General features: G+C 33.9%; 2 protein-coding genes and 1 non-coding gene across 3 annotated transcripts; all 3 read left to right on the top strand.

Moving 5' to 3' along the window:
• The first annotated feature begins 21,195 nt into the window (after positions 1 to 21,195).
• On the top strand, positions 21,196 to 24,135 carry SLITRK3 (SLIT and NTRK like family member 3). The gene has a single exon (XM_068547391.1). The coding sequence runs from the start codon at positions 21,196 to 21,198 to the stop codon at positions 24,133 to 24,135; it is 2,940 nt and encodes a 979-aa protein (XP_068403492.1).
• Positions 24,136 to 93,752: 69,617 nt separating this feature from the next.
• On the top strand, positions 93,753 to 192,152 carry SI (sucrase-isomaltase). Its single transcript, XM_068547390.1, has 47 exons — positions 93,753 to 93,870; positions 95,112 to 95,248; positions 96,880 to 96,997; positions 97,292 to 97,401; positions 104,140 to 104,291; positions 105,484 to 105,655; positions 107,088 to 107,187; positions 108,131 to 108,243; positions 111,254 to 111,379; positions 112,035 to 112,166; positions 112,254 to 112,373; positions 118,454 to 118,567; positions 123,000 to 123,084; positions 124,029 to 124,146; positions 131,510 to 131,681; positions 134,662 to 134,778; positions 136,967 to 137,121; positions 137,976 to 138,060; positions 138,826 to 138,882; positions 139,791 to 139,915; positions 141,865 to 141,953; positions 144,744 to 144,793; positions 145,760 to 145,930; positions 147,676 to 147,831; positions 152,797 to 153,003; positions 154,331 to 154,485; positions 155,887 to 156,055; positions 157,697 to 157,793; positions 157,887 to 157,999; positions 158,089 to 158,214; positions 159,716 to 159,844; positions 160,917 to 161,027; positions 162,715 to 162,774; positions 165,787 to 165,903; positions 167,210 to 167,297; positions 168,559 to 168,697; positions 175,310 to 175,443; positions 176,752 to 176,786; positions 176,874 to 176,990; positions 179,461 to 179,609; positions 181,435 to 181,519; positions 181,603 to 181,659; positions 182,264 to 182,388; positions 184,852 to 184,940; positions 188,823 to 188,872; positions 189,110 to 189,274; positions 192,084 to 192,152. Exons 1-47 carry the CDS (start codon positions 93,753 to 93,755, stop codon positions 192,150 to 192,152), a joined length of 5,478 nt encoding a protein of 1,825 aa, XP_068403491.1.
• A 22,873-nt stretch (positions 192,153 to 215,025) lies between these two features.
• LOC137766840 (U6 spliceosomal RNA) lies at positions 215,026 to 215,129 on the top strand. The gene has a single exon (XR_011074379.1). It is a non-coding gene; the product is annotated as a U6 spliceosomal RNA (small nuclear RNA).
• The last annotated feature ends 73,229 nt before the right edge of the window (positions 215,130 to 288,358 follow it).

Below are 288,358 nucleotides of genomic sequence, written 5' to 3'. Positions count from 1 at the left end.
GGAGAAAATGATCATATCATCATCATCACCATCATAACAGGTATTATTTTTAACCTTAAGAACCACCTTTAAGAGGCAGGTATACAACTGCCTCAGATAGTAGATGAGGACAGAGACTAAGAGTTTAGTTACTTCTCATGTTATATGTGACAACAAGAGGCAAATGCAACTTTTACTGACATCGAAGCACATATGTAGTCATTAAACCATCATGTAACAGACAATATTCATAAATATTCACCAACATATTGTAAGCCAGACACAGACACTGAGCAATATTGCACAAGGCTCAGCTCTTGCTTTTCGTCTAGTGAGAAGGGCAAGCAGGTCTTTAAGCGTTACGTGTGATGGCAAGGATGAGGATATGAGGCCATAATAGCAGAGCAAAAGGTGCTAAGTGTATTCTAAGTGTATTCTAGAGAGGTCAGACAAAGCTACCTGGAGGAAGCTACACTTCAACAGAGATCTGAAGAATGAGGCGGAGTTAGCCAACAAGCTGCTGAGGAACAACAATCAGTTGGCATTTGCTCCCTGGTGTTCTGTGCTGGAACTCCGGAGCTGCCAACATTAACTTCATGCCAGGTGACAAACGATCTGAGTGCCCACAGCTGCAGCTGCTGCTTTATACCCTCTCCCTCCTACTTCCATCATTAATGAGCCTGAGATCAGAAAAGAATACATCTTAGTAACTAAGAGCTCTTCTGTTAGCCTTTGGTCCAGAGATAGAAGAGAAGTTCACTTCTGTTAACAATACAGCCACAGATCCTTTGTTATTTTCCTCTAGCACTTCCTAAAATAGAAGTTTGCTGCTACTAACTCTCATTTTTATCCACCTTGTGGCAGGTTGTTGTATGCTCATAAATATACTCATTATAAAAAATACATGATTTTTTTTTCCCCAGGAACAGCTCTAAAGCATGTCAATGCCTCTAAGGTTCCTTAAGGTTAATTTCTGCTGCTAGGAACTCTTCTGATTTGCCCTAACTTTTAGCAGTTCTGACTTTGGAATATTCTGCCTGCATTTACACAACACCCCAGAGACACAGGTATGCCAGAAGGTATCTATTCCAGACGTAAATAGCTTTACTGAGTGAAGGTAAGTTTTGTGCCTTTATAGATATCTCCGCATTTCAAATATTATTTTTCTAAAAGAGTCTCATTTCAAACAGTTGATTTGAGGAGAAGGAGCTTTCTTTTTTCTGCTGTGGTGTGTCAGATATAACATTCCCAGTATACAGCACTTTTAGAAAGATTTCCGTTTGGCCCCTTAGAAGTCACTTCTATAGGACTACAACCACTTATTTGAATTTGTATAAAAAAAAGAAAAAGAATTTCATCTTCATTTAATTGTCAATAAACAAACTTCAGTGCCGTTGGTGGCTGGCGGTGTGAAATAGGAAGATTCCAAGGAAACACAGAATTTGTTTCCTTTCTTTAAGGACGGTTTACAGCACGGTTGGAAAAGCTAAAAATCGTGTTAAACTGATTCAGGGAGACTGACTACAGAAAACAGTGATATCGGGACACCAGAGAAAGAAAACTTTTCTTTATACTAAGAAAGAGGAGCATGATATGGGATCCAGTAGTGGAAAATTTCCATTATTTGTATATATTTTGTATTTGTGTTTTTTGAATGCCTAGTCTTCCAAATAAAGAAAAGCCTCTGGTATATTTCTCAAAAAAAATTTGTTTTTTTGTATTGTATTTGTTTCTTTCAAAATGATCACTTAAGAAAAAATCTTATGCTCTCCTGAAACAAGTTTTTAAAAATGTAAGTTAGAGAATCCTTAAACTATCAATAGTTCCAACATATAAAGAAAAGTCTATTTCAATTATTATAAGAAACACAACAGCTTTAATTCAACCACTAGGGGGAAAATCCTGCAGTACACACTGCAGTATATTTCTCTGAAACTGAATATCCAGCTTTATTTGAACAAGATAAGCTTCCCCTAATCCATTAGTCTCCAGGCCACGCCACGCCCCAGAGCTTAAAATAAGGTGAAAGTCTTGCATCACTATATCTTACTACCTCTTCTCACATGGGTTAAAAATAAAACAGTAACAGCAGATCCAGCAGAATGGAGAGCAGGACTGGTGTGGAAATTCGTCTTACTGACACTGATGAGAGAAAAAGCCTGACTCTGTGCAGATTAGCTCACAGTGAAACAAATCCTGCATCCTCAATTTAACTGACACTTACAAATTCCATCAACGCATATTTTTAAATTGAAGAATTCCGCTCGTATACTTTTAGAGAAATTATATGAAAGCAAATTAAGATATAAAAGTCGTCATCACAGAAGAAAGGTCTGTCTTGGACAGAAGGGGAAACTCCAGGTCTTTGTAAAATTTTTTATGCTGTTGGTTCAATGACATTGTTTATTTGGCCTTTTTATTTGTAAGACACTAGACATCCTATACATCCATTTATAATTTGAATAACATAAGTTTCTTTAAAATGTTTATTTTCATCTCGTGTCATCTTTTCAAATGACAAAAATTTTTTCTTCACATGTACCTATCACTGTTCATAAAAGGTATAGATATCATTACACAGGGACAGAGAAAAGGACAACCTGTGTATGGAGGCTGGGACCCCAAGCAGGCTACCTCAGTGCCCCCCGAAACTGTGGAAGCAAATACCTAAGGATCTCTCAAGAAATTACTTTGTATTCTCAGAATTACAAAAGAGCTCTAGAGAGTATGACCTCAACTAAGTTGCAGACAACCAAATATTTGATGTTCATGTAAGAAGATAAATCTTTATTATAGAGTGCAAAAGCATTCCTCAAACTCTTCACCTGTTTCCCTAAATTTATTGGCTTAACATGTGTTATATATCCACTATATGTCTACTGAAGAGATATAAAGATGAACTGGTGAATTCTGCCTGAATAATTATACAGTTTATAATTATTTTCATAACCCTTTTAAAAACGTGAAGGCAAAACTATTCATGTAAGAGGTTAAAATGGAGTAAGATTAAAAAAAAAAAATAGAGTAAGATTAAACATCAATAGTGGTTATTCTAGGGAACTTGCTTTGCATTACCTGAGCCATAAAAGCAATCAGCTAGGACAATAGTTCCAAAGACTTGGTAAATTTTGAGGATGTTAATCATTGCCAAGTATTAAGAAATCTACATGTAAATAATATAGAATCCTGGCCTTATCTTCATTTTACCATTCATTCATTCATATGGTAGATGAATACTTTTCAAGAAATTTCTAGGTTCTGCTGACATAATATTGAAAGACTTCTGTGTCTTGGAACTCATATTCCAATATGGTAAATACACAATAAACTCATTATAAAATTACTGTAAAATTTCATACTGGCTCTCACTATTATGCACAGCACTCAGTGTTTCTAAAATAGTACTGAACGCCTATATTGTTAGTGGCACTGGGCACAAACTAATGATAAAATCCAAAATTTTCAGCCTAATGTTCAAGGCCATCTCCAATACTGCCTCACCCACCTGTATGATATGATCCCTTACTGCTCACATCTGAGACCAATTTTAGAAGGCAGTATCCAACACAAACTAAATGTCTGACTGGACATTATCATTCTCACCCACCAAAATTGTTCTTTCATCCATCCCTTGAGAGGAGTGCCTTCCAATATGGTCTCTACTGAAACCCCTAAATCAGATTTCTCCCTCAATTTAAATGCTATATGCCTTGTGCATGCCGTTCTCTACTAGCATTTATTTTGATCTGTAATTTACTGTATACTCATTTTCATAAATATGCCCATCCTAGTCATTTGATTGGTCACTTTTTGAGGGCAGCGACTGCCTCTAACTTTTCTTGGCATCTCAGGCTTTATTTAGCATATTATCTTACATAGTTAGCTCTCAGTTCATATTTCTTATGTTGAATTGTGTTACATTTGCTTTTATGCAATGGCAGGATGTAAAATTCAGTATCTGCTTCATGTTACACATCTGTTACAAGGGAATACATAGAAGTTTATAAGTGGTCTAGCATTAGCTTTAGACTATTAATACTAAGAGTAAAACCTCAGCATCTGTTATTTCCAATTTAGTTCTGTACTTTTGAATCTTTCATCTTCTGGCTAGTTTCTAATATGAACTCCTAGTCAGAACTTTCAAGTTTTCAGAGCTCTTGTGGATTTTGGCTATAGCTATCTCAAGTTCAGGGAACCCGTATTTATATATCTATGCATCCTATTTCCATGTAATCACTTCAGCCAATATTTTATGTTCAAAATATAAAAAAACAACCTTTCCTCAGAATTTAAAAGCACAGACAACTAAGCACACAACTGAATGAAACTTGGAAAATTTTAAATGTAACAGTGAAACACGTACATTTTTTAAATTCAGTTTTTTTTCAATAGATAATTTTCATACTAAGTTAATAGAAATAGGTGTGTGTGAAGGTGCAAAAATCCATCTAATATCCAACACATACATTTTTATAACTGTGCAATACTTCTGCATCTGGGTCACATATACATACATGTTATTGTCTACACATACACAATACACATTTACATGGCATATTAGACCACACAAAATGTACATACACAAGACACATATTTTCCATCCTTAGTGTTTTCATAGCTACACAACATTCTTTCTGGCACACAGATGTGAAAATCATTCATATTTTACAGGTATGTTTATGTCTACACCTACAGGTAAAAGTGATTTAATATTTAGTCCATGGTAGTTAAATATACATATTTTTTGGCTTTTAAAAGTCATACCTGGTAAAATTACAGGGTGATATGGTTTAGGTTTACTTTCTTTCTTTTTTTTTTTTTTTTTCTTTTTTTCCTCTGACAAAGAAATATAAAAGAAAAGTATTTTGGTGCCATTGTCATGTGTTTCTTGAGACCATTACTTGGGTCATATTTTATCAATAAACAATCTTCTGTAAAGCTTGTATTATATCATGTTGGAAAAATTAAAGATTTTATCCCAAACCCCCATGACCCAGGTGAAAACGAAATGAGTGTACACACATAGGCACAATTCAGGACACAGAACGTTTGGTACACAAAGAATAATCAGATGGGTTCCTACCCAGCACAATTCCATTCAGTAGTTTCTCTTGCACGTACCAGCTCAGCTGCCCACGATCCATGTTGCTTTTAGATACTACAAAGCAATTTGCACTCCAACTGCTGCCCGCTCAAGTTCTTCCTTTTGCGCTCAGAAACGGAAATACTTGGAGAGTGAGTGATGCCCTGTTGCAGCTGCCTCCCCGAATCCTTCAGCAACCCACCTCTGAGCCGCACCAGGTTAAGCCCTGCCGCTAGCTCCAAGCTCGTTCTCCCCGGCAGCTGGTCGGCCACTGGGCGGAGAGAACGGGCACTAGGGCGCCATCTGGAGGCTCCTTCGGGCAGCTGCAGCAAACGTAAAACAGCTAGGTGGAACAAGAATGTCAGCAAATTTTGTTAAATAACCATACTGTTTTTATATACAGTTTCCCGTGCACATTTTTTAAAAGACGGAAAAATGCAAGAAAGCCTCATTCTGTTCCCTATGAAATATTCTATTTCTTTTATGCATCACAGTAAAGAGAAAACTTTGATCTCATTTATGCACAAGTAACAAGAGATGGAAAATTAATTTTCTGCTTCTTCTTGACTCATCTCAAAGGAAAATAATGACCACTGGCTACTATCAGAAGTTTCCAGGATTTTGGTATTTAACTTAAAGGCAGCTTTCCAAAAGAGAAATCTATGTCTCTGAACTAACATAAAGCAAGCATGTTAAATATGCTCTGCTACTTTAAAAAATTACAAACCTTACTTCTGGAAATGTCTAGTGTGTTCCTTATCAATGCATTATACTGACTTGAGTATGATAACAAGGAAAACCAGTTTCAGTTCTAGTTCATGTGATAAGGTGTTCACATGACTTTAATATTTCAACAAAAGCTCCTTGAATTAATTTCCCTCTAAATACCTCCCTAAGCTTCTTTCCCTTAGAGAGGATAATTGGTATACCTGAAAGAGATATAAGCTTAATTAATTAATTGAATAGAGCCCTTAAAGTCTTACCTATTGTGATATGCATTTAGAAATGTGATTAATGGATGTTTCATTACTCCCTACAGATCAAAATGAATATACATCGTCATCCCACACCCGACCACTATTCCTACTTCCACTAAGCGTCATGATTTGGGATTTCATTTTTCCTTTAAAATTAAAATTTGACTTTGGAACTATTTAATAATGGACCCATCTACAGTGATTTATGGTTTTCCAGGCAAATGTGGACTAGAGTTTGCTTATATACTCTGTGAGGCCACTTTGGGAAATAGAAATTCTTAATCATTTCAATTTCAAATCAGTGTTTGAGAATTTCTTGCAGGACAAACATTGAAGAAATTTGTTTCATCAGTAGTTCATCTCAATTTTTATTTCCATGTGTATGATAAATGAACATAGTGGCTTTTCAAAGGCATACCGTTAAACATATTCTGAAGAAAAATGAGATTTTTTTTTCTTTTAAATAGGGCATGTACCAAATAATTTCTGTGAGTTTGTAAAGTCTCTGAAAATTTATGTGCTGATGGGATTAAAAAGAATGTTAACTCTTCATGTCTCTATATCCTCAACTCCTAGTACTGTGGAATATGAAAACATATTAGTTAACTGACTCCTACATGATATGACTTACATGCTGCACTATGGTTATTGTTGCATAGAACTTCTTAAAAGGCAAGACACTCAAATATACAGTTTAAGACTACAAGCAGAAAAATAGTGTTTGGAAATTTACAAATAATAAAGTAATAAGCACTGACCAAACAGAGCTATGCCCAACTTTTACCAAGTAAAATTTGATACATGAACATTTAAATGTAACAAAGAGATAAATTAGGGGATAAAATTTCCCACTGTAAATGTTTTGAACTTACAAAATCATTCTTTAAGTAAAAACTCCCCAGAATCTCAATAATGATTTTATTGAAAAATAAATTCACATGCATACACAGAAAAAAATGAGATATTAATGAGAGGAGTAGATGTGTGAATTTCATAGTCAAAGATATTTTGTCTATCCTCATCATAACCCAAAGCTAAAAATGATAGAAGTTGGATGCTACATGCAAAAGAGATGATTACGTGGCTAGAGGAAGAAGAAAAGTATTATGATCATGTGCCGTCAAGGTCTAAAATTAGTCTTAAGACACTGAGGCAAGAGAAAATATAGGAGAAGAGTAAGTCCCCAGATAGGAGTATACTAAGGAAGTAAATTATATCCATTTCCACAATTCAGCATGTAAAACTTAAAGAAAGCAAACAGATCCAAGTCAAAGTCACACAATGGAGTCTAAAAATGAAAACAACATGGGGAGTCTAAACATCTGTCTTTTACAACGAACTAGGATGAAGGATCTGTGTTAGTGTTCTATTGCTACATAACAAATTACAGCACATTTATTATCTCGCAGTATCTTTGGGTCCGTGGTCCAGGCACGACTTTGATGAGCCCGCTGCTCAGCGTCTCACAGGCTGCATCTAGGTATCAACTGGGCTGTATTCTTGTCTGGAGACTTGATTGGGGAAGAATGTGTTTCTGAATTCAATCAGGTTATTGGCAGAATTCATTTCCTTGACTTCTTCAAGGCCACCAAGAAAACATGTCTTCATTTACAGGGAGGCACCAGTCTCTCTTTTAAGGACTTTCACCTGATTAAGTCAGACTGACACAGAATAATCTCCCTTTCAATGAACTCAAAATCAACTATTGATAATTTGTGACTTTAATTATATCTGCAAAATAACTTTACCTTTTCCATTTTCAGTTGGGTAGAAGCAAGTCACAGGTTCCAGCCACACTAAAGAAGAGGGGATTATGCAAGGGTATTACACATTGTGGGGGGGGAGGGTCATCTTAGGGTGTGTCGACAACAGGATCTGTGTAGAGACACATGAGATTTCTTGCTTATCATCCAAAAGCATAACTGGAACAGCCTGGTGGGAATGAGACTACAGGTGCATTTTGCTACCTTTAGGATCAGGGCAGAGACACGGACATATTTATCATAGAAGTTTGGTAGATGCATGGTTAAATCTAACAAAAAATATAACAAAGGAAAACTAGAGAAGTCATTTGATCAGGAAAGGACATGGGGGCAGCAGGTAAAAGCATTGGACTGAGGAATGTTATCAGACTCATGAGCAGCACTTGGGACAGGGAAGAGCGTTGGTGCTCATGTGGCTGCAATGACTCTATGTACTAGACGTGTATCTGTGTTGCCTGGCTGCCTGTCCACAGCTCCTCATACCTGGTCATCCATACTCTGAAGTGGCTCAGCCTTATTAGACCAGGAGTATATGCCTGACCAAAAACAGAAGACATCCAGAGACGGGCCAGAAACTTACGGTTTCTGTGGCCTCACTGGAAAAAAAAAAAATAAGCCTGTCCAATTAGATTTTCAGGAATTTGAACTAAAGTAAAAGAGAGAAGTTGCCAGTCGATGGAGAACACTGCTGCTGGAAGGCCGTGTAGCAATTATGAGCTGTGTGTTAGCTGATGCAGAGAAAGCAGCTTAGCAGAAGGAAAAAAACATAAAATGGTGCAGACTCAAAAAGAAGTAGAGATTAGAGAAACCATTCATTCACTTAATTCTTCTAATACATTCATATGGAGTTCCCATTATGTACTAGACACTGTTCCAGGTGCCAGGAATACCACAATGACAAAAACAAAGTCCCTGATCTCATGAAGCTTATTCTTGTAGTGGGAGATAAATGGTAAATATGTAGAAGCATATAAATTATATTTCATTATGTGAGAAAACTGTAGAAATAAAAATAAAGCAGGGAATGAAGTTTAAAAGTAATGGAGGGATTGCCACCTGGCGTAGTATGGTGAGGAATGCCTATTTGATCATGTGTCTTTTGGATGGAAACCTGAATGCAGTGATGGTGCCAGCCATGCTGATATTTGTGGAAAGGGGATGTCGGGCAGAGTGCACGGCAGGTGCAAAAGCACAGAGATAAGTGTGTGCTTGGTGAGTCAAAGGAATAGCAAGAGGGAAAAATTGCCTGGAATAGTGGGAGCAAGATAGTAGGCAATAGGATATGAAGGCAGATATGGCATGAGCGAGAAGATCGCACAGGGCTTGTGAAACTGCGTCAGGACGCTAGCTTTTACCTAGAGAGATAGGAAGCCACTAGAGGGTTACTATAGAAGATAACATCAGGCTTACATTTTTAAGAATCATTCTTTCTGTTGTACAGAACAGATGGGAAGTGAGGGAGGTGACAGGGAGGCCATTTGGACCCTGAAACGGACAAAGTGTGGCCTAATTTCCAATTATGTTTCCCATGAGGTCTGTATACTTGTTTCAGTCTTTGAATTTCCATGAGATAACACTGTATATCTTTTTTTTTTTTTTTTTAAATCTCCCTTTTCTTAAACTACATTGCTAAATACTCTAAGAAATGTTAAAAGTATTCAAGACTTGGATGCTTTGAATTTTTATATATTTCAGCATAAGAGCTAAAAGGTATTAGTATTTTAAAAGCATGTTACCTTTTTATAAATGATAGAAAGTGCTTGCACAGGGGGAGGTAATGTCAGCCATTAAATTGTTGAACAAAGTTATTTTTCCAGGGCATTGGCTTAAGCCCATAGGAAAAGGTCAGTTCCTAAAAATTATCTGTCTGATCCTTTGTAACATGAGTGTTTCAAGGGTTTTTAACACTATGAATCTTACCATCTAATATCAATAAAAATGTATTTAGGATATATATCTGAATTTTAATATCTTATGGATAACTATTTTGTTTGTTATACTATAGAATCTTTGAACCTAGGTATGCCTCCCCCTTTAGAGATAAATTTAGAGACAAAACAATTCAAAGATTTTATAAGGAATCCATTAATTTCCAATTTTGCATCCTTCTAACTCACACAAATACAGAAACACACACAAATATACATCATTTGTATATGTGTAGACATATTTTGGCTACTTTTCATGGCATTTCAAATAAAATTTTACAAAATTAATCATAAAGTATTTTAAAATGGGAGGGAGGTAGGGCTGTTAGCAAACACTCTGTCACTGTGTTAATCACATGAGACATTTTACCACTACCCTTTCAATAAAATATTCAATTAAAACAAGAATAAGAAAATTAGTTTTAGGTCAGATTATCTTTTGAAAATATTAAGGGTGCAACATTAAAATACATGCTTAAATATGCAAACATTTATCTTTTATTTTTATTTTTGGTGAAGCTTTCTAGAGGGTATTTAATGATATTTTATAGAGAGGGTAAATTTATACCATCGTAGGTTCCACATTGTTTGATAATTTTGTCATCATGAAAAAACAGTGAATGGTATCTTAGCTATGCCACCTATGTTTATCGAATTTTTTCTTCTTATTATTTAAAGCATTTGCTAAAAATAACATTTATAATAAACATTTTCCCACTCACCAAATTCTTAAAAACACAACCATCAGAAGAAATGAAATTCAGACCATTCACCTGTGAAAGAAGAAAATCTTGCTGGATATGATGGGAGAAAATTGGCACCCATGGAATCATATATACTTTGAGATGTCCAAATGTGAACACACACACACACACACGCGACATCAATTTTAATAATCAAGACCAGAGTTACAGTTACAGGACTCACTAAACATTGATTAACAACAGAAATGTGAAGGGAGATTTAGATAGAACATAAAAGCTAAAAGAAGCTATATGGCTAAGTAACTCAGCAGAGAGATATAGGGGAGGCAGCCAAATTCAAAGAAACATTTTTTTGGGATTTAAGTCACTTTAGGAATTACTAACATTTATATATATTCAGTGTTTCATAACATTCTCATTTTATCCCTAAAATGCAAGGTCCTACATAAGATTTCCATTATCTGTGATCTTGAGCACATGATCATATTAAAGCCTTTTATCTTGTCCCATAGTTGGTGGGGAAAACATTTTTCAGCAGGCTTATATTGAAATCAGCCTCGTTTATAAATATTCACTTCATATTCACATTCTCAAATAGATTTCAAAAATTCACAGACCAGGGGAAATTTGATTTGACTTATAAACATCTACATGTATTGTTTAGGCTCTCTGGCTTCTTTAGCTGATGCCAATACTATCCCTCTATGATGCTGTAGTTGATTTTAAATTAGTAGACCGAGGACACATATAGAACTTCAAATGTGGTCCCATGGAGATTTCCACAAAAATTAGTTTAAATATTTTGAACATTTCAGAAATAACTACTAACATCTAGCATCTTGTCCCTTTAGTAGTTATCACAAATTCTATAGTTTCATGGCTTCAATTATCACATCAGTTTAACTGACCCCTTCTCTAGCTCTAACTCATCTCTTGAAGATTGGTTTTGCATTTTTACCTGCCAGGTGAGTTTTTCTGAATAAATATAAACCTAACGCAAATAAGTAGGAAGTTTATTACCTTAGATTTTTAAACAAATCCTCAAGGGGTAACTAATACAAATTAATGGGAAGTAGAAGAAAACATTTTCTTTTCAGTTTGCTTAAACATTTTTCTATTGATTAGATTTGTCCAGAAATAAAATGGGTTGCTCTGAAATGTACTATGATCCACATCATAGGCAATATTAAAGCATAGTCTAGATAACAACTTGGCAAGGGATAGTGAAGTAGGAATTTGAATATCACATAATCGGTGAGACAAGATAAACTTTCAAGTCCTGCTTAATTCTGAGATTCTATAATGCTATAAAATTATTCTTATACTCTTCTCTCATCATATATTTTTTTAAAAAACTTCCTTCACTGCTAAAACTTACATGAGTTACCTCTTTCCATTACATATAACACTTATTGTTAATTTCCTGATGTATTATTCAACAGTTTAATTCATTTCAACAAATATATTTGATTAATTTCCCCTTAATTTGGTCTCTTAAGGATTTTTTTTTGTCTCTCAGTAGTTTTAATCTTAATACTTACAATCTGTTAACTCCAAATACATTTAGAAAATCTCTTATAAAAGAAACAACAGCTTTCTATGCTTAATCCAGACTACAAATAAAAATCTGGAAGTTTGTTCACATTGAAAGATTAACTCTGGGAGTCCTAAAATAGTTTACATTTGAGATTAAAAGATGTGTTTACTTCAAAAATAAACTGAGATTTCATTTAGTGGATGCCTATGAAATGTTTCTAAATCTTTAGTGAAACAGTATAGAAAAGATCAATGTCTAGTTGAATATCTTGGAACTACTCCATATTTATAGCTTGTTAGTTATAATGATAATGCAGCTAACATTACAAATCTATGTTGATTCACTAAATTTTACAAGATGCTTTTGAAAAAAGTTACCAATGCTTTGGAACTTTTTCTACATGGTATAAAATGTTTCAAACATGTTTTTTCTATGGAAGTTTAGGAAGATCTATACAAATAAACATTTATGTAAGTACGTAATCCTCAGTATCAATTGTTCAATCCTATGAATTCTTACAATAAACACCAACAAGCTCAATAGAACAAAACTAAAAACATTTAATGTTTTATCATACTTTTATTTGCCTGTTTTTTTTTTTTCTGCAGGCTAAATTCCCATTTAAAAATTATGTGTCCGAGTAACTATATTTTCAATTGTTTCAACAGAGGTATAAAAAGTTGATGGAATGAGGATACAACTAGCTTTTTGATAATTATCAAATATGTAGTTTGTTGGCCTGAAAATTATTTGGAATGCACAAAGAAAAGAAAAAAAAAGAGGCAGGCTTCATGATGCTTGTGCAATTGTTAAAAACAAATGAATACGATACAAAGATGACTTAGATATGCCGTATATAATCATAAATTGCTGCAGTTTGAAACTTTCTTGGATGGTTGCTCCATTATACAACAAACTCACTAGCACTACTTCAGTTAGTTTTAAATCCTTCAAAAGATGTACTTATTTCATTTAAATCAGAGTGAGTAAAACATATGCTAGACAAGAGAAATGTGCCTACTTTATTCATTTTAATACCCTTGTCCTTCTCTGGAAAATGTCACAGTAGTAAAAGGAAGCTGAGAAGTACTGTAAAGTCTTTGTAACCAAAAATATATGTCAATCAGCAATGTAAACATTTAATTTTTATTGAACTGACAATTACATTTTGTATGTTATATCTATATTTTCCTTTTATCCATTATGCATTATTAATAAAGAACAGTTTTTTTCACAAGAGTTCTTCCTTTTTACTATGTAAATTTATGTGTGATTAAAATAAAACTATAGACATATAAATGCCTTCACAGAATGCATTACAAAGTCACAACATAGAATCGCTCCAAGGCCCATCACAATCACTTACCCTACAACATTTTTATCTGGCCTGAAATATTTGTGTTGGAAGTACTCTTAACACTGACAACCCATCCTAACTATTCAACCTTCTGTAGCTCCCCAGTACCGTCAAGCCATAACAACATCTGCTCAGAATAAATATATTAACATATCCAGAGTTCTCTCATCAACAAATAACATTGAACATCAAATAAAATGAAAAAAAGTTCCAAAAGTTAAAGAGATTCAGCTATTTTAGGAATGATGTTGCCTGATGTCTTTCAGGGTTACTCTAATATCCTCCAGCCCTGAAGCTCAGGGCTGTGTGTGTGATTTCACACCTGCCCACATAGAATATGGTGCACTCAGGAGTGTTTCTCCTCAAATTGAGCAACCACCTGAAAAGGCCAGAAACATGTCTTTGACTCATCAGCTTACTGATGTAGCTTGGTTTCTCCTAAATCAGACTGATTTGTTATAGGAATGGATCTTTTTTGCAACCTTTCCTGGATATAGCTCTTTAAAAGTGAATTTGAAGACCTAATGGGTGAAAAACCTGAGACAAATGTTCTTTTCATATCCATGTTTTCACATATGTAAAATTCATATGGAAGCATTTATTATCCAAGAAAATACTGAGGAAAGTATTTGGAATTCATGCCAGTAGATGTGCAAAGCTATATTTAAAGGAATAGGTTTTGATATCATGGTACTTTTATCACTTCCTTGGTTCCTGTAGATATCTTGTTAATCTAAGTAGTTTTACAGGAAACTGAGTATTTTGGAGAACAAATTGAAACATTGCAAGTATGTTATTTTTAAAAAGCAATATAAACTCACACTTTATGCATAACAGATACAGTTGCTATACTAAATTTGGCATATATGTGTGTGTATATATATATATATATTCCAAAAAATTCCACAGGCCTCTAGTTTTCACTATAACTAGCTCCATACCTGTCTCTCTTTCAATGAAGGTAATATGGACACCAGACTTGTCGTATTATACGTATACAATAAAGAGTAACAATGCTATAACACAGTATATAGAATCCATTAAATAAAGGCTAAAATCATATCTCTAGGCCTGCTTCTCAGAGATTTTCATATATAAAAGTAATGCCTCTTTGCAAGGGTTGAGTTAGAGTTCCTTTGAAAGCTTTTGAAAATAGGGTGAGTTCATTTTACATCTACAATTATAATAGTTACACAACTTCCCTTGCCTTGGACAATTTATTGCATTCACTTCAGGAGGGAATGGTAAGAGATAGAGATGATTCCCCAGACCACCTCCTATTCAGTTTGGGAGCTAGGGGAAGACTGCCTTCTCTCCAACACCAATCTCTGATGAACGGGATCTATTAAAAAGAACTGCGTTGGTTTACACTGCAGATTGAATGGAGCACTAAGTGACTGCGTTAGTATTCTGCGGTGGGGGTAATGTTCGCCTCCAGTTGGTATATAATGTTGCAATAATACTTTCACACAGGTGCAACAATTGTTCAAGTGTCCTTATTTAAGTTGTCACTACTACCCAGCATATCTCCATCAAATGCCCCCACCTCCCTTCACCCCACAGTTTTTTCCTCCCTCTTAGCAGGTGTAAACAGATGAGGAAATACGTGTACTTTCAAACTGTCACCTATGTATCATGAAGGTGGGAGGCTACTGCAAATAACTTGGAAACTGCTTCTAGGAGGCGTTTAGCGATACCGCCCACCGATACAGGTCAGATGCTATTAATTGGATGACCCCCAACCCCTCAGGCCTGGGCTGTAATTTGCCAAACAGCCATCTCTCATTTGCAAATAAAAGTTAAAATCAATCCACAGATACAGAATGCTGACTTCCTGTCACTCAAATTTACGGGGGTTTTCTTTGTAGAGCTGACAGATTGTGACCAAGAGAGACAGAGACAGAGAGAGAGAGAGAGAGAGAGAGAAGGAGAGGGAGAGGGAGAGGGAGAGGGAGAGAGAGGATGAATATCACTTGCTTCCTAAGCAGGGATTTGCCTGCGATGCGCGGCGAGAGGACTGCGGCGGCTGATTTACACAGTTGGAGCGGAGGAGGAGCCGGGGGGTGCTGGGGGGACAAGCTGGCTGAGGCTCCGGCGATGGGCTGATCTGGGGCTCCCGAGCGCCGCTCCCTCTCTGCGCGATTTGGGGACGGCTGATGGATTTGCATTCGGGTTCCAGCCAGGCGTTTGGTATATTGCCTCCTAACACCCGACCTGGCGCTCCCAGTTTGGGTGCAGACGTTGGTAAGTAACGTGTAATCCGATTTTAGTTATTTCCTAGGCCATTAAAGTGGCACTTTTAAAGCAGGTCAGTCTTAAATGATGCCGCTGCCGAGAGCGTCTCCTTCGCCTGAAACGTTCCGCGGTCTCCTCCCCGCTCCCCCCCCGCCCCCCGCTCCAGAAGTGAGGGTGCTTGAATGGTGAGCTGTCAGGGGGCTCACTCTCTGCCAACCGGATCGCTTCACCTTGGTGCTTTGCCCGAGATCCCCCAAATTCAAGTCGAATTTGGTGTGTACAGCCGTACTGTTGTATTCGTATCTCGTCTCTGCTTTTCTCTCCTCCCCCCACCGCCACCACCTTCGCTGTCTGGCCAATGCTGGGATCTGGGATCCGGTCACCCCCTTCCAGCCTCCTTCCCACTCCTCCCCACCCTCTTCTCTCATCTACACAGCACCCAGCCCCACTCCCACCTACTCAAAGGGTCAAGAGCAAAGACACCCGGAGAAGGCAAGGTCTAGTCCCAGCTCTTCCTAAGGAAGGAGGCCTCGCGAAGGGATTGCGCTGTGAGTGACAACCTTTCAGGAAGCGAGAAAAAAAAAAAACAAACAAAAATCCAGAGACCGAGCCAGGGCTCTCGGGGACCGCGAAGCTCGCCACTGAATCGAGAGCACCGAGATCTGAAAACAAAGAGCCCAGTCCTGGGACACTCACTGCCTGCCATCGAGGGTATGTAGAGCTGCGGTCGGGAGCTGCCTGTCACTGGCACTGCCGCGCTAGGTGTGCGCCCGGCTTTCGTATTGGTATGCAGCGACCATTTCCCTGCAAGTCGCAAAGGTGGAAGCACTTAAAAGGATTACAAGCGTGATTTGGTGGCCTTTCTGAAAGTTGGTGCCTGAGGAGGAGAAACTGCAGGCTACTGCATGATGGATACAATTCAGCCTCCCAGAGAGTTTGCACCTCTCGCTGGGAAGCCCCTCGGAGTAAACCTCGGAGATCGAGAGCCCTCTGCACGGATAGGTACTCACCGCCATCCTTTCCCACTTTGCCTAATTGAAACCAGTATTCTCGCGTGTAAGGATGTTCTTTGTAGAGCACATAGTTCGGCCGCGGTGGCTTCTATAAGCTCACAGGTGCTAGAGGGTTGTATTTTTGAACTGGATATTTAGCTGTAAGGACGATGATAGAAAGAGTGGTACTGGAGACTAACATACCCTCGGACCCCTTTTCTTGGGGGAGTAAATCGTTAAGTAACTCCAATAAATAGGCCAGGTGGTGGAGCGAAGCCCCTCCCCCAGCGGATCGCTCGTGTTGTAAAGGATAGAAGGAAAATGGCTTGAGCTTTTAATCATTTTCCATTTCTAAACAGACCCATTGTGCGTTTCGCCCGGTGGTAGATTAGAAAAGGACCTCTGGAAGGCTCAGGGCTTTTCAGAAAATGAATGATGCAGCATTTTAATTATTTGTTCTAGGGAAGATCATTTTGCTTCCATATTGGAATATTTAATCTTAGATATGGAGAGATTAGTGGGCTCGGAGATCCAGCAAAGCGGAGGGGGAGGTGGGAGGGGGTACAATGGGGAGAAAGGGCTTCTTGTCCTCCCTGTGGACAAACAAATGATGCCCGGGCGCTGGCAGCAGAAAGCGGTCGAAATCCGGGCTCCAGAGCCCTTCATCCCCTAACTTTTAGAGCTCTTCCTATAGCTTAGACACCCTACATTGAGAAAAAGGAAAGGAAAATGGTGAAATAGCCTTTTGGACATGTCCCAGATCAAGAACTTAGGGGGTTGTAGTTCACAGAGAACAGAGAATGATTGCCAAGGGGGCCATTTACTGTCACTGGCAAGCCTCCCAGTTACCCATTGATTCCATCGCATCTTGGGTTCCGATAAGATCCCTGAAACAGTCACCGTCTCTGCACGTTGGGTACAGAAGGTGGTGTGTGGGGGCCGGTGGGGGGGGCAGATGGTGAAGGAGAAGGGACTGCTCTCGTTCTGAGCTCAGACTGTTAGTGTTGGTCTGCTTCTCGGTTGAGACCCCGAGAAATAGGGTGGGTCTGGAATGTTAAGGGTGTGGAATGTTAGAGAATCCTGACGGCCTGCTTACTTAGTCTCTGACAGCTACTGTGAAGTGGCCGACACAGGTGCGATCATTTCTAATGCAAAATACCATGCGAATATCCGATGACTGACTCTTAAGTAACGTTTTGTTGAGTTAGGTGATTTATATATACTTAGAATGGTAAGAAACTGGTACATAAGTTGGGTTTTGTAAAAAGCGCTTTAAGAAACAATCAGCTCTACGGTCTAACTTTGAGCCCTTGGGCAAGTGAGTCCATTCTTTAGCGACCAGAAAGTACATCCCTTCCCCATGAGTTGGTGACAGGATTGGCGTGTGTTGCGGGGCTGGGGGGCGACATTGTGGAGGCCCAGTTCCCGCTGACGAGACTCCTTTGCTGCACACTTGCCTCTCTCCAGCTTCTCTACTAAGGTGCATTTCCTCCCAGCAGGTAGGACTGTAGAACCATCAGGTGAGCCTTTTAAAACTCCTCTTAGAGGATTCTTGTGAGCTCTGGTCTGGTGGCTCCTCTTCACTGAAACGTCTTCCCTCAATCATCCCCACCCTCAGGACTCTCTACCATCCCCTTGCCGAAAATATCACGGAGAAATATTTGGGGAGGGGGCGGGGCGGTGGTGGGAAAGAAAAGAAAGAATCTAAACCCTGAAATGCTGCCCCCTATCCCCGCGAGGTCTTTCCTGGTGTAAGAAGTGAAATGTGTCATCGTTACCCAAGTGGTCTGCGTATCCTTCCAGAGCATTGGTTTGTCTCTGGTTTTAAAGAGGTGGCAGCAAACACATAGCTGTTGAATCCAGGGGAAATCGAAGGCTTTGAGCTGCAGCACAACAAAAGGATTCCTGGTGCAAAGAGATCGAAGCAAAATGCAGGAGAAACTCGGTCCAAGTCGCTCAGGCTGCCTGAGCTCTTACTCAGGACACTCAAGCAGAATCAGCTAGATTCAGGTCTTCTGCTATGAAGACCTGAATTTCCCTTTATCCCAGTCTTTGGAGGGAAGTGAGTGCTGTGAAAAGGGTAATTCCGAAGGACAGTCTTACTTTTCAAACTGTCTACACTAGAGGGTGGAGATTTTGGGAACTAGAGGAGCAAACTAGTCAGGCAATGGTTTCCTTTAGAGTTAAAATAAATTAAAAAATAAAAATAAAAAAATGCCTACACCCCTCTCCCAGTCCCAACCAAAGGAACGTTTCCCCTTGGTTGATCTCTTCTTCCTTCTTGTTTTATTCTGACAATTTGTCATCTTGACCCCTTCACTTCTTTTCTCTCCTCTTAAACACACACACACACACACACACACACACACACTCACACACAAACTGTATAGTCACGGCTTCCTAGTGCTCGCGCCCGACCCCATGCTAAGCGCGTTCCCCTTCTTGGAGCTCATTTTGGTGACGTGGAAAGCCGGATCCAGGGTTACAGCACATATTAAAAAAAAAAAAAAAAAAAAAAAAAAATCCAACGCAAGAGAAGTCCGAGATTCTGCACCGTGATTGAGCCTGCCTTCCTCCCTGCCTTCCTCCCGCCCTCCTTCCAAGGATGCCCAATGATGTGCTGCCGGTACCCAGGAAGAGAAGCTACGGCGGTGGCAGCAGCAGCGGCGGCAGCGAAGCTGGAAGCCTGCAGCAGCCCCTTCTCCCTCCTCTATTGAGTGTTCCAAGCGGCAGCTCTGCATTCTAAAGAAACCCATTGAAAGGCCCATTGCATTCCCAGCACGTCTTAAGCTTGCTGCCTTTTATTTTTTTCCCTTGGTCTCCCCCCCCGCAACCCCACAACCCCCTTGCCTTCAGCTTCAGCAAAAGGAAGGAAGGGAGAGGGAGAGAGAGAATCCTTAAACTCAAGCTTTTTCTTTTTTTTCCTCCCCCGATGTTCAATGCTAAAAAAAAAAAAAAAAAAAAAACTCCTGCAAAATAGGTAAGTCAAAGACATCTGGAGCCTTTCTTTTCTAAATCTCAAGGACCTCAAAAACAAGAAAAAGCATTTTTAAAAAAGAATGGTGAAAAGGAAATAACTTAAGTAGATTTTAATGTTTTAAAAGGGATACAGGGAAGACTAACTGATACTGCAGTGTAGCCTCATCTGCCTTCTCTCTTTTTTCATTTAATTGTTTCCAAAAATTGAGTATTGCATGCCTGAGGCCAATTTCTCTTTGCTTTCTTATGGGTTCTCCTTTCCTTACAGCTGTGTACATCATATACAAGTTGAGTGAGGAGATTTATTCTTTTCACTCTCTCTGTAAATTATACCATTGTGTTTTAAGTTAGAGGGTTGACAAAATATTTCCTTAATGGATGCATCTGTGTGGAAAGAAAATATATGCTAAAATCCGTTTATTTTTATTGATTAAAAACAATTCAATTTTGACTGGTATTTCAGTGACTCAGAAAGGGCAATCTAATAAAACTGCATTATTATAATTTACTTATGTACGTATTTTCATATACTGATGATATTAGGCAAGTAAAGAGAGCCAAAGAGGAAGGCTCTGTATTATTAGAATAGTGCACTGTATTTGTTTCTTCTGATGGGAAAAGAACGATGTCTTTCTATGAAATGTATTTCAAGTGATAGATCATCTATCAGCAGGTAAGAATCCAGGTTTCCACTCTTTCTTGCCTTTAACTACCCAAATCTCCTCTAGCCAACCACCTGCCATTCCATCTTTTTGCAGGGTTCCTCAGTTGATCTCAAAGGCACAGATATACATTCCAAACTAAGCTCTGAAAGTGTTTTCATACAGACACTCCCAGGCTCAGCATCCTTTAGCTGTCACTATCTTTAGCTCTGACAATTGCATGGGCTTGTTCCTTAGAAAGGCTAATCACTCCTAAAGGATTTAAACGGCCAAAATGATACACATATGTAGAAATCATTTAATTAAAGGAGATGTTAATGATCTGCTTGGGCAAAAGGGGTTGGGGTATAGTGTGTTACTGAGCATGCACTATAATTAAGCATATTGTGCTCATTTCTTAAGAGAAATCTTAGGTTTTCCTGAGATACCAATCATCTTATACATCTCAACATCTGATACTGGTCAATGGGCTCATAATTTATCATACTCTTTAATAGCTTTGGGGTATGCCATGTCTTTTTATGAATAGAAACCCATAGTTTAAAGAACACTTTCTTCCATCAGAGTTTCAATCAGATCCATAATAGGCACCTCTGATATCAATATGATTTTTAACAGGCAAACAGGTGTAATGGCCAATGATTGCCATTATTACTGAATCTGCCTACCCCTAAAAGGAATCACTGTATGCAGTTTCCTTGCTTGCTCTAAGAAGCAATGAAGGCTGCTTTTGATTTCATGATATGCACTTTACCAAATATGGCTTGATTCAGGAAAATGTCATCACATGGTACAATATTTCAGTCTCCTAATTTTAAGATATAGGACATATTAAGCATGTTGATAGGTTATTTTGAGTGTCAGTTCAACAATTACTAAAGTTTTTATATCACTCTTAAAAAGCCCCACATGTATGAGACAATTAGAATAGAGCATATGACTAAAAGCTAAAAATCTGCATCTTTATTTCTGTTGCAGTTTTGTAATCAACCGTGAACGATGAAACCTTCTATAGCTGAGCTGCTTCACAGAGGGAGAATGCTGTGGATAATTCTTCTAAGCACAATTGCTTTAGGATGGACTACCCCGATTCCCCTGATAGAGGACTCAGAGGAAATAGATGAGCCCTGTTTTGATCCATGCTACTGTGAAGTGAAAGAAAGCCTCTTTCATATACATTGTGACAGCAAAGGATTTACAAATATTAGTCAGATTGCTGAGTTCTGGTCAAGACCTTTTAAACTATATCTGCAGAGGAATTCAATGAGGAAATTGTACACCAACAGTTTTCTTCATTTGAATAATGCTGTGTCCATTAACCTCGGGAACAATGCATTGCAGGACATTCAAACAGGAGCTTTCAATGGTCTTAAGATTTTAAAGAGGCTATATCTACATGAGAACAAACTAGACATCTTCAGAAATGACACCTTCCTTGGCTTGGAAAGTCTGGAATATCTGCAGGCAGATTACAATGTCATTAAACGTATTGAGAGTGGGGCATTTCGGAACCTAAGTAAACTGAGAGTTCTGATTTTAAATGATAATCTCATCCCCATGCTTCCAACCAATTTATTTAAGGCTGTCTCCTTAACCCACTTGGACCTACGTGGAAACAGGTTAAAAGTTCTTTTTTACCGAGGAATGCTAGATCACATTGGCAGAAGCCTGATGGAGCTCCAGCTGGAAGAAAATCCCTGGAACTGTACATGTGAAATTGTGCAATTGAAGAGTTGGCTGGAACGCATTCCTTACACTGCCCTGGTGGGAGACATCACTTGCGAGACTCCTTTCCATTTCCATGGAAAGGACCTGCGAGAAATCAGGAAGACAGAACTCTGTCCCTTGCTGTCTGACTCTGAGGTGGAGGCTAGTTTGGGGATTCCCCACTTGTCATCAAGCAAGGAGAATGCATGGCCAACTAAGCCTTCCTCAATGCTGTCCTCTGTCCATTTTACTGCTTCTTCTGTTGAATACAAGTCTTCAAATAAACAGCCCAAACCCACCAAACAGCCTCGAACACCAAGGCCACCCTCCACATCCCAAGCTTTATACCCTGGTCCAAACCAACCTCCCATTGCTCCTTACCAGACCAGACCACCCATCCCCATTATATGCCCTACTGGGTGTACCTGTAATTTGCACATCAATGACCTTGGCTTGACCGTCAACTGCAAAGAGCGAGGATTTAATAACATTTCTGAACTTCTTCCAAGGCCACTGAATGCTAAGAAACTGTATCTGAGTAGCAATCTGATTCAGAAAATATACCGTTCTGATTTTTGGAATTTCTCTTCCTTGGATCTCTTACATCTAGGGAATAATCGTATTTCTTACGTCCAGGATGGGGCCTTCATCAACCTGCCTAACCTAAAGAGCCTCTTCCTCAATGGCAACGATATCGAGAAGCTGACACCAGGCATGTTCCGAGGCCTACAGAGTCTGCACTACTTGTATTTGGAGTTCAATGTCATCCGGGAAATCCAGCCTGCGGCCTTCAGCCTCATGCCCAACTTGAAGCTGCTATTCCTCAACAATAACTTGCTGAGAACCCTGCCAACAGATGCCTTTGCAGGCACATCTCTGGCTCGGCTCAACCTGAGGAAGAACTACTTCCTCTACCTTCCTGTGGCTGGTGTCCTGGAACACTTGAACGCCATTGTCCAGATAGACCTCAATGAGAATCCTTGGGACTGTACCTGCGACCTGGTCCCCTTCAAACAGTGGATCGAAACCATCAGCTCAGTCAGCGTGGTGGGTGACGTCCTGTGCAGGAGCCCTGAGAACCTCACCCACCGTGACGTGCGCACTCTCGAGCTGGAAGTTCTCTGCCCAGAGATGCTGCACGTCGCGCCAGCTGGAGCGTCCCCAGCTCAGCCTGGAGACTCTCCCCTTGCTGGGGGGCCGACGAGTGCATCACCTTATGAATTCTCAACCCCTGGGGGTCCTGTGCCACTTTCTGTGCTGATTCTCAGCCTGCTGGTTCTGTTTTTTTCAGCAGTCTTCGTGGCTGCAGGCCTCTTTGCCTATGTCCTCCGACGGCGCCGGAAGAAGCTGCCCTTTAGAAGCAAGCGGCAGGAGGGCGTGGACCTCACTGGCATCCAGATGCAATGCCACCGGCTTTTTGAGGATGGTGGAGGTGGTGGAGGTGGAAGTGGAGGTGGGGGACGACCGGCTATGTCTTCCCCAGAGAAGGCCCCTGCTGTGGGTCATGTATACGAGTACATACCCCACCCTGTTACTCAGATGTGCAATAACCCCATCTACAAGCCTCGTGAGGAGGAGGAGGCGGCCATTTCGTCAGTCCAGGAGACAGGGCGTGCAGAACGCGGGGCTCCTGGGACACAACCCCCAGGAATGGGGGAGGGTCTCCTAGGAAGTGAGCAGTTTGCTGAGACACCCAAGGAGAACCACAGCAACTACCGGACATTGCTAGAGAAAGAAAAGGAGTGGGCCCTGGCAGTGTCCAGCTCCCAGCTCAACACCATAGTGACCATGAATCATCGTCACCCTCACCCTCACCCCCCAGCCGCCGGTGGGGCGTCAGGGGTAGTTGCGGGAAATGGGGGAGACTTGGCTGGGTTCCGCCACCATGAGAAGAATGGTGGGGTGCTGCTGTTTCCCCCCGGGGGAGGCTGTGGTGGTGGCAGTACGCTACTAGACCGAGAGAGGCCGCCACCGGCCCCCTGCGCAGTGGGATTTGTGGACTGTCTCTATGGCACAGTGCCCAAATTAAAGGAACTGCATGTCCACCCTCCTGGCATGCAATACCCAGACTTACAGCAGGACGCCAGGCTCAAAGAAACCCTTCTCTTCTCGGCTGGAAAGGGCTTCACAGACCACCAAACCCAAAAAAGTGATTACCTCGAGTTAAGGGCCAAACTTCAAACCAAGCCAGATTACCTCGAAGTCCTGGAGAAGACAACATATAGGTTCTAACAGAAAAAGAAAATTAAATTAGTGATTTTTTTTCAAAAGAAAATAAAAAGAAAAAAAATATCCCTTGCTCCCTTTATACTTGTCCCAATAACTCCATTCTCACAAACTTCCCTGCCCTGAACAGAACTGAAACCGCATGATAACTAGAAAATACAAATGTATGCTCTCCCCACTCAGATGTGATTCGGAGGAAGGGCCATACTCAGATCATTAATCAATGAAGTGCCTTCGCAGACTTTTGCCAGCAAATGTTATTATTTTTTTACACTGAAACTTGAGACTTTGACTGTGCCATGTATAAGGTATATTAGGATCGTTGTATTGATCCTAATTAAGTAAAATTCAATGTGTCTTTTTCTTTTCAGTAACTTTTGTTTTTAGTTGTAGTTTTGTTTTGACAGGGAGGGGGGAAAACAAATTGACATTTGTGGCTTTCGTTCCTCTTGCCCTCATGGCACAGATTCTGTACATGTATTAATAATGCAGTTTGCTGCATGCCTGGAAACTGCAAGGCGGGGAGGGAGGGGGCGGGTCTTGCTCGAACGTTCTCACCCACTCGTTTTTCTCTTACACACATACCCACACGCAAATCACAAATCTCTGCACATAGGTCCCTACACCTGCAGCCTCTTCCTTCTGGTGTAGGTACACACACACACACGCACACACACACACAAACACACCCCCCACTCCCGTTCAACCCAATCTAATTAGTTCGGGTTCGATCCATTCCTCTCCTCTCCGTAGCTTCACCTTCCCTTCACCCCTAGTGTACAGCTCACAGCGTCTCTCCTCCACCCTGGGAAACGTCATCTTCCAGGATGGAGCCAACTGAAGTGGAGGCCTGGTGGTATAACAGCCGTAGGCACTCACCTAGGATGAACACCTTCTTTGTGACACTTCATCCTGATGCCAAGAATTTTTGGAGAACATCTGCACTTTCTTATATATATATATATATATATATACATATATATATATAAAATATAAAAAACATAAAAAAGCAACTGGGTATATATCACTAACGGCTTTGTAGGAAGCACTTTTAATGTTTTCTCTCTCACACACAAAGATTCAAAAGAAATGTGCATATATTTATTCTGTAATTTCAGTGATTATAAATTGTAAAGGTAATGTTTAATCATTGTATAGTGATTATGCGTCTGGTATAGCTTTCCTAATAAAAAGTTTTTGAAAAACATAATACATTATACATAGAGGATACAAAGCTTGAACTTTAAATTCCAGCTATGCCATGACTTTCGTGCTCCCATTTTTTTTTTTTTTTTGAAAAACTTTCTTTTACTTCTTATACAGAAAGCTAGTTTATTAACAAGTTTGATGCACTGTGATATTGATAAATCTTATAACCCATCATACCCATCCCATACCAGGATATTATAAGTGGGACATTAAAAAAAAATCTGATTTATATAGTTCACCTCTTTCTCTTGGATTATGAATTTCAAACTTAGTACTCCAATGATGCATCATTTTTCCTAGGCAGGATGCAATTGGGAGAAAACACAGTAAATATATTGCTAAGAAGTACAGGATTAATTAGGAGGAGATGATCAAGGATCCATGAATTGTATGATAGTTAAAGATATAATAAAGGAAAAGGAAAGTGAAATTGCTATACTTTTTAAAAACGTACACTAAAATTACTTACACACACACACACACACACCAACCAATAAAAATATAAGGCCTTGGAGCCAGTTTGTCAGAATTCTGTTATCTGTTGTCACTGTTATATTTTAGCTACTTTTTTTCCCAACCACTTACTGCAAATGGTCCCAAACATGCTTGAACAAAGACAGGATGCTGAAAGAGTTTTTCTTTCTGTATGACACTAAAATATGTTGAAAAATTAATCTGACAATAATCCAAGTTATGATCCATTTACATGTGAGCGAAACCAAAGAAAATCGGATTTTTAAGGTGCCAGTATCTTGTTTGTGGAGGAAACTAAACTGATACGAAGAAACTCGAGAGCTTTGAGGCAGGCACTTATCTCATCAGGCCAGTAGAGGACAGCAGAGCTCCAGAGATTCATAGAACCTGTAGCTGCAGAATTATGCAGTGAGCCCAGTGTTCTCTGCTAGTGTTTCCTCAAGTTGCCCTTAGTAGAAATTATTATTATGCTTTGAATGTAACTCACTACAAGTCACTGATGCCTTACATCACATTTTTTCCATAAAAAAGGAGGCTAGTGGCTTCTAAAACTCCATAACTGATATAAAACTAAGGCATTGTATTTAAAAAGAAAAAAAAAAAAAACCCATGAATGTCTAGAGTAACCTATTTATATATCTCTTGATTAATTATATTTGGGTAATAACATAGATATGCATAAAATAAAAAACACAAGTATATCAATATGAAATGCAACTTTTCAGGGCTACCTTGCATTTGGTACATTATACCTAAACCTTTTGTCCTCCATTATTTGAAGTATATTTTGGAATTAGTTCAGATGAAGAAAAGCCCATGGACATGATTCACTATTTCTCTATATACAATATTGAAATGCAACTCTTCTTATGCAAGAGGATCAGACCCACTATTAAATAGGTGTCATTCTTCTTTGTTTCTTATTTTCTTTTTACTTTCCCATAAGTCACCTTTTTCATAGTTATCTCACTTTCCTTGTTTTTTCTAATCATCTCTCCATCCTTCACCTGAAGTCTTTTTTTTTTTTGAGGCACAGAAAGTTAGTATTAACCTTTAAGTGTTTTAATATCAGATTCATGAAGTCCCTCTAAGCTAGTTATTTATCATGTCCCCATTCCTCCTAATCAAATATTTTGATGAATAGTAGAAAGATGTGCATAATAAAAATTCAAAGTGCAAAGCTACTTACCATTTCCTTAATAACTGTGCATACATTCATAACATGGCATATTATCAGACTAAAGTACAATTCCTAACAATCCCAGAGCTTTCGACATTTGAAAAATGAGTGTCCATAAACCATATCAAATTATAATGTAATTTGATAATTATAATGTTTATATTTTATTTATTAAATATAGAAAGTAAGATTGTCTTGTCTGAAATATAGGTATAAATTTTACCCTTGAATTAGGAGTAAATTTATTTAGTGAAAATAAATTTATATGAGAATGGAATTTTGTATCAAAGGAGGTAATATTTTGCTTCCATAGAGTTTTCTACCCCCTTGGCTAGGCTACTTATTTTAGCTGTGCATTAGAAATACTTAGGTTAGCTTTACATTATAATACCAGATATGTTTTCTTAAAGTACCATGGGTATTAATATAGGTCCTATGATTAGGATTTGTTCTATGTTTTTGCTGCAGTAAAATGATTATTTTTAAGAAAAAGATAGATTACTAATTCACTTCATAGTGCTGGTCAATTAAACTGAAGCAGACCCAGATCTGACAGATGTTTGTTATTATTCTTTGCTATTTTATTACCAATTATAATAATAATATTTGAAAGTAATAAAATGTATTGTAATATCCCTTTAACTATGAGCTGGTGAGTAGAAAATAATTGAAAGTGAAATATTAGTTTGATTCAGTACCAGTTTTAACACATTATTTTTCTATACTGTATTATTATGTGAATGTTTTTATGTTATTTAAAAAGCTGTATTATTTCATCTAATTGCAAAATACTAAAAAAATATAAGGATGATGACCACCACATTTTAAATAAAAGTTTAGAGAGAGATCACAAGAAAAGTTTAATTATTGAGCTTGAAAAGTTTTTTTTTTCCGTACCTAGGAATATTGGTTTTAAATCCTTGTTATCTGCAAAGAATATTTATGTTTAGATTATGAAAATTGATAATGCAATTGCAGAACATAAGGATTTTTCATTAACCATTGCAACACATTATTTTGATTCATTTAGTGTAAATTCATTGTTCATACAGTACTATCCTTTTGCAATTATGTTGTCTAAGCCAATAAATGTTGCATTTTTGTAAAATGGCTATGACAAAGGAATGATTAACAAAATGCTCCACAAAATGTAAGACATATGACTGTAACGAGTCAAGATAATATGGGAGGAAATGGTAATAAAAAGACTTCATCTTAAGTCATTTGAGCAATTTGAATTTGAGCTTAGACATTTATAACTTATACTTAGCTCAAAATCCTCAACTGTGAAAATTCAGGTAAACAGAACATAAATATCACGAATTTCACTATATAAGTATTCTGTTTAATAAATATACTATATGCCTTTTAAAAGAAATAAGAGCGATAACACATGTATAATTGGGCAATCATGTGTGTGTTTATATAAATATAGTACTATTATATATGTATATACACTGTATATACATGTATATAGTTTATATATGCTGGATTATACTTACATGTAAATTATGGATTTTATTTCACGTATAACAATTTCAGTTTTATGCATTTATTTTCCTTGCTTCTGTCTAGCTATGTCCAAGTGAAGCTGGATGAAATTATAAGTCTTCACTTTGGGAATATTCACATGTAAGAAGTAACTTTGCAATTACTATTTCTGAATTTAAAAGTCTTTTATCTTCCAATTTTTTTCATTTTATTATTTAAGTCATAGGGGACAAATCTCAGGCAAACTGTGAGTTAAGTCCTCACAGTAAAGAAACTAATCTCTTATAAATATGCAACATAAGTCAAATGAAAAACAACTGAACATTTTTCATTTTTCTATTTCTAGAATAAATTTTGCAGGTGAAAACAATTTCAGCAGCTTTATTAATTTGATTAAGACCTTTGTAATTTATTTAGGTATGTAGAAAAAGTGCAATCGTGAAGGTAAATATAAGAGATGTAAAGAACCTATTTAAGACATTCATCATCCTATTTTACTTCTTTTAATATCATCCTTCATTTATAATATATAATACTAGTAATAATAATAACAAACAGAGATGATCACTTCTAGTATGATTTTATGTGAATTGAAGGGGAAGATTTTTCATATAAGAAAGCAGGTGTACACCAGGGGCTGCTAGTTGTGAAGAGGTAATGGTTTGACTACCTTCTTTAATTCTGATAATATTTGCTCCTGAAAATAATACATGCATTTTTGAGAATATGTATTGTTTCTTCTCTATTGCACAGATACAGATGATTTTTCACATGATTTTTAAATTTTAATAGAAAATAATACTCGTGGTGAACTTTAAAGATATATAGCCAGGAAGGCATTATAATAAATTGTGTGACCCAAACCCTCCAATATCTTCAAACACTAAAAGACAGATGAACATTAGTAAAAAGAAGGCTTTCTTCATTAACACCCAGTGACAAAAAGGCCCAGCATACCTAATTAAATATTTCTTTAATGTATCAGTTCATCCACTTGTTTATGAGTAGTATAATGAACTGATAGACTTCGCAATGTATTCAAATGTATCAAAATCAAACAAGTTTCATCAAAAAGAATGTGCTAATAACCAGTACAAACAAACCTGTGTACTTTATTTTAATTCAGCTGTAATAATTAGCAGGCCATTCTCTTGATGAGGAAAGGTACCACATTACCAATATTGCATTATATGTGAATACAGGGCTTTTGTGCTTTTGACCCATTTTACCAGGAACTTTTAGGGTTTAGAGTTTATTTGCATGATGAAAGACTACATAATGATTTTTGGTAGAATTTAAAACAAAAGCATAACTTGCCTAACCTGGGGGTGGCAAAGTTAGCTCTGAAAAAAGATGCTGAAACAAAAATGTCATTTGATTATGTGAAGGAATGGAAAGAAGTTCTCTTCTCCCTCCTGGTCCTATTCCTTTCACTATTCCTGACAGTCTTGCTTCTACTTCTGTTTCTGACTCAGTAGCAAGATATTCTTGTGACTAAGGGCACATTCATTGAGCTCAACTTAGGTGCCAAGACAAGATCAGGGAATGATGAGAATCCCTGCACCTGATGACAAAATGTTCAATTCACTTATCTTGTACCTTAAGCTGAGAAAATAATCCAATGTATCTCACTTCATTGTGAAATCATTTATAAGTCCAGTAAAAAAATCAGAACCTAAAATAATAAATTTAGAACCACTTCTGGAGATCGAGAGAATCAGCAAATGCTTTAAAAATATGGAACCTATCTTTAAAATCTCAAAGCCTTGCTTTTCCTCCTCTGAAATGCCCTTTGTCTTTGACATGGCATCCAAAATACTGGTTTAATCAAAATTAAAATTAAAACGTAAAATATTTGTATTAAGACGCCCTCTTCCTACTGGAATCCATATATTTTCAGTAGACTTTCCTTATTTGCAATGTAGACTTTCTGACTATTCAGCTGTAATATTGTTGCTTGGAATTCTAAGGTTGTTTTCCCCACAGAATTGTGGTAAAACAATTTATTTTAAAATGTTTCTATTTTTTTTTTTTTGGCCTGCCATAACTAACTTTAAAATAAAACAATTCTGTCAATATGTAAACTATTAACCATATACTGTAATTTGAAGGAAAAAAAAGAAACCCTGAAAGTCTATCTAAATTGAACATTTTATACGTATTAAACTGAGGTGGGATTTTTTTACCTACTTGCGCTCGTCTTCACAAGATTTGGATTCAAAAGTGAAATCTGCTCCTTTATTTCTAATTAACAGTTTATTAGATGCTTTATTTTTCCAGCTGGTAATAAAAGGGAGGCGGGTAAAGAAAATGTTAACAGATATAATAATCTGTCGAATAATTAGGCCCATGAATCTCTCATTTTTTCCTTTAGTAAACCTTCCTCAACAAGAAGGACAATGGAAAGAGAAGGGAAAAAATGAAAAATACTTTTCCTTTTCGAAGATCATTTGATAAAGGCTTAATGGATAAAGTCTGAACTAGACTTTCATATTAACCTTTCAGTGTTCTATCTTTGGAATAATTAAACCCCATAGTAGGTTCACCATGTCTTCCAGCATGATTCTAAGACACTTCAATTTCTATCAGTTAACATAGTCATTGGACATGAAATCAACCCTTAACAGTAACTAAAGCAAATATAATTAAAAGTAAATAAATTTTTTGTGTGTATATGTCAATCCCAATCTCCCAATTTTTCCCTCCCCTCCCTTACCCCCAGTAACCATAAATTTCTTTTTTTTTTTTAATGTTTGCTTATTTTATTTATTTATTTATTTATGGCTGTGTTGGGTCTTCGTTTCTGTGCCAGGGCTTTCTCTAGTTTTGGCAAGCGGGGGCCACTCTTCATCGAGGTTTGCGGGCCTCTCACTATCGCGGCCTCTCTTGTTGCGGAGCACAGGCTCCAGACACGCAGGCTAAGTAACTGTGGCTCACGGGCCCAGTTGCTCCGTGGCATGTGGGATCTTCCCAGACCAGGGCTCGAACCCGTGTCCTCTGCATTGGCAGGCAGATTCTCAACCACTGCGCCACCAGGGAAGCCCCATAAATTTGTTTTCTACATCTGTAACTCTATTTCTGTTTTGTAGATAAGTTCATTTGTACCCTTTTTTTAGATACCACATATAAGTGATATCATATGATATTTGTCTTTCTTTGTCTGACTGACCTCACTATGACAAACTCTAGATCCATCCATGTTGCTGCAAATGGTATTATTTTGTTCTTTTTTATGGCTGAGTAATATTCCATTGTATATATGTACAACATCTTCTTTATCTATTCCTCTGTCGATGGACATTTAGGTTGCTTCCATGTCCTGGCTATTGTAAATAGTGCTGCAATGAACACTGGGGTGCATGTAACTTTTCGAATTATGGTTTTCTCCAGATATATGCCCAGGAGTGGGATTGCTGGATCATATGGTAGCTCTATTTTTAGTTTTTTAAGGACTATCCATACTGTTCTCCATAGTGGTTGTACCAATTTACATTCCCACCAACAGTGCAAGAGGGTCCCCTTTTCTCCATACCCTCTCCAGCATTTATTGTTTGTAGACTTTTTGATGATGGCCTTTCTGACTGGTGTGAGGTGATACCTCATTGTAGTTTTGATTTGCATTTCTCTAATAATTAGTGATGTTGAGCATCTTTTCATGTGCTTTTTAGCCATCTGTATGTCTTCTTTGGAGAAATGTCCATTTAGATCTTCTGCCCATTTTTTGATTGGGTTGTTTGTTTTTTTGATATTGAGCTGCATGAGCTGTTTGTATATTTTGGAGATTAATCCCTTGTTGGTTGCTTCATTTGCAAATATTTTCTCCCATTCTGACGGTTGTCTTTTCATTTTGTTTATGGTTTCCTTTGCTGTGCAAAAGCTTTTAAGTTTAATTAGGTCCCATTTGTTTATTTTTGTTTTTATTTTCATTACTGTTGGAGGTGGATCGAAAAAGATCTTGCTGCAATTTACGTCAAAGAGAGTTCTGCCTATGTTTCCCTCTAAGTGTTTTGTAGCATCTGGCCTTACATTTAGATCTTTAATCCATTTTGAGTTTATTTCTGTGTATGGTGTTAGGGAGTGTTAAAAGTAAATTTTAATGCAAAAGAAATCACAAGGATACACTAAGGCAACAGTGCAAACTAAGACATTTAGCTTAGTTCATGGTACAGATGTGTAAAATGAATTATAGAAGTCCTCTCTTTTTTGTTAATTAGTAGATTTTCCAAATAATACATAACTCATTATGCCACAGTTAATTTTGAGGCCATGTTAACATAACTTTTTTGTTTGCCCCATATCAGAATTTATTTAAGGAAGACAACCCAGTTATTAATACTTATTTAAGAAAATAATTATTTATTAAAAATTTACTATAATTTGTCATATAATATATCCCAGAGCTATGACTATTCCAGAGCCAAATATATGTAGTTTAAAACAATTTTCATTATCTATAATATTGTTCTTCTCTATTGGTATTTATGATTTGAATTTTATCAGTCTAAATGATATTGAAATTGCTCCTTAATTTGGATCATATACTCTTCTCTCTTTATAAATGTAGATAACTGATAGCTGAACATTGCTTAACTGAATTCTAATATATATATTCTGTATATATGTAAATATAATATATACACACATATATATGGATTTTATTTACTAACAACTTTATCAAATAAATTTGCATAATGCATCACTGCACAGGTGAAATTTTAAAATGATTTAAATTTAAGGTTCAAAATGGGATAAGATATAGTGTGGAATGCTGAACAATACATAAAATCTAGTTGCTAAAGTTTTATTTGTTAATTGAACCAGGCTTAAGTTTGACAATAAATCACTTCTCTTTCCATGTTAATTCAAATATGGCCACCCCGTTCCGAGATAATACATTCACTACTCCTATCGCATTTCAAAAAAATAAATTAGCATTTCTATAAATCATTGTGTCTTAAAGAAGGGCAGGTAGAGATATCAATTCTGGGGAACTTCTCCTCTGCCTATCCTAACTGCAACATGCACAGCTCCACTCTTATTTCCACTGCAAGGGGCATCACAGAATGATAATAAACAAATACGTATTGCAAACAGAAAATGAAGAGAGAGAGAAGACAGTGTGTAGTCAGTTGGAAAAAGCTCCTAAGGTAGTTCCGATATGCTCACTCATCAACCCCCACTTTGAAAACTACTGTTCCCAGCAAGTATCTTTAGTTGCATCCAAGCAAATACTTTATCTTTCAGTATATGCAATTTGCTAATTTCCATGTTTGTACAAATCACTGTGGTTATTCTTTTATCTTCTGAAAATACACATCTCTCATGGGCATCAAAATTTAGTTTCAAGTTTCCTTCATCCAGTAGGCCTTTATTGATACAGTAAACAAAATTTTGATATTCTCTCAAACACTTATGCACACTATTTATTCTATGCTGATTTAGATAAAATATGTTGGAATATTTTACCCTCAGTGTCCTTCAGTCACTTTGCCTGTCTGTACCAAGAATTCTGGCTTTTCCATTATATTATAAGTACTTGAAAATACAGACTCTCTTCAAGGTCTTCTGTAGCCCAGTGTCTAGGACCATATTTTGCACAGCTATGGAAAATATATTCTGAACAAACTTCGGAGTTTCATGGATCCTATCTTGTTTCTAGCATAGCCACCGTACCACCTTTTTTCCCCCCATTATTTCTAACACACAGACTTAATAACAATAGACAGTATGTAAATATTTATTGACTAAATGAATGAACAGAGTTTTAAAATATGTATGGTCTATGCATTCTTGCAAAAGTTGATAGACCTTTGGTATGTAACCCAGAGAAAAGATGAAAAGGGATAGAGAGGGTTGGAGTGTGGAAGAGGCAGCAAGAAGTGTTACAGTACGGGAAATGTAATAACTTCTTGTACTTTTCTTGGATTTCTTTATTAGTAATATACACACTGACCTCAAGGAAATAAGATTGAGGAAACTGAGTAGTGTGAGTATGTCTCTGGGGAGAAAATAATGAAAAGGAAGGAAGGAAGGCAGGAGCTCTAAAACTTAGTTTTATCTTCCTCAACAGCAGCCAAAGCAAAGGAGTTTGCCTGGTAGTGTGCAGATGTGGCATTAGTGAAGTTTGTGCTCAGTTGTTTAAATGCTTATAAATAAGAGCAATAATTTAATAGACTTTGTTGATGTCTTCTTTGTTATGATTGCTTAACTGGTGGTTCTACCACTTTACTGAAAATCTATTGGAAAGTTAATCCAGCCAAGAGTATTAAATAAAACAGGGCACACATACAAGTATTATACGAAGTACTTTCCTTTAGAGAGATGTTCAATTTAAGATTTTTATTTCTTCTATATCAGCCAAATATACAAGATTTCACACTTAGAGTGACAGAATATGACTATCTCTATTCATATATTTCAGCCTCTGATCCTGTTGTGGACAAAGGTGAGGTAAATCTAGCTGATGAATGAAGAAGTGCACAGATCATCATATGAATGAATATATAAAATGTATTTCTATCTTACAAGATGCAAATCTTAATGTATAGCTAACCACATTTTCACTTAGGTAATGTGAGACTTTAAAAAGAGAAAAAAATCATCTGTGTTCTTACTAACGTTTAAATCTTGAAATGCTACTATGATCACATTCTCCTCTATCTTACCAAAGGATGTAATAAACTAACCAATGAGAATTTAGTTTAGTAAATTTAACCCAAAAATAAACATGTAAGGCAAATACAAAGACATGCTTTTAAAATAATTTGCAGACATTTATTTCATTTATTTTCATTAAAGCTATGGATATGCCTATGGAAATTCAGAGTTCTTTTTGGGTATCTGGAAGCTTGCTATTGTGGTGCTACACCTTAGCTGGCTTTAGTGTAGCACCAAAGCAAAGTCTTGGATGTTTGACTTTGTATTAAGATTGCATATTCTTGTTGGCATTTTATGCTGTCCTTGAAAAAAATGATCCTAAATTGTACATTTATATCTTTTAATACATCTAGAGTATAATTCAAGGATCTTAGAAGTTATTGTGCAAAAGAATTGCAGAATTTCAAACTGTTGTCAAGGCAAATAAATGGCACGTAGTCAACTATGTCTTAGAAGATGTAACATAAGAATATCTTGCGTATTAAATAGAATCAGGGATGTAGAGATGAATTCTTCAAATGTAAAGTAAGCTTATATAAAATTAAAATATAAAAACATGATATTTAGGACTATTTAATATATTAGAATTTTAAAGTAAAATCTTCATGTGTATAGATATGTGTACCGATATTCCACATACTTTTATTACTATTTCCATTAACAAAAATGCTATACTCATATATAAAAAAGTTAATATACAACTTACAAAAGCTATGAACATGAGATACAAATTGAGTTGTATATCTTGACCCACTGTAAAAGTTAGTAAGCATAGCAACTTGAATTTTTCTGAATAACCAACTGTGTAAAAACATGATGTTATATGGAGGGCAGATATGGTATTAATTAATAACTCCTAGGGAAAGCTTTCCCATGCCTTAAAAATGCTCACAAACTGTAAACTTCATTGGCGCTTTATAGCATGCTGATATCTAAGAAACATAAAAAGCCTTTTGCACCTCCTATTAAAATATATTTTTTATTTGATTGCTTATATTCTGAAATTGTGATATGATTAGATTTGTTTTAAATAGTTGAGGATCTCCTATCACTGTGGTATGTAGATTCTGCTCTGAGTCAGTATTATTTTATTATGGACTATGCTCTTATCTTAAAAGGCGAAAATGTCAAAACAAATGTAAAATATAAAAACCAAAATCCAACAACGATGAATCTTTGCTAAATGAGTACTGTAAGGAGTTAGATTTCCTCGGCCTCCTGCTATTAACAGTTGAAGCGATGACTGGATAAGAAAAAGACTACTGTAGTTTGCAATCTCATCCTTGTGTCCAAGTTTCTCCACTAAAGCTACTATGGTTCAACAGAAAGCTAAGTCTAATGAGGATCCCACAGATAACCAGCGATAATAGGTCTCACTGCTAAATGCCTTTCCCCCTGTGAAAATGGAACTCGGTATGTTAGAGCTCCTTGACCTAATATGAAGATAAGCAGGCTATAATAATACAGCTTGAAAATCCTTGAAGTTTTTTACATAGTTCTAGTTCCCCATTACAATCTAGAATGTGGAATGGGTCTAAACTTTAAAGGATGTCTTCATGATCCAGCTATTGCTTCATAAGGAAGGGGAGGCCGAAGCTCCATATGTGGAACGTGGGACCACTGCTAATGACCATTTTGATAGTGCATCCTTTTGAAGGTACATCCCATTAAGACATCATGGTGAAGGCAACTGTGACCACTGTAATAACCTCTCTGGAAGGCTTTTTCTCATACCTTGAGAAACATCTCAGACACTGCATTGCAGCTGAAGAGCAGAAAACAAACTTTTCCTTTTCCTCACTCTCCTACCTATTAGTTTACTTGATATTGATAAACATTTCTCAGGATTTGGAATCAGACTGAATTTACACCATGAATGGGATATATGCAAAGATGGGAGACAATGACTTCTTTGTGATACGTGCTGAATTCATGGCTCACATAGAGAACCCAGTAGTAAAATGCTTAAGAGATATTGAATTCTGTCAGATCTGGGTGAGAATCCCTGTTCAGCCATTAATACCTATATAATCTTGGACAGGTTGTTTTAATCTTTTTGAGCTGCTTAAAATCTCTAAGTTGGGGGCTTCCCTGGTGGCGCAGTGGTTGAGAATCTGCCTGCCAATGCAGGGGACACGGGTTCGAGCCCTGGCCTGGGAGGATCCCACATGCTGTGGAGCGACTGGGCCCGTGAGCCACAACTACTGAGCCTGCGCGTCTGGAGCCTGTGCTCCGCAACAAGAGAGGCCGCGATAGTGAGAGGCCCGCACACCGCGATGAAGAGTGGCCCCCACTTGCCGCAGCTAGAGAAAGCCCTGGCACAGAAACGAAGACCCAACACAGCCATAAATTAAAAAAAAAAAAAAAAAAAAAAAAAAAAAAAAAAATCTCTAAGTTGCATGATTTATATTATTAGAAGATCACTCTAGCAACTGTGAAGACTGGACTGAAGGGGGCTAGACAGCAGCTAAGAAAACAGTTTGGGTTTATAAAAATATTTTTCTTTGCAATAATTTTAGATGTACAGAAAAGTTGCAAAGATAGTAAAGAGAGTTCCCTGTGTATCATTCAGTCAGGCTCCCCTAACGTTAACATCTCACATACTGATGGTGCCTTTGTCAAAACTAAAAATTGGTACAACACTGCTAGCTAAACTACAGACTTTATATTTCAACAGATTTGTTTTTGGTTCTTTTTTCACTAATTCCCTTTTTTCTGTTCTAGGAGCCAACTCAGGATATCATATTGCATTTAATAGTGTTGCTTTTACTTTTTAATTTTTTTTCCCACATTCCAGCCTAAAGATACTGGTAGCAGTGAAGAAGGAAGAAAGCAGATGTGAAACATATGCTGAAGCTAGAAACGATGGGTGAGATTAATAATAGATATAAGTCGTGAAGCAAAGGAAAGAATCAAGGATGATTTGCACCTTCTGGCCTGAAGAACTGAGTGGATGGTGGTGACTTTTATTAAGACAGGTGACTGGAGGGAGGGTGGGATTGAAAACATGTTTAGAATGAAAATCATGAGTTTCATGTTAGACTTGTTAAGATGTGAGTATTAGCAATAATATACATAAAACATTTAGATCAATGTTGCCACATAGTCTGTGTTCAATAAATGATGGCCATTATGAAATTATTATTATTATAATCATCATTATCACAATTATTTTTTTTTTCATTATCACCATTATTATCATCAGGAAGGAATTTCAATATTGCTTCAGGTTGCAAAGAAATTTTCTATCAAAGTGACAGTGAGAGAGGCATTCCTGTTTGGTTCTACACTTTTCTCTGTACAGTGTTTTCAGAGACCTATCCAATGGAAGTGTAAGCTGGAAATGCCAGGTCTTGTTTGGGGCTGCAGAAGGATATGCATATAACATTCCCTAACTAGGGGCCCTATAGTACAAAGCGCTCCACTGTAAAATCCCAAGTTGAGAGGGTACTACACAACTTGAACAAAGGCATAGAGGTATAAAAGGGAACAAAATGTTAAGAAAATGGAAGAGGTTTGGTGAGTTGAAGGGAATGGTTAAAGATGATACTAGTAAGGCAAATTGGGGTCATGGTGAGAAGGGCTTAAATGCATACTAAGGAGTTTGGAATTTATCCCAGTAGAGGGGAGAGCATATAATTTTGTAATATCAAGATCTTTCTCAGTGGGAAAACTATATCAATGTAATAATGGAATTCTAACGTAAAAAATCCTTATAAGGAACATGATTTCCTATGTTCAGTCCATTGCTAACCATAGTGCTTTTCAGAGTGGCAAGAATGGATATTTGGAGGATGAGAATGGTGAATTTAGCAAAAGGAGTCACTTTTGCTTTTGATAGAAATATTTAGTAGGTTCCTATGCTGGAAAAGGCCCAGGGCTGCTGTAAAGGTTCAATTATGATGTGCCTTTCCTTTGTCAATCTTAAACCATTCTCTTCAAGTCAGAGAGAGAGAAGACTAACGTGCCAAAAATACAGGACTGATCTTAATCTCTGAAGGATGGTAGAATATTATAGATCCTAGCATAAGTTTTATACAGTGCAAAATAACAGAAGTAAATTCTGGCTGAGCTAAAAAATGAGGCATTTTCAGGGTAAGAAAGGGCAGTATCTCTTCATGATGCTATAAGTATACTTTCGTTGTGCTGTACATAGCCAAAATACCCAGAATTTACAAGTAGCAGCATGTATCTAGCCTTTATCCAATGATAAGCTATTTTGACTGGAATTGTATGTTACATTTAATCTTGTAGCAGGTTCATGTTACATGTGCCTTGAAAATCAAAGAGGGACAAAAGGGCAGATTCAATGTACTACTGGATGTAAAAATAGGAAATGATTTGTATATATACTAAAATATTAACAATTAAGAGTTATTCTGCCATTCATTAGATGGAAGGTGGGTGCATGTAAGTTGGTAGAATAAAATCAAACAAAGGAGCAAAGATTTCTTCATAACTATGAATAATCTTTCATACTCTATTCATATTTCCCCAATGCTGGCATCATTGGGCATTAGACATATTACCTAGAATTATTTCATTGTGTTGACATAGGTCCTGAGACTCAGATTCTTCAGTGTAAATAATGCAGAAAGTACTGGAGCTGACTTCACCATGGGGCCTTATATGTATCTTTTATTAGATCTGCTTATATTTTATTCTTTGAACACATGTGCATGCTAAGCAGTAGAGATAATAAATAAGGTTTAAAGCAGTCACAAACAAGGGAATGTTATTAAGAAAATGAATGTTTTCATTTAGAATTAGCATGGTAGAATCCAGCCATGAATCCCATTAGAAGATTTAGTCCTTTAACTGCAGCCCCTGGGGACAGACAAAATGCCAATAAAGATTGACTTCACATACATATATGAAGGAGGAGAGTGTGAATGCTTAGAAACACTCCCATGTCTTCCTTGTTCAAAGGGTTGTTTAATCTTGCTGGTGTTATTTGAAACGATGGTTTCAACTCTCTGCTTTTCTTTTCCTGTGCAGACACAGCCATCACAGTGCTGAGTGGAGAATCTACTGTTTTCATAATTTAAGTATTGTTAGAATAGAAATAGGAGAAGAGCCTTCAGTAATGTATGTACCATTTAAAAATATGTTTGGAAGTTCTCTAAAAAAGCTTCTATACGTTTCTACCTTAAAGTAAGAGATGTAATCTTTAAAGGCTTAATTCTGAATGACTTCTTTAACATTGTTGTCTGTGATACTGATGCCTGATTTTTCTCAGTTACACTTAGTCCAGTTTCTGCACTAGTAATTTTTGCCCTATTTGTACTTTTTCTTGTTTTGAGTGAAGAATCTAATTATATAAGTTTAAATTTTAAACCTGCTATAAAACAGTCAACAAAGTGGCAGGAATTTTATGAATAAAATGATATAACATGATGCTTCCTAAATGATGTTTAAAATATGACTTTTAGGTGTCTGTTCCAGGAATGATACAAAGTTACTTACCAAGAAGTTGGTGAGGTACTGACAAGAATATACAGTATCATATTTTGCATAGGGCTATTGAACATCTGCTTCAAGGCAAGTCACTGTGAATACAAACCATATTATCTCAAGGAAATGACAGACTAGTTTTGGGAGATGTGACTTACACATGCAAATTATTTAAAGATACTAAAAACTATTGCTATAGATATAACACACTATAGGAATTATTCACTGTGAATACAAACTATATTATCTCAAGGAAATGACAGACTCGTTTTGGGAGATGTGACTTACACATGCAAGTTATTTAAAGGTATTAAAAACTACTGCTATAGATATAACACACTATAGGAATTAAGAAGGAGTTAATTACTGTTTGATACTGTTTGATACCTTAATATTTAATCTGATGTCCTCAACACCCAGGTCAGCCCTGAATAAGGACCTTTTGAAATGCTGAAGAACACAGCCTTAGCTCCCTGTTCACAGCTCATTTCTGTTTCAGTTTGTATTAGCTTGAATCAACTATTAAGTGTGTAGAATAGCGAAGTCTGTAAAGTATTTGAAGGAAAATATTAACCATGATTCTACACTTAAGAGTCCTGAGCTTCAGAATCACTTAATGATACAGTTATAATTATTCAAACTCTTGCATTTTTTTTAAAGTGTTCTAGATTTAGAAAAATGCTGACTTGTTCAAACAACTGCATCTGAAATCATTACACTCCTTTTGCAAGAAAAAAAAAATAATCTCATATCATCATGGTTTAAAATATTCATTTAAGCATATGTTATGGAAATAAACTCCAGCTCCCTGAATTTGGTTGTACTGCCATCTTTATCTCTGAACTGATGTATAATCATTATTTCCATGCAGCCTTTTGTGAATGGTAGGAAAGGACTCGCATTGCTATGAAACAATGGCTGAGGTTATAGTGGTTGTACAGTTGGGAATCAGGTCAGGTTTTTCCAGACTCTTCTAGGTTGTCAACACTGCTCTCATCAGTCTGCACATATTCTACTAATTTCAATAAATAATTATTGATCTCTGCAATAAATCTATAGGAGTCAGCAATATTCTGCTCCTTAGAACTTAAAAAAGAGGCTCTTAAAGTAAAAATCATAAACATAATACAATCAGTTCATAATGGAAAATGTTATCCATCTGCAGAATAACTCAGACAGTTGTTTCTGTTGAGGAGTTTCTTATATAATCATATTTGGTCAGAATGATTTAGGTGTAGTCTCAGGAATCCACAGGAGGAAAAGGAGAGCCTATTGATTTTTATAACCCAAATATTTCTGGAATTATTTCTATCCATCTCTAAGAAACCACTCTTTAAGCCATCATAATTTATTCTTGAACTAAAGTAATAGCTAATTATTCTAACAATTTTCACTCTTGACCCTACCCCCATAAATACCTTATCAAGAGCCGCCAAACTGATAATTTTTAAGTGCAATTCTAATTAGTTTCTTCCTTGCTTAAAAGCCCTTCAACAACTTCTTATAAAGTCCAAAATCTGTAATATATTCAGGAATGCCCAGCATGGTCTTCACCTCCCAAATCCTCACCTCCACCCCTCATTATTTATCACTCTTTCCCTCATTCACTAAGCTTCAGTGCATCCACTCTCTATTACTTACTTAAAATACGCAGGTTATTTCCCACCTAAGGACCTTGTTCCATGTCCCCACTGCCTAAAATCTCTTTCTCTACTTTTCTGTCGTGTCCATGCTATAAATCCTTTAAGTCCTATCTTAAAAATCACTTCCACAGGAAAGCCTTCCTTGACTTCCCACAGAAAACTGGGTCCTCTATTTTGCAGTCTCACAACCCCACTTAATTTTTCTTCAGAGTCATGAAAGCAGTTGTAATTAATTTTTGTGTGATTACCTCTTCAATAACTGACTCCATCACTAAACTATAAGTTCCGTGAGGGCAGAAACTATGTCTGCCTTGTTAATGGGTGTCTTCACTGATTTACTCGGTACTTAGCACACGGTCTGTGTTGAATAAATATTTTTAAATGAATTAATCAATGAATAAATGAAAACTAAAACCTAGTCAAGTTTGAGGAAGAACTATTAAAACCAAAGACTAACTAAAGGAAGTCAATGAGCAAGAACTTGTCACTGCTTCAACAACACTGTGTCAGGAATGCAGGTGCCTCCTGAGGAAACACCACGGTTAAGGGTCCTGCTGTGAATCAGAATGAATTACCATTAAGATTATCCAGCTACTACCCTTGCTTTACTCTATGCTCATCAAACAATACTCTTTTCAATTTTTTCTTTCCTTGTTATTTTTTCAGAAAGAAATGCCACTGTGAAACATGGAACTATCCTGATCTCTATGACATACTTCTCACTGTAAATAAAAGATATTGATATTCCAGTTTATACATAATCCCTTATTAATTGAGTTAACATGAGTCAGTCTCACAAATCTAAATACCTCTCCCCTGGGGGACAGAGTGGGGAAGAGCTAAGGAAACAGGATTTTGAAGAAAGCAATCCACTCAAGACTGCAGTGGACCTTAAATCAAAGGCATGAGCACAATCTGTTCTAGTAAAAAAAAAAAAAATTAATGTCTAGAAGGGACTTCAAGTATATAGAATAGAAACTGTTATAAATGCAGGATACAGAGCTAAGAATTCAATAGCCAAAGCAATAAAAATGAGAGGAGACTGAGTAGAACTAAAGAGTGGCCTGGGAAAATTGTATGCCACAAACACTGTTGCTCATAGTACCAGAAGTAGTACGTTGTGGCTGCTTGGTCAGCTGCATTTAAAGCACAGCAGGCATGAGCGACACTAAGGACTGGACACAAATGCAGCATCACAGCAAGTCTAAAAGTATGCCAGTTAAAAACTGATCAACCTCTCTAGGGAGGCAGGAGAATGCGGAGTCACGGTGTGTTGATTAAGAGATGGGATCTAGAGTTAGAATGCCTATACCGAGTCCCAGACCTCCATATAGCTATGTGACCTTGGGCAAGTGACTTTATGTTGTTAAGCATTAGTTTCCCTTTCTATAAAATGGTAATAATAATAATAGTACCAACTTGTGAAAATTAGATGGGAATTTATGTATACACTGCTATTTAGCACAGTTCATGGGACAAAATAATGCTTTGTAACTGTAATGGTACCCTAAATAAAATAACCTACTCTGTTCAAAGCACTGTGATAACCATTCACAGGAGGAGGTAAGGCAGGGTGAAGGAAGAGAAATCTAAAGATAAATGAGACTGAATTCCTATGATTTAATAAGGGAGATTTATGATTAAAAAAAGGGAGACTTTCTGATTAAAAAAAAATCAAGAGCCTGTCCTGTCACTGTTTGCACAGGACAAATTCTTTTGGCAGATGGGCTTAGTTATACAAGAAGGAGAAAAGATGAAGTACAGAGATTAACTTGTTAGAATGTGGATAATTTATTTAACCTTTTAAGAATTTATTTTGGTAAAACTGAATTAATAAAACTCAGTAGAAGACAATTCGCAAAGTAATTTAGGGACATGAAAAGTAAAATTCCTGTTTAAACAGAAATATTATTTCATACTAAAATGAAGTCTGGATGCAAAAGCTCACTCAAATAAAAGTGATTTGTGTTTTGGGACTTACCAAAGTGTGTAATTGTACAATAACAACTAAATGATGCTCACCTCCTTTAAAAAATTCTGAGCAATGTTTATGGAATGTTTATGTAATGGAGAAGTTGAAGATTTCAAAAATAAAAACTGCATCAGAGGAAAGAGAAGGAAAAATGTGATGGAAATAAGAGGATTGTTCAGTTTGCATATACTCTTACACATATATTTTAGGTAGGTGGTCGACCATTTGGGACAAACTATACCAGTAGCTATTGAAACAGTAAATTATAAGAGGAAGGTTATCAAGTCAATAGTTTACTAGTAAAGCACACAATAATGACTTAGTAACAGGAAGCCATCTTGAGCTGTTTAAAGCATATTGGAATAGCAAGTGTTACAGGCAATGCAGTAAGTCAGAACAGTAAGAAGCTTACGTAACTCAGCCAAACATTGGTTTCGAGTTTTTGGTTGAAACCACCTACTGATGACTCAGAATGAGACTGAAAAGAAGGAATGAGTAAGGTATAAAAGAGTATGCCTGGAGGTTAGAAAAGTGTATGTGTGTGTGTTAAATAAACAAGTACACATGACAGAAAACCAAAGACTGAAAACTCAACTGACTAATAAGAATAAACCAATGATAGCAAAAACAAAAACTGATGTAAGGAGTACATCCTTGACCACATAAAGTGACCTTGCAAGTGTGATAAAAATTTCCCACTTCATAAAACTGCTACAAATAATAGACCATTTACCTCATTTACCAAGGGATCTCGTTTACCAAGATTCAAGACTAAGAAGATAAGATGAATTTCAATTCAGCAAAACTAAACAGGCCTAGAGGCAAATTTACTGATTAAAGAAATGCCAAACCATGTCTAAGTGTTACCAGTTATTCAGGTGTTTTGATCAAGATGTAATGACAAAACATAATCCCTGAAACTATACGGAGAGGCCTTGAGAAAGGAAATTCTCTGAATTCTGAGGACCTCTGTATATTCTGAGCAGTAGTTAATGGTAAAAATGAAATCTGTTTGACTGCTGGGTGTTTGTGTATGTGAGAATACAGGTTAAAAATTCAAACTACAGGGCTTCCCTGGTGGCGCAGTGGTTGAGAATCTGCCTGCCAATGCAGGGGACACGGGTTCGAGCCCTGGTCTGGGAGGATCCCACATGCCGCAGAGCAACTGGGCCCGTGAGCCACAACTACTGAGCCTGCGCGTCTGGAGCCTGTGCTCCGCAACAAGAGAGGCCGCGATAGTGAGAGGCCCGCGCACCGTGATGAAGAGTGGCGCCCGCTTGCCACAACTAGAGAAAGCCCTCGCACAGAAACGAAGACCCAACACAGCCATAAATAAATAAAATTAAAAAAAAAAAAATTCAAACTACAAAATTTGAATTCCACATAACTATTCTGCTCTAAGTTTTTCTACGGGATTGTATTAATATATTTGTCTTTTTGTCAAAAGCATTTATTGTGCTTAATAATTTTATATTTGTGGATCATTATGTTTTATCATCTACATTTTATCAACTGAGGTTATATCTTCCAAACTTGCTGTAGACACGTGTGTTCTAAAAGCCTTTTCAATACTGAATCATCACATTTTAAATTTCAATTTTTTTAGTTTGATATTACAGGTTGCATTGAAACCTCTACAAAGTTTCATTTTATTTGCTTTTAATGTAGCTTGTCTTTAATATTTATTTCAAACGCATAATAGAAGGCAATTCCATTTACTCCAAACAAAAACTAAGTAGAAATAAAGTCTCTCTTCATAGAAAACTCTATGGCAAAATTAGATACTGGAGAAGAGACAGATACTGTGTGTACCTATAAAAGCAAAGACCAAAACATACTGAGGTCCTTTTCCCATTTCAGTAAGACAGCAACAAGTAATGATCTTGCCTTCCTCAAAAAAAAAATTTTAATACCATGTTTGGAATGTCATATTCAGCATTCAGCTTCACAGAATTCTGCTCCTATTATTTAAAATGGGGTTTCAGAAGTTCATGGGAGAGCAAAATCTACCCCTTGAGATGTATGCTCATTAATGTTACACTGAAGGAAAAAAAATACAGAATGTAGTTCTGACAAAACCTATTTATACAATTAATCTTTTGATACGGAATGTCCCAAACTTTCAAATAGAATTTGCTTAAAGTCAAGATTTTTAAGGAACCCACCTTAATTATTCAGCCTTAGTAGAACAGAGCTTCAATACTATGGCTTCTTAAAGCAGTGTGTTTCATCATCCTAGCCATTTATGAAATATTATGTTACAGGTTAGAAAGGGTGAGATGAAATCATGAATTATTTTTAAACATGTGTTTCACTTGTTTTAAGATTGAAATACACAGGGGATGATCACAAAACTATTGTATAAGTGAATATTTTAGATATAATTTTAAAGCACAAAGAAATGAATATCATTCTCCTCTCAACTGTAAGAAAGTTATCCTAAGGGGTAGAAATGCTAGTGGGAAAGTATGTTCAATTGCACTTGTCTTTATTTATTTGTTTATTTATTTATTTATGGCTGCGTGGGTCTTCATTGCTGTGTGCAGGCTTTCTCTAGTTGTGGTGAGTGGGGACTACTCTTCATTGCAGTGTGTGGGCCTCTCATTGCGGTGGCTTCTCTTGTTGTGGAGCATGGGCTCTAGGCTCGTGGACTTCAGTAGTTGTGGCGCAAGGGCTTAGTTGCTCCGTGGCATGTGGCATCCTCCTGGACCAGGGATCGAACCCATGTCCCCTGCATTGTCAGGCGGATTCTTAACCACTGCGCCACCAGGGAAGTCCCTGTATTTGTCTTTAATACTTTGTTGCTAAACATGTTAGTATGTTATCCATGTATTTAAAGGGAAAGCTTCTATTTTTACACAAGTGCCTAATATTTGTTCAGGAAATCTGCTAACAGTGCATTGTCTGGATATAAAAAAGAAATTTTAAATAGGCACATTTTTATTTCTAAACTAAATGAAAAATATATGAACTACTTCTCTCTAGCATAACTAAAGAGGGCAAAAATTTATAAAAGTGATTCACTCTGGATTTGTACTCAAAAAGAGGGTAGTACACCTGTAGAAGGCTGCATTTTGCAGGTTCATATTGATGGGGTTGCTATGTTAAGCCGGAGAATACATCCCAACTAGGTGGGCTGGCCTTGTTTTTACAAATGTGCTATACAGACTGTTAGTGTCCCCCCCAAACTCATATATAGTAAATCTTAATGCCCGATGTGATGGTATTAGGAGATGGGGCCTTTGCAAAGTTATTCAGTTGAACCCTCATGAATGGGATTTGTGGCCTCAGAAAGAGACCCCAGAGAGCTCCCTTGCCCCTTCTACCATATGAGAACACAGAGAGAAGACTGTGGTCTATGAGACAGAAAATGGGATCTCACCAGACACGAATCTGCCGGTGCCTTGACCTTGGACTTCCCAGCATTTAGAACTGTAAGAAATAAATTTCTGTTGTTTATAGGCCACCTAGTCTATACTATTTTGTTATGGCAACCCAAATGGACTAGAACAGAATGACTAGGGTTGATATGAAATATGCACATTTTGTATCATTCCATTAAACAGTGGCTTAATAATTTCTGCTTGAGCCAGGCTTCAGGAATGAAAGTCCAGAAGAAGAGAAAAAAATCAGGTTATTAGGCTATGTAGGGTTATATGTGCCAGTCTTAACAGACCATAGGCTTTCCTAAAAGAAAAAAAAAGTCTGTCTGTCTCTCTCTCTGTCTCTTTCTTGTTTTATCAATATATGCTTGTAACTTTCAGAGCTTACATAGATAGGGATAATGCAAAAAATTATAGACTTGAATAATATTCCTGGGAAATTTACATTTTGGTGGGACAACTTCTCTCCTTTGGCTGTAAAATATATGTTACTTTTACCACCACAAAGAATATGAGAGTGTATGATTATAAAGTGGTTTTTTTCAGGGTCATATAAAGGGTGGGACACATGTGAACTTAATGGTTTGTTTCAGTTGGGTAAGATTCCACAGATTTGGATAGACTAGACTAAGGTTTAGAAGGTGCTGGGATAAGACAACAAGCTTTTGTTAAACCAGGGACAGGGAGAGCTTTCCCCAGACCGTACAAAAGAGATTATACTAGCAGGATTAGACTAACGTGAAAACTGGAATTAGGAGGTGTTTAAAATTTGGCCTGAATGGGATGACAAAACTGATAGTCTCAAAGGAGGCATACTGAGATGAGACAAGACTTTAGATTTGGGTAGTTATTTTTTTTTTAGTAAATTATTTCCATAAATTGATGCTTAAATATTAGTGATTAGGGGGGATAAGAGAAAGATTAGAGCTGACCTGTATCATACTTTCTATCTGTTTCAACTTGTAAATGTTTTAATCTGTATTCAAGGTAGATTAATAGTCTGTAAATGTGTGTCATACCATAAATCTGTGTTGGAATGCAGATAAATACTTTACTTGAAAATATGTTATCTGAATTTAATGCACTTGTTTCAGTTTCAGGGAGTAGAAATTGACATATTATTAAATGTTGAGTAGTCATAAAGTGTCAATTCATTAAAAAAAATTTTAGCACTAAAACTAACTAAAAGCCATTTAAGCTCACTAATAGGACACTCTGACTTTTCAGTAACATCCACTGATATTAAAAATAATAAGAGGAAAATTAACTTTGATGGCATAATAGATGGTTTATATTATTTAGTACCTAAAAACAGAAGTGCAAGTGCACTAGGCTAGAAGGGGTTATGGTTAATGTAAAAATCATATGCACTCAGCCACAGAAAAAATAAATTCTTATAGTTAGTGCCTGAGGTCAGTAACAGTATAAAGCACACCTTCACTATGTGCTCTGAATAATTTTGGAAGCCATAAAACAGAAAGGAGGGACACGTTCCAAAGGTTTTTTGGGGAACTGGATTGAGAATTATTTTAACATGTTGAGCATAAAATTGGAATTATTGATATCACTGCTCTAACCCCACATCTAAATCCTAAGCAGGCATCAGTGGGAAATCAGAAGTAAAATAGTCCTTGTGGTTCAGAAGTCCCAGATAGGGCCTGGATTCTATCTCCTTTGACCTGAGCTAAAAAAAAAAAAAAAAATCCTCCTACTAAAATAATAGCTTTTCCTACTTGACTGTAACTTCTTCATGGTCAGAGGTTGTGCACATCTTAGTATCTAGCAGAGTTTCTGGCATATAAGACACTCAAAAACCAGTTTGTTCTTGTTATTTCCCGTAGTTATTTTCTATAAAGGTTGGGGGGAACACTGAGTTAGTAAATACTGAACTGCTGCTCCCAGGAGAAATACATATATATATGTACACTATGCACACACATATCGCATATAAATTACAATATTAATCCTAAAAACAACTCATCTTGGTAAATTCTATTTTCTTTATTTTACAAAAGAGAAAATGAGGTTCAGAAATGTTAAGTGACTTTCCTGAGGCCTGCCCCATTAATAGGTGTCAGAGTTGGGATCCAAATCTCACCCAGCTGGCCCCAGAGCTGGAGCATCTTGCAGTATACTGCACTGCCCCCTACTGTCTCCATCTGGTCATCTCTGAATAAGAACCGAGCCTAGGCACTGTGTTGCCATGTGTGACCACAGCTGGAAATATGTACATTTTTAGGTGCTCTGCACATGTCCAGCATTTACCCCAGAAAGTGCCTCAAGTATTAACCTTGGGGTTACAAATAAATTTCAGTAAGAAGGTGAATTCACAAATATAGAATCCATGAATAACAAGGATATGTCATGAACAAATTAAATTTCATTTTCAAAAGAAGTATAATGTAATTAGTTTTTCCCTGCTCTAGAGGTAGCAGAAATTCACTGAAACAGCACTTTGACGTCCATATTTGAATTTAGAATGAAGAAATTGTAGAGTTTGGAAGACCACTGGAACATTGTTGTTCCTGCTGATAAGTAGCCAATAATTCTTATACATACCCAAGTATATAATTGTCATTATTTTGTTTCTGACACGTTGTAAACATCAAGCAGTCTGAGAAACAGCATTGCATAGTTGTTAAGCACACTGACTCTGAGATCAGATTGCCCGGGTTCAAAACCCAGCTCTACAACTTCTATGAGACATTGGGCAGGTAATCTTAACAGGATCATAATAAAGTCTACCTCATAGGAATTCTGTGAACATTAAATGAGTAGATTTTTTATAATACAAAGTACATGTAAAATGCTTAGAACAGCACCGGCGCTCTGTAATCATTCTGTCTTAGTCAGCTCAGGCTGCTATAACAAAACACCATAGACCAAATGACATTTATTTCTCACGGTTCTTAAAGCTGTCAAGCCCAAGATCAAGGTGCTGGAAGATTCACTTCCAAGCGAGGGCTCTCTTCCTGGCTTGCAGATGGCCTCCTTCTCACACGGTAGACAGAGACAGACCTCTGATCTCTCTTCCTCTGCTTATAAGGACACTAATCCTATCTTGTGAGTCCCACCCTTATGACCTCATCTAAACCTAATTATCTCCCAAAGCCTCTACCTCTAAATACCACCATATTAGGGGTTAGGGCTTCAACATATGAATCTGAACAGGAGGTACAGTCAATAACACATTCTAAATCATATTTGCACTCCAACTGTTTTCATTGATTAGAGAAATAGTAAAACTTGAACTTGCAAGGTGAAATGTAATTTTTTAATGGGTTTTGGGGGAAGAAGGTCAGAGAGATAAAATGCCATGTTCATCTCATCATATCAATGGTATATACAATCAACATGATTTATGACTATTGATGTTGATCTTGATCACCTGGCTGAAGTACTGTCAGGTTTCTCTACCGTAAAAATTACTCTTTATTTCTCCCTTTCCATACTGTATGCTTTGTGCAGCCCACTGCTTTAGGGCAAAGTTTCTATATAATTTGTTTGAAATTCTTCTGCATGAGGGATTTATCTTTTTTCTTCCATTTGTTAATTTATTCAATCATTTCAGTATTGAATCATGATATTTATTTTATATTTCTGGTTATAATCCAATACTATTTTATTTTGTTTTCCAAATCTTTCACTTAGCTCCTGTGCCCCTTTGATATATCCCCATTAATGTGATTATTTAGCACTTCCTTAACTTTCTAGCACTATAAGATGCTCCTGCTTGAGGCGCATCTTGTATATTTCCTGCCACAATCATTTCTACAATACAAGAAACCCTGGTTTCTTTTAGCAGTAAATGGTATTAGAAACCAAGATCTGGGTTCTAGTCATGCTCATTGCTACTGGGATGACTTTTCTTTAAGGCCCTCTCAACTGATAAAGAAAATAAATCTATCTTTGTACACTAATGTATAGATGCATATCTATAAATATTTCTATATCTAACCATAATTAACTCTGTTAAACACGAGTTCTAACTGATAACTCTAATTCATTATGCCATGAATAATCCTAGTGTCTTTCTCCTTGCTAATCTGTAAATTCCCACTCCAATAGTGATAAACCTGGCTCCCATCATCCACCATGCACTTACTTATTGGGTTCTAGAATCATGTACGGCAGTAACAGATTGATAACCTGTACCTCTGTGGGAAAAAATTCATCAACCAGAGTACAGTGCTTATGTACTGTAAAGGTCCTTTTACCTTTAATCTTACAGATTCTGTTCATTTCCAAAGTCACTTAGGTCAGTACCTCCACCATAGGAGTGCTTTACCTCCTCCGTGAGGTTGTTTCATACATTTGTAAAGCAATTAGATTCCCTTGCCACAGTGTTCATTCTTTCCTAGGACCTCAACCTCCTAAATTATTATTTAAAATTGCATACTTATGTTTCACTCTGTGCTATAAAGTTCCATGGGTTTTGACAAATGCGTAATATCATATCCACTATTATGGGTTTAATTGTGTCGCACCCTAAAGTACGTGTTTGAGTTCTAACCCCCCAGTACCTCAAAATGTGACCTTATTTGAGATAGTCTTTACAGAGGTGATACGTAAAGTAAGGTCACTGAGGTGAGCCCTAATCCAATAAAGCTAGTTTCCTTATAAAACGAGTATACAGAGACACACACAGGGATGCCATGTTAAGATGAGGCAGAGATCATGGTGATGCATTACAAGCCAAAGGATGCAAATTTTTCCAGTAAACCACTAGAAGCTAGGAGAGAGGCATGGAACAGATTCTCCCTCATAGCCCTCCAAAGGAACTAACCATGCCAATACCTTGATTTCAGAGTTTCAGTCTCCAAAACTTTTGTTCTAAGCCACCCAGTTTTTGGTAATTTGTCAGGCAGGTCTAGGAATCTAATACATCCACCATTACATATAGAATAGTTTCATTGTCTAAAAATATCCTGTGCTTAACCTATTCATCTCTCACTCCTTCCCCCTGAGTCCTTGACAATCACTAATATTAATGTTTCTATTGTTTTGCCTATGAAATGTAATTTTTAAGTAGCACTTTGGATAATCACGGGCAGCTAAAAAAAGAAAGAGAGAAAGAGAGAAGAAAAGCACTTGACTTTCAACCGTTACATTCAGGTATTTGTTGAAAATTATAGGAATAATTAAATGTGGAAACTAAGTAGTATAAAAAGAACTGTCAGGGCTTCCCTGGTGGTGCAGTGGTTGAGAATCTGCCTGCCAATGCAGGGGACACGGGTTCGAGCCCTGGTCTGGGAAGATCCCAAATGCCGCGGAGCAACTGGGCCCGTGAGCCACAACTACTGAGCCTGCGCGTCTGGAGCCTGTGCTCCGCAACAAGAGAGGCCGCGATAGTGAGAGGCCCGCGCACCGCGATGAAGAGTGGCCCCCGCTTGTCGCAACTAGAGAAAGCCCTCGTACAGAGACGAAGACCCAACACAGCCAAAAATAAATAAATAAATTAATTAATTAAAAAAAAAAAAAAAAAAGAACTGTCAGAACAAAGAATCCTTCCATTTTTTGAGGGTACATGTGGAGTAAGGTAAAGTAACAGGTGTTGCTGGCAAATAGTAAAAACTTAAGTACAAAATATTATGTCAGTTATAAAACTTAGTACTGAGGTCAAAGAAAGCAGAGTAATGTAATCATCCTATCAAAGCAATGATAAATTAATTGGATTAATGGAATTCATAGTAACTTAAAACATCTGTTATTGCCTTTTGCTGCATAAGCAAGGGGCATACACTCAGATTTCAGTTTATTAGCAAGGTATATAACATGCAAAGCCTAAAAGATATAATGTTCATATGTAGATACAAACTTGTGCTCAGCAAAAGATGTCAAAATTTATCAATAACTTCTCTTAAAATGTACATAGAAATGAAAGAGAATAAAGATTACATCCTTTAAATGGGCAGAGATAACTTTACAATGATTATTAACTAAATGTTAAATCCTTTACTCCCTCTTTTTCATCAAAAATGCATTGCTGCATAGAGAAGCACACATCAAAGTTTAGGCATCAATTGATCACTTTCTAGAGGTGAACACTGCCTCTAGTTGCTTCTAGGGAAAACGGACTCAAGAAAAAAGAGTGAACTATGCTTTGGTTTTAGTAATTCCATCCAACCCATTTGCTTTGCACACACAGTTGAATATTTTGTTAAGAAGTGAGCATATTATTCAATATTTTGTTATCACATAGAGGGTTTTGGGCACTATAGTATGGAATCTACTATATTACACACAACCAATTGTGTGTGTGTGTAGGTGTGTGTGTGTGACCTGTTTTCTCTGTTACACACTGGGATTTGAAGATGGCAGGGACCATGTTCTGTTTATCTTTAATTCCCAAATACTTTACGCTTGGAACATAGTATGTAGTCAATAAACATATGTTTTAAAATTATTTTCTCCTTCTTAGTCCAAGATTATTTTAAAAATGTTGAATTACATAAAAATATAAAGCAAAATATTTAAATAACCAGTAAGATTACAAACTCAAATTAAACACATATCTTGATATATTTTCTTCTGACTTTTTAAAAATGCACACATACTTATATACCTATATGTAGGTATATATTACACAATTTGGATCAGATAATAAATTCCATGTAAAGCCTCCCTATTTTGCTTACTATTATACATGCTAATTTTACAATATCATTAAAATCACTTAAATATATCTTAAATGGCTATGCAATATACACTGATTCATTGAACCATTCTCACCATGGCTAATTAATATTTTAAATTAAATTTATAGTGTATGCAATTTCATGATGAAGCAACATGGTCTTAGAGTCTATGAGCACATAACATTATTATGGCTTAGCAAGAGTTTCTTTTTAAAATTTTTTTATTGAAGTATAGTTGATTTACCATGTTGTGCTAATTACTGCTGTACAGCAAAGTGACTCAGTTATACATACATATACATTCTTTTTCATATTCTTTTCCATCGTGGTTTATCACAGGATATTGAATATAGTTCTCTGTGCTATATAGAACCTTGTTGTTTATCCATTCTATATAAACCAATTTGCATCTGCTAATCGCAAACCCTTAACCCAGCCCTCTCCCACTCCCTACTCCTTGTCAACCACCAATCTAGTCTCTATGTCCGTGATTATATTTCTGTTTCATAGATATGTTCCTCTGTTTCATATTTTAGATTCCACATATAAGTGATAACATTTGGTATTTGTATTTCTCATTCTGACTTACTTCACTTAGTTTGATAATCTCTAGTTGCATCCATATTGCTGCAAATGGCATTATTTCATTCTTTTTTATGGTTAAGCAGTATTCCATTGTATATATGTACCACATTTTCTTTATCCATTCCTCTCTCAATGGACATTTAGGCTGTTTCCATGTCTTGGCTATTGTGAATAGTGCTGCTATAAACATAGAAGTGCATGTATCTTTTTGGATTAGAGTTTTGTCTGGATATATGCCCAGGAGTGGAATTCCTGGATCATATGGTAATTCTATTTTTAGTTTTCTGAGGAACCTCCATACTGCTTTCCACAGTGGCAGTACCAACTTACATTCCCACCAACAGTGTAGGAGGGTTCCCTTTTCTCCACACCCTCTCTAGTATTTGTTATTTGCAGACTTTTAAATGATAGCCATTCTGACTGGCGTGTGGTGGTACCTCATTGTAGTTTTGATTTGCATTTCTCTAATAATCAGTGATGTTGAGCATCTTTTCATGTGCCTATTGGACATCTGTATTTCTTCTCTGGTGAAATGTCTCTTTAGGGCTTCTGCCAATTTTCCAATTGGGTTGTTGTTTTTTTTTTTTTTCTGTTGTTGAGTTGTATGAGCTGTTTGTATATTTTGGAAATGAAGCCCCTGTTGGTCGCATCATTTGGAAATGTTTTCTCCCATTCGGTAGGTTGTATTTTCGTTTTGTTTATGGTTCCCTTTGCTGTGCAAAAGCTTGTTAAGTTTGATTAGGTCCCATTTGTTTCTTTTTGCTTTTATTTCTATTGCTTTGGGAGACTGACCTAAGAAAACTTTGGTACAACTTATGTCAGAGAATGTTTTGCTTATGTTCTCTTCTAGAGTTTTATGGTGTCATGTCTTATGTTTAAGTCTTTAAGCCATTTTGAGTTTATTTTTGTGTATGGTGAGAGAGTGTGTTCTAACTTCATTGATTTACATGTGGCTGTCCAACTTTCCCAACACCACTTGCTGAAGAGACTGTCTTTGTCCCATTCTAAATTCTTGCCTCCTTTGTCGAAGATTAATTGACTGTAGGTATGTGGGTTTATTTCTGGGCTCTCTATTCTGTTCCATTGATCCATATGTCTATTTTTGTGCCAATACCGTGCTCTTTTGATTACTGTAGCTTTGTAGTATTGTCTGAAGTCTGGGATGGTTATGCCTCCTGTTTTGTTCTTTTCTTTTCAGGATTGCCTGGGCAATTCTGGGTCTCTTATGGTTCCATTTACATTTTAGGATTATTTGTTCTTGTTTTGTGAAAAATGTCATGGGTAATTTGATAGGGACAGAGTTTAATCTGTAGATTGCTTTGGATAGTATGGCTATTTTAACAATATTAATTCTTCCAACCCAAGAGCATGGGATATCTTTCCATTTCTTTGAATCATCTTCAATTTCCTTTATTAATGTTTTATAGTTCTCTGTGTATAAGTCTTTTACCTCCTTGGTGAGGTTTATTCCTAAGTATTTTATTTTTTTGGGTGGCTTAGCAAGTGTTACTAATTTTTACGTTGTGTTAATTTTTGATAAGATTTTTAGAGCATATTATTAAATTCGACAAATGATAGGATTAGGACTAGGACTAGGGTGAGGCAAGCAAAGTGCCTAAGGCAAAAATTTAAGGAGATACACACTCTTCAGTGCAAATGTTGACCCTGCACTTACATGAACTCAAGTGTGAGTGCTTCCTTAAATTTTGCACTAGTTCCCTTGTTTGCCTCACCCTAGTCAGGTCCCTGACTAAATGTTAATCTTAATTTTTGAAGCATCCTAAAAATACACCATGTGAGAAGTATTAGGCTATTCTGTTCCTAAAACCTAACCTCTAATTTCACATTTAGAAAGCATTCTTTGTAAATCATTATTTTTCATTTGGAGTTCATCTGTGTGTATCATTACTTCTATGTCAGGATTTTAAAATCTGCCTGTTATGTTATTATTGATAAAGTATATTACCTCTAATGTGACGCTGTTTATAACAGAAGCCAAAAGCAACTTTGTGTTATTTTCCATTTCACCACTTAGGAAACTTAGGCAAGTTTTTGATCTAGTAAACAATAAAGCCTATCACATAGGATTTTTTTTTTTTTTAACTATTAAATGGCAGTGTATGTAAATCATCTGGCACAGGGCTTGACATAAAGCAAGCTCTAAAAATGAAAGTTATTAGTTATTATTATTTATTAATTATTATTGCCATACACATCTACCTCCTTTTTGTCTATCTTAGTAGATGGCTTCTCCTACTGTTTGCTGCTGATTCTACATGTGTACATGATTCTACATGTGTACATTCTACATGGGAATTCCATGTCCCTCTGTCTCCTCAACACTGTGACCATTAGCCAAATGCCTTAAATAGAATAGTCAACACTTATTGGCTTTACTTCTTAATCTGCCATTAATTTCTAAATGTGACTAACAGTCTAGTCCTCAAAACCTGTGCAAAATGTACTGTCATTAACATATTTTTCCTCTCTGCAGCACTGGAATATTGAATAGTATCTCCTTGAACCCCATTCTTCTTGCCTGGAGTCTCTAACACCATTCAATTATGACTGTCTTTATATCTCTAAGGACACTTCTGCTTAGTTTTTTGTTTGCTTGTTCATTTTCTTTCATTTGCTTGCTTTGCTTTTTTGGAATGGCAATAGACATTGAGTAGGATTTGAAATGTTAAGATGGTATATCTAAAGGGTTTTCTGGAAATAGTTTGTAGTGAAGAATGGGGAAAGTAAGAAATAATATGTGGATGGAGATTACAGAAAAAAGGAATTATAGGAGAAGGAGCTAATTTGGGAAAGGAAGTTCATTTTAAGTGTATTGTGTTGGAGAGGTCTATAGGACATTCGGAAGGGAAGGTCAAGTAAGCAGTTGAGATACACAGTTCTAAGAAATCTAGTTGGAGTTACGAATTTGGCAGTGACTAGCATAGAGATAGTTATTCAAGTCTATTGCTTAATGACATCCCCTAGAAATAATAATAAGAAAAAGAAAATAAGACAAAAGACAGAATAGAATTCTGGGGATGAAAATGTAATGGCTGGGTAGAAAATGAAAATCCTGACACTGAAAAGCACTTGGTGGTTGATAATGACAAGGCCTCTGAAAGGAATTGTGATGACAGAGAAAGTGTCATTTGATTTGGCATTTATGAGACACTGAGTGTCTGACCTTCAAGATCAGGGAAGGAATGTGAATAGATGTTCAATGCAAAAATGTAATGATAATGTATAAGAAACTGAAGCACCAAATGACAGTCTAATAAGTTCAAAAAATTTGTTGGTATGGAAGTTTAAGTGGGACCTGAAATGGAGAGAAGGATTTTTTCATTAATTATTAAAAACGTGACCGTGTTTATGGATCTGTTAATAATGGCTTGACATTTCACTGTAGATAAGTAAAAGAAATGCTTGGTACAGTTGAGGGTTTCTCTGAAATTATTTACTTGACTTTTTAGGGGATTCAATCTGCAATTAGGTGACTTTTCTGTAGTGCTTAGAATCATGGGACTTAACAACAAAGGTGCCAGGAAAGGGCACCAAGGTGAAGCTGTATGGTATATACAACTTGGTATGGCTGTGATAAAGGAAAATAATACATTCTTTTAGTGATGGAGTTTGACCTTTGGTATTTTATCACAAATAACTAAATCACAAATAAGTTAATCTGAATCATAAAATCATAAATCTTTAAAACTGAAATGGATATCTAAGATAGACTTGCTGAACTGCCATCATTTTACAATTGAGGAAGTGGTGGAAATGTGAGTTGTCAGAGGTCACACTTCTAGTGAGTAACAAATTTAAGGCTACATAAAAACTTAGCACTTCATGGATGGACATAGAGGTTATCATACTAAGTGAAGTAAGTCAGAGAAAGACAAATATCATATGATATCACTTATATGTGGACTCCAATAAAAAATTATAGAAATGAACATTTTTACAAAACAGAAACAGAATCACAGATTTCAAAATCAAACTTATGGTTACCAGAGGATAAATGTGGGGGGAAATGATAAATTAGGAGATTGGGATTAACATATACACACTACTATATATAAAATAGATAACTAACAAGGACCTACTGTATAGTGCAGGGACCTCTACTCAATATTCTGTAATAACCTATATGAGAAAAGAATCTGAAAACGAATGTGTGTGTGTGTGTGTGTGTGTGTATATATATACACATACATATATCTCATTCACTTTGCTGTATATCTGAAATGAACAAAACATTATAAGTCAACTATACTCCAATTAAAAAAAACAAAAACACTTAGTACTTGGCTATATGTAAAGGCATATATCAGAGGTATTGTGAGTTTGGTTCCAGACCATCACAATAAAGTGAATATAGCAATAAAGTGAGTCACACAAATTTTTGTTTCCCAGTCCATATAAAAGTTATGTTTACACTGCCCTGTAGTCTTAATAGCATTATGTCTAAAAAAATGTACATACCTAATTTAAAAATACTTTATTGCTAAAAATACTGTCATCTGAGACTTCAGCAAGTTGTAAGTTTTTTTGCTGGTGGCAAGTTTTATTGTGGGAATTGCCAAAATGTGACACAGGAACAGGAAGTGAGCAAATGTTGTTTGAAAAATGGTAGTGATAGACTTGCTTAATGCAGGGTTGCCACAAAACTTCAATTTGCAAAAAATGCAGTATCATTGAAGTGCAATAAAGCAAAGTACAATAAAACAAGGCATGCCTGTAATTTAAATGGATCATATCTTACTGATACTAAAGAATGTTTTCTATCACGTGAAGAGTATCTGATTTGTTCTTTCCACAGAATTGCATTTTTAGTTCTTTGTCTGCCAGGATTTATTGGATTGGTAATGGTTTATTAATTGATAAAATACTGTTGTTTTAGACAAGAGACGTAGTTATACAGGATATGCAAGTTTTGATTGGTTCTAGCAGGTTATATCATTTTTTAACAACTTTATTTATAACTTACATTGATTGAAAATGTATCCTAAAATTTTGTCATTGGCTAGTGTTGAACAATGTCTGAAACACATTGTGATGTGCCCGACTAAATATTAGTTTATTTTAATTTCACTGAGTTCAATGAAAAAGAATTATTAATTTCTCTTTGTGTGTATAGTCACTTAGCAGAATTGTAGAATGAATCACATTGCTAGAAGAGTTCATTGACATTAACCAATCCCACACCCTCAGTTTTTAGATGAGCAAAATAGAGACCAGAAAAGTTTAAATGATTGGTCTCACATGACTTGTGCTACATGATTAGGTTTCTTAGATTTCTTAATTCCCTTGGCACTTTCCAAGCTCCTCCTATTCCAGGAATATAAGTACTTTGTGACAATAGTTGTGGATTAATGGAGTTTCCAAGCCTCAATCTCCATTACAATTCATTTTAGTGTACATATTCTCTCCTCTCAGTATAACATCTTATTTAACCTTACTCTACACATTGATATTCAGCTCCTTCATAACACACGGTCATAAGCAATTTATATTTTTGGTTGACAAAAAAAATCCCTAGAAAGGAGCAGCCTAACAAGACAAAAATACTTTTAGACAATAACCACTCTACTACAGTAAAAAAAAAAACAAAAACAAAAACTGTGGTCCCAAGCCCACCCATTAGCAAAAGCTCAGTGGGGATCACAGACTTCTGCCCTCACAAGTACATACTAAAGTGTCTCTACATCCTCACTGAGATTGTTGCAGGAGAGATCACATGGGGAGTCTGGACTTGAACCCTCACTAGGTAGTAACCAGATCCCCCTCCCCTTCCCCTCTGGCAAGGTGTTAAAGGAGGCTTAATGAAGTTAGGACTTTCACTATCACCTGACAGAAATGAGGTCACCCACACTGCAGCATTAGGGGACACCTGGGGAGCCAGAAGCCCCACCCTCAACCAGTAAAATGAGAATCCTCCCCCTCATTTGTCAATGCAGACCAAGTGGGGAAACCGGGACTTCTACCTCCATCTGGTAGTAATAAGAAGGTACCCTTCTTTTCCCCAATGGAGTGATCAGTGTCACATAAAGTCAATTAAAACAGAAGATTTAAGTAAGATGTAAGGTCTCACAATATAATATTAAATATTCAGGTTTCAATCACAAACCATTCATCATCCAACTACAAGGAAGATCTCCAACTAAATGAAAAAAGACAATCAACACATGCCAACACTGAGATGGCAGAAATGTTAGAATTGTCTGACAAAGAGTTCTAAGCAGCCATGATAAAAATACTTCAATAAGAATTTATGATCATTCTTGAAAAATTAAAAAAATAGAAAGCCTCAGAAAATAAATAGAAAGTTTTGATAAAGAAATAAATGACATAAAGTACCATCAAATGAAAATTTTAGAACTGAAAAACATAACAATGAAAATGAAAATCTCAGTGGATTCTTTCTTTTGCATCTTCCATTATAGACTGAAAGATGCAAAAGAAAGAATCAGTAACACAGAAGATGGAACAATAAAAATTACCAATCTGAACAAATTAAAAATAGAATGGGGAATAAAAACCCCAAAACCTCAGGGCCCTGTTGGACTATAATAAAAGATCTAGCATTTTTGTCATCACTGTTGTGGATGGAGAGAAAAGAGAGCAATGCTGAACAATACTTGAAGAAATAACAGCTGAAAACTTTGCAAATATGACAAGAGATATGAATCTACAGACTCAAGAAATAATAACCCCAAACATGAGAAACCTAAGGAAATCCACACCAAGACACATCATAATTAAGATGAAAACTAAAAACAAAGAAAATATCTTGAAATCAGTCAGAAAAAAATGATGCTATATCTCTAAGGGAAAAACAATTTAAATGACAGAGGGTTTCTCATCAGAAACCACAGAAGGCAGAAGAAATGGGCACAACAGGAAGGAACTGTGGCCCAGCGTCTTATACCCAGCAAAAATATCCTTCAGTAATGAAAGGGAAATCAAGACACTCTCCAATGAAGAAAAAGGTAATAGAATTTATTACCAGATAACCCCTAAAAAACTGGCTAAAGGAAGTTTTCTAAACAGAAAGGACATGATAAAAGAAGGAACCTTGAAACAACAGGTAGGAAAAAAGAACATGCATGGTAAGTAAAATATGGGTAAATTCAACAAGTTTCCCCTCTACTCCTAAAATTTCTAATTTATGTTTGAAGGTTAAAGCAAACATCATAAGACTGTCTAATGTGGTTCCAAATGCATGTAGAAGAAATATTTAAAACAATTATAAGTAGAAGAAGATAAGGGATATACAGGGAAATGAGTTTTCTATACTTCAAAAAATCTTATAAACTAATGACTCTAGGTGACTGTGATAATAAGTATGTACATATAATGTAATACCTATAGCAACCAATTAAGAAAAACTATACAAAGATATACTCAAAAACACTAGAAAGATACACTCAAAACAAAACAAAAAAAAGAACATAAATAGGGAAAAAAGGCAGACTTAAGCCTTAACATGTCATTAATTACTCTGTAAGTGGTATAAATACACCAATTAAAAGGCAAAGATTGGCAGATTTGATTAAAACTTATGGCCCAACTATATGCTGTCTATAAGAAGCTCATTTCATGTATAACAACACATGCAAGTTGGAAGTATAAGAATGGAAAAAATATATATCATATAAACACTAATTAAAGGAAAGTAAGACTGTGAATATCAAATCAACTTTAGAGAAAATAAAATTAACAGGGACAGAGAGGGAAATTATATAATAATAAAAAGGTCAATCCAAAAAGAAAACACAGCAATCCTAAATAAGTAGGCATCAAACAATGAAGCTGCAAAATATATGAAGCAAAAATCAGTAAAGCTAAAAGTAGAAATAGAAAAACCTACAATTATAGTTAGATGTTTCAACTGTCTTCCCTCAACAATTGACAGAACAACTAGACAAAAATTCAGCAAGGATATAGAAACTCTGAACAACATCAACCAACTGGACCTAATTAAAATTTATACAATGCTTCACCTAACAGCAGCAGAATGTACATTCTTTTCATGTCCCCAAGAATATACACCAAGATAGGCCATATTCTGGGCAACAAAACAAATTTCAAAGAGCTGAAATCATGAGAGTACATTCTCTGACCACAATGAACTAAAACCAGAAATCAACAATAGAAAGATACCAGGTAAATCTCCAAACCCTTGGAAACTAAAAAACACAATTTTAAACAATCCATGTGCCAAGGAGAAAGTCTCAAGGGAATTTTATTTATTAAATGAAATGAATGAAAATGCAAATACAACGTGTCAGATTTGTGGGACAAACCTAAAGCAATGCAGAGAGGAAAGCTTGTAGCACTAAGTGCATATATTAGAAAGGAAAAATCACAAATCAATAACCCAAGTCTCATCTTAAGAATCTAGAAAAAGAAGACCAATATAAACCAAAGCAAGCAGAAGGAGGGACACAGTAAAGATAAGAGCAGATTTAAATTCAGTTGAAAACAGAAAACAATACAGAAATATCAATGAAGAAAGAGAACAAAGATCTAGTTCTTTGAAAAGATAATAAAATTGGACAAACCTCTAGCAAAACTGGAAAAAAAAAGATGCAAATTACCAGTATCAGGAATGAAACAGAGAATATCACAACAGACTCTTCAGGCATCAAAAGAATAATAAAGAAATACTGTGAACAGTTTTACACACATGGATTTGACACAAGGAAGGAATGGACCAATTCTTCAAAAAAAAGAACTATCAAAATTAATCCAATATGAAATAAGTAATTTAAGTAGACCTATAAATATTAAGGAAACTGAGTTCACAATTTTGAACATCCCCTAAACAAAACATGCAGGTACAGAGGATTTCACTGGAGAATTCTACCAAATATTTAAAGAAGAGTTAAGACAAATTCAAAACTATCTCTTCAGGAAAACATAAGAGATTATAAAATTTTCCAATTCATTTTATTAAACTAGTATTACTTAAAATAAGACAAAAAGTCAGTAAACAAAAAAAGAAAACTACAAACATACATCCCTCATATATACAGATGCAACAGTCCTTAACAAATTATTAGCAAGTAGAATTCAGTAATAGTTAAAAGAATTATAAACCAAAATCAAGTAGGGTTTATTCCATATATGCAAAGCTGGTTCAATATTTGAACATCAATCAACGTAATCCACCATATAAACAGGTTAAAGAAGTTAAAAGTCACATTGATTCTGGCCGTGAAAAGATGGAAGAAGGACCTCGGATTTTGTCTTCTTTGAAGAAACAATTCAGTAAAGAGACCAAGATTGTGAAAAAGATAAAAGCGTTTACTAGAAGCAACGTACATGTGAAAGAACACACAGGTGGACTCAGAATGACTTACGCACCATAAGGGTGGCTTAGGTTGCTTACATGGGGACAGTTTTCTGGGTTGTCTCTGGCCAATCATCTCCATATTTGGTCCTGGTGTGTGCAAGCATCTCTCAGCCAAGACGGATTCCAGCTGGTGTCTTCTCCCTCCTTTTGTCCTTCCCCTAGACTGAGGGCCTTCTCTGTGCATGTGTTGGGCCGGGAAATCCACAAGAATGCACCCAGCCAGGTCCCAGTGCTCCTGCTGGTATCCCATCTGGAAGCCTCAGCAGGAGACCAGCTGCAGCTGCTCAGCCTGGGGCCTATCTACTCCTACCTCAACATGGCCATATCAACATATACAGAAAAAGCTTTTGGCAAATTTCAACAGCCATATATGATAAAAATAAGCTTGATAAAAAGCATCTACCAAAAAAAAAAAAAAACCTACAGCTAACATTATATTTAATAGTCAAAGAATAAATGCTTTCATCCACAAAGAACAAGATAAGGATGTCTACTCTCACTACTCATTCAACACAGCGCCGGAAGTTCCAGCCAATGCAAAAAAGGCCAAGTACAATATTTAGAATGTATAAAGAGGTCTCAAAACCTAATAATAATAATAAAAAAAATCCAATTAGAAAATGGGCAAAAGAAGAGACATTTCACTAATGAGGACATACAGATGACAAATAAGCACATGTATGTTCAACATCATTTGAGAAATGTAAATTAAAACCATGAGATATTATTTACCAGAATGCCTAAAATAAAAAAAATTTAAAAAATGACAGCACCAAATGCTGGTAAAGGATTCAGAGAAACTGCATCACTCACACATTGCTGATGAGAATGTAAAATAGCACAGTCACTCCCAAAAAGTTCTGCAGTTTTTATAAAACTAAAACATGCAACTACCATATCTCAGAAATTGCACTCTTGGGCATTTATCCCAGAGAAATGAAAATTTATGTTCACACAAAAACCTATATATAAATATTTATACCAGCTTTATTAGTAATAGCCCGGCACTGGAAACAACCCAGATGTCCAACTGGTGAACAGTTAAAGGAACTGTGGTATATTGATACCATGCAAAATTACTCAGAATAAAAAAGAACAAACTACTAACACACACAACTTGGATAAATCTCCAGAATTATACTGAGTGAAAAAAACCAACCCTAAAACGTACCTTACTCTATGATCCCATTTATATAACATTCTTGAAATGACAAAATTATATAAATGGAGAACAGATGAGTGGTTGCTGGGAATTAGAAGGTGGTGGTGACTGGGAGTGAATTGGGTGTGGCTATAAAAGAATAACATGAGGGATCCCTGTTGCTATGGAAATGTTCTGCAACTTGTATCAATATCAATATCTTGGTTGTGATATTGTACTATAATTTTTTCAAGATGTTACCATTGAGGGAAACTAGGTAAAGAATACATGAAGTATTTCTGTATTATTTCTTAAAACTTACATGTGAATCTATAATAATTTAAAACTAAAAAGTGTAAATAAGCAACAAATCCCTAGCTCTCTCCTTCCCTTCCCTGACACCCACTCCACCACCAACAGTTTCTTCTTTCAAGTGAAACAAAGTCACTCCCACTATATTAAAAAAAAAAAAAGCAATCGCAACACATAAATGATTATAAAGGGTCTTAAATCTTTACATTGGATGGAAGAATGAAAACAATCAGATAACACCAAATAATGCATACTCCTCTGTTAAAATATTTCTTCATCTTTTATAAAGCTGTGGCCACTTTTGATAAATATAAAAATCACACATTTCCCCTATAATACTACTGAAATGTCAAAATAAATGATAATCACTAAACCATTCAAAACAGTAAAACATTTTGACTATGGGTTTTCAACCCTCCTCCCAGAGACTGAATGCACTGGAATCCATAAAACAACAACGTAGAAGGAACACAGCCTTAATCTGAGCCAGGCTGTTCCTGCTATGTTTGACTTTACGCCATCCAGGTCTCTGCTGGTTTCCCGGGGCCTTGCAATTGGATGTTGTGACTGAGAAGAAAGCCAAAAGAACATAAATATATTTCAGTCTCTTCAAAGTTGAGGCTTGACTCTACTTGGTTTGGTTAACATCATCAACAAGGAAAACAACACAAGCACACAGAAGAGAACGTGGTTATGGAATGCTCATCTTCCTTGAGAACTGGTGCGAGTCAGGGGGCTTCAAGAGAATGAAGCACATGAACAGACTGTTGTTTCTTTCCTGTTGCCTCTCCCAGTTATAAAAGTCTCTATCTATATCTACCTCTCTATCTCCAAAATCCACTTCTCACCACTGTCATTACTACGATCCTGGGACAAACCACCACCAAAACCACGCCGCTCAATTCTCGCGATAGATGTCTCCACTTCTGTAAGCGATACCCGACCATTTATTCTCCACACAACAGCCGGAGAGCCTCACTAAACAGCAGTTAGGTCGTTTGTGTTACTTCTCTGCTCAGAACTGAGTGGCTCCTACTCGTCTCAAGGAAAAGCCGAAACCCTATAATCGTCTGCAAGGTCCTGCAGGCCAAGCCCCACGTTCACCTCCTTCGCGCAGCTCTGGCCGCGCCAGCTTCCTCCTCAGGAAAGGCCGGGTCCTGAGGAGCCGGGAGCCTGCGCCTCGCCCTCCCATCCTCAGCTCTGTCCGCACCGCAGGGACCCCGCGTGGACAACAGGCCTACCTCCAACTCCACACCAGTCCTTTTCCTCCACAGCTGCCGGTCCCAGTCACCTCAACATCGGCCCCAGGACAGCAGGGAAGGAGGCCCCGCAGGCGCCGGAAGCGGGAGGCGGGAACTCAGGGGGCCCCGGTACCCAATCGGAGGTCAAAGATGTTGGCGCCCCGGGGCTGGTACGTGTGCGCCCTCCTGGCTCTGGCCAGTCCCCGGGAGGGAGGCGAGCGGGGATGGTGGGGAGCGAGGGTGGAGAGTAGAGTGCAGCAGCTCCGTGCAGTCTCTCCGCAGAGCTCTCGTGCTCCGGCTGTTCCTCCCACACTGGGTAAGCGCTCTCGCTTAGGTTCTCTGTCGCCTCCGGTCCCTCTGCCTGCGGCGTTTGCCCCTGATATGCCTGTGACTCGCTCCCTCACTGCCTTCGAGGTGTTGCTTAAATCACCCGTTCTCAAAGTGGCATCATCTGACCAGAATATTTCGTTGTACAACCATTATCCCCACCCTTTCGATCCATGCCCCTTTCTTTATTTACTTTTTCTTTGTTCAAACCACTACTCACTTTCTAAGGTAGATATTTTTTACTTTTTTGTTTGCCGTAACACTCGGCTAAAAGGTAACTTTCTTTAGGGCAAGAGAAAAAATTCTCTAGCCATACCGGCTTCAGCTTTTAGGTCACAGCAAGGACTTTGTGTCCTACTTCAGATCTGGCTCTTTTCTTCATGCTCACGGTCACTATCTAGAGCCAGGCAAAAAATCCTTCTCTTGAATTACCACCATAACCTTCAGCTGCATACTAGTCAGTGTATCCCCTTACATGCATCTAGAGGGTTTTCTAACATTCAAACCTGATTCTATTACTCCCCTGTCTAAAACCATTTAATGTTTTCTCATTGCATTTAGGATTACATAGAAGTTGAGTGAGGGACAAAGAAGTTGTCAAATAGAAGACTGGTGGAACATCCTTACAGACAGTTAAGCTTGGAGGTGGTAGAATTATTCCCATTCCAGTGGGGCTTCTGAATATGTCCTTAGAAGAGGGACTGGTTGTGACTTGGGGCACTCTGGAATTTGAGAGTGACGTGCATAACTTTAGGTGTCACCCCGATCCAGGCTGGACAAATGAACTTCTCCAGCAGTCTTCTGCATTCCCAGTTTAGACACAGAGTAGACAGTCAATGAGATTCTCTCAGGGTTTCTGCTTTACCAGTAGTTTAACAATATTGAGGAACTTGGAAGTTTATTAGCATGAAAGGAAGACTTTGTGAGGATTAGGGGAGAAGTGAAACAAGGCAGTATGGGAGCAATTGTTTAGAGAGATTTATAACGTTCCTTGGTATTTAGCAAAGATAGTATCTTCTGATGGCAGGAGGGGAGATGGTGAGGTTAGTATTGATCAGTAGCCTGGTCTCCAGGTGCTGAGGGCAGGAATTTGAGATCATGTAGAATCAGTGACACATAAAAAGGTAAAGCTAGAAGATACCTTAGTAAAATCTTAATATATTATGTAGTAAAATCTTAGTATATATTGATACTTAGTAATATCTTTACATCTATTTCATTCCAGGTAAATTCTGTGAATGTTTAGCTAATTTATTTAATTTATGTATTTAATTTTTTTTTGGCTGTGTTGGGTCTTCGTTTCTGTGCAAGGGCTTTCTCTAGTTGTGGCAAGCGTGGGCCACCCTTCATCGCGGTGCGCGGGCCTCTCACTATTGCGGCCTCTCTTGCTGCGGAGCACAAGCTCCAGACGCGCAGGCTCAGTAGTTGTGGCTCACGGGCCTAGTTGCTCCGCGGCATGTGGGATCTTCCCAGACCAGGGCTCGAACCTGTGTCCCCTGCATTGGCAGGCAGATTCTCAACTACTGCGCCACCAGGGAAGCCTGTTTAGCTAATTTAAAACACCTCTATCTCAAGATGGAATATGGATAAGAGTGTTGTATCATTACGTAAATAATGTCATATTCTTATGAAATAGACTAATTTCTATCAAAACATGGATCATATCTGTCTTATTTGTTATTCTTGGTTCCTAGAGAAATGCCTGGGAGCATGCTTTTTTATTTTTTTGAATAAATGAATCACATTTATTAGTTTTATATAATTTTTGTTTCATATCATATTACCATTATATGCATGAAGATTTTTTTAAAAATGTTTTACCTGACTGACAATTTTGCAATTTGATGGTCTATGTATAATATCCTGTGAAAAATAACATGAAGGACAGTTTGAAGGATGGATGTTCATGATGGATTACCTTGAAGTTAGAAAAAGGAATGTCCTGTTATGACGTATTTTAACTTAGATTATATAATAGGTAGTTAGTAGGTAGGTAATCCTTATTGTGCAGTGACTTGAAAATATATTCAGGTTGTGGAAGCTGGATTGCAGTGGATCTGATACATCTTACATTATTTTAAACTGGAGCTAAAGGAAAATATAAAAATCAAAAATTTGAATAAAAACATATAACAGAAGCAACCTAAGTGTCCATTGACATATGAATGGGTAAAGAAGATGTGGCACATATATACAATGGATTATTACTCAGCCATAAAAAGAAACGAAATTGAGTTTTCGTAGTGAGGTGGATGGACCTAGAGTCTGTCATACCGAGTGAAGTAAGTCAGAAAGAGAAAAACAAATACTGTGTGCTAACACATATATATGGAATCTAAAAAAAAAAAAAAAAAAAGGTCATGAAGAACCTAGGGGCAGGACGGGAATAAAGATGCAGACCTACTAGAGAATGGACTTGAGGATATGGGGAGGGGGAAGGGTAAGCTGTGACAAAGTGAGAGAGTGGCATGGACGTATATACACTACCAAATGTGAAACCGATTGCTAGTGGGAAGCAGCTGCATAGCACAGGGAGACCAGCTCGGTGTTTTGTGACCACCTAGAGGGGTGGGATAGGGAGGGTGGGAGGTTGGGAGATGCAAGAGGGAAGAGATAGGGGGATATATGTATACGTATAGCTGATTCACTTTGTTATAAAGCAGAAACTAACACACCATTGTAAAGCAATTATACTGCAACAAAGAAAAAAAAAATGAAAAGAGGAAGAAAGGTAAGGAGGTAGATAACCAGGTTGGGAGGGAAGGAAGGAAGAAAGGGAGGGAACAGATGAGAAGGGAAGGGTAGGTAAAGGAAGAAAGAAAAGTCTCCCAGGGCCACAGCGAGAAGAGAAAACAGTATAGGTACCACTATGCCTACAGATAAAGAATGATTACACATAAGTCAGACATGGGGGATTCCTTAAAAAAACTAAAAATAGAGTTACCATATGATGCAGCAATCCCACTTCTGGGCATATTTCCAGAGGAAACTCTAATTCGAAAAGATACATGAACCTCAATGTTATAGCAACACTATTTGCAATAGCCAGGACATGGAAGCAACCTAAATGTCCATCAAGAGATGAATAAAGAAGACATGGTATATATATACAATGGAATACTATTCAGTCATAAAAAAGAATGAAATAATGCCATTGGCAGCAACATGGATGGACCTAGAGTTTATCATACTAAGTGAAGTAAGCCAGACAAAGACAAATATCATATGATATCATTTTTATGTGGAATCTAAAATATGAAACAAATGAACTTATTTATGAAACAAAAATAGACTCACAGACATAGAAAAAAAAAAAAAAAAAAAAACTTATGGTTACCAAAGGGGAAAAAAGGGTGAGAAATAAATTAGGAATTAACAGATAACACACTACTATATATAAAATAGGTAAACAACCAGGTCCTACTGTATGGCACAGAGCACTATATTCACTATCTTGTAATAACCTATAATGGAAAAGAATCTGAATCTATAACAGAACTGAATCACTTTGCTGTACACCTGAAACACTGTAGATCAAGTATACTTCAACCAGAAAAATAAATAAAAAGTCAAACATGGAAAAAAAAAAAACAAAACATATGACAGAGAGGTATCTGTTTTGACTTTTAGAGAGTAAAATTCATTAGGGGTGTTAATTAACTAGTAAATTTTTAAAGTAGAGTATATTTAAAATATAAAAATTCATCCAAGAAAATGGTAAAGCGTGTGGCATGAGATTCAAAGGGAACGTTTATATTTAAGTATAGCTGAAATAGCCGCACTTGAATAGTTGAAGTTGAATAGTTTATTTTCAAGAATATATAAAGATTTTACAGTTAAAGTTTAATACTAAATTTTGGAACTTAAGTCACTCATCACCTACTTATTGAGAACTTACATTATACTAGGATATGGAGTCAAAACAAAGTCCCTATCAACACATTCACACACACACACACACACACACACACACACATACACGCACCACCCTGTAATCTTTATATGCCTACTATACATATATACATACCTATATAATTACTTTATCTAGTTACATATACCTGTATACCTATTACATATACACACATACATACCTACTACTTATATTGTACATACGTATATATTTTCTGAGACTGAAGAGAATATCAAAATTAAAACTGGAGACTAAAACCATTGTGGATGAGAAAGTAATTTTATAATTTTAATAACAAATGAATAAACATGGAGCTAAAAGTCATTATCTAAGATTTAAAAATAAATAAAATGAGCGTAAGAAAAAGTTTGTAATTTTATGAAATGACATTGTCTAAGCAATAACAGCTTTAATATGTAAATTTTTTTCAAAATTGTATCTTAGAAGCATTCATACTGGAATATGTGCTCATATGTTAATAGTGCTTTGTCATAATTTTAATTGCATCTCTTCAAGTTTTTTCTGTTATCTCTGAAGGATTCACCTTGCTAAAATGATTATTCAATTTTAAAAACATTCTGTTTTTAAAATGTTGTTAAAGAAAAGCCATGTTAACAAATTATTTAGCCTATTTTAAAATGGCACTGCATAAATATTCTGCTAGACCCTCTCCGTGCTTCCTGGAAACCTCTCTGTATAAGATGCATTGACTCAGGCAATCAAGGTGCTGTTTAGTAAATGGCTTCACAGAGCATCAATTTCTATGTAAACCAGTGCTAGTTGCTCTTCTTTATCAGCCATTGTCAAAAGTATTTCTTTTTAAAAGACAAGAATAAATTAAATGAATGAAATATTTCTTTCCCTTTGCTAAGTTTGACAGATAGATTTATATGCCAAATGTATTTGTATTCTGAATCTTGTGTTTTAATTAACGCATGTGCCTCGAAAAAGCACGTGTTTCCAGCCATGTGCGGAAAAGCTGACCCCTAATTATGTGTCCTATCTAATCATTTTTATGGCTGATTATCATAGGATTTTTGTACCGGAGAAAGATCAATTTAAAACAAGTGGAGGTAAATGCTGTTATAATATGGCTTGTTATTAAGTGGAATCAGTTTTATGTCAAATCTTGTCCTCCAAAATACTTAAAGTACATACTGTAAAAATTTGATAAACTGTTCACCTGAAGATAAAATGCTCATACTACATATGGATTAATAAATGCAAAAACGAGAAAAGTGGTAAAGTAGGATGAAAAGTCAGGATTCAGGAAGAGAGAAGAAAGAGAGCAGTGGTAGGCAGGAAACAGAATATTATGTATAGACAGATAAAGAACAAAGAGATCTCAACAAAATGGTGTATTGTTACTTTTTACTTATCTGGTGTCTTTTTCCCAGTTTCCTCAATATTTGTGATGATGTTAAAATTTAAAAATTTTGCATCACTGTTCTTATATATGTAAGACCCCTCCTCTTCCTTACTACCAACTCAGTTTTGCCAGCCAGGAAATAGTCTTGAAAAACTGCTTCTGTGTGTGGACAGATGGAGAGGAGGAAGGGAGAGAAGGAGGAATATATATATATACACACAATATATATATTTAACAGTTGACTAACAAGTGAGTGACGATGCTTTAGCAATTGTGTCATTCAAGGAAAAATTTATCTCTTCTTTCAGTTTGTGGCATTAATGAGTAGCCACAAAGTAGTAGCCAAAAATCAATGTCAGATGGTTCTGAGGAAGGTTTTCTGATGATTCTCTTATTATTTGTTTACTTGGGAAGAAATGCTTTTATAGAAAATCAACGTAACACTCACACAGATCCATCTGTGCTTCTGGGTCATAACATAGTCCTTGTGACTTCAGTGATAGCAGAAGAATCCTGTCTTGAACAGCTTTAGAGTTCTTAAAATGTAAAGAGATTCCCCAAACTGTTTCAGCATATGAATTGCCTAGGAATCTAGTTGAAATACAGATACTTGGACCACTTCCTTTAAGATTTGGATCCATTATTTCTGGGGCAGGCTCAGGGGTCTGTTTTTTGTGGGTATTACAAGTGATTCTTATGTGCCTTCTTTAAGGACCGCTATTTTAGTAAAACATAAATAAGCCTTGCTGATAACAAACCAGGAGGCTGCTTCTCTGGTCATTCCTATTCTGAGTTCAGAAATTTCAGGCATTTGTCAGCATCTGTACTCAGTTTGGACAACTTTCTGTAACTATAATTGAAATGATTCAGTAATTCAGAATTTGTGAAGATGACAAAAATAGTTAAAATTAGTGAGGCCACATTATTCAAAGAGAGCTATATTCACTGTACATTTAACCTCAGTAAGTGTTTATAACCAAAACAAGTGGGTATTATAATGCATTCCTTTGGACTCAAAATCAGTATTTGCTTGGCATCCTACAGTTCCCTTTTTAAATTAGTAAATTAAATCGCTTTCAAAATGCTTGAAGCTTTTTCTTTGTTTTTGAGCAAAGTACATAGCTTTATTGCTGTTATACCTAGGAAGGTGACATTGGAAGCCGATGCCATATTCTTCTTTTCTTTCACTTCATTACCTGATGTAATGAACCAAAGTAGGAGATCTTTAGTCTTTTATTGAATTTGTTCTTTTTTGAATTCCTGATTAGGATGTTGTCAGTGCATACCATAATATCTGGAATTCTGGAAAGCAGAGGTCCATAAAGCTTTGGACAATTCACAGAGTAATAGAAATTTGAGCTGGAAGAATTTCACTTGAAAAACTGAGTAGAAAAATGATTATTAATAATCATTAATAATCATTTATTATAAATGGAGAAACAAAAGCCCTGTTTCTCAAATGTGCAAATTCTAGGAATCATGTGGTATAGATGTTAAACATGCAGATTTGATAGGTCTTAAAATCTATGTGTGGACCATGAAATCTATGTGTTTAACAATTACACAGGCCTTTTTATGACCACACAAGTTTGGTATATACTGAAACAGAATTAATGATGGGTTAGCTTGATGAAAGTATGTTTGTAAAAGTCTTTACAGCTGAATCCGGGAGGAGTTCATGACCCTGGCCACCAAATATGGGTAGGTTCTTATTCACAGTGCTTCTATAATCCCTATAAACTTTTTAAATGCAACTTTATTTTGAGGAAATTTATATACAATAAAATGTACCCATTTTAAGTGAACCTTTGAATGAGTTTTGTCTCTATACAGTTATAGTGATGCAATACTTGGTACATATTAATGTTTTGAGGAAATATCTATTACTCTTTAAAAATTGAAAATAATTCTCCCTTTGATTTTTTTTTTAAACCTTGATAACAAGGTTATCAAGGCTATAACAAAGCTATAACAGATAGCCTCAGAGAATGGCTTGGGACATCTGTTAATAACTTCTGGTAGTTTGCCTATTGTGATAATATGAACGCCTTCAAATCTTATTGCTTAAGTCTTTGTGTAAACAAATTATTTTCCATGGGACTCTTACATGCCCTTCTTTAAGTCTTCATTTGAAGTTCCACATTTGAAGACATTATCCTGGAAGGCATAACATCCAATAATTACATTTAAGTTTATTCTAAATAATATTAAAAAACATATGACAGTCGCAACAATTTTGACAAAGGAAGTAAAGAATGCTGTGGAAAGCATCCTTATAAATCACAATCAGAATGCTTTTTATCTACTTTTGGAGAAATTTATGAGTATGTTTGCTGAAACCACAGAATGCCATGTATATTGCCTTGTTATTTCTGAAAATTATGTAACTCCTTCACTTCACAATTACTTAGGATATTCAAGACATGTTTATTCTAGGAATTGTGAACTGAATAGGTGATAGAGGGTAAACAGTACTATCAAGCATCATCAAATTCGGATCTTTACCCAGCAAGCCTATAAAAAACCAAAACCCACTGCTAACAACCCTTTAATGTGTGGCTTTATTTCATTTATATTTGCTTAACAAATAAAAGTACACTTGATATGTCTTTGATTCAATAAATAGATATCCTTGATCTACGTTTTATCATTAATTTTTGCATAGGTTCAGTAGTTAAGAACATGTTCTAACTCAATGACCAAGAATGCTCACTAGATCTTGAAATGTTTTCTCAAATATAAGTCTCTAAATTCTGGGTAGAGCTTGGAAGTAAGGAATGTATTATGGTTATTTACTTGGGCCTTAAATAAATGTCTATGGACCATCCTGTAGTGCTGTTTATTTCATTTCATAGTCTTTTACTTAAAACATCTTTCACCTGAATGGAAAGAATTCCTTTTATAGTTTACTACATTGTAATGTCTAAGACTTTTTTCTACTCTGATCTTTAATAATCCTATTGAATTATGTTTTTCTATCAATTAGGCTTTCAAACTTTTTTTTTTATTAATTATGGGCATACGGTACTGTCATCTATTCCCTTTAGTTTCCTGTCTTTGTTCAAAGGACTTTCCATAATCTAACTTTGATTTCTGACTGATGTTTATGTTTATGAAAATGTATCTTTTAGATAGTAAGGATGAGGTGTAAGTTCATCCTGATAAAATAAACTTACTAATTGAATGTGATGATAGTGGGGCAAAGGGAAAATTTAAACAACAAAACTATTTGGTAGCCTTAAATTTGGGTTTGGCACTGGATGCATTTTACATTCATGCTCTAAATGTGACTTCTTCAAGGTAACCATTTGTATGAATTAGTGTACAGTTTCTTAGCCAAATTGACTGTGAATTGCTGGTGTTCTCCAGCCACAGTCATGTTTATTATATAGTGTTTGTTGTACTGTTTTAATTTGAGGAAAGCAAAAATTAGTTATTTCAAATATTCCAGAACAAATTGAAATTAAAGAATGCATGGAAAGGGACATACACTCTTGACCAAAGCTAAAATATTTCAAGTTATTAATTTCCAGTCCATGTTGTGCTATTTATCTTTAGTTATCCTGAGGGTTACCTCCAAAACCCTATCTTCCACAAGAATCCAATACAATATTAAATGCTATGTATTTTAATTTTCAAATTATTTTGCTAAATAATACTTCATTTTAAAGATATGGGAAAATGTGTCATAAAAATGAATGATATGATGTTTCAAGCTTTCACTGCTTTTAAGGACGTTAAATGTTAATAAGTAACTCTAAAGTCAACATACTGTAAATCCCCAAAGTATGTAAGATTCTTTTAAGTTATATAATTATAACTACAGTATTCATGTTAATCAAGAGCAATTTAAGAAAATTTATGTGTGTGCTTATCTTTTTATATTGCTATCAAGGAAATTCTGTTTGAAAATATACTCATGAATAGGTTATTAAAATTAAGCAGACAACAGCTTTAGTCTTTTCTGTCTGTAACAATCTTATGTCTCTAAACAAATCATTTAAACTTTCTGAACCTCAGTGTCTTCATTTTCAGTGCTAGGAGATAGACATTATCCTCATGTTATAAATTATAAAAAATTAAGTGTAAATGGCTTGTCACTTGTCAAGGACACAAAACCAAGAACTAACAGAGCAAAACCTGAGACTTAGGTTTGCAGCCTCAAATCCCATGACTTGACTAACTAGGACACACTGTCTTTCATTAAAATAAGGTTTTATCTCTGTGAGGTAAACTGAGACAAAGAGAGGTTAGAGTACTTATCCAAGATTATATGGTCAATAAATGTCAAAGCTGAGACTTGCATACAGAGCTTCTAATTCTGATTCAAGTTCTTTCTTCTGCACCAAGCTGCCTACCACAGTGAAGGCCTCATGAAGTTCAGTGGGAGTTAGAAGAAAAAGACTAGAAACAATGCCTGGTGTGTGTGTATGTGTGTGTGTGTATGGTACATATATATACCATATATATATTATAAATGTACATCCAGTAGATCCATTTTTTTTCAAATTGTAATATATGTTCATGATGCATATTATACACACTATTTTGCTTCTTGCTTTTATTCTCTTGGAAGTCCTGACATAGGAGTCACTGTATATCTGTCTTTCTTTTAAATGGTTGTATAATATTCTGTTTTATGTGTGTACCATAAGTTATTTAACTAACCCACAATTTTTTCCCATTCAAGAATGTCTGGGATATCAAAAAAAAAAAAAAAAAATGCCTGTGATAAAATGTTCTAGGCCAATATATTTTAGAATGCAAAACTGGTTCTAATTTAGAACAGACTACAGATCTGGAGTTAAGGGAAAGAAGCACTGACAGTCATGCCCAAGGTTTTAATTGCCCTTCTGCTATAACTATGCTTGGGAGAACACAAAAATCATTAATGACAATGAATTATTAAGGCAAAAAGCTATTAAGGAAAAGAAAAATGGTAAGAATACGAGTAACAAGAAAGGAGAAAAACAAAGAGTTAATTAAAAGGGAACCCCCATAAGGCTATCAGCTGATTTCTTTGCAGAAACATTGCAGGCCAGAAGGGAGTGGCAAGATTTATTAAAGTCCTGAAAGGGAAAAGTCTGCAACCTAGAATACTCTACCCAGCAAGATTATCATCTAGAATAGAAGGAGAGATAAAGAATTTCTCAGACAAGCAAAAACTAAAAGATTACAGCAATACTAAATCTATCCTAAAGGAAATATTAAAGGTCTTCTATAAATAAAAAAGAAGCAGGAATCTATAGGAAAGAGGAAATAACAATTGGAAAGTAAATCACTTAAATAAACCAGTACACAGATTAAAAAAAAACTCAAAAAAATTTCTATGAAAGTGATGATAACCACAATGAACAGCAAAAGGATGAACATAAAGATGTAAAAGAAGACATCAAAATCATAAAATATTGGAGATGAGAGTAACAAAACGTAGATTTTTTTTTCCCACAATATGTTTGAACCTATATGACTACCAGTCTAAAGCAGATATAGATATAGGAAGGGGTTAAAATAGTTGAAAAACAGGGTAACCACAAATCAAAGACATACAATAGATTCACAAAAACCAAAAAGAAGAGAACATGAAAATAATACAAAAGAAAATGATCAAACCACAAAAGAAAAAGAAAAAGAAAGGGACAAATAAGAAATATAAAATCAATGGGAAAAAAAGGTTTAAAATGGCAACAAATACATATCTATCAATAATTACCTTAAATGTCAGTGATCTAAATGCTCCAATCAAAAGAAATGGAGTGGCATATTGGATTTAAGGAAAAAAAAAAAAAAATCCTACAATATGCTCCCTATAAGAGAGTCACTTCAGGGCTAAAGACACACACAGACTGAAAGTGAGGGGATGTAAAAAGATATTTCATGAAAACAGAAAAAACAAGAAAGTGGGGGTCAAAATACTCATATCAGACAAAATAGTCTTCAAAACAAAGGGTAGAAAAAAAGATAAAGAAAGACACAATATAATGATAAAAGGATCAATACAAGAAGAGGATATTACATTTGTCAACATATATGGACCCAATATAGGAGCACCCAAATGCATAAAACAAATACTAACAGACATAAAGGGAGAAAATCATGGGAATACAATAATAACAGGAGACTTTAACACCCTACTCATATCAATGGGCATTGCTTCAAGACAGAAAATAAATAAGGCAGCAGAGATCCTAAATGATACAATAGAACAATTAGACTTAACTGATATTTTCAGGACATTGCATCCAAAAAACATAATACACATTCTTTTCAAGTGCACACGGAACATTCTCTAGGACTGACCACATACTAGGGCATTAAATAAGCCTCAACAAATGTAAGAGAATAGAAATTATTTCAAGCACCTTTTCTGACCATAATGGCATGAAACTAGGAAAAAAAAAAAGAAATGAGAGAAAAACAAATACATGGAGACTAAACAACATGCTACTAAAAAAACCAATGGGTAAACAATGAAATCAAAGAAGAAATTAAAAAATACCTTGAAGCAAATGCCAATGAAAACACATCATACAAAATCTATGAGATGCAGCAAAAGCAGTTCTTAGAGGGAAGTTCATAGTGATACAGGCCTTCTTTAAGAAACAAGAAAAATCTCAAATAAACAACCTAACCCACCACCAGAAGAATTAGAAGAAGAAGAACAAATGAAACCTGAAGTCAGCAGAAGGAAGGAAATAATAAAGATCAGAGAGGAAATAAATAAAATAGAGATTAAAAAAACAATAGAAAAAATCAATAAAACCAAGAGCCAGTTCTTTGAAAGGTTAAAAAAAATGACAAATCTCTGGCCAGGCTCACCAAGGAGAAAAGAGAGAAGACCCAAATAAACAAAATAAGAAATGAAAAGGAAGACATCACAACTGATACTACAGAAATACAAAAAACCGTAAAAGAATACTATGAACAATTATACACCAGCAAATTCGACAACGTAGAAGAAATGGAGAAGTTTCTAGAAACATACAGCTCAACCAAACTGGATTAAGAAGAAATAGATAACTTGAACAGACTGATCACTAGAAGTGAAATAGAATCTGTAAAAAAAAAAAAAAAAAAAAAAAAAAAAATCCCTACAAACAAAAGTCCAGGACCAGATGGCTTCACAGGTGAATTCAACCAAACATACAAAGAAGAACTCATACTGATCCTTCTCAAATTCTTCCAAAAGATTGAAGAGGAAGGAACACTCCCAAAGACATTTTGTGAAGCCACCATCTCCCTGATACCAAACAAAACTCCAGAAAAGAAACTAACAAAAAAGAAGATTACAATCCAAAATCTTTGATGAATATAGATGCAAACATTCTCAATAAAATACTAGCAAACCGAATCCAACAACACATAAAAAAGATCATACACCATGACCAAGTTGGATTCATCACAGAATCACAAGGATGGTTCAACATATGCAAATCAATCAATGTGATACACCATGTCAACAAAAGAAAAGACAAAAACCACATGATCATCTCAAGAGATGCAGAAAAAGTGTTTGATGAAATTCAACCCTTACAATAGAAACCCTTACGAAAGTGCGTATAAAGAGAACGTATCTCAACATAAGAAAGGCCATTTATGACAAACCCACAGCTAACATCATACTCAATGGTGAAAAGCTGAAAGCCTTTCCTCTAAATTTAGGAACAGGACAAGGATGCCCACTCTCACCACTTCTACTTAACATAGTATTGGAAGTCCTAGCCACAGCAGTCAGATAAGAAAATGAATAAAATTCATTGGAAGGAAAGAAGTAAAACTGTCACTATTTTCAGATGACATTATACTTTATATAGAAAACCCTAAAATCTCCACCCCCAAAATATTAGAACTAATAAATGAATTCAGCAAAGTAGCAGGATACAAGATTAATATACAAAAATCTGTTGCTTTTCTGTACACTAATTGTAAACTATCAGAAAGAGAAACTAAAAAATAATCCCATTTAAATTGTATCAAAAATAATTAAGTACTTAGGAATATAATTAACCAAGGAGGTGAAAGACCTGTACTCTGAATACTATAAAACATTAATAAAGGAAATTGAAGATGATACAAAGAAATGGAATGATATCCCATGCTCTTGAATTGGAAGAATTAATATTGTTAAAATGTCCATACTACCCAAAGCAATCTACAGATTTAATGAAATCTCTATAAAAATACCCATGACATTTCTCACAGAACTAGAACAAATAATCCTAAAATTCATATGGAACCACAAAAGACCCCAAATTTCCAAAGTAATCTTGAGAAAAATGAACAAAGCTTCAGGTGTCACCCTCCCAGACTTCAGCCTACAAAGCTACAGTAATCAAAATAGCATAGTACTGGAACAAAAACAGACACATAGATCAATGGAACAGAATAGAGAGCCCAGAATTAAAACCACATACTTATGGTCAATTAATATATGGCAAAGGAGGTAAGCATATACAATGGAGAATAGACAGTCTCTTCAATAAGTGGTGTTGTGAAAACTGAACAGCTGCATATTAAACAATGAGATTAGAACATTTCCTCACACCATACAAAAATAAACTCAAAATAGATTAAAGACCAAATATAAGACCTGAACCCAGTAAAAACCCTAGAAGAGAACATAGGCAGAACACTCTTTGATATAAATTGTAGCAATATTTTTTGGATCTGTCTTCTAAGTTAAAAGAAACAAAAGCAAATATTTTTAAAGTTAAATACAGGCCAGTGTGTGGGGAAAAAAAGAAGCAAAAGCAAAAATAAACAAATGGGACCTAATTAAACATAAAAGCTTTTGCACAACAAAGGAAATCATCAACAAAAGGAAAAAACAACCTACAGAATGTACAAAAATGTTTGCAAATGATGTGACTTACAAGGGGTTAATATCCAAAATATAAAAACAGCTCATACAACTAAATATCAAAAAGCAAGTAACTTAATCATAAAATGGGCAGAAGACCTGAATAGACATTTTTCCAAAGAAGACATACAGATAGCTAACAGACGCATGAAAAGAGATTAACATCACTAACTATTAGAGAAATGCAAATCAAAACAACAATGAGATATCACATCACACCTGTCAGAATGGCCATCATCAAAAAACCTACAAATAATAAATGCTGGAGAGGGTGTGGAGAAAAGGGAACCCTCCTACACTGTCGGTGGGAATGTAAATTTGTTCAGCCACTATGGAAAACTGTATGGAAATTCCTTAAAAAAAAAAAAAAATAGAGCTACCATGTGATCCAGTAATCCCACTCCTGGATATATCCAGAACAAAAACTCTATTTAGGAAAGATACATGCACTGCAATGTTCATAGCAGCAGTATTTACAATAGCCAAGTCATGGAAGCAACGTAAATGTCTATTGACAGATGAATGGATAAAGAACATGTGGAATATATATATACATATATTTGTGTATATACACAAACACAATGGAATAATATATATACACAAACACAATGGAATAATATATATACACAAACACAATGGAATAATATATATACACAAACACAATGGAATAATACACAAACACAATGGAATAATACTCAGCCATAAAAAAAAGAATGAAATAATGCCATTTGCTGCAACATGGGTGGACGTAGAGACTATTATATCGAGTGAAGTAAGTCGTTTCTCAAGACAGTTTGGCCTTATATAACCTGAATCCTGATAATAATTTAGGTTAAGTTCTTAATATTGTTGGGTGGGAATACTTATCCTTTTTCTTAATGTTTTAAAAAATGTTTTAGCCAGAAATTAGTCGAGACAAATATTAGGTCTCCACTAAAGGCAATCTTTATGCTTGGCTCATGTTATTTAAAGGTTTTATTTTTCCAACAAGCTTCTTATGAATCATATTGCTTCATTTTTAAATTTTCTTTTAGATAAACATTCACTTTTTCCTCATTATCTTGATTAAAAATAATTTATGCAAGATTTTAATTCCTTCAATACATATAGGCATGAGTTAACATTTTTCCTGTAGAATACATCTTGGAATTCAAACTTAGTAGAATGTACATATCTCTAATTGCATCACTAAAATTTTGTCTTCACTATAAAATTTTAATTAGTAAATATTTCATTAACAATACATTTATTAAATAAGGTAATTAAAGAGAGATAATACACTATACATGATCTAATGGAAGTATATTATTAAGCATTATTTGGACAATTAAATGTAAATCTAATACTAAGGTAAACTGGGATATTTGTTGTATAGTGGAGACTAAGATAAACAATATTTCAGCCTGAAAATGGGTACATCTTGACTCTTGCTTGGCGTTTCTTGTGGAATGTTGTGTCAATTAAGTCAGGAGCTAAAGTGAGTTTGGATTTTGTTGTTCTAAGGGCACCCTAATTGTATCACAAGCTTCACATTTCTTTAGAGTCACCTTACTTTTGAATTGTCCTTACTTCTTCTTTTGAAGGGAGGGGAAGTATTGGATTATAGTGTATGTTCTCAGTGCTTGCTCCACCCTCAGCTTTAGGTCTTGCCTTTTCCTCTGTGCCTGAGAGAAGGTAAGCTGTCTCCATGCTCTTGATCTCCTCAATTAACTGCAGAATTCTGTTTCCTATATCTCAGTGGTCTTTAGCTAGGCTGGTGGCAGGGAATATTCTCTGTTGTTCTTGTTCACCCTCTATTTTGGGCAGTTACTGTGTCCCTGAGTCTCAGGCCTGGCTTTCTCAGTGATTCTGCCCCATTCTCAGCTTTAGGAAGACATTTCTAATGGTCTGGGTCCAAGACATATTCTTGCCCCTTTCCCTAGATTCAACAGGTCTTCTTTACCTATGCCCCAAAGATGTCAGGGTTTACTGCCTTTTTCTAGGGTCTTAAGGCCTTTGCTCCATAGGGGAGTTATAGAAGAAGGTGGAATATTATGCCTTTCTTGCTGTGGCAGCCATCTCCTTCCACTATGCCGGCCTCACCAGGGAGGATTTCCCAAGACTCTCCATCTAGTCCCCAGTCCTATGTTTGAAAAGAGCCTGTGAATAGGTACAAATTTCCCTTGTGTCTTTGGCTCCCAGGGTTATTCTCATGATAGCCACACACAGCCTCTAGCAATTCATTACAAATTTTAGCTGAATTCTCCTTACTGGTTTGTATGGCATTGGTGTCCATGTAATCTTGGTAAGCAAAAGTTGGGTCCTGTGTCTCCTTGCATTCCTCTAACTTAGATTCAAGTTATTAAACTTACTTGCAACCATCAACTGTCCAGCGAATTCAAGAAAAGTGTGGTTTTTCAGAGTAGTCAACCTTTTTGTTGTTTAAAAAGTGGCAGTATTGTGATCTTTCCAGATTTCTATATTCCAGGCAGAAGTTAGAATCTCCACATTTTGAAGTGTAAGTAAAACAAACTTCTTTTTAAGAAATCGTGTTGCTAAAATTGACCTATCAGAAAGTAGAAATTCTTAGCAACTCAGTGTTCATGGAAGAAGCTGATGAAATATGTCTTGGTGAAAGGAGTTTTCAGTTTCATGCTAGCAACCTTGTGGCTATCAAAATCATTACATGCTTTCTGAGTTGTTTTCCTCTGTTACTTGGGAAAGAGCAGAGCAGTTAATTAGATATGTGTATTATAGGTGACATGCAACACATGGAATTTTCCTGGATTAGAATTTCTTTTAATGTAATTCAAATAATGTAGTCCAAACCTAAAATTAACCCCAACTATTAGTTTTACTTTATATTGTAGGTATAGATTCTCAGACATTCTGGAAGAAATAATTACAATATTAGTATTGTAAACTTTGTTTTGTATATTCTGAAAACATCAGAGAAGGTTGCTAATAATATAAAATGTTATCTCTTTGGTCTGTTTTCTCATTTTAATTTGACAATTTTCCTATTGTGTCATAAAGAGTTTCATAACTTAAGACTTTTGTACCCAGTGCAAAGTCTCACATACTTTATGAGGCAGTGATTGTAGAAATGGGAGTACCATTCATCACTTTATCTTCCTTAATGCAAAGTTGGCATTTAGTAACATGTCAATAGGTTAGAATGGTCATAGGGAGGGTGAGAGGGAGGGAGACACAAGAGGGAAGAGATATTGGGATATATGTATATGTATAGCTGATTCACTTTGTTATAGAGCAGAAACTAACACACCATTGTAAAGGAATTATACTCCAATAAAGATGTCAAAAAAAAAAGAATGTCATAAAATTATCAAAATGTAGTGAATATGAATATTGGGCAGAATTTCTTAGTTCAATGGTTGCTCATTAGCTTGGAAAACTTATGAGTTAAATGAGCTTTGAGTCTCTATTTTCCTCCTAAAAACTTATATTTCATGAAACTATTTCTGATATAGGTGAATACTAAAATGAATATTGGAAAATATCTGATATAATTTTAATTGAAAATGTAGAAAGGTTACATCTTGGAGATGCTCACTCATTGGGGTACTTCATTACCTTCAAATAATTTGTATTTAAATTGATTTAAAATTCACTTTTAGTAATTGCCAACTAATAAATATTTTGTGAATTACATTATGGGTGAAGAAATAAGAAACTGAAATGTTTAGTCCATGTTTCACTGAGAAACTACTGTCATTGTTGAAACCTTTATAGAATTAGAATTGGAAATTTGTTAAACACAGAGTTCTATGCAATTTTTACTAATTATTCTTAACAGTATAGTAATTACCCCAGAAGGATTTAGAAAGTTAAGTTTCTAAGCTGGCTTCAGTGTTCTTATTTTATTTGCCAAAGAAAAATGGCTTTAATTCTCTAGTAAATATTTATTTAAAATAGGTAAATCTCACAGTGCTAAGGGAATCAGATTAATTTTAGAGCATCCTCTAGTCACTTTAATTCTATTTTTCTTTATTGTTATGCATGGAACTACTATTGCAGGAATATATACATTAAGTAGCCATTCAAAAGAAATCATGCTCTGTTTACTTTTAATTCATTACTTAGTCTTTTTTATTATTGGCTATTTCCAATATGTGAATGAATATTCCATCATCAAAAAGTGGTTTTTCCTACAATAAATTCCCTAGCATCAAAATATGGAAATAGGGTCAAGAAAATTATTAATAAGTTGGAAATTTTAGGACTGTTTTCATAAACTAAATATCATTTTGATATTTATATCATTTCAATGATATTTGCAATGCAAACAATAATAATCAGAAAGATTATTTTCAGGCATTCATTTTTATTAGTTCCATTTTATGTGAACTGCATAGACTGATATTACACAGAAAAAATATTTTTTTACTATCATATGATTGAAATTTAATAATAGCAGTCTATCTTGTGGATTTTTTCCAGTGATGATTAAATGACGGATTTTGAAAATTAACTTACTAGGAGTTCTTCGAGAACTTATATTTGAAATGAACCAGCCCTTCCCATCCAAGTCACTGTTCACCTTTCAAGAATGCAAATTTGACAAAAACAAAACCTTTCCCCCCAAAATAGCAAAGCATGAATAATAAAGTAACAACGAATTTTATTTCCTTTGGCAATCAATTTATAGTGATTCTATTAGTCCTTTTAAGATTTTATTATTTTTTTTTAGTCCTAGATATTTATGCAGGGTATGTATGCATATAGTTTCCTGATTTGTAAAAATCTACAACTTGGCAATCTACACAACTGAAAGCCAGAGGAGGTAATAGATAATACATATAATCCAACTAGCAACCTCTTGATTTATAGTGGACACTCCTAACATTTTATCATTAGAATTCATAATTCAATAGCCAGTTTCTATTCTTACCATCTGTATTGGATGTGTATAAAGTGCTCTAATAAAGATGGTCCAACCTTCACCGGTTCAAAGCAGATAGATTACTTCTCTCTCATTCAACATTTCAGAGGAAAGTTAATGATAAGGTGGATAGGTTCCTCTGGTTCACAAGATGATCCAGGAATTTAAATCTCTTCTAACTTCTTACTCCACTGGGGATAGATGGTCAAAGCTGGCTTACAGAACCACATGCTCATAGAAAGAATTAAATAGAAGATGTGGAGGGCAAGCAGTTTCTTCTTGAAAATGTAAGGTGGAAGTTGCATGCATGGATTCTGGTTTCATCTCACTGACTAGAATTTAGTTACATCATCAAAATCAACATCTGAGAGATTGGAAAATCTAGTCTGTAGATACGCATGTACCTTAATAAATTTAGGGGATTCTCTGCCACTAAAAGAAGAAAAGAGAGAACACAGAGAAAATGAAAAATTGGCTCTGTTGTTGGTGATGCTGATAAACAATGTTTTTAAGTAGACCATATTGTTGTTGCAAAAACTGACTTTTGCTTGTATTACCAGTGATGTTCCCCAGCTCCATTTTGTTCTTCCCATCTCCTGAACAAGGATTAGGATATTTAATTGTTGAATTCCCCTCACTTCTGGACATTATCCAATCCAGACCTAGTCCCTTCCCCTTCTCTAATTTCTCTTTGTAGTCACTTAGCATAAGTCCAAATCCTATAATAACCCCCTCCCAACTTTGTCTGAGACACCTTTCCCTTCCTTGTTTGAATTCAGTCATGTTCCTGGTGGTCTTTGGCTGGTTGGCTTTGACAAGGGAGAATCGATATAGGTATACAATTGGTAGTCACTGCTATATCTTGCTTCATAAAATGTTGTGTGTACTATTGTGAATTAAGTAAAGGGGAGAAAGACATTGTCTTTGCTCTCTAAATGTTCTCAGTCTCATGTGGGCAATATAAGCAAACATGGATACCTGTAATATGAGATAAACTAAGACAGTACTGTAACACAAGTATAAAATACACTGTTATGGAGGGGGATGGGGAGATATTAATTAATGCTCTTAAGGGCAAGTAGAAAAATTTGAATAGTCCCTTTGGAAGAAGAGTGATGTCAACTGACACTAGAAAGATAGGTAAAATTTATATTGAAGAAGGGCAATCTAGCTTCTGGACAAAATAAGCACAGATGTGAGAGTAAGAAAATGGAAGAGCTTAGTAGATGGATATGGCAGGAGAGTGGGTTGATTGAGAATGTAAGATGAAATGGCAGACACCAAATTTAGAGTTTTAAATATAAGATTAAGAAGTTTAGATCTTTATCTCCAGGCAATATGTGATACTGGAATACTGCCTTGAGATTAAAACAAGTTGCATTATTTTGTTGGGGAGAGGTAGGTGGATACTTTAGGGAAAAGAGAGAGAATTAGAATATCTGGAGTCTGGAAGACAAGTTAAGAAAGAATTATAGTAATGTAGGTTTGAAGTTATAAATTACAACAGCAGCAGTAAAGCAGTAAAGAAAGGATTGCATATAAGATATTGACAGAGAAGCAGTTGCAGAATTAAATGTCTATATATGATGCCGAACAAAAAGGAGCTGAAATTTTTGAGCTTTCATGACTTGGAGAAAAGTGGAGCTATTAAGACAGAGAGATAAATAATGCTCTTGATGGAAACAGTAATGAGTTCTGATTTAGATCTGCTGAAGATGAGTTATCTGGAAACTTGGGTCTAAAACTTAGAGGAATAGCCATATCTAGAGCTAAAAAAACTGGAGAGTCAGCTGTGCAATTTATCAGCGAGTGATTAGACTGGATACCAGCACTCATCATGGTCTCTCTAATGGTGCTGGCCTCTAGCTCCTTACATTGTCCTCTAAATTCCTTTGCATTCAATGTTTCATATGTGTCTTAAAGCAGGAAACTTGGCTTCTCTCTTTGTATTTGTATCTACTCTACCTACTTCCAGCTTCTAGAGGTAACAACTCAAACAAATTTAACATTTCCTAGAACCTGTTTACATCCCTTCTCCTCTCCCCATGTGGCCATTTTCCTTCTAGATTTTTCATAGGCCTCTGAAAGAAATAGGACATTTTTGGTAATTCAGGGTTTTTTAGTACCTCTGCATCATCACTGTGAAAATCAGATTTTTCTCTTCTGTTGCATTCTGCTGGCCAGCAATACATGAAACTAGCATATTAAATCATATAACTTTTAACCTAAAGTGTACGTTTGATATACATAAGTTATACTGAATACAGCAAAGTCCATGAAGAGAGTACTTAAATGTTCTGATTACTAAAAGTGTCAATCACCAGGTATGGTTTAATTTCACTCTTGGTGTTTACAACTTTTTTGCCTATTGCCTACCCAACTCAATTTTTCTGTTATTTTACTTCATTAAGTTTTAACTGTTTGTACAATTTGTATATTAATAAGTAAAATTTTTAAAACTCATAATTGCTTTTAAAGAAAAACAATATATTTTAAGTTGAAATGCCTTCTTTCATTGCTGTGTATGATTTCCCTATATCTATAATTGAGTACCCTTATACTGGGGTTTTGTCTAAATTTACCTTCTAAGCAATTCATGAACACATTGCTTCCCTATTGGTGAGGTTAATGAATAGAACCAGAGCTAAGGTGGGGGGATGTATGGAACAGAGGGAGCAAAAGGAACTAATCAAATCAAAGCCCAGCTCATAGCACCAGAGAGGGAAATCTGGACACAAAATTGAAGATATAAAAATTTTAAATCACATGAAGCTTTTTAAATAGCACAAAAACTGTCACTCAAAATATGTCTACACATAAAAGAAAATCTAAAAATGACTAATTAAAACTTGACACAAATTTAGTTTCAATTCAAAGATGTCGGAAACTGGAAAGAGTGTTTGCTCTTACTCTTAAAAAAGGGGAAGAAAGGTGGACAAACTGCTAATTAATTACTTTGTTTTGAAACAGTCAGAAAACTGAAATTGCAGCAAAAACCTGAATTTTAAGGTTGATCCATGTTGTTGCATGACTCAATATTCATAACTCTTTACTGCTGAGTAGTACGTCATTGTATACATATGCCAGGTGTTGGCAGATACCTGAGGTATTTCCAGTTTGGGGAAATTATAAAGTTGCTATAAACACAGATGCCGAAAATTTACAATCAACTTGTTTATATCTATTTGCTGGGATTTTTATTGAAATTATATTGAATATATAGATCTAATTGTTAAGAACAAGAACTTAACAATATTGAGTTTTCTAATCTATAAATATGGTTTCTCTCTCCATTTATTTAGATCTTCTTTGACTTCTTTCATCAACATTTTGCTGTTTTCAGAATAGAGATTCTACATATATTTTGTTAGATTTATACCCAAGTACTTATTTTTCATGCTAGCATAAATTATCTATTCACTTATAACTCTCTAAATATTGGGCTGGCCAAAAAGTTTGTTCGGGTTTTTCTGTAATGAAAAACCCGAACGAACTTTTTGGCCAACCAATATTTATAGCTATATCTATTTCTTTCTATCTACCTATCTGTCTATCTATATTTTAGTTTCAGTTTCCAGTCATTCTTTGCTTTTATGTAAGAACATTATTGACTTTTGTACCTTGACTTTATATACTGTGACTTGGCTACATTCACATCTTTGTTCTAGAAGATTTGGGTTGATTTAATGAGATTTTCCACTTGTATAGTTATGTGCTTTGTGAATAGAGAGGAAATCACTTAAAATTTCTATTACATTGGATTTAGTTCTGCCTGTTGAGACTATTCTAGAATGATTCTTATCTTATTTCCATATCACTGCTCTTTCTATACTGGAAGTTCTCCTTTATATCTACCCAGGGTCTTAACAGTACTCCATACATCTGCTTCTTTTACTGTTTCTCTTTAAACTCATGTTCAGGATACCTCAAAAAACTAGTCACTCTACTCTATATGCCTTTGAAAAGGTAGTGCCCAGATTATATGCAGTACTCAAGTACTAACTGTTTCAGAGTCAAATTGTACTCTTTGTGGTAGCAGAGCTGTAATAATGGTAATAGACTATGTAAGCACATATAATTCTCACAGTGACCCTATGAATAAGTATTTTTATTTCTAATTTGTAGATAAAGAGACTGAGGCTTGAAAAAATTAGCAAATGTGCCCAGAGTTTCTCAGGTATATGTGGTACAGCTGGTATTTGTACCCAAGTCTCTTATATCAAGTCCTTTGCTCTTAAACATTATTCTAGCTTAAACCAGCAGTATAATTGATAGCACATTTTTTTCTGTATGAAATTGTATTTACACTATAATTTTTGATAATAAAATTAGTGCTATAACTAATAAATAGATAAATAAAGTGTTGATTTTATTTCTGTATTACTTATTCATATAGCTCTACTTTTACCTTTCATTCTTGCGGATTTTGTCAGTTCTTCGGCCTTAAGATTAATAATAAGACACAGGAGATAACTTATTTAATCATTGCCTTTTATGAAATATTATCTGGTAATTGTTAGTTTCTGCAAATGTTTTTCAAACCCTAGCTTACAAATATGTTTCCACTTTCCAGTGAGAGTTTAAATTTCACACAATGAGATAAAACAGTAATTAAAACAACATCCAAATAGTAGAAGAAATACAATTTTGAAAAGAGAAAAAACCAATATAAATAAGTACTTTTATGTTCTTAAGCTAGCTCATAGCTTCCAGAAATCAAAGAGCATCTGAGAGCACAAATATTAATTAACTAGATTCTAATTAACTAGAGAGAGATATTTACACAAGCTGTTTTCAGGGTTAAGGTTTTTTTAGACTGCGCGTGAGCAGAAGTTTATTAAATACTGATAGGCTGGTGAGAGTGCAATAAAACATTATGAGTAGCTCAATTTATAGCTGAGCAGTTTTCCCTGATCATTACTTTGGCAGCCTCGCCCAACTGGTACAGCAGAGCAAAAAGACCAGACTAGGAAATAAGGTAAGTTTACCGATCATATGTCTTTGTTACTTTTGTGTTTCCAAGTAATTGTGTGTTCCTTTAATTCATGTTAGCAATATTCCTGTCTATCTGCACTTGTTTAAAATAGCAACTGTAACATATTTTCATTTGCCATTTTAAATATATAGCCCCTCGTACTAAAACAGGAAAAAACATTTCTAAATTTTTTTAAAAATAGAATATTTTCTTTGCCCAGCTCTTCATTAAAATTTTTGTCAGACTCAAGTAGAATCATAGCAAGTTTAGTTGAATTGCTCTATATAGATGAAAATAAAGATCAAAAATATTTTGAAATGTAAAGAAATACTCTAGGTATGATTAAATATATTTTATTTAAGAAAAATATATATGCAGAATAGAATGCTACATTTATAAAGCATTTAATCTTTTGTAGCGGATCTTTTAAAGATCAGTCATCAAGTTAACATCTAATAAAGTATTACTCATTTTGAAAATAAATATACGGAGAAAGGACATCCGTATATAATTTCCCCAAAAATATTTTGCTTAAAATTACTGTGATCCAAAATACGATCACTGTAACTACCACCTACAGCATATGAACAACTTTAGTACTGATCATTTATAAGTACTCATACGAATAATTTAATTTTGGTACATTAATTTTATTCTGATTTTTTTAGCTTAAAGAGGGTTAGCTTCAGGACAATGTGCACTTTTTCTTAGATTTCCCTTAACAAAAGAAATGCATAATCCGTTTTATTGGCTTTTTGATCTCAAAGTGAAATTACTTTGAGTGATAGTTAAACTTATTTAAAGTTAAACATTAAATGCAACTGTGTTGTTTCTCACATAACATTGAGCAACTGGGTTTCATTTTCTAAACAGTTGCTTAGATCATGTCGCTTTATTTAAATTTAGCTTACATTCATTCAGGTTCTCTGAAGATTCCTGATGTAATAAACAGTTTACATATCTATAACAGGAAATCATATGCTAAAATTGAATGCTAATCTTTAAACATTCAATCATAAGGTATATTTTAAAAATTGAGCTTGTACTTATTCGATGTCAGGCTCTGAACTACTTTCATGATTCTTGCTATTAGGAATATAACAATCCAATGGAGGAAATTAACACATGTTTAAATAATTGCAATAGATATACTATGTGCTATTGTAAAATGGGAAGAGGATAGATTAACTCTGCTTCTAAAAGTAGGAAAACGTTCACAGATGACATGGCACTTGAACTGGGCATAAATTGGAACTAACCCAGAAGAGCAGATGTGGAAGAATTGAAGAAAGATTAAACAGCATTTACTAAGAACACATGTTATTCAAAAAAAAGATATTTCATTGGTGGGGATAAGATAAGGGTATAATTCTGAAAATATTCTGGAGGTAGAATCAACAGGACTTGTTGAATGATTTAATGTGGTAGAAAGATATGAAAGAGGGAAAAGAAGTTTTTAGGTTGGAACAACTGAGTATATGAACTGACATAGATAGCTACAGGAGGAGGGATTGGTATGAGAGGGCAAAAAATTTTATTTTAAAACCAGCAATCTATAAGAGCAATTACTGTGAAAATTCTGAATTTCTATCTAGGTATATGCCATTGAATTAAAACATATAAAAACATAAAATACAGAAAAGCCATGGAAACTTAAAGACTAAGAGAGATAAGAGATGTATGGTCAAAACTAAGTTAAACAAATAAGTTTTAAGATAATTACTAGAGAAGAGCTCTTCCCTACCTACATTTAGGCACCTCTGGATGCTAACTCAGATGCATAATGTTATCTGGAATGAATATATATTTTTGATATGAAAGTTTGGTATATTTTATTTTCTATTTAAGGGTGGAAATTGGAGAGCATGTAGTTTAATTTTTTTTTTTTTTTTAAGAAACAACTCCTAACTATATACCATATGTATGTGTGTATATATATATCTGTGTGTGTGTGTGTGGTGTATATATATTTTTTACAACGTTTTATATTGTACTCTTTTATAGAATTATATTTATTTTCTTTACCACATATTTATATTTATATTCTTTTCCACAATATCCTTATAAGAAAGCACTGTTGGAATTGGAGAGCAATAGTTATAGTACGAAGAACTGGATTTTTTGACTTTTAAAAAAATAACATTTTCTCTAAGCCTGAAGTTCCTAATGAGTAAAATGTGAATAACTGCATCTCCTTCATACAATTGTTGTGGAATTAAGGAACATAATGCAAGCATAAGCTTTCTTTGACTTGAAAAAATGTTCTAAAATGAGAGAGCAAGATGCACCTACTTGGAGATCTTTTTCCTTTTGTATTTTCATTTTAGTGTACTACTATAATGTGCATCACTAATTCATTCTTTCTACTTAAAACTGCATGTGTTGTTTACACTTTTGCCAATGTGTATTATTTTAGATTATAAACTGATAGAGCTGTCTGCTGCTCTGCTCGTGTTATGCTTAGTAGACAAAAAAACCAAATGTGTATAATTTTATATTAATAATGGTCACTTATTGTAGTTGTATATTCTACATTTCAAACATATATTCCTTTTCTTTCTTTAGATGGCAAGGAAGAAATTTACTGGATTAGAAATCTCTCTGATTGTCCTCTTTGCTATAGTCACAATAATAGCTATTGCCCTAGTTGCTGTTTTAGCAACTAACACACCTGCTGTTGAAGGTAAATAATATTGAAAATACTTATTATAGTGAGGTTGAGATAAAGTTTACTCCATAATAATTATGGGTTTTGAAAAGTAATGTATATGAGATGAAATGCATGAAGAAAGATCTTCAGGTAAGTTACACAATTACTCCAACTTTTTCTATCCATTTTATTGCAGGTTTTTCAATGAAGCATCATTGTAATTAAGGAATCTATGTGCTTTGATATTAATGGCCTTCCCCATATTGTGTTCCTTAAGAAATAGCAAAGAGGCAAAAGGATCAGGATGTTAATAAACAGTGGAATAATCATCTATAGTTACCAGTGAGGTTCTTCTAACCAGTAGGAAATCTCATTAGTGGGGTTTTGCTCTGGGTTTCGGACACCTGCAGGGAGGTGGGGGGAAAATTTAGGGGGATAATCTCTTTGTCATAGGCTTAATTTTTTATTAAGAAGAGAGACGTTGTATGAGAAAAACAGGTAGCAGGAATGAAACAAGCTTGAAACGTTTATCTTTTTTTTTCTGAATATTTCTATCCTGATTTAAGGTTGATACATGCCACTCTGATCCACCTAATCTACTTTTTCTTTCTTCATCATTCTGTCTTGACTAAATCAGAATTGGAAAACATATTGCAAATTATCTTCTAATCTAACTGTAGTTAGCATTTTCTGCTGCCTCTGGTCTCTTGTTTTACCTTCTTTTAGTAAACTGAAATCTCGCTACATTGTGAAGCAATCAAATTTATCTTCCCCATCTCTGATTGCTAGAAAGTCGCTCTTTATTACACAGAGCTGGGATTTAGTTTTCTTTATTATTCCCTGCTTTCTCTTCTATTCACTTCAAGTATCTTCTTCCTCTTAATCTTCTCTTTTCTGCTCTAATTCTTGTCTCCTTCTCTACATCCTCTCCCCATCGATGTTTCTCCACCTTCTTTCTTCATCTCTAAAACACAATTTTTAAGCACAGTGGGAATATACATTTTGTTTTCTTTTGAATCTACCTCAAGACCTCCTGTGAATGTATTTTGATTCTCTGAAGGAACAGTCAACAGGGCTATGACAGTTTTAAATATCATTTAGATCTTTCCCTTTTGGTGACTAGGACTTGAATTTGTGGGGTTTTTTTAATGCAAAGTTTATGTTAATTTTCATTATATATACATTTATGAATACTTTCAATGTATTTGTTACTTGAAAATTTGAAAAATTAATTTTAAACCATGTTTTCTTTTATTGACCTTTTTCTTTCCCAGAAGTCAGTGGTTCTACTTCAACCCCTGCTACCATTCGCACAACCACTGTGTATCCTGGTTCAGGAAAATGTCCAAGTGTGCTAAATGATCTTATCAATGAGAGAATAAACTGCATTCCAGAACAATTTCCAACAAAGGTCTGCAACAAAAGTCTTTAATATTTGTATGAATAGATATATAGTATGATAATTATATTAAGATAATTATATTAAGATAATTATTTAATATTGGATCAATTCCATATTTTTAAAACTCTAGCCATTAATTAGGCTGCATTTCTTTTTATTGTATTTATGTATGAGCAGATGAGAGATAATGGAAATTACTGAGCTTGCTTTTCTGTACTTCCTTTCAATTCAAATTAACAAGTTAATATTTTCCCATGCTTAACAAGCTATTGTTAAATTTATAAATCTTCATGAAATTCTATCCTCTCCAATCTACTTCTTAAAAAAAATGCATAACCTTTGACAATATAGAACATTTGAGAAAGATATCTACATTCTATTAAAGTATTTGTGATGATAACATTAAGAATAGTCTGTGGAAAACAAAGTAACGTTGATTCTTCTAATTTTTAAAAATTATTTATTTTTATTATTTGGAAATTGGGGAGAAGGAGCTCAAATGGAGAAAAGTAAGTGTAACTGAATGGATTCACATAACGCTAGTTGACTCTCCCTTGGTCTTCATAACTTGTGTGGGATTAAAATGTCAATGAGTGAATTTGTGTGTGTGTGTGTGTGTGTGTGTGTGTGTGTGTGTGTGTATTCCCATTTTGCAATGTCTATATCAAAAAGTCACACATACTTTAGATTCTGTTACGTAATGACCCTCCAAAATGCTCAGCTCCCATTTGCTCTCATTTGCTATATACATATTTGCATGTGTATGTGTGCACACGTGTGTGTATGTGTACCTGATGTCATTTTAATTTGATGTTAATAGGAGAGAAGTTAACATGTATACTGTCAGCTGGTAAAAGTGGAGGCTTTTAACATTTTTTTCAAGGCAAATAGCCAAGAAGAAAAAGCTCACAAGCATTCAAATTATGAAAACATGTCACACTATTAAATTTAAATATTAAATAGATTTTTGATTATACCAATGTTAACACACAGCAGCACCATGTGACTCAACTTTTACTATAAACATATATAATTTTTCTTCCACTTCATATAATCTTTCCATATAGATCATAAAATTACTGAGAATTTAGTATTTTACTTTATTCATTGGATGTTGCAACAACTGGCACATAAACTAGTTTAAATCATATTGAACTACTAATTTTCTGGAAATAACTACCTTAAACATTTTAAGTAGGCTTAAGTTTAGAGCTATATCTTCATCTTTATAGCCTCACTTGCAACTTGATACATAATTGGTACACAATAAATATTTTAGTTCTTCTGCATTGACTACATGACAACAGAATAGACTGTAATTATGCAGAGGGCAGGAACCTTTAAAATAACATGAGCTTACAATAATGTGTATTGATATGTAAATTTGATAAATCACAACTCAGAACATCGGTCTCTGATAGGGTGTAATTGATTCAATTCATCAAATATTTACATTTCTTCCAAGTGAAAGGAACAAAAGAATAAATGATATTTTAGCACATTATATATTTGAAGAAATAAGATTTTTTTTAAACATTCATTCAGACATTTATTGGAATGAGTGTATGTTTAAAAAATAGAGATTGACCCATATGACAACAATACTAACCCCATGATTCCTTTAATAAATGTTTTATCAGACACTTTGTGCAGCTCGAGGTTGCTGCTGGAGGCCATGGAATAATTCTGTTATTCCTTGGTGCTTCTTCGTAGATAACCATGGCTATAATGCTGAGGGAACAACATCAACAAATACTGGTGAGAAGTGTTCTATCATGATGATCTAACATATTTTAAGTTGAATGAAAAAAGTACATTTAAAAATTTTCTTTGGAAAGATATCTTAAATAAAATCAAATGGGAAATATGTAGACAAAAATGTTCAAATTGGTATATTGAGGACATTTTTTGCATGATTGTATCTTCCAAATGAAAAAAAAAAAGTCATTATATGTGACAGGCAAGAAAATTAGAAAATGTGAAAATATTTAATACTTATTAATCTTTGTAAATAAAGTCATAATTCATGCAAACTTTTTTTCTTTCTTTAAGGACTTGAAGCCAAATTAAACAGGATACCTTCACCAACACTATTTGGAAATGACATTAACACTGTTCTCCTCACAACTCAAAGTCAGACACCCAGGCGTTTCCGGTTCAAGGTTTGGTCTTTGAGATTTCTAAAGAAAAGTTATTAATAAAACACGTTATGAATACACTTTTCACCCCAACAAGATATTTCCCTCTTAATAAATATTTATTCCAAAGCAAAGAACTAGTTTAGACTCACTACTCCACTACTCTGAGACGGTCTACTCAAATATAACATAAAGTTTTCTCTGGCAGTAGTTTTTGGAGAATTTAATAATATAGTCAATGTAAAATATTTGGTACAGTGTCCTGAGAATAATAAACACTCAAAAAACTTTAGTAATTTTTGTTATTCAACTAAAGACTGTGATAAAAGATTAGTTTAAAATTTAATTTGAGAAAGATGTTAATTGTTCTATATCAGTGTGACACAATCTCTAGTTCTTTTTACTGATATCACTTCTAGTCATGATTTTTTTTTGAATTTTATTTTTTTTTTATACATCAAGTTCTTATTAGTTATCTATTTTATACATATTAGGGCATATAAGTCAATCCAAATCTCCCAGTTCATCCCACCACAACAACCCTCCACCCCCGCTTTCCCCCCTTGGTGTCCATACGTTTGTTCTCTACATCTGTGTCTCTATTTCTGACTTGCACACTGGTTCATCTGTACTGTTTTTCTAGATTACACATATATGCATTCATATACAGTATTTGTTTTTCTCTTTCTGACTTATTTCACTCTGTATGACAGTCTCTAGGTCCATCCACATCTCTACAAATGACCCAATTTCATTCCTTTGGCTGAGAGTAATATTCCATTGTATATATGTACCACATCTTCTTTATCCATTTGTCTGTTGATGGGCATTTAGGTTGCTTCCATGACCTGGCTATTGTAAATAGTGCTGCAATGAACATTGGGGTGCATGTGTCTTTTTGAATTATGGTTTTCTCTGGGTATATGCCCAGTAGTGGGATTGCTGGGTCATATGGTAGTTATATTTTTAGTTTTTTAAGGAACCTTCATACTGTTCTCCATAGTGGCTGTATCAATTTACATTCCCACCAACAGTGCAAGAGTGTTTTCTCCACACCCTCTCCAGCATTTGCTGTTTGTAGATTTTCTGATGATGCCCATTCTAAGTGGTGTGAGGTGATACCTCATTGTAGTTTTGATTTGCATTTCTCTAATAATTTGTGATGTTGAGCAGCTTTTCATGTGCCTGTTGGCCATCTGTATGTCTTCTTTGGAGAAATGTCTGTTTAGATCTTCTGCCCATTTTTTGATTGGGTTGTTTTTTATTTTTATTGAGCTGAATGAGCTGTCTATATATTTTGGAGATTAATCCTTTGTTCATTGATTTGTTTGCAAAAGTTATCTCCCATTCTGAGGGTTGTCACTATATTTTGTTTATAGTTTCCTTTGCTGTGCAAAAGCTTTTACGTTTCATGAGGTCCCATTTGTTTATTTTTGTTTTTATTTCCATTACTCTAGGAGGTGAGTCAAAAAGGATCTTGCTGTGATTTATGTCAAAGAGTGTTGTTCCTTTGTTTTCCTCTAAGAGTTTTATAGTGTCTGGTGTTACATTTAGGTCTTTAATCCATTAGGAGTTTATTTTTGTGTACGGTGTTCTAATTTCATTATTTTACATGTAGCTGTCCAGTCTTCTCAGCACCACTTATTGAAGAGACTGTCTTTTCACCATTGTATATCCTTGCCTCCTTTGTCATAGATTAGTTGACCATAGGTGTGTGGGTTTATCTCTGGGCTTTCTATCCTTTTCCATTGATCTGTTTTTGTGCCAGTACCATATTGTCTTGATTACCATAGATTTGTAGTATAGTCTGAAGTCAGCGAGTCTGATTCCTCCAGGTCCGTTTTTCCCCTCAAGATTGCTTTGGCTATTCGGGGTCTTTTGTGTCCATACAAATTTTAAATTTTTCTTGTTCTAGTTCTGTAAAAAATGCTTTTGGTAATTTGATAGGGATTGCACAGAATCTGTAGATTGCTTTAGGTAGAATAGTCATTTTCACAATATTTATTCTTCCAATCCAAGAACATGGTATATCTCTCCATCTGTTTGTGTCATCTTTGATTTCTTTCATCAGTGTCTTATAGTTTTCTGAGTTCAGGTCTTTTACTTCCTTAGGTAGGTTTATTCCTAGGTATTTTATTCATTTTGTTGCAATGATAAATGGAAGTGTTGCATTAATTTCTCTTTCTGATTTTTTGTTGTTAGTATATAGGAATGCAAGAGATTTCTGTGCATTAATTTTGTATCCTGCAACTTTGCAAAATTCATTGATCAGCTCTAGCAGTTTTCTGGTGGCATCTTTAGGATTTTCTATGTATAGTATCATGTCATCTACAAACAGTGACAGTTTTACTTCTTTTCCAATTTGTATTCCTTTTGTTTCTTTTTCTTCTCTGATTGTCATGGCTAGGACTTCCAAAACTATGTTGAATAATAGTGGTGAAAGTGGACATCCTTGTCTTGTTCCTGATCTTAGAAGAAATGCTTTCAGTTTTTCACCATTGAGAATGATGTTTGCTGTGGGTTTGTCGTATATGGCCTTTATTATGTTGAGGTAGGTTCCCTCTATGCCTACTTTCTGGAGGGTTTTTATCATAAATGGGTGTTGAATTTTGTCGAAAGCTTTCTCTGCATCTACTGAGATGATCATATGTTTTTTATTCGTCAGTTTGTTAATATGGTGTATCACATTGATTGATTTGTGTATATTGAAGAATTCTTTCATCCTTGGGAAAAATCCCACTTGATATGGTGTATGATACTTTTAATGAGTTGTTGTATTCTGTTTGCTAGTATTTTGCTGAGGATTTTTGCATTTATATTCATCAGTGATGTTGGTGTGTCATTTTCTTTTTGTGTAGTATCTCTGTCTGGTTTTGGTATCAGGGTGATGGTGGCCTTGTAGAATGAGTTTGGGAGTGTTCCTTCCTCTGCGATTTTTTGGAAGAGTTTGAGAAAGATGGGTGTTAGCTCTTCTCTAAATGTTTGATAGAATTCGCTTTAACCATGTGGTCCTGGACTTTTGTTTGTTGGAAGATTTTAATCACAGTTTCAATTTCAGTGCTTGTGATTGGTCTGTTCATATTTTCTATTTCTTCCTGGTTCAGTCTTGGAAGCTTATAGCTTTCTAAGAATTTGTCCATTTCTTCCAGGTTGTCCATTTTATTGGCATAAATTTGCTTGTAGTAGTCTCTTATGATGTTTGTATTTCTGCAGTGTCCATTGTAACTTCTCCTTTTCATTTCTAATTTTATTGATTTGAGTCCTCTCCCTCTTTTTCTTGATGAATCTGGCTAAAGGTTTATCAATTTTGTTTATCTTCTCAAAGAACCAGCTTTCAGTTGTATTGATCTTTGCTATTGTTTTCTTTGTTTCTATTTCATTTATTTCTGCTCTGATATTTATGATTTCTTTCCTTCTACTAACTTTGGGTTTTGTTTGGTCTTCCTTCTCTGGTTCCTTTAGGTGTAGATTAGACTGTTTATTTGAGATTTTTCTTGTTTCTTGAGGTAAGATTGTATTGCTATATACTTCCCTCTTAGAACTGCTTTTGCTGCATCCCATGAGTTTTGGATCATCGTTTTTTCATTGTCATTTGTCTCTAGATATTTTTTGATTTCCTCTTTGATATCTTCAGTGATCTCTTGGTTATTTAGCAACATATTGTTTAGCCTCCATGTGTTTGTGTTTTTTACGTTTTAGTCCCTGTAATTGATTTCTAATCTCATAGCGTTGTGGTCAGAAAACATGCTTGATATGATTTCAATTTTCTTTAATTTACTGAGGCCTGATTTGTGACCCAAGATGTGATCTATCCTGGAGAATGTTCCATGTGCACTTGAGAAGAAAGTGTAATCTGCTGTTTTTGGATGGAATGTCCTATAAATATCAGTTAAATCTATCTGGTCTATTGTGTCATTTAAAGCTTGTGTTTCCTTATTAATTTTCTGTCTGGATGATCTGTCCATTGGTGTAAGTGAGGTGTTAAAGTCCCCCACTGTTGTTGTGTTACTGCCAATTCCCTCTTTTATAGCTGTTAGCATTTGCCTTATTTATTGAGGTGCTGCTATTTTGGGTGCATATGTATTTATAATTGTTACATCTTCTTCTTGGATTGATCCTTTGATCATTATGTAGTGTCCTTCCTTGTCTCTTGTAACATTCTCTATTTTAAAGTCTATTTTATCTGATATGAGTATTGCTACTCCTTTTGATTTCCGTTTGCATGGAATATCTTTTTCCAACCCCTCACTTTCAGTCTGTATGTGTCCCTAGGTCTGAAGTGGGCCTCTTGTAGACAACATATATATGTGTCTTGTTTTTGTATCCATTCAGTGAACCTGTGTCTTTTGGTTAGAGCATTTAATCCATACACATTTAAGGTAATTATCAATATGTATGTTCCTGTTACCATTTTCTTAATTGTTTTGGGTTTGTTTTGTAGGTCTTTTTCTTCTCTTGTGTTTCCCAGTTAGAAAAGTTCCTTTGGCATTTGTGGTAGAGCTGGTTTGGTGGTGCTGAATTCTCTTAGCTTTTGCTTGTCTGTAAAGCTTTGATATCTCTATCGAATCTGAATGAGATCCTTGCCGGGTAGAGTAATCTTGGTTGTAGGTTCTTTCCTTTCATCACTTTAAATATATCATGCCACTCCCTTCTGGCTTGTAGAGTTTCTGCTAAGAAATTAGCTGTTAACCTTATGGGATTTCCCTTGTATGATAGTTGTCATTTTTCCCTTGTTGCTTTTAATAGTTTTTTCTTTTCCTTTAATTTTTGTCAATTTGATTACCATGTGTCTCGGCTGGTTTCTCCTTGGGTTTATCCTGCCTGGGACTCTCTGCACTTCCTGGACTTGGGTGGCTATTTCCTTTCCCATGTTAGGGAAGTTTTTGACTATAATCTCTTCAAATAGTTTCTTGGGTCCTTTCTCTCTCTCTTCTCCTTCTGGGACCCCTATATTGCAAATGTTGGTGCATTTTATATTGTCCCAGATGTCTCTTAGGCTCTCTTCATTTCTTTTCATTCTTTTTTCTCTATTCTGTTCCATGGCAGTGCAGTCTACCATTCTGTCTTCCAGGTAACTTATCCGTTCTTCTGCCTCAGTTATTCTGCTATTGATTCCTTCTAGTGTATTTTTCATTTCAGTTATTGTATTGTTCATCTATGTCTGTTTGTTCTTTAATTCCTCTAGGTCTTTGTTAAACATTTCTTGCACTTCTCAATCTTTGCCTCCATTCTCTTTCCAAGGTCCTGGATCATCTTCCCTATCATTATTCTGAATTCTTTTTCTGGAAGTTTGCCTATCTCCACTTTATTTAGCGTTTATCTGGGTTTTTATCTTGTTCCTTCATCTTGTACATAGTCCTCTGCCTTTTCATTTTGTCTCTCTTTCTGTGAATGTGGTTTTCCTTCCACAGGTGGCAGGATTGTAATTCTTTTTGTTTCTTCTGTCTGCCTTCTGGTGGATGAGGCCGTCTAGGAGGCTTGTGCAAGCTTCCTGATGGGAGGGACTGGTGGTGGGTAGAACTAGGTTTTACTCTGGTAGGCAGAGTTCAGTAAAACTTTAATCCACTTGTCTGCTGGTAGATGGGGCTGAGTTCCCTCCCTGTTGGTTGTTTGGCCTGAGGTGACTGAGAACTGGAGGCTACAGGCTCTTTGGTGGGGCTAATGGCAGACTCTGGGAGGGCTCATGCCAAGGAGTACTTCCCAGAACTTCTGCTGCCAGTGTCCTTGTCCCCATGGTGAGCTACAGCCACCCCCCGCCTCTGCAGGAGACCCTCCAAACCAGCAGGTAGGTCTGGTTCAGTCTCCTATGGGGTCACTGCTCCTTTCCCCTGGGTCCTGATGTGCACACTACTTTGTTTGTGCCCTCCAAGAGTAGAGTCTCTGTTTCCCTCAGTCCTGTTGAAGTCCTGCAATCAAATCCCGCTAGCTTCCAATGTCTGATTCTCTGGGAATTCCTCATCACATTGCCAGACCCCTAGGCTCAGGAGCCTGATGTGGGGCTCAGAACCTTCACTCTAGTGGGTAGACTTCTGTGGTATAATTGTTCTCCAGTTTGTGAGTCACCCACCCAGTGCTTATGGGATATGATTTTTATTGTGATTGCACCCCTCCTACCATCTCACTGCAGCTTCTCCTTTGTCTTTGGATGTCGGGTATTTTTTTGGTGAGTTCCAATGTCTTCCTGCTAATGACTATTCATTAGTTAGTTGTGATTCCAGTGTTCTCACAAGAGGGAGTGCTCTAGTCATGATTTTAAAGAAACTAATTTCTGCTGTTGTTTTACCAAGTAGTTTATTAGTATCGTCTTTTAGATTTGGCAGTGAAAACACTATATCCTTTGTACATTACCTTTTAGCCACAATTTCACAAAAATTAAGATTTTATTTTAAACAAAATTCTTGCAGGATTTTTAAGCAGGTGATCACTGAAATGTAACAAGGATAATTAAATTACAAAAACCCAGTATTCAAGAATCAATATTTAATAATACTATCATTATTTTTTTATATTGGTCAATAAAAATTTTTATTTGATATAGTACCATTATGACCAACTAATTCTATTAATTCCTTTACAATTTATTCTGTGCATAGTCATTCAGCAATATTAAAGTTAAGTTTATGACTAGATTAATAGCTCATCTATAAAATTATTAAATTTATTATTTCATGTTTAGAACTCACATTTAATACTTAGTTCAGAATTGAAAAATTAAATAACAGTTTTGAATCAAACAATGCTAATTTTTCAAAATCTTTGCAGATTACTGATCCAAATAATAGAAGATATGAAGTTCCTCATCAGTTTGTAAAAGAATTTAGTGGAACTGCAGCTTCTGATACATTGTATGATGTGAAGGTTATAGACAATCCATTTAGCATTAAAGTTTATAGAAAAAGCAATGATAGACTTTTGTAAGTAATTATTTTATATTAATAAAAGATTAAATAATTGGTCACTTTTATTATAGTATCATAGAATTATGAAAGTCTTAATTTTAGGTCATTTTCAGAAAGATTAAATTTCCTCCCAAAAGAGGGTGGGTGTACATGTTTTAAAGATTATAATGTTAAAGGGATTTTAATTTCTCATGGAAGAAAGGAACAAGAACATGAATGAAAGTATAGAAATGGGGCCAACCAAAGTTGAAGGTGAAGAGCATTACTGGTACAGTCTAAGCCTTGTTTATATTTTTGCATACTTAAAACTCCTGTTGTGTTTTTTCCCCATTATTTATCATATTCTGTTGTCAATTTGTAGGGTCAAATAGTTACTAAGCAGAGAGTGATGAATTTCCATAATACAATTAGAGGATTTTTCATATATATGTATGAAATTAAATTGAATATATATTAACATATAATAAATTTATATTACTATACATATATTAATTTAAATATTACCTGAATGCCTTCATTATAAATGTATTTTGAGGGATACTTGTTGCTAAGAATTTAATAACTTTCAAGATTATAGCTCTTGAATCTCCAAGAAAGGTTAATTAAACAATTGTCAAGACTGAATCTCAGCAATTATTTTCTGTAAATATATTTTAATAACTTGCAATTGAGTTTATGTTAACTCACAAAAGAAATGCTGTTTAACATTTCTCATAATATATATTTGATATGCATAAAACATGTAACCTTTCTCTTTTTGGAAAAATAATTTTGAACTTAATTTTAATATATGTATTAGAGGTGCGAAAACCAGTATAGTACTGTATTTTAAAACTCTGTCTCTGGAGCAGAGCAGAACTATGTCTGAAATTTGGCTCTGCTGCCTAACCTTGAAAACATGAATAAATTTGTCCAATTTGTGTCGTTTGTGAAATGAAATTTATAATGGTAGTTGTGCTTTAAGATTTTGGTGAAGATAAAAGGAGAGAATGCATGTGAAGAATCATATTGATGATGATGAAACAAATTGTGTTGATGGAATTAACAAGTTCTGGTTATGGTATAAATTTCATGTGTTACTAAGAATTGATCACAGCTAAAGACTGACATATTTAAAATGCAGTATTCTGGATGATAACATAAACCTGTATTTAGTAGAACATTTTATATGTTTCTAGCTCATTTATTTATTTATTTCATGCTACAGGTTTGACACCAGCATTGGTCCACTGGTATACTCTGACCAGTATTTACAGATCTCAGCCAGACTTTTCAGTGAATATATTTATGGTATTGGGGAACATATTCATAAGAGATTTCGTCATGATTTATATTGGAAAACATGGCCAGTTTTTACTCGGGATCAACTTCCTGGTGATGTAAGCCACTCTCTTTCTTGTTATAAATAAAGTAGGTATATTTGAGGATAATTTTAGCCTATTTGAAACCATCATTTATTTGATGTCAGTGATACACATTCCAGAAGCTTGTTTACTTTAGGGGTGAGGATTGATATCAAAGTCCTAAAATAAATAAGTGACCAACTGATTTTATGAATACTTAAAAAGATATTTCCAATTTATGAATGTTTTCTTTTGATTTTCACTTTTATATTTTATCATTCCACTCTTGTACTTAAACCTATCCAGGGTTAGTTATTGCACAAGAATAATTCCAAACACCTTGTTCTACATGGCTTTGTGTGATATGGTGTCTGCCTATCTATTGGACATCATGTCCTGCATCTATACCCACTTTTTCCTTTACCATAACATATGATCATCTTTCTTAAGTTCACATATTTTCACAAGAGGTTGGTTCTCTTTGTAAGTGCTAAACCTTAAAGTTCTTTATTATTTATACAAGTCATTGATAGCTCGGTTGGTTTCACCTCATAAGAACTTTTCCCAAACTCCTCCATGCAGAATTAATCTTTACTTTCTAACCCTTTATTCATACTTTAATATGACAACCATCACAGTGTATTATTTGTGTATACATTTGTCTGTACTTCTAGAATATGCGACTCTTCGGGACAAAGACCATACCATTAAAAAAACTCTTTTTTTATTCATTCATGATTGCTTTGAGTCAAATGTTAATGATTTTTAAAATGCTGATGCTCTTTCATTCCTCAAAATGAATGTGAGTTGTTGTTTTAAAGACCCTCATTTCATACAAAAATATTAATAAATTTTGCCAATCTTTGTTTACAGCATCACTGTCTATAATAAACACCAGGCTAATAAATACCTCATAGCTATTTTCATACATCTTTCCTTTGAACTTCCATACCCAATCAGCCAAGAAGCCTTTCTTCTTTCACTTTTTAAGTTCATTTCCAATTTTCCTCCACCGCTTCATCTACTCATCAGCTCTCAACCACTGTACTGCAAAAGTTCTATGAGGGTGAACATCATTTTGGAATTCCCTGCAATACCTTGGGCATACATGAGACATAATGGATAAGCATGCTATTACCCTATCATGGAGAGCTTTTTTTTTTTAATTGAAGTATAGTTGATTAATATCTTATTAAAACTCATTTAATCATAATAAAACATAAAGGAAAGTAAACTATTAATAGTATAATATATAGTTATATATTTATATCTTAATGTATTAATAATTAAAATAAGTTCAATGTTTTTTGTGCTACAACATTACATATGGTACTTATATAGAGAAAATTGTTATAGGAGTATGGGAGTAAGTTAAATATGAAGAGTAAATTACAAGAATAAATTGGAATCCATAATGTCCATTTTCAGTGTATAATCTTTTTATTTTAAATAAATTTATGCCTTATAGAATAATAATAATTTATATGGCCATCAAACATTCTTCATGTGCATTGAAGATACTTCTGGAAAGTCATTTGGTGTTTTCTTAATGAACAGCAATGCAATGGGTAAGAGTAATTTATCTGATAATATATTTAAATGAGACTTGAAATGTTTTAACTGCTTTCTTTATTCCAATCATAGGTATTGTATACCAGAGTAAACTTTGTTGTTACTGATTTAGAAGGTGAAATTATTATAAGCTGGTTTTGTAGTTAGTGAGACATGGATTTTTGCATATCTGTGCTTCTGTTTGGGGAAAAGTATGCTGTATTGTGATATTCGGGCACTTCATTTTCCCTCCAGAGGAACACTGAACACATCCATACAAATGAATATTCCCATTCACATAGCCTCATTTGTTAAGATAAGTTAATATGTCACTCCAGATAAAAAAGAGCAAGGTCTATATGGGGATAAAAAGAAGGAAGAATGATTTTTTTTAAGTTTATCATAATTCAAGTAGTGTAGAACCTTTTGTTTTTTAATGTTGTGAATAATGCAATACCTAAATTGGATAGGTGAATCAGTGATAGTAAAAATTACAAAAATTCAAGCAAGAGCTATATACCATATGGGTATACAGACAATTACTATGTCGTGAATATAGACAAATTAAAAACCTATGTAGCTTTTTTCTTAGAAATCAACATGTGATAATATGATCTTTCACAGAATCTTCAATTAAAATAACTAATTGAAATGCAATTTTAAAAAGAAATCTTTTTGTTGTAAAAAGATGGATCCTCTATCCCCTGCTAAGCAGTTTCTAGAGCAGATTTTGCCAACATCTGTAAAAGGCAGCATCTGGAATATCCTATCTTAAACCTCATGTATGGTGGCATTCCACTTTTCTCCTATATTCTTATCGTCAACACCTTATCTTAATCATTTAAAAAAAACTGTAAAACTATGTGATTAATACAAAGTACTTTAAATAGACGTTGCAATTATTTTATCACATGTACATGTTTACTATTTACATATGCTTTTCCAATTTTTGTTTTGTAGAGATTTTCATCCAGCCTACTCCAATAGTAACTTACAGAGTTACAGGTGGCATTCTGGACTTTTACATTTTTCTAGGAGATACTCCAGAACAAGTAGTTCAACAGTATCAAGAGGTGTGTTTCAGGTGTATTTTATAAAATTTTTTCTACCATACTTTCAAACATGTCTACATATTAAAATGATTTTAGCTAAGATATTTGAGGCCTCTTAGCTAAATATATTTTTAAACCTTACCATTTTTCAGATATGAGAAAGTGGTTTTTATTTTTGTTTTTGTTATACAGTGACACCTAGGTATATTTAGATGTCTACATTTCAGATATCAAGTTGTTTCTTGCTTCTAGGCAGGTGAGTTCAGTAGTTGGATTCCTTTGAGATGTTGCATATTAAATCTTTACTTATTCATGACCTTCTTCGGTGGGATGAAACAAAAGGAAGTATCTTATCTCCAAGTCTGAGGATAGGTAATGGACATATAGGTCATACATCCCTTTGATAAGAATCTTGGAGGCAAGTGAGTTATGAGGAAGGCTAGTGAAACTTGCTGTTAATGTACCGTAGGTAAATATCAGGAAAATTGGCTCTGACACTCAGGCTTAGAAGGACAGATATTGAAACATAGTCTGAAGTCTTAACTTCTTGAGGTTACTGTCTAAACAACTCTCATTTACCTATTAAATAGCATCTTAGTGTACCTGAGCCCAAGATGGACCTTAGAAAGGTGAGGAATCCAAGGCTTATTTTGAGCCTAATTCTAGACGTTTCTCCCATGTAAATTGTTCTCCTGTGACTGTTAGTGTATATAATTTCTGGTGTTATTATGAAAAATAAATCATTTTTATAGATATAAGATTTAAGAATCGTGCCTATTTATAAAATCTTGTTTCATTGATAAATCTCTTGACATATAAGTCCCATTTTCAAAATGATCTCAAAAGAGAAGCAATTACTATCAAAAACTTTAGTTAGGATCTAAAAACCTGAAATAAGAGTAGGTAAGGTTTTACACAATTGAATAATTTACGATGTCTAGCAATTCCCAAATTGCTGTTCATAAATGCGAATTTCAGAAAGGCAACAAAATTTACAGTCTCTATAATATGAAATCATAGTTATTGTATACAGTTATCACACCATCAAAAGAGGGGACAGCACATTTTTGTAAGAATTTGATATTTTATTTGTGAAATATTAGTTGGGATAGTTGTCTATTACATGCCGGGTAAAGTCTGTGGTCAGCAGTAGTTGAATTTGAGTCATGTTTGACATGAGAATGAAGCATTCATGTGATATAGCAGTCCACTTGTATACATCATTTTATGGGCAGACTTGAAGAAGCTTGGATTTAAAGAATAAGATAAATGACTTGTATAGAATATAGCACTATTAATCACTGCTGCATTTCAATGGGGCTCAAATTATGTAGAGAGAGGCAAAAGAAACTACTTCTTGTTTGAAGAAAAACAAATTATCCTCTCTGTATAAATGAATACATTAGTGGTCCCAGTATGTCAAAATTTAAAACATAATGCATTTGAATGACTAGATCATTTCATAAGTTTTAAAGATAATATATACATATAAGGTATAAGATGAATAGTACATAAATTAATATAGTATATAATAAAACATGTTTTATACACTTTTATGAAAATAAATTATGTGATACATATAATACACACACACACACAGAAATTTCAATCACATGTCCAAATCTTTAAAGAAGTTCAATGGAACATAAGGTGTTTATGAATAGAGTTTAAACATACTGAGTTTTGGGGGAGTTATATTTGATACCAAGTTTTTAAAAAATAAATTTAATGCTTAAATTGAATAGAATACAATAACCTGAGTATTTTTTTTTTTTATTTTTACATAGCACTTTTTTTTTTAACATCTTTATTGGAGTATAATTGCTTTACAATAGTGTGTTAGTTTCTGCTTTATAACAAAGTGAATCAGTTATACATATACATATATCCCCATATCTCTTCCCTCTTGCGTCTCCCTCCCTCCCACCCTCCCTATCCCACCACTCTAGGTGGTCACAAAGCACCGAGTTGATCTCCCTGTGCTATGCGGTTGCTTCCCCCTAGCTATCTATTTTACATTTGGTAGTGTATATATGTCCATGCCACTCTCTCACTTTGTCCCAGCTTACTCTTCCCCCTCCCCGTATCCTCAAGTTCATTCTCTAGTAGGTCTGCGTCTTTATTCCCGTCTTGCCCATAGCACTTTTTAGACATACATGATGAAGAAATCATGGATCCAAAAAAATGTATATTACATAAAGATACATATATATATAAACATATATATATAAATACCTAAACCAAAGAAAACCCGTCATGCCAGATAAGATATTTGTCTTAATGTAACCTAATACTTAGTTTTTGGTGAAAAAACTTAATATCAGTTGCACTCATCTTTCCATGTGCAAAATCCTGTGCTCTGTTGTGATGAGACGCTGGTGCTCTGTTGTGAGTTTGCACTGAGCCTGCTTGGGCCACCAGAGAGTGGGAGGAGAAGGGCCCATTTGGCCCTTGGAGGAGGGAAGAAACCAATGTCCTACATGTGAATATAAGTACCTTATGAAATAACTGCCTGGGATCCTTGTAGAAATATATTTTATTAATATTTTTGCAAACTAGGAGAGAAATAAGTGCCAAAATGTAAGGGAATAGAAATTGTATACTTTTAAACATCTTTTTTTCTTATGTGATGATCATTCATTCATTAATTTTGTTGCTACAAGAAGTGGGAGTGTGGTGGGACAATTTTCTTTTTCTCAAATCTCTTTAATGTTATTCTTTTATTCTCTTTTTTAACTTTCCATGCAGGGCAAAATATACTTTTGTAAATGCTACTTTTTTAAGTGCTACCTTTCTGATTTTTTAACACAAAATTAACAAAAGATGAGTGACAGAACATAAACTTGCTAAGTGTTTCATAACAAAATTCTAAGAGAATATCCAGGACACATTTAGAATGCATACACAAAATCTTTGTTTAAAATATGTGGTTAAACTCAAATCAATACTAGCGATGTAACAATAAGAAGCATATTAATATTTGTTTCTAATGTTCGTTATTGAGACTAATTAAATATCCATTTACTTCAAGCTCATTGGGCGACCAACAATGCCAGCATATTGGAGTCTTGGATTCCAACTGAGTCGCTGGAATTATAAGTCACTTGATGTAGTGAAAGAAGTGGTACGAAGAAATCGGGAAGCTGGCATACCATTTGTAAGTAGGATGAAGAGTTTGTGGTAATATATTTCAAGTTAAATGTTGTCATATAATAATAAGTGTAGGAAATTGTCAGGATTGTCATATATACCATATAGATATAGATATAAATTATTAAGCTGCTTTTTTTAATGATAAAGTACACATTATGTCATATGCAATGTCCAGGCCTACCTGAATTTTGAGAACTGATTATGAGTTATACTAGACTAGAACACATGTTGAAGTGTGAACAAAATTATAGTCAGTTTTTTAAATATACTTTAATTTTAGAGCTTATATACTTTTTAATGTAATAAAATTTCAATGTATTTTATGTAATGTACAGTTTTGTTTTTTATACAAGGAACCCCATATATGTACATATACATATATATATATATATATATATATATATATATTGACCTAATACATATCCAGTGATCAGCACTGAAACAAATGTGAATAATCATTTAATGCTTTTGTACTTTAGAATTAGAAACAACTAGTTTTATAAGCAATATCATTGTGTCTTTAGTGAAATAAAAGAGATCAAAGTTCATTTACTTTTTAATCATTATATTTATAATACAAATTCTTTGGACTTAAAGGTTGAGGTGATTAGAGGGTTCTTTCAGTACTGCTTATTGAAATATACTCTGCTAATTTTCAGGATACACAGGTCACTGATATTGACTATATGGAGGACAAGAAAGACTTTACTTATGATCACGTTGCATTTAATGGCCTCCCTGAATTTGTTCAAGATTTACATGACCATGGGCAGAAATATGTCATCATCTTGGTAATAACTGATTATATATGTTAATTTTTAGTATTTACACATTTGTAAATTAATTGATTTTCTATAGCTTCTTTTCTCAATTATTAGGACCCTGCAATTTCCATAGAGAAACGTGCCAATGGAGCAGCATATGAAACCTATGAGAGGGGAACTGCACAAAATGTTTGGGTAAATGAGTCAGATGGGACTACAGCAATTATTGGAGAGGTAAATCATGATATTCATTAAGTTTGTGTTGCTCAGATTTTCTGTTGTGCAACAGCAAAGTGTTTCTGAGTGTGTGTGTGTGTGTGAGTTTATTTGCTTTCAAATCTGGATTTGATATTTAATTGCATAGAGAAATTTTAGAGGAGATATTTGAATTATCTCTACAACAGTTTTTGTAGAAAGACAGATAATTTTCAGTGACATAAACAAAACTAATGATAAAAAATATGATAAATTATTTGGATTATTATAAAAATTCTGATCATATGATATAAAATAATTGTATGTATAAATTGAGTACTTAAATGCTGGGTAATAAGATTTATAGTATACATCTTCACAATGAAATCATAAGATAGCTATGATTAAAATTATTACTTTACGTGTGGAAAAAAGTGAATTTGAAAGAGGTGAGATAACTTTCCTCATGTCACAGAATTAATAAGGAGCAGTGTCAGGAAACTGCCTAGCTCCAAAAGGCATAATTTTTAACCAGAACAAATATTCTTTTGGAGACAACTTTATAAGACATATCAAAAACTCATATCAGATAAAATAGACTTTAAAATAAAGAGTGTTACAAGAGATAAGGAAGGACACTGCATAATGATCAAGGGATCAATCCAAGAAGAAGATACAACAATTATAAATATATATGCACCCAATATAGGAGCACCTCAATACATAAGGCAACTGCTAACAGCTATAAAATAGGAAATCAACAGTAACACAATAATAGTGGGGAACTTTAACACCTCACTTACACCAATGGACAGATCATCCAAAATGAAAATAAACAAGGAAACAGAAGCTTTAAATGACACAATAGATCAGATAGATTTAATTGATATTTATAAGACATTCCATCACAAAACAGCAGATCACACTTTCTTCTCAAGGGCACATGGAACATTCTCCAGGATAGATCACATCTTGGGTCACAAATCAAGTCTCAGTAAATTTAAGAAAATTGATATCAAACCAAACATCTTTTCTGAACACAACGCTGTGAGATTAGAAATCAATTACAGGGGAAAATACGTAAGAAACACAAACACATGGAGGCTAAACAATACATTACTAAATAAGCAAGAGATCACTAGAGAAATCAAAGAGGAAATCAAAAAATACCTAGAGACAAATGACAGTGAAAACACGATGATCTAAAACATAAGGGATGCAGCAAAAGCAGTTCTAAGAGGGAAGTTTATAGCTATACAAACCTACCTCAAGAAACAAGAAAAATCTCAAATAAACAATCTAACCATACACAAAAGGAACTAGAGAAAGAAGAAAAACAAAACCCAAAGTTAGCAGAAGGAAAGAAATCATAAAGATCAGAGCAAGAATAAATGAAAGAGAAACAAAGAAAACAATAGCAAAGATCAATAAAACTAAAAGCTGGTTCCTTGAGAAGAAAAACAAAATTGATAAACCATTAGCAAGAATTATGAAGAAAAAGAGGGAGGGGACTCAAATCAATAAAATTAAAAATGAAAAAGGTGAAGTAACAACAGACACCTCAGAAATACAAAGCATCCTAAGACGATACTACAAGCAACTCTATGCCAACAAAATGGACAACCTGGAAGAAATGGACAAATTCTTAGAAAGATATAACCTTCCAAGACTGAACCAGGAAGAAATAGAGAATGTGAACAGACCAATCACAAGTAATGAAATTGAAACTGTGATTAAAATTCTTCCAACAAACAAAAGTCCAAGACTAGATGGCTTCACAGGTGAATTCTATCAAACATTTAGAGAAGAGCTAACACCCATCCTTCTCAAACTCTTCCAAAATATTACAGAGGAAGGAACACTCCCAAACTCATTCTATGAGGCCACCATCACCCTGATACCCACACCAGACAAAGATACTATAAAAAGAGAAAATTACAGACCAATATCACTGATGAATATAGATACAAAAATCCTCAACAGAATACTAGCAAACTAAATCCAACAACACATTAAAAGGATCATACAACATGATCAAGTGGGATTTATCCCAGAGATGCAAGGATTCTTCAATATACACAAATAAATCAATGTGATACAACACATTAACAAATTGAAGAATAACCATATGATCATCTCAATAGATGCAGAAAAAGCTTTTGACACAATTCAGCACCCATTTATGAGAAAAACTCTCCAGAAAGTGGGCATACAGGGAACCTACCTCAACATAATATAGGCCATATATGACAAACCCACAGCAAACATCATTCTCAATGTGAAAAACTGAAAGCATTTCCTCTAAGATCAGGAATAAGACAAGGATGTCCACTCTCACCACTATTATTCAACATAGTTTTGGAAGTCCTACCACGGCAACAGAGAAGAAAAGAAATAAAAGGAATCAAATTGGAAAAGAAGAAGTAAAACTGTCACTGTTTCCAGATGACATGATATTATACATAGAGAATCCTAAAAATGCCACCAGAAAACCACTAGAGCTAATCAAAGAATTTGGTAAAGTTGCAGGATACAAAATCAATGCACAGAAATCTCTTGCATTCCTCTACACTAATGCTGAAAAATCTGAAAGAGAAATTAAGGAAACACTCCCATTTACCATTGCAACAAAACGAATAAAATACCTAGGAATAAATCTACCTAGGGAGACAAAAGACCTGTGTGCAGAAAACTATAAGACACTGATGAAAGAAATTAAAGATGATACCAACAGATGGAGAGATATACCATGTTCTTGGATTGGAAGAATCAATATTGTGAAAACGACTTTACTACCCAAAACAATCTACAGATTCAATGCAATCCCTATCAAATTACCAATGGCATTTTTTACAGAACTAGAACAAAAAATCGTAAAAATTTGTATGGAGACACAAAAGACCCCGAATAGCCAAAGCAGTCTTGAGGGAAAAAAACGGAACTGGAGGAATCAGACTCCCTGACTTCAGGCTATACTGCAAAGCTACAGTAATAAAGACAATATGGTACTGGCACAAAAACAGAAACATAGATCAATGGAACAAGATAGGAAGCCCAGAGATAAACCCACGCACCTACGGTCAACTAATCTATGACAAAGGAGGCAAGGATTTAAAATGGAGAAAAGACAGTCTTTTCAATAAGTGGTGCTGGGAAAACTGGACAGCTACATGTAGAAGAATGAAATTAGAACACTCCCTAACACCATACACAAAAATAAACTCAAAATGGATTTGAGACCTAAATGTAAGACCGGACACTATAAAACTCTTAGAGGAACACATAGGAAGAACACTCTTTGACATAAATCACAGCAAGATCTTTTTTGATCCACCTCCTGAAGTAATGGAAATAAAAACAAAAATAATCAAATGGGACCTAATTGAACTTAAAAGCTTTTGCCCAGCAAAGGAAACCATCAACAAGACGAAAAGACAACCCTCAGAATGGGAGAAAATATTTGTAAATGAATCAACGGACAAAGGATTAATCTCCAAAATATATAAACAGCTCATGCAGCTCAATATTAAAAAAACAAACAACCCAATCCAAAAATGGGCAGAAGACCTAAATAGACATTTCTCCAAAGAAGACATACAGATGACCAAGAAGCACATGAAAAGCTGCTCAAAATCACTAATAATTAGAGAAATGCAAATCAAAACTACAATGAGGTATCACCTCACACCAGTTAGAATGGGCATCATCAGAAAATCTACAAACAACAAATGCTGGAGAGGGTGTGGAGAAAAGGGAACCCTCTTGCACTGTTGGTGGGAATGTAAATTGATACAGCCACTATGGAGAACAGTATGGAGGTTCCTAAAAAAACTAAAAATATAACTACCATATGACCCAGCAATCCCACTACTGGGCATATATCCAGAGAAAACCATAATTCAAAAAGACACATGCACCCCAATGTTCATTGCAGCACTATTTACAATAGCCAGGTCATGGAAGCAACCTAAATGCCCATCGACAGACAAATGGATAAAGAAGATATGGTACATATATAAAATGGAATATTACTCAGCCATAAAAAGTAATGAAATTGAGTCATTTGTTGAGACATGGATGGACCTAGAGACTGTCATACAGAGTGAAGTAAGTCAGAAAGCGAAAAACAAATATCGTATATTAACGCATGTATGTGGAACCTAGAAAAATGGTGCAGATGAACTGGTTTGCAGGGCAGAAGTTGAGACACAGATGTAGAGAACAAACGTATGGACACCAAGGGGGGAAAGCTGTGGGAGTGTGGGGATGGTGGTGTGCTGAATTGGGCAATTGAGATTGACATGTATACCCTGATGTGTATAAAATTGATGACTAATAAGAACCTGCTGTATAAAAAAATAAATAAAATTCAAAAATTCAAAAAAAGAAAAAAAAACTAATACTAAACTTTCTTTGGGTTATTTGTATGGAAATATGTTAACATAAATGTTTCAGCCATTACATGAAATTCCTAAAAATCTTATATGTTCTAGTATAATGTTATAAGTCATAATTCTATTTATTACCTTAAAATATATATCTCAGAAGTAACTAAATTTCCTTGTCAATTGCATTATTATGAACTTTCTTCAAATCTTTAACCGTGGTCATTTTTAAGTCTTTTGTCATTTAGAGACAGGTCTGGGTGTACTCTGTTGCTTTTGCAAAAGTGTTCCTATAAAAGGGTTTCGTCTTCAAGGAATTGATGGAAAAGACTCTGACAAGTACAGGTTTCTGGTAACTGACTATGCTGCTGAGCTGAATGAATAAGCATTTTCAGAACTCTAATGGAAAACTGATGAATTCATAAAAGTGCTAACAAAAGATCAAGATAAAAAAAATTAATTACATGGGACTGAGTGAACTGATGAGGATGATTATAATTTTTGTGACTTTCTGTTTGAATAAAAACAAAGAAACAAAAAAAAATGTGATTCTAGATGCATTGACTTGATAATTCCACTTCTGTAATTTAATCAAAAGAAATAAAACAGGAGAAAATCAATTTATAAAAACATTTTATTATAGCATTATTTACAATAATAAAGAATATCTTGACCATCACTTTCTATCACATTTATCAAAGTTAAAATTACTACTGAAAGTTTTCTTCAAATAATTATGAACTCCATCAGGAAACAAAACCCAGTATTCCTCCCCATAATGTCCATTAATATCTCACAGAATACATTTCGTTATGACCTGTTCTATTGAATATGGACAGATCAGATAGCCAATATGCATAATTTGGATATAAAACAATATTATTTATCCCAATACACCTGAAATTGAATTCCTCTTGTTGAATGTCATTATTTTAAATAGTAAGTAAAATAATTTGAAGAAACATAAACCATAAAGAGGTAGCATAGTACATGTAGCGTTTAATAGCGTGGAATCAGATATGAGACTGCCTAGATTTGAATTCCTTCTGTACCACTTAGTAGCAGTGTGACCTTGAAAAACTTCTCTGTTCATCACTTCTCTCATCTTTAAAATGGGTTTAATTATACTACTTACCTCAGCTGTAAAGTGATGATAAAATTAGTACCTATCTCCTAAAGTTCTAATGAAGATTTAATGAATTAATAACTAAAAGCACTTGGAACAGTCCCCAGCACACAATAAGAGTTATATTCACAGTTGTTAAATAAAAATAAATACACAACGAATCCTTTTGCTTGAATTTCTTGAAAACAAATGTCTTTGGAAATGAAATAATGTAATTTCTTTTATCAGACAATGAATATATTATATAGTTTTTGTTTATTTGTTTTTTAACTTAACCCACTAAATGCTAAAAAATAAATTAGTGAAGTCAAAATAGCAGCTGCATCCCATATTCTTATATTTTTCCCAACTTAAATGCTTCATGTTCTCACTCTCTCTTTACTTTAAATATCAGTACTTTCCCTTAAATGAACTTTAAAGTAGACCTGAGATTATTGTAAATATAGATGGTGCATGGATCACATATACGTAAAGAAGTACAATGTCATAACTTCAATAATTTTTTACTCTTCTTCTTCACTCAGTTTGATTTTTCATTAATTTTTGAATTTTCATTTATTTATGTTTCCTTTTATTTATGTATATATGTGAATGATCTATTCTTCCAGGTATGGCCAGGATTAACAGTATACCCTGATTTCACTAATCCAAACTGCATAGAATGGTGGGCAAATGAATGCAGTATTTTCCATCAACAAGTGAATTATGATGGACTTTGGATTGTAAGTAGTTACTTTAGACTTGTGATTTTGGACAATGAGCATAGAATTATTTTTCCATAAAAATTATTATTAAGTTGACAAAAAATATTTTATAACATATTGAACATAAAAATAATGTTCTTATATTTTTCTAGAATGTATAAATATCATACCTGTCATGTTCATGGGTCAGAAAAAGAATACAAACTAAAAACTGTAAATTGAGATTTTTCTTATCCAGTAATATACTTTATAGGATAAAGTTCATTTCTGTCACTAAGGTGTTGTACCTTTATGACTAATAATTTATGTTGAAAAGAGTTAACAAAATTTGGAGATTAGCCTATAGTAGTGTAACTTCAAAAACTTTTACTAAAGTCTGCAGTAGTCAAGCAATTGCAGCAACATGGACTTAAATAAGCCCTCAGCCTTTAGAAACTTTCTTTTTAGTAAGTTATTAAGTGGAACAAATCAAAATTGGCAATAGGTTAAGTGTTTTATCTCAAGATAAACATCAACAACAAACAAATAATATCCTAGATTACTGGTAAAGTTATTAAAGGAAAACACTAATTTTTAAAAGTTTCTTTGGATGAAATTTTATATCTGTAGCTATTGATGCCTGCTGGTAGGTTTATAATTTAGACTAATACTGATGATAGTCAATGATTTAGTGTCTTTTGTTAAGGAAACTGTAACAATGTTTGGGGAATGAAACTACTAGGTGATCCCAGAATTCTATATTTCAGAAAAAAATATCTAATAATCTTGAGCACAGAGAGAACATGAGGAATGTTTTTCAAAGGTATTACAACTGTACGGAATTTTGGAAGGAGAGATTATGGATATCTGGGAATAGTTAAATTTTTTGATTGTTTAGATCACAGTATCTCTACTTCCCTAAAGTTCTCATTATTAATTCAGTCATTATTTAAATTATTTATTTATTTATTCAATCAATTACAAGTGTTTATTTTGCATTATCATGAAAACGTGGAGTTGAGTAGAAGGTTAGCATACCCGTCAGAATTCCTATGAAGGTAATAGAATGAAGATGGAGAGGCTTTGTTATTTGACACAAAATTAGTGAGATTGCAGTGTTGATACCTAGCTGCTGGTAGAAATAACAAAAAAAATTGCAATCTGCTCTTGCATTTTGTTTTTAATTCTACCTCCAATTTCAATTATATTATTTAATTTAAATTAAAAGTACGTTCTTTCCTTCTTTCCTTTATTTTTCTTTTTTTCTTTCATTCTTTTTCTTGTTTAGGAAAAATTTGAATCCATTAGAGCAGAGTTACAAGTATAAATGACATTTAGGAATAGTGAAAAAGAATCTGACTGTGCTATATATAGAGAATATACTTCATTTCCTACATCCATTGAAGACTGAAATACATGATTCATCTCCAAAGAGAGGGAGGGATGGAAAGAAGAGGGGCATCTGAGAAAAACAGAGTAGTTATGATACTAATACAGAAGCATTTTGACTAATGCTTATGATAACCAGTATGATTTCAAAGCTCACTAAATATCACTGAATTAATATATGCTATGTATAAGCAGTGAATATTCTGCTTCTAACTCTTACCTGAATAATTGCCAAACCCTACTGCTAGGTTGTTTCTCAAATTCTTTTTCTTTCTTCAGATTATTTTTTCTGACAGAATGAATATATAGTAAAGCAGCATAATTTAACTGATGATATTTTATTTTCATGTCAAAATTTTAGTTTTATAATTTTCTAGATTTTTAATTTAGATTCAATGCTAATGCTTTTAAATTTTAAGTTTAAATATTACAATAATTTTGGGAAATGATATGAGCTTAATTTTAATTGAAAAATAGATTTTTGCGTATAAACACACATTATGGTTGAATTCCCTTTTTTTGTATCATTCTTAAGATAATCTCCTAATATTTGAAAAATAAGAGCCTACTGTATTTGGTATAATTAAGACTAATGCTATGATTTCAAAATAAAAACATTAGTATTTTTAAAATTCAAAGAACATTTCCATTTCTCTGAAAAAATAAGCATATTTTTGTGATCATGTTGTTACTATGATTTTATTCTTTAAAATCTAACAAGGAGAATTCTTCCATAAAGAAGTCTAATAATTTAATATATAGTTTTGGGAAACTTAAAATTCATTGAGAAGATATATCCAAACACGTTCATATATCCCAATAACTGGGGGCTTAATTGGATATATTATCTGTACATTTTATAGGATTCTTAGAAAAAAATCAGTTATTTAAAAATTTCTTTGAAAATAGGGTTATTTAGATTTAGTTTAAAAGTGAAGTTATGAAATGCCACCAGATTTTTATACAGTTTTCAATGGATTTTAAAGAAACACCCTTAAAAATGGTATTGATAATTCCTAGAAATGGTCATTACTAGACGTGAGATGATTTTAATGATACTGTAGGAGTACTTATTACTATCAATCCACTGAGTCCTTTGTCTCATGACTTACAGTGCTTGAATTTACTGGCTGTAATATTGACAATACTAATCAAATTCACTTTCACATGACATTAAATAAACGTAACACCACGTAAATCCTTGAATAGGTTAGAGAAAAATATTTTCAGAATTTTGAAAGAAGCAAAAATACAAAATACATTAAAAGAGATACAAATAAATTCTATTAAATTATGAGTAGTAAGTTTAACCTATTAATAATATAATCTTGTCAAATAGACATTTTAATAAAAAATAATCAAATATTAAATGCTTTATTTGTTTTAAATATGGTTAAAATCATGTAAAAGTGATTAAGTTTTAAGTTATTTTATTATTATATTACATTTATTAAATTCTTTTATTTTATTTATTCTTAAATTACATAAAATAAAGTCTATTTTGAGTGAGTGCTATAAGAGCTTGTGAATTTTATTTCAAGTTTGCAAATACTTAGTTCAAATAGAATAACATCAATTTCAGAGTTAAATGTTTTGTCCTTGCACTTCCTTGGTGAATATTATATACAAGAGGTAATAAAATGGTTTAGAAAAAGACTCTTAAAATTTAAAATAATGCAACTCAGTTCCATTTATGAGTTTCAGTAGTTGAAGCTGTTTTTGAATTTAATTCAGTTGGTACATTCATGAAGAAAAAATACTTAGGTTCATCTAAAATTATTGGCTGTACAACTATAGTATCTCTTTGTATTAATTTTACTGGACATAGGACAACAAAATTGAATATAATACATCAGGTAATTTTAGTAAAATAACCCCAATGTGTACTTTAGAATAACTACGTAATTGTCCTTTGTGGCTATTAAGAAAACAAAAATCTGTTTCACAATGAGGAATTTATTCTTTTCTCCCTTGAGCAGCCTTCATTTCTCACATTAATTCCATCTGGGCATCATTTTGATGGGAGAAGGGAAGAGTGATAAAGAGAATATACTTCTGAGGAAAACAAAATTAACGAGAGACTTGAATGAGTGTGATGCCTTTGTGAGAGCAGAGAGAACGTATTATAGAGATGTGGGAAATAAGGCTCAAAAATTCTTTGGTGCCATTAACAGAGATGGAGAAAGACATACACATTTCTTGAGCATGTGTAGTGTAATATATGATTTTATATGAATAATCTTTTTTAGTCCAAAGGTTTTACTTAACTGGTTATGGACTAGAACTAGTAAACAGCAAGACAATACTAGGGCTTCAGTTTACAAGGCAAGAAAATCCATAAATGCAATACCCCACAACTCTGACTCCAAGAGATGTTTAGGTCACTGGTTCTCATAATGTGGCCCAGGAGCGCTAGGATTCCCTGAGACTCTTCCAAGGATTCAATAAGCTCATAACCATTTTCATTAGAATACTAAAATGCTGTTTGACTTTTTTCACTTTCATCCTCTCATGAAAGTGTAGGAGTTGTGGGCTAGGCAAAAAGTGTTGTGCCTAGCTGCTAGCAAGGCACATCATAGAAACTAGATAAATGCCAGCTGAAATTAATAAACTATGTTGAATAAATGAATGTGCTGGAAATATGTACAATGATAGGCTCACAGTGAGAAGACTGATACAACTATTTAGAAAAGACAGTTGCTTAATACTTTTAATGTAATGTAATATAATTAATGCTTTATATGTATAATTAAAGCTAGGTAAATCACATACATTTTGGTTGTATAAAATCCTTTAATCCCACCTAAGATACCTCTGTTATCTGGTATATACATTTATGAAAAAACAAATAATATTATTTTTCTCACTATAATGACTTGTTCATGCTGGAAGTATTTTGGAATCAAGTAGTGAGAATAGTTAAGCAAGTTTGTTTGTAGGTTGGTAGCTTATATATGTCTTCTAGGAGCAGAGGAACATCATGGTTGCCCTAGATAAAATATTTACAAACAAGTAGAGAGTTTCTGCTTATATGATTTAGAATTACTTAAAATCTGCTGTTCTTTATCTTATATCCATTCAGGACATGAATGAAGTTTCCAGCTTTATTCATGGTTCAAAGAAAGGATGCAGTGACAACAAACTGAATTACCCAGCTTTTACTCCTGGTAAATTTCATTTAACTATCTCCTTACCATTAATTGAGAATAATTATCTTTTTTTACTGGTAAATTGTAGCATATATTTCTAAATCACAAACTTTGATATAATTTTGAGACCCTGAAATAACTGTGGTATTTTGTTTATTTTTTGTTTTATTTCTGGCCAAAATATTTATGTCTAAGAGAAGGAGCATGTTTTTAAATTTTGGTGCAGATTATTGATTTGTCTTTACCTCTGATGAACTGCCCATGATTAAATGATTAATGAAAAGAAACAAAATTTGTTTGAAATCATAATTTAAGTGATCAATTTTTTTCCTTGAGCACTTTGGTTTAAGTCTCTGCAGTTATTAGATGTACCTGATGTGAATAGTTACATCTCACTTATTCCAAAAAGCATGTTTTCATCAATAAAATTGGTAAAAAAAATTTCACCAAAGAAAAAGAAGTGTTCTGAGGGGAATAGATTATTATAAGGACATCTGAAGAAAGATGACAATAATTATCACAGTACAATATAAGCCTGCAAATTAAAGCACAATAAAAACTGAAAAGCAGAGATTTAAATGATTTGTTATTGTGTAACAGGTCTACATGTGTGGAATTAGGTTATATTTAAATAAATTATAAAGCTTTCAAATGGGTCTATAGTTATATGATTTATAATAAATATATATATATATATTTCTATATGCATGTTAAAGTCTATTTTCTCCATAGATTTATTTATTACTGAAGTTAGGAAACAGGGTATTCATTATTGTATGTGCAAATGTAATTGTTAATCAGTAAGAGTAAAAGGTGAAGACCCAACTGGAACTTAGCATAAATTGTTGTCTTTCATTACTTTTTAACTAAATATGGTATTACATAGCACATCACGTAAGGATTATAAAGTTTAAAATGGCAAAATATTTCTTAAGAAATTATATCTTATATTTTTTTCTAAGATATTCTTGACAAAATCCTGTATTCCAAAACAATTTGCATGGATGCTGTGCAACACTGGGGGAAACAGTATGATGTTCACAGCCTCTATGGATACAGTATGGCTATAGCCACGGAGAAGTAAGTGCAATTTCACTCAGAAAGCCCTTTAATATTTATTGTCTAGAAACATATTTGGTAATTTACATATAGTGGATAATAACAAGAGTAGGAAAGCAAAGAAAGATAATATTTTCATGGTGAAAAATTAGGGCATTAAAAGCATCTCCTCTTTTACTAATATTCACAAATTTGAAACTTAGTTATCAAGAACTACATGATATATGAATAAAACTGTGATTCTTTTTTAATTCATAAATTGAAATTTTCCTTCCAAATTTTGATTCAGTTTGGTATCTCTGAATATGTGCTCTAAGCATGAAATTCACAATTGACCTGAGAGGATGGTGCTTCTAAAACAAGTCTTTACTTTTAAAAAACAAGAGTTTCAGGCTTCTGCACATGGGACCCTAAGCTGAGGTGTCAGCACAGTTGTTTCATAGGAGGAACTCTGGTCTGAAGGGCCAGGTGTGAGGCCTCAGCATTGAGCCCCCTGTGAACAAGTGAAACTAGACTTAAGCACAAAGGAAAAGAAAAAGTTCTTGAGACTGGGAAATCCAGGATCAAGTTGCCTACTGATCCAGTGTCTGGACTTGGCTCACACAGTTATGGAGGCTGGCAAGTCCAAAATCTCTAGGATGGCTCAGCAAGTTGAAGACCAGGGTCTTAGTGCTCCAGCCTTGTGTCAGGCTTGAGCCTCTGAGGTGAGAGAGCTGAGCTCAGGACACTGGACCACCAGAGAACTCCCAGCCCCACGTAATATCAAATGGTAAGAGCTCTCCCAGAGATCTCCATCTCAAAACTAAGACCCAGCTCCACCCAGCGGCCAGCAAGTTTCAGTGCTGGACAACCCATGCCAAACAACTAGCAAGACAGGAACACAAACCCAGCCATTAGCAGAGAGGCTGCCTAAAATCATAATAAGGTCACAGACACCCCAAAACACACCACCGGCTGCGGTCCTGCCCACCAGAAAGACAAGTACCAGCCTCATCCAGCAGAACACAGGCACTAGTGCCCTCCAGCAGGAAGCCTACACAACCCAATGAACCAAACTTAGCCACTGGGAGCAGACACCAAAAACAACGGGAACTACGAACCTGCAGCCTGTGAAAAGGAGACCCCAAACATAGTAAGTTAAGCAAAATGAGAAAACAGAGAAACACACAGCAGATGAAGGAGCAAGGCAAAACCGCACCAGACCAAACAAATGAAGAGGAAATAGGCAGTCTACCTGAAAAAGAAATCAGAGTAATCATAGTAAAGATGATCCAAAATCCTGGAAATAGAATGGAGAAAATACAAGAAACAAGGACCTAGAAGAACAGAAGAGCAAACAAACAATGATGAACAACACAATAAATGAAATTTAAAATTCTCTGGAAGGAATGAATAGCAGAATAACAAGCAGAGGAACAGATAAGTGACCTGGAAAATAAAATAGTGGAAATAACTACCACAGAGCATAATAAAGAAAAAAGAATGAAAATAATTGAGGACAGTCACAGAGACCTCTGGGACAACATAAAATGCACCAACATTTGAATCATAGGGGTCCCAAAAGAAGAAGAGAAAAAGAAACGCTCTGAGAAAATATTTGAAGGATTATAGTTGAAAACTTCCCTAACATGGGAAAGGAAATAGTCAATCAAGTCTATGAAATGCAGAGTCCCATACAGGATAAATCCAAGGACAAACATGCCAAGACACATATTCATCAAACTATCAAAAATTAAATACAAAGAAAAATATTAAAAGCAGCAAGGGAAAAGCAATAAATAACATACAAGGGAATCACCATAAGGTTAACAGCTGATCTTTCAGCAGAAACTCTGCAACCAGAAGGGAGTGGCAGAACATATAAAGTGATGAAAGGGAAAAACCTACAACCAAGATTACTCCAACCAGCAAAGATCTCATTCAGATTCGACAGAGAAATTAAAACCTTTACAGACAAACAAAAGTTAAGAGAATTCGGCACCACCAAACCAGCTTTACAACAAATGCTAAAGGAACATCTCTAGTCAGGAAACACAAGATAAGGAAAAGATCTACAAAAATAAACCCCAAACAATTAAGAAAATGGTAATAGGAACATACATATCAATAATTACCTTAAAAGTAAATGGATGAAATGTTCCAACCGAAAGACATAGACTGGCTGAATGGATACAAAAACAAGACCCGTATATATGCTGTCTACAAGAGACAGAGTTCAGACCCAGGGGCACATATGACTGAAAGTGAGGGGATGGAAAAAGATATTCCATGCAAATGGAAATCAAAAGAAAGCTGGAGTAGCAATTCTCATATCAGACAAAATAGATTTTAAAATAAAGACTATTACAAGGAGCAGAGAAGGTCACAACATAATGATCAAGGGATCAATCCAAGAAGAAGATATAACAATTGTAAATATTTATGCACCCAACATAGGAGCACCTCAATACATAAGGCAAATACTAACAGCCATAAAAAGGGAAATCGACAGTAACACAATCATAATTGGGGACTTTAAAACTCCATTTTCACCAATGGACAGATCATCCTAAATGAAAATAAATAAGGAAACACAAGCTTTAAATGATACATTAAACAACATGGACTTAATTGATATTTATAGGACATTCCATCCAAAAAACAACAGAATATATTTTCTTCTCAAGTGCTCATGGAACGTTTTCCAGGATAGATTATATCTTGGGTCACAAATCAAACCTTGGTAAATTTAAGAAAATTGAAATCATATCAAGTATCTTTTCTGACCACAGTGCCACAAGATTAGATATCAATTAGATGACAAAAACTGTAAAAAAAAAAAAAAACACATGGAAGTGAAACAATACACTACTAAATAACCAAAAGATCACTGAAGAAATCAAAGACGAAATCAAAAAATACCAAGAAACAAATGACAATGAAAACATGATGACCCAAAACCTATGGGATGTACCAAAAGCAGTTCTAACAGGGAAGTTTATAGCAAGAGAAACTACCTCAAGAATGAAGAAATATCTCAAATAAACAACCTAACATTACACCTAAAGCAATTAGGGAAAGAAGAAGAAGAACAACAACAAATAAAGCCTGCAAAGTTGGCAGAAGGAAAGAGATCATAAAGATTAGATCAGAAATAAATGAAAAAGAAATAAGGAAAGATAGCAAAGATCAATAGAACTAAAAGCTGGTTCTTTGAGAAGATAAACAAAATTGATAAACCATTAGCCAGAGTCATCAAGAAAAGAAGAAAAAAACTCAAATCAATAGAATTAGAAATGAAAAAGTAACACTGACACTGCAGAAATATTAAGGATCATGAGAGATTACTACAAGCAACTATATGCCAATAAAATGGGCAACCTGGAAGAAATGGACAAATTCTTAGAAAAGCACAACCTTTGAAGATTGAACCAGGAAGAAATAAAAAATATAAACAGACCAATCACAAGCACTGAAATTGAGACTGTGATTAAAAATCTTCCAACAAACAAAAGCCCAGAACAAGATGGCTTCACAAGCGAATTCTATAAAAATTATAGAGAAGAGCTAACACCTATCCTTCACAAACTCTTCCAAAATATTACAGAGGGAGGAACACTCCCAAACTCATTCTATGAGGCCACCATCGCCCGGACACCAAAATAGACAAAGATGACCCGAAGAAAGAAAACTACAGACCAATATCACTGATGAACATAGATGCAAAAATCCTCAAAAAATACTAGCAAACAGAATCCAAGAACACATTTAAAGGATCATACACCATGATCAAGTGGGGTTTATCCCAGGAAAGCAAGAATTCTTCAATATATGCAAATCAATCAATGTGATAAACCATATTAACAAATTGAAGGAGAAAAACCATATGATCATCTCAATAGATGCAGAAAAACTTTTGACAAAATTCAAAACCCACTTATGATAAAAACCCTCCAGAAAGTAGGCATAGAGGGAACCTACCTCAACATAATAAAGGCCATATACGACAAACCCACAGCCAACATCGTTCTCAATGGTGAAAAATTGAAACCATTTCCTCTAAGATCAGGAACAAGGCAAGGTTTTCCACACTCACCACTATTATTCAACACAGTTTTGGAAGTTTTACCTACAGCAAACAGAGAAGAAAAAGAAATAAAAGGAATCCAAATCAGAAAAGAAGAAGTAAAGCTGTCACTGTTTGCAGATGACATGATATTATACATAGAGAATGCTAAGGAGGCTACCAGAAAACTACTAGAGTTAATCAATGAATTTGGTAAAGTAGCAGGATACAAAATTAATGCACAGAAATCTCTTGCATTCCTATACATTAATGATGAAAAATCTGAAAGAGAAGTTAAGGAAACACTCCCATTTACCATTGCAACAGAAAGAATAAAATTCCTAGGAATAAACCTACCTAGGGAGACAAAAGACCTGTACGCAGAAAACTATAAGACACTGATGAAAGATACTAAAGATGATACAAACAGATGGAGAGATATACCATGTTCTTGGGTTGGAAGAATCAACATTGTGAAAATGACTATACTACCCAAGGCAATCTATGGATTCACTACAATTCTTTTCAAACTACCAATGGCATTTTTCATAGAACTGGAACAAAAAAATTCACAATTTGTATGGAAAAACAAAAGACCCTGAAGAGCCAAAGCAATCTTGAGAAAGAAAAACGGAGCTGGAGGAATCAGGCTCCTGGACTTCAGACTATATTACAAAGGTACAGTAATCAAGACAGTATGGTACTGGCATGAAAACAGAAATATAATTCAATGGAACAGGATGGAAAGCCCAGAGATAAACCCACACACATGTGGTCACCTTATTTTTGATAAAGGAGGCAAGAATATATGTTGGAGAAAAGAGAGCCTCTTCAATAAGTGGTGCTGGGAAAACTGGACACCTACAGGTAAAAGAATGATATTAGAACACTCCCTAACACCATATACAAAAATAAACTCAAAATAGATAAAAGACCTAAATGTAAGGTCAGACACTATAAAACTCTTAGAGGAAAACATAGGCAGAAGACTCTATGACGTAAATCATAGCGAGATCCTTTTTGACCCACCTCCTGGAGAAATGGAAATAAAAACAAAAATAAACAAATGGGCCCTAATGAAACTTAAAACTTTTGCACAGCGAAGGAAACCATGAACAAGATGAGAAGAAAACCCTCAGAATGGGAGAAAATATTTGCAAATGAAGCAACTGACAAAGGATTAATCTCCAAAATTTACAAGCAGCTCGTGAAGCTCAATATTAAAAAAACAAACTACCCAATCCAAAAATGGGCAGAAGACCTAAATAGACATTTCTCCAGAAAAAGATATACAGTTTGCCAACAAACACATGAAAGGATGCTCAACATCACTAATCATTAGAGAAATGCAAATCAAAACTACAATGAGGTATCACCTCACACCAGTCAGAATGTCCGTCATCAAAAAATCTACAAACAATAAATGCTGGAGAGGGTGTGGAGAAAAGGGAACACTCTTGCACTGTTGGTGGGAATGTAAATTTATACAACCACTATGGAGAACAGTATGGAGGTTCCTTAGAAAACTAAAAATGGAACTACCATATGACCAAACAATCCCACTACTGGGCATATACCCTGAGAAAACCATAATTCAAGAAGAGACATGTACCACAGTGTTCATTGCAGCTCTATTTACAATAGCCAGGACATGGAAGCAACCTGAGTGTCAATCGACAGATGAATGGATAAAGAAGATGTGACACATATATACAACAGAATATTACTCAGCCATAAAAAGAAATGAACTTGAGTTATTTGTAGTGAGGTAGGTAGACCTAGAGTCTGTCATACAGAGTGAAGTAAGTCAGAAAGAGAAAAACAAATACCATATTCTAACACATATATATGGAATCTAAGAAGAAAAAAATGGTTCTGAAGAACCTAGGGGCAGGACAGGAATAAAGACACAGACGTAGAGAATGGACTTGAGGACACAGGGAGGGGGAAGCATAAGCTGGGACGAAGTGAGAGAGTGGCATTGACATATATACACTACCAAATGTAAAATAGATAGCTAGTGGGAAGCAGCTGCACAGCACAGGGAGATCAGCTTGGTGCTTTGTGACCACCTGGAGGTGTGGGATGGGGGGGTATGAGTGAGAGGCAAGAGGAAGGTGATATGGTGATATATGTATATGTATAGTTGATTCACTTTGTTATACAGCAGAAACTAACACACCATTGTAAAGCAATTATACTCCAATAAAAATGTTAAAAATAAATAAATAAATAAATAAAACCAAAAAAAAATGACGAGTTTCAATTAATATTTAGCTTTCTATGTATTATCTCACGTAATTATCTCAAGTAATTCTCTAATGCAATGTGTTGCTTGTATATAAAAAAGGAGCATGATACAAAACAAAGGAAGGGGACAATCATATATTGATTGCCTACTATTTTCCAAGCATGGTATAAGGACCTATAATGCTATAGTTAATAAAAACCAGATTCTGTGTCTATAAATTTAAAATTTTCTCATAATAAACTGTATTCAAGTTTTAATTCAAAACCATATTTGGTCCCAGATCATACCATGATATCAAAATTTTATACAGTATCTTCATAGTGTTTGTTTACTTAAGAGAGCATTATATGTCATGGAGTATAAGTAAATAAATTCTAGAAAGAAAAAAGAGCACTATAGTTCATATATAAGTAATATTATAGAAAAAGCACATGCGAATACTATTATATTTTTACTATGGTAGTCTGGATAACTTTAGATACTGAATTAAACTTTTGTATCTTTTTTCTGATTATTTTCCAATTATGGAAAAAATTTGTCAACAACATTCAGGTACCAATAGTGGTGAGATGACTAATGCCAATATTTGTGGATGATGAACTTCTAAAAACAAAATACAATGCCTCTCAAGTATATTAGTTTTATTTCAACATTGCTTGATAATATTTGAAAATGCAGATATTAAGGTATAATTAACATCATTGAACCACAAAAATGTGTATCGCGTTCAAGTTCAGATTACTATATTTTGTATTGTAAAGAGATTTCAATGGGTTTAAATCCTACATTTCAAAAACAAATATTGAGTGGATATAAAAAGCACATGTTTAATTTGGTAAAGAATATTATTCAAAGTTTAAATCTTTTCTAGAAGATTTATTTTCTCTGTGTTTGATCAGAATGTATTTAACTAAGTAAATATTTATAGCTAAATACAAAATTAATATAAAATATTGATAAAATAGTTGCAAATATTATGGCTTGGCTCTAGGAGCTGTAATACATGCATTGAAATTAAGATTTTAGAATTTATAAAATCAATATTATTTTAAAGTAAATGTTATTTATTAATTTGATTTTGTTTTTAGAGCTGTACAAAAAGTTTTTCCTAATAAAAGAAGCTTTATTCTGTCCCGGTCAACATTTGCTGGATCTGGAAGCTATGCTGCACATTGGTTAGGAGACAATACTGCTTCCTGGGAACAAATGGAATGGTCTATTACAGGAATGCTGGAGTTTGGTTTGTTTGGAATACCTTTGGTAAGTGGAGTTATACCATGTTATTTATAAACAGTGTAATTACAGTTAATTTTGTAACATTATCATCATTGATTTTCAGTAAAATGATTAAAAGTATGTGACAGAAAATGTCAGTCTTTATTCCTAGGGAATTTTTGAGGAAAATAAGATTGTGGATGATGTCTATAACACTCAAGCCATTAGAATGGAAAAATAGAATGAAGAAAATGCAATCAAATCAAACTAATTCATGAAACAAATGTCAGTATAAACAAAGCATAGAAAAGCTTATATAATACATATAAAGCACCAGAGAAAATGGTAGGGAAAAATCCAAATTTGGGATTGTAATGAAAGTAAATATCAAAAGTCTAGATATATTTAAAATACTAGACTGTCAGTTTAGGTTAAAAAAAATAAAGCTCTTTCCTCTATTTAAAAGATAAAAAATAATGACAGAAAATTTTCAAATTTTTAAAGCAGAGAAAATTTATATATGCAATTCTAGACATAAGAAATCTGGTAAGTCTCTATATCAAGCAAAAAAAAAGAACTATGTAATGTTGATATTCAACACTAAAGAGTGTCATTACATAACAAAATAAATGTAAAACATTTAAAAAATTACAGTTGTTCATTTATTCTTTCATATTCATTGAACCAAATGAAAACCAAAAACAAACCAACAAAAAAAAGCTAACACACACACACACACACACACATACATACCATCTTGAATTTGGAAAGTAAAAAAACACATTACCAAATGATTCACCAAAATAAACTGAATGGAAATGAGAGAGGAAAACCTTAAAACTGAAAGCTAACAATTGTGCTTCATATCAGAACTGTGGGATATCAGCTAAATTGCTATTTAGAAGAAAAATTTTGACCTTAAATGCTTAGATTGTAAACAAAGAAGGGCTGAATATTAATTAATGAAGGGCATGAATTAAGAAAATGGAAAAAGTAAAACAGAATAAACCTAAAGATGTAGGTAATGAAAATAAGAGAAGAAATGAATGCAATGAAAGCAATGCCTCTAGAGAAAAGTTAACAAAGTACAAAGGTGACTCTGAAAGTTTGAATAAAATAGACCAATACATGGCAAGTTTTGTGCAAAAAAAGAAGAAAAAAATAAGCAATGTTAAGATGTATTTCAATGTAAGGTGTTATACAGTATAGCAACTAATTAATAAACAATAACCAGGAGTAAATATTCAAACTAAGTGTAGGACTTTTTGAGAGAAATTTTAATAACTTAGTAATTTAAAGATATACTGTTTTCATGGAAAAGAAGCCTCAATATACTATAAATATGCATTCTCCCCAAACTATTATCCAAATTCAGTGATATTCCAATTTAAACTATACAGGGAATTTGAAGAATACAAAAGATTATTCTAAACTTCATATGGAAGACAATACAATTTAAAGAAGTAGAAAAGAGCACAAGTATTTGCCTTACCAGATAAAATAATAATATAACACAATGATACTTAACTGTGAATATTCAAATAGATTAATATTGCAAAATAGGACATGGGCCCATACATTAATGGAAATTTGTTTAATGGTAGCACTATCACTGTAGATCAGTGAGGAAAGTATCAAACATTCATATGGACAATTGATTATCCATTTAAAAAATAAAATAAAATGGCTCTCTGTCTCACCTCATACCCAATCGATGTGTGAAAATTAAACTTTAAACATCTTAGAAGAAAATATAAGTGGGTAACTTTATGACATTAGATTAAGAGAAGAATTTCATAAACAGAACACAGAAGGCACAAGTAATAAAGATACATTAATTTGGTTACAACAAAATGAAAACTTCTGTTCATCAAAAGTCTGTTTTAAAAAGTTAGAAATAAAATGTTTCTACTACTGGAAAATTATATTTTCAATTCATATAACCAACAAATGATTAGTATTTAATTTGAAGAACCTACTATAAATCTGTAGAAGGTAAAAACAATAGAAAAATTAGCAAAGGATATATACAAGCAATTCTATAGAAAGAGAAATCCATATGGATTCAATAAAAATATGAAAAAAATTCTCAACTTTCCCAGTAATCAGAGAAATGCAAGTAAAAACTTTGGTAAGATACATTTAATATATATAGGTGATAAAAATTAAAAGTCTGAAAATACCAGAAATTGGCAAGAAAATGGAGCAATGGAAGCTTTTATGTACTGTGACTGTGCTTATAAATGGTAACAACCAGTTTTGATTAAGCAATGTACATTTCCAATAAATCAGGAAAATAATCCTATATATATATATATATATATATATATATATATTACAGAATAAGGCTACATTTTACATCTTCACAAAGAAACCTATATAGACACTTCATAGAAGCATATTTTATAGTGATGGGATCCCATACAATAAAGAACTACAGCCATATTAACATAATTGAATCTCACAAAAGTAACACTTTGAGAAAAAAGTGAAATACAGTGTAATGCATACAACATGCCATCTATACAAAGTTAATAAGCATGCAAAACAATGTTATATATTGTTTATAGATACATATATACTATTTAGAAAAATAAAGAAATGCTTGTAAACAGTAAATATTGATAGTAAGTTAAGGATAATAGTTTTGTTTTTTTTTTCCCCTCTGGAGGGTCCTTGAAGGATGAGGAATGCAATTATATATGAGCATATATCTGGCAATTTTTTTTATACTATTTTACTCCTACAGTAATATATTATGAATAGGAAAAGTCAAATCATAGGTGGTGAGTTTTCGATTAAGAAGCAACATATTTTAATAGTACAATTTTAGCGTCATACATTCAATTAGTGGCAAGTAATGTGGCAAAAATGGAAAATAAACTTGGCCAAGGAAGAGTATATGAAGACAGTAAAACAAAAAGATTGTTAGTGCAAATTAATCAGCTGAGGCATAAAATGTGATATGCTCTGGGCAAAGCTGAGAATCCTTACACGGTAAATAATAGATATGTATGTTATTTAGGTTGGAGCAGATATATGTGGATTTGTGGCTGAAACCACAGAAGAGCTTTGCAGAAGGTGGATGCAACTTGGGGCTTTTTATCCATTTTCCAGAAACCATAATGCTGATGGATATGAGGTAAATACCTCTTGTTCTCCATGTTTCAAAATAAAACATAATTTTAAACTTAAATTTTATCTATAGAAGATCTGGTCTGAAAGTTTGTAGTATAATTCATAAAGAAGAGTTGGAAGTCCTCTTCTCAAGGTCTATAAATATTTTGTATATATAAATGTGATCAAATAAGGAAATCATGAGACGTAGTCATAGCATAAATATTTTATTTAAGCCTGAAGCATATACACGTGTTAAATCACAATATTTTAAGTTAAGGACAAAGCTTTTTGAGTCTGGATTCTTACATTCTAACAATATAAGTTCAGGTAACTTTCATAAAAATATAATATACTATTAAGGATTTCCGGTTTTTCTTTCTTTAAAGATACACAAGAAATTAAAGATACTTGCAAAGCAGTTTGAGGCCATAGTCTTTCTGTAATAGGTAAAACTGTAATGACAGGTGGGGAAAAAATAAAACTAACACTTTTTTTTTTTTTTTTTTGGCTATGTTGGGTCTTTGTTTCTGTGCGAGGGCTCTCTCTAGTTGCAGCAAGTGGGGGCCACTCTTCACTGCGGTGCGCGGGCCTCTCACTATCGCGGCCTTTCTTGTTGCGGAGCACAGGCTCCAGACGCGCAGGCTCAGTAGTCGTGGCTCACGGGCCCAGTTGCTCCGCGGCATGTGGGATCTTCCCAGACCGGGGCTCGAACCCGTGTCCTCTGCATTGGCAGGCAGATTCTCAACCACTGCGCCACCAGGGAAGCCCAAAACTAACATTTTTAAAACATGCATCTGAACTGAGCATTCAGCGTGCAGTGGGCTCTCATAGGTATATTTCTCAAAGGGAATGAGGAAATTAGGTGAAAGCATTAAGTCAATTAAGTACGTGTTGGTTAAAAATTATTCACTGTGCACACACTGGGGCTTAATTCTCTTTGAGAAGAGGGACAACCACTCAGAGCTCAGCCTGGAAGGAAGCATGATAGTACAGAAGTAAAAGATATAAATTGGATATTCGTCACTTCCTAATCTACATAAGTGATGCTTCAAAAAATTTGCGTTCATGGGAGATCCTGATATGAATTACATTATAATTTGTGTTCATTTCTGTCCTCCAAAAAAGCAGATGCCAAGAGACAGTTAGACATGTCAGAGATTTATTGGTGAAGCACTTGTGGTGGATAAAGGAGAAGAAGCAGGAGAAAGTGGAGAGAGCCTTCAGATCACAATTCAGGTCTGAACCAGGTGAAGATGAAGGCAAAGAAGGTTTGATAGGGAGAGTTATATACTACAGCCCAGTTCTAAGGAAATTACGGTCCAGTAGGGAGTCCTCAAGGCAAAGTTGACCACTGGGAGACCCCTGTATCTCCCTGGAATGGGCCTGAATAGTAGTCCCACCTTGCTCATTGATTTCCTGGGAGCAGCCAAAGGGAAACGTGGCTTTGAGGTAAATATGATGGTGAATCTAGGGAAACAGTAGCTGGTTCTCTCAGTTAATTTTGTTACCCATAGCAGGAAACCTAAGCAGGTTTGCTCACATCATTACACCTTGGCTGAGAGTCAGCTAATCTAGCTTGGGCTCAGCAAGGAGGCTGTCCTTCAAGTTGCAAACCTATAGGCTGGCCAGGCAGCTCTGTTCCCTGTATCCCTTGGCTAGCAGACCATTTGGGCTTATTGTTCTAATAGCAATGGCAAGACACAAGGCAGCAAGTCCTCAGGCAAGCACATTTCCAGCCCTTACTTGAAGGTGTCACATGTAGTAAGACTCCATTGGCCAGAGTATGTCATATAGCTGAGCACAAAGCCAAGTGGTGGGGAAGTACAATCCACTGCTAGAGGTAGGTGCAAAGTCACATAGCAAAGGTTGAGGATACAAGGAAGCATGAAAATTGGGGCCAATAATTCAATCTACCACAAGTAATAGAAGAGAAGAATGCTTTGTTAAAATAGTGTCCATCTTCTCTAAGTGTGTATATTTAAAAGGGAAATGTCCACTTTAAAATAAAGTTTAATTAATATATATATCCAAATGAAAACATAAAAGTTAGAAATTCATATCCTCTGATAATGAAATAGGAGTAATCTCAACTTTTTACAAACAAGGTAAAATGTATACATTTTGGTTTTCAAAAATACATTCAATGCTTCTATTTTAATTTTCATTCATGTTTTAACTTTCTTATTTCAATTCCTCTGTTTATGCCACAGCATCAGGATCCAGCATTTTTTGGACCAAATTCTCTTTTGGTTAATTCATCAAGGCACTATTTGAATATTCGCTATACCTTGTTACCTTTCCTGTATACTCTATTTTATAAAGCCCATATGTTTGGAGAAACAGTAGCAAGGCCAGTTCTTCATGAGTGAGTACTGTGTTCAAGAATTTCAGTATCTTTCAAATTGTATTCAGACATATGAAAAATTAATAGAGGTAAATCAAGATGTCAAGTAGATTTCTACTGCTTTTTCTTACATTTATGTAAATAAGTTGATTAACTGTGGAATGATAGTAGTAAATATAATTAATTTGGTGAATTGGACAAGATTAATCTAGAAATGTGAGAATTGTATAGAACTTAAAAGGAAAAATATATGTGGAATAATTTGAGAAATTATATCAATAAGCAATATTAAATATAGAATATTGAAAACATAATCATGTATATATTGTGAAAATCATCTAATTATAGATAGTGTATAGTATAGTTACAAAACAATGAATTGTGCTTGTCTTTGTACTTCTTGACCAAGGCAGAGCCTTTCCTCAAGAAATGACTAAAGATCCTTTCAAATCCAAGTCAAAATGGGAGTTTATAAAGAAAAAAGTGTAAAAGTAGGAAAGTAGAATATGAAATATTCCTGGTACTTTATGAACCTATCTTACAGGAGAAAAATGAATTAAACAGAATAGTTGTTTATTACAGATAAAAAGGAGCCTTATCATATATGATAGATTTTTTTGAGTCCCAAATGAACTAATTTCCTCTCTCCCTCTCTCCCTCTTTTCTCCCCTCTCTCCCTTCCTTTCTACCTTCTTTTTTTGAGTGTCAGATGAACCATAAGGATGTAATAACTATAGATTCAAAATGACATATCAAATAAGTAAAATTAAAGACAATAATTATTCCCAGGGAAAAACTTAAAAGATAAACCAAATGAAGAATTTGGATAAACTTATTTTTTATCTTTGTATTGTAAATATTGTCATTGTTCTTAGGTTTTATGAGGATACTAATAGCTGGATTGAGGACACTCAGTTCTTATGGGGCCCCTCATTACTTATTACCCCTGTCTTGAAACAGGTAGGGTACAATTTTAATAAATTTATATTTTAATGGAAACTTTGTATAATCAAATCCACACTAAATTACAAAACATCCGGGTAATAAATGTTACTCAATAGACTGCTTCAACCTGATAAGTGTTAAATTGAATTCTAAAATGCAGAAGAAATTGTGAAAAATTATAAATATATTAAGTAGATTTATGCTGTTCAACTTCTGGGGAGAAAAAAGTTGTATAAAATTAGTATTCTTCTGAAAAGGAAAGCTTTATTTATGAAATCAAATCAAATCTTATAGTAATAACAAGGAATTCTCATTCAAGTAGACATAGACATTGAAATTTTGCTATATTGTAAATAAAGGTGAACTTGAAAACCAGTGGATCATATGAAAATGTTGAAAAATAGTCGAATGAGTTATATGGTTTTTATCTGTTATTTAAAAGTCTATATGCCATGGAAATATACAGAAATGAATGTGTTCACACTCACAATTACCATGTAGATTACAGCAATACAAATGCATGTATCCATTATTTTAGTTGCCACTTAAATTCATTTCATCTTTGCTTCAGGAATATTTTACATTATAATATCTAAAGCTAGTAAAATAGCCTTTTGATTACTATATATAGAAAATATTGGAGTGTAACAATACAAAGGGAGTTTCTTTTCACCTCACTATGAAAATCCAACTTAACATTTGATGTGATTCTTTTCCATTACATATTGAAGTAAAATATTTATATATATATCTATATATAAATTATCTTGTTTATTTTAGGGAGCAGATACAGTGAGTGCATACATCCCTAATGCTACTTGGTATGATTTTGAAACTGTAAGTAACCTTAATATAATAATAGATCACAAGTACATATTGCTCAAAATCTGTACATGGAAACTTAACTCCAAACACACAGCATATCTTTTTTTCAGTAGTTCTGTTATTATTATAAAAAATAATAATTCCAAATTTTAATAATGTGGAAGAGTCTGTGCGGGTGTACATTTTGTTGCACGTGAGAAAGTATATGTTTTGTTGCACGTGATTAATATGAAGTTATATTCTTTAATGTAAAGAGTTATCCATTTTAAATTGTGGAAATAAAAGGTCAAGAGTAATTTTAAGAAGGAGTAGTAACTTATTTTAATAATTTCCCTATTTTACATATTCATCTTATGGCCGGAAGAATTGAGTATTGAGCTAATCTTAAACATTTGTTTTTATATGGTATATTGTAATGTTTGGGAAAGATTTTCATCTCAATCTTGAAAAGGCAACGTAGCAGGATTCATACACACAACCTATTTTTTTTTAATTGACCAAGACCTTCTGAGAATATTTATTTTAAAGGAAAGTATTTTGTAATGCACTTATGTTTGCTAAGCAGACCCTTTATTTTTATAAGAAATGATTTTTTAAAAATTCTTTCTAGAGACATGGCTAACTTTAAACCAAAACAAAGAATAAAAAATAGTGCTAATTAAGAATATTGTTAATTATTGTAGAAGGGAAATGGATTTCTCTATGTTGATTTTTTTTGTGAAACTAAACTTATTTTTACCCAGATTTCATCAGTAAACTGAAAAAGAGTTTTCTTTAAAAGTTAGAAAATGACATGTTAATATTCACTAAGATGACATGAATTTCTCATAATAAGAATTATTTCTATGTATAATTCTTGTAAAATGGGGTTTAAATTCTTTACAATAATGAAAAAAATATTTTTATCTTCCAAATATTAGGGTGCAAAAAGGCCATGGAAAGGACAACGTGTTAATATGTATCTTCCAGCAGACAAAATAGGATTACATCTTAGAGGAGGTTACATTATCCCCATTCAACAACCTGCTGTAACTACAACAGCAAGGTAAAATGAAAAGGCATTAACTGAAATCTGAAATATAATTCAAGTTTTAATGTTTCACATTTTTATTAAGAATCAAATATTGATATTTAGTTTTTTCACCAGAAGATATTTGATATACGTAAGGACTTCTTACATATAACCATCATGGTTATAAAAAGAAGAATCAAATTATGTATATTACTACAAACTTCTTGATTTAAAAAATAAGCATAGATTAGAAATTTATTTCCTATGCCAAAATGTACTGACATTCTCTAAAGAATATGTATAATTAAAGTTAATTGCTGATTCTTAATAAAAAATGAAATATTAAGTAAGTTATATAATTGATTAAAGTGTCAGTTGTTACATATTTGGATTTTCAATACATAAATGTCACAATGTTTTTCTTTCAGCTAAAACGTTTTAAGTTAATAAATGAGGTAGATATTTCTGTTAAGTAAAGAATAAGATACAAACTAAGTTGTTCAGTAAGAATAAATTTTAGAACTATTTAGAAAAAAAGCAGAAACTTGAAAATTCTGGTACTTTATCTTGCAACATTCATTCTGGGTACATGGACAGAATGTGTCATATTGAATCTATGCATTTCCCCATATTCTACAACACCACAATAGATATCTATTCCTTACTCTGCTGTATTTTCTTCATAACATTAAGAATATCTGGAATTATATTTTTACTTTTTCTTGTATGTAGTGTGCCTACTCCCCGAGACTATAAACCATGAAGGCAGGGACTTGACTTTTCACTGCTTTAGTCCCCAAACCAATAGTAGTGTCAGCCTATTATGGAATAGGCTCCTGATTTTCTCTAAATATTTGTTGAAGGAACAAATTAATGAGTGAATGGATGTGTGTTAGTAACTTAATTATTTTTGTTCTCTAGAATTGATTACTTTCATATTGTAACTGTTTCATGACTATGTTCTCAAAATAATTGGTTATACTCTAGAGCTGTATTGAACAAGAGAAACATACACATTGATGAGTGCATGTTGGAAGGAATATATTCTGTATAGAGTGGTTACCTGGACTGTATAGCCTCATTTTAAGTTTAAAAACCTATAGCAATATATAACAAAAAAATATTCATCATGTTTCATTTCACATGATAGAATTAGCTTCATTTGTAAGACTACTAGAGATTCCACTTAGCATTTAAAATTTTATTTTATAGTGCTTTTCATTGTTTTGTAACCTTGGTACACTGCAATTTAGGGTTAATGTATATGTGGCAAATACATGTTGAAGTGAGCAATCATAAGATATATTTAATTTTGTTGTTTGAATTGAAATATTTTTATACCGTTTCAATTTTGATGGTGTCTTGGCCCCCAAGAAATTCCATATTGTATTTTTTTTTAATTAATTTAATTAATTTATTTATTTTTGGCTGCATTGGGTCTTCGTTGCTGTGCGTGGGCTTTCTCTAGTTGCAGCGAGTGGGGGCTACTCTTCGTTGTGGTGCGTGGGCTTCTCATTGCAGTGGCTTCTCTTGTTTTGGAGCACAGGCTCTAGGAGCACAGGCTTCAGTAGTTGTGGCACGTGGGCTCAGTAATTGTGGCTCATGGGCTCTAGAGAGCAGGCTCTAGAGAGCAGACTCAGTATTTGTGGTGCATGGGCTTTGTTGCTCCGCGGAATGTGGGATCTTCCCAGACCAGGGCTCAAAACTGTCCCCTGCATTGGCAGGCGGATTCTTAACCACTGTGCCACCTGGAAAGCCCTCCATATTGTATTTATTCTTTTCATTTATTTTCTAAGCATATGAATTATTTTTCTCATTGATAAATTACTAATAAGTATAGACATGAATTGTATTAATATCAGTGTTCTCATGTGAATGCAGAACTCCTACAAGCCCCTTATGTTGAAATTGATTTATTTATAGGTTATTTCACTATTATACATTTATTTTTAATCATATATGCACCCAAATTTACTTAACAGCCGAAATAACCCTCTAGGACTTATAGTTGCTTTAGATGAAGATAACACAGCAAAAGGAGACTTTTTCTGGGATGATGGAGAAACTAAAGGTAAGTTTCAAAGTGATAAGCTTTTAAATGTTCATTTTAATGATGGGAAGTTTTGCCTTTATTATATAAAATTGCACAAAAATGTCACAAGTTTTAATTTTTAATTGCTGTTTTTTATCTATCTTAAGATTTTAGGTTACTTTATGAAATTTAACATTGGTATTTAAATTATATTTAATTACAATATTTGGTTTCACCTTTTGGTTTATCATAAAAAGTCTTTGACAAATATAAATATCTTTATTAGATTACTGTATAAAAATTAAAATGGTTAATAAATTCACAGATGTATAACTTGAATCCTATTTTCAACTATCTTATATGATTATAGTGGTTAAAACTAAAGTTTTATTAGTGTAAAAGAAAACCAACATTAAGGCTTTAGTTAACTAATGTAGTGGGGGAGGGATAAATTGGGAATTTATGATTAACAAATACACAATACTATATATATAAATAGATTAACAACAAGGGCCTAATGTATAGCACAGGGAACTATGTTCAATATCTTTTAATGAACTATAATGGACAAGAATCTGAAAAAGTATATATATATATATATATATATGTGTATATATATATATATACATATGTATGTATAACTGAATCACTTTGCTTTACCTGAAACATTGTAAATCAACTATACTTCAATAAAAAAGCTTTAGTTATTTAATGTCAAATTACTTGAGATAAAGATTTTGCCATATAAATGTGTCACAATTTATTTCAATTATTAAATGTCTTTTATTTAATTAGACCCAAATTTGAGAATTCAGTGCACCAAGGGAATAAAAAGAGTCATTTTTGCTAATATTAAATTATGCCATAGAAAATTAATCTCTTTGAATTTACTTAGTTACAATCAGTCTCATAAATTTAAGGTTTTTTAATCTCATTTTTTAATAGAGGGCTCTTAGGTATGTGTTTTATATATGTACGTACAAAAAAATTATAGTTTACCTTCTATTATAGCTCACTACTTTTCAGATATATTAAAGAATGCCCTATATGCCTTTATATATAGTATATGAAACATCCAAATATCTCTAAATTAACTCCGAGAAATAGCCTATGTATTGGTGTGCTCTCTAACAATTTTGAAAATATGGAATCTATGAAAAAAATTCTGTTCTTTTTTTAAGTCTTATCTCCTATGAATATGTAGATTACCACAATATATCTGCTCCACCAGATATATTGTCTTCCCCTTGTCAGTTGATGGTAATTTCATCTCTACAAGATGCCAAAAACTTTAGAGTTCACTCTTGTCTGTCACAACCTAGGAATTTCTCTTGGTTCCACTTTGATCTTGGTTCTCTCATAAACTCCACCATTATCATCACTACTTTTCATTTTAATTACTGCAATAGCTCCCTAACTGGTCTCTAGGTCAATAGCTCTTGTCAATCCCCCTTTTTTACATTCTATTTACCAACCAGCAGATAGAGTAATCCCTTTAAAAGATGATTCAAATCATCACAATTCTGCTCAAAACCTTCTATCAATTCTCCATTTTACTCAATTAAGAGCCACAGTCTTTACCAAGACCTAGAGCATTCACTATGTCCTGTACATTTTACACACACACACACACACACACACACACACACACAAATTGTGCCCTACCATTCTCCATTTCTCATTCTACGCCAGCACACCAGCCTTCTCCCTCTTTCTCAAATACCTTAGAGTCAAACACACTAGGGTAAGCTCTGCCCTGAGAATAGATTCAAAGCATTTACTACATAGAAATTCTGTAAGAGAGGATTCCAGCAGAAGTAAATTGTTTTGTAATCATCAGGTAAAGAATGTTGTTGAGATAATACCTCTATTGGTAGCATGTGGAAACTGATTTTAAGGTTATTCTCATTTCTCAGATTATATAAATATTTCCAAATTCATTCCTTTTTTCTACTTGCAAAAAATTATATTGATAATTTACTTCATATAAAATGGTTAAAAATATGGAGTTATGATTTAATCAGTCATTTAATATGATATCTATATACTGAAGTGTGTTAAAAATTTAAAATCAAAATTTTCTGAGTAATCAATCAAACATAAGACAATAAAACGACCTTCAGTTCGGGTTCTGATTCTATTTTTATTTCCTAGGATTAAAATTTTAAGTAAATTAATGTTATTCAAAGTATTGTGTATAAATCCTAGTATTCCCTTTATATTTTCCACTCTGTTTCTTCCAGATTATTTTAGTTATAATCTTTAGTTTCCTGTTAAAGAAACATGTTTATAAAAAGTTATGTTACATTGTTACATATATGATGCAGAAAATAATTGTTTTCTTCAATTTTTCTCATTAAAGTTTATTTGAAACTTTGTCTCCATATTCACTCATTCTTCAAATAATGAAAAAACATATTGAAAGATACAAACCGAAATCGTGGTGTGCCGTGGCTTCCCAAAATAAACTGAATGTTACATAGTTTACTAAAAAGAGATAAAATATCATTCAAAAAAATAGTTATAATTATATATATTTTACTACAAGTTTTGTGCTCTCTGAATTTCTAGAACTATTTTAGCAGTCTTTGAAAAATCAAACTGGGCAAAGATGCATTCATTACCTTTACTTCCTGGCAAAATAAACTACCAAAATAGTTGCATTTAAAGATAATTAAGAACCTTAATTTAAAATAATAATCTGTTTAATTTGCTTCATTAATAAATAATATCTATTTTTAAAAAATGCCCTATGTTGTCTAACTGTAAAAATAAAACAGAATTTAACATTACATTTTGATCTGATAACTTTTTTTTTCCCCATTTCAGATACCATCCAAAATGGCAACTACATTTTATATACATTTTCAGTTTCTAATGTAAGCATCTCCTTGAACACATACCTAAATATAATACCTTGTTAATGTCTAGATTGTGCCTTTTCTTGGAATGATGTTACATTTCTCTCCAGAAATCAGTGGAAAGAAACAAAATAAATTATTCAATTTAAATTATTAAATTATATATGAATTACCTTGAATTTTCATATTTCAATGTAATAGATGAGTTTCTGTTGATGAAATTGATGCACAGAAATCTTCAGACTTCTTGTAGCACTATGTCTGGTTTAAGCAATATGTCCTGGGAAAATAATCCCAACATATTTGAAAATGTTTTAATATACCAATCACAGCAGTGACTGTCATGGATTTGGGGTGAAAATGAAAAAGCTATGCACAAGATTAAATTTTGAATAATTAGTAGCAATGCTTTTTGTAGAAGTTAGATTTCTTCATATATTCTTTTTTGCCAAAGATAATTTATTCTTCACCAATGAAGAGAATGAGAAGGAATATACATGATTTGCATCATGCATAATTTATCTCTGAAAATAATTTTACAGCATGTATAAAAAACAATTTTAAAGAGTTACTAATAAGTATATTTATATAGGGTACTTTGATGTGAAGAGCTGTTGGAAATGGAGGGACAGATGATTGGTTCTTTTCTTATTATACTATATTATTAAATACCAAATAATGCTATAATTTAATACTAAATAATACTAAATTATTAGTATTATCAGCATAAATAAACTCTAAATTATGTGAGATGTAGAACATTTTCTTAGAATTTTGGCTAATTCCTAAGCTCTCTTGTCTAGAGTTTTTCACTTAACAATTTTCATAAAAATATGTATTGGTTAATTATTTTTATTTAGTAAATACACTATAGTTTATATATTTTTAGAACTATAAGATTTAATCAATATAAATACACTTGTTATTTCTGATTTGTATCCAATAACCTTCTACTTGATATATAATATTATATACTTTTTTCAGAACAAATTAGATATTATATGCACACATTCGTCATACCAGGAAGGAACCACTTTAGCATTTGAGACTATAAAAATCCTTGGGTTGATAGACACTGTTACAGCAGTTTCAGTGATGGAAGATAATCAACCAATGAGAGCTCACTACAATTTCACTTATGATACTTCCAACCAGGTAAATTCAATCTTAAAATATTTTAGTTGTCACATACTCTCATATTTAACATTATATAACCATTCAGGCTCTTGGTTTTGTGATTTTTTTTTCTTCATTACATATCTTTCTTTTCTTTTCCTTTTGTTGGCAATATTCCATTTTAGGTTATCTCAATTTATGTTGAGATATCAACCTTAAGGTGAATTGATACTACTTCTCCCTCTCTACTTAATTTTATCTTGGATGTCACTTATGTATGCCTTTCTAATATTTTTTTTTATACCATTCTCCTACCCTGAACTCTTACCTACTGCACACAATAAAGAATCTAAAAGTTTTACCTTCTCATTTAAGACTTCTTAAGATAATGATTGAATCCATTTCTTCAATTCTCTCTACTTCTTCTTTCATGAACTCCCTTTGTCCTCAATATATCTTGTACTTCTCTTTCAAATTTTTGTTTACAGTCTCCCCTTCTAGTAGTCCCTTTCTTATCCTCGTTCTTGCCTCGTTTAACAAGTGTACTAGAGAGGGAAAAGGAGTAACAGAATTGGGCTCAAATTCCAGCCCTGCAGTCTGTACATTTAAACACAATAGATTAATCTCTCATTATCTCAGCTTCCTCATAGGTAAAATGTCATATTTAATCATAATGTTGCTTCAGGTAAAAAATTAATTATTTAAAATGTTAGACAAAAATAATTTAAAATATGAAAGTGATTTTTATTGGCATTTACTTTTCTACCATTCCTATATTCCTAAATATTAGTAATGTTAGCATAAATTCTAAATTGAGATGTAAGACATTTTCTTAGAGTATTTTTGTCTAGCTTCTAAGCCCTCTGGCCCCGAGTTTTTCACTTAGGAATTTCCATAAAAATATGTATTGGTTAATTATTTTTTATTAGTAAATACACTATAATGTGTATATTCCTAGGACTATAAGAACTAATCAATGTAAATTTAAATAATACAAGCTTATTGAGAACTTTATGCCACTAACAAGGATTATCAAGTGGGCATAATACAAAATTGTTTTATTATATGTTTTTACAATCCCAGTTTATATCTGTTTCTATTTTTATGCTAATGTAAAGATTTACAAAGACACTTGTAGATACATCTTTCTAATTCTCTTGTGCTTGGACACTATCCTTTCACTTTTTTTTCTTTTTGCATAATACCATGTTATCTCCTCTCTAACTTGTCCCTCAAATATTGTAAGCAGTGGATAAAATTAGGAAAATAAATAAATAATATTCCCCTCCTCTGACTCTGGGAGCCTCCAAATCAATCAAAGTAGTCAACATTTTCTTCCCTTTTTCTTCATTGAGGGGACTAATATTTATGTCATACCTGGTATGCCCCAAGCATTATGCTAGGTGTTTTAAATTTCACATATTATTTATTCATTATCCCCATTTTACAGGGGGAGGAAATTGAAGATAAAACAGGGTAGATAATTTCCCCAGATTCATGAGCATTATGTATCAGAACTGAGAATTGAACACATCTGGATTTAAAGATAATGTTTTTCATCAGTATTCTATAATTTCTCATAGTTTTGAGAACTGTCTTGAGATTCTAGCTATTTCAGTGGCATGCCATGTTTTCTCTTTTCTATTCTTTCTTTTAGTATTATATTAAAATTATTAATGATTGATTTGAAGAATTGCTGTGGGGTTGCTGCATTTTAAAAATGTTAAGTATTTTAAAATTGTTCAGTGGTCAGAAATATTCTAATGTTTTCTTTCTCTTCAAAGAATCTACTAATTTACAATCTCATGTTTAACCTTGGAAGAAACTTTACTGTTCAATGGGATCAAACTTTCTTGGAAGCTGAAAAGTTTACTTGTTATCCAGATTCAGACATTGCAACTAAACAACGCTGCGAAGAACGTGGCTGCTTATGGGAAACGGTAATAAGAATTTTAATTATTCATGATATGGCTTTCACATAAATGTTTCAAAGTAAACCGTACATATTATAATTTTAATTCTACAGCATATAAACTAAATTCAGCTAGAGAAGCATTTGGAATTTGAAATTAGGACTTCTAATAGATAATTTATCTTTATCTTAATTAATTCTCCAAAGACATAACTTAGTAAATGCCAGACTAAATGGATGTGTAAGTTGCTTTCCAGGCATTTTGGATAGTGTTACTTTATTTAATAAACTAGAACTCTATTTGTTGCACTCTGTTAGATGTTAGTTGTGGCTGACTAGCTTAATTGAGCAAGGTGTTATTCCAGTAGGGAGTAGTCTTTCAAAAGCATTGTCTCAAGTTATTAAAATTTCTGAAATTGATTGATGGGCTGTATCTGTTCCACTAAGAGGTGACAATTTCTGCCAGTAATTTTGGTCAAACTTTCAAGAACAGGGCTTCCCTGGTGGTGCAGTGGTTAGGAATCCGCCTGCCAATGCAGGGCACATGGGTTCGAGCTCTGGCCCGGGAAGATCCCACATGCCGTGGAGTAGCTAGGCCCGTGAGCCACAACTGCTTATCCTGCACTCTAGAGCCCGCGAGCCACAACTACTGAGCCTACGTGCCACAACTACTGGGGCCTGCGCACCTAGATCCTGTGCTCTGCAACGGGAGAGGCCACAGCAATGAGAAGCCTGCGCACCACAAGGAAGAGTAGCTCCTGCTCACCGCAACTAGAGAAAGCCCACTCACAGCAACAAAGATCCAATGCAGCCAAAAATAAATAAATAAAATAAATTAATTAAAAAAAAAAAAACTTTCAACAACAATGATGGTCATTGATAGTAGACTTTTTTACAGAAAGGGATATGGGAAGAGTCCCCTCTTGTTACACTCGTTTTATTTTTTAAATTCTGAACTTTTGGTTACATCATTGGGTTTTGTCAGCAAAAAAAGAAATTATTTCATATAATCAATAAATTAAATGCATGTGTTATAACACTGAGAAGAGTCTAGACATATCTGCCAGCAACTTCCCAGAAATGTTTGCACTTATATGAGGGAATATATAGAATCTCTGCCACCAGAGAAATGACCCTCATTCCTCTCCATTGCTTGATAAAGTAGCATAATCTTTACCATTAGGAAAGTTTATGGAAGAATTGAAGAAAAGAAGTGAGGAGGAGAAAAGATAATGAAATCAATAAAAGCCAAATAGTGAAGTATCTTTCCAATATGCCTCCAAAATCTTCTTTTTAAATTGCAGCTCTTCATTCAAATCCATACCCATTCTCCACTGCATTCAGTGCGTGGCCACTTACTCTCATTATCACCTGAAACTAACACAACCTTGTTAATCAACTATACTCCAATATAAAAGTTTAAAAAATGAATATAAATGATGGGTACTAAAGCTCCAATAACTTCTAATAAGAAAATGTGAAAACTTTATTTTTCCCATTGCTATTACTATTAGTATTCAACACCTTATAGATTGTTAGGTCAAACAAGTGAAGCTTTAACATTAGAAGTCCATTAAATATGATGATTTAGAAAATTTATGTTTCTTTAGACCATCCTGTTTATTCGTTGATTCATTTAACAAATACTTGAGAACTACTATGTTCTAGACACTGTTCTAGATGAACAAAATTAACAAAACCCTCTTCCCTGATAGAGTTTATATTCTAGTGTGAGAAAACAAACAGATAACCTAAAAAATTATGTTTTATGTTAGATAAGTATTATGGAGAACAATAAAGCAGAAAAGGAGAAGGGGGAGTGGAGAATGACAGTGGTGTTACTTTAATGATTGTACACAAAGGTTTCTTTGAGAAGGTGGCGTTTGTTAAAAGTGTTGAAAGAAAGAAAGGAAGGAATAATATTCCAGAAAGAAAATACATCAACCTGAAGTACATCTGAAGTAAGAATTTACCTGGTATAGTCCACAAACAGCAAGGAGGCCATCGTGTCTGAAACAGAATGAGTGAACGGAAGAACAGCAGAAGATGAAATTATAGACTTATGGGAACAAATAATGTAGATCAATTACTTAGACCATTTTTAGGATTATGATTTTTACTCCGAGATAGAATACTTCTGGAGAGTTTTGAAAAGATGAATGAGAAGATTAAATTTCCATCTTAATAGGACCATAATGGCTTCTGTGTTGAGAACAGACTGTTAGAAGAATAAGGCAGGGAGACCAGGAAAGAGGCTGTTACAGTAATCAAAATAAAATATTGGTAGATTAAGCCACAGTGGTAATGGTAGAATTAGTAATAAGTGTTTGACTTTTCTGCATATTTTTAAGATAAAGCCAAAAAGGGTTGTTCCTTGATTGGATCTAGAATATGAGAGAAGAGTAAAAATGACTTCAAGTTAGTGGTTTAAACAGCTGGAAAAAAGAAAGTTGATAGTAACAAAGATTGACAAAACTGTGCGGAAACGAACATGGATGGGAAGAGTTAAGATTTAGACAAATTAAGGTTGAGGTACTCTACTCAATACAAATCCAAGTGCAGTTTTCCAATTGTGAGATGTAAACTAATGAAATTGAAAATTTTATATCATTGGTAAGATCTAAAATTTAGAGTCAGCATATATACAGTGTTTAAAACCATGTGATGAGAGGACATCATCAAAGGAATGAACTTGAAGAGAAAAGAGAAAAGGTCAAAAACTAAACCCTGAATCATCCAACATTTAAACTCAGGGAAATAATAAGGAACCAGAAAAGAGACTGAGAGCGAATTGTAAAAGAATTAGGTTGAAAACAAAGAAAATGTTGCTTCCTGTCAGCCAAGTGAACAAGGCGTTTCAAGACAGAAAATTATCAACTGTGCAAATTATACTTATAAATCAGTAAAATAAGAACTAGAAACTGAAGTATGGATTTGGCAGCATGGAAGTCTTTGGTAACTATTACAAGAGAAATACTGATGGAGTGCTGGGAGGTAAAGCCTGGTCAGAGTGAGAATGAGATTCCAGTAAGAATGAAGAGACAAATTAGAGATAGTGAATATGGCGAACCTTTTATATTTTGCTCTAAGGAAAGCATAAAAAAATAGAGCAGTAATTGGAGAAATGAGTGAGGTGACAGTTTCTTTTAAGATGGGAGAAATCAGATTGGTTTATACCATTGAGAATAACCTATAATAAGTGGAATATTAGTGATGCAGGACAGAGAATTGAGAATTGCAGGAGAAATGTCTTCGTTGGTAAGGAGGCGTGGGATTGGGTGCACGAATGAAATGATTCACCTTAGATAGAAGCGTAGACCATACATATTTTGTAACAGAAGGTAAAGAGGTGGGTGGGTAGTTGTGGTGTTTCGTTCTGATTTTTCTCCCAATTGCTTTCCTTTCCATACTAAAATACTAACGAAAATCATTAGGAGATGATGAGAATAGGGAGGGATTTTTGTGACTGGAGAAAAAAGGAAAATGTTTTTCAGGGCAGTGAGATAGTGAGTGAACTAGGCAAATATAGTATGATTGCATCTTTTGGACTCACTCTAACTTTCATGATTATATAAAGGGAGAGCAGTCTACATGATTGTGTGCATTTTTCAAGCCATTCAGCCACACAATTGTAGGTGCTGAGAATGTAGAGGACAGGTTTTTTTCCCAGCATTGTTGTTTTGCAACTGAGTATAAGAAAGCAAGTGAGGGACATGGGGATTGAGATTATATGAAAAGGGGTGGTTTAGATGGGATTTATACAGTTTCCATAAATTAAATCACAAGATTATTTTCATCCTAACTACAAAAAATAACAATGCTGATAAACTACCAAAAAAGATAAATGAGACACACATAAAATGATAAAGAGAAAGTGATACTGGGCAGAAAGATAGCTATGAAGCAGACATATACAGACCTTCTAAAGTTGTTTTCTAAGTCGATCATTTTCCTGGTTCCATTGGCACTCGATTCCATGCCTTTGGAATGAGTACTGAAGTATTTCTATCAGTTAAGGATTGCTTGAAGCTGAAAGTATCAGAGACCTAAAATCTGGTTGGGTTAAACAAGACAGGATTTATTTTTCTATTACAGAAAAAATCCCAGGCCTAATATTCTGGTATTTAAATGTTGTCAATGTCCCCTATTTATCATTTGTCTTTCATCCACAAAGTTTTATTATACAATTACATATGCATTTCAGGCCTGGAAGGTGGAAGAGCAAAGGATATCCTAATTTAATCAGCTTATATCCTTTTCTTTTAAGGAGATTTGGGGGGGGAGGTCACATACAACTTCCTCAAAAGAGACTGGGAAATATAGATGGGCACATTGCTTCTTCCAACAATTTATTAATTTAATAAGAAAGATGGGAGAATGGATTGTGGTAATGCAACTGGCCATCAATGCCATAGTGTTTCATTCTTTTTCTGAAGTCTTAGCTTCCACCCCTATACAAACCAATTAACCCTGATCTTTGGCCACAATTCCTGTTATAATACTGGTCAGGATGTAATTAACCAATAGAAAGACCAGTCATGAAATAAGGAATAATATACTTTGATTATAAGTAAAAGAAAAGAACTTTAAATTCATGCCACTCTGAGGGTTATTGTAGTCATTTTACACAGAAAAAAGGCAGTAATCAATATGAAGTGTAAAAACAAGCTTGGGATCAAAAGTTATGAGTAATATACTTAATTATTTTCAGAGACAACACAATCATCTATACTCTGAATTGAAAAACTATGACATTTGGTTGTTCTGCTCTACCTGTCTATCTTTAGAGTCAAAATATAAGTATTCTAAACATTTTAGTACATGGTGTGTCATGTTGCCTAACAGATATTTTGTGCTATGACTGCAATTTCATTTTAGTATTAAACAATAACATTTGTAAATCATACAACATGTGATTAACATGTCTACCTTATTTTTTTTTTTAATATTACAATGCTTACAATTTCTGACAATGAACTTGTCTTGTTTTTAGGCTCCTTTAGGATCCAAAGCACCTGAGTGTTACTTTCCTAAAGAAGACAACTCTTACTTAGTCCAGTCAACTCATTACTCATCAGTGGGTATAACAGCTGAACTCCAGCTGAATACTGTAAAAACTCGAATAAAGCTACCTTCTGATCCCATCCCAACTCTTCATGTGGAGGTGAAATATCATAAAGATGATATGCTGCAGTTTAAGGTATGTTTAATATAAACTATCTCAATGCATGATTCATCTCTCAAGACAGATTTTAAATAGATTTGGTGCTTGGATTTTTCATGTAATACTAAGGATTATTAATTGGGTTGATGACATTTTGATTCTATAAAGTAAAGCTTTTTTTTTTCCTACAGCGCTCATAGCTAGATGAACAATAAATAAATGTTTTTGTTTTTGCTAACTTTGTGAATAATTAAACATATAGTGGTGATTTTTTAATTATTTAAATTCTTGATAAATTGATAAATCGCTTAGAATTGGACTATGTTGGTTGTTCCATTAAAATAAACAAAACAGAAAAAAATAAACACAATAGGATGCTTACTGTTTCCATTATTTCTTTTTAAACAGTGATCTGAATTTTCTGGCCAATGCAATAAGAAATACAAAAGAGATAATTTCTTTCAATAGTTACACTTAGCAATTATTTTTTACTTAACAGCTCCAAGTGAATCCATTAAGAAAACTATTAGAAATAGTACTGACTCATATATGACAAATGGAAAGCAATTTCAACTCATACAATCAAGAAAAATATTGACCTCACAAGCAGACATTTAACAGAAGAAGAAATAAAATTTGGAATAAAATATTAAAGTACTTATACTCATTAAAAATAAAAGGAACTAAAGGCAAATACAAAGAGTGGGAAAGCTTAATGTTGAATAATCATGTAGAAAATGGTTTATCCTCATCAGCAAGGAAATAAATGACAGTTTGAGAAATAACTGCTTTTTAGTTTAACATATAATAGTATTAGAGTACACATTTTAGTGAGAATATTAATTAGTACACTAATTCTGGAAAACAGTTTACCAATAGTTTATCAAGGATCCTACAAATGTTAGAATACTCTGACCTAATACTATCACATAAGTAATGTACTGAGGAAATAAAGACATGAATGAAGATAAATTAGCATTAATATTCATTGTAAGATCATACATAAGGCAAAACTATTGAAACAACTTTGTCTAACCATCAGGTGATAAATAATTTTGTGTATGCATATAAGTGAATATTTAGCTTTAAAGTTCTCTTTTTGAAGATTTCTCATTGTATGGAAAAATGAATTATAAAACATTAAAACAGGTAAAATACAGTACATAATTTGAGTCCATTACATATCTATGTATGTGTATGGAATTCTATATAGATATATGGGCCATGGATACAAAATTAGGAATTATGATAAGAATTCTAAATATTCTTGTTTGAACCATTATTTAAATTATTTAATAATATGTACCTAATATGTTGGCAATAAGAACAAAACATATCTGCTTTCATTATTTCTCTGTAATAGATTTATGACCCCCAAAATAAGAGATATGAAGTTCCAGTACCATTAAACATTCCAGCTACACCGACAAGTACTTATGAAAATAGACTTTATGATGTTGAAATCAAGGAAAATCCTTTTGGCATCCAGATTCGAAGGAGAAGCACAGGAAGAGTTATGTAAGTGATTCAATTATTTGATATGAAGGATATTTTCACTGTGCTAGCATGTCATCGCACCAAAAGTGGTTTTAGGTGTATGTATTAAATAATTTGGCTTATTTTAATATTTAAAAACCAAAGTTAGCAAACCATTAACAATTGGTGTAAAATTTTATTTACACTTTGGATGTGATGAATTTCATTATTAAATATCAGACCCATTCTTCTAATCAAGTTGAGAACCAAAACCAAGACTCCTATTGAAGAGCATGATGAGTGTTGTCAAAATAAGTAGTTGGAAATGTGTTATGTAAATATTTTATTAGAACTATTGAAATGGGAGTTTTTTGGTCCTGGAATTTGATAGAGTTAATACTATCTTTGCCAGGAATTGATGAAAGGAAATTAAGATATACACATATAGATATGTTTTTATGTCTAATGAATAAATATAAATTTTAAAATATTACCTTTATTTGGTAAAAAGCTCTACAAACTACAGTGTATTAAAAGATACTTCTATGTAATTTAAGCTTGCCCTGCTATCCTTTACAAGATGGTGTCACGATGTGTTCCAGTATTGTCAGTATGGATACAAATAATGAAGAAAATTATGTTTATATTGTTTTAAAATTTTGTTGTTATGGTAATAGTTTTGTTCCAAAGGATAAGAAGCAAAATGACTTTGTAGAAAATTCCTGATGCAGAGGCATTATTTATTGTTATTCAGGAAGCATTATTCTTTAGTAAATACTTTTCCAAAATCATTAATATAAAAATTTGAATATGTCTCAAATTCTTTTTAATACTTATGTTTCCTTTCCCTGCCAACTTTCTTTTCTTCTTCTTTTATCTTCTTCTTGCAAATGACATTCTCTGTAACACATTTCTTCTGGATTTCTTCATAAACACATGTTTTTATAAATACAAAACAAAAGAAGAAGAAAATGATTGGGAATAGTAATAGAGTTTAGCATTAAAATATCCATTATACCTTATAGTTTATTTTGATATTGATTTCTTTTTATTCTGTATGTAGTAAAAATTTACTGATTATCTCAAGGGAACAGGACAATAAAGGACTTTCAATTCCTAGGACATATATTACTTCTAGGTCATATATTACTTATAACTTTATATTAATTTTATTTTAAAAAGCAATATATGTCTAAAGACAAACATGTAGCCATAATATGATTATGAATATATGAATATATGAAATATATTTTAGATATTCCTTAACTTAGCCAAAAAAATGTATTGGAAAAATTATCTATTTCCATTTGTATCTGGGTATGATAAGGCCTATAGAGAAAAATACTATTGATTTTTATATCACCTAAGAAAGAATTACCATTATTATTTGTGATACTATTTGTATGTGTATACAGGAATAAAATTGTTTTCTTTTGTTTTCAGTTGGGATTCTCGCCTTCCTGGATTTGCTTTTAACAACCAGTTCATTCAAATATCTACACGCCTGCCATCAGAATATATATATGGTTTTGGGGAAGTGGAACACACAGCATTTAAGCGAGATCTGAACTGGCATACTTGGGGAATGTTCACAAGAGACCAACCACCTGGTGTAGGTACCAATATTTGACTACCCCAAGTGGCAACTAAGACCATGATTCAGACCCCAGCCACTTCTTTGTAGGCCTGTACTTCAATATTGAAGCAATGAAAGGGGGCTAGAAATCCCAAGAGCTGCTAGAGTGATTTTCTGAAAAACAAATGAAAAGTCACCATAAATTACAGGTGAAAGTAGAGGATTGAATGGATAACATCATTGACTACAGTGAGAAGTGAGGTTGTGACCCAATTCCTTACCCTCTCAACTGCATAGAAAGAACACTCAGATTCAGAATCCCCTGTCAAATACATGTTTACTTTCAGCTTTTAGAAAATAACTGGATTCTCCTTGAAATTTTTTTCTACTCCTTAGATAAAGATTTGATGCTTTTTCCTTTGTTACCCTAAGCTGCAGTTGTGCATTTTTATGAGGTTATATTGCAAGTTACAGCTTTAGAAAATGTTTTTATATGCTCATATCCTTTTTCCCAATGTTTTGTCTTATTAATGGTATACATTTCATGAATATTGAATACATTGCACAATTGATATAAACTATAATTATTCTAAACATATAATGGAAAATACATTTTAATAAAAATACTAGCTCATTTCCATTTTTCACATGTGATGTGAACTTAAAGGATATATTCAATATGAGATTATAAATGTGTATAATGTCATAACCACTTTTTATTGTTAGGTAATCATACAACTTTTATTTGTTCACAATAGTTCAGACTTATGAAAGCTGTTTTTCATTTATTCCACTTGAAAGAATATGTTCTACCAAAATTTACCTCTTTAAAATCCTTCAAGGACTTTCCTGGCAGCCCAGTGGTTAAGATTCCACGCTCCTACTGCAGGGCACGGGTTCAATCCCTGGTTGGGGAAGTAAGATCCCGCATGCCCTGCAGCAGGGCCAAAAACAAAAAAACAAAAAAAAAACCTTCAACATTAGTATTGGCATTATTAGGTTAATATAACCTTGATTCTCAATATATAAATTTTCTTTCACATGCTAATCAGTTACTGGGATTCAGTGTGTGTCAATGATATCAATTTGATTAGGGATCATCAACTTGTAAGTTTTGTAACCTTGACAAGATATTTCATGACCCTGACTATAGATTTTCTATTGTGAAAAATGAAAAGATCTGGCTGAAAATGAAATTAAATGCTTTGTATATAAACAACATATTATTGTTTAAAATATTATCAAAATATTATATAAACTTAAATATTATCACATTAAGTACTTAAGGAGTTTGAGTACTTTGATCAGTTTAATCATTTATAGAACATTCTATTATTAAAAAAGAAGTACAAATTTATAAATAAATTAAGGCACATAACCTGTGAAAAGAAACCCAACTATTCTAAAACCAATGGTTTTTTACATAAGTTAATGTGGCAGTATTTGTGAGTGTTACACATTTGTATATTTATTCGCATTCTCTAATGCAGTAACGCTTCAAATAATAAATAAATTATTTTCTAAAAACATGTGTTTAATTCAATCACAGTTTATGTGTGCAATGAAGGAACATTTAAATTCCTAGTTTCAATCGTAGAGTGAATTTAAATATTACATTTACAAAATTCACATTCTATTATTATTTAAATATATATTGTTGTTTTTTTTTAATTTTAGTATAAACTTAATTCATATGGATTTCATCCCTATTACATGGCTCTGGAAGATGAGAGCCATGCTCATGGAGTTCTCTTACTTAACAGCAATGCAATGGGTAAAACAATTTTTTTTAGTTTATCATATTTTATGTGACTCTTTAATAAAATAATAACATAGATAAAAATGTAATCATATTTTGGACTTCCAGATGTTACATTTCAACCAACTCCTGCTCTAACATATCGCATAATTGGAGGAATCTTGGACTTTTATATGTTTTTGGGCCCATCTCCAGAGGTCGCAACAAAGCAATACCATAGAGTATGATTGCACATTTTAAAAAAAATAAAGTTTTTTTATAATATAAAGTATTTCTCTTTGTTCACAAATAATTTTTTTTTTTTTCAAAGGTAATTGGCCAACCAGTCATGCCACCTTATTGGGCTTTGGGATTCCAGTTATGTCTTTATGGGTACAGAAACACTTCACAAGTTGAAGAAGTATATAATGACATGCTGGCTGCTCAGATCCCCTATGTATGTATATCAATTTTTAAAACGGTGTTAAATATGTCATCTATAAAAGCAGAATGAAATAATTAAACACATATACTTTAAAATTATTTTAAGCATTTGGCAAAAATCAGTGCTTGTTAGTAGAACCAAATGAATTGGATATGAGATTTTATTAGTAGTCTTTATCAGATAGATAAAGTAAAGGGATAATACCATTCCTTTTCCTTCTTTCTCACCTGTTCCATGACTGTGAGTTGTGCTAAACAAGTCACTGTGCACTTGCTTTTCTCTCAGAAGCTTTGGGTCTCATAGGTAGTCAAACACATTTCTTCTCTTCTCATTAAATGAGAGTAAGAGTCCATAGGAACCTATTTCATCAACTAATGTGACAAATTACAGAAAAAGAATTCGAGGTGAAACAATGATTTTTGCCATGGAATAGACAATAGTTGGTTGTCAAATTAGAATACAGAATTAGTTGGCTTGCAGAATATCTTCTTCCCTCAGTGTTTGGGAAACTAAATATTCTTAAGTATCCAGAAATAATCACTTCTTGTGATTTTTATTTTTTAGCAAGATTAGGGAATCTCAGGGATCCTCCTGGTAACATTTAAACATTGAAATCTAGAATGCTTTGTATATAAGAACTCATTCTAAGAAGAGTAAGAAGGACCTCATTTATAAGACATCAGTACATATAGTAGAATCCAATATATGGTTCCTGAATACATCATTATAGGGAAATTAATTGTTTAGGTTGATGATGTAGCAATACGCAAGTGAAAAAAGTGTTTTAAAAAGGAGATTTTTTCATTATTAGGTCTACTATTCTAGCCATATTTTTATAGCACCTAGAAGAAGAAATTGTCTATTAACAGAAAATAATTTTTTAAATGTTATTTAGGCCTAAATTAAAGATTTCATAAAGTATTTATTAGTTTAAATATATTTGTAAATACCTACTTGTAAACAATATTTTGCTTATTTAAGCTTGGGCTGTTATTTCAAAAATGACTTTGGTGGATAATAAAAGAATAATTTTATAATTATTGATGGATTTACTAATAATTCTTTCTTCCCCTTTGGCAATATTAGAATTATTTGAAATTATCCCATATTTGCTTTGTGTTTCCAGAAATAGAGCAATACCTATTTCTATATATCGTACAAAGTTCCAAATTGCCATTTAATATAATTTCATAACCTCATAAGTCCTTTACTCCTGTGTCTTCCTATTTCCTTTGGAAATTATATAACAAAAGATAATGATCTGAGAGACTTTGTACTTCTAAATCAAAATTACTATTTAATGAACTGTTAACAAAACAGAGCACTTACACGAACTTGCTCTTAGAATATTTTGCATATATACATGCTACTTTTATTTCTTGAACATTACATTACTTGATTAATTCTCTTAGGAATTGAAACTTTCATATTGCTATTACTTTCATAAGTATAATAGAATGTGACAAACTCACTCTATTGAATCTTACCCCACTAAAATTCTCATATCTTTCAGGATGTTCAATACACAGACATTGATTACATGGAAAGGCAACTAGACTTTACGATTGATGAAGAATTCCGTGACCTTCCTCAGTTTGTTGACAAAATAAGAAGTGAGGGGATGAGATACATTATTGTCCTGGTCAGTGTTTATATTTTATATTCTTTCTGAGCCTTTTTATCTTAGTTTTGTTAAGATTTCTCTCCTGAATGAGGAAGGAAAAGGTGTTTCAAAATATGAAGTATATAATTTTGGATTGTACTCCCAAATCAAAATCTTTCTTCCTTTAACACTTCATTTCATTTACATGGCTGCCACAGGCTACCTTCATTCTTAGGTGTATCCTTAGAGATTTAAGACTAAATAAAGCTGGGAATCAAAGACAGGTTGTTTTCTAGTAATCACCCAAGCTACAGACTGGTCTCAATTTACAGACACTATCACAAAATGATGATGAATTTTCTATTCCTATAGAATTCTCAACTTATTCTCTGGGACTGCTTCTTATGCTTGTCATATTTAAAAATTTTCCTTCAAGTTAGTGATTCAGGGGCTTCCCTGGTGGTACAGTGGTTAAGAATCCGCCTGCCAATGAAGGGGACATGGATTTGAGCCCTGGTCCGGGGAGACCCCACATGCCACGGAGCAACTAAGCCTGTGCACCACAACTACTGAGCCTGTGCTCTAGAGCCGGCGAGCCACAACTACACTGAGCATATGTGCCACAACTACTGAAGCCCGTGTGCCTAGAGCCTGTGCTCCGCAACAAGAGAAGCTCCCGCTTGCCACAAGTAGGGAAAGCCTGCGCGCAGCAATGAAGACCCAACGCAGCCAAAAATAAATAAATAAATAAATTTATAAAAAAATGTTAGTGATTCAGTGGGAAGAATATTTCATCAATATCTTATAGAAAGCAAGGTAGGTAGCCAGAAATCCCATGGAGAAATAAAAACAAAGCAAAAAACACCTGTAATCTTGCTTGAAATCATAGCTAATACATTTTCAAAAGTTCTTAAATTTTCCTTCTAGGGAATTTGGAAGACAATCTAACTAGAACAAAAAAGTTTATACCGTCAGTCCCTTTGTCAGTCCATGTGAGAATACAATATAATGATAATCTAATAATGGAAAATTGTAACATTTTATAACAGCTACTCAAGTGGCTATACTTTTATACCATGGTTACCTGGATTGTATTTCATTTTAATTTTAGGATCCAGCAATTTCAGGAAATGAAACAAAGCCTTACCCTGCCTTTGAAAGAGGACAAGAGAAAGATGTCTTTATCAAATGGCCTAACACCAATGATATTTGTTGGGCAAAGGTACTGAATTGATATCTTGAAAGAAAATAAGTATAAAAATGCTATTTGAAAGTTTCTTTTTAATTAAGCCACAGTTAAAAACATATTCAGAGGGAGAGATGTAATGACTTAATAGGTAATAAATAAAATAATACTCTTTGCATTCAATCCAAATTATTAGAAACAAAGAAAGAATTTATATGTCCTATGTCCAAATACTATTTGTTTCATCTTTAAATTGTCTTTTATTGTATTTCTTGGTACCTATTGTATTTTATTATAAAACTGACATTAATAATATGGTTATTCACTATTCTATACTACATGGGTCATTTAAATGTTTGTACTTCTCTTAAAAACATCTCATTGATAAAAGAAACAATGTTTGTAAAAGCTATACTTATAGTATTCCTGACTTGAACAGGGAATATAATTCATTGTATTTCATTTAAGTAATAATATCCCGACCTGTGTATATTAACACATTATAGAAAGCATCCTGATTTGGCTTACATATAAAGAGTAAAGAAAAAATCCACTAGTTATAATTAGAATGAAAAAAATCCCATAATGGGAGATGTAATTAAATGAAATATGGGAGCCTTTTTGGATCTTGGACCAAAAATAGAATGTTAGTGATAAAAGTGCTGAAATTCTAACATGGACTGTAGATTAGTTAATAATATTCTACTAATGTTAATTTCTTGGTTTTGATAATTATACAGTGGTTATAAATATGTTAACATTAGGGGAAGCACAGTGAAGTATATAGAAAAACACTAGGTATAACGTTTGTGATGTTTCTATAAGTCTAAAAATATTTCAAAATAAAATGGTAAAAGTAAAATAGAAAAAATTATGTGATAAACAGTGAAAAATCATAATGTTTTAAGAAACATTACAGGTATACATTACTGGCTATAGAAAGAGATTTTTTTTCTTCTTACTTTCTCCTCATTTTATATTTTCTCATTCTATACATTTTCTCAGATTTCTACCTTTCAAGCACTATGCTCTATCAGCAACTAATTCCTTGTATGTAATTACCACTCTGTGGATTATTTACATTTTTATATGGGACTTTCTAATTTCTACAACATAGATTCAAATCCCAGAGCTTTTGGCCTGATTGTATTTGGGCTCTGTTCTGTGTCTGTGGTTGCGGTAGAAGAAAACATTGGTAGGAAGGGGGGCAGGGGCTGGAGTAGGCATGTGGGGCAGAGGAGGATTTAGTACTAACTGCAAAAACCAAGAGGATATTTGCCTCAGCATGGCATCATCCAACTCAGATCTTCAATTCCTTTCATATAAAAATATACTTTTTGTTTTTAGACTTTAATCCTGGAGTAATTGTAGAAAGAGTTTTAATATACCACATTAAATTAAATTTAGAATATGCTTTTCATATTAATTCTTGACCAGACCTTTTGGTTACATGCATTGTTTTCAAAATCGCTACCGACCACAAAGGATGGTATTCTTTTCCTTATTTGCCCTACTAAAGAGGAGATTAATATGGAAAATGGGAATAGTTTGCAAATGATACATATACCAGAACACAAACTGAAAAAAAATAATTGAAGGAATTACTGATCTGGGGCTCTTGAGTCTGTAATATGCTTCTAAAGCTCTATTGCACTTTGTTTACAACAGTCATACCACACTGAATTTATTTTGAACTGGTTTCCCATTTCTTCTGTCTTTGTAGGTTTGGCCAGATTTGCCAAATGTAACAAAAGATGAAAGTCTAATAGATGAAGCTGTTAATGTAAGTTTCATATTGATTAACTATTTAACTGAAAGAAATTCAGCACTGGAATTTAATGATGACTTTGACCAATAATTCAATTTGAATACTTTCCTTAAAAAAGTGATGGCTTATTTTCTAATTCTCTATATCAGACCATATTAAATCAGATTTATTTATTTTTTTTAAATACCAACACGTTTCAGTCACTCTATGAAGCAATTTTACATTTTATTGTATTTAATCCAAGGAACAATTCTTTTTTTTTAATTTAATTTTTTTTTTTGTAGTAAGAATGCTTAACATGACACTTACTCTTAAAATTTTAAGTTTAAGATATAGCATCCTTCACCCTAGGGACAGTGTTGTACAGCAGATCACTAGAACTTATTCATCTCGTGTAATTGACACTTTATGACTATTGAATAGCAACTCCCAGTTACCCCTGGAACCCCAGGCCCTGGCAACTACCATTCAACTCTCAGATTCTATGAGTTTGACTATTTTAGATACCTCATATAAGTGGAATTGTGCAGTATTTGTCTTTCTATAAATGGCTGATTTTACCCAGCATAGTATCCTTAAGGTTTATTCATGTTGCCCCGTATTGGAGAATCTCCTTCTTTTTAAAGACTGAATAGAATTCCATTGTATATACCACATTTTCTTTATCAATTCATCTTTCAATGGACATTTAATTTATTTCAATATCTTCACTCTTGTAAATAATGCAGCAATAAATATAAGAGTTCAGATACCTCTTCGAGATCCTGATTTTAGGTCTTTTTGGATAAATGTCCCCAAATGGGAGTGCTGGATCATATGGTAGTTCTATTTTTAATTTTTGGAAGAATTTCAATACTGTTTTTCTCAGTGGCTGCACCATTTTTCATTCCCACAAACAGTGTACAGGCTTCCAATTTCTCCACATCTTCACCAACACTTGTTTTCCCTGTTTTTTGGATAATAGATATCTCAACAGGTGTGAAGTGATATCTCACTGTGGTTTTGATTTGCATTTCCCTGATGACTGGTGATGTTGAACCTCTTTTCATCTATCTGTTGGCCATTTGTACGTGTTCTTTAGAGAAATGTCTATTCAAATCTTTGCCCATTTTCTAAGTGGGTTATAGTGTTTTCTCTATTGGGTTGTAGGTTACCTTTTCACTTTGTTGATTGTTTCTTATTCTGTGCAAAAACTTTTTAGTTTGATGTAGTCTCACTGGTCTATTTTTGTTTTTTTGCCTGTGCTTTTGGTGTCATATCCATAAAATCTTTGCCAAGACCATTGTCATGAAGCTTTTCCCTTATGTTTTTTCCTAGAAGTTTTGCAGTTTCGGGTGTTACATTTAGGTCTTTAGTCCATTGTGGTTTGATTTTTGTCTACGGTGTAAGATAAGGATCTGATTTCATTCTTCCACATGTGAATATCCAGTTTTCCCAGCACCATTTGTTAAATAGACTATACTTTCCTCATTGTATATTCTTGGCACCTTTGTCAAAGATCAGTTGACTATACATGTGTGGATGATTTCTGGGCTCTTTATTCTGTGCCATTGGCCTATGTGTTTATTTTTATGCCAAGACCATACTTTTAATTACTGTAGCTTTGGAATATATTTTGAAATCAGGAAATGTTATGCCTTCAGCTTTGTTCTACTTACTCAAGATTATTTTGCCTATTCAAGGATTTTCATGGTTCCAAATACATTGTAGAATTGTTTTTTATATTTCTGTAAAAGTTGCCATTGGGATTTTGACAGGGGTTGCATTGAATCTACAGATTGCTTTCAATACTATGGACATTTTAACAATATTAATTATTTCAGTTCATGAGCATGGATTATCTTTCTATTTGTCTGTTTCTTCTTCAATATCTTTCAGAAATGTTTTGTAGTTTTCAGTGTACAAATCTTTCATCTCCTTAGTCAAGTTTATTCCTAAATATTTTATTGTTGTTTGTTGCTACTGTAAATGAGATTATTTTCCTTTCGAACAGTTTATTTTAGTCTATAGAGATGTAACTGATTTTTGCATGTTGATTTTGTATCCTGTAACTTTCCTGAATGTATTTATTAGTTCTAATAGTTGTGTGTGTGTGTGTGTGTGTGTGTGTGTGTGTGTTCTTTAGAGATTTCTACATATAAGATTACATCGTCTGCAAACAGGGACACTTTCACTTCTTCCTTTCTGATTAGTATGCTTTTATTCCCCCTTATTTATTTCTAGTTATTTGGGCTAGGATTGCCAGGACTATGTTAAATAGAAGTGACAAGAGTGAGCATCCTTGCCTTGTTTCTGATATGAACTAAAATTCTGAAAGTTTTTTTCTAAATGAGTATGATATTAGCTGTGGGCATTTATTATAGAGCCTTTATTATGTTGAGGTAATTTCTTTCTATTCCTAGTTTGTTGAGAGTTTTTATCATGAAAGAGTGTTGAATTTTATCAAATAGATTTTCTGCATTGCTTATTGATATGACCATGTGATTTTTATCATTCATTCTGTTGATGTGCTGAATCACAATGATTGATTTTTGTATGTTACATAATCCTTGCCTCACAGGGAAAAATCCCACTTATTCATGGTGTATGATCCTTTTAATGTGCTGTTGAATGTGATTGCTAATATTTTGGTTGAGGATGTTTGCATCTCTACTCATCAGATATTGTTAGGTTGTCTGAAACTAGAAATGTGTCCATTTCTTCTAGGTTATCCAGTCTGTTGTATAATTATTTATCATGGCCTCTTAAGATCCTTTCTATTTCTGTGACATCAGCTGTAATTCTCATCTTCTCTTTTTTTCTTAGTCTAGCTAACAGTTTGTAAATTTTGTATATGCTGTCTATAAGAAACTCAGTTTAGATTTAAGGACACACATAGGCTTGAGTGGCTAGAGGAAAATCATATACATTCATTAAAGTTGAGATCAGACTGCCTTCACTATCACTTGTGAATCTGACAGATAAATGTCTGACTGACTGGTCTCTCTTATGACTTTCTATATGTGGGTCTAAATTTTGTTTTTACAGGCTTCCAGAGCTCATGTGGCTTTTCCAGATTTCTTCAGGAACTCCACAGCAGAGTGGTGGACAAGGGAAATTATAGATTTCTACAATAACCAAATGAAGTTTGATGGCTTGTGGATTGTAAGTAAACTTCAAGAAATTTATATTTTAAGTTATTTATTGTGTATTGATTATGCAAAATTCTTACTAGATTTTAATAATGTTAACAAAGTATTCTTTATGAAATTAGCTCACTCATTTTTTCCATAGAACTTTCTTATGCAAAAGACTGCTAAAATGCAGTTTTAACAATTCAGTTTAAGTATTTAGTTGCTTTTTCCTGAATATTAAAGTTGAATATTTTCAACTTGACCAAGAGACCAAAATAGTCTCTTTATATAATGATTTATAAATGCTTATAAATATTTATTTTATTTTCATTCGATATAGATATAAGTCTCACACTCGACTGTCAGTCTTTGGTGTAAGAAGTCATAAACTCTTACAGATGTAGCAAAATCATCTTCTAAATAATATCCTAATTTTAACTTTAAAATGCTGGCAATAAGATTTTTAATATAATTTTGAGATAGCATAAAAAGAATTTACTTTATCACAAGTAAATATGTAATACAGGGGATATTTACATAATACTTATCTAGATTTTTGGAGGTGACATTTCTACTCTGCTGATTTTTCAACATGTATGCATTAATTTACTTACTTTTTTAATTAAAAAAACTTATAGGGGTGCTGTTATGTACAAGCCTTGAGGATGTAAAGTTGTATAAAGATAGTTTTTTTTTAATTAATGGGAAATACAGGTTTATTTTATATATAAAGTTATGTACTATAAGGGATTCCATTAAATATATCCCCAATAATTATATCTTGATCCAGAAAAGATAACCTTTTTATGATGGAGGAATCACCTTTAAATGGCAACTAATTTATATATTTATATGATGGTCCATTTATATATGGTTACTAAAATTCTGAAATGTGTACTCAATAGAGATACTTTTGAAATTTTCTGTATTTGTAAACTATTATCTTGTGGTTTTAAAAACCACAAACCATTGTTTTAAAAAAATTGATACAAGGCTCCAGAGCAGAAATGGAGGGAAAGACATGGGGGAATATACACTATTATAATTTAATGTCTAGAAACATAGAAAACAATTCACTTTTATATAGATTTTATCTACAGAGAAAAATAGGACATTTTATGGTTTTCAAAAGGAGATGTGAATTGTAAAATGTTAAGAAAGACTGAGCTAAACTAAATTCTTTAGTATTGTTGAGATGCCTTATACTTTTGCTTTTTAGAATAGTAAAGTTCTATTATTCAAATATCCTACTTTAATTTACTGGGTCTCTGAATTAGTTCTTTTAAGAAGATATGCCCTAAATTTGTTTTTTGTTTACTTTTCTTTCTCTTTTTAAGGATATGAATGAACCATCAAGCTTTGTAAATGGAACAACTACTAATCAATGCAGAAATATAGAGCTAAATTATCCACCTTATTTCCCAGGTACAATATTGCTGCTGTGCCTTGGATGTTATCATGCTATTATTATTTATTAATCAGGTTTATATACCTTATGACATAGAGAACAGGATTCACATTTCCAATTCTCACTACCCATCTACACACTGGACCACACCTCAACCCATTACCAATATCATCTAAATCATCTAACATTACTTCGAGAAGAAAACTCAAGAAACATGTTTTATCTATATGAATACATTTCTAAATTTGAAATTGTTACTTTGATTTTCTTAAGAATCTTCCCAGATTTGAGAATCCTCAATATTCTTTAAGATAAAAAATTAAAATCTTTTATAAAGACTTTTTAAAGTTTTTCTTTATTAGGAAAAAAGTGAAAGAATGCTAACAACACTTCTTTGGTTGTCCCTGACCTAGGAGGGAAAAGTACAGTCTTTCAGCATTCATCCTCATGCTCTTATGGGCAGTAAACTGCATAAACAGTTACATCTAACGTGATGGCAAAGCTCTGAAAATTTGCATCTGAAACTGAGAAAATATGCCAGGGCTTTATGTTGGCAAAGGGATTTTTTTAAAAAAAATCTATTTAATCAGTATTTCTCATCTAAATGCATAAAATATAGTAGACTTTTCGGAGTACACTTACTTTTCGTTTGTTTGTTTTTTTCCTCTTTTTTTAAATAAATTTATTTATTCATTTTTGGTTGCGTTGGGTCTTCGTTGCTGCGTGCGGGCTTCCTCTAGTTGCGGCAAGCGAGGGCTCCTCTTCATTGTGGTGCGCGGGCTTCTCACTGCGGTGGCTTCTCTTGTTGCGGAGCACTGGCTCTAGGCACGTGGGCTTTAGTAGTTGTGGCTCATGGGCTCTAGAGCGCAGGCTCAGCAGTTGTGGGGCACCGCCTTAGTTGCTCTGCGGTATGTGGGATCTTCCCGGACCAGGACTCGAACCCTTGTCCCCTGCGTTGGCAGACGGGTTCTTAACCACTGTGCCACCAGGGAAACCCACTTTTCAGGTTTTTATGAGTTCATGTTAATTAGTAACATTTTTATTATTGAATATAGTAAAATTGTGCACATATTTTCCAGTCACAACTGTAACTGCAATCTCATTGCAGACCATTTTTTCATTTATAATTAGCATAAACAAAGTGCACAAATGGTTAAAAAATCAATAATATTTTCAAACAATGATTAATGTTTTGCCAAAATAATTTATAGTTACAATTTACATATTTCAATACAGGTTACTTTATAACATATTATTTTTTTTATTAATTCTCCCCAGAGCTCACAAAAAGAACTGATGGATTACATTTCAGAACTATGTGTATGGAAACTGAGCAGATTCTTAGTGATGGATCACCCGTTTTGCATTACGATGTTCACAATCTATATGGATGGTCACAAGCGAAACCTACTTATGAGTAAGCAATCTTCATAATCATCGTTTCTGACTCTTGTTTTTTAGATATTAGATTTAATGTTACCTCTTTTGAGTCCTTCCCTGCTGACCTTATCTTAGTTGGTCCTTCATGGCACTTAGAATAATTGTCTCTCTCTCTGTATCTTTGTTTTAAATTTTTATCCAATTCCCAAAAGAACCCTGAACCACTTTATGCACCCAGCTTATAGTAGCAAAATGCCTAACAAATAGTCGGTGCTCAAAGAATAATTTTTAATGAATAATTGAGTAAATAATATATAGTTTGTTGTCACTAATTAAAACATGAAAGGTTGGCTAAATCTGCTATTTAAATCCATTATTAGCAAATAAGAATACATGTCAATGACCTTAAGCTTCTCAAACTTTAATATCCATATTAAACAAAATCTTATATGAGGCTAATGATGGTGGAATACAGGCCATTCTTTGAGTATCAAGTCTTTATTAACACTGTGCAATAAAATGTTCTGCAATGATAGAAATGTTCTATAGTTCTCTATTGTCCAATATGGTAGCCACTAGCCATATATGGTTGTTGAGCAATGTGGCTAGTGTGACTCAGGAATAGAATTTTAAATTTTATTTAATTTTCATAAATGTAAATTAAATAGCCCCACATGGCTAGTGATCACTATATTACACAGTGCAGCTCTAGATCACTGGTTCTTAACTACACACTGTAATCAACTGGAGATTTTTTTTTTAATTTTTATTTTATATTGGAGTATATTTGATTTACAATGTTGTGTTAGTTTCAGGTGTAGAGCAAAGTGATTCAGTTATATGTTTGCATATATATATTCTTTTTCAAATTCTTTTCCCATTTAGCCTGTTACAGAATATTGAGTAGAGTTCCCTGTGCTATACAGCACGTCCTTGTTGGTTATCTATTTTAAATATAGTTCAAACTGAAGATTTTTTAATAAATGCTGATTTAATTAGTCTGAACTATAGCATAAGCATCTGAATTTTTAAAAATCCCCCAGGTGGTTCTAATGAGTATCCAGGGTTGAAAACCATGGCTCTAATATATGACAGAAGTTGGTAAAAGAATGAAAAGCATTTTGGAGTAAAGGGTATGGGTAACATTTCCTCACTTAGTGAAACATGCTTATCTTATATCTAGCACCAAACTCTTTTTCAACCTAGAATATGTGAATTATTTAAGATATTATTACATGAATGAATGACTACAGATTTGTTGACCAAATCCCAATGTAGGGGCACTGAGAACATGCAGAAAGACTAAGGAATGTCAGCAGGACAGGAATAAAGATGCAGAGAATGAACTTGAGGACACAGGGAAGGGGAAGGGCAAGCTGGAACAAAGTGAGAGAGTAGCATTGACATATATGCACTACCAAATGTAAAATAGATAGCTAGTTGGAAGTAGCTGCACAGCACAGGGAGATCAGCTCGGTGCTTTGTGACCACCTAAAGGAGTGGGATAAGGAGGGTGGGAGGGAGACACAAGATGGAGGGGATATGGGGATATATGTATGCATATAGCTGATTCACTTTGTTATACAGCAGAAACTAACACAACATTGTAAAGCAATTTTACTCCAAAAAAGATGTTAAAAAAAAAAAAGAGTAAACAAATCTGACAAAAAAACAAAACCTGTGTAATGTGATAGATACTACAGTCGTGTTATGAGAAACAAGGAGAGTGCTCAGCTAACTCTATCAGGAAAATAGAAATGACATCAAAAGAAAAGTTATCATTTGAACTGATCTTGAAGAATAAAAAGAAATATGCCAGGGAGTAAAGGAAGTAAACTACATTTCACCAAGGCAAAGAAAGTATATAAAATTTGTCATAAGCTATTTCTAGGATATCTATGGCCACCTAAACCATAATAAGTGCATTATAGCTTTTACGATTGGGATCTGTGGATAAGAATCATGGATTTGCTCTTTGTCGATCTGTGACAAGGATATGGTTGGCACACTTCTAGGATTTAATGAATGTGTCAGTATGTTACTAGACAATGCCAATGAATTTAAAATCTCCATGGAAAGAGGAATAATAATCAATTAAAATATATTTGGCTAAGTGGAAATAAAACAATGCTGGTTCCTGGGAAATAAGGATCTGAGGTGGGGATGAATTTCCTTGTCTTGTGCTAGGATTTTGTGTTGTTTGACAATAACATCAAAATAGAGGCTCTTCAAGATTCTAAATGCTATTATGCAGTAATTCAAAGTTGTGTATAAAGAGAAACTACTTTGGAGAAACACTGACAATGTCAACTTGAAAAAATTCATAATAAATATTTTGTAATATAAAAAAAAAAAAGTAAACAAACTGGTCTTCAATAATGCCTTTTTATTGGGACAAATGCTTCTTCAATTAACCCTACTGGAACATAATATTGGAGCACAATTATCCTCAGCTAACCTCACTTTACCATAAAGCTATAGATATTAAACATAACAAAAATATTGAGAAGTGACTGATGAACTCTTTGGCAAAACTTATACATCTTGAGATGAAAGTATGTACTTTAAGGAAAATTGGAAGAAAATATTTTTTTCATAGGGGGCAGTAAATTGAACTTCTGGATCACATTACAGAATCTAGCATGGTTCCTGACACACTGTAGGGTGTTTAGTAAATTTAAGTGAATCAATGTTTATCTCACCACAACTATCAAAATTATATAAATAAATTCAAGGCAAAAGTAGGTAAATTTCTGAATAGTTGATATACAAAGGTGTTCAGAGACGTTTAAGAACCATTTTTAACTCTTAAAGAACATTATGAAGAAGCTATCAGTACAATCTTCCAAAGAACATCCCTTTATTAATGTTAATTTTGCTCCTGTCCATAAAATTTTTCAGTAAAATTTAACCACATTTGTTGTTTAAGTTAAACAGATTAATAAATTTTAAATGTTGAGTTAAAAAGCTCAATGTATGCATAGCTATAGACTTTTTATATCTTTTAAATACTTTCTTACTATTTAATTTTTTTCAGTTATATGAGAAAAAAATTGTTGAACTCTCCTTCAGATATTTTAGAGATTAAATATAGTCATTATACGTTTAAAGACCTTGACAAATGTAAAAGGATGCTATAAATAAATTACTTTTAAGCAAATAATGGAGAGTAAAGACTTTTTATCATTTGAGAAAACTGAAAGGATTAAGAGTGTAATTTATTTCTTCAAGTTACTCAGACTGTACCATTTTATTGTTCCTTTCTGTGACTCATTTTCTGTTTTCAAAATTGGCACACATTTGACATTCACCTAATTCTTGTTATTGTGCTCTTCACTTAACATGAAACAAACAACCGAAACAAGGAAAGAACAGAATGAGTGGTTGCAGAAACAGGAGGTAAATAATCAGCTTGAAAGACTGAAAACAGTTTCATAGAAAAAAACCTTGGAGATCAGTGGCAAATGAAGAAGTTTCATGTATAAATCCCACACAAAAAGTTTTCAGTCTTCAATTGATCTTTGTCTTCTTTAAAATTCAATATTGTACTGACATAAAGCCTATGCTTCAGATGTAGGGAGAAATATATTTTTAAAATTTCAAATTGTGTGTTTAAATCTCAGATGATTATCCAAGGATTATACAGCTATATATTCCAGACTTTCATCTTCAACAATACCTTGAATGACTTTTGAGAGTACTACATATTTTTCATTAGAGAGAACATAGAAAAATCAAAATCTTTGACTCCCTTTGGAAGTTCAGGTTGCGTTAAGTATATAATTTTTAAGTAAATGCCCAAGATTTTTGTAATCTTAATTTCAATGAAATAAAAATGTTAATAAATATAAGTTCTTTCCTCAGATATTCCTAGAGACTGGGTTATTTAGCAACTTGGAAAATTATGTTGCTTTTCAGTGGTTAGTGAATCTAACCTGAAAAATAAAAGGGGCTTTTTTTTTTGGGAGAATTGTGTACTATAGGAAGTGACCTCTTCTTGCAATTTTTTTAACAAAAAATAAGACTGGTATAGATTAAAAAAACAAACACTATACAGGTCATATATAATTTGGAAGTTTTCTTGGTTATAGCTGTAACTTTCTCTTAACTAACTCTTAGTAACTTGAAAAAATACGGAATACGTGTCTCTTAGATATTACTTTCTGATTAATATGGCTGAGTTGAACATTGATATAGCTGGTATCAATGTTTAAAAAAAATTGAGATCTGAATCATAAAACCATTTCCATGGTTTAGACTTTCACATTCTTCTCACTAAAGAAATCTCAAATGTAAGTTTTACTTATACTTTACTTATACTTTACTTATATATATCAAAAACAATGGAAATATTTCAGCTTACAAAAAACTTGTTATCCAACTCTAAAACTAAAACTGAAATTACATTTTCTGATCTAATGGTGATTCTCTTTGAGTTGTGAAACTGGCAAGTTACTATTTCTAATGGATAGTAAATATATAATACTAAATTTTTTCCTTTCTAAAAATATAATTCAAAAAAAGTCTTTAGTTTTCAAAGAGATTTTTTAAATAAACGTTGAGAGAAACAATCCTGTATAACTTTCTCTTCTTTGAGCATTACTGGCCAGTATTCTAAAATAATTTAATATCACCCAGTCAGAGATAGCAGTATTTGGGGTATATTTACCAATTGATTTCATCAGTAATTAAAAACAATAGTCAATTTAATAATTTTGAAATTATTATCTTTAGAAACCATGACAAAAATAAAGATATTTATTTATTGTTAGGACTTTAAAATATTTAATTTTTTTAATTCAATATTCTCCTTTCACATAACCCACATTTGTAATCTACATGTACAGTTTTCTAAAAATCATTGTTTTCCTTTAGAAGGACTATTTTTCCCAATAACATATTTTTATAACTTTTCTAATACTTTTCAAAAACTGCTCATGTAGACAATTATAAACATGTAATCAAAATGTTTCTGTAACACAACATTGAAATTCTTTTTATAAGCTAAAATTTCCAAATCAACTTGTAACAGAGAACAAACTGTATTATGGTTGAAAAGTGTTTCTTAAAATTAAATTAAGTTCATTGTGATTAACCATCTGTAAAGTTGGAACATGATGGAAATATCTACAAAATATTTATAGCTATGTAATTTTAAATTATAGCTTTAGTGGTGGCAAGTGATTTCCCAAATAAGAAATATTCTGTGAAGTGTTACAAAGGAGATTTTTCTAATGCAAGAGGTTAGATTTCCCTTAAGAGAAAATTGTTGTGAAAATATTTTATGCAGAATTCTTCTCAATCAGAAATCTAAAAAGGCATATATTTGGTTATTAACTTAAAGCCTCAGTAAAGACTTTTTGCAAAAGTAAAACATAAGGCAGAAAAAAAGAACCTTCAAGAATATGTATTTCTTGTATGTGGAAACATTAAAGATTTGGGACAACTCTATCCTTGTAAATTATTTTTATATCAATTAAATAAAATGAATTTTCTTTACAAATTAACTAAACTTAAGATAGGTTTCCATGAAGAGTTCTAAACTGATCATCAGTTCTTCAATTCCCTATATAAATATACATTCATTTCTTGTTAAATGTCTGCAAATATGTGTGACATATGTTAAATATATTACTGATTCTCAATTGACTAGATCCTTTATATTTGTTATAAAAAATGAAGCAGTGAAGATATTTTTTTCTTATATGATTTTTTTAAAGAGAGACATACAAGTAGGAAATTTTAAGTTAGCAAATACAATATTGTTTCTATTATCAACAGATGGTTCAATATATCATCATATGTCTGTTTAAAATATTTTCAGTTTCCTGTAATTTTGAGATATTCATGAATTCAGAAATTTCTTAAACTACTATTATACTATTATACGTATTAGATGTAAGGAATATAAGGAAGATTAAGTCAGTCCTTAACCTCAAGAATCTCAAGGTGTCATTGAAGAAGCTTTATGTATAAACAAATCAGTACAATTACTGTGGCCCATCTTTAACAAGGAAATGATTAGATACAGTTTATAACATGGTAGTGGGTTACAAATCTGCCTAATTAAGTATTTGAAATATTTCCTCCTGATATAGGTCTCTAGTCCTTGTTCATATACAAATTATTTTAAGTAATATAAAAATAAACATTTTCTTTCCAATTAATATATATATATGAATACTCCCTAAAACAGGGAGTATTATAGCAAATATTCTCTGCAGAGTAATATGAAGATTAAGTGTTGACAAGTTATAAATAAGAAGGGTTGGAGCAATTATTGGAGCCTAAATCTTTATTAAGAGAACACAGTTAATTAGAATAAAATGTGTTCATTCAAAAACTCACAATATAATTAGTTGATTTGATAATATCAATAGTTGACTTGTATTCACTGAACCAATAAATAAAGGGCCACTTAGACATGTCATTCTGGAAAATGTTGGAAGGGAAAAAAGATGTCCTTCCTGCTTGTAAGGATTTTATAGTATAATGAGCAAAGACTCACTTATAAAGAGCTAGTCGGAATAAGAGACAGCATAGACACCATAAATCAGATAGTTTTTTCTTTAATGAAGTGGTCCTAAGTAGAAATATCCAAAGAAAATACCTCATATAAAAACTCATAGATCCTCTCCATCTATATTAGTGCATTGCAGAAGGCAACTGGCAAAAGAGGAATTGTTATTTCTCGTTCCACATATCCTACTGCTGGAAGATGGGTAGGACACTGGCTTGGAGACAACTATGCAAAATGGGACAATTTGGACAAATCTATCATTGGTATGTGAGAGTCACCATCTTTATCATTATTCTTTTGAATTTTCTATTAGGTATTCACTTTTGCTAGTTCATATACTTTGTAAGTCCTTCTCTGAAATGTGCTTTTGGCATCATATTTTATGACAAACAGCATAATGAAAAGGCAATGGGCCAGAAAGCAGGATCTAGTTTATTTTGAGAAAATAATTTCATCCCTTTTGGTCTCAGTTTCCTTCTATGAAAGGGCAAGAGGTGGGAAGGATAACATATAGAGCTAAGAATAGAAAGGCTTAGAAATTCTAGATTCTAGGGAATAAGAATCAATCATAGATGCTAATGTATGAAACATTTCAAACAAAATTTTGAAAGTTTTCTGACAATAGTTGGATAAAGAGTAAATAAAATATTATTTTAAAGAGAATATTTTTCTGTTTCATATCTAGACATAAAAATTCTTTACTATTTATATTAGGATTCAAGGAAAACAATCAATGTTTAGAAATATTCCTTTAAAAGAACACCTGGGAATTCACATGCATTCTATTTTATTAAAATGATCATTCCTCAGGAGAATTTTAGCTAATAAGGATAATTCAATTTGTTTCATATAATGAGACCTATGGTTAAATAATTACAGAGACAGCATTTTATTTTAAAAATAAAACCAAGGAAGACTTCCCTGGTGGTGCAGTGGTTAAGAATCCGCCTGCCAATGCAGGGGACACGGGTTTGAGCCTTGGCCCGGGAAGATCCCAGATTACACGGAGCAATTAAGCCTGTGCTCCATAACTACTGAGCCTGCACTCTAGAGCCCACGAGCCACAACTACTGAAGCCCGAGTGCCTAGAGCCCGTGCTCTGCAACAAGAGAAGCCACTGCAATGAGAAGCCCAAGCACCACAACGAACATTAGCCCCTGCTAACCGTAACTAGAGAAAGCCTGCACGCAGCAATGAAGACCCATTGCAACCATAAAAAATAAATAAATAAATAAATAAATTTATTAAAAAAAAAAAAATGGAACCACTAACGCTTTCTTCTCATACTATAATTTGTTTGTAACAGTTTTGTGATCTAAATGTGTCATCTTGAAAGTGTCAAGGAGGCATTATTAGAGTGTCTTATTTTTATAAACATCATTAACATTATAAAGTAAAAAACACAAATTTCATGGGAAGAAATGATAGAAAAGTATATCAATAATCTGAAAAATGTTTCATTGAATTAGAGGTCAGTATTAGAAATAGAACATCTTCATAAATAGAAAAAAAAACAAATGTCAAAATATATGAAATAGTGGCCTTCTATAATTGTTTTCTAATTTTTTTAGGTATGATGGAATTTAGTTTGTTTGGAATGTCATATGTAAGTAGCTCTATTCCTTTTCTCTTCATCACTTGTTAATATTAAGAAACAAACTATTAAAATTAATTAAATATAACTGTATTTTAGACTGGAGCAGATATCTGTGGTTTCTTCAACAATTCAGAATATCAGCTCTGTGCCCGCTGGATGCAACTTGGAGCATTTTATCCAAATGCAAGAAATCACAACACTGCATTTACTAGAGTATGTAATTACTGCATTTACTCTCATTCTTTTGCCCCACTAACCTTAAACGTTTTTGAATAGAATTCACCCTTCCTGGCTGATTTCCAGATGAATGTTTTGAATCTCTTTACATTTACTGACGGCATCTGAGCCCATCACTCTGAGAAGTTTCTGACTTGGGTTTTCTTTACATTTGGGGGTTCAAAACTTGGTTAGCTGGCATACTTACTGCTGTTCTATATAATTTTGGATTAGCCAGAAAAAAACATTCCTTCTGGAAATTATTCCAAACCTGGACACAACGATAAAAAAAAAAATCAGTTTCAAACTAAATAATTAGAAAAGTCATTTAAAATCAATGCACAAAATGGGCAGATTTAAAAAGCAAATGTTTTAAAAATGAGTTGAGAAACAGAAAAAAATAAAAGGAAAAGGGAATCATGAAAACTAATTTCTGAGTGGTGACACTACTCTACTATATACTAAACTGGAAGAACTTTTTGAGTGAGGGGGAGACAATAATAAAAATTATGAAAAAGTATAAACAATTGCAAGCAATATCTAAGTAAGTGCTAAATTTTGTGATACTTTCAGTGAAGACGTATAGAAGAAAGATAAATTATCAAAATGCACCTCATGGAAGAATTGTAGACAGAGCTGGTCTTTTAAGGATGGGTTCCAGCCATAGTAACCAAATGGTAGAGCTCATCATGAGTTTTGAATTCTTCATGTCACCATGGGAAATTTTTTGTCAGAATAGAAGGGAGAATTTATATTAGAAAATGAAGAATAAAAATGAAAATCTATACAAGGTTAGAAGGCAGTTTGGGACCACATTTTGGAAAAATTTGAAAGTTGGGCAATAGAGACAACTTGATGGGATAGGAATATTTTAGCAGGAAAACTTTGTCAGTAATGAAATTCAGAAAGCTGTATTGTTGGGAGAGTGAGGCATGAATCAATAAAATCCTGAACAGGGATTCATTCAACAAGAATTCATTGAAAATCCATTATTCAATATTTACAAAATCCCTGCCTTAATGTTTTATATAATGCAGGAAGGATAGAGATAACAGACAATAGACAATTTTATATATATATATATATATATATATATATATATATATATATATATATATATATATATAAAACAGCAGGTACAAATAAATCATATGAGGGAAAACTAGAGTAAGCTAAAATGATAGAGATTTGTGGGTGTTATGGTTTAGAAGGGATGCTCAGGCTGGTCCTCTTGGATGAAGTGACATTAGCATTAGAGCAGAGACTTGAGTTGAGGAAAGCAACAAATTTACATATATGGGGGAGAATTCCAGGTCTGGGGAACAAGTGAAAGACTCCAAGATGTGAATGTGGCTGGAGCTTTTGAGAAGATGAAATGGGAGAGGGAAAGACTGACGAAGTACTTCTGAATAAAAATCTACAGAACTCAACTTAAGTTTAATCATGAGGTAATATAATTGAATTTAGGAATGTATGGTTTAGAATTAAATGCTTGTGTTTTATCATGTTAAAACTGAAATAACGTCAACAAAGTCAGTATGCAACAGATATGATCTTTGCCTTTTCTAACTTGACTTTGAATCTAGTAACAGTAGGATCATATTGATATATAGCTTAATATTTCTTGGACCATTGCACTTTCAAGGTTTTGCCTATTCTAACACTACATGTACCAGTGATAGCAGTGGGTCATCATTCAAACCTTCTTACTACTTAAATCTAGAAAAGTTGGACTCTTCATAGATATGATACCACTCTTAAGGACTCTGCTCCTGTTGATAACAACAAAAAAACCTTTGTGGCAGCCTTGTTTTTTCCCTTGGTATAAATTAGAATATAAAATACTAATCACTCTCCTTATTACTTTTTTTTAGCCAGTAAGTGCAATAACATTTTTTAGAAGCTTTTATCATTCCAGCGTCAATTTTAGTCTTTTTAGCTGGAGAGTATATTCCAGAGCAGACATGGGCATGTTCTTTTTTCTTATCCAACATTAATTAGATCCGCTCTTCCTCCTATACTATGAATTCTTTAGTACCATAACTTATTCATTTCTCATGAGAACACACAATGTGCAGGGTCACCATGATGGGCTCTGCATGTCTGTTTATTTTAATGTACTTATATATAGCATTCTGTTTCTCTCCTAGACTTTTCACGCTACACTGAGCATCTCCACAGTTGACAATGTGTTTGTCACCTATTCAAATGTGAACTGCTCTTTACATATGTTCACCGAAATGAAATCAAGCCATGGACATAATTTGCATTTTCTTATTAAAAAATTAATTATGCTTTCTCTTTCAATTGTATGAGATAGAAATAACTACTCCATAAGATTTTTGTGATGTAGCACATGACAGTGAATTAAATTATGCCTTATTTTTTATTCTTCAAATATGTATTTGAAAATTATGATTTAAACAAGGACAACAGCTTATGGCGCTTTCATTTTGCTTTGTTTCAGAGACAAGATCCTGCTTCCTGGAATGCAACTTTTTCTGAAATGTCAAAGAATATTCTAAATATTAGATACACTTTATTGCCCTATTTCTATACACAGATGCATGAAATTCATGCTCATGGTGGCACTGTTATCCGACCCCTTTTGCATGAGTAAGTGCAAATTTTTTTTCCTATCACAGAGAGAGATAGCTTTCATTTAATTTACTCAATAATCACTTATACTGTCATATAAAACATTTTAAATTGAAAGCTTTTTCATTGTTATTTAAGTGTACATTTTGGGTTAATAAGCATTTACATAAATAAATCTACTAATAAACAGACTAATATATGCCATTAAAAATGAAACACAATTAATCAGTTTTTAAAAAGTAATAATTCTTAGGAATAACTATTGTATACCAGGTATTGTTTGAGAGAATTTACATACCTTATTACATTGAGTGTTTTCAAAAGATCTTGGAAATAAGTAATATTATCTCTGTATTATGGTTGACTTAATTGAAGTTTACAGCAGTTGAGTAAATCCACCATATATAAATGCCTGACTAAAGAAGACCATCCTAACTCCTCCTAGAGGTGTTCTAATTGGGTACCCTAGAACAGTTCTACCATTCTCTGTGACAATTATTTTGGATTTACTCCTTGAAACTCAAACTGATATATGACCAAATATTGAAATTCTATTCTATGGAGTATAGTTGCAAAAATTTTAGCCTGTTCTATTTTTAAGGCAAATACAAGCAATTTCTTATGGATATTACAAAAAAAAAAACCCACACACACATTCAACCATAAATACAAAAAAACCCTTGAAATAATCATGATATACTTAGCTTCTTGTGTGCCCTATATTACCAGAGTAATTGATTGAGGTGATTTGTTAGATTTCACTATTGATAAATCAGTACAAAATAAACAGCTAATACTTACTCAAATTAAACAGTAGTAGCCAAGATAAAATTACCAAAATAATAAGTAGATCAATATGCCTTCTGTTCTAATAATAAAAGATCCAACTTTCCAAGAAAAAGGAAAAAAAAAAAACTTCCTAGATTCAAATTATCCTCTAGTAATTTATTACCATAATCCCTTCTTTATTTCTGGTAACATTTTATTAAACTCTTCCCTCTTTTATTTCTAGAATTTTCCTCTTTGTCTTCTCCCTATTAACTTTCCAGAAGAGCTGGCGTATCAGCACTGGTCTGAGTCCCCAGCCAGAAACATTATTATTAACTATGCAGACTCTTGTCCTGCTGAGAACTTCTGGGTTTTTGTTCCCATGGGAAGTTCATAAAGGAAAAACCCAGCAGTCCAATTTAGCATTAATCTCAGTTTAGAGTGAAACAAAACACAAACAAAAGAACAAAAATAAAAAATGTATACTTCCATTTCAATTAAAGAAAAAATGTGGACATTTAATAGTGACAATTCTCAAACTATAAAAAGCAGACTTTGTTTTTTCAGCCATTTATATCGCAAACTCAGAAACGTATTAACAAATGGAAGAACCTTTAAGGATTTGTAAATTCACTATTCAGTGAGCTTAATTTACATAGGATGTGCAAACTCTTTTTAAAGTTACCAAATTAAGATTCTTATAACACACTTGTCTCACACTTTTCTTCCAGAGTGTTTATAATTCTTGCTTCCTGGTTTGTTGATCTTCTACTAGACAAAGTTAATATTTGAATTTATGTGAGTTCTCCTCAAAGGAGATTTCTCACTCGGTCTTACACATCCATGGCAACTCTGCGCTTTGTTGGAAGGTTTAGTCATGGTCTAGATTTACTTATAAAGTACTGTACTATTGCACACTGAATTCCAAGTGATAAAATTGTCTTTGATTTTTTATGTTTTGATTTTCATTTCAATCCACAAAAGTCCATACTGCAAAATGTGATTTTAATAATTATTTTATGGTATTCAGAAGAGATAAATTTCTTTGATTTAATTTTGTAAATATTTTGTCCAGGTTCTTTAATGAAAAGCCAACCTGGGATATATTCAAACAGTTCCTGTGGGGTCCAGCATTTATGATTACCCCTGTATTGGAAGCTGTAAGTCCTACCACATATTTTTGTTCACAAAATAATTTTTCCATGGTTTATATGTTTTTAATGACTATATCTTTAAATTCCAGTACGCTGACACTGTAGAAGGCTACATCCCTAATGCTCGGTGGTTTGATTACCATACAGTAAGTAGTTAAGGAATTCTGGTGGGTTGACTAAACAGAAATGGGTAACAACTTAATTATAGCCTTTTTATTAATGACATACTTGTTTTCCTTTCCACTTAAAAAGAGCAAGATATTTCTTGCTAATTATATCAGAATCAAATTAACAAACAGTGAAAGAGTTAATTTATTCTGCCATAGTTTCTTGTGTAGTCATTGATTTATTTTACCAAATAAATGTGGAAATTATACAGTATGCACAAAAAGGTCATTGCCCTTTATTAGGTATGCAGAAAGATCATTAAAAGTAATGCAATCCTTTAAAGAATAACGTATATGACAAATCAGGAGTAACTTTTGTGACCCATCAAAAACCCATATATTTTCTTCATGTGAGGACCACAAAAACACGTGGTGGTAAATTACTTTCAAAGCTATCAATAAACTAAGGAATAAGTATATGCTTTAACAACGTGAATTACTGAATAAATGTTTGTGGTTTTATTATTTTTTAAATTAAAAAGTATATTATTTGATTCTATAAATGTGCCCCCTCAAGTACCAATATTGCTGGTGATTCTACTTCTTATTGTTTTGTTCTTTCGTCCAACGCTGTCATTTCCAGGGCAGAGATATTGGTGTCAGAGGAAAATTTCATACATTTGCAGCTCCTTTATATGAAATAAATCTACATGTCCGTGGTGGTTATATTCTACCTTGTCAAGAGCCTGCTCAAAACACATTTTACAGGTAAGTGAAGTGTTCACAGAACTCAGATTAGGTTTTGAGAGAGAGCATGCGAGAATTGTCAAGAACTGGGAAAGGTCTGAGATTTTATCCTACTTCCAAGCTTACAGGTTAGCCTGCCACAGTTTCATGGATTCTGGGTCTGAGACAGAGGTCTTTCTTACTCTTGGCTTAGCAAGAAATATGAGCTTCATGTTTGCTCCAGTTGCCCCTGCCCCCCAAGTCTCATGTGGGTGACATCAAGTGGCCCAGGTGGATACTGCCCACCCAGGAGGTTTATGTCACAGCTAAGGAAGGCAACACTTTGGAAACTCAATCTTTTATAATAGGCTGTAAGCAAAAGCATCCATTCTTTGCTTTGAAGGGAGAAAAACTGTCATTGCTTCTGTATGCAAAATATGTAGAAACTTGAGAAACTCATGGAAAATTGTCCTCCAACATGATAGAATGTTTCCCCGACCAAAATACCAATGGAAACTTAATGTCCTCTGTGTAAACATGCAAAGGTATTGATAAACGAATGTCTTGTATTTTAAATGCCAGTCTCACGTAAGACCTCGTCATTTTTTCTGAGTCTATTTGGAAAGAAATATTATTTACTTTATGAAAATATGTTTTTTAAATGAACTTTTCTGTGAGCTTTAAGGAAACATGGCTCAGAGGGCTTCTCTTTCCTTCTATCTTTTCTGCTCCCCCTTTTCTGTCTCCATCAGTCCTGTGACACATACCAGAACCCACTTTAGTCTATGAAATGTAGATATCCATTGACAAGATCACTACTCCTTTATGCTATTTAAGTCCTCTTCTGTCTGCAGAAGAACCAGACCTATTTGTAGCAACCTTGTCGCATTTAACAATGAAAGGTAACTCAGATTTTCTATCCATTACCATTTATAACTGATCATCTGCTAAGACACCTTATGTGGTATTCTCTCCTTCACAGTCAACAACAACATGTCCTATTTCCATGGATCATGGGTCCATTCTGCCTCCTGTGACTGATGTAAGAGTGAATTTCTGAGACCAGTCATAGAGTCTATTTCCCCTGACCAAATTCCTGGCTTAAACGTTCAGATTCTAGAGGACTCAGTTCTGTTCCTCTTCTCATCTCATGCTGTACCCACTCTTGTGGTGATCTACATGCTGACAGCCCCAGTTGGCATGAATAGACTCTTTCTAGCTTCTGGAGCTACCCAGATCCATTTCTATCAATATTTTACCCTGATGTTAGTTGAAGAGGAGAAAAATGATTATACCTGAGAAATGAGAGTTTCATGGAGGAGACCATTCATAAGTTGTGCCTTGAGGAATCCTTATGTTATGAGAGACGAGTAGAGAGGACATTCTGGGTGTTCTGTGTGTGTGTGTGTGTAAGTGGGTAAAGTAAATAAGATATTGGGTTTAGGTATACCGTTGACCTTTGACCAGCATGAGTTTGAATCACATGGGTCCACTTTTACATGGATATTTTTCAGTAGTAAATAGTACAGTACTACTCAGTCCATGGTCGGTTGAATCTGCGGATGCAGAGGAACTGTGGATACTTGGATACACATTGTTCATTGGTCAACTGTATATACAGGGTAGAATGAAATTTGTGAAACTCTTTTAATCTTATTTTAAGTATGACAGGAAATTGTGGGTTAAACCAGATTTTAATGTTGCTAATAAGATCTACTTATCTTTTACCTCAGTGACTATGAATTGAAATACATATATACATACATGTTAAGACATGCTAATACCTGTACATGGAAAATATAAAGTTGCTCTGGAGATTTGAACTCTAGATATTCTGGATATTTTAGGAGACTTCCATAGCAGTATAACCTTCAACATTTGTGATTGGAAAAGGCAGATAGCTAAGCATAATTTGTCTGAGAAATCCTTCCATAGCAATATGAGGCTGTCAAACCAAGCTTGTATACTGAGCATGGAAGCAGATATTTAGTTCATAGATAGGCCTATTGTAGGCACAAGCTTCGGAAGTACTGTCCAATCCAAGGAAAAGACTTGCAATTCTGGCTACTCTTCACATTCTTATTAACAATTGCCAATGATAATTAAGTGATTTATATACGGAAATGTGAGGAAGGCTTAAGTCATATGAGATTAAAACATGCTATTGAAACAGCTTTATGTTAATGGTCAATGACAGGATTATCAGAGAGAAGAATAAATAAATATATCAATAAACTTAATATGGTTTTAGTTATAAAGGAGGCCACTTCTGATTTGTTACAGTAGGTGAATCCTTGATAGCAAAGAAATGCATGATATTTTCTATTAAATATGAAGGGTTTTATGGTTTATATAATTTCCATTAACTCATTAAAAAAGGAAAATCCTTTTATTTTCTTTGCCTAAAACAGTCTGTGTTCCTTTGGACACTTACATGGATGTCATATCATTACAAGAAATATGCTACTCTATAAACCTTGGTAAAATTGTATTTCTTTCTTATAGTCGAAAAAATTACATGAAGCTCATTGTTGCTGCAGATGATAATCAGATGGCACAAGGATCTCTCTTTTGGGACGATGGAGAGACTATAGGTAAGTGTTCCATTTAGGAGATAAATATAGCTGATAACATACATATTATCTCACGTTACTTTTTTGTTACCTATTATTGTACTTTGGAAGCTGAATAAAAAGCCAATAATATTATTCAAAGCTAAAATAATTTAATAAATAGTTGAATCAACTTAAAAAATAGACTTCCAAATATTTAAAGACTTTCTTCTTATCCTGAATATATTTAATCCCTGTGATCAATGTCTAGATGGCAAAGAGTTTTGTGTGGGCAGGGATGATATATTGATCACCTTTGTATTCCCAGAAGTTAGCCCAGTGCTGTTCGCATAATAGACACTTAGTACGTGTGAGGTCAATTGAGCTGAAAAACCACGTTCCCATGCGCACATATTGATGCACAAAGGATGCCTCTAAAACATGAGAGAGTTCAGAAACAAAACTCAAACTTGTTCTCTGTGCTTTATGGCTATAGCTTTTGTTTTGTTTTTGTTTTTGTTTTAATATTCAGCAGTTTTTTACATGAAAAACGTAAAGATTTAAACTTAAATCTTTGTTTACTCCATGGTTATTCCTCAAAATCAGACTGAACTACTAAACTTTTAGCAGTGCGTGCTCTGCTACCTGGGATAGTTTGTAAAGAATGCATATTCTGGGGCCCATCCAAATTCCATTAATCTGGGAAGAGGCCCAGGAATCTGCCTTTGAGTAAAATGCCCGCAGGTCATTATTATGCTGTTAAATAAACACTGTTAGAGGATTAGGTTTACTGACTGCCATTAGTAGTGCCAGCTCTGCTAGATGGGACTTCTGAGCATTCTCTTGACACAAATCTTTGTCTTAAAAACTAACATCTGTGTGGAGCTGTATGGCAGTTCACTGCAATTTAAATAAATTATCCATAGATGAGAGATTTTTCATTAATAGCAAAGACATACATCTTTCATCTTTTCAGGTAAATCATAGTTAATATTCTGCAAACATAATAAATAGGAATTTATTAGTGAGTAAAGCATATCAGAAAGTGATATAAGAATCATATGGTAATAAGCAAGACTCAAAAATAAAATTCCTCTTGCTAGTATTTTGTGATTTAGAAGGTGAAGAACTCAACTGCTATTAGTTAAAATCATATGTTTTCAGAGCCCTGAACTTCATTAATACATTAAGGGAGGTTCTAAAAAGTTTGCAACCTTTCTGCCTCACTGGGCCCAGCAAGAGGCACCTTGAATTTGCCTACAATTTCCCAGGGATGCAAAGTTAAGTTATACATAATTTGCATGCTTGTCTTGGGATATTTGAATCTTACTATCTAATAAATTGAGTTAATTCGTTTTAACAGTAAGGGGGACAAATCTTCTCTTAGAATTTTTTTTTTTTTTTCCAGCTCTTTCTATCGAACTAAGATAGCAGATGAAAGAACTTGGTATAACCTTTACCCTATTGAAGTTTCATGGCAGATTTTTTGTTTTATCACTGGAAAGTAACTGAACATAATTCATATATTTCTCTCTGTTCTCTTCATGCAAGCATACAAAATTGTTCTGGCCCATTATATCTACTTTTTTGGTTCTATTTCATAATCTCAGTGTATTTGTTATAATTAAGTATAAAGATCTCAACTAATCCCCTGAAATTTCTTGAGTGAACAGCAGAAACAATACATAACAAATGCTTAGAGTCTCTGGATTTATTAGGTCAGAATCTCCAAAGAAGTCTTCTCTCACAGCAAGCCTGCCAACCTACTCGATAAACTAGGTGATATCTAAATGATTTCCTCTTTTAAGTACATTTAAAATTTATGGAATACTATTGAAATCATAGAAATACGTCTTGGTGGGCTCCAAGGAGCTCCAGTACTTTATGTCTCAGCACAGAAAGAATTAAACGAGAGGCAAAATGATAGATAAGAAATGATTTATTAGAATAGGATGCTTGTGAGGTTTACAAGCAGGCAGGCAAGAGGGTGCCACGCAGAGAACTTAGTGGGCTACAGTTTTATAATCAAAGGAAAAGTGGGGAGGGGGAGAAGACCACCTTCTTCCTCATTCTTGAATAGATGTCAAGCTTCCTTCATGGGGCGGGGAAGTTTTCTTGTCCCTACATGGTCAATCCGGGACTGTCATGGCACAGTGGAAATGAGCAAAAAGGCAGTAACATATACTAAAATATGGTAAATCATCTCATGTTTCAGTATAATGTCACCTTTTCCTTATATTTTTTTGTTTTTAGTGTGGTCAGAGAAGCATGTCCTAGGAATCATTAACTTACTGACCTCACTGGGCAGGATGTGGGTCTCATTCCACCATAGTTTTACTGTTTTGGGGCATGTCTCATGCTTATGCTGTATGGTTTTGTTGCTAAGCAAGCCTGCTTGATTTTGTGGTTAAGCAAACCTACTCTCTTGAGTGATCACTAACTTACAGGTTTTTTTCCTTTACTTACAATCCCCTACTGGAATTAACTATTTAATCACCTACTTGGTCCCTTTACTCTGTCCCAATCACTATTATTTGTAGACATATTTTTTCTCTCAAAAAAAAAATCAAAAATAAAGCAAAATAAACTTATTCTGAATGTGTATACATTAAGTAAATTTTGACTGTTCTAGCTAATGAAATTGTAGCTTAGTAAAATATTAATTTGTCCTACTCATCTTAGTGAAATAGACATATGTCTACTCTGGACTAAGTTCATATGTGGTATCTTTCTCTTATTCATTAAAAACAGCAAAACAGCAAAACCATTCATATCCTCTTAATAGCTTCACTTTTGTTTTCTTTTATCTCATTGATGTGTACTTTAAAAATTGCTCTTAAAAACTTAAGCTATAATTATGTATTTTAAATTAAGACTAAAAATTTTGCCTCAAAATGCATATTAAATGAGCGATGTATACATTAATATATACAGAGAAAGTTTGGGACAGAATATCATTTAATTTTAGTATAGGCACAATTAGTCTCAAATTAAGTAATTTTTTTTCCGAGAATTAATGAATATAATACTGGCATATATAAGTGGAAAAGAGAATTAAAATTTGTTGCTTTTTCAATGTTATCCTAATACTTGTTTTAGTCATGCATTTGACTCTACTTTTGCCTTTCTGTCTTACACGTTTGTTTGGTTTTACATATGACACAATCATAGAAGTCAGAGAAAAGTGGACATAAGTCTAGACTTGATAATAATTAGTTGTTTCACTTTTGGCCATTTATTTAACTTTTCTTTTCCTCTTTTATACAGTGAGAGTAATAATAATACATATCTCTTACAGCATTGTGATAAAGTACTTAGATTTTGACAAATACTAAATAATAAATTTTAGTTCTAAGATTATTTTTTAAATTGATTTTAAATTTGGCAAGATTACATCGTATTTAAAGAGCTGGGTATAAAGCCTATGTTTTATCAGTTTGATTTCAGTTGACCTGTAATAATCTCTCACAATTGAATATTTTTCTCAAATGACACTAGGATAAGTTACCATCATGTTCTCTTTTCTTTATAATATTATTTTATTGTCAGTCATTGAGGTGGCCAGTAAGTGTCCATGACTATCACACCCAATTCTCTTTATTCTTACACTTCTTCCACCCTCCCAGAGCTATGTGAAGGTGATTTTAGATGTGTCACTGCTTTAGTGTTACTCTCCTACATACAAGCAGGCACACACCAACTTACCCATCCATCTAGTACCCTCTCTGGTGACTCATCCTTCATATTTCAGTGCTCCTTGGACTGTGTTCAAATAAGATATATAAACTTAGAGAAAACTAAATATACATTGATGGCATTTGGTACGCTTTTACTATGAAAGAAAAGCAAAATATACAGTACTAGTATTTACTATTGCTCTTCTTTGGAAATATAAATACATCACTCTTTTTTTTTTCTCTATAGACACCTATGAAAGAGACCTATATTTCTTTGTACAATTTAATTTAAACAAGGTATGTAGTCACTACAGATCATTTATTTGCAATTGTGTTAAATAATATTTGAAGTTTTATGCTGTATTTTACATTTACATATTTTATATATATTATATAACATACCTCTTTGCAAATATATGAATAAACAATTTGCTATACTATGAAATACATTTTGGTTAACAGATATATGCTTTTTAAAGATTTAATTGCTTTTGCTAGATGAAGGGTTTAATTTCTTTTTCTTTGTCTTTATAGACCATCTTAACAAGCACTATACTGAAAAATAGTTACATAAACAAAAATGAAATGCGGCTTGGATACATCCATATATGGGGGAAAGAAAAGTCTCCTGTTAGTGAGGTTAATCTTGTATATAATGGAAATAAAGAGTCTGTTAACTTTGAAAACCCAGACCTGGAGGTAAGTGACGTAAGAAAATGTTTATTTTTAAATGGAGCTATTCAAAATGTCTACATGAATGTCTTGTATTTCTTAGCCCTGAAGAAACATAATTATGGGTCAACTATTACTTCCTTGTTTATTTATTTTCATTAAACATCCATATCTATTTCCATATTATCCTTGGTAACATATAAATCAACCTAACGGCATCTATTTTATAATTGTTCTGATATAATCAAAGCAAAATTAAATTTACATTAAATCTCTAAATCATTTTCATCCCTCAAAACCTAATACTTTTCAAAACCAAAATGTTCATAGTTGAACATTTAATATGTCTTAGATAAAATATGCTTGAAAATTCTTGCAAAATTAATAGAATTGTCTATTAGCATCTATGAATAATTTGACATAGAGCTGTATGAGGATATGATTTACACATTAAAGAAGGAGTCAGGATTCTTATGTTAAAATCCCTTTGCCGCTACTAACGAGCTTTTTACTTTGAATAAATAATTTCAGGACTTCTTTTTCCTTACAATTAAGTAAGAATATGCAAGTAAACAACCTCTTAAGTTCCTTCCAGTCTTAAATTCTGTGAAAGTAGATTTCAAATAACATATATTCTGGAAGCCAGCTAACTGTTTTAAGTGTTTGATCCAAGTTTAAGGCTACATCTGCACTGCTAAAACTTTGAGTGTGTGTACACATACCTGTTTGTGTTTAAAGTTGAATAAAAGCAACTAGCTTTTTATCAACTAAACACTTCAGATGACTTTAACTTACAAAATAGCTAGTTGTTTGTCTGACTACAACTTAAAAAATAATAACTGTATCTTGGACACAATCTTAGGTTTTCATAAATTGTACAAGATGTAGAACAAGAGTTGAACAGCACCTGAGAAGCCATTTCTTCCAGTTGAAATTTAACATCTGTCCTATTGTTATTGCTGTTCTGTAGGCAATCAGAATTTCCCCTTTAATATGAAACTATTTCTTAATTACTACTTTGGCATTAAAATACTTCTATTTCTTTAAATTCTATCAAGGTTGGAAAATTAAAGTTTTATATATTTAATGACCTTCCATGGTAAAATAAAAGTTGATAACCCACCACCTCACCCCCATTTTTCTTCTTTTAAAATTTCACCTGTTTATAAAATTCCAAAGTAAGGGAATCAATGATTTAGTCCAGTGGTCTTATATGGCAAACTAAGAAACTGAATCCTTAAAAAGGAAAATTAAATCCTCGGGAATAAATAGTCAATGATTATCAATCATAAATAGAAATCAGTTTTTTTTGAACAGCCCAGTATTCAATGAGATTAAAGAACACTGGTTTTCCTTACATATTTTCTTGTTCTTATTTACTACAACAATGGTGAACAATAAAGCTCACCATTTTTACTATAAAAGGAAACTAAATACAGTCAGCTGAACAAGGTCAAATAAGATATTTTAACATATCAAGTATTATTTCAAGTTAATTTTGACCAAATACTTGGCATAAAAAACACCACTTATAAAGAAAAGTTCATTCCACTGCTTTCAAATACATTCACAAAGAATTTTAAGTATTAAGAATAAATTGTTTACATGGTTCATTATCTCAATGATTCCAAAAGAAGATATTAATTTTACTAACAAAGGAGTAGTCCCTTCTAAGTGTATTTAAATAAAACAAATATTTGTAAGCATCTACTGTTTTCTGAGTTTTTATAGATATATGGGAAAAGGAGGGAGTAGTCAAATTCTTTTTCTATTTTGGTTGCCCTTTCCATGGGTATAGGAATTATATGCAAAGGACATTTAACTGCTCTATCAATACAATTTTTAAAACACTTTCCTAGCAGCAATTATGCCTAGTTGCCATCTGTATAGGTATTAAATTCTATGTGAGGTACTCCTTGTTTTTCACTTTTGATATAAAGGAACTAAGTTAGGTTTTGGTGTAAGATGGATCAGTTTCAAACCTGAGTAACAGATAATAAAAAAATTATTTACCTTTTACCTTTTAAACTCTTCTATTATGAAGCGTGGGAAATAAATCCTAAGACGCTGTGTTTTAGTAAAGAATACATTTTATACATTCCCCAGTGACTGTTTGGTATTTGTTTAGCAGTAAAGAAATGTTGGTTTTCTTCTTCTCTTGCATATTTGATGACTGAATTCAACTTTCTGAGCTAAGGCACTGAGAGTCATGTGAGTCTACTGGAGCAATGGAAAAGTCTAATGAAATTGACATATTGTAAAAATATTACAGATGATTGTTTGAGTACAGTGGCTTAATTGGTCACCTCCACACTTAGTCCCTATATGGTCTGACAGAGATTCTCTCCAGTGAAAGAAAGTAACATGCACAGTGAAATCACTGGCAATAAATTCAGCATCTCAAAGCCCTTTAAGATTGATGTAAAAGAAAACATATTTCTAAAATCTAAGTTTTGTCTCTAGCTGACTGGATAATATTTGAGGGCAGAATGCATAGAGATCTATGTAGTGCAATTATGAATAACTACATATTTAGGAGTCATGGAGAAAGAATAAAGTAGTAGATATAAGATAATTGGTTAATAGTCTCAGTTTTTAGTTGTATTTTGACAACCATTCTCCCTCTCTGAGACTTATTTTCATCATCTGTATAACGGGTGGGTTGGGTGAGACTATTACTGAAATGGTTGTGAACTCTCTGGAATAAAAATTAATCAAAATGGAAAAGAAAAACAAGCTATACCTGTTTACTAATAGACCATTTATTTATGGAATTAGTTTTTGTTAAAAAACCAGTTCTGGTTAAACAATTAATTACCATTTTATTTTTTTTTAGATATTAAACATTGATCTAAGACAGAATAACGTTACTCTAGATGAGCCAATAGAAATTAACTGGTCATGAAGATCACCATCAGTCCCAGTTGTCAACGAGAAGTTAACATCTGGATTTAAGTTTCACCATACTTATTTACTTATTCACCCTAATTATTTACCCTCTTCATTTGTTTCTTATATTGTGTAAAATGTGATTTTCATAACATCTATCTAAAGTTATTGCACAGTGTACAATATTAATACTGATTTTATAATATTAATGTGGCCTTGATTCAATGTTTTAACATATTTAGAAGAATTTAATAGTTCTAGTTACTCTTGCTAAGTATCAGCTAAAACTGTATACTAGTTATTAAATATATATGTGTGTGTAATTAAGGTACAGTTAAAACAGGTGATTTTTAAATTAAGCAAAATTTTTATGTAATTTTATATATTTTCTTCAATGTTTAGTAGATATAAGTTATGTACCAATAATTGTCATCAGATTTAATTATTTCTTAGTGTGTACATTTAATTAGAAAAGAGAAAATAAATATATATATATAAGTACATACAGTGTACATTTTAAAAAATTTTCCAAAAGAAAATTATCTTGGTTTGGGTTGCTATAACAATTTACCATAGAATGAATGGCTTAAACAATAAATATATATTTCTAACAGTTCTGGAGCCTGGGAAGTTTGAGATCAGGGTACCTGCAGATTTGGCGGCTGGTGAGGTCCCTCTTTCTGCTTTGCAGACAGCCAAATTCTCCTTGTGTCCTCACATGGCACAAAACAAAGAGAAAGGATGCAAGCTCTCTGATGTCTCTTCTTCTAAGACACTAATTCCATTAATGAGGGCTCCACATGCATGACTCTGTATGTACCAAAGGCACATCTCCAAATACCATCACACTGGTGATTAGAGATTCAACATATGAATTTGGAAAGGGGGGACACAAACTTCAGTCCATAACAAAAGTCCAAATTTCTTCTTCTAACTTTGTTTTATGGATAGGAGAAAAAAATATTACTATCTATTCTATTTAGTTAGTTGAATAAATCATCCTAGCTCATTCATTATGGTTGGAGGAGTCTCTAAGTCATGGCCTAAAATAGTAATCATTGATATTTTTTTAACACTTAAGTTGCTTTGAATTTACTTAATCAACTAATATCTGTAACTTGATATAATTCTTTCCTAATTAGAATATTAGAATATTGTTATAATGAAATATTTAAGACAATTCATAACTCAGAATACAAGGACCACGGAAAAATAAAATGATAATTATGGCTATAATCAAAAACACAAGAAACAAGTGTTGGTGAGGATGTGGATAAAAGGGAACTCTTGAGGACTGTTGGTGGCAATGTACATTGGTGCCACCGCTATAGAAAACAGTTTTGAGTTTCCTCAAAAAATTAAAAATAGAACTACCATGTGATCCAGCAATTCTATTTCTAGGTATTTGCCTGAAGAAAATGAAAACACTAACTCAGAAAGATATATGTGTCACCAATATTTATTGAAGCACTATTTACAATAGCCAAGATATGGAAACAACCTAAGTGTTCATCAATGGGTGAATGGATAAAGAAGGTGTGGTACCTATATACAATGGATATTATTCAGCTATAAAAAAGAATGAAATGTTGCCATTTTTGACAACATGGATGGAGTTTGAAAGCATTATGCTAAGGGAAATAAGTCAGAAAGAGAAAGACAATACCATATGATAGCTCTTATATGTGGAACCCAAAACAAAAACAAATAAAAAACAAACAAGCAAACAAAAAACTCATTGATATAGAGAACAGATTAGTAGTTGCCAGAAGCAGGGCTGGGGAATGGGAGAAATGGGTAAAGAGAGTCAAAAGATTAAAAAATGAATAAATAGGGGCTTCCTTGGTGGTGCAGTGGTTGAGAATCTGCCTGCCAATGCAGGGGACACGGGTTCGAGCCCTGGTCTGGGAAGATCCCACATGCCGCGGAGCAACTAGGCCCGTGAGCCACAACTACTGAGCCTGCACGTCTGGAGCCTGTGCTCCGTAACAGGAGAGGCCGCGATGGTGAGAGGCCCGGGCACCGCGATGAAGAGTGGCCCCCGCTTGCCGCAACTGGAGAAAGCCCTCGCACAGAAACGAAGGCCCAACACAGCCAAAAATAAATAAATAAATAAATAAATAATTTTTTTAAATGAATAAATAAATAAAATTAGAATATCGTTATGGTAACTCAGAATACAAGGACCAGGAAAAACAATAATGATAATGACAATAGTAATAATAATGAAGTTTACTTCCAAGAAATATTATAACAATTAAGGGGAATTGACAAGCAGATTATAAACTAGAAAACCAGATGCTGAGAAGAAATCCAGTCATTACAGATGATATTATAAATGAGTGCAGTCGTTTTTGGAGGGCAATAATGTCATTCGTATTCAGTAAAATTTTGTATTTTCCCTTTGACCCAGGGTTCCACCTTGAGATAGTCTCACAGAAGTGCACAAAGAAGTATGCACAAGCACACTCACTCCTCATTGATGAAAAAAAAAAAAAAAATCATTGACCGCTGTCAGTTTAGAGTTAGCTTGGTCCTAAAGATTAGGCTGTGGTGTTTTTCTGTGAAAATAAGTACTTTCACAGAACACTTAACATCAGACAAGTTCATCTGTAACCACAATGGAACAAGACAATAAAAAGACCACTCCATAAACATTTTGAGAACAGAAAACAATAGAAAGACTCTCCAAACCACAAAATACCAAACACCTGCTTCTCTAAGTTAATATGAGTGACTTGCTTTTTTTACAATTGCAGCTTTAGTCCTACTCCATTCCTTCCACCTCCAGAAAAATAAATTAATTAAAAAAGTCATTAACACAAAGGCATCAACTTTGACTATGGTATCCAAGAAGTAGAGATAGTGTCTATCCTGGTAGTTCTCCTAATGACAATATCCTATATGGGACCTAAGTCACTTTGCAAAAATAAATTTTGGTCCCCATAATGAAATATTAATTAAAACATATCAGCTTTAAATATATGCCTAACTGGTTCAATGTAATTATTACTAAAGCAATTGTTATTTTGTTTTCAATGTCATGCTTTATATATGAGAGTGTGAAGGCTTCTAGGTATACATTTTAAATGGGAATGATAAGTTACTTACAGCTATCCATATAAAAATGAGATTTTTATACTTTGTCTCCTAAACAACCTGAGGCTGTCTATGCCTTTGTTCTATGCCACCACTCTTTCTCCTTATAATATCTCTAATAGACCCACTAAATTTTCCTTGCCTTTTCCAGGCAAGGAGGAACTAACTTACCTTAGGGAACTTCAGGGTATCAAAACAACTTCCCCTATAATAGTATCCTATTGCTGTGTTAAAAAATTATTACAAATTTAGCAGCTTAAAACAACTCATTCATTATTTCACAGTTTCCAAGAGTCAGGAGGCAGGTCATGGCCCAGCAGACTGCTCTGCTCAGGGTCTCAGTGGCTGAAATCAAGAGTTGACTGGGTTATGTTATCATTTGAGACTACACTGGGGAAGAATTTACTTCCAAACTTTCTTAGATTGTTGGTAGTCTTTATTTCCTTGCATTAGAAGGACTGAGGACCTGCCTTCTTGGTGGTTGTCAGCTACAGGTTGCACTCAACTTCTAGATGTTGCCCTCACCTCCTAGAGGCCACCCATAGTTCCTTGCCATGTATGTTTCCTTAACATGGCACTTAGTCAAGGCAGCAAGAAGAATCTCTGGAGTGAGTCTGCTAACAAAATAGAGCAGGGGTCCCCAACACCCGGGCCGCAGATTGGTAGGAACCGGGCCACACAGCAGGAGGTGAGCGGCGGGAGAGCCAGTGAAGCTTCATCTGCTGCTCCCCATCGCTCTCATTACCACCTGAACCATCCCCACCCCACCCCCTCCACCCCGTGCATGGAAACATTGTCTTCCATGAAACCAGTCCCTGGTGCCAAAAATTGGGGGACCGCTGAGATAGAGTATTATATAACATAACATAATCATGGGAGTTACATCTCATCAAACTTGTCATATTCTATTTATTAAAGGAATTGGCAGGTTCTATTCACACTCAAAGGGAGGAAATTACACAAAAGCATGAACACCAGAAGGTGATGATTATGGGAGCCACCTTAAATTCTGTCTGCTCCATCCCCAAACTTACGCATGTGCCAAACAGAACACAATCAGACGGATAAAATAGCTCACTATCAGAAATAAGGCTCCATGGGCTTCCCTGGTGGCGCAGTGGTTGAGAGTCTGCCTGCCGATGCAGGGGACACGGGTTCAAGCCCTGGTCTGGGAAGATCCCACGTGCCGCGGAGCAACTGGGCCCGTGAGCCACAACTACTGAGCCTGCGCGTCTGGAGCCTGTGCTCCGCAACGAGAGAGGCCGCGACAGTGATAGGCCCGCGCACTGCGATGAAGAGTGGCCCCCGCTTGCCGCAACTGGAGAAAGCCCTCGCACAGAAACGAAGACCCAACACAGCCAAAAATAAATAAATTAATAAATAAATTAAAAAAAAAGAAATAAGGCTCCACCAAGGATTCTAAAAACAATAGACCAAAGACAATTATGTCTGTACCTGACAAACCATGGCAAGCACTATAATAATCAATTAACAGTATTTACTGAGTATTAACTACACACAAAGATGTATAAGACATCATATTGGCATTTGGAAACAAATTTCAGGTGAAGACAAAAGCTTAGCATGAACTGACAGTCAGTCCCTCATTCCATAAAAACCCACCTATATTAGCAATACTAAAAAAAAAAAAAAGTTCAAAATGAGTATTATGCAAGTGTCCATCAACAGATGAGTGAATAAAAAACATGTGGTATACATATTTACAATGAAATATTACTCAGCCATAAAAATGAATGAAAATTTGCCATTTGCAACAACAGGGATGGACCTAGAAGGTATTATGCTTAGTGAAATAAGTCAGACAGAGAAAGAAAAATACTGGATGTTATCACTTATATGTGAAATCTAAAAAATAAAAATAAATAAATAAATATAACAAAACAGAAACAGATTCATAGGTATCACAGAACAAACTAGTGTTTACCAGTGGGAGTAGGGATAGGGGGAGGGGCAATATAGGGTTAGGGGATTAAGAGGTACAAACTACTATGTATAAAATAGGTAAGATAACAAAGACATATTGTACACCACAGGGAATATAGCCAATATTTAAATAACTCTAAAAGAAGTGCAATCTATAAAAATATTGAATCACTGTGTTGTAAAAATGAAACTAATATAACTTTGCACATCAATTACACTTTCATAAAAAAATAAGTATTCTGAAATTAAAAACTGTTACACTAAATATGTAATATGCTCAAATTATGATTCTTTATCTACCCAAATTAACTTTATGAGATTTATGTTCTTGCCAGTGATACAGTATGCTAGAGAATGGAGGTTCCTTAAAAAACTAAAAATAGAACTACCGTATGACCCAGCAATTCCACTACTGGGCATATACCCTGAGAAAACCATAATTCAAAAAGACACATGTACCACAATGTTCATTGCAGCACTATTTACAATAGCCAGGATATGGAACCAATATAAATGTCCATCAACAGATGAATGGATAAAGAAGATGTGGCACATATATACAATGGAATATTACTCAGCCATAAAAAGAAACAAAACTGAGTTATTTGTAGTGAGGTGGATGGACCTAGAGTCTGTCATACAGAGTGAAGTAAGTCAGAAAGAGAGAAACAAATACCGTAGCTAACACATATATATGGAATCTAAAAAAAAAAAAAATTGTACTGATGAACCTAGTATCAGGGCAAGAATAAAGATATAGACATAGAGAGTGGACTTGAGGACACGGGGCGGGATGGGGAAGCTGGGGCGAAGTGAGAGCAGCATCAACATTTGTACACTACCAAATGTAAAATAGATAGCTAGTGTGAAGCAGCAGCATAGCACAGGGAGATCAGCTCAGTGCTTTGTGATGACCTGGAGAGGTGGGATGGGGAGGGTGGGAGGGAGGCTCACGGTGGGTGGGGATGTAAGGATGTATGTGTGCATGTGGCTGATTCACTTTGTTGTACAACAGAGACTAACACAGTATTGTGAAACAATTATACTCCAATAAAGATCTATTAAAATTAAATAAATAAAAATTTTTGTTTTATTTTTTTATTTTATTTGTTTATTTGTTTAATTTTTGAATTTAATTTATGTTTTTTATACAGCAGGCTCTTATTAGTTATCTATTTTATACATATTAGTGTATACATGTCAATCCCAGTCTCCCAATTCATCACACCACCACCACCACCCCCCGCCACTTTCCCCCCTTGGTGTCCATACGTTTGTTTTCTACATCTGTGTCTCTAAAATAAATAAATAAATATTTTTTTTTTAAAAAGAGAGAATAGTATAGACGACAGGTTTAGAAATGTTGTCCCCTAAAGAACCCTAACATTTCTGTGGAGGTTTCTCCAAATAAACGGAAAGAGAGATTTAGCAGGCCAAGTCCCCTAGCCCATTCTCACTTTACCCATGTTAGCTCTGGTATATGTGACTTATGCACTTGGCTACCCAATAAGCTAAAGTCGGGCATCGAACAGATTTGAGTTTGAATTCTAGTTCCAACACTTAATAGTGTGATGTAGAATCTGCTGCATAATTTTAGCTATCCTCATTATCCATACATAGTGATTAGTGGCTACATTTCAGATCACAAAAGTTATATATATGATGTAGAAAATACATGGTATTCACGATCTTCCCTAGTGGTTCACAAAATCAATGTTACAAATCTGATTTAAGGGCTAAGAAGAGTAACTTGGGGATGATTACATCAAGGAGAATTTGCAGTAATACAAAACAAAATAGCCCATATCTTTAAAAGTCATATATTTTTTATTTTAAGCCCCTCTTCAGTCTATTATCTCCACTCTACTTTTGTTCAGGTCACCATTGTTTCTAACCTGGAAACAGTTTTTAGACCCTCTTAAATATTTATTATTGCTTCCACTCTCATCTCCTCTAATCTTTCCCAGTTATGACATACTACAAAAAAAAATCTAAGATACAAATCTTATCATTTTATTTTCTTTAATGATTCCCCTCAAATAAAATCCAAAGTTCTTACTATCAAATACAAGGCTATAACTGAATGGGAAAAAAAAAACTGTAAAGTTCTACTAAATATTTTGGACAGATATACCTTATTTTTGATAAAGAGGTTTAATTTTAACCTAATCTCCCACCCTCATTTTGTTTCTTCCCCACCTCATTACCTAGAATGTTGCTTCTTTCTGTCTTATTCTTTCAACAACTCTTGTTATCATATTATAGCTATGCTTCACTGACAAATTAATGGGCAGATTTTCTAACTCCTCAAAGCAAAATTAGTTCTCTCTTCCTTCAAGTTTCCATAGTATTTCCTGTATTACGTTACCTTGAAAAGGAAATTGGCTATTTATACCATCCAACTAGATTATGACCTTTTGAGGACAAAATACAGGGATTGATTGCTGTCTTTTTTCCAATGACCAATACCTAACTCTGCACACAGTAGTAGGTGTTAATAAATGTGTTGAATAAGGAAGAAGTAGAGGAAGAAGAAGAACGAGAAGAAGGAGAGAGAGGGAGGGGGAGGGGGAGGGGGAGGGGGAGGAGGAGGAGGAGGAGAGGGTGGCCTGGCAAACTGATGGCAGCATCTTTCTAGACAAGCTACCAGATCTGTGAGTTTTATATTCTTTTCTCCCTGCTTCTCCTTTCATTTGCTTGCCTCATTGCTGATAATGAAAATCTTCATTGACTTCCCAGTGTTAATTTCACTGGGATTTATGTTTAAAGAAATTGTCTTATTATATATGTATTAAGCAAGGTTCCATTATTAAAAAAAATAATCTGTACTCTATATTAAAAATTCCCTTAAATGATTTGACATTGAAAAGATTAGAACAACACAAAACAATAAAAGTAAAAATGATAATGATGTGGAAATTAAATCTGAACTATGTAAATATCATGCACATTTCTGTTTCCCTCTAAATTTGTTCCCCACATGCAACATGAAATTAAATCATATCTAATGTAGTTTCCTCTGCATATTAGATCATTCAAATGGCAAGTCTGTATTTGACATAAATAGAAATAGTGGTTGGTGGGTGATAAATTAGAAAAAAGTACATAGGATTTTTAATAAGTTAAAAAAATGGCTTCTTTTTTTTTGTATGGATTTGAGAAAGTCATTCTAGGTGAGAAGAAATCCAAGAATAAGGGAGGGCCAAGCTAACTGGTACCAAGCTCTCTGCAAAGAACAAAATATATTTAACTTAGTCTATCTGAAGTTAATATTTTTACTTACATCAAAGGTGTGAGAGTAGCTGCACACTGCACACAGAGAACTCTCTCCCTGGGAGAGCTTCTGGTTTAACTAGGTGGAAAATGTTGAGACATCTTTTGAGCAGTTGAAAGACTGCAGAGGAGATTGTGATGCTTTTATCTTTTGTCATTACAATTTTTTTATGAATGCATGTTTCAAAATTAATACAATTTGCATAATATTAGGGGAAATGAAATATTATTTTATTAGCCCATATGTTTTACTTTTCAAGATACAACTCTTAGATTCCAGAGTTTGAACATAATGACAAACTAATCAATGAACAAATCATCTCACAATCTCTCTTGAGAGCATGTATAATATCATACATACATAAACTGAGTACTATAGTTTGCAGTTGTTTGTTAATATGTTCTTAATTTTTATATCTTCCAAAACATATCTTTTTGTCTTTTCTCAAAATTTAAATATTCTTCTCCTTATATTTTCTTTTAATGAAATTGTTGTATTTTCTATTCCAAGCTCAATTAAAGTTGGAGAAATTATTTGAAGTGTGTTCTTTTTTAAAATTCTTTTTCTTCTGCTTCTTGTCTATTTTTATAGCTCCTTATTATATTCTTAAGTATTTCAGCTATCTCTGAATAGCTGGATATAAGTTTGTTCCTTTTTAAACTTGACATATCACGCAGGACTTGAAATTATCAGCCATTTGATCAAATAATTATTTCCTTAATTACCCAGGTCTTTCACATTTTGTTCCTGACGTGTGTTACTGCCATAGCTGACTAAGCTTTTTCTCCTAAGATATATGTTATTCATGTCTCTTAATGTCATTTTAGTAAATATTTTAAAGCTCTTTGATATAACTTTCTATTTACTATGAATATGAATGTTGGTTCATTTTTTACATGAATATTAACTGTATGTAGTGACCACACATCATTTTACTTTAAAATGAGATTGCAATAAAATAGGTTAACTGGTAACAAAATACACATATTACTTTCAGTGCCTTTATCACTTTGGACTTTGTAACTTATTATCAACCAGTATTTCATTTCTCAGCAGTAAGTTTGGGAAAATATTATAGTTCACTTAGGTGAAATCCATACTTGAAATATATGAATATGATGTAATATTCAAAAAAGTCACAATATATGATTTGGGAAAAATAATTATCTAGAAGTACAATAAGATTAAATAGCATTTATCATACATTTACTCTTAAACTTCATCTGATATGGTAGTATAAATGTGAAAGTTATTACCAATACACAGAAGTTATGCTAATGTAAATCTTAAGAATTTGGAAGTAAGATGTCTCTGAAATCAACATACAATGGTTCAGAGCAGAAATATGTAAATTAACCTTAGAGGTATTCCACATCGCCCAAAGGCTCACTACATCCTTTTCCCTTCACAGATCTTTACTTCTCTACCTCTTACTCATTCTCTGAACCATTCCGCCTTCACAGTCAGTTAATGCCCAGATCTTCAACTTCTCCAAATATTCCCTCAGCACATTTTGTTGTCCTTAGCTGAAACTTGGCTGATTCCCCCATGGCACTGCTCTTCTAGCTATTTATTACTTCAAGCTTCAGCAATCGAAAACTCCAGGCCAGGTTTCTACCATGGGCTTCACATCTGCGTATTCAACTCCCTCCTTTTCAGTAGTTTCTTGGACATCTACAAGCACCTCAAATGTGAACTTTTCAAAACTGAACTCATGATCTTGCCCACCTTCTCAACTCCACTTTAATTGCCAAATTAGCTCTTCATCCACTCCTTCTCTCCTCAGAATATGACCCCCCCATTCACCCAGTAGTTCATGCCAAAATTTGGGGGGTAATCATTTTTGACAGTGATTTCTCCTTTACACCCCAGAACTAATGTGTCACCAAATTCTGTCGATTCTAGGTCCTAAATCCTTCTTTCTGCACTTTATCTCTCCAGCTACCAACATAGTACAAGTCATTGTTATGACTCATCTGGAATACCACAATAGCCCATTAATTACTCTATCTTCCTCAATTTCCTCAATTCTTGCCCTCTCCCTATCTATCCCCTTTACAGAAGCCAACATGTTTAATAAAAACAAGAATACAATTACGTTATCCTCATGCTTACCCACCAGTGGCTTCCCTTTACTCTTGGGGTGGAAATAAAGCCTTCACATGAGCCTTCCTGATAATGGTGTAGTTCTCCATACTTCCCTTGTGTCACACTATCCTTCACTCTCCCTGCTTCAATTATACTTACCTTCTTTGTGTTCCTAGAAACAGTATGCTTCTTCCCACTTGAGAAATTTGAACATACTCTTCTCTTTGGACACTCCTTGTTCTCCAGGTAATAGCACATCTGGCTCCCTCACTTCTTTTAGGTCTTTGACAATCGTTGCTTGCTCAATGAGGTCTCCCTGACCACACCCCTGCACTCCCTATCCCCCTTCCATGGTTCATCTTTAACACTTATTACCATAAAACATGCTATAATATTTATTGGTGTATTCCCTGTCTCCCCTCCCCAGAATGTGAGTTCTTTGCGAGCATGACTTTGTCTTATTTGCTCATTGCCTTATGCCTAACTCCTAGAAAAGCACCTGCCAATGAGTAGACACTCTATAAGTATTTTTGGAGAAATTAACTGATCTTAACTCTCCTGACAACACAATATTTATATAATTATCTCTATTTTTAAAATGAGGAAGCTGACTATTAAGGTCAGACAGCATGAAAATGGTAGAGCAGGGGTTAGAGTCTCAGCTATTCGGCTGCAAGGTATCCTGGTTTGACGCACTCCCATGCACTTGCATGAATCAAGAATGGCAGAAAAGAAGGTGTTTCCTCCAATAGAATGGTTATTACTTTACATGGACATCCCCTGTTTCTATTTTAAATGATGTATTTTATAAGGAAACAGAAATCAGTATTATTTACCTTGGCACTGATGTGTTTCTGCATTTAATTAGACATGCATGTGGTAAGATTTAGCTGACCCGAGTAGCACTCTCACCCCTGAAACATCAAAATACAGAAAACGTTTGTATTTGACACAGTGAAAATATGGATGCTTCCTTTTTCAATTCAACACATTCTAATAGGTGTAAATTGGTTTAAAATAGGATTCAGAAATGTGTTTTATCTCTTCAGATACTGTTAACTTTTAAAATAGACTTTTCCTTAAAAGAAACAAAATTTTCCTTGCTAGAAACAATGCTATGAAATGAAAACTTTAGAAAGTGCATCCTACATTCTATGTTTATAATAATGAAATTCCCACAAAACACTGCCACAGCTATCATCGTGACAATTACCATAGCAAATATATTTGGGGGGTGGGGGTGGGGAACTTGGTATATTTGCTCAAACAAGACCACAGTAATCAAATAGTCATCCATTTAAAGCTTAGTGAGCTGAAATCTTATCTTTGGTCTATTTTTATACCCAATTGTGGTAAGCAGAACAATGTCTAATGCAAAGATGTTCATGTCCTTATACTCAGAACTCATGAATATATTAGGCCACACAGCAAAGGAAAATTAATGTTGTAGAAGAAAATAAGTTTTCTAATCAACTAACCTTGAGATGGGAAAACTATCCTGGATTATTTGAGTAGTCCCAATGTAATCACAAGGATCCTTATAAGTGGAGGAGGGAGGCAGAAGAGAATCAGTGTTAGGGTTGTGTGATCGGCCATTTTTGGCTTTGAAGATGGAAAGGGGGCACAAGACAGGAAATAAATAACAGAACCTCTTTGGCAAGAAAGTCTGGGAAATGTTTGCAAGCCTAATGCCCTTGTGGTAAGAGTTTAGAAAGATAGGTATGGTTCTGAATATCAACAAACATTATTGAGACTATTAAGTGTATGACTTTGGGCACATTATGTAATTATTTTCGTCTGTGAAAAGGGATAATAATAGTATTTACCTTGTATATTTGTATGGATTAAAGAAAATGATCCTTGGAAATAATTTAAGGAAAGTCTGATACACAGAAAGATTGTAATATAGTTTAACAATTATTTTAATTTCAGAAGAAAATATTAAAATAATAGTACATGTAAAACTTAGGTGGTCATGGATTTAACTCTTGATTATAGTATCACTTACTAGTTGTATTCATTTGCTAAGTAACTTAATTCTCCAGCCCTTCTTTCTTTAGCTATAAAATGTAGACACATTCATCTATGAGATAACACATGGCAGACAAAATTAGAGATCGATATATTAAAGTCAATGTTATTATTAATAATTACTATCACAAATAATAAATTAAAATAAATATCTTATTAGATAATATGTTTTGTGTATCAATAAATGAGAGCTGAATACAAATATATAAAATATGAAGCAATACTTGTGATTACATTGTAAGTCCAGCTTTATCTTGAAAAGGGATGTTAAAAGAGATAATTCATGAAGAGCATTTTCTCGCTATGCCCACAAAAAGCAAAAACTGTTGTATATTAAACTCAATTGACTTGAAACCTGGGCTCTCTATTGTATTTAGTGAATGATAAAAGCACACAATAAAGCAAATAATTTAGAATGCTTATATAATACTTAAAGGTATTAGAAAGGATTTTTGTTATTTTCTTTTTTAGAAATTCACGTTCTTTTATTTATTTATTTATTTATTTATGACTGTGTTGAGTCTTCGTTTCTGTGCGAGGGCTTTCTCTAGTTGCGGCAAGTGGGGACCACTCCTCATTGCGGTGCGCGGGCCTCTCACCATCGCGGCCTCTCTTGTTGCGGAGCACAGGCTCCAGACGCGCAGGCTCAGTAATTGTGGCTCACGGGCCCAGTTGCTCCGTGGCATGTGGGATCTTCCCAGACCAGGGCTCGAACCCGTGTCCCCTGCATTGGCAGGCGGATTCTCAACCACTGCGCCACCAGGGAAGCCCGGATTTTTGTTATTTTCAATTGTCTATTATTTAAGGAAATATAATGTATTGAAATTTTTTTAATAGAACAAAGCAGAAAAATACGAAGAGAAGACATTTTAAATCACCCAAAATCACACCACCCAGAAATGACGTTATTTACATTTGATGACCGCTATTCTAGAGATCTCAATATTTATATGTACAGAGAGACACCAAAAACTGTTTCTTATAGAACCCCTCATTTTCATTGTTAGTGTCAAAGCATAACAACTTCAGTAACTTTTGTATTCTTCTTTTTGTTCTTATGCATTTTATAACTAGTACTATCTTGGAAAAATATATAGACTTGTAAGTATAGGGGTTACTGCACTACAGTTTTGTTTGAAACTGTCATTTTATAATGTTCTGCTCAGATTGTCATTAAGAAGGTGTCAGAAAAGATAAGATTTTATTCTCTTACTTCTAGGACAAGAAAACAAAATCACTTTCCCTTTAACTTTGATTTTGCCCTCTGCTGACTGTAAAGCTACAGGTTTCCTAGCACAACATGTTTTGTGTGTGTGTGTGTGTGTTGTTTTCAGAGGGAGATTTATTTAATTCTAATCTTTAATAGGAAACAAAAATTTGTAAGCCCATTCCCAGGATTCGAATTTCTAAGTTTTGTAATACAAATTAACAATGAAAACTTTAGGTAACAACCTTCATCCCTGCATTAAGTTTATAGAGGGAGCAGACACAAGTGGAAAAGAGGAAAACTACATTGAATTTTTGTTGCTGTGTAGTAAATTAGGCTCACTTCCCAGGTGAATGTCCCTTCCACATTTAAGACTTCTATCAGGTGTATGATTGAAATTTGTTTCCTTGCAAAGTTGCAAATTACCATGCCATAGACTTTCCAAGTCATTCATGAATTGTCCAAACCAAGAATGCAAATGAAAGGTTTTATGGCATCTCATTTCAGATATTTATATTTGCATTTCTGGCTTGAATTTCAAGAGGTTGTTTTGAATTATTTAAAGAAGGCTATAACTTTGACTTTTCAGGCTTGAGAAAAATGAATCCACTCTTGGTGACTTTATAAAAATCATTCTCCTGAGTTTGCAAGACTGCTGGGCAAATGCTGATGCATGGCTAGTTCAGTAAGGCAGTACTAACTTGTGTCTCCACAAACTGATTTATCTGAATCACCATGGGGACAGTGGCCAACTTTCTTCTTACTAGAGAACTCAAAAAGGTGCCTTTAAATTTTAGCACTGTAAACTATCAGATAAATTTGTTATTGTGCTTGAGAATAGAATCTGTTAGCTCTGAGATTACTAATATATGGCTGTTTTGAAATTTTATAAACCATTTTGACATAGTTGCTCTACATTTTACTTTGCAGAAATGAGAATTTCAGTGGTGTAAAGAATTGCAGCACAAAGATGATTGACTGCCAGGAGTAGAGCATCAAAAGGAATAACAGCAGTGGAGAAGAGCTGGTTCAGCAGATGCCTATGTGATTTTCTTGAGTGGCTTAATAACTGGAAGATGGTGGTATCATTAACTGAGATACTGAGATAATGAAGTAGGGAAATGGGGGAAAATTCCAGAGGATAGAGGGGGAGTTGACGGACAGATAACTTAGCACGGATTTGCTAAAGGTAACAAACTTTTTTTTTTTGACGTGCAAGGAAGGAGCATCTTGTTCATTATCATATTAAATATACAGTGAACTCCTAAAATATTGAAACCTATATAAATTAGTTCACATACCAATTTTCAAACTTATATGTCCATCAGATCTATTTTCCATAATAACACTTTTCAACATAACAGTAGAATTATTGTCCCAAAGAATATGATTAGTAGAGTATTGGTATAGTCTCCTTCTTAAATTTACTTATTCTCCCTATATTTGGGTTGTACCAATTTGGGGAGGCAAGGTAACCCATTTTCTGAAATTCCTAGTTTTATTTCCTAGATTACACAGATTATTTGCATAGCTGAATTTGAATAGCCTTATAATTATATTTCTCAATTAGCTACAATTACATTGTGATTCATTATATCATTTTCCAAATTATCATAAGAATATTTTAGTAAAAGCATTTACTACTTTCCTTTTTTACGGGTAGAAACCTGAAGCTTCTCATCTGAGAGTAACATGAAAAACAATTAGAATATTTGAATTAAAATCTACTTTTCTTCATTATCATTCAACACTAGAAAAGGTCTCCCATCTATTACTCAAATGATTCTCTGGGAAATATACACAATGATTTTACTCTGATTCTTTGAATATATGTTACAGTATGATACATATGAAGAGTCATATGCATGGGTCAGATGTGTATATTCCTCAATACTGCTTCTCTTTTCAGCAAAGGAAGAAAATTGATTTTATATGATTAAACATTTTTTATAAATTAAGATTTCTGAGAGGTTTCAATACATTATCTTATACCTCTAACGTGTGTTTGTTTCCAGGATAATTTAAACATGGATTTTTGTTTTTCTCTTTTTTCTCTCTCCTACTCCCTCACTCCTTTTTCTAAGGAGCATATCTCCACATCAGTACCAGGACACATCAGGAAGGACTAGTATAGTTTCCCATTATAATACTCTTAGTTTTTTGAAATTAGGAATTCAAATTATTCATTAATTAATTAATGTAAAGATAAATAATTTGTTTTAAAAGTATTAACAGCATTTTATAAAATCATGCTTTTAATTTAATTTTGTTACCTAGTAAAATATTTCTTAACATCATTGAATCACATTGCTTAGGTACTCCAGCAAACTAAAACATACTTTGGAATTTTAGAAATAAAAAATATGGGTTGACAAATATGACCCTTTGTTCTTGAAAATAGAATATACATGATTTTAATTTATTTTTATTTTCTATAGTGTAATAACATTTTCAGGAACAATCAATTCCAGCTATTCTGTTTTGTAGTCACGCAAAGTTGTACACAGTTTTATATTCAGAAAGCTAGTGTGTGTGTACTGTATGTGAGCATGTGTGCTATTGAAATTACTTACAGGTGAACTATGAAGAAAGATCAACCTTTCAGACTTCTGCATGGAATGTCTGCACAAGTGTACAAGATTACTTTTATTTCTCCATTGTATGTATACATTGAAACTAGATGCAGGAAACTACTGAGGAGGTTAGAAACTGGTCATCAATATATAGAGTTTGGCTTTATTCATCTCTATATCCCTATTTCCCCAAATCTTAAATCCTATGCTACCAGCCAAACCTTCTGAGGAAGAAATGTGTTGAATAGACCTAGTGCAATCTAAATTATGATAAAAAGGAACTATAGCATTGAGTACACTTACCAAGGAAATGGACTCTAAATTTATCTTGAAAATGATAATTCATAAACTTATTAATAAACATTTCCAAGTTCTATTCTTCTTCACTTTCTATAAATTTAAAAGAGTTATTTTCAGGAAAAAAATCCATCTTGTTGGTGATGGTCCTAAAATGTTAATATTTATAAATATTTACAAATAGAGTGAAAGAACAAGGAGTATGATACTCTCAGGTACATTGATTATGGTTTATGTATACCAAATACAGAAGAAAACAAAAAAGAAGATTAACAGAGAGTTAGATAATTATTTGCTAACTAGAGGAGAGATAAGACTGAGAATTCTGGAAGAAACTGAAGAGAAAATTCAAAGGAAATCTTGAGGTTCAGATCAAATGTATAAAAGTAGAAATAAATCATGAACATAGACTAAAATGAGGTCAGAACTAGCACAACAAATGGCACATGGAGATTCAATAAACATCAAGTGAGAGAGTAAATTAATATGTGACAGTAATCTGATAATTTTAGTAAAAACATTTTTTGAAAAGACACACAAGAAAGAACCAAGTATAGAGCTCTCCTATCTTAAATATTGAGTTATATAAAAAGAAAGAAAAAAATAAAGCAAAAAAACAAAAGAGGAAATTTTGAATAGTCATTAGAAAGCAATATAAAAATAATTAATACATTTCCATGTCAATTTACAAATGAAGATAAATTGAAGATGGTGGCAGAATAGAGGATAAAATCAAGAACATTAAAATATCAGCTAGGAAAACATTTTTATAAAGGAACTCTATTCATGTCAATAAAATATAATTTATAGCCTACAAAAAATAGGACATTAATGACAATTCGGGGCCACCATTTACTACATCTCAAATAAGAAATGACACTTTTAGAATTTTCCAGGCAAGAGAGAGTTTTCACTCAAAACAATGTTGTGGTAAAGAAGAGATGCAAAGATGTCAATCATCATGATGATAAGTAAAAGCTGGGTAGAAATTGAAATTGGAGGGGGCACCAAGCCATGTGGCAAAGAGAAATGTCCAATTGAGGCTTGTTTATGAAGAGCCACTAAACTTATATTTGACGTAGCGATACCCCTCCTGAGAATTTATCATAAGAATATGAAGCAAATAAAGTGAATATTAAGTAATAGTTATCCATATTAAACGATGAAGATTAGTGATATCTAAAGATCTTTAGAGTTTAAGTAGGAAAAAATCCAAAATGTTATGTATACAAAAATTAAACCTCATATGTCTGAATAAATTATGGAATGAAAAATGAAACATTTAACTTAAGTAAGTGTACATATACAGGCAAATTTATTAAATAGATTGACAGAGATATATAAATTATTTTGAGTTGAAATATATTTTGGGAGCCTAGCATTTTTATAGTAAATGTATCACCTGCTTATTATAATAGAAATTGAGCAAAAGGAAGATAAAAATTAAGAATGTCTATAATTCTCTTAGCTAGAGATATAACCATAATTAACTTTTAATGTATTTTTCTTTTAATCATATTGTAGGTAGATGATAGATAGCTGGATAATAGATAGATTTTTCTCTTTACATCTTATACACAGCACTAGAAACATCCTATTATGCTGTCTTTTTATTTGCAATATGATAATGGTTATTTTTATTGTCATTAAAATTCTGATATTTAGTGACTATAATATTTCTAATCATTTTTCTGTTAATCAAAATTTAAGTTGTGTCCATTGTTTTGCTCCTTTTTGTGTTGTAAAACATCCTATTTTACTCTGAAATGGCAAGATGGTGATACCAGGAATCTTGATACAAGTATGTTTTGTTCTCTAACTGTTGGGTAAAAAGAACTGATGAGCGATGAAGAGAGAGAGAACATGAAGATGGCATGGTATCTATTTCCTATCCTTGCTTCAAGAACCTAGATCTGAACCTAGTTCCTTATAGGAGGAACTATCACAAGAATATGATGTTTGAGCTAAGAAATGAGTAGCAGGAAGGAGGCAATATGCAATAACCTGGGAGGAGCCTGGAACAGCATGTGTTGAAGCCTTGAGATAAGAGCCAGCCTATGGTGTTTGAGGACCCAAAAGGCCAGTGTATCTGGTGAGGAGGGGGTAAGTAGGAGAGAGTAAGAAAGATGTGGGAAAGGTAGGCATAGGCCATTTCAGGTAAGGTGTTTGGGGTTGCAGAAATGAGAATATATTCTTTCTAGCTGTAATGGAAAACAGAAAAGAGATATAAGTTGGTTCATATTTAAAATAATGTCTCTATTTGATGATAGCTTAGACATTTTAAAAAAATTTACACAGTCCTAAAAATCTTTAAAAATGGTAATTAAAGGAGAATCACTTATTCAAAAAGAATAAAAACTTAAGGCATGTGCAGATGTAGGAAGAAAATATATGTTTCCTGTGAAAGGAGAATAAAAATTGGTGGTTTTTTTTTGCCTAATAATTCCTCACTTATCAATATGGCCCACAAATGCAGCTCAAATGGAAAAAATAACTATTTTTCACAACTATTAAAAAAAATTTAGAGGTAAACGAAAAAGATTTCCTAGCAATTAGAAAATATCTGAGTAGTCCATACAATTTCTTACTTTAATTAAAATGATAAATAATTAGAAATGCCTGTGTAAATAAACATAAAGGGAACAAAGATGAGTATAAATAAGATTATGATCTGCTTAAAACAACTGGAAAAGTGTAGATAGAGTCTTGAAGCTGCTAGTGATATACATTCTTTTTCTTTTTTTGTGGTAAAAATATCTAAGTATTTAATAAACAATATTATAACAGATATGGAGAATAGTCACATTGAAGAAAATACTTAAATGATGTAGACCTGAGCATGAATGCAGATTCTTTTGGCAGAGCAGAAGTTATACTACCATGGGTTGTGGATACAAGTGGCTAAAGTGTTAGAATATATACAAAAACATATACTGAATAAATAATGGTAATTTGAGCTTATTTCTTTATAAAGAATTGTCAAATTTTGGGAGAAAGTGTGGTGATTGATCTTGATATATTTAAATAACTTTTGTAATGGATCTGTGACTCACAAAAAAGAAATTTTATGCCAAAGACTTTAAATATATAACTCAGAGAAGAGGATGGATGGGGTTTTCTTCTTCCCAGTGAAAAGTTAATTCTATGACTTCTGGGGACAGCTCTTCCTCATAATGTGGCTGGGAAATGCAGCCTAGGACTAATTATCTGGAAGAAATATGTATTCCATTCTTCCTGGGCCCTCCTAATTAAAGCTTGAATTGCTTAATTCTTTTATCTCCATAATGTTCCTTGCCATCACTAGCCTTCTTATCCATTCTAGAGTAACCTTCTAAAGACACTTTGCAGGTTTGGGTGCTTTCTGTGGTTCAGTTAGCCAGGAACAGAGTGAGCATGTGTTCCACAGGCTCCGGGTTAAGTGCCGTTTCTACTCTTTTGGACTCTTCCAGCCTTGCTTCTTCAAATATAAGGATGCAATAAAAAATATTACTTTGGGTGAAAATGTGTTCTTCCAAAAAATGTGTTCAAGTACTAATCCCCAGTACCTTAGAATGTGACTTTATTTGGAAATATGGTCTTTACAGAGGTAATCAATTTAAAAAGAGGTCCTATACAAGCCAATGAATGGCAAAGATTGCCTGCAAATGATGAGAAGCTAGGAGAGAGGGATGGAACAGATTCTCCCTCACAACCCTCAGAAGGAACTACTCCTGTTGATACCTTGATTTTGGACTGCTAGCCTCTAGAACTGAGACAATAAATTTCTGTTGTTTTAAACTACCTAGTTTGTGGTACTTTGTCACAATAGCCTTAGGAAACTAATACAATGTGTTTTTAAGAGGAAGTGGATAGGCACCGTCACATTAATCACTGATGAATTATTTTAGTGCCCTCAATACTCTTTCCATGCTTGTATTAACCATCTAATCACAGTTTTTAATTACATTTTTGATTATTTTAGAGATATGATCTGGGAATTAGTGGCTTTGAGTAGCTGCCATAAATCATAGAAGATACTATCATAAGTAAGCAACATGTTAATTGCTAATCTGTCTCTTGATTATTGTGTAGATTTTTTTTCTGCAATATTATTCAGTTATTAAAAAGTATTTTGAGGACCTACTATGTTCAACATTGTACTAAAACTTGGAATGGTGAAATATTCCTACTTCCTTTCATAGAAATGATGAGGTAGGGCACAATATCTGAACTGTTCATGTCTATGCAAATGCATAGCTGTACCAGTGACAAGAGTTGCACTTTCCACCCAAGGTATCTCCCGTTATCCTCAGTAACTACTTACAATGTCCCAGAACTTCATCTTAGTGCAGTAATTTGCATCCATTCATCCTACTTTAAAAAAAAAATTCCTGGTAGGCAAGAATTAATACATTTTAATTTTCTAGAAAGCATATCAACAATATACATTTTCTGAATTGGATCCTATTTATATCTTCTATCATTTATAAGATAGTTTCCCATAGTTTTGCATGTCACTTCTTTTGTTTAACATACATTATGCCAGTGAAAATCAAAAAAGTTTCATGCACCTTTGGCTATGGAATCGGGGTGACAGCGGGTGATGCCGAAATCTCAGCCTCTGTGCACTGGTGCTGAATTGAATCTCAGAGACAGAGTTTTGGGTGAAATAGAAAAGAATAGCTTTATTGCTTTGCCAGGCAAAGGGGGATGCAGTGTGCTGTTGCCCTCCAAACGGTGTGTCCGGATTGGAGAGGATTTGGTGAGGAGTTTTATAGTAATGGTTCAAGGGCAGGGTTGTGATAAGGTGCAGGGCCTGCCCTCCTTTAATCCGGCCTCAGGTGGTCTCCTGATGAGCTTCGAGTTTATCAAGCTGTGACCTTCTCTCCTGAACATCTTCCATTTGGTGGGGGTTTTAGTTCTGCAGAAAAACTTAAAGATATTGTTATGTGTATCCCTTGAGGTAGAGCCAGGACCCTACCCCAAGGCTGCACTATTGTTTCTTTACTGCTCCTCCCTTGTCTTCCCAGAATTCATGGTAGAGTTGGAGGAATGGGAGGTTTGAACAATTAGGATTTTCATTGGCTCCTCATGGGCACCATGAGGAACCCGTATTCTTATTCTTGATTTCTTCTCTGGGGATTTCCTTTCTTTCATGTGTGATAGCAATTGCAATTCATTATCAAAAAAACTAGGATTCAGAAAAAGAAATGTCACCTTAAAAAGATGACTTATATGTTAGAATTCAAAAATGGGGAAGTTATGATATTAAAAATGATGATAATCAGTAAAACAAGTTAAAACGGTGATAAGCATGAATTGCTTTGATGAATGTGGGCATGGATAAGATTATGATTAGTGCTTATTTTTAACATCTTTATTGAAGTAAAATTGCTTTACAATGGTGTGTTAGTTTCTGCTGTATAAAAAAGTGAATCAGCTATATGTATATATATATATATATCCCCATATCCTCTCCCACATGTATCTCCCTCCCACCCTCCCTATCCCACTCCTCTAGGTGGTCACAAAGCACCAAGCTGATCTCCCTGTGCTATGCAGCTGCTTCCCACTAGCTATCTATTTTCCATTTGGTAGTGTATTTATGTCAATGCTACTCACTTCATCCCAGCCTACCCTTCTCCCTCCCCGTGTCCTCAAGTCCATTCTCTACATCTGTGACTTTATACCTGTCCTGCCCCTAGGTTCATCAGAACCATTTTTTTTTTAGATTCTATATATATGTATTAGCATACGGTATTACTTTTCCTCTTTCTGACTTACTTCACTCTGTATGACAGACTCTAGGTCCATCCACCTCACTACAAATAACTCAATTTCATTTCTTTTTATGGATGAGTAATATTCCATTGTATATATGTGCCACATCTTCTTATCCATTCATTTGTCAATGGACACTTAGGTTGCTTCCAAGTCCTGGCTATTGTAAATAGTGCTGCAATGAACATTGTGGTACATGTGTCTTTTTGAATAATGGTTTTCTCAGGGTATATGCAGAGTAGTGGGATTGCTGGGTCATATGGTAGTTCTATTTTTAGTTTTTTAAGGAACTTCCATACTGTTCTCCATAGTGGCTGTATCAATGTACATTCCCACCAACAGGGCAAGAGGGTTCCCTTTTCTCCACACCCTCTCCAGCATTTATTGTTTCTAGATCTTTTGATAATGACCATTCTGACCAATGTGAGGTGATATCTCATTATGGTTTTGATTTACATTTCTCTAATGATTAGTGATGTTGAGCATCCTTTCATGTGTTTGTTGGCAATCTGTATCTCTTCTTTGGAGAAATGTCTATTTAGGTGTTCTGCCCATTTTTGGATTGGGTTGTTTGTTTTTTTTGATATTGAGTGACTTTTAAAAATAAGATCTTTTTGTCCTCACTTTGGTAGCACATATACTAAAATTGGATCAATACAGAGTTTAACATGACCCCTGCTCAATGTTAACATGCAGATTCATAAAGAATTCTATATTTTGTGATGAGAGTTAACAGTACTGTATTGTATATGTGAAGTTTGCAGAGGATAGAGCTTCAATTAATCTTCTTACCACACACACACACACACACACACACACACACACACACACAGAACGGTAACTATGTAGAAGTGATGTATAGGTTAATTAGCCTGATTGTAATGCTTTTTTTTACAATGTATATATATATATCAAAAAATTATTTTGTACCTTAATTATATACAATTTTTATATGTCGAAGGTATGTCAATAAAGCTATGTGAAATTTTAAAAAATAAGTTTCTTTAAAGGTAGGGTTTATTGTTTAGAACATTTACTCTTTCTAAAATCTCATGGATTACTCATTCTAAAAATCAGACACTACAAACAAAAAAGACATAATTAATGTTCATCCTGTATGAGATATTGTGTATGCTACTGTGAATCTGTGTTGATAAAAAAAATAAGTTGTAATTAGTAATTTTTATTTTTTAAAAAACATATTTCTAATATTCATTTTCCTCTTTATGTGACACCACTTTCACTGCAGTAAAGAAAAAAATTTATATAAATATTTTTGTCAATTGGAAAAATCTGATTTAATTTTTTGTGAATGACCAATTCTCTGTCATTCATGCACACTTCTGAGACAAATCTAGAATGAGAAGATTGTTATTTTCTTTGATGACAGATCTTACCTCTATTGACGATTGTTCTAGTCTTTTTCTCTTAAATTTCAGAAACTCCAGAAACCTTTGATTCATTTCCAGGTATCAGTAAAGTGTTAGAGGAAAGGAAACAATAATTCCAAATGTCCTGAAAACTATCTTTTGTCTAAAAAATTCAAAATCCAATAAATCTCCCAGAACAGATGCTGAGGGCAGAATTGAGAAGAGCATCTCAGTGCTTCCACAAATTTACAGAAGTAGGTATGTAGTCTTTTCTCTATTAATATGTGAGTTTTAGTAGATGGCTGGATGAGAACTGAGAGCTCAATTACTCCGGCTGTAGGAGTTCGACTGCTGATGGCTCTCAACTCAATTCCTCTCCAGGAACTGTCTTCAACTCAAAAGATCCGCTTTGCCTAAATCCACGCCTCTTTGCCAGGGCACCTTGCATCTGAGGACTGGTTTATAGGAGTTCGTAAAAGACAACTTCCTTGTCTTAAGACAGGATGATTGTGTAAGACCATCCCAGCTGGAGAACTCCCCAAGCGGTGTGCTAAAACCTTTATTGGAATTGCCTTGCAGTTCTCCTTCTTGCCCTGCTCAACCCTACTCCCCTTCTCCCTCATAACTGATCCAATAATCTTACTGTATGGAAATCTCAGAGTCAGTTTCCCAGAGAAACTTCCCTGTGACATAGCTGTGTAGATACACGATTAAAGTACAAATGTATGTTCATACCACGTGTTGGGTTGGCCAGAAGTTCATTCGTTGTTTTTTCCGTAAGATGGCTCTAATAGTGCTTACTTGTCTTTAACTTCATTCGAAACAATTTTGTTAGATTGTATTGTGACAGCTGTCATATCAGTGTGCATTAAAAAAAAACAAACAAACATCAAAATTGGTGAATTTTTGTGTAGCCATTTAAATATTGAAGATGGAAGAAAAAAGCAACATTTTCAGCATAGTATGCTTTATTATTTCAAGAAAGATAAAAACACAACCAAAATACAAAAAAAGATTTGTGCAGTGTATGGAGAAGGCGCTGTGACTGATCGAACGTGTCAAAGTGGTTTGCGAAATTTCGTGCTGGAGATTTCTCGCTGGACGACGCTCCACGGTCGGGTAGACCAGTTGAAGTTGATAGTGATCAAATCGAGACATTAATTGAGAACAATCAACACTATACCACGTGGGAGATAGATGACATACTCAAAATATCCAAATCAAGCATTGAAAATTATTTGCACCAGCTTGGTTATGTTCATCGCTTTGATGTGTGGGTTCCACATAAGTGAAAAAAACCTTCTTGACCGTATTTCCTTATGGGATTCTCTATTTAAACATAACGAAAATGTTCCATTTTTAAAACAAATTGTGACGGGTGATGAAAAGTGGGTACTGTACAATAATGTTGAATGGAAGAGATCATGGGGCAAGTGAAATAAACCACCACCAAGCACACCAAAGGCCGGTCTTCATCCAAAGAAGGTGATGTTGTGTATATGGTGGAATTGGAAGGGAGTCCTCTATTATGAGCTCCTTCTGGAAAACGAAACGATTAATTCCAACAAGTACTGCTCCCAATGAGACCAACTGAAAGCAGCACTCGACCAAAAATGTCCAGAATTAGTCAACAGAAAACGCATAATCTTCCATCAGGACAACACAAGACCATATGTTTCTTTGATGACCAGGCAAAAACTGTTACAGCTTGGCTGGGAAGTTCTGATTCATCCACCGTATTCACCAGACATTGCACCTTCGGATTTCTATTTATTTCGGTCTTTACAAAATGCTCTTAATGGAAAAAATTTCAATTCCCTGGAAGACTGTTAAAGGCATCTGGAACAGTTCTTTGCTTAAAAAGATAAAAAGTTTTGGGGCTTCCCTGGTGGCGCAGTGGTTGAGAATCTGCCTGTCAATGCAGGGGACACGGGTTCGAGCCCTGGTCTGGGAGGATCCCACATGCCACGGAGCAACTAGGCCCGTGAGCCACAACTACTGAGCCTGCGCGTCTGGAGCCTGTGCTCCGCAACAAGAGAGGCTGCGATAGTGAGAGGCCAGCGCACCGTGATGAAGAGTGGCCCCCGCTTGCCGCAACTAGAGAAAGCCCTCGCACAGAAACGAAGACCCAACACAGCCATAAATAAATAAAATAGTGTTTAAATAAATGAATAAAAATAAAAAGCCAGCTTGTATATCACCTGCTCTTTAAAAAAAAAAAAAAAAAAAAGATAAAAAGTTTTGGGAAGATAGAATTATGAAGTTGCCTGAAAAATGAAGGTAGTGGAACAAAACGGTGAATATGTTGTTCAATAAAGTTCTGGGTGAAAATGAAAAATGTGTCTTTTGTTTTTACTTAAAAACCAAAGGAACTTTTTGGCCATCCCAATATTTAAAGAAATCCATCTTCTGGGAACAACCACACAGTCAACACCTCTTCAGGCCCCAAATGAAAGCACCCAGAACTGTTCACATACATCCTAAGAATTTCCTTTTGATCTTCCCACAAAAAATGAACAAGTATGGAGATAAAATTTGCAGCCCTTTTTGTTCTAGAAAATCATCTGCAAGACTAATGGCTTCTTCCAGGGTTGGAAAAACTGTAGACACTTTTGTGCAAATAAAATATTTATCAGCTAGGTTGGGGAGCTCGAGTAACTAATTGACAGCTCTGATTTCTAGGTAAATATGATGCTGAATTCCTTTTTTCTAGAAAAAAAAAATTGAAAACTTATAGCATCAAGCAGTAGTGGACAGTCCCTGGTAGCTCTGTGTTATCAGTTGAATATCCAGGCTTTATAGGCATATTATGAAGTTTGCATTTACCTTATGTTTTTAGAGCTCCAGAGTAAAGAAACTAGACTGAAAAGAGGATAAAGTAAAATAAACAATTGTCCTTTGGTTTTGCTTAAATTGCTGTGTAGCTAAGTGGTTTTTAACCAGTGATTTTGCCCCCAGAGGACATTTGAAATGTCTGGAGACGATTGTCTCAACTTTGGAAGAGGGGCTTCTATTGACATCTAGTAGGTAGAGAACAGCAATGCTTCTAAACATCCTACAATGCACAGTACAGACTGCTAAACAAAGAATTATGTGCTCCAAAATGTCAATACGTTGAGAAACCCCACCAGAAGGCACTCAGTAATTAAGGAAGGGACAAAGTTACTCTATTCTTTCTATGCACAACTGCTAAATTAGCCAAACAATTTCTATAAATGTGGTGCTCTTCCGTAAACAAGTCCACAGTTAATTTTGCTTCTTTCTTTCTTATACTGTAGATTTCCAAAGTTTATACAGCTTTTCCAGATTTCTTAACACCAACAGATGAAGGAAAAATGATGAAAATTGCAGAAATGTACAATACCATGCTGATCTCCTATTTGAAATTATATATATATAACTTATACCCTACAAACCATCAAACATGAGAACATAAGTTATATATATTTTATATATAATATATATAACTTATCTTTCTGTTACTTTTTACATTAGAGATTATGTGAATGTAAAATCTTTGGCATCAGATAATAATGCTGGCAATATGACTGCTGTGAAAATAAGACTACAAACTTTTCCAGCAGTCTTTTCTTGTAAAAATGCTGGTGAACTGCTTCTCTAACACTTCAATTCAAGAAGTATTTATTGTGCTTACAACAGGTGCTGTTATGGAGGTTGGGTACAGTAGCATATCTTTCCTTCCTGGACAATTTGCATTTTTCCACATAGCTGGCTGCTTAGAATTGGACCAAACTATCTGTTTAAACAAACTTAAAATTTATTTTCTTTGTATAATCTGCTTTTAGAGAAACAAAAAGAAGACTTTCTTTTTCTAGCTCAAGCCATTAGCACCACAAATGAACCTCAGAAGAGTCTATTTAGACACAGATATGTTTTCTCATTATAGAATGCTACTTGTGGAAGGTTAACTGATCACGTAGTTAGATCAGTTTGATTTCTTTATTTAGCTAGAGAAACGGTTAATATAGTAAAAAAAAACTTGTAATAGTCTATTTATGTAATGTTAGATTATAAGACTTGAAGTTGTTAGTCTAATTGTATTACTGAGACTAAAGCAAAGAGTCATCTCAGGTTTAAGGATTGATTCTCTCCCGGGAATTGGACCCAGCCCTACCAGTTCCACTATAAGTCATGATGCTGTGACCTGGATACTAATACTATCTGCAGCAGTTATCAGAAGTTCGATATTCTTCCCTATGAATTGTCCATTGTCCACACAGAAGGCAAGGATATTCGTTAAAAACAAATTCTCCATTGAGACCTCAAAGACGGTTTAGTGATCACCTGAATGATACTATGTCATCCTCTTTTTTGTTAATAGTCTGTGAGGTCTTGATTTTGGTGTTTTATTTGAATTATTTGTTCAGCTTAGAAAAGACAGGCCATCCAAAGTCAGGAGGAACCTTTGGCTTGAGGAAAAGTAGACAGGACAGAAGATACACTCATGGACAGTCAGGCAAAGGTATTAAGTCCTCAGAGACTGGCAATGGAAGAAAGTTGAAGTTGTTAGAAATTTACAGAAGGAGCATCTGGGTCATGTTGCCTGTCAGGTGGAGGATCCTTTAGTCAGGTTCTCGTAGGTACCAGACATTAGATCTATACATATTACAAGTGCTAGCAGGAAAATATCGGAGGGTCATTTATTTTCAGTAAAAGCCAGTAATAGATCTTAATAATAAAAATAAGGAGAAGATTATCCAGATTATGCCTATGTTCAAGTATCAGCTCCACCACTTGCTAGCTATATAGAGAGATAAATATCTTAACCTCTCTGTATCTCAGTTTCTTTACCTGTAAAATCGGAAAATAACAGTACATCTGTGGTTGTTACAGAGATTAAAAGAGTTAATATATGTAGTAATAACATTTTGCATGTTAGCTATTATTATGGTAAATATTTTAGCCTCAAATGTTAGCCTCTAAAATTAGAGAAATGAAATATACTTTTATTTTCCCAAATCTGTTTGAGTATAGGCAATAAAATGATTTTGAGCTAGTATAGGCAATAAAATGATTCTAGTTGGTACTTTTACGCAAGGAACATTTATTAAGAGTTCTTAATGCCAATAGCTGCTTTTCTACGCTTAAAACTGAAGCTGAATCCGGCCTCTGTACCCCAACACCGAATTAAATCTTGGAGACAGAGTTTTGGGTGAAGTAGAAAAGAATAGCTTTATTCCTTCACCAAGCACAGGGGGCCACAGCAGGCTTTTGGCCTCAAAACTATGCGTCCTAACTTGGAGAGGGTAGTGAGAAGTTTTATAGTAACGGTTCCAAGAGGGCGCGATCAGCTTGTGGATTCTTCTGATTGGCTGGTGGTGAGGTAATTGGGAGTCAGCATCATCAACCTTCTGTTTCCTACTGGTCTGGTTCCTTCTGGTTCCAACTGCTCTCCGTGCTTGTGGGCAGCATACCGTCATTAACCATTTACTTCTTCCACCTCGTGGGAGTTTCTGCAAAACAGCTCAAAGATATTGTTATGTGTATTCCTTGAAGGGGAACCAGGATTTTGCCCCAAGTCTGCACTACTGTTTTTCTTGACTGTTTCTCCCTTGACTTGCATCCCCTCCCTTCCTAATTAACAACTGCTTGAATCTGCCCTTTGGAGATCAGGGAAGTTCAGGGAGGCTGAATGAAGCCTATTTCCTGTAATCAAAGATGGGGGAACAGAAAGGCTTTTGTGCACAGGAGTCCCACAGGGCAATGCTCGGTAACAAATAGTGTTTAGGCTCTAGTCATACCTTAAATAAGGGTGGTTCAAATTAAATAGGACCTAATTATTTAGTGTTTTCCCAAAAAATGGATGAAAATATTAAAAATGGAGTTACATTGTATGTGAAAGTAATCTCCAAATCATAGAAATCTAGAGTAAAGACTCTGGCCTTGGGATGAAATGGAGAAAATAAAAGGATTATAGTGTTCAGTAATTTCATGGATATCATTAAGAAGGAGTTTAGAATGAAATTCTAAATAGGCTCAAGAAGAATTTACATAAATCATAAGTAATGCACCAAAGGAGTTATGGATATTTGTGTTACATAATTACATGCTAGGATTTTTTTTTTTTTTTAAGGAAAATTGCTTGAAAGGAAATGTTAAGTCTCTTCCCAAAGCAATCTTTATTGCTCCTGTTAGACACAAAATATTATCCCAGTTGGATTATTTTAAATGAGCAGGATGATTATCATGTACATAGAAATTATTAGTGAATATTAGACCCTGCAGTATAATAGAAAGAAAGGTGAATTTGAATCAGAGTGCAGGTGCCTGTCTGGGTTTTGCTTCTATATAGCTATATGAGTATAGGCAAGACAATCCATTTCTATGAGCCTTTGTTAGATATAAAGTGAAAAATAATTCCTATCTTTACCTTACAATTTTAATTAAGATCAGTTGAAAACAAGTTTATAGGTCTTTGCAAACATTAAAATAATATCAAATATAAGTAATAATAATTATTATTATTATCATTTTGCCTTAATTAACCAGGAATATCAACCAAGAAAATCAACCATGGTCAGTCACCATGCTCATTTTCAAACAAATCACATCTATCCTAGAATACTTAATGATAATTTAAAAATATTTATAGTTGAAAGAGATTGATCTGAATGACCTTATATAATTCAGGTTTTAGATAAATGTTAGTCAAGTGAGAAAACAATCTTTTTGAAAATTTCAAACTGCTAAATACTTCCATTTTTATTTTAAGTTCCTTCAGGAACTAAAAATATATAGTTCAAAATTCAGAAATTTTATTATAACATCAACTAGTGAGAAATAGACAACTTAAGGGAAAATTGAGGTGGTTCACACTAATGGATAAACCGTGTCCTAAGAATGTGGACCATTTCTGGAAATGAGAATTTCAGTTCACTGAGCTTAATATGAACAAATATAAATTCTCCAGTTTTCTAAACATCTTCCAGTGATTTAGTTCCTTTTACATGATTCTTTTACAGGAAAGTGAAATCATCAAAAACATGCTTAACAGCTCATTTTCAAATAATATCAAGAGAAAAAACAGTTGTACATGGCAAGGCAGGAGACTAATTCACTGAATTAGTCTGAAGGATGGGAAGTAATTTAGGCTAAAAAAAATTGTGACTTCTTTCTCCAGATAGCTCTACTTTCATTACACTTTCAAAATCTACATATATATGCAAGTCATATTTACAACAAACATTTTTATTGTTGCATACACAAATAAAATATTTTTTATTTTGCTACTCCTAAATTCCATAATAGCCTCTTCTTCAGTGAGGTGAACATGTTAAATCCCCTTGTTCTATTCTCTTGATACCTTTCTCAATGAAGTTACACCGGTCCCTGCTGAACAGTGAGCCATATGACCCCACCCCTACTGTTAGTTGATTCAAAAGAGCAGATTCTGATTCATACTTGCCTAACCTGTTTTTCTGTCTACGGAGTTGGAAATTGTACTGAGGATACATTGATTCTACTTAGCCTGTGTCAGCACTGGAATGAGGACTTGACCAAAGAAGCAAAGAAAGACCAGAATCAAACTCAGAGCACAGAAGAGAGAAGAAACCAAGTAGCTTTAGAAATACTATAGTCCAGTAGATTTCTAGTTCCATGCGAGTCCCAAATGTACTTTCTGTTTTTGGTTTAATTAAGGTTCCCCCTTTTTCCCTTACATTAAATTTCCCTTTTCTGCTTAAGCCAATAAGAGTAAATTTTAGTTACTTTCAACAAAAGAAGTTGCCTGTGGAATAAAAAACCACTAACATGCACGTTTATACATTTGCAATTGCAGAAATTGATATACAGAACTTAAGGGGCAGATTCACAGGTCACACTATTTGTCAGTGATGGAGCTGGATTAGGACTCAGTTATTCCATTGTTTCTTCTTTGTTCAATGTTCTTTTCATACGGTCCATTCTATTTACTTTCATATTATTTTTTTGTTTAAATTATTTTATTATTTTTGTCTCCCCAACCCCATTAGAGCTCATGTGGTCAAAATCACTTTAGCAAAGATAAAGTCCTACAATTTGGTGAGGAAAAATAAACCCAAAGCAAAACATTGCAAACATTTTATAAATCTTCAATTAGAGGAATACAGTTTTCAGAACACGTATTTTTAAAATGTAGAGTTTTTAATTGACTCTAAACAACAGAACCTTCCTGGAAGATGTAGTATCTCAATCTTATCATTACTCCTGGACAGGATATCTCTTTGAAATGTAAGAAATTACAAACAATGTATAGTTGATTAAGCTCTGACAGAAAAAAAAAGAGAGCAGAGAGGAGGATTCACTCATTCATTCAGGAACAGTTCTTACCAATTTTCTTACAAGGGAAGACTTCAGATTTAGGGTATAAAGAACAAATTCCAACCAACAAGCATTTTCAGCACCTTACAATTAAGATCAAATCCTTTTAAAAAATCCAGCTGTGAATTTCTTTTAATTAGCTTGCTACTCAGTATAACACATATTGCAAGTATTTCTTCTTGAATAACTTCTTTGAATAATGCAGCTGGGAGCATAGTCAGTTGAGCATTGATGCAGCTGGGTAACTGAAAAGATGAAAATCAAATGTGAATTCTGATGAAGTAATTTCATTTTGAGCCTTTCATATTTCTTCCCCCCTAAATTAAAAAGAAATGAAACCTTGAGTTCAGCTGGTTCACTGTCTACTCCATGCCAATGCACATTTTCAGATAATAAGAGTATTTTGTCCAAAATGAATACTAAACACAAAATTCTATTTTCTCATCTAATGGTGAGAAATTTTTTATGTATGGAGCCTATAGTAATTTTCTGTGATAATATAATAGCTGACCTGCTTTTTGAAGGGAGGTGAAAATGTTATTATTGCTAATATAATATAATGTTGCTATAATATTTTATCATGAGATGTTATCATCTCTATAAACATTTACTTATAGTATGTTCAGTTTAATAAGAATTCTATTGTGAAATAACTATAATGATTATCCTGGGATAATCTTTTCATTATGAAATCATATCAGTAAGTTTTCAGAGACCATTTTTTTACCACATATTTATAATGCAATGAATGCCTTCAGAAATTTAATCAGCTGATTTATATTCAATAAATATAATGGAAATATCTCCTTGTTTTAGTTATATATATGATAGCCCATTTTAATTACAGTGTAGATTTTATTTTTAGCTCCCATTTGTTTTGTGTTAATATAATATTTAAATATATTGGACCCTCAAATTTTAAAGTATAAAAAGTTCTTTTTTTCATCCACTAACTTATCCATTTATTTGTCCAACAAATATTTACTGAAGACCCATTATGTGCCAGGTAGTATGTTAAGTACAGGAAATATAAAAATGAATAATACAAATGTTGGCTTTCAGATCCACAGTTTTTTTTAGAGAACGAGAGCCCATCTTACAAACAAAAATAGTCTACATACTTATCAGATTGGCAAATAATAGTGACAATACAAAATGCTGTCAAGGATGTGAAGAAATGGGATCACTCATACATTGCTGGTGAGAAGGCAAAATAGATTTGTTTGGCAGTTTCTTATAAAACTAATCATGCAACTACATTATGACCCAGCACTTGTACTCTGGGAAATTTATCCCAGAGAAATGAAAACTTGTGTTCATACAAAAATCTGTATACAAATGTTCATAGCAGCTTTATTTGTAATAGTCAAAAACTGGAAACAGTCCTATGTCCTTCAAAAAGTGAATAGTTAAACAAACGGTGGTACATACATACCTGGAAACTCTATATATCAATAAAAAGGAACTAACCCTTGAATCATGTAACAACTTGGATGAAACTCCAGGGAATTATACTGGGTGAAAATACCTAATTCCTAAAGGTTACAAACTTCATTGTTCCACTTTTATAATATTTTTGAAATAATAAAATTACTAAAATGGAGAACAGATTAGTGGTTGCCGGTGGAAGGGAGGTAGGTGTGGTTATAAAAGGGCAACATGAAGGATACATCCTGACTGCTGTGGTGGATATATGAACATACAGACATGTGGTAAAATTGTATACATAAAACTAAATACACACACTCAAGTGAGTACAGAAAAAATTGGTGAAATATAAATAAGATCAGTGGATTGAATCGATTTCAATATTTTGGTTGTGATGTATTACAGTTTTATAAAATGTTAGTATTGGGGGAAACTGAGTGAAGTGTACATGGAATCTCTCTGTATTATTTCTTACAACTACAGTGAATAAATATACAATGAGTGACAGGGGATCATTATTTGATTGACAGTCCCGGGTTATGTAACAAGTTCACTCTCGCGCATGCCCTTACCTTTGATTCACTAAGAATAGCCTCCCTGGGGGCGGGGGTCAAAACCACGTGCAGATTTTATTATAATGATGGTATAATGAGTTTGGGTTTACTATAGGTTATAAACCTGTCTAGTCTGGGCATGCGCAGCCTGGGAAGTTCCCTCATGTTACTGTGCTCCCTCTTTATCAGGATAAGTTGCCCACCACATGACCATAGTTTCCCCATTGTGGGTGGGGTCAGGGGAGAGTCCCCAGATGGTTAGGGTGTAACTTGACTACTTCCCTCTTGTCTTTTTGCCATTGCCACCTCCTTGCTGCAAATGTCAGGGGAGGGTCCCCAGATGGTTGGGGTGTGACTTGATTATTCTCCTCTTGTCTTTCCACGTTGTCACCTCCTTGCTGCTAATGTCTAACTACCTAACAATTTCAATTTCATTATGTGATATGATTTCTTTCTGTTATTCTATTTTGCAGGCGTTATACATCTCACAATATTTTTCCAGAACACAGTAACAGCAGAGTAGCCATGTTTTATTTCTGATTTATGACTTACTTAAACCTTCCTCTTTTTGATCAAACTGTGACACTGTGACATTTTTAATCAATTTTTCATTCAAACTGAAAAGAACAGTATAACCAATAGTCCACAAAGTTTATTATACTTAATTGTAGGATGACATTTTGCAATTAGCTTGGATGTTTCAATATTCCTAGAATTTAAGTAAAAGCAAACCACTCATTTAGGCTCATGGATAAATATTAAGTGGTCAAATGTGTTTAGTGTGTTGTATTTCCTACTAAAGAACTTCTCAAATTAGACTTGGTTTATTTTTCTGTGTAAAATTAAAAAGGCACACTTGGTGGTATGAATGGCAATTTAAAAGACACCAGTAAAAAAAAATAAGGGCCCTTAGTGCAGAGAGTAGCTGAACTCTGATCTTTCAGCAATTATCAAGTGACTACTACCTGTTGGGGGTTAGTGAGTAAAAAGAAAATGAATAAGCTGTTCCAAGGGGAAGCCAATACCCCAGTGACAATTGAGCCTTGACTGCCTTACTTCATCGGCTCTGAAATAAGCTCATCTCATAATTTCATTATTTACATGAAATGAAATTAAACCAAACACTTTATGTCAGCTGGCTTTCCCATGAATTATTAAAGATAAAGAGATTAGGTATACAGATTTAAGTATATTCAGAATTTCCTTAGGTACTTGATTAATTTCCTCATATTAATTCTGTGCATAAGGCAAAGGAAAATGAAGAATAGCCCATTTGCTGTTTAAAACAGTAATCATTTTATTTCCAACAGTTATATCATTTTTAAGAGTTGTTTACTCTTGATGAATGAATTTAAGTAGAACCTGAGAGATGAAAAAGAATTACAAAATTAGATTCATTCTATTTCAATAAAGTGACAATTTTCTTCAACAGTTACACTTGATAAAGATGTATTCAAAGAGTTTCAAACAGTGCTAACCACAAAATCTAGACTCATGATTAAATAGTGAGAATTTCTTTTCAATTTAAGAGTATAATTTTTAAAACATTCCACAAAATTTTATATTCATTGTACTGAGATAAGAGGATTATATATGTCAGTACTGACCACTCTTCTTTCCAAAAATAAATGTAGATCAAGATGTAGAGATTACTCATACCAATGAGATATTTCTATCAAATATTGCAGTAAACCTCCCAAGAATGGTATTTTTTTACTATATCGTCCTCTTCTGGATAACCTCAGAATTGCAATCACATATAAAATTCTGGTATTAAACAAGGAAGTGACATTTAGAAGTTGTTTACACTTAAGTCATCATGTTTGTGTTATAACAATATATAGTCTAGAGCCTACAACCTAGAAAGCAATCTATGTGGTAGTCAACAGGAAGACTCCACTCAACAGGATTTCCCTGGAGGGATTACAAACTCAAATGCTTATAATTGCCAAATAACATTTGCTAGGAAGTTTGTGATTTTTTGAAAAATGTTTCAGCATTGGCAGTGCTACATCATGTGTGTGCATGTATGTGTGTGTGTGAATGTGTGTGCACACATGTGCTAGTTAGGTTGGTTACACCCCAGGTGAATTCATTGTTCAGATCAGTTACCCTTTAGGGAAGGTATGTAATCAGAAAGTCCTCATTTGAGAAATGCCTACTTTAAGTGCTTCAAGCTACCTATCCTCATATGAAGTTTCGTTAGTTAACAAAATAAATGTCACAATTTTCTTCTGAAAATATTGCAATCCACATTTTGCAGATTGCCTAAAATATTCTTAGAACACTCCTTGCAAGAGATACTTCTTGTGACACACGTCACATCCCCTTAGCTTCACCCTTAATTCCAACAGCTACTGCCGTAAACATTCTAGGCAGACTTCCACGCAGTTTATAATGACCAACATCCTACCAAATTTGATGTCCCTTTATTCACTTTAAGAAGGAATATAAGCAAATTATATAATACATCAAGAATTTATAGCCACATTTAGCTGACTAGTGATCTGTGAAACACTGTTTTCTGTCAGGTGTTGTTGTTGTTTTTTTTAATGTGTTTAAATATGTTAAGAAAATACCAGTTAAAACAAAGTTAAATAGGTTAATTTATTGTAGGACAACACAGAACCCTTAATATGTTAAAGTACTGTGGCTTTCAAAAAAGAGATTCTACACAATGTATACATTACTCACACCCAGAAAAACACACATATACACAGTGGGGGAAGAAACTATAACAAGATATTAAAAGCATTTGCATATGGCAAGCTACATTTATCATTAAAGGAAAAACTCAAAGTGCTATTCATAGTTTTATACTTTTGTAATCTTTATTGCCAAGGAAAGAAAACGATTTACTTAGGTTAGGGTGGTTGACCACCGTTATTTCTGTCAATTGCAGGAGGATTTTTGTTAAACTCCTTAGGAAATAAAATAGAGATTTTTCTTGATTGGATTCTCCCAGAAAACTGTAAGTAATTTTCTGAACATATTTATTTTTCCCTGGCAAGGTCCATGATGTCTGATTAGACATAGTGTCTGTCTGAATCCCTCGTTAGAGCACCAGGAGAGTTGTTGTATACATACCTTTTCAAAACAGTGATATTGGAGTAGACCAGGCAAAACAATGAGGAAACAACTACTGATTCTTACCAAGGACAGTGGAATGCATAAGAAGTTAGTGAATCACAGAAGTTGTCTTCAGTTTGCAGGATCCAGTTAAGTCTTTCCACATCTCCTATTTTTCTCCTTACTGACACCTTTCTCTGTGATGCAATCACCTTTGAACTTCTACTCAAACTTTCCCCTGAAATGGAACTAATGAAATCACATGTGACCCCTAAATTTATTAAAGTTTACATGGAAAAGAAAAAAGATTTTCTAATTATAATGACTTTCCTAAAATAGGAATCCTATTTCTGGGGAAACAAGGAGAGGATCACATACCATGAGACATTCAGCCATCTTCCGTAGTGTGGATAAAAGAATGCAAATCAGACTACAGTTTGGTCAGTTTTCTCTCTGTGTTTTGCCTTTCTCATCCTACAAGTTTCCACTCTCCTTAAGACCTAACTGATCTGCACATTTTCTCCTGAATATACTAATTTACCTGCTTGAAATATTTTGATCTATTTATGAATATTGATGCTATAATATACGTTTAATAAGTTAGAAATTTCAGTATGCAATCCAACTTTGATGTCTTTCATGAACTCTTAAAATAGATGTACCTGCTGCCATATCTCAGAGACAATAAAAAGGTTGGATGGACCATGAGTTTGGTCTTGTAAAACAATACTCTAAACTGAAGTTGCTTTGAATTGTTCTAGTGTTTCCACAAAACACCATGCGTTTTAAAATTATCTTTTATGATTTAGTTGCCTGTATTTTAATGAACAAGTAAATTTGATGTCTTAACGAATCTATATCCAATATAATGAATTATTTTCTTTGTAAGAAAGCACAGATAACATTACATTCCTGATCTTCAGAATAATAAACTTATTACAAAAAGACTAACTCCTCATGACAATATATAGTATATAAACTGCTATTAGCCTCCCCACATTAAAAAAAAAAAAATGGCAATGTTTATTCAGGTCCTCTTCCTGTTTTTTAATTAGGTTGTTTTGGTTTTTTGGTGTTGAGTTTATAAGTTCTTTGTATATTTTAGATAGTGACTCCTTGTCAAATATACTATTTGCAAATATCTTCTCCCATTCAGTAGGCTGCATTTTCATTTTGTTGATAGTTTCCTTTGTTGTGCAAAAGCTTTTGAGTTTGATGTAGTCCCATTTATTTAATTTTACTTTTGTTTCCTTTGCCTGAGGAGACAGAGCTAAAAAAATAGACCTAAGACCAATGTCAAAAACTGTAATACCTGTGTTTTCTTCTAGGAGTTTTATAGTTTCAGGTCTTACATTTAAGTCTTCAATCAATTCTGTGTTTATTTTTGTATATGGTGTGAGAAAGTAGTCCAGTTTGAGCCTCTTACATGTAGCTGTCCAATTTTCCTAACACCATTTATTGAAGAGGCTATCTTTTACTCATTTATTGTAGATTAATTTTGCCTCCTTTGTTGTAGATTAATTAATCATATAAGTGTGGGTTTATTTCTAGGTTGTCTATTCTGTTCCATTAAATTATGTGTCTATTTTTGTTCCAGTACCATAATGTTTCATTATTGTAGCTTTGTACTATACTTCAAAATATGGAGTGTGATACCTCCAGGTTTGTTCTTCTTTCTCAAAATTTCTTTGGATATTTGGGGTCTTTTGTATTTCCATACAAATTTTAGAATTATTTGTTCTAGTTCTATGAAAAACGTCATGGGTATTTTATAGGGATTGCATTGAATCTGTAGATTGCTTTGGGTAGTATGGTCATTTTAACAATATTACTTCTTCCAATCCAGGAGCAAGATGTATCTCTGCATTTGTTTGTGTTATCTTCAATTTATTTCATCAATGACAGGTCCCCAAGTACAGGTTTTTGTTTTTTTTTTTTCCCCAGAGAAGACATACAGATTGTCAATAGACACATGAAAAGATGCTCAACATCACTAATCATCAGAGAAAAGCAAATCAAACAACAAGATACCACTTCACACCTGTCAGAATGGCTATCATCCAAAAGACAACAAATAACAATTGTGTCAAGGATGTGGAGAAAAGGGAACCCTCATTCACTATTGGTGACATTGTAAGTTGGTGTAGGTGCTATGAAAAACAGTATGGAGTTCCCACAAAAAAATTAAAAATAGAACTGCCATATGATCCAGCAATTTCACTTCTGGGTATTTACCTAAAGAAAACAAAACCACTAATTTGAAAAGATATATGCACTCCAATGTTTATTGCAGCATTATTTACAATAGCTAAGATATGAAATAAATTATGAATAGTAACAGATAAAGAAGATGTGATATATATATGTATATATATATATGTATATATATGAATATTAGCCATAAAAATGAAATCTTGACATTTGCAACAACATGGATAGATCTAGAGGGTATCATGCCACTTGAAGTAACTCAAGCAGAGAAAGACACATTCTGTGTGATCTTACATATATATAATGAATATAAAAAACAAAACAAGCAAACTAACAAAACAAAATGAAAACAGACAACAGACTCATAGATACAAAGCACAAACAAGTGGTTGCCAGAAATGAGGGATGTGGGGGAGCGAGCAAAATGGTTGAAAAATATTAAGAGGTACAAAACTCACTCTAGTTATATAACAAATAAGTCACAGGGATGTAACATACAGCACAAAAATATGGTCAATAATATACAATAACTTTGTATGGAGACAGATGGTAACTAGACTTATAGTGGTGATCATTTTATAATGTAATCAAATGTCAAATAATTATGCAGTGTACCTGAAACTAACATAATATTGCACATTAACTGTATTTCAATAAAAAAGAAAATTAAAAAATTTAAATGGCAATGTTTTATCTAAAATTAGCTTTACGTCATGTCTTTCTTGTTAAATTTTTCTTTGTGATACTGTCTACAATCAAGTTTCCAGATGTTTTCTCATTAAAAAAAAGACTGGGACCACTTAATTTAAATATTATTTGTACCAAACATTTGCTTGTTTGTCAATATGATAGACAAACTGGCCGCTTAATGTATCCACAGACACTTCCTATATGGAGAAGCTGTACTTTTGCTAACATGGTACCTAAATCTGGCACCTTATGTGTTACAGCTATAGCCAGGTTCAGAGAAACGATCAGATTATTGTAACTCAGTGGCTATTGCCTGCATGAATAAATTCTTTTTTTTTTTTAATTAATTAATTATTTATTTATTTATGGCTGTGTTGGGTCCCCGTCTCTGTGCGAGGGCCCTCTCCAGCTGCGGCAAGTGGGGGCCACTCCTCATCGCGGTGCGCGGGCCTCCCACTATCGCGGCCTCTCTTGTTGCGGAGCACAGGCTCCAGACGCGCAGGCTCGGTAACTGTGGCTCACAGGCCCAGTTGCTCCGCGGCATGTGGGACTCTCCCAGACCAGGGATCAAACCCACGTTCCCCGCATTGGCAGGCAGACTCTCAACCACTGCGCCACCAGGGAAGCCCGAATAAATTCTTATTACAATATCACAGATGGCTGGAACAGATCCTCATTGATTTTTGGAATTAACAGTGCATCAACTTATTGTGACATGAACTGTTTTTGCAAGAGAAAGAATACAGTAAATGACCAGATGTAGCAATCTTTTAATTTCTAGACAGTCATAGGAAGAGTAGTTGTTGAGAATCTCTACTATTAAAAATGGATGTTTATTTAATTTAATAAATACCAGATTTAAAGAAAAGTTTTATAAAGCTTTGTACTGAACCTGGAATGAGAATAATTTTCAAGGAGTCTGGTTTGATGAATTCTCACTATATATCAATTAGTTAAACTTCACAATAAAGAGTAGTGAATATATATTTTTAATGAGAATGGAGTATGGACAGTATAAGTAAAAAATGGTGAGTCCATTGTGATAAATATGGGAATAACTTATAATGGAATAATCAGGTAGAACATTCCATTTAGATTGTGTTCTCTTCTAAATTATCAGCTGAACTGTGGGACACTTGGGGTTGTAAACATATATAACCAGTACACAAATTTGTTATTTATGTGTTTGAGTTTGTACTTTTGATAGCAATGCAGAACCTGCAAATAAACTAGGCCAATTGGATAATTTGAAGTATGATCTGAATGGATAGCTGACTAATTAGAAATATTGGCCTACAGCTTTGGGATTCTCCACCTCCTCCCCAACCCCGACAATTTAATCAGGTGAAAAACTTCTTCTGTTTGTGTATAATTGCAATAATATGATAGTTGCTGACAGGTGGTAAAGTGATATGATATATTTGGACTACACATGGAAATTTTATATGGGTAAAGTGCCCAAAATTATGGAGTTATGCTAAAAAATTACTGTGTGTAAAGTTCAAAACAGCATGGAATCATACATTTTACATCTGAAAGTGTTTATAGGTGGTCATAAGACTCATACATGTAACATATGCAGATGTTTATTTTGCTAGGATAGTTGAGGTAAGAAAAGTTCAGTAGGATTTTTGTTGCAAGTAACTAAAGTCCAGAAAATAAACAGAGACTGGCTGAATAAAGATATTGTGGGGAGTAATAAGTATGCACTCATGGCTGGATGAGAGCATGGTGATTGAAGCAACTGTTCTGTCTTTGAGACTCAGACCATGTTCACTTCGAGAAAGTTTATGTCAACTGAGAGCAAAAAGGCCAAGAAAGTATAGTTTGAAGTTAGTTCTTGTTATCATTAGAGTGCAGTAAGAAAGATGCTGTAGTTCAGTATAACGAACTAGACATGACATTGAGAAATAGGCCAAGGAATTGCAACTGGATGAATTTGTGTTAATCACAAATCTTGATGAACTACAGTGACCAAATTCACTGCTTTTCTACCTCTTGAAAGGAAAATTAACAAGCATTTTGTTAAACTGGAATTATGGAATTGGGGACAGAAATATTTGAAAGGAACCAGAAGAGTTGAAGAATTCTGGTTTCCTAAAATCTTCTAAATTACTTCCTAATCCAATCCCCTAAGAGATCAACATGGATGTGACAAACCCAGGCAGTTTGGAGAAAGAAGCAAGACACCAAGCCACTCCGCACTGTAACCCAGAGGGGAACACAGAGAACACAAAGAATGGACAGAACATTCTAATCAAATGAAGCAAGTTCAGAGTGTTACAATAGGCACTGACAAAGTAACCAGAGTTTGGGGAATGACTAAACACAAGTAACCTGACATTTACTGGAAGCCTACTAAACTTTTGTGAAGGTAATGACACCTTGGGAAAAATCCAAAGCCTAGGAAACAGAAGCTTATGCTTGACTGCTAAGTATGCCAAGTATGAAGGACATACAAAAAAGTAAAACCAGTGAGAAGTGGACTAAAGAAGTAGTATACCCTTGGGGATGTGGCCTCAAAAAATCCTGTAAACCATGAAACTCATTTGCACCTCAGTATAGTAAGACCATGAAATAATCCATTTATTCATTCATTAAATTAAAAAAAAAGTTTATGAATACTTAAGATATGTCATGCACTATGATAGATTCTGGGAATACAGTAGTAATCAAAGAAACATGAATGTACAGTCTAATAAGAAAGATAAGCAATAAACAAATAAGAAAATAATTAGTAATTCTGCTTAGTGAGAGAAACAAACAAAGGAATATAAAAGAAATTTTTTTAAGTCACCTAATTTAGACAATAGGATCAGAGAATGGATTTTCTGAGATAGTGACAGTTGAGGTGAAAAATTAAAACTGAGCATCCACAGAAAGAAGAGTGGCATGAGGCGGGCAGAATGTCAGGCATGAAGATTCTGTTTTATTTTATGAGAAAATATAAGCATTGTGTTAAGAGAATCCACATTCACTTTTGAACCCTCATTTTTATGTTTTAAATGTATTTATTAAAATTACATAAATTTATTAGATTTTTGAAAATTACATCTCTAAAAATCTGTATTTAAATATTCAACTAAAATAAGTAGAAAATTATTCTATAGAGTAAAAGCATTTGTGAATTTTATTTTATTTGAAAATTTATACAACATGTGCACAAAATATCAATGAATTTTAATTTACTAATCTGAGATCACAAAATATTTATTTTTCTTGTTTTTGTCCAATTGATTTTCAGTGGCTTGTTACCATTTTTATAATGATTTTATTTTGTTTCAGAATATCAGAAATAAAAAGATTTAGACACTTAAAATTCATATCAAAGATACAATTTGGATCATAGGCCTGTATTAAAAGTCCCCAAATTTCCTAAATTTTTAATAAAGTTTTTGAACTTTGAACTCTTTCTCCAGAATAAACACATCCACTAAACTACAGTTTAAAAAAAAAAAAAAAAAACCTGAATGTAATTTGAATGGAATTTTCCTGACTAAAAGAGACATCTTGAAATTCCTTCTGAAAAAAAAAGAATACTTCCAAAGCTGTTGCTCAGGAAACTCAGAAAAAAGCTGACACTAACAAAAAAAGTCAAGATTGGTGCAATGAAATAAATATGATATGCTCTGTCTGCCTTTATTACTATAAGCCTCTGCTTCTTTAAGGGGTGGAAGTTGGAAAATTAAACCAAATGCCAGCAGAATCCAACTTCTCTAAGATTCCAAGTGTGTGTTCTCAAGAGCAAGCACAGTTGTCAGCTGTGCTGCATTTTGCCACCTAATGTATGGTGTACCTGGCAAGCTGTAAGAGGTGAGGGCTTTCCCAGTCACAGGGAAGCAGAGATATAATTTCGTTGCCTTTTGTCCCTTCGGGCTTGGAAGGGGATGGGTTGAGGGAGACGCATCAGTTTATAGCAACCAAATCTAACATTCAAATTACTTTCTTGCTGTGCCAGGAAGTCTGCTTGTGTTTTCAATTTCTACCTGATCAGCCCATGGATTTTCATACTCATCTTAATTCCTTACAAACCACTGGTTTTCTTCGATGGCAAATCCATGATTTTCCAATCATTATAATAATTAGGTTGAATAATTTACGTAGTTACTAGGTTTGTTTTGTAGGTTTATAATTCCCTTTTCCAAATAGGTTTATCTCTGAAAAAGAAGTGTTGGCTTTCAGTTTTATCTTACCTCAAGGGTTGCTGCATCTTCATGCAATTTCTTTCAGAGGAGAGCCCTTGAGTATATCCTATGCCCTCCTTCTCTCCCTAACCACCGTATCCTGTTCCATGCCCCATGACTTTTTTTTTTTTAATTAATTAATTAATTAATTTATGGCTGCGTTGGGTCTTCGTTTCTGTGCGAGGGCCTTCTCTAGTTGTGGCAAGCGGGGGCCACCCTTCATCGCGATGCGCGGGCCTCTCACTATCCCGGCCTCTCTTGTTGCGGAGCACAGGCTCCAGACGTGCAGGCTCAGCAATTGTGGCTCACGGGCCCAGCTGCTCCGCGGCATGTGGGATCCTCCCAGACCAGGGCCCGAACCCGCGTCCCCTGCATTGGCAGGCAGATTCTCAACCACTGCGCCACCAGGGAAGCCCCTCATGACTTTTTGATGGTTTACAGTACTACATTCTATATTCAGTTTCCTTCAAGCATCTAAATACACATAAGGAGCTCAGATATCCCTGAGAAATTTTGACACTATCCTGCTGCTTCATTTGGGTGAGACCAGCAAGTGGGAGCAAATAATTAGACAAGCTATTTGTGTAGGTAATTTTTTAATTACTCTGATAATTAATTACTCTAATAATTAGATGAGCTATTTGTGTAGGTAATTACTCTGATAATTAATTACTCTAATAATAATTAATAACTAATTACTCTAATAATTAGATAACTAATTACTCTAATAATTAGACAAGCTATTTGTGTAGGTAATTTTTTAATTACTCTGATTCCTTTCCCTGCAGCCCACTTCTCCACACCTGACAATGTTTACCTGTAATTTGAACTTCACTGCAAAGAATCTGGGCTGTGATTTCCTCTGCTCCATATTCATTGGTGTAGCCACTGTTGTGTTCTATGAAGAATTCAGCAAATTTCCATGCTTCTTCTAATGACTATTCCTCTCCATTCTCAATGATTTTTATGCATTTGATCTTTTCTTTTGGTAAAACTTATGTAAATAGAATTTGGGAAAGTAAATGTATGTATTCAGCCCACCATGCTGAGCTAGAAGTCACCTTTTCATAAATTTAATCATAATCTATCACCTATTTTAAGCTCATCTATTTTGATTACTTAAAAAAGAGGACTTCCAAATAAAATTTACTGGCCTTTGAAATATAAAATTAATTATTACAGAGTTCACTCTATACAAAGAATAAAAGAGAATTGTCAAGTTGAAATAAGGAGGAAGAATAGTTAACTACAGACATTCCCTGACTTACCATATTTTGACTTCACAAAGGTGTGAAAGCTATGAATTCAATAGAAACTGTACTTTGAATTTTGAATGTTGATCTTTTCTTGGGCTAGCAAAATGCGGGATGATACTCTCTCCTCATGCCTCAGTTCCCTGGCAGCCATGCGATCATGAGGATAAACAACCTATATACTCTGCACCCATACAACCATTCTGTTTTTCACTTTTAATACTGTAGTCAATAAATTACATGGAATCTTCAACATTTTATTATAAAATAGGCTTTGTGTTAGATGAGTCTTTGCCCAAGTAATGTAAGTGTTCTGAGCACATTTAAGGTAGGCAAGCTAATTGATGATGTTCAGTACATTAGGCATATTAAACACATTTTGACTTAACGATAGATTTATCAGGACATAGCCCTATCGTTAGTTCAGGAAGAACTGTATTTTCATCATTTCCTCAATCTCAAACTAAAACTGAGGGGACGCATTCAGAAGGGAACAGCAACTAAAGCAGGTGTGTGTGTGTGGCATCAACTTCAATTAATAGTTGATTTTTACTTAAAGCCTAGAAGTAATTAGAAAATGTTATAAATATTGTTATAAAAAGAACATCCAAGGTACTGACCAGTATCTTATTAAGGATCTCCTATTTCAAACTCCTTTGATTAATTTCTCTCAAAGTTAAAAGATATTAAGAAGCTGGTAGGGCTTCCCTGGTGGTGCAGTGTTGAGAATCCGCCCGCCAGCGCATGGGGCACCGGTTCGAGCCCTGGTCCGGGAAGATCCCACATGCCGCGGAGCAACTAGGCCCATGAGCCACAACTACTGAGCCTGCGCTCTAGAGCCCACGAATCACAACTACTGAACCCATGTGCCACAACTACTGAGGCCTGCACGCCTGGAGCCCATGCTCCACAACAGGAGAAGCTGCTGCAATGAGAAGCCCACACACCGCAATGAAGAGTGGCCCCCCGCTGGCTGCACTGGAGAGGGCCCGCACACAGCAACCAAGACCCAATGCAGCCAAAAATAAAATTAATTAATTAATTATTTTTTTAAAAAAAAGCTGGCAGATTTCCAAGGAAGAAATTTTTTTAATAGATAAGATATTATCTAAAAATTTTCCCCTCTCCCTTGACTTTTTGTAAGCTTGAAGCTGTTTTCTACTCAATGGTGATTACATGTTAAAATTCTTCATTCATTTAAAAATTTTGTTTTGTTTTTACTATAAATCATTGCAAAGACGTTTCTGGAAGTTGGTAGTGTATAAAATATAAATAAATTCTGTTTACACTTATAGGGGTTTTATTAAATTTTTTCTTTTGTAGATTGAATAGATTTATCTCATTCTTTGTTTTTTTTTGGGAGAAAGAAAAATATGTGACATAAATTGTCTAACTTTCTGCCAAGAAAGAACAGCTGAATTTATTTTATATGAATGAAGAAGGAAATCATCAAGCAATTTCCCCCTTCTCTGCCATCGTGGGATAATTTTTCCCTGGAGAATTTCCCTTTGATCTTATTTGTCTTCCTGTATATTTCAGGCAAAAATAAGCTCCTAAATTATCATCCACGCCCTAAGGTTTTTGTAATGAATAAAAATATTTTAAACGTTTTTCTAATATTTTTGTCACAATGAATATGACTAATTTAGAGAATATTTCAAAAGCTCTCCTTTTTGAGGAAGATAAAGTTTATATTAACATTAATATAAAATATTATTTCCACTAGAAGATCAATTTCAATCACCTAAAAAATTAAAAGAAAATGAATTTCAATGGATTTCTTTAGAGTAATGGATTATCAAGAGTATTATAGACTGGTAATCTCGTGCACCATGACAAACTTTAAAATGACTGTCATCATTTGGCAAATTTTAAAGAAATTAATATATTTTGTCAGCATAATTTATATATAAGATCCATTTAGATATATAACGTCTAGGGATTTTTAACCACCACAGTGCCCTATATATTATAAGCATATAAGAAATTATAATTAAGATATAAGCCCATAACATTTAAAATTTTTAAAAATCCACTTTCAAAACAAAACTACAAATGGGAGATGATTAGTTGGTTGATTAAAAAATTAAATATTCTGATAAAAAATTCTCTACATATAGGACAGATACTACAGAAATAAAGGCCAAAATCCCTCTTAGAAAATACATTTTCTATTCACACTATAATAGTTAAATTTAAAGATATGCCATGAATTACTGAAAAAAAATAGGGACCATAGGAATTTTTGTGCAAGTATCAACTTCTGTCGTCTTTAGCAGGGGTCTTACGCTCTTAGTTTCTCAATTATCTGCAAATAAAGGTTTTATTATTAGTTTCACTTAGGGATTCATTAATATCTAAATTTTTTCTTTGGGGTTAGTGGCAGTCTCCATCAACTAAATACTAGGACAATAGGATGGCATCGCTATGACTTTTTTAAAATATAATTTGTTAGAGCAGTTTTGGGTACACAGCAAAATAGACTGAAAGATACAAAGATTTCCTATATTCCCCCTTTCCCTATACACACACAACTTCCCCACTATCAACATTCTGCACCACAGCAGTACATTTGTTACAATTGATGAACCTACATTGACGCATCCTTATAATCCACAAAGTCCATAGTTTATATTAGGGGTCACTCAGTGTTGTACACTCTATGGGTTTGAACAAGTGTATAATGACACGTATCTGTCATTATAGTATCATACAGAATAGTTTCATTGTCCTAAAAATCCTCTATGTTCTGCCTATTCCTCTTTCTCTCCACTAATCCCTGACAATCACTGATCTTTATACTATCTGTAGTTTTGCCTTTTCCATAATGTCATATAGTTAGAATCATACGGTGAGAAGTTTTTTCGTATTGGCTTCTTTCACCTAGTAATATGCATTTAAGATTCCTCCATGTCTTCTCATGGCTTGATAATGCATTTCTCTTTAGCACTGGTTAATATTCCATTATCTGGGTATATCACAGTTTATTCATTCACCTACTGAAAGATATCTTGGTTGCTTCTAAGTTTGGGCATTTATGAGTGAAGTTGCTTAAACAACCTTCCACAAATTTTTGTGTGGACATAAGTTTTTAATACATTTGGATAAATACCAAGGAGCATAACTACTGGACTGTATGGTAAAAATATGTTCAGTTTTGTAAGAAACTGCCAAACTGTCTTCCAAAATACCTGAATTCAAACGTTTTGAATTTCCACCAGCAATGAATGTGAGTTTCTGTTGTTCCACATTCTTGCCAGTATTTGGTATTGTCAGTGTTTTGGGTTTTGTTCTAATAAGTGAATGGTAGTATTTCATTGTTTTAATTTTTGATTCCCTTGGGGCATATAATGAACATCTTTGCATATGCATATTTGCCATCTGTATATCCTTTTAGGTGAGGTGTCTGCACAGGCCTTTTGTCCATTTTTTAATTAGGTTGTTCATTTTCCCATTGTTGAGTTTTAAGAGTTCTTTGAATGTTTTGGATAACAGTCCTTTAACAGTTGTCATTTGAAAATAGTCTCTTAGTCTCTGGTTTGTCTTCTCCTTCTACTGTCATGGTCATCCACAAGCAGAGGTTTTTCATTTTACTGAAGTCTAGTTTCTCAATTATTTGTTTCATGGATCTTGCCTTTGGTGTTGTATCTAAAAAGTCATTGCCATACCCAAGGTTATGTATAAGATATCATTTCTCCTAGATATATTCTAGAAATTTTATATTTTTGTGGTTTACATTTAGGTCTATGATTCATTTTAGGTTAGTTTTTGTGAAGTTTATAAGGTTTATGTAGAGATTCTTTTTTTGCTTGTGGGTGGATGTACAGTTGTTCCAGCACCATTTGTTGAAGAGACTTTCTTTTCTCCATGTATTGCCTTTGATCCTTGGTCAATTATTAGTCTACTAGATTTATATGGATCTATTTCTTTCCTTGACCTAATTGTCTGTTCTTTTGACAATACCTCACTGTCTTCATTACTGTAGTTTTATAGTAGTCTTGAAGTTGGGTATTTTCTGTCCTCCAACTTTGTTTTTCTCTTTGAATATTGGGTTGGATATTCTGAATCTTTTGCCTCTCCATATAACCTTTAAAGTCAGTTTGCCTGTATACACAAAATAATTTGTTGGGATTTTGATAGGGATTCCATTGAACTTATAGATCAAAAAGGGAAGAAATGATGACAATATTGTCTTCTTATCCATGAATGTAGAATATCTCTTCATTTACTTAGTTCTTCTTTGATTACTCTTATCAGAGTTTTGTAATTTTCCTCATGCAGATCTTGTACATATTTTGTTAGATTTATACTTAAGTATTTCATTTTTGGATGCTAAATGATACTGGGTTTTTAACTTCAAATTCCACTTGTTCATTACTTGACTGTAGAAAAATCAGTTGACTTTTATATATTATAATTGTATATTCTGTAATTACTCATTTGTTTCAGAAGTTATTTTGTATATTCCTTTGGAGTTTTAAAAAAATATTTATTTACTTATTTGGCTGCACAGGGTCTTAATTGCGGCACGCGAGATCTTCGTTGTGGCATGGGGGATCTTTAGTTGCAGCATGAGAACTCTTAGTTGCAGCATGTGGGATCTAGTTTCCTGACCAGAGATGGAACCTGGGCCCCCTGCATTGGGAGTGTGGAGTCTTAGCCACTGGACCACAAGGGAAGTCCCTCTTTTGGATTTTTACATAGGTAATCATGTCATCTGCAGACAAAGGCAGTTTTCTTCTTTTCCAATCCATATATACTTTTTTCTCTTTTCTTTTCTTATTGTATTATGTGGGATTTTGATACAGTGTTGAAAAGGAATGGTGAGAGAAGCAATCCTTGCCTTGTTCATGATCTGAAGGGGCAATTTCCTAGTTTCTCACCATTAACTATTATGCTAGCTACAGGTTTTTGTAGATATTCTTTATCAAGTTGAGATAGTTTCCCCATATTCTTAGTTTGCTGAGAGTTTTTATTATGAATAGATGTTGGATTTTGTCAAATACATTTTTTTTCTGCATCTATTGTTATGATCATGTGATTTTTCTTCTTTAGTCTTTTGAAGAAATAGATTACATTATTCGATTTTTGAATGCATATGAGATAAATCCTACTGGTTGTGGTGTATAATTCTTTTTATACATTGCTGGATTCGACTTGTTAATATTTTCTTGAGGATTTTTGCATCTATTTTCATGAGAGATATTGGTCTATAGTTTTCTTTTCTAGTTGTGTTTTGTTGGTTTTTGTATTAGGGTAATACTGGAGTCATAGAATAAGTTAGGAAGTATTAACTTTGCTTCTATATTCTGGAAAATATTTTATAAAATTTGTTTTATTTCTTCCTTAAATGTTGGGTAGAATTCACCAGTTGATCCACTTGTCATTTCTTTTAGCCATGTTGTCCTGGCTTTACCTTCTGCAAATCATTTCCCAAGTTCTAATTTGAATAATTCTGAATGGTGAGTGGACTGGCATTAAGACTATGAAAAATGCCTATTATTGGGATATCAAATAATGTTAATGCTAGTGGCGTGCAGCATGGGAAGACATAAGAAAGAAATAAGACACCAAGACAAGGAGTTTATTTCAAGGGTACTAAAAAATTAAATTCAAAATTTGAAGTTGTGGTTGGAATCAACTATAATAATAAAACAGATGAAACTGGCAAAAAGTAGAATTTCAAAAAGGACTTCGCAGGTCCTGAGCACAGCTTCTTACCCTAGGATCAACAGTCTCCTAGAGAGAACATGGAAGGGCTTCAGAATATCTGGAAACCATCTACAATTGTATGGGAATTGTACATGTAAACAATTCGAGCACATGAGCTCAAAAAATAAACACGTGAGCATTTTTGTAAGGAGAGAATACAATGGATTCATATAATTCATTAGATTATTAGAGGCACCAATAAACCAACATAAATGAAGAATCACATGCACAGCTCAGACTCGCAGAAGAATAATTTGAGTATACAAGTAGGGCTAAGTCTCCAAGGACTTAAATAAAATACAAGGGAATCAAAATAATATGAGCAAAGAGACCAAAGACAACATCTCAGAATCTGCTATTACCTGAAGATACATGGAACACTGTATTTGGGACATAACTTTTGATTACGAAGTTTTAGCTGGTTGCCCTATATTATTATTGAAGCAATCTTTTTAATGTAGGTAAACCAATACAGCTACATTTGCTTTAATGCAGTAAATGACTGGAAATTTTTATAATTCACATTAAAGATATAGACAATCCTAATCCTGGGGACACCAGCAAAACGTTCTCATAAAATGAGGAAAATTCATGCCTAATTAAGACAAAACAAGTTTATCCTACATATGACTAAATTAACCTTGAATGCCCTGTTGGTCAAATGTCTTTTATAATTGCATATTAATACACCTTGAGTGGTATAGAAAATATTTTCATGTAGTTTTATTTAAGGAATTAAAGATTTAGTATTCCATATAAAGACGTAAGAACAAGTCTTTACTTTTAATTATCTTGCATGTATTGGTAGCTATTTGGTCTTGCACATAGTAGTAGCTGATCATACTTGCCACCTCAGTTTACCTTGTAAAGCTTTTTCTAATTTTTTTGATTGATTCTTATTTTATTTTATTTTAAATTAATTTTTATTGGAGTATAGTTGCTTTACAATGTTGTGTTAGTTTCTACTGTACAGCAAAGTGAATCAGCTATATGTATACATATATCCCCTTTTTTGGATTTTCTTCCCATTTAGGTTACCACAGAGCATTGAGTAGAGTTCCCTGTGCTATACAGTAGGTTCTCACTTGTTATCTATTTTTTACATAGTACCAATAGTGTACAGATGTCAATCCCAATCTCCCAATTCCTCTCACCCCTTCTTTCCCCCTTGGTATCCATACATTTGTTCTCTACGTCTGTATCTCTACTTCTGCTTTGCAAATAAGATCATCTATACTATTTTTCGAGATCCCACATATTTGTGTTAATATACAATATTTGTTTTTTCTCTTTCTGACTTACTTCATTCTGTATGAAATTCTCTAGGTTCATCCATGCCTCTACAAATGACCCAATTTTGTTCCTTTTTATGGCTGAGTAATAGTCCATTGTATATATGTACCAACAGAGAAATGGATAAAGAAGATGTGGTACATATGTAAAGCATTTTAGACTAATGACTACCCAAGCATCAGGTTCAGCTTTGCTTTCCAACACTTTCTACATACTTTCACAGTTTATTATGACTCTATAGAAACCTATATACACATCTGCATTAAAACACTTCTTTAATCTTTTTTTTTTCTTCTTCTTCTCTTCTTTCTCTTTTATTCAAATATTGTCAGGGAAAGAAAAAAGAAAACTTTTCTATCCTTTCTCCTCTTTTTGAATTTTATTTATAAGTTTCTAAACAGCTGTAACTACAAATAAGTAGCAATATTTGCATCAGAATAAAAGAGCATTAGTGAGAATCAGTGGCATCAGTCTGAAAAGCTCTTGTAATACTTCACAACCTAAAATTACTTCTACACTTTTACCTCTTTTTCTTTCCACTATTAATACATGTTTCTCCTCAGGTTCCAGACTTCAAGAAGTATTTAAAAATATTCCGTTGCATTTCATTTATTTAGACATTTATTTAATGATCTCTGTATATTTTATTTTATATATGTATTTAACTTTGACAATAATATATTCCATTAATATCTGATGAAAACATATAATCTTTTATGCCTATTTGGGATTGCATTATATTCTGCAACTTGTCCTGCTTCTTCAAACATCTTGCTCTGGAAAAAGATGTGTCAAATACCAAACAAATGACCTACAGAATTTTGAAACATCAACCATGTAAGGTAGGCATCTGTAATTTGAGCACTTTCCATAATTTGCTTTTATTTATTTTTCTATAAAAATACGTTAATTTTATATGACACCACTCCAGTTGCAAAGTTCTCTTTGGGTAAAAAGCATTTGGATTTATTTATGGTTTTTATCTTCAAATTTAATTTAACTAATTGATTTTTAACGAAGAAAATTACATATATTTACAGTGTACAATGGCATGTTTTGATATACGTATATATTGTGAAATGATTACCACAATTTAGCTAATTAATATTTCTATCACCTCAAACATTACCTTTTTGTGTGTGTGGTGAGAACAGTTGGATCTACTCTCTTAGCAAATTTCAAATATATAATGCATTACTATTAATTACAATCACCAGAATTTATTCATCTTATAACTGAAAGTTTGTATCCTTTGATCAATATCTCCCTTTTACCCACCTCACCCCCAACACCTCCAGCATCTGGTAACCACCATTCATTCTACTTTGTTACTATGAATTCAACAATTTTTTTTCTAAATTCCACGTATAAGTGAAATAATGCCAGATTTGTCTTTCTGTTTCTGGCTTGTTTCGCTTGGACATCATTAAATGGTTATGTAAATAACATGCAACTGAATACTTTGAATGCTTCTTGAACTCTGTAACCTAAGAAGTGTTCATTAATAGCAGCGAGAAGAAGAGATCAAAGTATGGAAGTGCTTTTAGGTTGTGAAGTCTTACAAGAGTTTTTCTGACTGATGCCACTGATTGTTACTAGTACCCTTTTTTTCTGATATTTAGCATATTGTCATCTACATTGTCGCAAATGGCAGTACTTTCTTCTATTTTAAGGCTGTATAATATATATATATAATATTATATATTGAATAATATATATTTATATCATATTTTCTTTCTCTATTTATCCATTGTCAGACACTTAGGTTGTTCCATGACTTGGTTATTGTAAATAATGCTGCAGTGAACATGGAAGTGTAAATACCTCTTTGAGATACTGATTTTTATTTTCTTTGGATGCATACCCAGAAGTGGGATTGCTAGATCATCTGGTAGTTCTATTTTTTATTTTTCTGAGGAACTTCCATAATGTTTTCATGGTGGTTGTACCAATTTACACTCTCACCAACAGTGTAAAAGTGTTTCCTTTTCTCCACATTCTCATCAACACTTGCTATCTTTAAACTTTTTGGTAATAGCCGCCCTAACAGGTGTCAGGTGATATCTTACTGTGGTTTTGATTTGCATTTCCCTGATGATTAGTGATGTTGAACATCTTTTCATGTACCTAGTGATGTTGAACATCTTTTCATGTACCTGTTGGCCATTTGTTGTCTTCTTTGGAAAAATGTCTTTTCAGGGCCTTTATCCTTTTTTTAATTAGGTTATTTATTTATTTAGGCTATTGATTTGTAGGGATTCCTGATGTATCTTGGATACTAATCATATATCAGATACATGGTTTGCAAATATTTTCTCTCATTTCATAGATTGCCTCTTTATTTTGTTGATTGTTTCCTTTTCTGCACAGAAAATGTTTACTTTGATGTGGTCCCACTTGTTTATTTTTATTTTGTTGCCTGTGATTTTGATGTCAATTTAAAAAAAAATCCTTGCCAAGACAAATGTCAAGGAGCTTTCCCCCTATGTTTTCTGCCTAGGAATTTCAGGTCTTACGTTTAAATATTTAATCCGTTTTGAGTTGATTTTTATGTATGGTATAAGATAAGAATTCAGTTTCATTCTTTTGTGTGTTAATATCCAGTTTTAACAATACCATCTATTGATGCCACTATCCTTTCCCCATTCTGTATTCTTGGCACCTTTGTCAAATATTAGTTGACTGTATATGCATGGGACTGTTTCTGGACTCTCTATTCTGTTCCACTGGTCTATGTGTTTCTTTTATGTCAGTATCAGGCTGTTTTGATTGCCACAGCTTTGTAACATAATTTGATGTCAGGAAGTGTGAGGCCTCCAGCTTTGTTCTTCTTCCTTAAGCTTGCTTTAGTTCGTTAGGGTCTTTTGTAGTTTCATACAAATTTTAGGATTGCTTTTTAAAATTTCTGTGAAAAAAATGACTGGAATTTTGATAGGGATTGCACTGAATCTGTAGATAGCTTTTGGTGGAATGGACATTGTAACAGTTTAACTTCTTCCAACCCATGAGCACAAGATATCTTTCCACTTATTGTGTCTTTGTTGGTTGATTTATTTTTCATTGTTTAAAGAAAAATGTTTTACTGATCTAACAGAAGAAGTGCATATTCTGAAAATTTCTTTTTTGCATCTGTGTGTGGACTGTTGATGTTTTCATGGCTTTTTAAAATTACTTGAGGAGAACCTAGTTTAAATGTATACCAGATAACAAAATAGTATTTCTGGAAAATATTCTTAAAAGTTAACAAAAAATATTTTTGTTGTTGACATTTTGACAGATGACATACTAGAAAACCTCTGGTCATAGAATTTAAGATGCTGCAATGAATGACAGTTTCTCTTCAGCTAATTGACAACTCGGGTTAAAAATAAATCAAAGGCAGTGCATTACAATATTACTCAAGGGAACACAGTCTGTTAGGAAACGTACAATGTTTGTTTTTTGAAAATAAGACTGCATTTTTGAATTACAACGCTGAGCAGTTGGTTACATCTTGTAAAGAAAAACACTAGCTGCAAAAATAATGATCATCCAATAGAGAAGCTAATAGGCAGTGATGATACAATCAAGAAAGTCCTTCCTTGAAGGATTTAATGTGTTTTTGTTTAAACAATTTAGCAGAATTATGTGTATTATATTCAGAATCCTTTGTATGACCCAAAATTATAGTCAAATATCATTATATAGTTTTTGTAGTTAATATTTTCACTCAAGTATAAAAGTCACCAAATTTCAAAGTCCCACAGAAATCCCATCAGTGTTGTGATTTCCACCCTTATTGTTTTTCCTTGTAATACACCTGGTAGAGGTTTAAAAATAAGTTGCATTTTCTCAAATAAAAATTATCTGAGGAAACTGTGTGAATATTAATAAAAAAACTCACCGTTGAGTCTCATAATGTGATATAGGAAATACAATAAGAATAAAAATAAGTGTTTATATCTGCCCTTGTCTAAAGAGTGAGTAGGGAAATTAAGTCTTTTCCAAAGTAAAATAATTTTTCTCCTGAAATTTTCTAGCTAACTGTGTCATTAGAACAGAGAACTAATTGGCTTTGAACACCTGCCCTATGGCTTACATTGTGCTGCATGCATATTGCTCATTTCATGACAAAATGTTCAAAAGTGCAAAGTAAAATGAAAAAAAAGTATGTAAATTAGAGTTTTTTGAAAGGATAGATATTTTTTAAGTTTATAAGATTTTGTTTTTGTTCCAAGTTGATATCATTTCTTGGTGTTAAAATGATTTTATTTTTATTTTATTATATGATAGTACATGATAGTTGTGGGGTGTGTTTTCATTTTTTATTTGGAAGAATGTAAAAACCCTACATGAGTCCCTGGAGGTTTTGGGAAGTGCTATGGTTTCTTGGAATGTAAAATTATGGAAACTAAAGTCCTCACAAGGTAACTTCAGAGTACTTACCATTATCCCAGTAGAATAGATGATAAATCGAGGCTCAAAGAAATAATAAGCTTTTCCAAGGTCATCCAACAAAGAATAAAGAGGTGATGGCAAATTCAAAGAGAAAAAATTTAAACCAGTTGGGGGTTGATGAATGAATCTATCAACTATAATTGACTGAACAATTCATGGGTAGTGTTTCCTTTCCTGGAAAAGTAGATCACCTTTAAAATGATACATAGAATACTTCTTTTTGTTTCACTTCTTACAGTCAGTTTATGATGTTCAAATGTGACATCTTGTTTGCCATCCCTGGAAATGCCTCTTCTTATTTTTCTCAAAGCTGTGGTCTGGTCACTAGATTGTGATGTGGATGTAAGTAATGAAAGGTGCAAGCAGGAGTTTGGGAGAACATGTTGTTTGAGAGGTGTAGATCGATTAACCTTCCTTGAGGGAAAGACCAGAGGTAAGTTAAAAAAAAATTTTTTTAATCATTAAAATAAGGAAAGTCATGGTACAAAATGAGAAAAGTTGTGTGCAAGGTAGTTAACTAAATTTCAAGCTAAATATAAAAACCATGGTGATCATCACAGCAGGGGAAAAATAGGTAATCTGTGGAAATCCAAACAGCAGGTAAAGGTAGTGAATGAAACAGGCAGTCCATGTTGGATAGGAGGGTCTTGTTTGTCTAGGAAGCTGTGGCCCAGGGCAAAAAAAAAAAAAAAAAAAAAAAAAAAAAATCCAGTCCCTAGAGGCTGGAGGCTTAGTTTGGAATTCAGTCACAAGGTGAAAATAGAAATCATTGAGCTACTAGGGATAGTAACTGCCTAATTCCTATCTAGGAAAAGGACTATTCTGAATTTGGGACCAAACTGAATACATTGCTGGTAGTGAAAAGGGGCACTTACAGGAGTCCCTAATTTAGTTCTTTATTTGGAGTGAGTAGCAGTTCTTAACTGATTTTCACTTTAGCGTCAGCTGGGTTCTTTATCTCTTTCTATCTTTTTTCAAATTGTGCATGCCTAGAGAACCTCACACTTCCATCTAATTAAAATCTCACTGTGTAGCAGATAGTTATTAACAGTTAGAACCACTTCCATTTGGTGATTCTGATGTACATATATTGCTAAGAGTCCAAGAGTGTTGCAGGCCTAGGGAACTATGTAACCCTTTAAAAAATAATCAACACATTTCAAAGTGCAATGGATACAGATTCTAACACACAAGAGATAGTTACATTGATCATTTCATTACTATATCCTTGGATTAAAGATTTCTGGTAAAATAAGATGCACCATATAGTATTTGCAAAATTACTTAAACAGAAGGAATTTGGGAAGTACTAATAGTGAAATGGAGAAGGAAATTATCTAGGTAGTACTATATTATTGATAAATATAAGTTCATCATGAAGTTCCACAGATTTAAAGTAAAATAATGATATTTTAACTGGCATTGCTCATTAAAAAGTTCATCAATTTGGGTTATACATTAAAAGTTCTGAGAGTACAGTGAAGGGTAAGAAATAACAATACTTATGAATAAAGTCATCTGGAAACAGCAGATAATTTATTGGTTGAAGCACAACACCTGGAACTTGGAATGACTAAATAATAACTGATGAATGGTTTTGACAGTGTTTCTCAATCTTTAAAGTGTATAAAAATCCTCTAGGGATCGATAAAATGCAAATATGATTCAATATGTTTGGGGTGAAACCCAAGATTCTGTATTTCCAACAATCTCCCTAACGATGCCATTGCTGATGGGCCATAGAGAGTACTTTGAATAGCAAGTGATTAGGCCATCAAAATAAGAGATAATCTGGGGTAGGTTTATAATTCAGTAGGAAAAAGAAAATGTATTTATCTTATGTTTTTATTCTTTAATAATATTAGTGACCCACTCCTTTCTTAGACTGTATTGGGAGCAGATTGTGTGAAGTCAGCCACAGATGACAACAGAATTCCATATTAATGTACTTGATGAATTTTAATATGATAATCTTCTTCTTGAGGGGTAAGTGATCAGTACTCAATTTTACAAACATATGGAGGCATTTAATAAAACAAATTTCCGAATCATCTTTTTAGAGTTTATGACAGCAAATTATCTTTCCAGGATTAATTTTGTCATCTTTTCATGAAATTTGAGGTCTTATTAATCCCAGGATCAAAACTCTGTGGATCAAAACTCTGCTTAGAAAACTGGTGCAATTTGGTATGTGTGTTGGGGATAGGATTATAGGTTATAGAAAAATCTATACACATTATAGAACAAATTTCCCAGCTTGAGTCCAAACTGCATTCATTGTAGCAAGCAGAATGTTTGTGGGATGAATGACTGGGTTTTCTTTTCTTGCATTACAAGGACACTGATAGGAAACATCTTAAATTTGTTTAAAAAAATTACATAAGCCTTGGAAGGTTGTAAATATTCTAGGAGCTGTAACTGTCTGATCTATGGAATGTACATTGGCAATGATCATGTATATTTATGTCCAAATAGAGTAAGAGGGAATACAGTGTTTAAAAACTGCAAATAATAATAATAATAGTAATAATACCTGCAAAAAATATATAAAACCCTAAAGAACCATTTCTATAAAATGTCTGTGTGATCCAGTGTGCAAGGTGTGAGCAAGATTAGTCCCAGCCTGAACACTGGGACCAAAGTGGCAGTAAGTTCAGCATGATGGTGATCAAGGCATTGACAACAGAAGCTTCAACACTGGCTGTGATTACAGATACTTTTGACTCCCTCATCATTGGACCCTAATGCTCTTGCTGTAAAACCCACACATTTAAATCTTGGCACCCACAAATTTGGACTAGATAATAGCCAGTAACAGCATCAATTCATTGGTGCCTTGAGGGGACCTCAACATCATATTTTCTACTTTTAGTATTGGTAGAAATCAGTCTTCATAATCCAGAGCAGGAGCAACAGAATAGTAAAGTATCAGTCATATGTGTTGGAAGATTCATTATTGGAGACGAATCCTTCTAGATTGACAAAACTATTTTGGAGGAACTTCAAGGAGCTGGTTTTCCTACAAGTGTGGGAGTAGAGCCACAGAAGAAGTACTGTGTAGCTGACATTGATATCTCCAGATTGGCAGGATCTAAGAAAAATACATAACATATTTTTTTAAAGTTGGAAGAGAAAAATGTACTTTATACATGCTTTATTATACTTTTATCATTAAGGGACATCCCTGGAGACCTAAAAGTCCTAATTGAGAAGAGAGTGGGGAATTTTAAAAAGAATCTGCCAAAGTGATGAATTCTAAAGAGCATGAAAAAGCTTGGAAATTGCTTCTTAGGAATGAAAAATGATTGAATTTGAGGAAATATATTTGTATAGCCAGGAGAAAAATAAAATGTGAGTGACATGATTAACAGTGCACAGATTCTGTGCCTGGGAAGTATTACAAAAATGAAACTGAGTAAGGAAAGAAATAGAGAATCTTTTTTAGCAGTCAAAGAGGGTGCCTGAAGAATTAATGATATTAATATTAAAAATAAAAATTTTCAGCCTACTTGGAAATCATCTTGTAGTAGTGGAGCCAATTAAACAATATAATAATTTTCTAAACAGCTTGGAGAATTGGCATTTACCTTTCTCTTGCTTATTTTAACTTTTCTTGTCACTATAGAATAGACATATAAGATGGCATATAGATTAATGAGGTGGCATTTTAGAGAAACAATGGGATCTTTTTAGAACCAAGTGACTATTTTCTATAATTACAAAGAGTATTCAGATTTATTAGAAAGTTGGACATATTTTTTTGACTTAGTTCCACTTTGCTCAATTGTGCTGGTAAAATTATAATTTGCTTTCAGAGGTCAGGGCTACAGAAAACAAAACTGAAGATACAAGGTAAGAAGTCTTCATTAGTTAGTTTTTTCTGACTCTAATATTATGGCATCTGAATCACTGATAACAATTAACCACTAGTAGAATGTTTTATATTTTGCAGTTTCCTGAACAACTTTAAAAATTAACAGTGCCCCCAATATTTTTAAATTAGAATTATCTACAAATCAGGAAAACGGATATGGTCTTGCCATTTCTTTCATGTTTTGGTGCAAGATTCATATCTTTCTCAAGGATGTGTCAGGAGCTCAGCTGAGCTGGGAGAGAGAAAGCTGAGCTGGGAGAGAGAGAGAAAGCTGAGTTGTCAAGTGTCAGAGTAGCCAATTAAACTTTTAATCACTTACTGTGATGGTATATGCAACAGTCTAAAACTGGAGGAAGCACTGATTTCCCCTGTTCCATCCCCCCACCTCCTCCCCCAATACCACAAAGGGGAAAGTACAGGTGAATCAGTTCAGTGGTCATCTCACTGTTTAGGGACCACAGAACAAAAGGTTCTGGGGTCAGGGAGAGGATGAGAGGGAAAAGTGAGGGGTGTAAAAGTATTGGGAACTGTGTCAGAGCAGGGAAAAGTGTCTTCAAGATTTCCCCTTCCTTTGTCAGGAGATCTCAGTAGACAGGCTTGAAGAGAACCTCCACCCAAAGCCTCATCATTTTGAGCATCTACTTCTTGACATCAGAGACGGAGAGTTAGAGATGGTTAAGCTCATATATATTCTCTGGCCATCAACCTTCAGGTTTGCTCCCTTTCCTTCCCTTTTCTGTTTACAAATTTTCCTATTCATGTTTGCTCAACAGAAACCTTATTTTATCTCCATTTCTAAAACATCTAACCAATATAATACATTCTATAACATAATTATGTAAATTTTACTTCACTTTATGGTATAATTTCCCAGTGTATTCTGAACTTTAAAATACAATTTTAGCTAATAGTAGCTAAAAAATAGTCATAAATAGTAAAACGTTGAAACACATGTAAATGGTAAATATTTCCATGGATCATTTTTTTCTTGTTTCAGTAATTTTTACATGAATATTTTCCATAAAGAATAAATTTATGGAGGGGATACTGTCTGTATGAGCTTATTATGTTAACACAAACAGAGTAATTATATATTTCAAAGGTTGTTAACTAACCAAGGTAGATTAAAAACAAGAACTTGAAGAAATGAATTGGTGTGAATAGACTTCACTTACTGGTTGCCTCTAGGAAAATGTAGGTCCAACTCTATCCTGACTACATAATGATGCCACACAGATTAGACAACATAAGAGGAGGCAGTAGGTTTAAAATCCTAAAGGGGACACAAAAGAAAAATCAGTGATATTTTTCAAGTAACAAACTATTAAAACACCATTTAGGAACTTACTGAGAGGAAACCAAAAAATACTTTTTGGTTGGATCAAATTTAAACAGAGTTCAAAACATATTATACATCTTACAATTGTTTCTAATGATTTACTAAAAAAAAATTATATAGAATTACAGAGCTAATAGTTGGAAATTATTTTAAGAAAGGACTAGATAAAATTTCAGAAAATTAAACAACTTCTCTTACTGTCTACGTATTATTTATTGTGTTCTTTGAAGAATTGAAGACTGAACCCAAAACTTAATTGACTGTAAATGGTAAACACTATAGTAAAAGATATAAAAGGGCCAATTTCACATACTATATATTGAAGCTTTATGGTTCTTTTTCTATGATTATCCACATTAGAACCTAATTTATATTTTCCACTTAAGAGTGATTTTTCTGGGGGTTAGAATTTCAATGTACATAGATATTCTGCAACATCTATCTCTGAGAGAATTCTTCCTTTGCCAATTGTATCAATGCTCCTTTTCCTTTGGTAAAAGCTGTGTAACACGGCTTTGACATCTGTTTCCAACTTTAGCCTACTCACTTTATAAGAGAAAAAAATCTGGTCAGTACATCCTTCCTACTCCAAAAGCTCTTTGAAATTAGATAGATATTTAAACCCTTCAATTATATAAAGGTAGATTCAATATAATCATCTATCCAGTTTTATAAAATATTCTATCCTTTACCATTGGAGATTTACCATTATCAGCCAAGGAATATTATTTCATTTTTTGTATTGCCTATTAAGGTAAAAGTTACATATATATTTTCAAGACAATTTAAAAACATTCTGGGATAAATCAAGTTGTTGTAGCATTTGTGGTTTTTACTGATATATGTCATATTATATAACTATATGTATATATATATATATTTTATAATTATGAGTCATTATTTTGCTAACTCAGAGAAAAATATAATAGTGGGATTGCATATAAAGCAATATAGATGTATGTGTCTGATACCTCCTACTGAACAACATTGAAATACTAAGTAAGGTACCATATCATTTAGTTGGCACTCTTTTGAGATTTAGCTTTTTGGGGATTATTTTCACCAGGTACTCCCAAAGATCGCTGGTATTTTCTCACTCAGTCCAAACTAATAAGTGTAGATTTCCATTGTTGAAAGTGAAAGACCCTGTTTTTGATTCAGTTTTTGCTTCTACTCCCCTTGCCAGTCTGAGGCATCCAGGATAGTACAGTCACCCTGATTGTATTCTTCCTTTGAAAATAACAATATCCCCATTCAACTTTAGGCCAGTTAAATCCAAATTTTAGTGGGTGTGGTCAGCATCTGATTTTTTAAATTCTTGGGAGATCTGAATTTTATGGTACTGGCACAAAAACAGAAATATAGATCAATGGAAAGGATAGAAAGCTCAGAGATAAACTTATGCACCTATGGTCACCTAATCTATGACAAAGGAGGCAAGGATATACAATGGAGAAAAGACAGTCTCTTCAATAAGTGGTGCTAGGAAAACTGGGCAGCTATGTGTAAAAATGAAAGAACACTCCCTAACACCATACACAAAAATAAACTCAAAATGGATTAAAGACCTAAATGTAAGACTGGACACTATTAAACTCTTAGAGGAACACATAGGAAGAACACTCTTTGACATAAATCACAGCAAGATCTTTTTTGATCCACCTGCTAGAGTAACGGAAATAGAAATAAAAGTAAACAATTGGGACCTAATGAAACTTAAAAACTTTTGCACAGCAAAGGAAACTATAAACAAGATGGAAAGACAACCCTCAGAATGGGAGAAAATATTTACGAATGAATCAATGGACAAAGGATTAATCTCCAAAATATATAAACAGCTCATGCAGCTCAATAGCAAAAAAACAAACAACCCAATCCAAAAATGGACAGAAGACCTAAGTAGCCATTTCTCCAAAGACGACATACAGATGGCCAAAAAGCACATGAAAAGCTGCTTAACATCACTAATTATTAGAGTAATGCAAATCAAAACTACAATGAGGTATCACCTCACACCGGTTAGAATGGGCACCATCAGAAATTCTACAAACAACAGATGCTGGAGAGGGTGTGGAGACAAGGAAACCCTCTTGCACTGTTGGTGGGAATGTAAATTGATACAGCCACTATGGAGAACAGCGTGGAGCTTCTTTAAAAAACTAAAAGTAGAATTACCATATGACCCAGCAATCCCACTATACCCAGAGAAAACCATAGTTCCAAGAGACACATGCACCCCAATGTTCATTGCAGCACTATTTACAATAGCAAGGTCATGGAAGCAACCTAAATGTCCATCAACAGATGAATGGATAAAGAAGATGTGGTACATATATACAATGGAATATTACTTAGCCATAAAAAGGAACAAAACTGGGTCATTTGTAGATACGTGGATGGACCTAGAGACTCTCATACAGAGTGAAGTAAGTCAAAAGAGAGAAACAAATATCGTATATTAATGCATATATGTGGAATCTAGAAAAATGGAACAGATGAACCAGTTTGCAAGGCAGAAATAGAGACACAGATGTAAAGAACAAATGTATGGACACCAAGGAGGGAAAGTGGGGGGGGTGGGGGTGGGGGGGTGATGAACTGGGAGATTGGGATTGACATGTATACACTAATATGTATAAAATAGATAACTAATAAGAACATGCTGTATAAAAAATAAAATAAAATTCAAAAAGTAAAATAAAATTTACCAAAGTGATTCAAATATGCATCTAGGGTTTAAATCCACTTGTCCAGAACAATATACTGTATACTACTGCTTTGGCAGCTCCCCTAAGAGCTGGCTCAGGTCCTTATACAAGATGCACTCTCTTAAATTAGCTACAATATTTAGATTTCCTGGGATAACAGCTAATAATAGACATTATGGTCCAAATAAGCCAATCGGTAGCCCATAGTACATTTTCCCATACATATAGCCTCAACCATTCAATTTCAAAGAACTGCATGTACGGCAGCAGGGAGTGGGAGGAATATGGGAACATTATACACTCTACCTCCTCACTACTCCCCACATACACACACACTGACACGTTGTTTATTCTCTTTATAATAGAAAAATTGTCTCCCCATTTTTCTAAATTGGAATCAAGACAGTACATGCATCATATCACTAACACACATAATATCTAGCCTGCTGCACTTGCATCCTGATTTAAAATGACCCCACAGGTTTTTCTTGGAACACCACATGGGTAATCAGTATACATTTTTTACTGAGGTACTTATATTGAGGACTTTTCTAAAAGAAGTCAATCTCATGGTCCTATCACTTAATTTTAAAAAGAGCAAACACTAAAATTGAATAATGACTATGAGCAGAGGCTGCTTTAAGTACTTGACATGTATTAACTCATTTAATCTTCAAATTGACACCATGAAGTAAGCTTTCTGAGGATCTTTTTAGGTAAGGAGACACAGACATAAAGATAACTTCCCAAGGTTGTAGAGGTGAGCAGGACAAGTTGATGTCCGACCCAGTAGTCTGGCTGCAAAACCCAGACCTTCCCCACAGTATACTTGTCTCTTTTGAGTCTTCACTTGTGCAAACTGCTGGAAACTTCCCAAACAATTACCTTTGTCCTAGCACTGGGCATCTTGTTATATGGAACTGAAATCTCTGGAATTAAATACAAATGATTAGCATGTAGATGAGATTTTAAAATTTTGACTAATTGTCATTCATAAGCATTTAAAAAATGGAGCCCAAGACTTCATGGTAACATCCCTCTGTTATACAACTCAGAGATAATTTGTGCTTGGTTAATTTGTTGCATAATTCTGCTATCAAAATGTCCTGATATATTTCCTTTTCTCTTCCTTTACAAATTGTCTTTATGTTTTATTAATAGTATCTAATCTTATTGTATTATATTTTCATGGTACATTCACTCATTTGTCTTTTGCAAGTAGATGGAATACAAATAAGCAAATACCTTGATTTATAAAAAATTAAGTCAATTATATAGAAGCATTCTCTGCATTATGACAAACAACCAAAAGTAGACAAAACTTCCTAATCATGTAATTTTTTTATTAGTTTTTTAAGGCTTGGTGTCTATTTTCCATTGACTGGTTTGGTTCCTGTGGTTGAGCAAGGCTTTTAGATTTGCAAAGAATAGAGTTATATTTATGGTGGCACATTAATGTGTCAGATTATTTGGAAAAATGTATTATTTATCCCCTTTTACTAGGGAAGGAACTAAAATTCAGGAGTTTAGTTGGTGCCAGTATCTGCAGTTTCTAAGTAAAAGAATCAGTGATTGGGACAAGATATTTTGATGCTAGACCCAGTGTGCTTTCCACATCATGAGTGTAGATAAATTACCCAGCTATTTTTTTCTGTGATATTTACTTTCCAAAGGCTGGTAGAGCACAGGAGAAATTTCAAGCAGGGAAGCCAGAAAGGTCCAGGAGATAAATATGAGGTCAGAATCTACATATGACAGGTACAAATGAACCAAGTGTGGCATTGTAAACTGGTGAATTATACTGATGGAGCTTTAAGCAAAAGTATAGATGACTCTACTCACCATTGCTAAATGGGTGACCTACATGATAAATAAATAGCAATAATAATGCATGTGGATAATGACAATTCATTTCAAGGAGATAAAGTCAACAAATACAACACCTCCTTACCCCCACTCACTCAGTATTTGAGAATTCTTACTTTTGAGAATTACCAATGTGTGTTTAGTGAGATGATAGCTATGTGCAGAGTCACAACCAAAACTAGGAACTTTGTTGCATTTCATAATTGATGATCTCACTCTCCTAGAAATCTCCTTTTCCTTTCTTTAAACACAACAATAAGAGTTTTGCACATGTAATATAGTTAGGGTATTATGTCTTCCCTCAGTCTGGTCCAGATTATCTTCTTATAGTTTTATGTATGTCTGTCATATTGATGTCTCGCATTGTCCAATTATTCATATGTAAACTTCTGGTGCATACATCACTCTCTAAAATCAGGGGTGAGACAATAAGTGAAATCAAGTGAAGTCATCACTCAAATTGTTTGGTCTATATCTGAGAGTTCAGGAACTTTCTGCCTCACCCAGATATTTGATAAAGTGATAGCCAGTGTTGATATTTAGTCCCATAATGGACAAAGCCATATGCTCTTGGTGAAGTTCTCATTGATTAGTTTGTATTTTATTTTATTAGGAACATGGTCAGATTGGTAATCTTGGAATCGGAACAGATTAAGTAAATTAAATTCGTAATGGAATCAGTCAAAAATTTCCTGAAGTATTAAATGCCACATTAAAAATAATCAGTCATTTCAGTGGAATTGGAATTCTTTTATCACTTGGCTACGATGTCCTCGCTCTTCCCTGATAATTCTGGGATAGCTGTTTTTTATGCCAACTTTCCAGCTTTGGTTTTATGATAGACCACCCTTTCTATCCTTTTATAAATCCATTTTTCCTAGAGATGAACTAAAAGTTCAGTGACTTACAGTTACCTTGGGAGGTATTTTGACTCCCTCAGGTGATTTTACATTTCTTTGCTCCAGTTCTTTATGCCTAATTTGTACCAAGTATTTTCTTTTTTTCTCTCTTTTTTAAAATTAGTAGAAGGGAAGGGAGATATATAGTAGCTTCCAAATTCTGACAAAAAATAAGAACTACAACAACAAACATAACCTTTTTTTTACTGAGTTCAATTTCATGATATTTCATAGTTTCCTCATAAAAAATTGCTTATAGTCCCATTAAACTCTGAGATCCTTGAAAGGAGAGAGCCTACCAGTAACCATCTTTGTATTCCCACTATCCAGCATGGCATGTCATATAGGATAGGCAACTAAAACACAGGAACTGAATTAATAATCTACATTATTTATGTAGTTCTCAAAATATTATTCATCAATTATTGTTGTCTTTAATTGCTGTGTTACTGTGTATGTGTGTGTATAGTGACAATTTCCCAGAAGCATTTTTAACATGTTTATTATATATCAGATTAATAAAGTGTACGTCAAAAACAAGAGTGATCTACTGAGAGCAAAAGGAAATATCTTTTCAAATAAGAACAGATGGAATAGCTTCTGATATTTCCTGATACTTACATAGCAGCTGGTCAAATATGCAACAGTAAAGAAGGATATTTATTTATAAATAAGGATGTGGTGCTACATACACACTGGAGTTTCCTGTAATTACTATGTACATTAATTCTAAATTGAAAGCAAAATCAACACTTGAGATGTGTTTTGCAGATTTTAGCAAGTAATTTAGAATTTTGGTATAAATCTTCTACCTAACATAGTTTATTAATAATTCTATTTCTTTCTGGAACTCAATTATCTCAAATGTATATTCACCAAATATGGTGAACATATATTTTAGAAAAGTCTAATAATATTTAATACTATGGAATAGTTTACGCATCATACTTTATCAAGTTGTATTTTTGTCAAGTGATGTGCAATTACCTAATTAAATTACACTCATGTCTGCTATTAAAAATAACCATGAAGAAATGTCTTGTGATTCATAGTATCAGATATTGTAACATCATGCTAATGTACTTTGATGAGATTAATATTATTTAATATATGATGAGACATCCAATAATGCCAGATGGACTAGGACAGATCAACAAGTCTTGAGGGTATATAATAATCATGTAGAGGAGGAAATATAATTATAAATTACAATTATATTTAACTTGAGTTTCTCAAAGAAATGAATCAAACATAATTGCTGTTTATGTATATGCTTGTAGTTAATGAAAGCTGTTTCATGAAAAGAGAAAATATGAAGGGATATCTTACAATAAGCACTGTGAATTAGAATAAGGAAGAAAATTTTTGTAACAAATAAGGTCTTAGATTAAAATTGCTCATAGAAACTCCAGTGATGATGCAAACAATGGTTTATCTCTAGACTCTCAGCAAGATACTAGGTACATAAGCAGTTATATAAATAAAACTTAACGTTTGAGTGGATTTGTATTATATTACCCCAACAATTCTGGTGAAGAGAACAAGATGTCTGCTAGTTCCAAAACTGAGCAGACTGGCTGATGGGCTGTGCCCATGCAACAGTCAGGTTAGAAACCCTCGATTATAGAAAGTTTTCTTTTTATCTTTCCATTATTTTGGAATACTAGCCAGATGAGCCACTCTCTCCAAATTCAAGATTTTACCATTGAAAAAGCATGGGTAATACAAGTTCTAAAATCCCATCAAGATCATCATATGGTTGCAAAATTTGGGAATCCAGGAATCTTGCTTGAAGGTCTTTCTCTTAAAATGCTAATATCTTTCAGTCACATTTGGAATGGGTATGTGAGAAACCAGTCTTACAGTCGCCTAAGGACAGTTCTTTTAATTTGGATAAATTATCATCAATTTCCCTGTAAAGATGGATGAGAGCACAACTTCTTTTGCTGGTCATGAGTTACCTGCTCTGTTTAAGGACACAGGTTTGAGTATCTGGTTGTCTAACCGTGAGTCCACCCAGATTCCACCTGTAAGAGTCCCATATCATCCATACACCATGTAGCTAGGAAAGCAGACATGATGAAGGGACCTGATAAGGAAATAATTGAGAACCTCTATAAAAGACCATGCCTTCATATGAAGGCAACAGGATGGAGAGTAGCTGAACTAATTGCTTGAAAAAAGGTAAACAAACTAGCTATTAAGCTGATGAATATCAACATGGGAAAGAAAACCAAAGTGCCATAGAATTTACATTTTTCTTGTCTCAATGCATGGAAAACCAGCCCTTCCTATTTTGATAATTAGCAAAGCTGATGCCATTGAGAAGCTACCCAGGATTCCCGGATTGTCCACATGCCTTTCTCACCAATAGGTATTACTCATTTAAAAGCTTCTTTTCCTTCTGTGGAAGTCCTCAGAAGTATGTCTTCAGTTTACAGACTCATGCATGGAGATATGCACTGGCAACTGCATGGAATTCAGCTACCAGCCGACTTTGCACTTTTGATGAAGTGAGCACATTGGGGTCCATAAGATCATCACATCAAGGGATATTGTAGCCAAGGGAAGAGGACTATCCACCACCTCATTAGAAACCCATCAGGAGGGGTTACCGATAGCAGTTCTTAAGCTTTTCCATGAGCTGGGAGAAGTTGCAGTGATATACTGAAAACATGGGTGAGTCCCCCATTGATTTCCATTAGCAGTTCATTGTGGCTTGAAATTCACAGGCATGAACCCTGGGACAGATCAAAAGCACACCCTAGTCTTGTCAGTCTTTGTTTGGGCACTCTTGCCAACTATTCAAACCCAAGTTAAAGTGGTAGATAGTAAGGACATATAATTATTATTACCTTGGCTACAAGTACTGGGTTTTAGGATGATCTAGAGAAAGACAAAGAAAAAAGAAGAAATTAAAGAATATCTAACTTTCTGCTCAGTTAGAACTCTTTACTAAATGAGCTAACCCCTACCCTGGCCAATCTATAAAGTAAAGAATGGAAGAAGGGAGATTGCAGGTCACTATTGCAAGAAGCTAGGATGTTGGAAGAAGGATTATAGCAAGAGGCTCTGTAGGATGCAGGAATTACAGAGATAAGAATAAAAGGAGAGCCTAGAAGAACACAATTCTCAGCTAGGAGATGATTGACAAATGGCTCAAAATTGACAGATTAGGAAATTTTGGAGGTGGACACCCATGAACCATAAATGTCGATAACTTTTCCTATGGCTCATCTATCCTTGCCTCTTCTGATAGATACTGGTGTTACTTATCTCGCAATTTCCTCAGAAATTTCTTGCTTTCCTTTTGGTGTAGATCAATACAGATTGTTACTATCTTGGGGCAAACTTCTACTTTTTTTCTTTTCCACCGTTATTCCTTTACAGGTAAGTCTTCTTACTAAGGAACCTGCATTCTTACTTTCTCCTGATTCTCCTGTAAATCTTTTGGGGAGAGACCGGCTGTGCAGCTTAATGACTACCACCTTCTGTAGTCTGGATGGAGTGTCTGTTGAACTCCTTAGGGTAAAGGCACTGAGTTGGTTACTGTGTGTGTTCGTTCTTTTAAATTAAGAAGGGGGGCATGGCAGAGAGCGGCAGTCTGTCTCATACTACGCTGGAAAAGCACCTTGACCTGAAGTAAATTGAAGCATGAAGCCCTAGGGAATAATAATACCAATTAAATTTGAGATATAGACCATAAAAATAGTTTACAAAAAGGACAGGACATGGCTATATGTAAAACAATATTATTTACTGAGAGCTGAATTAAAAAGAATAAAACTGGTTATAAAAGATTTAGAAAAACAAGGAATAATTTGAAAAGGCGCACTTACCCTGTAAAAGTTCCAAACTTCCAGTAAAGAAGGATGGTAAATTTAATTAAAGATGATCAACCACTATACAGATTTGTACAAAATCCTAACCATTAATCTCTGTAGTTCCTATTCTGCAACTATTCTAAGCTAATATGACTTCTGACTTTGGTATCATTGTCTACAAAGTTTATCTCTGAAATTGATTTTTGCTCCACAATTTCTACCTCCCTCTCTCCCTCTCTCCTTCCCTCCCTCCCTTCCTTCCTTCTTTCCTCCCTCCCTCCCTCCCTCCCTTCCTTCCTGCCTTCCTGCCTTCCTTCCTTCCTTCTTTCCTTCCTTCCTGTTCATTTAATGGACAAGTCCAAATGCTTGTGGAGTTCAGTATTTGTGAGAGGAGTTTATGAAGGAGTTCAGTATTTATGACAAAGGACCCCTAGAGGATTTTGGGGACTCTCCTACTATGTTCTCTAGTTATTTACAAATAAAAGCATAGAAAATTTGGGGGACTGGTAGAATACTGTAGACAGTGGAGTCCAAATTTTTTATAGCAAACAAAATTCTGACAGAACATTTGCATGATAATTCTCTACAACCTCTGGTTTGGGCCCTAGAATCTGAAGAGGTTTTCAAACAACTGAAATTAGCAATAGCCTCTCCTCCAGCTTTGGAGATCCCAAATTTTGAAAAACCTGCCCTGATTTATCTGATATTCTTATTCATACTGCATATCTGATAATGGCTACTGATGGGTCATGTACTTGGGATAAAAGTAGCTCACTTAAGGCTTCCTATGTTGAGGTGACATCTTAATACCTTGAAAGCTTAAGTTTTGTCTGGAATTAAGTCTGTTCAAGCAGAAGAGTTAATAGTAATTATTACAGCTGCAATTCTCAATTCTGGATTTAATATGAATCTGTCTATCTATTTCTCTATCCATCTTTGGTGTCTATCATACAACAGAGAAAATTTTTTTAAATAGAGGATTTTCTACTTAAAATGATAACTAAAATATCTCATGAAAAATTTATAGCAGCTTTGTCAGAAACTTTACAACTCGCTGTTCAGATATCAGTAATTCATTGTAGAGCTCACATAGGGCAGAAGGACAAAGCTTCTAAAAGGCAATAATTTTGCTGATAGAGCTGCAAAAGCTGCTGTTGAAACATTGCCATCTTTAAACTTAGAAACTCCACTTTTATTACGATGAGAAACTTTTGCTCATTTTCAAAAATATGTTTCATGAAAGAAAATAGTCAAATGCATTATAAAGGGGACTAAAAGAGCTTTGACAGGACTGTGGGAATTACTTGACAAAATTATTTCTCCAGCACAGTCCCCATTTGCTTGGTTAGTGTTGTTGTGCCATAAAAAAAAATCATCTGAATATAAGAATTTCGAAGTCACTAGACTCTTACTATGCCTAACAAAAAGAAAAAAAAATCTTTAAAACATATTAAAGAGCTTTGTGATTCATTTACGGAATTTTTACAGACCACTCTCAAGGCAAGCAGAGAAAGTTCTCCCTGATCAACTTTACCAGAAACCAGGTAACAGATGGATTTCATTGAACTAATGCTTGTAGAGTTAAGAAATACTGTCTCATTTTGATAGATATGATACCTGGTTAGTTTGAGGTCTTTTCCTCTTCAAAAGCCGATACTCAGACAGTGGTAAAGGCTCTTTTAATAATTTCTACTTTGGAACACCAGAGAATTTAGATCAGACAGAAAAAGTTGTTTGATTTCTACTGTCATCCAGGAATTATGCAAATGTTTACAGATCCCTAACCTAAGTAGTGCCAACCTACAATTCAGATTTCAGCATAAATGTCATCAATTTGCATCCCTTTGTATAGATTTAGAACCATGTATCTTTTCTTCATAGCTTTACAGTTAAATTCTCACATATGTGTATTGGTAGGTATGTATATATGTTAATGTTTATATGTGTATGTACATAGATCACATATAATTAAAATATTAATTATATTTATTTATAATTTATAAGTTTTTACACTGAAACTTAAACATCCATAAGAGCAGAAATCAGTTAAGATAATGCCTAACAAAAATAAATGCTTAATGAATATTTAATGAATGAATAGGTTTATGAATGAATAATATATTTTTCCTGCTTTTAACACCAAACTTACTTATTTGACAGTGTGGCTATTACTATAGATACAACTCAACTTCAAAATCAACAACTATCTGTACACATTTTTAGAGATGATGGTGAATGTGTTAGATTTAATTTAAATATACTGATATTTAATAAAGAAGTTCTTTGTTATTTTTGTGGTTATTGCTTTACATATATAATATTTCAGGTAGTGTATAATCAGATGAAAAGAACACTTGCAACTCGTGGAGTATTTTCAAATACTTGCAGACATTTGTGGGCTGCTTTGTGTTTATTATGCTATAAATTCTTCTATGATTTAATATCTTTTTTTCCATGTAAGTACTAACAACTGTGATTTCTGCACTGTTTTTCTGGGCCAATATTTTGGTACGTTATTCCCTGGTTTCCTGTTTCACAGTTTTCCCATTCAAGCATACACGCTCTTGTTCACTAAAATGAACATTTGAAATAGAAAAAGAAAAGAGCCCCAGTGGTGATGCCCGACTTGTTTCCTCAGATTGAAGTAGGCAGAAACTGACTTTTTAAACTTTTATTTAATAGCGAAAGCAAAGTATTCCTCTGTCAAGCTGGAGGTGGAGGAGGCTAAAGAGGCTTTTATCCTTAAAAGTTCTGGCCATTTTTTCTGATGAGAAATCAACCTCTATTGTGAGAAAAAGGGAGCGACATGAAGCTTTTGTACTCCTGGACACAAGACTGACATGGAGTTACTTAGACACGGAAGGGAAAAAGAAAGGAAGGGTGATTGGGCTGTGGGTCCTTAAGGCAGCCAGAGTTGAAGCTCATTCAGAGGCAAGTTCCAGGCTGCCCGAGGATGGCAGTTCTGGGTCTGTGGAGAGTGTAAAGGACCGACATGAGTCAGCTTTGTGGAGACTAGACGTGGCTGCTGCCCTGGGAATCCATCGAGCTCTGAGTGTAAGCGATCATCGGGATTAGAACCCTTGCCAATACTTCACTCAGAATTCATCACAATCTGCTATAGAGCAAATATCTTAAGAAGCCCTTCCAAGTTCCATGTTCTGTAGACTCTATCCACTAATCAACTACAGGAGCACCTAGGGAAGAGTGAATAGAAGGTAAATATGAATAGAGAAACTTTTTTATGTATCCAGAATTAATTTTAAAATCCTTATATTTTAAGCACTTACCTATTGTCTAACCCTGCCCCCCCCAAATAAAAGAAAGAAAGAAAAGAAAGAAGGAAGGAAGGAAGGAAAGAAGAAAGAAAGAAAGAAAGAAAGAAAGAAAGAAAGAAAGAAAGAAAGAAAGAAAGAAAGAAAGAAAGAAAGAAAGAAAGAAAGAAAAAGAAAGGAGGGAAGGAAGAAAGAAGGAGGAAAGGAAGAAAGGAGGAAAGGAAGGAAGAAGGAGGGGAGCAGCTAAGGCACAGTATCATAAAATGTCAAAACATCTGAAATAAGGAAAATACCCTTATTCTCTGTCTCACTTCCCTGCTATCTCACCAGTGCTTCCAGGACTCATTTCCCAAATCATTTGTGTGCACTCAAATAATTATCAGCTTCTGTGGAATTCCAACCCAAAACAGAGAGATTTTATTTATTTAATTCAGTCAAGATTGTGCTACACAATTTGTCACACAAACCTATAAGCATTACATAACTCATAGTACATAAAGTCCAAGATTCAATGTTCAAGTTTTATATTATCAATGTTATTTGCTGAGGCATGAATTTGTATGTGACTGACTTCCTTTCCCACATATACCCTCCAAGTCTGCAGCAAATATTGACATCAATGGACCCACATGGTGTAATATCTTCTGTTTCCCTTTAGTTTTCCCTTAGATGAATATCAAAAGGGCATGTGCATAGTTTGGAAGTTGATAAAGAGTTCTTACTGCCAATGTTTATAATTTCAGCTGTGTGAGATACTAATGCCAACTCTCACGTAGAATACATTCATAAGGGCTCCCATCCTGATACCATGTTTTTGGAAGATTCAGTCTCTTTTTTTGTATCTACTCTTGCACTGTAGCTCTCAAATCAACTGTTTTAACTACTGAAATTTTAAAATTAGTTTTAATATGTGGAACACATGTATTTTTCCTTTTCAACTTTTTTGGCTACTTCAAACATCTGTTACTCCATATTAATCTGATTATAAATTCATCAAGTTAAAAATAGCCAAGCACCCTATAAAGACTTTGATTGGAATTGTGTTAATCTTAGGTAGTAAATACAGGATGATGAAAATTTTTATTTTTAAGTTTTCTTATCCAGCCTTATGCTATATTTCTTCTTTTGTTCAGATTTTCTTTTATGTCCCTTAATAACATTCTTTGCATATTTCTTGTGTATGTTATTTACTGTAAATTATTTTAGATTTTGTTACTATCATATTATATCATTTTCCTTCTATTTTATAACAGGAAGGTGTTTATATTAAACAATCTGAAGTATTACTCCTGGTATCTCTTGCTCTTCATCTTCAAATCACCAAGGAATTGACTTGGCACACAAAGAGAAATGCTAAAATTTTATTTCTGATTTAACCACCTTTTCAGTCTATTCACAGTTCTTAGGATTACAGAATTAAATTCCAAGGGTTTGAAGGTGCACATGTACTTCTTTTGACTGAATCATTTCAATTGAGAATTCACCACTATAAGCATCTTAGCAGTAATCAGCCATAAATAAGCATGTGCTCCACAATATTCTTACCAGTGAGTAAGCCAAAAAGAGGAATTTGAGCAATCCGAGGGAAGCATTTGGTGTCTGATTTTTACTGTGAGCTGAATTCTCCCTATAGAAAAACAAATGTCAGCTGCTGAAATGTCAGGTTGTTTTGATTTTATGATAAACAAGGAGAGAGAACCATGATTATAGCAGTCAGTGACCAAGAATTTAACACAACCTCAGGGTTAATGTTACTACCCTTTTTTTTTTTAACTATTAGGAGTTGTCTGCTGATGGGGAAGGTTGCTTCCTAGAGACTAAAATCAGTGACTACTGCATTTCAGAGCATCTTTTTGAGTTGGGAATTTTTATAACATCACTCTGGAATGAGCACCTGGAATATTTGTCCAGCTATGTCCAAATGGGTCAGAGGTCAGATACCCAAGCGGCCATGGCATAACTCCATCAACTCTATGTGGCTGATTTTGGGATTGTTTAAGATACGAATTCTAGCAGAGTTCAAGCAATGTCCCTTGAAATAAAAGATTTGTTGATCCATTTCATTACTTAATGTAAAATGTGTGATCTTTTTACAAAATATTTTACAAGAAAGGTCACATTTCTAAAGTTAACTGATGTGAGTGCCTTTTAGGTGTGTTGGAAATTAAATATCAGTAATTTTAAGAATCTCCTTCTCCCTTGATACCTAAACCTCTGCGTTAAACATGTAATATGCACTATTTCATACACATAAAGCCATTGCTGCAGCAACCCGTTCTATGTGGGCTTTGCCTAGCCTCATGCAGGTCCAGCCTGAGGATACTTCATCTCAGGCCCAGGCCTTGTTCCTGTCCCTCTCTCCCCTGGACTTCTCAGTTAACATCTACTCTGGATATGGATTTGCCTTCTCTGAATGCACTATTTCTGCCAGCAGCACTGTCCTGCTCTCCTAAGTCTTACAGGAGTCAAATCTGTTGACACAGTATCACACACAACACTGTCTCACACCAGGAGAGACAGTTTTTATGGCAAAGGAGGATACGATGGATGCATGGCCATAGGCTTCACTGGCTTTTTCATATATTCTAACATCCAGATGCAGCCAATCTAATAAAACATGAGGTTCATGTCAGAGCTTCCTCTTCAAGGAAATGCAACAAAGTTTTCACTGAACTTGAAGCCACAACTAACACCTGGTCATGTTGAGGTTTTTAATGCCAATAATCTAACAGGCACAGAAAAATGTTACTATTTTGGCAAGAATAATTGAATCCCGATTTCCATCAGGAGCCAAGATATCTGATAAACAGCCGGAGCATGGAACATTACATCCCAATACAGAGAACTAAGTGGCAAATGCATAATTAAAGCCATCACAGTTTGACAAAGGTAAAGCAAGTAGGGACTCAGATCCCTTGGTGACAAAGGTGAACAATACAGATCAATTGACTGAAGGTGTAAGCAAAGGACAATGGGAGATGGAGAAGAGAGACGAGTATTCCCACAAAGAAATGTAGCAATGGAGATTTGTTCCCATAATCCTCTACCTTAAATCTTTTCAGAGACTGACATGTTCCTTCCCCTTTGTGGCAATTCTTTGATGGATTAGATTTAGTAGAGGGTGTGGTATATCTGAGTTGTATGAGAGTAGTTAGTATGAAACTTCTCTTATGCATTATTTAAGAGGGTCTCACCCTCATAGCTTCTTATTTGAGCTGCTGCTGCTGTAACAAGTTCCACGGCCCATGTTACAAGCTCCTCTTTCTTCTAGCATGGGGCTTTGCTGTCAATGTTAAAGTGGAGGCGCTGAGAACAGCTCATGCATTTCCTAGTTGTGATGTTATGCCCCATGAGGACAACATTTGACCAATGGCGTATAAAAATTTTCCCCTTCATTTCCCTGAGGGTCAGTCTTGAGATGCATTTTATTGACCCTTCAGCAGGTCCTGTTAGAATGAGCAAGCAGTTATTGGCCAACTGCATCATGCATCTTTATATTGGTTCTCCCTCCTTTCTTGCATCACATGTCTTCCTCACTCTTGCTCCCTCACTCACATTTATAACAAAGTCCTTTCAGACCCTGCCTTCTGGGGAACTCAGACCCCCCTGGCACATTCAATGTGAGTATTTGTTGAGGTTGTGCTCTTCCTTTGTCCATGAAAGGCAGTGCTGAGCTACACATTGCCTGGGTCTCTGTGGTGTATAAGGGTTTAAGTGGTTCTACAGGTCAATGAATCCTCTTCCTCCACTTGCCAAGCTTAGAACCAATGTTTCCATTACAATTTTAAGGGTGTCTATTGACTAATCTCTGACAATCACAGCCTCCACCTCAACTTTCAGGCCAGTGTCCTGTGTGGTAATTGGATATGTTCCCAGCCACCCGTTGCCTTTGTACTCCTGACTAGGAGAATTCAGCTTTCTCTGAGATCTGGCCACTTGCTCTTCTTCAATTCTAGGCAGCACTCAAAGGTAACGTAGCACAATTGCCATGAGCATAGCCTTTAAAAATGTGAGAACTCTTCAATCACCCTTGGGATAACAAAAGACAAATTTTTGCAGACTTAGAGCCTTGGGTGCTTTTATTTTTTCCTAAAGAACTTAACCTTAGAAAAGAAAACAGCTAATTTCTCATCTTTCTTACTTCAAAAAATTTGGGGGGGGAAACAAAATTTATTTTTGGTGTGGAGAGAAGAATATTGGACTTGGAACCTAAATACGATATTGATTTTTCTCTCTTTTTCTTACTGAGTGTATGTCTGAGTATTTTTGAGCCTCAGTTTTCTTACCTTTAACTTGGAAATGATAATATCTATAATATAGGATTGCTATGGGGATAACAAGCAATAATATTTGTGATAATTTGTTGACAATTTATAGAAATTGTAGGAATTTTCCATTATTATGGACATGTAATATTCATGTTGACATAGTATTGGCTATATCCAAATATTTTTTTGTTCAAAAAAGGAATGCTGTATACTAAATAAAAATGCATTTTAATGTAACATGATCCCAGAGTCTATCTCTGACTCACTTAAAATGACTATAAATGTGCATCTACATCTCTGAACAAGGGTCAGAAGAAGGAGGTGTTGCTGAAAGAGATAGGGGTGATTTTTCTATGCCTTGTGAAGATCATCTGTGTATTAACATGCATTAATATGTAGTCCTATAATGCCAGTTTTAAAATATATTTTTTAACTAATTAATTAATTAATTAATTAATTAATTTATTTAGGCTGCACCCAGTCTTTGTTGCAGTATGAGGGATCTTTAGTTGTGGCATGCGGGTTTCTTAGTTGTGGCATGTGGACTCTTGGCTGAGGCATGCATGAGGGATCTAGTTCCCCAACCAGGGATCAAACCCAGGTCCCCTGCATTGGGAGCGCGGAGTCTTACTGGACCACCAGAGAACTCCCTTATAATGCAAAAATAAAGAAAAACATGCATTAAGGTGAAAAATAGAAGTATTGTTTCTCTGTATTAAAAATCATTCTTTTCCTATCTGGTTAGAGTTTAATATTTACCCTTAGTTTTACTTATATGTAAAATGGCAATGAGAACACCTACTTCAGAAGGATTGATTTCTTCTAAATAATTTCTCACACTTTGACAGGTACTAAATATGTAAGGAATGTTTACTGAAGAGATTTCCAATGAAATTTTTAAAGACTATAACGTACTAAGAATATATAAAATACAATATTCTTTCAAAATATATCTTTAGCATGTTGTCCATGATAAAAAAACGTTTAAGTGGCATCATTGAATAATTAAACCCTATAAAATGAACTTAAAACATCACAATTTTTTACTTCCACATTTATTTCTTTTATACACCACATTTTCCTTACATTTGATTAGTAAAGAGTATGACAGGAATGACATCAGTAAAAGAGATTCATCTCATTTCATGACTACCCACTGCTGACTGGCCTCACTACTTGAATGTAGGCTTTCATTCTCATTTCGTTTAAGAGCTTTAAGGTCAATCCAAATGTTCATGGATGGGAAATGAAGTTGACTGCACTTTTGAACTTTATGAAAGTGTTTAGAATTCCATATGAGCTGTAGATTGTAGGCTGCAAAGCTTGAAAGGCGACTTTCAGGTCCAATTAGGAAAGACAGAATATGCATTATTTTTTATCATCTGCATAATTAATTTTGACTTTTATTTACAGTGTTCAAACCACCATAGAGAAATAAAATAGATCTTTTAAAAATAACATGTGAGCGTTCTTTGAACGCCATCAGTCTACATAATCTAAGAAGAACATATTTTCTCTTTTATCAGTGATTTTTAAAATGTCAATGCTTTCTATAAGCCCAGAAAAATTTCACATTGCATGGGTACCATGGAAGTAAAGAGAGATTATTTTTTTGCTGAAAATTTACATATAGTATCTGGGTTGCTTAGGAATAAACCGTCAAAAATCATTTAAAAAAAGAAAGCTGCAGTGTTTGAAACATTAATTAAAACTCCTTTTTCTGATATTTCATTCCACTTTGCAAAAAACATTTTACTTTGAAAACTTATCAAACTTACAGAAAAGATTCAAGATTAGTACAGATAACTCCCATTTATTTATTTATTATTCATTTATAAGACTCTACATCCATATTCACCAATTAAGAAGTATTTACTGGGAATTCCCTGATGGTCCAGTGGTTAAGACTCTGTGCTTTCACTGCAGAGGGCGTGGGTTCAGCCCCTGGTCGGGGAACTAGGATCCCATGAGCCGAGAGGCATGGCCAAAAGAAAAAAAAAAAAAAAAGAAGTGTTTACTGAAGGAATTTCCAATGAAAATTTTAAAGACTATGAAGAACTAAGAAAACATGAAGTTATTACTTTGCTACATTTGTCATTGTTTATTCTGTACACACAAATGCACACACGTAAATGCACATATTATTATTTCTTATGAACCGTCTGAGAATTGTTGCCATGAAAAAGGTTGAACAAAAACGTTTCCTATTTGCATGAAAATTTGGTATTTGATGAACTCTCTAGCTCTGTTCCTCTGGTTTACCTGATAAACGTTGGAATGTCAACTGGGTTGCTAGATACTTACAGAAAAAAATGACTTCAAATTGGTAAACTGCATGAATACTCGATAGTAAACCATATTTTGGGCTTCCCAGAATGTGTTGACTCATAACTGGCATATCCTTTGGCCCTGGAAGCACTGCTTATGGAGTTCTGATTGCAGATATTGGCCCTGCGGAGTCTGAAACATTTTAGCTACATCAGTTCCTGCAACCGCCTAATTTGGATCATGTCTCTCAGCCTTTGAGATGCTGGGCTGCAGCAAGGACTCCTGGAGAAAAGCGATGCCTGACACTCCCCTTCTGCAAGCTGCGATTCCTACCCTGCTCCTTCTGATGAGAGAGGCGCCAAGTGTGGCCTTTAGCGTTCTTATGAGTCTGAATGTCTAGCTGAGTTTGAGAGCCTCAGCTTCCACATATGATGCCCCTGGATCCTTAATGTTTTCAGTGTGTATTTCCTGAAAACAAGAATATTCTCTTCTATAACCACAGTACACTTTGCAAGTTCAGGAAATTTAAAATTAATACAATGGTTTTTCAAATTTACAATCTATATTCCAATGTTTTCTATTGGTGTAATAATGTCTTTTTTTAATAATTTTTTCCCCTTTAGTACAAGATCCACTTCAGGATCATGTGTTGCATTTGGTTGTCATCTTCATTTATTTTTCTTGGAACGGTAACTCAATCTTTTTTTGTCTTTCATGATATTGAGAGTTTGAAGAATGCAGACCAGTTGTGTTACAGAATACCCTTCAAGTTGGGATTGTCTGACTCTTCCTCAGGGTTAGTTTCAGTTTGTATAGCCTCAGTCAGAATATTATAAAAGTAATGTTGTGTCTTTCTCAGGGTATCACATTTGAAAGCACGTGATGCCCCTCTGCTCTGGATTGCTGATGTTAATTCTGATCACCTAGTCAAGTGTTCATTTGTTTTCTCCATTGCTTAGTTACTACTTTTCTTCTTGCAACTGACAGGCAATCTGTAGGGACGTACTATGAAACCATACAGTCACCTGCTTTCCATGAAACTCTCAAGCCTCTGAGATTTAGAACCCACTGATTACCTTTTCCCAAATTTACTTGATGGTCATAAACTACTCTCTCTAAGCATCTATCTACCTATCTATCCATATGTATGTATGTATCTATCTATCTATCTACCTTTTATGGACTGAATTATATTTCCCCAAAATTTATATGTTGAAGCTCTAGCCCCTAATGTAACTGTATTTCAAGACAGAACCTTTAAAGGGGCAATTAAGGTTAAATGAGGTCTTAAGAGTGGGGTCCTAATCCAATAGGACTACTGTCCTTAAGAAGAGAGGCGCAAGGAGCTTGCACACACAGAAATGGAATAAAACATTTGCTATTACTAACCTAAAAAATTCAAACAAAATATTCAGAATTTTTTGAATAATAATAGAGAATAATAGAGGGGAGATAGAAAGCAAGTACCATTAATTCAGAGGCTTAAATTTACAAAGACAAGGGGAGACCCAGGGCAACCTATTGCCTATTTCAGTGTTGTCTTCTGCTGCCTATCATATTGTTTTTCAATAAATATAACATTTTTGAGACAGCTAAACTATGTGATGTAATTTTCTAGCCAAACCTTTAGTGGTTCTGCTGATTCCTAAAGCAGTATTTTCCAAACTTTTTCACTTTCAAACTTCTTTTATCATGCATATGCAAAATGATCATATTTATATGTTACACTGTGGCAAGCAGATGAGATTACCCTATCGGGGGATTTAACCATCTCAGGACCTGCTTGGCTTCCCTGGGGAAATCAGTCTCCCAGGTACATTGGTTTACAAATTGCTCTTTCTTTAGGAAAAAAATAAATCCACTTTTACAAGCTCGGACTTAAGTAATTTACAGTTTCATGGTTATTTTTTAAAGATAATTTTTCATTATCTACTAACAATATCTTTATAGGAAATAACTGAACACTTCTTGAGGAGAGAAACCTTCTTTGGATCATCTTAGTACATATAACCTAGCAGGTTGCCTTGGACTTAATATTCATTCAATGAGTGTATGTTGAATGAAATAATGATCAACTCTCTGTTGGAATCCTGTAAATAAAAATATTATGGAAAAAAAAAAAAAAACCAAAACAAAAGTCCTTACATAACTTCTTACCGCATCTGTGTCAAGAAGTAAAAGAAAAATTCCACTGCATATACTAGTTCAAATATAATGATATTTTTATTTTATCCCTGGCCTTTCAACTACCAAACCCAATATAGTGATAGTATATATGCATCTATAATCATATTTTAAATTATTTCACAGCTCCTTGAATGATGCCTGCACATAAGTACTCAGTACATCTTTGTTGACATAGTCCATCAAATCTGATCTTAATTGTTAATGTTTAATAAAAATGAGCATTCATGATCTTTCTAATATGAGCCTAGAGGGGATTTATTAGTATTCAGATCATCAGTAGCAGCTTGAGTCAATTAAAGAATATCTTTCATAATCTGCAAAGAGATTAAAATTCACACAACTTTAGAAAGTCATTAATAAATTAAAAACACATTTGGAATTCTGTATCCTCTGACACAAACTGATGGTAAATATCAATTTAATTATATTCATATATTTATATTAAGTACATACTATGTGCAAAACTCTTATTTCTACACTACAGAGACTATAACAGTTAAAAACCATGGTACTGCTAACAATACTAATTTAGTATTTGAAAATTTAGTATTGGCCAAATATTTAATAAGAATTGTCTGTATTAGTCTGTTAGACAAGTATATCCAATTGTTTATTCAATTATTTATTATGTTAACATTTATTGAGTATCACTGTGTATCAGGCACTATTCTAGGTTTTGGGGATACAAGAGAAAATAAAACAGATCAAGGTGTTATTCCTATGGTAATAATATTTTTGTGAGGAAGCCTATAAATATTGTATATAAAATAAGGAAATTATACAATATATCCAGATGATTGCTTTAACTGTTAAACAGTTAAAGCAGTTAAAGCTCTGATAATTGACAATTCTGAAGTTAATGTGCCTCATACTGACTGGGGACAGATGTGGTTCTATTCTAGCTATGACTTTGCTCTGTGTATTGTATTCATTTTGGAATTTAGGCTAAAGGACCAACCCCAGTCTAGGACAAAGCATCCTAATGGCAGACTCAAAGTGCAAGTGACTAAGGAAAACCATAAGGTGAGTTGTAAAGCCTCTGCTCTAACCAGAAAACTACCACTTCTGTTCTCATTTCATTGGCCAACAAGTCATATAGTGAAATGTGATCTCAATGAAGCAGGCAAGCATATTCCTCCCATAGGGGGGTATTTAAAATCACAATGTAGCAAGTAGGGATGTGTAATCCTCTTACATGGCGTAAGAGTGAATATTTGAAAAAATAATTCATTTCCTGCTCAGTGTGTGAGAGGAACTGGTGCCAGGATGGAGGAGGGGTTTTATTGTTATATATGGTTGGCAAGGAAACCTTCAGTTGTAAGGTAATACATGAGAAGAAAGTTGAAAAGAGTAAAAGATTGATCCATGCCAATACCTAAATTAAAAATATTTTAGGCAAATGAAGAGCAGAGCCCAAGTGGCTGAAGGAGAATGAATGAGGAGGAAAAAGAGTAGATGACGAAGCCAGAGAGGTAGAAAGGTGTTTATTTGAAGTAAGTGCTTTAAAAAGATAACTGGGCACTACAGAGGAAAGAGTGTGGAACCATGGAGACATGTTACAAGGCTCTTTCAATCATTTGAATGGGAGATCAAGAAGGTTTAGGCCAGAGTATAGAGATGAGGGTTATGAGAAGTCAAAAGTTTCTGAATATATTTTGAAAGTAGAACCAACACATTTTGTTAATGAGTTGGCTTGGCAATGGGGCAGAAAGGGAAAGAAAAGATTGACCCCCAAATTTTTGGTCTGAGCAATTGGAAGGGTTGACATTAATTTAAATGAGGAAGCCTGTGGGAGGAGCACAATCGATAAGAGTAAGTCGAAACTTCATTTGTAGACTTTGGGATGTTTATCATAATTCTAAGCATATAAAGGAGTTGGACATTCAGAGGAGAGTTAATGTGGGTATTGCAAGTGTACAGCGGTAATTTAAGCTCACTATCCTGGATAAGGTCACATAAGGAATTGAGTGTCAGCAGAGAAGAGACCTGAGGATAAAATCGTATCATGGTCCAATATTATAGGTTCATTTAAGTTTCAATGAGTAAAATGATATATTTATTTTACTGATGAAGTAACTGAGTATTAGAAAAATTAATCAACTTTTTCCCAATTGAACAAGGCTGAAAATAAGAATATGCTATAATCTATTAGAAGGACCAAGAATAAGTGTACAAGGAAGAACAGATTTGGAAGGACAAAAATTGGTTCTGTTGTGTACATGAAAACATATGTATGTCGTTAATGATCGGATAGAGAAACACAGAGAAAGAGCATAGATAAAATGGATACTAGGAGAGAACACATATAGTACAAAAATCTTTTGGAGACACAAAATTGTTAGAGCAAAGGATAAATGACATAGTGGAAACCTCTGTAGTAGAGAATAGAAATAATATTACCTAGGTGTTCTGTGAAGAGAAAAAGGAAATAGACCTAAAAAGAGAAAGGTGCAGGATTCTTATATTTAAGGACTAGCTGGAGTCAGAAAAAACAGGAAAGAAAAATTAAATAAATGAGAAAAACCAGAAGAGTAAAATATTATTACAGTCAATGGCTATTGGTGGTTTGGGGGTGGTTAAAAAATAGAAACAGATAAAATAATGACACAGATGATAGATTTAGTGTACAAGTACATTAAAAGTTATTATAATTATAATATGTATGTTTCAAGAAGGCATAGGAAGCATTTACCATGTTTAAGTAGAGACATGAGAGAAATAGAAAATAGTCAAGTGGAACTTTTGGAGAGTAAAACTATGTTTGAGATTTTTCAAAAATTCACTGTATGGGATTAACAGTAGTTTAGAAAATTCAGAGGAAAAGAAGAGATAACTTGAAAACATAACAGTAGAAATAATCAGTGAAACGTGCTTATTCAACATATGTAAGTTTTCTTTAAGGAAATGTCTTTTAAAGTATTTCATCCATTTCTTAACTGGATTATGTGTAATAAGAATTAGAGAAGAAATCAATGAAATTGAAAACAGAAAATCTATAGAGAAAAATCAATGAAACCAAAACCTGGTTTATTGAAAAGATAAATAAAATTAATAAGCCTCTAGCCAGGATAACTAAGGAAAAAAGGGTGGACACAAGTTACTACACATTTAAGGAAGAAATTATATCAGTCTTCTATAATCTCTTTCAGAAGATAGAGGCATAAGGAATATTTCCCAACTTATTCTCTGAGGCCAGCATCACTCTAATACCAAACCAGACAAAAATATTACAAGGAAAAAAAAAACAGAAATCAATATCTCTCATGAAAATAAATGCAAAAACCCTCAACAAAATATTAGAAAATTGAATCCAACAATGCACAAGGAGAATCATACACCACGACCAAATGGGATTTATCTCAGGTATACAAGGTTGGTTCTACACTTAAAAATCAATTAATGTAATCCACCATATCAATAGGCTAAAAGAGAAAAATTACATAGATGCAGAAAAAGCTTTGGACCAACACCCATTCATGATAAAAACTCTCAGAAAACTAGAAGTAGGAGGAATTTCCTCATCTAGATAAAGAATATCTATGAAAAACCTACAGCTAACATTATAATTAATGATGCAAAACTTGGAGCTTTCCACTAACATCAGGTATAAGGCAAGAATGTCCCCTTTCAGAACTCCTTTTCAACACTGTAATGAAAGTTCTAGCTAAGGCAATAAGAAAAGAAAAGGAAATAAAAAGTATACAGATTGTGAAGGACGAAAAGAAATTGTCTTTGTTCACAGAAGATACAATCAGCTATATAAAAAAAATCTGAAAATCTCCTGGGAAAAATCTCTTGGAAGTAACTACTCAGCTGTTGAAAGGAATAGACTACTGACATAGCAACAACATGGATGAATCTCAAAATAGTTTTTTGAGATTTAAATCTCAAAATAATTTTTTTAAAATAATAATTATTATACTGAGTCCAAAAAATCAGACAAAATTAATACATATTGTATACACTCCTTTATATAAAATTCTAGAAGATGAAAACAAATCTATAGTAACAGAAAACAAATCATTGTTGGCCTGTAGACCAGATGAGGGTGCAGTGAGTGGCAGGAAGGAGACATTAAAAAGGAGACTTAAGAACTTAGAGGGGGGGATGATGGATAAACACATTATCTTCATTTTGGTGGTTTCATGGGCATAGACATTTATTAAAATGAATTGTTATATGCTTTAACATGTGCAATTTATTTTGTGTCAATTTTATCCCTATAGACCTGTAATTTTTTAATGTTAAAATTGCCTTTATAAAGAGAACAAGAATAACTCATTTTTTATCATAGATAATATTTCATATTAAGTTGTATTATTTAAAATGTTAACATTTTCACAAAAATAGCTTATACAGATCTCTGTTCCACAGGCCTAACCTCTCATTATCAATATATATTTGATAGCTAACTAGTGGCTCATCCATGTCAAATCTCTGGGTACAATACTTTAGAAAAAATTTATTTCAATATTCAATGACTGTTCATCAAGTTAAACTTGCTGCTCTCTCTTTCATGTCCCAGTTCTTTACTGAACTTTTGCTTGTTCTGAGATATATGCTCTGCCCTGTATTGCAGCTTTAGGTAGTAGAATGATTCTTTATTTACCCAAATTCGGGCCATCATTTGCATATTCTGCTCTTCACGTCTGCTTTGCATCTACGGTATTTAGAACCAAGTGTCTGCGCTCCAACCCCGTGGCACACCATCTCTCCTGCGTTGCTTCTTGCCTGCTCCTACACTTCCTGTCGCTGGACTCCATTAGCCTTTCTTTTAAGTGTTTTGTCATGTCTTGCTAGCCATTCCTTATGCATATGGTCTGGACTTCCACCCATTATCTGGCTCTATCCTTTCTGGATATCGCTTTATGTCTAACTCTCAGTGACTAAAAGATGACTCAGGTTCCCAATAACATATGCTAGCCATAGGAAATGTGAAGTTCAAGGTCTCAAAGACTTCTAAGTTGCCCAATTTTATTGAGGTTTGTCATCTCATGCCACAAGAGACAGCATAGGTCTAATAACAGACTTATTGAAGAGGCCTCATAAATGGGTAAACATGCCATTAAACTGGGTCAAACGAATATTACTTATTATTAGCTTTGTTAGGTTTCTCATTCTTAAGTTTGAGAAAAAAGCAATGAATATTACAAAAAATATAATAATTAGATCAATGTTGGGGAAGTTTGATTCATATTCCATAAAGAAAAAATGATACATGCCCAATTCTGCAAATACACAGTGTAATTTTAAGAACTCATCTTTCATTTCTTCAAACTTAAATTAAAGCAGTGATGCCATAAAGTAATTGACAGAACATAAGTTCCCTGTGGGAACAGTGTGACCAAGAAGCAGATTTTTAGCCTGAATTTCTTTTAGGCATTATTTTCTTAATTTAAACTTGGAATAATGAAGGGTGATTTGCAAATTGATTATGTAGGTTTCTTGCTTTGATGTGAGCATTTAAAAAATTCCAAATGACATCTGCATAGTCAACACAAATTTAGATAAATACTGTGGTGTGCTGTAGGTCTGAATAGCCTATTTATTTAAATTTGCAAAGGGAAAGCAGCTAGGTACCGAAAAGACTCTACACAAATAATCTCTTGATAGCAAATGCCCTTGGTGGTTCATAATCATGATATTTGAAAATTATCATAGGTACTTATAGAGCTCATTAAACGTACACAGCTAATAAATAGTACTTGTAAAATTTTACCCTTGGGGATGTTATCTTATAGATCTTTGTACCATAAAAGGAAGAAAGGGTCTGACTTTTTAAATATTAAACTTTTAGATAATATGTGCTAACATCATCTGATCCACCTATGTGGAGACTACTGTAAATAACCTTTAGAAATCTTGTTAAGTTTACCTTGTTATGTGATTTTATGTAAATTTCATGATAAACAGATTTTTAAATGCATTATCTCTTCAAGGAGCAAGTGATTAAATTGACTTAAAGATTTTTTTGAGGCATTTTTAGAAAAAAGTAAAACTTCACAAAGAGTTGACGGTTGGCTAGAGGTAATAGTCAAATTAAAATATATAAATAGCTATATTGGAAAACAGCATTAAATGTTTTATATACTCCTAGGGAATTCATAAATATTCTAGCACAAATTTTAAAAAAGTTTCCTCTCTTAATCTTTCTTCATTGAAAAGCTGATATGTGAATTAGAGATGTCCCCCAGAAGAAGTGAATTGCCTTCCCATGAAAGTATCATAGGGAATATTCTTATACATATCAGCTGTGAGGGCACAAGATGAAGCGTTCTGTCTGAGAAATTAAACATGGGTAGTTAAGGTTTCATCTGATACTCAATTCCTGAAACCCTAAATCACCAGTGCAACTTAAGGATGTATGTAAAGGGAAAAAAAAATCTGTGGTCATATAGATACGTAAGTTCCAGGGACATAATTGGTTGACAATTACTCTTTGCTGAACTAAACTTAATGGTAAGGAAATAACCAGTAGTGTCAATGGCTACTTGTGGTCAAAGGGAATGTAGACTGAGAAGAGGAATCACTGGCCACATTTAAGAGAACCATTTAATAAAGTGGTGGTGACAGAGGCCAAGAAGCAAGGGTTTAGAAGTAAATGGATAATGAGTACTTTCAGCTAACAAACCTCACTTAGGGTAGCAAAACTTTCAAAAAAACTTGTAAGCTGAAAAGGATTTAGTGGATGAATAGAAAAATATGCGAAAGAAAAAGGAAATTACTAATAAAACCAGAGGAAATAAAATGCACACTTCTTGAAAAAGTGAGGGAAAATCCTTCTTGTGGCATGAAAAATGCAAAGAAATTTTGAGATGGAAAGGAAGATGTGAGAGGACGTACATGAATTTCCTGATCCCTTCAGTGTAAAGAAGAGGATTGTCATCTGCATAGGGCAAAAGGTCAGACTTTTGAAAGGTGGAAAATGAGTTAAATAAGTTCTGGGAAATAGAATGGGCAATCCATTAGAAATCAAAACAAAATTGACTGAGCTGTATACATGAAGCATTGCTGATTTTGGTTTTACGTCAACACATTCGTTGGCTTTTTTTTTGACCTCATAGATCTTTTATTCTGTTTTCCCTATAACAATAACGATGTTGTAACAATGACAAGGTTGGTGATTCAGAGCTTGCCAAAAATTGTCTTATTAACTAAGCAGATGAGGAAAATAATGCAACATGGAAAATACTAGGATCCTTAAGTCTCCCTTTGTATGGCAAATAGAGCTATGGAAACTCTGCTTCTATTTCCTGGCTTCTACATATCATTAATACATTTATTTTGATGTTTTTTAGTTAGTCCTTGACTCTCAATTGCAACCAATTTATCCAGTTTACATGTTAATGAACTTTGATCATAATTAGTATCAATATCAATATATTCAACTTACATTTACTAGACTCCCTCCAGTGACCCACACTCTACTTTGAGAAATATATAGACGTGAATTCTAAACATTACATTAGAAATATGATACACTATCCCTGTTCAAGATTTAGTGTATCTGAGGGAGAGCTAAATAGGGCAGTATTTAAAGTCTTGTGATTTGAATATTATAGGTGGGATCTTGATGTAGCAATCTAATAAGATAAGGCTAAGGTCATCCTAGGTCAATTTTTGAAGAAAGGTACAAAAGACAAACAACTTTCCTAATAAAAAGAAATTATCTCAGAAAGATTTTTATACGGCTGAATGCTACATTTGTGTAGTGTTAAGCAAAAGGTAAAAAAGTCAAGAAAACTGACTTTGCACAGCACAGAAATCTATTCAAGGGGCCATTGTAGCTTAGCAACTCTAATGTATTGGAATGAAATATAAAAATGCTTATAAAATGGGAGAGTGATCTAAGCAGAAAAGCAGGGAGGGTTAATGAGATTTGCAGAAATTACAGCAAAAACTAAGATCCTACAAAGGAGAAGGCTTAGTAGTGGCACATAGTTGCAGAGCCTGTGATCCAAACACTCAGAAAAGAGCTGCCTCAGAATAGGTAATTTGTTTCATCGGTCTTGGACAGAGTTAGCCAATGAACTACTTTGTTCAGAAGGTTTAAATATACTGAGAAAGCACATAACTGGAGTATTTATGGAAGTTTTTTTTTTTTTTTAACAACCACGTACTCATAATTCTGATCAATAATATTTTTTGAAAGTGTAACCAGTAAAATTAAGAGTTTTTATTCCTACTCCCTTACTCAATATGCTATTTTTGTCTGCTTTAAGTTTGGAGCAGGAGGCAGTGGAAAATTATGGGAGTAGAAAATGTATTTATAAACTATCATAAGTTGATTTCTGTGCTTCTTGGGCTTGGCTAGTGTTGAAAGCTAAACCCTTTTCTTCATGTCTGCTTCTTTCTCTTTGAAGATACCCCATCCGTGGTCATTTTTTACCGGCAGTTTTTTTTTTTTTTATGTGGAATGATACAATTTCTCCACCTGGTCATCTGCCTAATTGCTTCCTCTGGCATCCAACTTCTTTTTACTGAGAGCTCCTTGACCTCATAGCCAGCCTCTTGGTCAGAATCCAAAGAAATTCCTGCTAGCTGTTTTGAGTACTTCACATGGGATCCACAGAAAAAAAACATGTATCCTTTCTTCCCTTCTCCCCTGCTCCCACCCCCACTAAAAAAAATTTGGAAGCATTGGAAGTCCCCAATTCAACCACCTCTTTTCAGCCTTAGAGCTTTGACTACCCACAGTTCCCAATCCTTTAGATTTCACAAGCATAAATCAGAAACTCCAAGATATCAATCAGTTACTCTGCATGTTGCATTACAGCATCTTTCCCAGGCTTGAGCTGATAGTAAAAGCACAGCTTATAATTTTTTCATAAAGAAGGAAGGGAAGGAGATTCAGAGAATACTGAAGCTTTTGTTAAAAATCTCCTTTTAAATTACTTATAGACTATATATACATTTGATCATAACATTGGATTACATAATGTTATAAAATCAAAATAAAAAGTTAAAAATGAAGAAACTGGAAAGAATTGGCTACAAGAAAATAAAAAAGCAATGCAAGACCAAATATTAAGTACTTAATTAAATGCCAATTTCATGTTAAATTTAGTATTAATTACATTTTTCCATACATCTGAAAACAAAGTTCTTGGCATTTGGAAGTACTTGCATATATTTTCTTGGGCTTCAGCCAAAACTATTTTAATTTAAGTATAAGGTAAAAAGAGTGCAACTGTTTGGAGTATTTGAACAATATTTATTTTTCTACAATTTTTATGATATTTAAATATATGAGGATTGCTAAAGTAACTGATTTTGCTGAATAACGATTAAAGAAATGGGACCTAGAAAATAAATATTGCTTAACTGCCTGTTTGTTATTTTTTGTGGAATAGCACATATATTTTAAAGTTTTTAAGAACATTGTCAAACACTTTGTCTTGAATAGTATGTCTGAGTTTAATTCCTTTTAAATATTCTTTCAATCATTTTGTTCACTCTACTTCTGATGAGATAATTTCTATTAAATCTTTTGAAGATTACTTTTGCTCCTGCTTTATAGCCCACACAGTGTATTTTTTTAAAATTTTAGATATTCTAATTTTCTGTTCTAAAATATCCATTTGGTTGTTTTTATATTTTCCAATTATCTGCTAAGATTTTCAATCCTTATATTCATTTTTGTCATATTTCCCTTTCATTTTTGAAATAAGCTTTATATTATAGGCTTTAAAATCCTTGTCTGCTAAGTTTAACATCTGTGTTATCTTAGGATTGGTCTCTGCTGGATGCCTTTTCTTTTAAGAATAGGTCACACTAAAAAAAAAAAAAAAAAGAATAGGTCACACTTTCCTGGCTTTTCTCACTTTGAAAAAAATGTTTATTGCATCTCGGATATTGTAAATGTGATGTTATGGAGATTCTGGATTCTATAATATTCCTTTGAAGCCTGTTGATGTGTTTTTTGTTGTTTGTTTGTTTTAGAAAGCAATTAGCATGGTTGGATTCAAACTGCAAACCTTGTCTTTTGGGCAACAGCTCAAATTGTGGTCAGTTGTTTTATCCTTAGCTAAGCTTTGAGTTGTCCAGATACGTTTATTCTATTTGTCATCCAGAGACTTGAGCAGAGGTAATAAAGAGAACTTGAAATTCCCTTTCTCTTGTTCTCTCTCTCTCTTCTTTAATTCTTCATTTTTTAAATCAGAGTTTTAGCCACTATAGGCAGTACCTATTGTAACTTCCCCTCAAAATGGATTACTCACCTCATGTTATTTTATTCTTCCAGAGCTTGGGTTTCCAATAGAATATACCTCATTCTGTCTACTTTCCGGGGCTTTCAAGTAATAAAAAATTTTTTTAAATCAGAGATTATTGTTACAATCTGAAGTTCGGTAAGGTAGAAGCTTATTTGGCCATACCAGAAGTCGAGTTCACAGTTCATTTTTACAAAATATAATTATCTTAGAGGATTTATTATCCCTATGCCTACACAATTATGATTATGAAGGTAATTTTCTGACAGTAAAAAGAGGTATAGTCTGCTTAATTTAGAAATGTTTACTTCTTGATATAGTCTAGCTACTATGAGATAGCTACTATGGCTTCTAAAGCTTTGTTCACAAAATAATAAATTTTTAATGGTGCAGATCCCTTACCAATTATATTATTTGCAACACTGCCAAATTATTCCCCTCCTCAACACTCTGAAAATCCATATTTCACAATAAACTGTGTGGTACTATAGTAAGAGAAGAAAAGAAGTAAATTTAGGTGTTGTCTTCATATGTTACTCTTTCTACTTTGGGCTTTAATATCCTTTGATAAGTAGCCCCAACCGATGATACCCATCATTGGTATATTTTTCAAGTACTGCTCAAGTACTTTTAGAAGCCATGTGTCAAAACTAATGATATCCTGGTTATGGGAATTTAGTAAGTGAATAAGTAGAATCTGACAAATTTCTATCTTAAGTCTTTCCAGAGCTTAGAGATATCCACAAGATATTGCACAATCAAGGGGAATGCAAATGTCTAAGAGGAGAATTCTAGGCTTATTAAACATCACCAAACACCCTATGGATAAGGCAAAGGTCATCCACCAAAATAATGTAAAGGAAGAGGAATATAGGTCCAAACCATAAAGCAAATTTTAGTCATCAACTTTAAGATTTTCGGGGCAGGGGCTGGTGAAACCTAATTGACTTCACTTTTTTAAGCAATCCGAGACTTAGCAAATAAAAAACACTATCAACACAATAAGATAAAATATAATACTATTGTCAACAAGGGGCAAAAATGTAATAGTCACCTCAATACTGGAACCATGGAACATGTGGAATAATCCAGTGCTAATCTAAGGACAATAGATGGAGTTTATAGATGACATGTTCTAAATCACATTGTTCATTGGTCCTGATATTTGCAGATGCTATATAAAGGAATCATCTCAATTAAGAAAAAGTACATTCTGAATATCTTCAAGATATTTTTTCTTACCTTAAATATTTGCTCAGACCTATTTTTGTTATTGTCAAGTAACTGGTGACAAAATTATGATATGTATGGATTGAAAGAGAAAATATAATACTGCAAGTTACTACACATCAAGTAATTTTGCTCTGACTTTTTCTAAGAAATACCTTAACCCAGATTCTGATCTCATCATTAAAAAGCATTTATTAACAACATAACTGGACAAAGTTCTGGGTAAAAACATGTCTGAAAAAGAAGAACTGTGTAGACAAGTATCTATGCGTGATTTTATTAGGTGGATCCATATGAAATTTACATTTTTGGGGGTGGTCAAAAATAGTTGAGTACCAACAATTTTGGAAGGCTTAATCTAATAATTACAATTTAACACCGAATTTCATGTGACACAATTATGTATGAGAAGTCTTCTTTCTAGTCTACCTTTGTAGGCCTGCAAACTTCATTTCTTATAGAAGCTCTTCACATCACCATTTGGTAAAAGCAGGGATACTCTGCAGCCTTAAGTCATAAAGAAAGATTTTCTTCTTCTTTCACTTATTTATATAAAATATGACCTGGACTAACATCTACGATGTCTGTTTATCCCATTGTTATGACTTTCTTCTTATATGATTAAAATGTGACTTATTACATAGGGAGTTGAAAATTATAATTAATATAAAGCTTAAAGTATTTGTGATATAAGGCCAAGTCTCCCTCCCTTTTTTTCCAAATAACAAAATCCCTTATATAAAATCTCACTTATTAAGTTTAACTCAATGTCTCTGCTTATAATTTCACAATGAACAATATAAAAGTATCTTTGAAAGCTTATGAAACATACTGTACCACTCCCAAGGAAGCAAGGTATTCCATTAAATTTGAGAGGCAGCATGACACACATTGCAGATGATATTCAGACTACACATATATGTTAAAATGAATCAAGATCCATTATCTTTTTAAACTGTTTAATGCCAAACAACTTGATGTAATCTGACATTGGCAACAGCAAGCTTTATCTCCATTCAGTCCAGAAATCTCCCTAGTACTTTCATTTCCCAAATAATTGCTCCCTTCACAATTCAAATAAATAGGAATGTAACCATTTCTATTACTGAGTATTCAGAAAAGAGATGGGCATGAAAGAAACTATTCTTGGGTTTTAAAACTAATAGCTCCACCATAAAATATATCTCATGTCAGAAACAATAATATGGAGAGTAGGAGTACACATATGGGGTCATAGTTTTATAAATTCATTTAGTATTTTTACTGAACATTACTAATAGTCATTTAATAAGAAGAGGTAACAGCAATTAAAAAAATAAATAAAAGAACACTTTTTTTTAAGTTTGATATGTACATATGTTGTTCATATCACCGCCATTTATTTATTTATTTACTTATGGTTGTGTTGGGTCTTCGTTTCTGTGCGAGGGCTTTCTCCAGTTGTGGCAAGCAGGGGCCACTCTTCATCGCGGTGTGCGGGCCT

This window comes from Eschrichtius robustus, chromosome 6 (genome assembly GCF_028021215.1).
Source record: "Eschrichtius robustus isolate mEscRob2 chromosome 6, mEscRob2.pri, whole genome shotgun sequence".
Taxonomy (NCBI): domain Eukaryota; kingdom Metazoa; phylum Chordata; class Mammalia; order Artiodactyla; family Eschrichtiidae; genus Eschrichtius; species Eschrichtius robustus.
The sequence above is the reverse complement of the archived record's forward strand: the minus strand, read 5'-3'. Positions and strand labels throughout refer to the sequence as shown.

What these genes read in the sequence shown, in the direction of transcription:
- SLITRK3 (XM_068547391.1), top strand. Translation starts at nt 21,196, where the DNA reads ATGAAACCTTCTATAGCTGAGCTGCTTCACAGAGGGAGAATGCTGTGG.
- SI (XM_068547390.1), top strand. Translation starts at nt 93,753, where the DNA reads ATGGCAAGGAAGAAATTTACTGGATTAGAAATCTCTCTGATTGTCCTC. An exon ending in ATACATTTTCAGTTTCTAAT is followed by an intron (nt 144,794 to 145,759) that starts GTAAGCATCTCC and finishes TACTTTTTTCAG; the next exon opens with AACAAATTAGATATTATATG. An exon ending in ACTTAACAGCAATGCAATGG is followed by an intron (nt 157,794 to 157,886) that starts GTAAAACAATTT and finishes TTGGACTTCCAG; the next exon opens with ATGTTACATTTCAACCAACT.